This window comes from Schistocerca nitens, chromosome 8 (assembly GCF_023898315.1).
Source record: "Schistocerca nitens isolate TAMUIC-IGC-003100 chromosome 8, iqSchNite1.1, whole genome shotgun sequence".
NCBI lineage: Eukaryota > Metazoa > Arthropoda > Insecta > Orthoptera > Acrididae > Schistocerca > Schistocerca nitens.
In genome coordinates, this window is record NC_064621.1 from 262214900 (window position 1) to 262503257 (window position 288358).

Consider the following 288358-nt stretch of genomic DNA (forward strand, 5'->3'; position numbering starts at 1 on the left):
TTATAAGCATATTTTGTGTCCTCAAAATATACGTTATAAATGAAACACACACAACACTGGTGTAATATTCTATACTAAATATAGATACTATTATGATCGATTTAACAGAGTAGATATTTTACATGAACTGCAGATGATGATTTCCACGAGAAAATCATAACACAAATGACAAATTATGTTCTACTTGACTGTACGAAGGCTATTCATAAAGTAACTTTCGTTTATTTAAAAAATGTGAATGAAGTTATAGAATTTGTTTTACAATACTGTGAAAGTACACTCTCTAATTTATCTTTCCACGTAGTTTCCAACCGCACCGAGACATTTGTCAGAATGCCACGACGTTTGTTTCGAAGGGCTGTTTCCAAGTTTTTAGTGTGTTTCAGTAACTTTCAGCATCAATTGCGGCATTTCTCTCGAAGAACTCCACTAGTTAAATTCCTTTTATGTCCCCATAGACAGCTGCCTTCAGTTTCCTGTTGCAAAGTATTTGAAGATACTGTCAGTTTTCCTAGTATGGACCCACTTCATTGATTGAAATTTTGTTCTTGCATTCACGTACCATACCCACATCTCCTGTCACAATCTCGTCGAGAAAAGCTCCACCTTCTCTTTCATAATGCACACGCAAGCTTCTGCCATCGCTTAGCCTTTTGTTCTTCAGAAAGGAGTTTAGGCAGCCATCAGGCATTAAATTTGCACTAGACTAAATATTCGGTAATCACTTTCCTCGGAAGATTAAGACTAATCTGGGGAAAATGAACACAAATCTACGGTCCTCTCTAACCTGTTTCGTCAATCAAGCAAATCAGATCTGCACTCACCATACTCGATCAACAAATTTTTCTTCCTCTAGGACATTGTTTCGACCATTTCTGAACATACAGCACCACTATCTTACACCACCTTCACTCATTACTTATGGCCCATGCACTAAGTTCACGATCAATTTTTGAATAGCTTCACAATTTCTTGCCACAAGAAATCTTATTATAGAACGTACCTCATAGTTAGCCCGACTTGTGATGGCAGCACACATTTTGAAAGCACGTGCTTCGGAGAGGAACAAAGACACGACCTTGATTCTCCGCTGTTCACAGCGTACTGGTTCAAGGTGCATTTTGCCGCAAGAGCGGCGCCACTATCTCCACTACTACCACACTATAAGTAAACGAAAGTTACTTTATGAGTAGGCCTCGTTCTTCGTGACTTCGGCTTGAAGAGATTTGAGCTCTGTTGAAGGTACGGTGACGGTATGTGTCTACCCTTTGTCCTTTGCGAAATCTATGACTGCAATTCAGTCCTTTTATTTGCCGTATTTAATCAAGAACCCAACTTATACCAAGAACTGACATGATGCATCTTTGCTACTTGCTTTGCTTTAATTGTTATAAATAGATGGCGTTCATACACGATCGAATCACATTAATGTGACCACCTCCTATGTTCGATATCAATATAGAGTAACCACTCACAGACGGCAGATGGCAGCACTAGCAGTGGAAGATACATGAAACGTGTCGAGGGGACGTGGAAAACATTGCAGTCGTTGTAATGCGGAAACGGAGCGATTTATTTAACATTCAAAAGGGCACGATCATTGTCTTTCGGGCCAAGGGTGGAAAAGTTTCCGAAATGACTAAATTTGTAAACTCTTCACATGCCGCCTTGGTTAAAGGATACAGCTCATGACAAAATGGCACCATCCAAAACAGGCGTCAAGGCAAATGTGCTGCTCCACAGGCCACAGATGACTGGGATGAACGATAGCTGTGGAGATGTCTACAGTCAAGTAGAAGCGCAACTGTTGAACAACTGACCGCCCAGAGTTTCCAAGTGTCCCCTCAACGACCATTCAGCTTGTTTTGCTGCGTGTGCTGGGTCTCCGCAGCTGACGCCATGTTCATGCAACCGTGCCGACTGCTGTTCACTGGCAACGAAGGCTGAAATTTGCTCCCAAGTACCTCAGTGGATGTCCACTGAGGCCGGCCGCGGTGGTCTAGCGGTTCTGGCGCTGCAGTCCGGAGCCGCGGGACTGCTACGGTCGCAGGTTCGAATCCTGCCTCGGGCATGGGTGTGTGTGATGTCCTTAGGTTAGTTAGGTTTAAGTAGTTCTAAGTTCTAGGGGACTTATGACCTAAGATGTTGAGTCCCATAGTGCTCAGAGCCATTTGAACCATTTTTGATGTCCACTGAGTGGCAACATGTACCCTTTCCAGATGAATTTGCATTCGGGAGGGCGACGATTCAATCCCGCGTCCGGCCGTCCTGATTTAGGTTTTCCGTGATTTCCCTAAATCGCCCCAGGCAAATGCTGGGATGGTTCCTTTGAAAGGGCACGGTCGAGTTCCTTCCCTGACCTTCCCTAATCCGATGAGACCGATGACCACGCTGTTTGGTCTCTTCCCCCAAACAACCCAACCCAACCCAGAAGAATCACGTTTTATACTCTGAAAACAAACGCGCTGCAACAATCGTAGGAAGAGCGAAAGAGGGACCGTTATGGTCTGAGAAATGTTTTCGTGGCGTTTCCCGGGGTATCCCGTCCTTTTCGAAGGCACAGTGGATCAACACAGGTATGCATCTACCTTTGGGGAGCATGAGCACCCGTACATTAAATTTTTTTCTCCTCAACAGGATGGCATCTACCAGCAGGACAGCGCAACCGTCACACAGCTCACAATATGTGCGTGGTTCGAAGAGCACCCGGATGAGTTTACCGTACTCCATTGGCTAAGAAATTCCCCGGATTGAAACCCAATAGAGAGTCTGTGGGACCACTTCTATCGAGCTACACTCATGCTCATAAATTAAGGATAATGCTGATACAGGGTGAAACGACGCTCTGGTGGGCGGTTTGCGGGTTTCAGTCACCTCGGAGTATGACCATGCGGTGTATTTGACCTGAGGCCGTCGTACGGTGGCGCTGGCAGCAGTCCACATACGCAGAGGTGTGTTGGTGCATGTCAGAGTAGGGTGCAGCGAGTAAGTGTGCAGACGTTTTCAGATGTGCTAATGGTGACTGTGTGTTTAAAATGGCTCAAAGAACACATATTGATGACGTTATGAGGGGTAGAATAGTAGGGTGATTGGAGGCTGGTCAAACACAGCAGGTCGTAGCACGGGCCCTCCATGTGCCACAAAGTGTGATCTCAAGATTATGGTAACGATTCCAGCAGATAGGAAACGTGTCCAGGCGCTACAGTACGGGACGTCCACAGTGCACAACACCACAAGAAGACCGATATCTCACCATCAGTGCCCACAGACGGCCATGGAGTACTGCAGGTAGCCTTCCTCGGGACCTTACAGCAGCCACTGGAACAGTTGTCGTCTCCAGACACACAGTCTACAGACGACTGAACAGACATGGTTTATTCGCCCGGAGACCTGCAAGGTGCATTCCACTGACCCCTGGTCACAGGAGAGCCCGTAAAGCCTGGTGTCAAGAACACAGTACATGGTCATTGGAACAGTGGTCCCAGTTTATGTTCACGGACGAGTCCAGGTATAGTCTGAACAGTGATTCTCGCCGTGATTTCATCTGGCGTGAACCAGGAACCAGATACCAACCCCTTAATGCCCTTGAAAGCGACCTGTATGGAGGTCGTGGTTTGATGGTGGGGGTGAGATTATGATTGGTGCACGTACACCACTGCATGTCCTTTGACAGAGGAACTGTAACAGGTCAGGTGTATCGGGACTTCATTTTGCACCAGTATGTTCGCCTTTTCAGGGGTGAAGAGGGTCCCACCTTCCTCCTGATGGATGATAACGCACGGCCCCACCGAGCTGCCATCGTGGGGGAGTACGTCGAAACAGAAGATATCAGCTGCCTGTTCTCCAGACCTAAACCCCATCGAGCACGTCTGGGATGCTCCCAGTCTACGTATCGCTTTACGTCTGCAGACCCCTAGGACACTTCAGAAGCTCCGACAGGCACTGGTGCAAGAACGGGAGGCTACACCCCAGGAGCTGCTCGACCACCTGATCCAGAGTATGCCAACCCGTTGTGCAGCCTGTATACGTGTGCATGTTGATCATATCCCATATTTATGTCGGGGTACATGTGCAGGAAACAGTGGTGTTTTGTAGCACATGTGTTTCGGGACGGTTTTCTCAACTGATCACCAATACCGTGGACTTACAGATCTGTGTCGTGTGTGTTCCCTATGTGACTATGCTGTTAGCGCCAGTTTTGTGTAGTGCGGCGTTGTGTGGCACCACATTCTGCAATTATCCTTAATTTATGAGCACGAGTGTATTTGCACCATGGATACTCAACGAAGAAACCTAACGCAGCTGGCCAGGGCATTGGAGTCAGCACGGGTCCACATCCCTGTTGGTAGCTTACAGAACTACATTGACTCTCTTCCCTCTCATCTCGCAGCGGGACGCGCTGTAAAATGTGGTTATTCAGACTTTTGACAGGTGGTTAGAGTAATGCGACTGGACAGTGTAGTTCCTTAGTGATCCGAGCAGGCATACTCCTTCTGTGTCATATACGCACTCCACGAGAAGTCTCTGCAGTTTTAGGCATGTCAGCTGATGCCGTGCTACGACCTGAACTCCCATCATTGGTCCACTTATCACTCTAACAATGAGAAAGCTGGCGCTTGCCATCGCATCTTTACTACTTGTATTGCCCATTGCACGTTAAATGACATGTCCCAGACGCATCAGTCGATGGAAGTATGACGGTTCTCTAAAGCTTCGCTCTGTAGTTAGCGTCTCGGGTGGGCAATGGAACAGTGTCAGTCTGCCTTAAGAGCAAGATATCTCAGCTGCAAAACGAAGGTGTTCTGGGTCTTGGCTGGATTTTGCGCATCATTTTAATGTGATCCAAATGTTAAATCATTGTATACTTTGCTAAAGGATATTTCCTTCGACGCAAGTCTCAGTTTTTGTTTCACTGGCTATCCTACGTATATTTTGATCCACTAGCGCCGTTTATACATTATTGGCGCACATGCTTCTGTGAAAAGTTATGTGATAGCTCAGATTTTTTAGCGTATCTAGTCTAAAATGGAGAACACAGCGCCGGCCGCTGTGGCCGAGCGGTTTTAGGCGCTACAGTCTGGAACCGCGCGACCGCTTCGGTCGCAGATTCGAATCCTGCCTCGGGCATGGTTGTGTGTGATGTCCTTAGGTTAGTTAGGTTTAAGTAGTTCTAAGTTCTAGGGGACTGATGACCTCAAAAGTTAAGTCCCATAGTGCTCAGAACCATTTGAACCATTTTGTTGAATTAATGACCTCAGATGTTAAGTCCCATAGTGCTTAAAGCCTTCTGAACGCCGTAAACATACGTGATCTGTCATCAAAGTTGCGTGATAGCCTGCTAGTAACTCAGAGTGGAACACTGTGCATTAACTTGAACTTCCGAAGTAAGCGAGGTACGTATGTATTTCTCGTAAAATATTAGAGAGCGACTTGTTTTTAACTTTCAACAGTGTCCGTACGCTGTGGAATGTTCCATAAGAATCAATAGCTCAGGTGTAGTGGACGAACGGTTACTACAGATGTGCTCATGCACTTCAGTGAAAAGCAAACTTGGTGGAGCTCCTGAGCAACCTCTCGAGAAACTTCTTGCAGAAATGCTCTAGGTAGTGGAAAAAACAAATGCAGGCGTGTGATCTAACTTTGAAGGTGATCATTACTGCCTGAACAGATTTAGTAAGTACACATACTTGCAGTATTAATCAAGCACTCTTTGCGACGAACGCGTTTGCATCCAACTTCTTTCCTGTATCATTAAGTTGATCGATTTAATGAAACTTCTCAATACGATTTAGAGATATAGTTGATAGTGGAAATACAGACGTGTATTAATACGACGTAACGGATAAACTGCTATGTGAGTTGTCGAAGACGGAGAATTTCAATATGCTCTCTGGTATCTCCCATATAGCTTCTCAGGTAGGAATTGGTGGACATAGCAGTTATCCAACGGTCAGGCTTTTTTGGCACGTTGGAAATGAGTAGACGCCCGTAGAAACGAGACTGATCCGCTACTGCAAGCGTGTTCCACTAAACGATTACCTTTTTTTTGTCAATTCTGCTAGTTGGTTAACTTATTTTTTATGGAATGTGTTCAGCGTTGTCAGATTCCTAGTAAATTTTCGCGTCAAAATCGTCAGATCAATTGAATCACTAATTTCTGAAAATTGAAAGTGCAGTTTTTGTGTGTTTCAGTTAACTGAGACGTGACAGTATCGACTGGAACAAAAACGGGATATCGTTATTGCCTTCCGCCTATAGAGGTCGGACTGAAATCCGAAATGCTTTCTAACAGTTTCTGATAGGGGACAAATCCAGGAGTCGTCACGCTTAAGAAATAAACATATGGCAGTCCTGGAAACATCCTGATTGAATCTGTGGTTTTGTTGTAAACTCTGATTAACTGTTCCACAGAAAACATTGATATGAGCAGCTCAGGGTTGTGGACAAGTGGCCAATTATCTTTTGTAACATGTCCTATACTCATTTCTATGTAAACTTATACAGTTTTTATGAAGAAGTGGTCATCTTTTGGAGATGGTTTGCTTAGTTTTTGTGTAACTGTAAGACGCTATCGTCAACAAGTGGGCAGTCATCTTTCGTAGCATGTTTTGTTTTTGTATGAATTTTAAACAAAGTTTTCTGACATTTATGAGTTACTTGGTTCATCTAAAACATATTGAGTGATTTAGGTTCGAAAACATTCAAAAACTTCATTAGTTATTAGTTTCATTTAAGGGGAAAACTCCAGGTGATAAAATCATATCAGGAGAAAGAAAATCGACATTAAATTATTAAACAATTGGTCTCGAAGGTTTCTTCCTTCTCCTGAGTAATTTATCAACCTCGAGTTGTCCGCTTCAGAAACAAGCGATTCAGTTTAGCGGTTTTCCTAGTCTCTTTTTTGTTCATTGTCGCCGGCCGAAGTGGCCGTGCGGTTAAAGGCGCTGCAGTCTGGAACCGCAAGACCGCTACGGTCGCAGGTTCGAATCCTGCCTCGGGCATGGATGTTTGTGATGTCCTTAGGTTAGTTAGGTTTAACTAGTTCTAAGTTCTAGGGGACTAATGACCTCAGCAGTTGAGTCCCATAGTGCTCATAGCCATTTGAACCCATTTGTTCATTGTCAAAGTCAGATGTTTTTATTTGTTTATTTATTTATTGCAAACCTCTTTGTCAGTATCCTTTTGACCAAAGGAAATCGCTGCGTACAGTCAACGGTTAAGAGAGATAAAAAGCGATCCTACGTTCTTACAATTAATGCAATTCAGTTGAGCGCGCTGTGTCCTCAATAATGAACGGAACAGTGCAGTGGCTATAGCCTACATCATTCTGTAAACGTGTTAAAAGGTACATTTAAAGCTTAGATTGTGTACGCATTTTCATTGCTCGTCGAATTCTACATCTACGTAGAAAATCTGCAAGCCTCCACAATGTGCGTTGTGGAGGGTACCCTGTACCACTACTAGTTATTTCCTTTCTTGTTCCACTCTAAAATAGAGAGAGACAAAAACGACTGTCTATTTACCATCGTACGAGCCCTAATTTCTCTTTTCTTCGCGGTCCTTACGCGAGTGTACGTTGGCATCATTGGAACCGACCTGCAGTCTGCTTCAAGCGACGATTCCCTGAATTTTCTCGATACTGTTCCTCGAAAAGAATGTCGCGTTCCCTCAGGGATTCCCATTTCAGTTCCCAAAGCATCTGCGTAATACTAGCGCATTGTTCCGACCTACCGGTAACAAATCCAGCGCCCTACTCTGAATTGCTTCGATACTTTCCTTCAGTCCGACCTGGTGTTAATCCCAAACATTCGAGCGATACTCAAGAATGTGTCGCATTAGTTTCCTATATGCGGTCACTTTTACAGATGAACCACTCTTTCCTAAAATTCTTCCAATAAATCGAAGTCCACCATCCGCCTTCCCTACCACAATCCTTACATACTCATGCCATTTCACATCGCTTCGCACGTGAAACCTAGATACATTATGTGATCAAAAGTATCCGGACACCTGGCTGAAAATGACGAACAAGTTCGTGGCGCCCTTCATCGGTAATGCTAGAATTCAATATGGTGTTTACCCACCCTTAGCCTTGGTGATAGCTTCCAATCTCGGAGGCATACGTTCAATCAGGTGCTGGAAGGTTTTTTGAGGAATGGCAGCCCATTCTTCACGGAGTGCTGCACTGAGGAAAGGTATCGATGTCGGTCGGTGAGGCCTGGCACGAAGTCGGCTTTCCAAAACATCCCAAAGGTGCTCTGTAGAATTCACGTCAGGACTCTGTGCAGACCAGTCCATTACAGGGATGTTTTTGTCGAGTTATCACTCCGCCACAGGCCGTGCATTATGAACAGGTGCTCGATCGTGTTGAAAGATGCAATCGCCATCCCTGAATTGCTCTTCAGCAGTGGGAAGCAAGAAGGTGCTTAAAACATCAATGTAGGCCTGTGCTGTGATACTGCCACGCAAAACTACAAGGAATGTAAGCCCCCTCCATGAAAAACACCACGACCACACTATTTAACCACCGTCTCCGAATTTTAATGTCGGCACTATACACGCTGGCAGATAACGTTCACCGGGCATTCGCCATACCCTCACCCTGCCATCGGATCGCCACGTTGTGTACCGTGATTCGTCACGCCACACAACGTTTTTCCACTGTTCAATCGTCGAATGTTTACTCTCCTTACACTAAGCGAGGCGTCTTTCGGCGTTTACTGGCGTGATGGGTGACTTATGAGCAGCCGTTCGACCATGAAATCCAAGTTTTCTCACCTTCCGCCTAACTGTCATAGTATTTGCAGTGGATCCTGATGCAGTTTGGAATTTCCGTGTGATGGTCTGGATAGATGTCTGCCTATTATACATTACGACCCTCTTCAACTGTCGGCGGTCTCCGTCAGTCAGCATACGATGTCGGCCTGTAGTCATTTGTGTTGTACGCGTCCCTTTACGTTTCCACTTCACTATCACATCGGAAACAGTGACCCTAGGGATGTTTAGGAGTGTGGAGATCTCGCGTATAGACGTATGACCCAAGTGACACCCAATCACCTGACCACGTTCGAAATCCGTGAGTTTCGCAGAGCGCCCCATTCTGCTCTCTCACGATGTCTAATGACTACTGAGGTCGCTGATATGGAGTACCTGGCAGTAGGTGGCAGCACAATGCACCTAACATGAAAAACGTATGTTTTTGGGGGTGTCCGGATACTTTTATCATATAGTGCATATAGAGAATAAGAGCTGTCCTGTCACTTTTCCCTGGGGCATTCCTGACGGTACCCTAGTCTCTGATGAACACTCTCCATGGAGGTACTGTGTTCTGCTTTTGATGAAGACGTTTGCGACGACATTCGCACATTCATCCTCTATCGTGAGATACAAAACACTGAAGATCTCTTTTCTTCCGTTAACAACACCAGGTGATGACCACTGCCTACAAATTATGAGTCATAGGTACCTCGAGCAGCAAGCAACAGAAATGCGTGCCGCCATTTTGGAGGCAACACAGAGGGCTGCATCGACCCAGACAGTACACAGCTGCCTCCACATGATCAGTTCGGCCCATACATGTCCGTTAGGAACAACAGTATGAAGATAATGATGATATTTGGTTTGTTGGGCGCTCAATTGGAGTAAAAAAGAAGTGATTTCTGGCATTCCCCAAAGTTGTGTTCCCAAAGGTAGGGTCGGAGATTTTCTCCGCTGAGGGACTGGGTGTTATGTTGTCTTCGTCATCATTTCATCCCCATCCGGCCCAGGTCGCCCAATGTGGCGTCGAATGTAATAAGACCTGCACCAAGGCGGCCGGACCTGCCCCGCAAGTTACCTCCCGGCCAATGACGCCAAACGCGCATTTCCAGTATGCTACACACTTGCTTAAACTTTTTCACCTAGATTATCTTGCCTAGTAAGGGGAGCGGGGAGGGGTGGGGTGGGGGACACGAAGTGCTGTGATTGACTCGTTTTACTTGAACCACAACATAGGACTTCCCATAATCTTCAAACACCAATCCGGCAAACCAAACTGTTTGGAATCGATTATTGGCACAGAATACTATCTACTATCTTCGCGAAATAAAATGATAAAATACTGAAAATGGAAAGTGACTGTTTCACAGGCAACTTTGAAACGTAGCCCTCACATGTTTCCAGATACCCAAAAATTATTTCGAGCTGTTTAATTCTTTAGCAGCGTGACTAATCTCGCTCCTTCTGTGACACGTTCAACTACATCTACATCTACGTGATTACTCTGCTATTTACAATAAAGTGCCTGGCAGAGGGTTCAATAACCACCTTCAAGCTGTCTCTCTACCGTTCCACTCTAGAACGGCCCGCGTGAAAAACGAGCACTTAAATGTTTCTGTGCGAGCCCTGATTTCTCTTATTTTATCGTGATGATCATTTCTCCCTATGTAGTTTGGTGCCAATAGAATGTTCTCGCAAGCGGAGGAGAAAACTGGTGATTGAAATTTCATGAGAAGATCTCGTCGCAACGAAAAACGCCTTTGTTTTAACGATTGCCACTCCAATTCACGTATCATGCCTGTGAAAACTATCTCCCCTATTTCGCGATAGTACAAAACGAGCTGCCATTCTTTGTACTTTTTCATTGTCATCCGCCAGTCCCACCTGATGCGGATCCCACACCACACACAATACTCTAGAATAGGGCGGACAAGCGTGGTGTAAGTAGTCTCTTTAGTAGACCTGTTGCACCTGCTAAGTATTCTGCCAATGAATCGCAGTCTTTGGTTTGCTCTACCCACAATATTATCTATGTGATCGTTCTAATTTAGGTTATTTGTAATTGTCATCCCTAAGTATTTAGTTGAATTTACAGCCTTCAGATTTATGTGACTTATCGCGTAATCGAAATGTAGCTGATTTCTCTTAGTTCGATGGGACTAAACCGGAGCTGTGCTACAAATGAGCGCGCAGGCCTGAGAGGAGCAGCGTTAACTCGGCTGTCAGCCGACACCGGATACTCGGTGTTCCGTTTGGCCGTGCCGGTGCCGGATACACGCACAAGCCGGCACAATGGCGCCTCGTTATGCCCCAGGGCCGCCAGTGTGCCGGCAATTACCACCAAACACTCCCAATGCGCTCACATCAGCGCCCGCTCCCTCCTAAAACAAATCAGCAACACTGGCAGCGCTTTGTCATCTACTTTTAAAAGCAAAAGGCCGGCGTCCGGATGGCACGCTCCAGGGGGCAGTCATTTTGTGAAAGCGACGAGAGAAAGGTAATTTTCGGGGAAAAAAAAACCATGAGTCAATGTACATGAATGTACACGGTCCAGTCACATTAATGTAACCACAGCTTATGTTCGACGTCAATGTGCAGCAACCTTTTCCAGACGGCATATGCCAGCACTGGCATGGAGGATATTATAAAGCGTGTCGGGAGGACGCGGATAACAGTGCAGCCGTAGTCGTAATGCGAAAAAGGAGCTATTTATCTCACGTCCAAAAGGGCATGATCATTGGCGCTCCGCCGAGGGTGGAGGCATTAAGAAAGTGGCTATGCCTGTGAACCGTTCACGTGCCACCGTGTTTAAAGTGTAGTTGAATTGTAAAAATACCGGCCGGGGTGGCCGAGTGGTTCTAGGCGCTACTATCTCGAACCGCGCAACCGCTACGGTCGCTGGTTCGAATCCTGCCTCGGGCATGGATGTTTGTGATGTCCTTAGATTAGTTAGCTTTAAATAGTTCTACACTACTGGCCATCAAAATTGCTACACCAAGAAGAAATGCAGATGATAAAAGGGTATTCATTGGAAAATATATTATACTGGAACTGACATGTGATTGCATTTTCACGCAATTTGGGTACATTGATCCTGAGATACCAGTACCCAAAACAACCACCTCTGGCCGTAATAACGGCGTTGATACGCCTGGGCGTTGAGTCAAACAGAGCTTGGATGGCATGTACAGGTACAGCTGCCCATGCAGCATCGACACCATACCACAGTTCATCAAGAGTAGGGACTGGCGTATTGTGACGAACCAGTTGCTCGGCCACCACTGACCAGACGTTTTCAATTGGTGAGAGATCTGGAGAATGTGCTGGCCAGGGCAGCGGTCGAAAATTTTCTGTATCCAGAGAAGCCCGTACAGGACTTGCAACATGCGGTCGTCCATTATCCTGCTGAAATGAAGGGTTAAGGCAGGGATCGAATGAAGGGTAGAGCCACGGGTCGTAACACATTTGAAATGTAGCGTCCACTGTTCAAAGTGCCGTCAATGCGAACAAGAGATGACCGAGACGTGTAACCAATGGCACCCCATACCATCACGCCGGGTGATACACCAGTATGGTGATGACGAATACACGCTTCCAATAAGCGTTTACCACGATGTCGCCAAACACGGATGCGACCATCATGATGCTGTAAACAGAACCTGGATTCATCCGAAAAAATGACGTTTTTGCCATACATGCACCCAGGTTCGTCGTTGAGTACACCATCGTAGGCGCTCCTGTCTGTCAGCAGCCATGGTCCCCGAGCTGATAGTCCATGCTGCTGCAAACGTCGTCGAACTGTTCGTGCAGATGGTTGTTGTCTTGCAAACGTCCCCATCTGTTGACTCAGGGATCGAGACGTGGCTGCACGATCCATTACAGCCATGCGGATAAGATGCCTGTCATCTCGACTGCTAGTGATACGAGGCCGTTGGGATCCAGTACGGCGTTCCGTATTACCCTCCTGAACCCATCGATTCCATATTCTGCTAACAGTCATTGGATCTCGACCAACGCGAGCAGCAATGTCGCGATACGATAAACCTCAATCGCGATAGGCTACATTCCGACTTTTATCAAAGTCGGAAAGGTGATGGTACGCATTTCTCCTCCTTCACGAGGCTTCACAACAACGTTTCACCAGGCAACGTCGGTAACTGCTGTTTGTGTATGAGAAATCGGTTGGAAACTTTCCTCATGTCAGCACGTTGTAGGTACCGCCACCATTGCCAACCTTATGCGAATGCTCTGAAAAGCTAATCATTTGCATATCACAGCATCTTCTTCCTGTCGGTTAAATTTCGCGTCTGTAGCACATCTTCGTGGTGTAGCAATTTTAACGGCCAGTAGTGTAAGTTCTAGGGGACTTATGACCTTAGAAGTTAAGTCCCATAGTACTCAGAGCCATTTTAACCATTTTGAATTGCAAAATGGCGCTCTACATACGTGGCACTGAGGCAGTTGTGGTGCACCATAGGCCATAGATTACAGGAGGGAACGAAGGCTGCGGAGATGTGTGCGGACGAATTGAGTGCAATTGTCGAGCAGTTGACCGCCCAGATGAACCAAGAGGCTACCAACACTGTCTCCTAAACGACCGTTCAGCGAACGTCGCTCCATATGGGCTCTGCGGCAGGCGCCGCAACGATGTTGACTCCTGTTCATCGGCGACGAAGGATGGAGTTTGCGCGCCAGTTCTGTAACGGAACGTCCACTGAGTGGCAACAGGTGGCCTTTTCGAATGAAACAGGTTTTATACTTAGTCGGACAGATGGCCATTGGTGTGTAAGGCGTGAAACTTCTCAAAGCAAACACCCTGCAGCAGTCGTCGGAGGGGTCCAGTGTGGAGGAGGGAGTGTTAAAGCCTGGCATTCCCTGTGTGGTTCAAATGGCTCTGAGCATTATGGGACTTAACATCTGAGGTCACCAGTCCCCTAGAACTTAGAACTACTTAAACCTAACCAACCTAAGGATATCACACACACCCATGCCCGAGGCAGGATTCGATCCGGCGACCGTAGCGGTCGTGCGGTTCCAGACTGAAGCGCCTAGAACCGCTCGGCCACAGAGGCCGGCATTGCCTGTGTGATCTCGTCATCTGGGTAGCAGAACCGACACACGTGTGCATCTATCGTTCGGGACCATGCCCATCGCTACATTCAATTTGTTTTGCCTCTGCATGATAGCACCTACAGGACAGTGCAACGTGTCGCACAGCTCGCAAAGTAAGTGCATGGTCTGCCAGGATGTGTTTACCGTTCTTCCCTAGTCACGAAACTCCCCGAATTTAAAATAAATGGAGAATCGGTGGGATGACCTTGTTCGGACTGTTCGCATCTTGGAACTTCGACCGAGAACACGAGCGTAGCTTGCCGTGCCACTGGGGTCGAAAGGGCACCACACCCCAATCGGTTCCTTCTGCACCTCAGTGCCCTCTTCGTGCACTTTTCGCAGCGGTCTGCGCTGCATGAGATAGTTATTCCAGCTTTTGAAAGATGGTCACGTTAAAGTGACCGGGCAGTGTACGGGTGCACCATACGATAAATTACATTAATGCTTAGGTCAGAAGGAGCGGGTCATTAGAGTTGGATTTGCTGCAGACCTGAAAACTGAAGATAGAAGTTACACTTTGCAAAAGAACGCTGGCTAATCCGCTACATTAATATCTTCCAGTCTGATTATATATGGATCTAGATGGACCACAACAGCTGTTCATTATTTGATGAGTTGCAGTGTAGTATGGACCTGTCGAACGCCATGTTTAAATCTGGAGAAGATGTCGCAGGAAACGACCCCACATTCGTCCGAAAAAACTATGAATATTGTTGTGGCACACCGATGATGTGAACAGGACGCAGCACTAGCGGATGCACGGTCTCCACCACCCCTGAAACGGTTCTTTGGTATCTTAAAGAGAAGGGAGCGACATCCACCTATCTCTTCTAACGGCACATGTTGCTAGCAACTGCGAACCTTTTCGTTTATGGGTGCTAATACATGTCATATACCTCTGTTGGAGGACAGTATGTACGCATGTCAGTATGGGACCTGTACCAGACAGGACTGATAGAGGAAACAGAGAAGATCCAAAGAAGAGCAGTGCGTTCCGCAAAAGGTTCATTTCGTAAGCACGAAAGGCTCAACAGAGATGGTCAGCTAACTGCAGTGGCCACGCACGTATACTGGAAGCTGTGCGAAAGGTCGCATTGTCCTGCTGTTAGATGCCATAGTGCCAAGGGAAAACAGATTACATATAAGGTGGGTTCCATAAGTAATGCGACCAAATTCATAAAAAATCATTTATTGAATATATTCGTACAAATAATCAGACATTTTCAAAATAGCACCCTCTTGGTCGATACCCTTCTGCAGGCGGTGTTTTCATGCCTGGAAGGCATCCTTGAATGCCTTTTCCGGAATGTCCTTTAGAGCAGATGTAACATGCGCCTGGATGCTTTCAATTGTGTCCCAATGTTTTCCTTTCATGACTCCTTTTAACCGAGGAAGCAAAAAAAAAGTCAGTGGGAGCCAGGTCAGGACTGTAGAGAGGCTGGGGAACTAATGGGGTCTTGGTCCTGGCCAGGAAGTCGTTGACAATGAAGGCACCGTGACTCGGCGCGTTGTCATGGTGAATTTTCCACTTGTCTTTGATGTCGCTTCGGCAGCGTGAGACCCTCCTTTTCAGTCTTTTGAGCACTTCCAAGTAGAAAGCTGAGTTCACTGTAGTCCCGGTACGTACGAATTCGTGGAGGACAGTGTTTCTGACGTCAAAGACGACAATGAGCATGGTTTTGATCCTGGAATTCCTCATGCGTGTCTTCTTGGGACGGGGAGACGATGGGGTGTGCCACTCTGAACTCTGCCTTTTTGTCTCAGGGCCGTACTCAAAAATGCACGACTCATCATCATTGATAACTGAGTTTAAAAAATGAGGATCATTTTCACACATTTCCAACATTTCTCGGCACCGAAGCACGCGCATGTGCTTGTGTTCGTCGGTCAACACTTCTGGGACGAGTTCGACATACACCTTTCTCATGTTCAAATCTTCGGTCACAATGCGGAAAAAGGTTGTTTTTGACATGTTTAGAGTTTGTCCTATCAATTGAAGGCTCATCCGCCTGTCAGAGTTCAAACAATGGCGCGCACGCGTCATATTTTCGTCGACTCGTGCGGTTGAAGGCCGTCCACTGCGAGGTTCGTCGGTGACCTCCTCTCGGCCCTCCATGAACGACTTGTGCTATCGGAAAACTTGTGATTTGGACAAGCAATCAGTTCCAAAGGCATGCTGAAGTAATGGAAACCTTTCGGTGGCGGACTCACAACGGGGTTGACTCTCCGGCAGCTCGCAGCCGAATGAGACCAAGAGCGTTTTGAAGCTAACACCCCCCTCCACTTAACCCAGTCGGTTACAACACGACGCTGTGATGTACGGGGGTGAGGAGAAAGAACACATCCTGGTGGTACCAGCATTATGCGTATTTAGATGTTCGATTAATCTGAATGGTTTGCAAAGTTCCAGCGATTCTATTCGAACTCTATGCTGATGTACCGACAAGGACCATTTTCGCAGATAAACATGCAATTACGTAATGGATGTTCAGTTTCTCAATATAGTTCGTCGCACTCACACATTATACATCCGCTGTAAGAACAATTTCATGCATTTACATTTTTGATGTCCCACAATATTGGTTGGCTAAATATTATGACGATACGTTGCATACAACTTCCACAGATATTGTTTATCATGTAGTCAAGACTACGTAATGAAGCCAAAATCGTGGATAAAATTGAAATGTAGTTTGTTTATTAACACTTCTCTTTTCACTAATTAAATATGAAATATGAATCGGGATTGGAGGTGATGATCCTATCTTTCTTTTTTAGTATTTTAGGTCCCTGTTAATTAATATCTGGTAGTTGATAAGCGAACTACTTTTTATGCTGGCGCGTTGTTTGTATCAGTTACCCACGCAACCGTCAAAGGATAAGATTCTATTAATGTTCCGCGCACACGCCTTTCACCATTTTATAAAATGCAGAATTACGTAAACTAGAGCTTTCCGTTGCGCACAACTTCCGTGGGTTCCACAACCATAATAGTTTCCCAAGAGTATTTTTCCCAGCTAACGCAAAGTTCGAATTATGTTGTCGGGTTCATTTTCAACCCACCCGACAATAAATGTTTCTGATCACTTCGTCACAAGTAATGTGTTTTAAACGTGCTTGACGAGTCTTTAAATAATCTCCTTAACGAATTTCGCAGTCGCGTACCACTTTTTCATCGACTAGCCCGATCGCGATAACTGAAGGCAGAGATCCCAATAATGTGTTACAAGTTCTTTTATATGTATTAAAAAACAAACGCGCCCCTATATCTTTCTGTCCCGCTTGGTCTTTGCTTTTTATTACTTTTCATTATATTGCTTCTTAATAATACTGTGCAGTTATTAAAGTTTCGTATCACTTTCCCCTTTTTAACTCTCCCAAAATAAAGTATATTTATCCCTCATTTTAATTAATAGGATGCTAACTGACACGCCTGCCCGCGAAGTACCGTTATAGATGGAGCATAAAAGCGTGATTCACCTGAAAAGGCCACCTGTTGCCACTCAGGGGATGTGCAATTGCAGTATCGCCGTGCAAATTCGTCTTCGTCCCCATAAACAGCAGTCAGCATGGTAGCATTAACCAGGCGCTAGCTGTTGAGGCCCATACGCAATACCATTTGCTGAACAGCCTTCGAGAAGACTGTATTGGTAGTCCCTCTGTTCATCTGGGCGGGCGGTTGGTTGATTGGTCGTTTCGGGGGAGGGGAGCAAACAGCGAGGTCATCGGTCCCATTGGATTAGGGAAGGATGGTGAAGAACATCGCCCGTGCCCTTTCACTGGAACCATCTATAACGCTTCTTTTTCTTGATGATTTGGTTTGATTTGTACTTGGCCTCGGCTAAAACTCGGCGACAGTCGGTAGAGTGTTGAGATCGTTATCAAGTTACGAAGACGACGTTACACAAAATAAGTGCTGAACCGAAATGTCGACGTGCGTGACATATTTACTTCACCAAGAATCGTAATTAATCGTTCGTAATCGATGTTTAACTGATAAAATATTAATGATAAAACCAATACAGTCACATCCGCAACAAATACCCTACAAGCTGGTCGTAATTTCAAGTATCTAAGAAATCAGCAAAGGACTTGGAAGAGCAGTTGAACGGAATGGACAGTGTCTTGAAAGGAGGATATAAGATGAACAAAAGCAAAACGAGGATAATGGAATGTAGTCGAATTAAGTCGGCTGATGCTGAGGGAATTAGATTAGGAAATGAGACACTTAAAGTAGTAAAGGAGTTTTGCTATTTGGGGAGCAAAATAACTGATGATGGTCGAAGAAGAGAGGATATAAAATGTAGACTGGCAATGGCAAGGAAAGCATTTCTGAAGAAGAGAGATTTGATAACATCGAGTATAGATTTAAGTGTCAGGAAGTCGTTTCTGAAAGTATTTGTATGGAGTGTAGCCATGTACGGAAGTGAAACATGGACGATAAATAGTTTGGACAAGAAGAGAACAGAAGCTTTCGAGATGTGGTGCTACAGAAGAATGCTGAAGATTAGATGAGTAGATCACATAACTAATGAGGAAGTATTGAATAGGATTGGGGAGAAGAGAAGTTTGTGGCACAACTTGACCACAAGAAGGGATCGGTTGGTAGGACATGTTCTGAGGCATCAAGGGATCACCAATTTAGTATTGGAGGGCAGCGTGGAGGGTAAAACTCGTAGAGGGAGACCAAGAGATGAATACACTAAGCAGATTCAGAAGGATGTAGATTGCAGTAGGTACTGGGAGATGATGAAACTTGCCCAGGATAGAGTAGCATGGAGAGCTACATCAAACCAGTCTCAGGACTGAAGACAACAACTACAACAACAAGAAATCGTAACAGTGGGCTTGTTATTTGAGTCAAAGATTCTACACAAGCGCCGAGCGCTACAGTAAAATATTATTACTCGGGACTTTCATGTCAATAATTCGATAGAATTTTAAATCACAAATGCACGACTTGGCACGAGAGGGTGTTTTATTGCACAATATCAGTCACTTCCTAACCGGGCCTTGAGAAGAAAACTTTCCCAGGTGTTGGGGGGGATTTAAATTATATGCTTCGGACCTATCACTGAAGTTCCATAAACCACTGGCTATTATGAATGAAAATTGTGTATCAGTGTTCGTTGCCTAAATCACTAAGTAATGTTTAGTTCAATTATCTAGTTAAAATTTCACTTTATTCTAGTAGGTAAAAGTCCTCCGTTCGAATTCTAATGCCGTGATATTTGAAGTCAGAAGATCGTATTACTGCGTTACAATAGAAGCGCGCCTACATGTACGAACATTCAAATATATGACCTGCTTCGGCTAACTCGCGTAACGTAGTGACAATGCATTGAATTATACTTAGTCATTACTCACGATTCCCAAAGAGTACTCACACGGAGTATTCTTTGGGATCGTTGGTTCTACTTTGCGAATGTTAATGTATGCTAATTTTGCGATTTATTATGATTCTGATTTTAATTTTACTGAAATTTAATCTTTCTTTCGTAGATTGCTAAATTGTCAAGTCTTAGATTCCTGATTTAATTACTTGTTATTGTCCTAATAATAGTGATAAATTGAACTTCGTTCGCTTATTCACTTTTCTGGGAATTTGTGACTTGGGCGGAAATCTTTGGGGTATTGGGAGCTAATTTTTGATTTTTATTTCTCGTCCGTGGAAGTGGCATTACACATGCCAGCATTTGCCTGGAGCGAGTTACGGAAATAATGGAAAACCTAAATCAAGATGGCCCGACGCGGGTTTGAATCGTCGTGCTAGCGAATGCGAGTCCAGTTTGCTAACCACTGCGGCACCCCGCTCGGTGGGACGGTTAATAACTCAACAGTTGCACGTCTATTCTTCCTTACAATGGTCCGTGGTGGACCATAGTTGCCTCAGAGCCAGTTTTGGACAGCTCCATTTTGCTACGCATGGTATACTTTGACCAGGGCGGCACGCCAACAGTGTACAAACTTAGCCGTTTCGAGCCTTGGCCCGAAATATGATGCCCTTTAGGGCGTCAGCTTAGTCGCTCCGATTCCGCATTACGACAACGACTGCAATGTTTTGCAAGTCTCACCGAGACGCTCAGTGTTCCCTCCATCGCTAGTGTTGCCACCTGCAGTCTGTGAATGATTACAGTAACTTGAAGTCGCACATAGGCGGTGCTCACATTAATATGACTGGATCGTGTCCTCCTGCCTACATTTCAGCATCATATTGTTTGTTGTTGTGGTCTTCAGTCCTGAGACTGGTTTGATGCAGCTCTCCATGCTACTCTATCCTGTGCAAGCTTCTTCATCTCCCAGTACCTACTGCAACCTACATCCTTCTGAATCTGCTTAGTATATTCATCTCTTGGTCTCCCTCTATGATTTTTACCCTCCACGCTGCCCTCCAATACTAAATTGGTGCTCGCTTGATGCCTCAGAACATGTCCTACCAACCGATCCCTTCTTCTAGTCAAGTTGTGCCACGAACTCCTCTTCTCCCCAATTCTATTCAATACCTCCTGATTAGTTTTGTGATCCATCCATCTAATCTTCAGCATTCTTCTGTAGCACCACATTTCAAATGCTTCTATTCTCTTCTTGTCCGAACTATTTATCGTCCATGTTGCACTTCCATACATGGCTACACTCGATACAAATACTTGCAGAAACGACTTCCTGAAACTTAAATCTATACTCGATGTTAACAAATTTCTCTTCTTCAGAAACGCTTTCCTTGCCATTGCCAGTCTACATTTTATATCTTCTCTACTTCGACCATCATCAGTTATTTTGCTCCCCAAATAGCAAAACGCCTTTACTGCTTTAAGTGTCTCATTTCCTAATGTAATTCCCTCAGCATCACCCAACTTAATTCGACTACATTCCATTATCCTCGTTTTGATTTTGTTAATGCTCATCTTATATCCTCCTTGAAAGACACTGACCATTCCGTTCAACTGCTCTTCCAAGTCCTTTGTTGCCTCTGACAGAATTACAATCTCATCGGCGAACCTCAAAGTTTTTATTTCTTCAGAATTTTTCTTTTCTTTCCTTTACTGCTTGCTCAATATACAGATTGAATAACATCGGGGATAGGCTACAACCCTGTCTCACTCCCTTCCCAACCACTGCTACCCTTTCATGTCCCTCGACTCTTATAACTGCCATATACGTGAAAGTAATATATGCCCATGTCTTATTATCGGTTTCGGACGTCTGTTCAAGTTGAACCGGTTTCTCCTGATAAACCTCTTACCTGTGTGGTGTCATTTATCCTAGTGAAGTTAGTTCCTACTGCTGGTACTGGTAACAATAAGCGACGTGTGTGTGTTTCCCCGGCAACAGGAGGCGTGCAATGGGCCGTCTGGTGGTGGGGGCGCGAGGTAGCGCCAAAGGCGGCGCCATGTCTGCAGACCTGGAGGACGTGCGGCACCTGCTGTGGGGGCGCTCCGGAGGCAAGGACCCCGTCTTCCGCTCCTGGTCACAGGTATCTTCTGCACGCATACAAAGCGTGCCTAACCTTCCACAATCAATCTTTACTTCGCATAAAGTATAAATTCTTATATTGGCTGTCGCCTTTGACCAGTGACGGAGTGGACATTCATGACATGACGTAAAGAACATGGCGACGATAACCTCTTATACCCGGCTATATTTTTAAACGTAAATAAACCAGTGAGTTGTGATTACGAGAATTTAATGCATCGTGAAAAGAAATATTTCGAGTTACAACTACGTTCGGATGTCAAAAAGTAAGTTACACATATCGTCCCTTGTTAAGATCATTGAGCAACAAGGGTAATTTCCAAGAATGTTTGCCTATTGGAGCCACGGGCTCCAAACGATACATATCGAAAGTGCGGTTCGAAATCGACCACACGGCTGTGATGGCGGGCGTTGTGAGATGCTAGGAAAACACAAGCGTTTTATGACGGTAGTTTGTGGAATGTCTGATATTGTAGACGTTTCTTCGGCCTATTTCCTCACGATGTAGAATCTAATTCCATGCTTATGCAATGTAGAAAATAGTTTGAAATTTTTTCGGAAATGTGACACTACCCATATTTTTGCGTGACATTGACAGAGTCTACCCAGGTTACAGCAAAAAGGGAATGCGTCCTTTAACATACACATCAAATGGAATTTCTCATGACGACAACGTCGACCACGAGTGAGGTAAGTCTTTTCCTTTGTAACTACAACTATTTTAGTCGTTACTGTAGTGACCACTATAAACATGCTCATAACGCCCGCCACCACAGTCGTGTGATCGATTTAGAATCGCACGTGCGATATTTGTCGTTAGGAGCCCGCAGCTTCGATAGGAAAACATTCTTGGAAATTACCGCAACAAGAGTTGGTTCAAATGGTTCTGAGCACTATGGGACTTAACATCTATGGTCATCAGTCCCCTAGAACTTAGAACTACTTAAACCTAACTAACCTAAGGACATCACACAACACCCAGTGATCACGAGGCAGAGAAAATCCCGCAACAAGAGTCATTGGTCATTTGGAAGATGCGCTGCAAGCAATATAAAGGGTGTTTCACAGTTCATGTTACACATTTATACAGTCTAGAGGGGGCTTACTAAATCAAGTTTTACATAGGAACCTATTACCGGGAACGGTTCGTTTCCGTGTTACGAGGAAAACAAGAACTTGTCAACTACCCTGTAGATGTTTCTTACTCAGTTGGCCTGTTATGGTAAGCTACCCACGTTCGTGAAAGGTACGATGTCACGTGACGTCCTCTGTTTCCATCTGCCTTGCTTTTATGCTTCATGGTGATGCGTCAGTTGATACAGTGACTATTACTGCAGTAACGGGATGCCTGAGTACATGTTCACAGAGTACATCGACACGTTAGTTTACGATGAAGCTCGCAGTAATGGAAGAGAAACTCAATGCCTGTACCACGAGTACTTTGCAAATCGTGTGTCTTCAGTCATCGCCGGCCGCTGTGGCCGAGCGGTTCTAGGCGCTTCAGCCCGGAACTGCGCTGCTGCTACGGTCGCAGGTTCGAATCCTGCTTCGGGAATGGAAGTGTGTGATGTCCTTAGGTTAGTTAGGTAGTTCTCAATCTAGGGGACGAATGACCTCAGATGTTAAGTCCCATAGTGCTTAGAGCCATTTTTTTAACTCCAGTCATCCCATGTTTACCGGGTAGAACAACGGCTGCGGGAAAGTGAGAAATACACAAGCGATAGAGTAAACTGTGGTGTTCCAAGAAGGCGGCGCACTGATGCACTGGAAGAGGAACTGCTTCATCAAGTTCAAGGCAATCCATCGAGGAGTACTCGAGCCATTACACGTGACTTGCGTGTGTCTCACCAGAAGGTATACGCCATGGTCCGGCCGATCTTGTGCCACGTGTCAATTTCTGTACACGATTTTACGCCGTTAGGTGGATTTTTCTCAGTTTTCAAGGCGAATTTTGTTCACCGATGAAGCACATTTCAACAGGGAACGTCTTTTGAACACACTAAATAGCCACGTTTGGCATCAAGAAAACCGCAAATCCCCTTGTACACAAAGATTTATGCACACACTCGACATCAATGTCCGTGCAGGTATCTACGATGATCCTATGAGTGGGCCATACACCCTTCCTCCCCACCCAATGGGTGCCAGGTACTTGATATTCGTGCAACAAGTGCGCAGATTTTTTGTAAGATGTGTCATTGGACATTCTGCACGAATTGTGGTTCCAATCTGATGACGCACCAAATGTAAACTCGTCGCTGGCCGGAGCGGCCGAGCGGTTCTAGGCGCTTCAGTCTGGAACCGCGCGACCGCTACGGTCGAAGGTTCGAATCTTGCCTCGGGCATAGATGTGTGTGATGTTATTAGGTTAGTTATGTTTAAGTAGCTCTAGGTTCTAGGGGACTGATGACCTCAGATGTTAAGTCCCATAGTGCTCAGAGCCATTTTTTGAAGATCTGGATGCACGGATTATGGCTACGGCAGAAGTGGACAGAGTTTATGCGAAGTTACTGCGCTAGTACACTGTGTGCACCGAACCAGGGTGTTGTCATACCGAACAGCTGTTGTAATATAATAGCAAATAGGAGTGAAATCTGTACATCTTGTTTTCCTTGTTAAAAGGAAACGAATCGTTTCCAGACATGTGTTCCGATATAAAATCTGATCTACCAGATCCCCTGTACAACCTCTAGAAGTGTGTAGCGTGAACTGTGAAACACCCTGTATATCGAGCGCGTGACTGTCATAGCCCGATATATCGATTTTGTTTAGAGCGTTCTTGACAACACAACATGAGCTTGAGTCAATAGTGTTCTAGAGATGAACGAAGCTGGTTCAGAGTCCACTTCTAGTACTCTCACCTCGAGAGACTTAATTACAGCCGGCCGCTGTGGCCGAGCGGTTCTAGGCGCTTCAGTCCGGAACCGCGCGCCTGCTACGGTCGCAGGTTCGAATCCTGCCTCAGGCATGGATGTAGGTGATGTCCTTAGGTGAGTTAGGTTTAAGTAGTTCTAAGTCTAGGGGACTGATGACCTCAGATGTTAAGTCCCATAGTGCTTAGAGCCATCTGAACCATTTGAACTTCATTACAATATTGTCTACTGTGGAATCTGCTTTGGTGTTCTGTTGGGAATATCATTTATTTCCGAATCACGATTTAAGGGAATGCGTGGATTGTGCTCGGGAGACGCGAGTGAAACTTAGCAAAAAATGGTTCAAATGGCTCCGAGCACTATGGGACTTAACATCTTAGGTCATCAGTCCCCTAGAAGTTAGAACTACTTAAACCGAACTAACCTAAGGACAGCACACAACACCCAGCCATCACGAGGCAGAGAAAATCCGTGACCCCGCCGGGAATCGAACCCGGGAACCCGGGCGTGGGAAGCGAGAACGCTACCGCACGACCACGAGAGAAACTTAGCAAAGAAAGCAGCACCCGTTCCAGTTATATTGTACGAAATGTCGCAAAAGCACTGCGCCACACCTATTCAATGACATTTTCAAACCCGACAGTAACTATGTGAATGAATGCAGATCAGTCACAACCAGTTTCCTAACGACAATGTGAAAGGAACTATATGAACTGACGTTTGGTGTCAATTACCCAGTGAAAAGCCATTCGTCACAGTTGCGCAAGACGCTGTACACCTTCAGTGGGCAAACAATACAGAAGCTGGACACTGACGAAGGAATATGTTGTAGTTCCCCCAGTCGCAATACTGCCTCGTTGCGAAGATGGATGACGTTGAGTGCTCCAACAGCCCAATGAGGCTATTAACCCACAGTGTGTGGAGGCTGTAGTTCGGGCCGGAAGTGTTTGTCATATTTTGTGCACGTTTTTCATTCCAAGACTTTACCTCACTCATTCAGGTTACAGTGAATAAGAGCTAGGATGTTTATTTCAACATTTTCAGTGACCACGTGTCGCGCTTTCTCCATCATCCTGATGAGTGTGCAGTGGACACATTCATTTTCCGAGGCAACAACGCTCATATCCACAAGGCTACTGACATGCGTTTCTAATTTGACGAAGCCTTTTGCATCTCGACTGTCCCAATAGATCACGCACTCTGAATCCCATAGAAAATGTTTGTGACAACGGATGAAATACAGCATTCATCATCCCCGCAGTTTGGTAGATCTACACGACTTAACCATCAATGAGTGGTGGTGGCTCACTGTGGGTTAACCTGAAGAAACATGTGTACTCTCTTCCTACTCCAGTCATTGTCCTTATCAAGGCTAGAGGTGTGTACACTCTTCCTGCTCCAGTCATTGTCCTTATCAAGGCTAGAGGTTACACGGTAGGGCGTGTTTATTCTGCTACCTCCTTGCTCGCCGGCATTGCCCAGCGATGGTGAAAGAAGCACATTTAGTCATACCGGCTCTCTTAACCTGCACCAACGCTGTTCGCTGCAGTTCTCTCCAGGCGATGATATCAAGCTAGTTAATGTTTCGTGCTATGGCCATCGCTGGATGTCTTGAAACTAGAGCCATGATTGGCTGCTTCAAGATCACTCCATGTTTGACTCTACTAGCTATACAGGAGGATTTCAATAAGTAACGCAACCCTTTTCGATGAAATCAGGTTTGTTTTATTCAGCATTGCAATACACCATATTATTCCCCACTCTTTTTGCTACAAAAACCTAGTTTTCAACATAATCTCCATCCAATGCGATGGCCTTACGCCATCTTTCTAAGAGAGCCGGACCGCAAATATGGTACCACTCTACTGGAAGACGTCGGAGACAACCTCTTGCTGCATAAAAAAAAAAAAAAAAAAAAAAAAAAAAAAAAAAAAAAAAAACAAACTCTTATCATCCACGTACTGCTTCCTGTGGAGTGCGTACATCATCAGGCCAAACAGGTGAAGATCGGAAGATGCGAAAAAAATGGTTCACATGGCTCTGAGCACTATGGCGCTTAACATCTGAGGTCATCAGTCCCCTAGACTTAGAACTACTTAAATTTAACTAACCTGAGGACATTACACACATCCATGCCTGAAGCAGGATTCGAACCTGCGACCGTAGCAGCAGCGCGGTTTCGGACTGAAGCGCCTAGAACCGATCGGCCGCAGAACAGAAGTTCGTTTGCAGTTTTGTAGCGACGAGCACGCAGAAGTCGTTTCTTCGATTTCCTGAGGGTAGCACAATACACTTCATAGTTGATCGTTGCACGATGAGGGAGGGTATCGAACTGAATAATCCCATCAGAGTCCGAAAGACAGTCGCCATGACATTACCGGCTGAGGGTGCGACTTCGAACTTTTCTTCGGAGGAGAGATGATGTGGCGGTACTCCATGCAATTCCGTTTCGTTTCCGGCTCGAAGTGATGAACCCATGTTTCATTGCTTGTGACAGTGTTCAACAAAAATTGTCTCGATCAGACTAGTAACGCGCAATCAGTTTCGCGCAAATGGTCCTTCGTTGCTCTTTATGGTCACTGTTAGATAGAGAGGAACATAGCCGGTACATACCTTTAAGTACCTTAACTATATCTGCGATGCTCTGGTTTACCGTCAAAAGAAACTCAATGACAGCTCTCTGCTTCGAACGCACCTCCGTCACAGACGTAATTTTGAAGGCTACGTATAGCGCCACAACATACCAGAATTTCAGAAACTATAGAAGCTGAAGCAGGAATATTCCGCAATGTCCCACAACAAATTCTTCATTTTTTCAGCCTAAATTGGCCGATAAAAAAGGTGTTGCGTTACTTACTGAACGCTCCTCGTGTTAACAGCTTCAGGGTCAATACTCCGGACGACCAATGAGCAGCGAGGCTGCAGGGTAAATTTAACAAGGCTCACTGCGAGCAACGACGTGCAATGTGTCAGCAGTGAGCAGGGGGGTGCCAGCACCGAGGCAGAAGCGTTTACGTACACTATTGTGGTGTTACTAGCAGTCATTAATTTTTTTGACGTATGTGCCCATGTTTATAAGAACAAAAAACAATGATCTCAGTTCTTTTCTGGAACATTGTTCTGGAGAAACAGCGATCTCAGGTGTATAAACAAAGTTTTGCTAATAACAATCTTGATTGCATAAATATTTTATTTAAACTGGTGACCGGTATTGTCGCAGACCATCTTCACACCTTGTACTCTGCAGGGAGACTAGTAAACCAGCTTACAGGTAACAAAAGCATTATAATAACAAAGTGAATTATTTATAAAATAATTGCTATGAATAGTACACACATCAAAAAAGTTTTGCATCATCTCGGTTTCGAGAATTCCGGAACCTGTACAGAAAATTGGAATAGAGATCAGCATAAACACCATTTCCGCCTTTTTTATTGCTCATGAAAACCACACGTTTCATGTTGTACCACCATACAGCGAGACCTTCAGAGTCGGTACACACCGGTACCTCTAATACCCAGTAGCACGTCCTCTTGTATTGATGCATGCCTGTATTCGTCGTGGCATACTTTCCAGAAGTTCATCAAGGCACTGTTGTTGGTCCAGATTGTTCCTCTCTTCAACCGCGCTTCGGCGTAGATCCCTCAGAGTGGTTGGTTCGTCACGTCGTCCATAAATAGCCCTTTAACCCAGGCATGTTCGATAGGGTTATGTCTAGAGAACATGCTGGCCACTCTAGTCGAGCGATGTCGTTATCCTGAAGGACGTTATCGCGAATATGCTGCCGATATGGTTGCTCTATCGGTCGGAGGTTGGCATTCACGTATCGTACAGCCGTTACGGCGCCTTCCGTGTGTGCCAGCGGCGTACGTCGGCCCCACATAATGCCACCCAAAACAGCAGGGACCCTCCACCTTGCTGCACTCGCTGGGCAGTGTGTCTAAGGCGTTCAGCCTGACCGGGTTGCCGTCAGACACGTCGCCGACGATTGTCTGGCTGAGGGCATATGCGACACTCATCGGTGAAGAGAACGTGATGCCAGTCGTAAGCGGTCCATTCGGCATGTTGTTGGGCCCATCTGTACCGCGCTGCATGGTGTCGTGGTTGCAAAGATGGATCTCGCCATGTACGTCGGGAGTGAAGTTGCGCATCAATCAGCCTATTCCGTACAGTTTGAGTCGTAAAACGACGTCTTGTAGCTGCACGAGAAGCATTATTCAACATGGTGGCGTTGCTGTCAGGGTTCCCCCGAGCGGTCATCCACTGCAGTAGCGGCCTTTGGGCAGCCTGAGCGAGGCATGTCCTCGACAGTTCCTGCCTCTCTGTATCTCCTCCATGTTTGAACAACATCGCTTGGGTTGACTCCGGGACGCCTGGGGAGCCCTTCCTGGCACAAAGTAACAATGCGGACGCGAACGAGCCGGTTGAACTACAGACAACACGAGCCGTGTACCTCCTTCCTGGTGGAATGACCGGAACTGATCAACTGTCGGACCCCCTCCGTCTGATAGGTTCTGCTAATGCACGGTTGTTTGCGTCTTTGGGCGGGTTTAGTGACATCTCTGAATAGTCAGAGGGACTGTGTTCAAATGGCTCTGAGCACTATGGGACTTAACTTCTAAGGTCATCAGTCCCCTAGAACTTAGAACTAATTAAACCTAACTAACCTTATGACATCACACACATCCATGCCCGAGGCAGGAGTCGAACCTGCGACCGGAGCTGTCGCGCGGTTCCAGACTGTAGCGCCTAGAACCGCTCGGCCACCACGGCTGGCGAGGGACTGTGTCTGTGATACAATATCCACAGTCAACGTCTGTCTCTAAGAGTTCTGGGAACCGGGGTGACGCAAGACTTTTTTTCGTTTGTGTATATCCGTGATGGTGGCAGGAGCTGGGCTGGCTAAGCAGGCTACTCTAGAGAGATATAATCCACTGCTGACAGTGGCTCAGCTGCTCGTGGTTAAATGATGATAGCCCCGTCCCCTGTCTCCAGCATGGCGCCATTACTGTCCAATGGTTATGAATCGTCAGTACAAGTAACACAAGTTACTTCTAAAGTACATTGATATTGTCCATAAAAAATAACTAGAGCATTTGTTCATTTTAAGAGAAAACTTCTATATAACAGTTAAAATGTGGATAAAAACTTCGTTAAGCATGGTATTGGTCGTGTGAGTGTAGGCTGCCCTCTGTAGGTGATAGATTGTGGGACGCCAGCTTGGTAATTATGGAAACGAGGGACGCCAGCTTGGTAACTATGGAAACGACATTTTACGTCCATTCCTCTTATAGACCAAAGATGTGAAGGCTGGCTGGTTCAAAAATGGTTCAAATGGCTCTGAGCACTATGGGACTCAACTGCTGAGGTCATTAGTCCCCTAGAACTTAGAACTAGTTAAACCTAACTAACCTAAGGACATCACACACATCCATGCCCGAGGCAGGATTCGAACCTGCGACCGTAGCGGTCTCGCGGTTCCAGACCGCAGCGCCAGAACCGCGCGGCCACTTCGGCCGGCGGCTGGCTGGTACGATGGACGCCAGCCAGTAATCAATATGATGTAAGAATCGAACATACATCGATCATTTGTGAAATTAAAAGATAACACCATAATATGCAGCCAGAATGCGTTTGTATGAATTAAATTGTGTGCTGGCTTTGTCATAAAATGTGCATAATTACATCGTTAAAATCAAATTAAATTAAAATGCCAAGTACATTGGCAGTTTACATAAAACATTAGTGGGATCAAGTTCGCTATTAGCAAATCTTTAATGATCTTAGTGTTGATGAGATCGTGTTGTGTGCCACCTTGAAACCTGTGAGGATGACACTGCTGTGGAATTCTGGCAACATTTCCAAGCGAGGGATTTAAATGCAGATGGGAAGTGGTAGGAAAAACGATGTGGGATGTAATCGTACGTGGTTAGGATTGCAGCTACGTAGGAAAGGGTAGGACGGCATCCATCTACACTTAAGTGCCTGGCAGAGGGCTCATCGAACCATTTTCATACTACTTCGCTGTAGAGTGAAAATTTCATTCTAGATAGAGGAGTGTGCGCTGATATGAAACTTCCTGTCAGATTAAAACTGTGTGCCGGACCGAGACTCGAACTCGGGGCCTTTGCCTTTCGCGGGCAAGTGCTCTACCGGTAGAGCACTTGCCCGCGAAAGGCAAAGGTCCCGAGTTCAAGACTCGGTCCGGCACACAGTTTTAATCTGCCAGGAAGTTTCATACTTCTCTATCATTCCACTCTCGAATGGCTCGTGGGAAAAAGGAACACCTAAATCTTTCCGTTCGAGCTCTGATTTCTCTTATTTTATTATGATGATCATTTCTCCTTACGCAGGTTGGTGCCAATAAAATATTTACGCATTCGGAAGAGAAATTTGGTGATTGAAATTTCGTAAATAGATCTCGCCGAAAAGAAAACCGCCTTTGCTTCAGTGACAGCCACCCGAACTCGCGTATCATATCAGTGACACTCTCACCCCTATTGAGCGATAACACGAAACGAGCAGCCCTTCTTTGCACTTTTTCGATGTCCTCCGTCAATCCTACCTGGTAAGGATCCCATACCGCGCAGCAATATTCCAGCACAGGACGGACAAGTGTAATGTAGGGTGTCTCTTTAGCGGGTTTGTCGCATCTTCTAAGTGTTCTGCCAACAAGCGCAGTCTTTGTTTCGCCATACCCACAATATTATCTATGTGGTCTTTCCAATTTAAGTTGCTCGTCATTGCAATTCCTAGGTAGTTAGTCGAATTGACAGCCCTTAGATTTGTGTGATTTATCTTATACCCAAAATTTATCGGATTTCTTTTAGTACCCATGTGGATGTCATCGCACTTTTCTTTGTTTAGTGCCAATTGCACCATACAGAAATTCTCTCTAGATCATTTTGTAATTGGAACTGATTGTCTGATGATTTTACTAGACGGTAAATTAAAGTGTCATCTGCAAACAATCTAAGGGGACTGCTCATATTATCACCTAGATCATTTATATAAACAGGAACAACAGAGGGTCTATGACACTACCTTGCGGAACACTAGATATCACTTCTGTTCTACTTGATGATTTACCGTCTATCACTACGAAATATGACCTCTCTGCGAGGAAATCACGAATCCAGTCACACAACTGAGACGATACTCCATATGCATGCAATTTGATTAATAGTCGCTTGTGAGGAACGGTATCAAAAGCCTTCTGGAAATCTAGGAATATGGAATCGATCTGAGATCCCGTATCGACAGCACTCGTTACTTTATGGCCATAAAGAGCTAGCTGTGTTGCACAAGAACGATATTTTCTGAATCCGTGTTGGTTATGTATCAATAGGTCATTTTCTTCAAGGTGATTCATAATGTTCGAGTACAGTATATGCTCCAAAATCCTACTGCTATTTGAGGTCAGTGATATGGGTCTGTAATTCAATGGGTTACTCCTACTTCCTTTCTTGAATATTGGTGTGAAAAAGCTGATGTACTGGAGAGAGCTCAGAAACGATTTCATGGTATTGGAGGGGAAGACGGTTGAAATTACTCTGGGAAAAGAAATGAAGTTGTGGAGGTGGAAGGAAGGTGGGGCATGATGATAAGAGCTGCAACGTCAGTGCAGGGTTATCAAGGAAGGGGGATACAGTGTAGAGTTGGTGACTAATGTTTTGTCTGGTGTGTAAGAGTCCGACAAAAAGACTTCCCGTGTTTCAAAAGTTAGTTGCAAACAAATAAAGATACACAGAAAATACTTTTATTTCTTAACAACAAATACTGTGCCATTATACATTTATAAAATTGTGTGCAGTAAATGGCATTCTCCATTGTTGACTCATCAACGAAGCCTTTCCAGGAAGCTGTCCATAGCTCTTCGTGTCATTTCCGGTGGAGCGACAGCCACTTCCTTGGAGATTGCCTACTGAAGTGCTTGCAGGGTTGTGGGGCGATTTTTGTACGCTTGAGGCTTCAAATGTCTCGAAAGTAAAAAAATCACAAAATGATAAATCGGATGACTTGGGGGCTTGGCGATGGCTCCTTGGGAAAAGAGATGATGTCCAGAAAAGGACTCTCACAATTTCCAGAGAATACCGAGAAGTGTGAGTTGTGGGTCCATCTTGTTGGAGCCAGACTTCTCCCTCTTCATCGTCCCAAACAGACTGCTCTAAATTAGGTCAGAGGAACGTCTCTATCACGTAACAGAAGGTGTATTAACCGTTACGATTATACAATTTTCTTCGATAACACGGAACCCACACACCATATTCAGCAACGGTGCACCAAACTGTTACTTGATAACTGCGAAGTGGTCGTTGGTGAAGTTCCTGAGTGTTTTCTGCTGCCCAGCAGCGGAAATTTTGTTTATTACAGTACCTGACACTTGGAAGTGGGTGTTACCAGAATAAATCAAAATACCGCCTGGGGAATGTTGCGAGGAATTTTCTCACACATGGCACTTTGTACACTCCTGGAAATGGAAAAAAGAACACATTGACACCGGTGTGTCAGACCCACCATACTTGCTCCGGACACTGCGAGAGGGCTGTACAAGCAATGATCACACGCACGGCACAGCGGACACACCAGGAACCGCGGTGTTGGCCGTCGAATGGCGCTAGCTGCGCAGCATTTGTGCACCGCCGACGTCAGTGTCAGCCAGTTTGCCGTGGCATACGGAGCTCCATCGCAGTCTTTAACACTGGTAGCATGCCGCGACAGCGTGGACGTGAACCGTATGTGCAGTTGACGGACTTTGAGCGAGGGCGTATAGTGGGCATGCGGGAGGCCGGGTGGACGTACCGCCGAATTGCTCAACACGTGGGGCGTGAGGTCTCCACAGTACATCGATGTTGTCGCCAGTGGTCGGCGGAAGGTGCACGTGCCCGTCGACCTGGGACCGGACCGCAGCGACGCACGGATGCACGCCAAGACCGTAGGATCCTACGCAGTGCCGTAGGGGACCGCACCGCCACTTCCCAGCAAATTAGGGACACTGTTGCTCCTGGGGTATCGGCGAGGACCATTCGCAACCGTCTCCATGAAGCTGGGATACGGTCCCGCACACCGTTAGGCCGTCTTCCGCTCACGCCCCAACATCGTGCAGCCCGCCTCCAGTGGTGTCGCGACAGGCGTGAATGGAGGGCCGAATGGAGACGTGTCGTCTTCAGCGATGAGAGTCGCTTCTGCCTTGGTGCCAATGATGGTCGTATGCGTGTTTGGCGCCGTGCACGTGAGCGCCACAATCAGGACTGCATACGACCGAGGCACACAGGGCCAACACCCGGCTTCATGGTGTGGGGAGCGATCTCCTACACTGGCCGTACACCACTGGTGATCGTCGAGGGGACACTGAATAGTGCACGGTACATCCAAACCGTCATCGAACCCATCGTTCTACCATTCCTAGACCAGCAAGGGAACTTGCTGTTCCAACAGGACAATGCACGTCCGCATGTATCCCGTGCCACCCAACGTGCTCTAGAAGGTGTAAGTCAACTACCCTGGCCAGCAAGATCTCCGGATCTGTCCCCCATTGAGCATGTTTGGGACTGGATGAAGCGTCGTCTCACGCGGTCTGCACGTCGAGCACGAACGCTGGTCCAACTGAGGCGCCAGGTGGAAATGGCATGGCAAGCCGTTCCACAGGACTACATCCAGCATCTCTCCATGGGAGAATAGCAGCCTGCATTGCTGCGAAAGGTGGATATACACTGTACTAGTGCCGACATTGTGCATGCTCTGTTGCCTGTGTCTATGTGCCTGTGGTTCTTTCAGTGTGATCATGTGATGTATCTGACCCCAGGAATGTGTCAATAAAGTTTCCCCTTCCTGGGACAATGAATTCACGGTGTTCTTATTTCAATTTCCAGGAGTGTATTTCACAATCTCTCTCGCTTTATTCTCGGGTAATCATTTTGTATTTCTGCATGTGAAGATCTCTGTGCAGGATTCTTCTTATACTGCTGTCACACAATCCCAGGGCAGCTGTATGTTTTAAGTGGTGAACGCTTCGAAGAGTGCGGGACGGATGCTCTCACACGCGCCACATTTTCCTGTGTTTCCGAGGTCGGCCAGTGAGTTTTCTTTTCAGTGAAGAACCTGATGCTGTAAAGTTTGATACCCAAACTGCAATAGTTTTTCTGTCAGGAGCAGAATCGTGTTGAACAAGTTCTAACCGGATGTGAAATGCTTTCGCTGATTAGTAGTTACTGAACCACCGTTACGAATATACTCCTCCATAAGAAACGCACGATACTAGCCAAGCTACTGTGTCTACTGATAATGGCAAATCCAGCGCTATTGATCGGCACCTCCTCCGCATCAGTCTCTCTCTCTCTCTCTCTCTCTCTCTCTCTCTCTCTCTCTCTCTCTATTCGTTTATTCGATTCCGACTCTCTGTGACCCCATGAACCAAAGCACGCTACTTTCTCCTGTAGGCTTTCTAGGTTGAAACACATTACTTCTGTGATACCAGCGATCCATCTCATCCTCTGATGTCTTCTTCTTCTTCTTCTAGTGCCTTCAATGTTCCACAGCATCAGTGTTTTCTTTTCCAATGAAACATGTATTCTCATGATGTGTCGAAAGAAGGTCAACTTTTGTCCCAGTATGATCCCTTCCGGGGAACACTCGGGTTTTATTTGCTCAAATATTGACCTATCCGTTCTTTTTGCAGTGCATGGGACTCTAAACACCACTATTCAAAGTTCTCTATTCTTCACCTTTCCTCCTTAATAATGGCACATCGCAACTGGAAAGACCTTAGCCCTTACAATATGGACCTTTCTTGCTAATGTTATATTTCTACTTCTTAAAATCTTGTCAAGGTTTGACGTTGTCTTTCTATCAATCAGCAAGCGTCTCCCGATTTTCTGGTTGCAATCACCATCAACAGAAATTTGGGAACAGAGATAATTGAAAGTAGACACTGCCGCCATTGTTTCTTCTCCTATGTGCTATGGGATGATAAGTGTGGTTGCCACAATTTTCGTTTTCTTAACATTTAGCCAAAGACTGGCTTTTTCACTTTCTTCTTTCAGCTTCAGCAAGAGTGTCTTTAACTCTTCTTCATGTTCCTCTTCTTCACTTTCTGTCAGCAATATAGTAACATATGCGTATCTTAAGTTGTTAATACGGGGTGTATAAAATGATTGTTAGCCGCGCGTGTCGTATGCCGCAGTGAATATACCGACATGAAACTCAGTGAAATACACGTTATTCATTTCTTGAATATTCATCTGTACTTACAAATTTTCACATTAAATGTTGAAAGTGTCCCCCCTGTTGTCGAATTTTACAGTACTCCACATACGAAAATTTTGCGAGTTCATGTACCCGGATAAATGAAAGCACGCCTCATCAGTGAAAACTGTTTCATTAAGAATATCCCTTCCATTTTGTTGAACGAAATTTTTGAACTATTGACAATAATGCAATCTCATTCTACGATCAGTATTTTTCAGTTCTTTCACGACTGTCACTTTGTAAGCGAAAAGTTCTAATTTATTCCTTACAGCTGTGTGGGCCGTTCCGACACTAACATCGGTTGCCTGGGCGAGTTTCTTACTGACTTGTTCGGACTCATGGACATTTTATCGGAAATATCGAGTAGTTTATCCTCAAACATAACGCTAGGACGACCACTTCTCGGTGCACCTGTCACTGAACCCGTACTTCGAACAAATCTCGCACGGTATCGTGATGTGGGAGTGTTGCCTCCGGGAAAACCGAATTAAATGCTTGACGAACTGAAACTGTGTACACTACTGGCCATTAAAATTGCTACACAAAGAAGAAATGCAGATGATAAACGGGTATTCATTGGACAAATATATTATACTAGAACTGACACGTGATTACATTTTCACGCAATTTGGGTGCATAGATCCTGAGAAATCAATACCCAGATCAACCATCTCTGGCCGTAATAACGGCCTTGATACGCCTGGGCATTGAATCAAATAGAGCTTGGATGGCGTGTACAGGTACAGCTGCCCATGCAGCTTCAACACGATACCACAGTTCAACAAGAGTAGTGAATGGCGTATTGCGACGAGCCAGTTGCTCGCCCACCATTGACCAGACGTTTTCAATTGGTGAGAGATCTGGAGAATGTGCTGGCCAGGGCGGCAGTCGAACATTTTCTGTATCCAGAAAGGCCCGTACAGGACCTGCAACTTGCGGTCGTGCATTATCCTGATGAAATTTAGGATTTCGCAGGGATCGAATGAAGGGTAGAGCCACGGGTCGTAACACATCTGAAATGTAACGTCCACTGTTCAAAGTGCCGTCAATGCGAACAAGAGGAAACAGAGACGTGTAGCCAATGGTACCCCATACCATCACGCCGGGTGATACGCCAGTATGGCGATGACGAATACACGCTTCCAATGTGCGTTCACCACGATGTCGCCAAACACGGATGCGACCATCATGATGCTGTAAACAGAACCTGGATTCATCCGAAAAAAATGACGTTTTGCCATTCGTGCACCCATGTTCGTCGTTGAGTACACCATCGCAGGCGCTTCTGTCTGTGATGCAGCGTCAAGGGTAACCGCAGCCATGGTCTCCGAGCTGATAGTCCATGCTGTTGCATACGTCGTCGAACTGTTCGTGCAGATGGTTGTTGTTTTTCAAACGTCCCCATCTGTTGACTCAGGGATCGAGACGTGGCTGCACTATCTGTTACAGCCATGCGGATAAGATTCCTGTCATCTCGACTGCTAGTGATACGAGGCCGTTGGGATCCAGCACGGCGTTCCCTATTACCCTCCTGAACCCACCGACTCCATATTCTGCTAACAGTCATTGCGAGGAGCAATATCGCGATACGATAAACCGCAATCGCGATAGGCTACAATCCAACCTTTATCAAAGTCGGAAACGTGATGGTACGGATTCCTCCTCCTTACACTAGGCATCGCAACAACGTTTCGGTGGCAACGCCGGTCAACTGCTGTTTGTGTATGAGAAATCTGTCGCAAACTTTCATCATGTCAGCACGTTGTAGGCGTCGCCACCGGCACCAACCTTGTGTGAAAGCTCTGAGAAGCTAATCATTTGCATATCACAGCATCTTCTTCCTGTCGGATAATTTCGGTAGTACGTCGTCTTCGTGGTGTAGCAGTGTTCATGGCCAGTAGTGTATTTACCGCCAGCTTTGAACACTTGTTCGAGTAGAAACACACGTTCTTCAATGGTTAGTATTTTAACAGTGGCAAAAACGAAACAAACGAACAAAGGAATTAAACGTTCGTAACGACACATACCAATGATACTACTGACGCTGGCTGAGAGAAACGAAACAGTGGAATGTTGGGAGAGTCCACTTGAAGGGAAGTAACCCAGGCAGGCTAACAATCATACGGCACTGCAGAGAGACCTTTTGAACACCCCGTATTTACCGCACATGTCTCCCCACTACAACTCAAACCAAATACGGGAGGTCTTTTTGCCGGACCCTGTAGTTATATTAGTGAGATGGCAAAGTGTGACTAGGTTTGTACGTTGGTTTGCGGTCGCTGCCGGTGACGTCCGCAGGGCTTCTCGTTCAGCCCGCACGAGCCGACTGCGCTGGTGCAGCTGGAGGGCGGGCCGTGCGCCGTGCTGGCCGCGGTGCAGGCCTTCATCCTGCGCTCCATCCTCTGCCAGCGAGACTCGCTCGACTGGCGGCGCGTCGACCCTGACAGGGTGGACCAGCTGCTCATCGACGCCGTCACGCACATCGTCTGCCAGGTAGCGCACAAATCCTCTAAATCTTGCTTTTATATTTATTTGACTCAATACTACCAGCACTTTCCATGAAAAATTATTTTTCTTCGTGTATAAGTCCCGTCTCTACGACTAAACAAAAATCTGTTTGATTGCCAGTTTCATTTCGTGTCTTTTATTTTCGAAACCCCTGTAATGCACATTTCATTTGTTATTGTAAGGGACAGTCAAATTAAAACCTAACACCCGTCACAATGGGGCCATGAAATACACTACTAGCCATTAAAATTGCTACACCACGAAGATGACGTGCTGCAGACGCGAAATTTATTGACAGGAAGCAGATGGTGTGATACGCAAATGATTAGCTTTTCAGAACATTCACACAAGGTTGGCGCCGGTGGCGGCACCTACAACGTGCTGACATGAGGAAAGTTTCCAACCGGTTTGTCACACACAAACAGCATTTGACCGACGTTGCCTGGTGAAACGTTGTTGTGATGCCTCGTGTAAGGAGGAGAAATGCGTACCATCACCTTTCCGACTTTGATAAAGGTCGGATTGTAGTCTATCGCGATTGCGGTTTATCGCATCGCGACATTGCTGCAAGCGTTGGTCCAGATCCAATGACTGTTTGCAGAATATGGAATCGGTGTGTTCAGGAGGGTAATACGGAACGCCGTGTTGGATCCCAACGGCGTCGTATCACTAGCAGTCGAGATGACAGGCATCTTATCCGCGTGGCTGTAACGGATCGTGCAGCCTCGTCTCGATCCCTGAGTCAACAGATGGGGACGTTTGCAATACAACAACCATCTGCACGAACAGTTCGATGACATTTGCTGCAGCATGGACTATCAGCTCGGAGACCATGGCTGCGGTTACCCTTGACGCTGCATCACAGACAGGAGCGCCTGCGATGGTGTACTCAACGACGAACCTGGGAGCACGAATGGCAAAACGTCATTTTTTTTTCGGATGAATCCAGGTTCTGTTTACAGCATCATGATGGTCGCATCCATGTTTGGCGACATCGTGGTGAACGCACATTGGAAGCGTGTATTCGTCATAGCCATACTGGCTTCTCACCCGGCGTGATGGTATGGGGTACCATTGGTTACACGTTTCGGTCTCCTATTGTTCGCATTGACGGCACTTTGAACAGTGGACGTTACATTTCAGATGTGTTACGACCCGTGGCTCTATCCTTCATTCGATCCCTGCGAAACCCTACATTTCAGCAGGATAATGCACGACCGCATGTTGCAGGTCCTGTACGGACCTTTCTGGATACAGAAAATGTTCGACTGCTGCCCTGTCCAGCACATTCTCCAGACCTCTCACCAATTGAAAACATCTGGTCAATGATGGCCGAGCAACTTGCTCGTCACAATACGCCAGCCACTACTCTTGATCAACTGTGGTATCGTGTTGAAGCTGCATGGCCAGCTGTATCTGTACACGCAATCCAAGCTCTGTTTGACTCAATGCCCAGGCGTATGAAGGCCGTTATTACGGCCAGAGGTGGATGTTCTGGGTACTGATTTCTCAGGATTTATGCACCCAAATAGCGTGATAATGTAATCACATGCATGTCAGTTCTAGTATAATATATTTGTCCAATGAATACCCGTTTATCATCTACATTTCTTCTTGATGTAGCAATTTTAATGGCCAGTAGTGTAGTTCCACTCAAAAGTAATCACCACACGTGTTAAGACATTTATCCCACTGGGAGACGACAAAAAAATGGCTCTGAGCACTATGAGACTTCACATCTAACATCTATGGTCATCAGTCCCCTAGAACTTAGAACTATTTAAACCTAACTAACCTATGGACATCACACAACACCCAGTCATCACGAGGCAGAGAAAATCCCTGACCCCGCCGGGAACCGAACCTGGGCGCGGGAAGCGAGAACGCTACCGCACGACCACGAGCTGCGGACTGGGGAGACGACACCATCAATTCATATTTCGTAGAACGAAGTTGTTGCTGACGGGTCCACAAACGCATTCCCTTCTTCAGGTCGCCAACGATGTGAAAATCACAGAGTGACTGATCTGGACTGTATGGAGGATGCTTCAGTGGTAGCCTTCGTCCAACTGGCAGCGCCCGGCTTTATTGTGCAACAGGATGATACCGCTCGACAGCATTCCCGGGCGGCTTGAATTTACGGCGTGTTGCAGTTTCTGCAAAGTATCTTTACAGCGCTGCTCATTGTTCGTAGTGCCAAGCTTGAGGAACTCGACGAGCAGAGAGCCCCTATGTTTGAAGAGTGAGGTCATCACGACCTTACAGGAACTTGCGTAAACAGGTGTGGATTTCTTTGGCGCGGGAGATGTGGAATGGTTCCACTGTTGGCCTTCCAGTTTGCCCTCGGGCTGTCCGACGGAATCATCCTGTTACACGATAAGGCCGCCACCACACTGTCAGTCAGATGAAGGCTTCGCTACGCGCCAGCGATTTGCTCCGAAACACTGCAACATCCTCCTTATAGCTCCGATCTTTCACCGTATGATTTTTCACATCTTTGGCGACCGGAAGAAAGACATGTTTGGATGTCGGTTGCAGTCGGACGAGAAAGGGCAAGAGTGGGTGCGGTTGTGGATCCGTCAGCGGCCGACCGTGTTCTACGAAACAGCGGGATAAATGTGGTAATTACTTTTGAATAGAACCATTCCATGATCCCGTTGTCGACGTCTTCGCATGCCTTTCTTAAGATCGACAGAGATGTGAACATATGATGCTGTAGTGTTTCCCAAACAGATCTCTGAAGCATTCGTCCGATTGGCAGTGTGAGGGCGGACATTATCGTACAACAGGCTGATTCCATCCGACAGGATTCGTGGGCTTTTTGACTTTACGGTGCGTCGCAGTTTCTGCAAAGCGTCTCTGTAGTGCAGTGCATTGATTATGATTCCACACTCGAGGAACTCGACGAGTAGGGAGCCTCTGCAGTCGAAGAAAGAGGCCATCATGACCTTCCCGGAACTTGTGAAAACAGCATTGGATGCCTTTGGCAAGGGAGATGTTTCCGTTGTTGGCCTTGCCGCTTGTCATCGGGTTGTCGGAATGCTGTCGACGGAATCATCCTGTGATAAACGTTTTTTGTTTCATATTATAAGTAGCACTGTAAGCAATGTTGCCTACCACGTTATATTTTTACCCCCTTTTTTGTTTTCATTTCTTTTTTACCCCCCTTTTTGTTTTCATTTCTTTCTGGCAGCATGTGGTTAATTTTGTTTTGCATTGACTGATGGTTTGTTTATACAACTATTTATTTTTCAGAACTCTGGTGAGAAACTACTGACTTTGAACAAGTGTATTAGTCAAATTATTGGCTGTACTGACATATCCTATTAACATGAACTTTTGAGACTCGCTAGATGCAGCTTACGAGTTATGAGAGATACATGTTTGTGCATAGGCGTCAGCTGTCGACCTCCACCTCTCCAACCGCACGGTAGGCTTCCACAGTCGAACTCCCACCAATACCATTACACCCTCCCCTACTGCACCTACGGGCCAAGCTATTTTGTTAGCGCTATACTCATCGAAACGAGAAGAATAAATCCAACGAATATGGGTCACGAAACGTCTACCTTGTGCGGTCTGAATACCTGTTCTTAGGAGTACCTCAGCATGACGTGCATGCATAGCGAACGACGCGGGGACTGTCGACCGCGTTTTACATTTTATCCGTCGTAGCAATATGGTGAAAGCCATTCAATTTTTAGTTTTGGGCCTCCGTTTCTCTATGGCGTATTTTATAGGCCTTTCTTCACGTCTCTGTTTCTAGCTGTCTTCTCTTCCGTCGACTGGGATTGACGTGTAATCGTTTTTAACTCCTCTCTTTGTCTTCGTGTTCCACAGTTTTGCATGGGTGCGTATGACTTTTTTTTTGAGCCATAAAACAAAACAAACAAACAACTTCCTCATAGGAGGTGCATGGCAGTTCATAACTTCTCTGCCCTTCACTGTAAGGAAGATGGTTCTTCCGTTTCGTATCATCCGTTGCACACGAAGTCCTTCAGCGTCAACGTATCGTTGATTAGACTGGTGTAGACCAGCTGCTTCAATTGGAGCCATAGCAAAAAAACCAAAGAGATTGAAATCTGGAGGGGTCAAGTTGTTGGGACACCAGAGGCAATCGATTGACCTTGAAATGTCGGCATCTGATGTTTACACACATTGCTGCGATAATGCGCTCGCTCAGCATCCCTAGGCTGCACGTATAAGAGAAATGCTATCCGCACCGCATCTGTAAGTCTTTGATCCGCGTTTGCAGAACTTCAGTTTGTTCGACACGCCGCAGCTCTGACGAGAGGCTTGCTCCTGGTCTAAAATTTCGTTCACTTAAGTCTACGATGTGATGGCTTATTGACAAAGTTAAAGTAAAGAATACATCCTGATAAATGAAGGTGTAACATGCACAATAATTTGAAATTTTAATCTTTTATAGTTACCTGTATGAAAGCACATGTGTGTATCAACAAATATTGCTGGCCTTTTCTACAAAGGTCTGATTCTTCGCGTCTGCACGTGGGGCTATATCAGCTCAGTCAAATAATTAGTTTAATTGATGTTTTACTGCTAAATTCTGGATAATTCGTTTTCTTGGTTTCGTTTCTGATGGTCCTTACATGCATAAGGAAAAAGCCAAGTGCTTTACGGTCTGAGGAAGATGTGAAGCTAGCAGTAACGTGTGTTACAGGCAGCTCATTTGGATAAAGTGCCAGCAATGTGCTACGTGGTTTCAAACGTGTATGTGGGTTGAAAAGGACGGAAAATGTTTACTTGTGGTAAATGCTTGTGATTTTGACAGTGAAATACACTGGGGGAAATAGCCTCTTGACTGGGTGGAATAGCTCCACAATTTTCATATATTGTGACATTTGCTTTCTTCAGATGTTGGTTATACTCGTTTGTGTAAAGGAATTTTGATCGTTTATATACTACAATGTATTAATAATTAAAATATCATAATTGTATCATATTGACAAATTTTTAAAAAGTGTTGCGTTGTGTTATGTATGGCTTACAGCTGAAATGAGCGGAATAGCCCTCCTATAGCCTGTCAGCCCCAGCAATCGACCTCGCCCTAAGATTTGGGCCATAATTGTAGTAATACTCTCCTATGACTTTCCGAATTCAGCTTTCAAATTTCGCGCGCATCGAGTGGCATATTGCCTTTTCCGTGTAGAAAAGAAGACAGCGGTGCCTTGAAACACGCTCTGCCTTGTAACACTAATTCCCTTTCTAAACTCGTGTTTAATTCAAGGCGCGTGTTCTCCAGTCGTGCACGGGTGTATAATTACCATGCGCACTTATTGAGCGCTACAGATCCGTGTTTGTTTTTGGGACGCGTTTGGTTTTTTTTTTTTTTGTGGGGTTTAAGGGCGCTGAACTACTGAGGTCATTAGCGCCCAGTCACTGTTGTTAGAGCACATGGAATCTAGTAAAACTCAAGGGGAGGGGGGACACCAGAAAGACCTGACAAGGATGTAGATAAAATAAGTAAAAAGGTTAGATGTCTTTGGACAAGCCAGTCAAAGTTATAAAACGCAGAACACGAGCAGCTGCTCGAGCGTCATCAGCTAACATATCCAGTAAAGTAGATGGCAGGGACAGGACAACACGAGATTGACTAAAGCGGGGACACGACAATAAAACATGGCGCACTGTTAATGCCTGACCACAAAGGCACTGCGGGGCTGGGTCACCGGAGAGCAGGTAGCGGTGGCTAAACCGGCAATGCCCAATCCGCAACCTGGTCAGAAGGACCTCCTCTCGCCGAGATGGTCGGGAGGAGGTTGTCCAAGCAGTTGGGAGCGGTTTTACTGCCCGGAGCTTGTTTCCTTGGAGGGATGACCAAGCATCCCACCACATCGACACAAGCCTCTTACAAACATCCCCACGAACGTCAGATGACGGGACACAATGGGAGGCTGGCCGAGGCAGGAGGACTGCAGCCTTGGCTGCAGCATCCGCAGACTCATTCCCAGGCACTCCTACATGGCCGGGAACCCACAGAAAGCTGACAGGAGAACCATTAGCAGCGAAAGAATGGAGGGACTGCTGTATCCGTTGAACCAAAGGATGGACCGGATAGGGAGCTCCAAGGCTCTGAAGAGCACTGAGTGAGTCAGAGCAGAGTACATACGATGAATGGCGGTGGCGGTGGGCATACTGAACGGCCTGATGGAGAGCAAAAAGCTCGGCCGTAAAGCTGGAACATTGGTCGAGGAGCCGGTATTTAAAGGTGGCGGCCCTGACGACAAAGGCACAGCCGACACCATCGTCAGTTTTGGAGCCATCGGTGTAAATAAAGGTGTGACCGGCAAGTCAAGCACGAAGTTCGACAAACCGTGAGCAATACACTGCAGCCGGAGTACCCTCCTTCGGGAGTGAGCTGAGGTCGAGATAAATATGAACCGAAGCCTGGAGCCAAGGTGGTGTCGGGCTCTCACCTTCTCTGAAGGTGGTAGGGAGGGCAAAATCCAATTGTCGAAGTAGGCGACGGAAGCGGACTCCGGGGGGCAGCAGGGCAGACACATACAACCCGTACTGACGGTCGAGAGAATCGGCGAAGAAGGACTGGTAAGAGGGGTGGTCGGGCATAGACAACAGCCGGCAGGCATACCGACACAGCAGTACGTCGCGCCGGTAGGTCAATGGTAATTCGGCAGCTTCAGCATAAAGACTCTCAACAGGACTAGTGTAATAGGCTCCGGTCGCAAGATGTAACCCCCGATGGTGGATGGAGTTGAGACGGCGTAAGAGGGATGGCCGAGTAGACGAAGCTCCCATAATCCAGCTTCGATCGGACTATGGACCGATACAAGCGAAGCAGGACAGTGCAATCCGCTCCCCAAGATGAACCACTAAGAACTCTGAGGACATTAAGGGAACGTGTACAACGGGCCGCCAAATAAGAGACATGCGGAGACCAACACAGTTTCCTGTCCAACGTGAGCCCTAGAAACTTAGTTGTGTCCACGAATGGGAGAACAACGGGACCGAGATGTAAGGATGGCGGAAGGAACGCTTTATATCGCCAAAAGTTGATACAAACCGTCTTCTCTTCAGAGAACCGGAAGCCATTTGCCACGCTCCATGAGTATAGGCTGTATAGACAACGCTGAAGGCAGCGCTCCAGGAGGCATGTTCGCTGGGCACTGCAGTAGATCGCGAAGTCATCGACAAAGAGAGAGCCTGAGACATTAGGTGGAATGCAATCCATAATTGGATTGATCGCGATGGCAAAAAGGGCTACGCTCAAGACGGAGCCCTGAGGCACTCCGTACTCCTGGAGGAAGACGTCGGACAATACGGAACCCACACGTACCCTAAACTTTCGATCCGTTAAAAAGTAATCAATAAAAAGGGGCAGGCGACCGCGTAGGCCACACCTGTGCATAGTGCGGAGGATACCTCCTCTCCAACAGGTATCATAAGCCTTCTCCAAATCCAAGAACACGGCTACCGTTTAGCGCCTTCGCAAAAAGTTGTTCATGATGAATGTCGACAAGGTCACAAGGTGGTCAACAGCGGAGCGGCGGCGACGAAAGCCGCATTGGACATTGGTAAGTAGCCGTCGAGATTCAAGAATCCAAACTAACCGAGCATGAACCATGCGCTCCATCACCTTACAGACACAGCTTGTAAGAGAAATGGGGCGGTAACTAGAAGGAAGGTGTCTATCCTTCCTGGGTTTGGGTATAGGAACGACAGCGTCACGCCAACGCATGGGGACCTGACCTTCGGTCCAGACGCGATTGTAGGTATGAAGAAGGAAGCTTTTGCCCGCCGGAGAAAGGTGTGCCAGCATCTGAACGTGAATGGCATCGCGCCCCGGAGCAGAGGACCGGGACAGTGCAAGTGCACGTTCGAGTTCCCGCATAGTAAAGGGGGCATTATAAGTTTCCAGATTCAGCGAGTGGAAGGAAGGTCGCCGAGCCTCTTCTGCCTCTTTCCTGGGAAGGAAGGCAGGGTGGTAATGGGCGGAGCTTGAAACCCCCGCGAAAAACCAGCCGAAGGCGTTGGAGACAGCCATAGGATCAACGAGGACCTCATTACCTGAGGTCAGGCCAGGTACCGAGGAGTGGGCCTTAATGCCCGACAGCCGGCGCAGGCTACCCCAGACGACAGAAGAGGGAGTAAAACTGTTAAAGGAGCTGGTGAAAGAGGCCCAACAAGCTTTTTTGCTGTCTTTGATGACTCTACGGCATTGCGCTCGGAGTCGTTTGTATCCAATACATTTCGCCAACGTAGGAAGGCGGCGAAAGGTGCGTAAAGCACGTCGTCGAGCACGGATAGCGTCTCTACAAGCCTCGTTCCACCAGGGGACGGAAACGCGACGTGAAGAAGAGGTAGTACGAGGAATGGAACGTTCGGCAGCATTGATGATAACAGCCGTGAGGTATTCGACCTGACTGTCACAACTGAGAAAATCGTGGTCCGGAAAGGTCGCCAGGGAGGAGTAAAGTCCCCAGTCAGCTTTCGGTATGTTCCAGCTCGAAGGACGTGGGGATGGGGTGTGGTGCAGGAGACGAACGACACAGGGGAAGTGGTCGCTCGAATAGGTGTCAGAAAGGACATACCAATCGAACCGACGGGCAAGAGTGGTAGAACAGATTGAGAGGTCCAAGTGGGAGTAGGTATGAGTAGAGTCCGAGAGGAAAGTCGGGGCGCCAGTATTGAGGCAGACAAGATTGAGATGGTTGCAGACATCCGCCAAGAGTGAGCCTCTTTGACAGGATGCAGGAGAGCCCCAAAGGGGATGATGGGCATTGAAGTCGCCAAACAATAAAAACGGCGGGGGAAGCTGAACAATCAGGTGCATCATGTCAGCCCGACTAACAGCGGATGACGATGGAGTGTAGATGGTACAAACAGAAAAAGTAAAAGCAGAAAGAGTAATACGGACAGCTATTGCTTGGAGTGGGGTGGTCAATGGGATGGGATGGTAATAGACATCGTCCCGAACGAGCAACATGACCCCACCATGAGCTGGGATACCGTCCACAGGGGTGAGGTCATACCGCTCCGAGGTATAGTGGGTAAAGGCAATATGGTCAGTCGGGCGCAACTTGGTTTCCTGGAGACCAAGGACGAGCGGACAGTGCAGGCGGAGGAGCAGTTGTAATTCCTCCCGATTAGATCGAATACCTCTTATGTTCCAATGTAACAAGGCCATCACTAGTCAAAAAAGAGGGGGAACGAGACGGGGGAAGAGATGGTCACCTTGACGGCCGCAGAGGGCCAGGTTTCGAGGGAACAACGCTACAACCGGCGGGAGGCGGATCCTGTTCCATCGAGTCGTCGCCAGCTGCGGCCGCTGTCCCTGGTGGTGTTGGAGGGGCATCATCGCTGGAGAGGGGGATAGAGACTTCTTGGAGGCCTTCTTGGAAGTCCGAGGAGGCACAGGGGTGGTGGGCTGGACCCGAAGAGGATCCTCACGCGTGGGGTCCGTTTTGGAACGCCGGACCTCTGGAGCTGGGGTCCGGAACGTTTCTCCGATTGACGCCTGAGAAGAGGATCGCTTCTCAGGCGGCGGGGGGGAGGAGAAATAGTGGCCCCTGGGGCAGAGGGGGCGGGGGCCACGGGGGAGGAGGATTTGGAAGGGAGGGATTTGGGAGGCGAGGTAGAGACCCCGGATGGGGAGAGGAGGTGGAGGGGGGACAGGATAGGGGTGAGGATACCGTGGAAGGAGAGGACACAACTGAAGCTAACGAAGTGGTCAACAGCACGGGATGGAGGCGGTCATACTTCTTCCTGGCCTCAGAATAAGAGAGACGATCCAAAGTTTTGAGTTCTTGTATCTTCTTCTCCTTCTGATATGCGGGGCAGTCTGAGGGTCTAGGCGAGTGGATGCCAGGACAATTAACACACCGAGGTGGTGGGGTGCATGTATGTTCCTCACGAAGAGGATGTCCACAATCGCCACAAAGGGGCTCAGCCTCACACCGTGACGACATGTGCCCAAAGCGCAAACACCGAAAACAGCGCATAGGAGGCGGGACGTTAGGTCGCACGTCGCACCGGTAGCACATCACCTTTACCTTCTCCGTGAGAACGTCCCCCTCGAAGGCGAGGATAAAGGCCCCGGTGTCGATGCGACGGTCTTTGGGGCCGCGCTGGACTCGCCGGACGAAATGCACGCCTCGGCGCTCCAGGTTGGCCCTGAGCTCCTCATCAGATTGCAGCAGGAGGTCCCGATGAAAAATAACCCCCTGCGTCCTATTTAGTGCCAGATGCGGGACTATGGACACTGGGATATCCCCTAGGCAGTCGCATGCCTGGAGCGCCGCCGACTGTGTGGCGGAGGTGGTCTTTATAAGAACAGACCCCGAACGCATCTTACTGAGAGCCTCGATTTCCCCGAAGATGTCCTCAATGTGCTAAACAAAGAACATGGGCTTGGAGGTGGCGAACGTCCCCCCCATCGGTTCGAGAACAGACCAAATAGCAGGGGAAGTACTTCGCCCCAAGCCGGCGGGCCTGTCCCTCCTCCCAGGGAGTGGCCAAGGGGGAAAGGGCAGGAGAACCAGAACTAGAGACAGTACCTTTCCTTTTGAAAGACTCGGCCGCAGAGCGACCTGATACGTGGTGACGTTTCATCTGCGAAACGTCCGCGCCGATACCACCCACTCCGACCAGGGGCTCTCCCCATGGGCGCCACCCAGCCTCAGCAAGGGCCACCTGGCAGGATGACCGTTGCCGGGAGTCCTGATGCACCAAGGAGACGGACATCTACTCCTTGGCCGACGTGGGGAGGGTGCAGCTCAGGTATCGGCAGTACGATCCCTGTGTTGTCAGGGGGCTACAACCTAGAGGGTACATGACGACCCCACCACAACGGGCTGGCTACCGTGCTGGATTTCTGGTGCCATGGAATGTCCATCATGATCGTAGGTGCAAATGGGGACGCACTATGGGCGTAACTTGTACAACCCATCAGGCGTTTAGGCCCAATTTGAGGAATAGTGGGTATGGTTACAACGCCGGTACAATGCTGAGTGCCAAGGTCTTAGTGCACTGAGGATCAGTGGTACACCACGTAAGGTGTCCTTCCCCAAAAGGCTCGTACTTCTGTAGAATTTTGAAAAATGGAGGTCAAACCCCAAGGGGGACCATCACATGGAAGGCCGAAACGGTTGAAACTCCTTTTAGTCGCCTCTTACGACAGGCAGGAATACCTCGGGCCTATTCTTACCCCGGACCCGCAGGGGGAGCGTTTGGTGTGTGATGAGTGGGCAGTGAAACGCAAAGTCTTTCAGTATTTTTTTATATAGGATAGAAATAAAACTACATTTGTAGATTCATACCATACTTAACGCAATCAATATAAATAGGTGCATATAAAAATATAATAATGCATTTCTATAAAATCAGGGCTTTTTAGGAGGAGGTTCGTTATCATCAACATTTGACGCAATTCTGTGAACAAGTTTTCTTTTCATCAGTTCAGACTTGACTGGTAGTCCTCACTGATTCCTGCCGTTGCCGTCTGGAAGACCGCTTTCTTTGAGTCGAGAGATCGATGTATGTTGCACACTAATTTCTCGAGATCTTCGCCGGATTTTTTTCTTTGTTTATCTACAATAAATGATATAATACGACGTGAATTCAAGTTCTATGGCCTCCGATTTTTTTTCTAATTAACTACTCACCCGAAATCGATGAATCTGGCGTTACTTCTCAACGTAATCGCCCTGCAGACGTACACATTTTTCACAACGCTGACGCCATGATTCCACAGCAGCGGCGAAGGCTTCTTTAGGAGTCTGTTTTGACCACTGGAAAATCGCTGAGGCAATAGCAGCACGGCTGGTGAATGTGCGACCACGGAGGGTGTCTTTCGTTGTTGGAAAAAGCCAAAAGTCACTAGGAGCCAGGTCAGGTGAGTAGGGGGCATGAGGAATCACTTCAAAGTTGTTACCACGAAGAAACTGTTACGTAACGTTAGCTCGATGTGCGGGTGCGTTGTCTTGGTGAAACAGCACACGCGCAGCCCTTCCCGGACGTTTTTGTTGCAGAGCAGGAAGGAATTTGTTCTTCAAAACATTTTCGTAGGACGCACCTGTTACCATAGTGCCCTTTGGAACGCAATGGGTAAGGATTACGCCCTCGCTGTCCCAGAACATGGACACCATCATTTTTTCAGCACTGGCGGTTACCCGAAATTTTTTTGGTGGCGGTGAATCTGTGTGCTTCCATTGAGCTGACTGGCGCTTTGTTTCTGGATTGAAAAATGGCATCCACGTCTCATCCATTGTCACAACCGACGAAAAGAAAGTCCCATTCATGCTGTCGTTGTGCATCAACATTGCTTGGCAACATGCCACACGGGCAGCCATGTGGTCGTCCGTCAGCATTCGTGGCACCCACCTGGATGACACTTTTCGCATTTTCAGGTCGTCATGCAGGATTGTGTGCACAGAACCCATAGAAATGCCAACTCTGGAGGCGATCTGTTCAACAGTCATTCGGCGATCACCCAAAACAATTCTCTCCACTTTCTCGATCATGTCAGACCGGCTTGTGCGAGCCCGAGGTTGTTTCGGTTTGTTGTCACACGATGTTCTGCCTTCATTAAACTGTCGCACCCACAAACGCACTTTCGACACATCCATAACTCCACCACCACATGTCTCCTTCAACTGACGATGAATTTCAATTGGTGTCACACCACGCAAATTCAGAAAACGAATGATTGCACGCTGTTCAAGTAAGGAAAACGTCGCCACTTTAAGTATTTAAAACAGTTCTCATTCTCGCCGCTGGCGGTAAAATTCCATCTGCAGTACGGTGATGCCATCTCTGGGACGTATTGACAATGAACAAGGCCTCATTTTAAAACAATGCACATGTTTCTATCTCTTTCCAGTCCTGAGAAAAAAAATCGGATTCCTTAGAACTTGAATGCACCTCATACTTGATGAAGTCTGTAACTTCGACAAGTCAAGATCCAAACTTGATGAGAATTTTTGTATGTTCAGCATTTTAATTGCTTTCCAAGATATCAATAACTCGTTGCCACTGGGCTTTAATATTTTGAACAAAATTATCAAAGTTTTCATTACTGAGAATTAAGCTGCTTTCTTCTCGTTTAATTGGATGTTTAAATGTTTCTTGTACTTTATCTGGTATAATAGAATCAGTCTGCCTGCTTTCATTATTTGAACTTGATTCACCCGTAATATTTTCGAAGAATGTTGGCGAAAATTGGTCACACAGAGCGTATTTTGCAAATATTTGAGATCAGAATCACTTAAATATAGTGATGTGCTAAGTGCGGTCCCAGTCTTTTTTTCTACAGCACAGTGGTGTTTACAGAATCGGCCCCAGTTCCATTTCGACAATCGCACATTGCTCATTTTACAATTAACAATGTACAGATTGGTATTCTCTTTGATGAAGTAAGTATTGTCATCAGCTTTACAGTATCTTCAACATTGCTACTTGTTTGGCAATTTTTTTCATATGCTAACGTAAGATTCCTCGCTCTCCCTTTCCCAAAGTGAATCAATCATTTCTTTCGTTATTCTTCAAAGGTATTCAAGATAAAGTCCAGTGAGGCGCACATATTAAAAACTTTACAACGCTGCACTACTACGTCTTTAAAAATTGGTACTGAGAATTCACTGTAATTATTTGCGTTATTCCTCTGTGTTAAGATATGATATGCTAAACATCATACACAAATGTGTTAGATCTTTAATAACGCGATGATGACTTATGCAGAACAGTAACCTGCTGTTTGGAAATATTGTTCATAAGGCAATGCATTCAACGCAGCAGTCATATGTAATAACTATACTTGGGTGGAAAAACTTCTGGCAAATCTCCTCTAAATAATCTTTTGCAGACTGAAAGGCATTATGTAGTTTTCTTGAGACTGGCCTGTGTGCAAAATGACAGGCAGGACGCCAGTTTTCGTTGCAGAAAATATGAATATAATACTAGCATTTGTTTGATCACAGGATCAACTTGTACCAGAACCCCACTTCATCAGCCAACCCAACCTTAAACACTCTTTGTATAATAGATATTAGTATAATACAGACAGTAGAGTCTTCTTTGAAATGAATATATACATTTAAGCTAGATAACTCAATCTTCTTTTGCTTTAAAACGACGATAACATCACTGACGTCCCGCATCCCGTAGGTTCGATGACGCCATTGTTCACACATATACGTAACTTGATAGTCAAGAGGACTTTTTGTGCATTACACAACGTAATGTAAGCGTTTTTCTCACATTCCTTAATTATAGCCATCTCATGATAAGATGTGGCTGCTGTAGCTGTGATGCTATCTTCGAAATTAGATTCAAATTACCTTACAGCAGAGCAACGCCCCCGGCTCAATGCTTGTTCGACACTGACTCGATGGGAATGATTGTAGTTAATCTCTATTAGGACAATGATCGCAATTAATCTCTATTAGGACATTCAAGCCCCTTCTCATTAATGGCTTCATGGCTATTTTCCATACATGGCCATAATCACGTGTTTGGAAGAACAGTTCGCGTTTCAAACCTGTACACGATTGGAGGACACGCGCTTTGAAATGAACACGAGCATAGAGAGGGAATTAGCGTAACAAACCGTTGCATGTTTCAAGGCACTATTACCTCCTACTGAACACGGAAAAGGAAATGCGCCACCGGTTGTCCGTCAGCCGCTCAGCCCCACTGCAGCCAAGTCCTTTACAGCAGAATCAATAATAGGTTTGTGAAATACTGCTGTCAGGCTAGTAACATGCTTTTGTTCATTCTGTCTAATGTGCGGTCTCTTACTTAACGTATGCCAGAGATCGCTTTGCTTTGAACACTTTTTCCGTTGCAGTTCACAGATGGAATGTAAATAAATGAAACGGATGGGTGTGTCACTAAAGAAGTAGCAGAGAGCTGTTTCATTATTAATACCACTATTGTCCGTCATTTGCATTGGGTTTTAGACCCCACAATTTTAAAGTGACTTATGGGTATTCCATCTATCTGATTAACGCACATACTGGGCAGTAGATGGCAGGCAGCGAGGACTCTGTTGTCCGACGAATCAGTTGCCTTGTCGCCCTTTTACTAACGCAGTACTAAATTTAAAATACACCCTAAGGGGGGGGGGGGGGAGGACGACGGGTCACGAAAGAACTATAGGAATGACACCGAAAACGGCGGATGTGATGTACGTGTAAACACAAACAATTGATTACAATTTCAGGCGGTAGACGTGATCTACATGAACAGCCAAACAAATGATTGCAATTTCAGGAAAACTGGATGATTTATTCAAGTGAAAGAACTTCACAAACTGAGCAAGTCAATACTGCATTTGTCCATCTCTAGCCCTTCTACAGGCGGTTATTCGGCTTGGCATTGATTGACGGGATTGTTGGACGCCCTTCCTGAGGTATATCGTGCCAGATTCTATTCACTGGCGCGTTGTATCGTCAGAACCCTGAGGTGTTTGTAGGGCGCTTGTCCGTAATGCTCCAAACGTTCTCAATTGGAGAGAGATCCGGCGACCTTGCTGGCGTAGGTAGGTTTTGGCACGCACGAAGACAATTTTTTTTTAAACGTTTCATTACGAAAAAGAGGAAGAGAGGAAATTACTACCACCTTAGAGTTAGCAAATATATGTGATGAGCCACTTCCTATTAATAAAAATTATGTATTTGCTTGCTACATACCTCCTGTAAATCATTGCGTCTAGAAAGGCTTCAAGTGAATAATAAAGTAAAAGAAGATTCAAAATTGCTTTGTTAAAATGGTGACTACAACTAACAAAAACGCACATAGTTTATTCTTGAGTGTTTTACACATACTGAATGTTAGTTTATTTATGTGCAAAATTTTGACTGTCTAATATTCTGTTTCCTAATGGTAAAGAAAACAAACACAATAGTTCCGAAAGTCTTGGTGTATTAATTCAGTCACTACAATTCAACTGAAACTATTGCTTTATGAATATTACTGTTAAAGTTCTTTTGTAGTTAGAATCTCTTATATACTACTCTAAAGTGACCAGACGTCCCGATTTGTCCGGGGCAGTTACGATTTTTGGAGTTCGGTCCGCTTGCCCCCTCCGGACTCTGCCGTCTCTCTCTCGTTGGTATGAGTATTTTAGGACATCCCATGTGGCAGTATTGAAGGACAGCACGTAGCAGTTTTAGAGGTTGTAGAAGCTTTAGTTAAGTTTAGCTTCAGTTACGTCATTTTCCGTAGATCATTTTCCCGATTATTTTATCGATATGATGTGGAACAAGTCAGATTACAAGATATATATAAACACATGAATAGTGCAAATATTAATATTACTGAAATTTTTAGTTCTACACATGTAACTAAATTTAGAGGTACATTTTTTTACCATTTCTGAAACAGAAACTCGTCCATGGAGTAGAAGGAATTGTCCAAAAGAAATGATTTTAAGCTAGATTTAAAACTTGATCAAAGATTTGTGTTGCTGAATAATGTACTCCTTTCTGAGCAACTGACAGCTTCAATGACGGGCAGGAAAGGTCATTTTTCCCTCTAGTGTTGTACGTATGAACATCACTGTTCTTCGCGAACTGTGATAGATTATTTGTAACGAATTTCATTAGCGAATATATGTACTCTGATGGTGCAGTTAAAATACCTAACTCCTTGAAAAGGTGCCTACATGACGTCCTTGGGTGAACACCACTAATTATTCTCACTGCTCTCTTTTGTGCAATCAATAGTTTATGTCTAAGTGGTGAGTTACCCCAGAAAACTATTCCATAAAACATTATTGAGTGGAAATATGCAAAGTACGTTAGGAGGCTGATCTGATTATTACCAAGACTAGCGACTATACGAAGAGCGAAAGAAGCTGAAATTAGTTGTTTGAGAAGCTCAGTAATATGCTTCTTCCAGTTCAAGTTGTTATCAATATGATTACCCAAAAATTTGGAGAAATCTACCCTGTTAACTGAGCCCTGTTCATATGCTACATCAATTGTCGGTATGACTCGTTTCGTTGTACAGAACTGGATATAGTGAGTTTTTTCAAACTTCAGGGAGAGTCCATTTTCTGAGAACCACTTAATAAATCTTTGAAAGACATCCTTAGTAATATCTTCAGCTGCTTTTTCTGGAATGGGATTTATTATAACACTCATGTCATCTGCAAAAAGTACTAGTTCCGTTTGCTGAACGTTAAGTGGGAATTCATTCACATGAATAAGGAAAAGCAGAGGACCATAAATTGAACCCTGTGGGACTCCCTTTGTGACAACTCCCCATTCACTAGAATTTACCACCCTCCCAACATTATTTGTGCTGTTCAGCACAACTTTTTGCTTTCTGTTCATTAAGTACGATTCCAACCAGCTGTGTGTATAGCCTTAATTCCACAAAACCTGAGTTTTTCTAAGAGGGCGACATGATCCACACAGTCAGATGGCTTGGAGAGATTGTAATGTTGATGCATTAAGGGGTTCTGAAAGCGGTGCTGATATTCAAGACAATAAAAGCGGGTTAAAAGCTGTGAGCTATCTAGGGAAGTTAACCATGCATTACTAAGCAACTGTTTCACCAGGTATCCAGTCTACCTTACCAAATTCACAACCACACTAACATTAATTATAATCTTTTAGTAGTCGTCTTACGGTAACCGGTTTTAAATAAAAAGAAATAAATCAGTTTATATTTGGACATATATTTTAACATTGATCATTGTTCCGTTAAAATTTCAGCATATTAAACTTGATTCATAACTAAACTGGTTCCTTATTTAGGATTGTGAAAATGTGAGTTTGTAATCTTACAGAACACATCAAATATGGAGCCAAGATTGAGAGACTGCATACAACACTGCATTCATGAAATAACACATGAAGAACGATGAAACATATGCAAGAGGAAATTAACCACAACCAACCGATTCAATTTTCACCCAAAGAAGTTACGTTCGCAGCGCAATCCTGTCCGTCATGAAATTACCACACACTGGTATACTAAATTCACACTAACTCTCTGTGAAATCTTCCCGAAAAGAATAGCTGAGGGCTACTTTCATGATTACACTACATGCTTCACGTGGTCAACTTGGTTTACACAAAGAGTTTAACTCCACAATAATTTTGATAATTAAAATAAATTATATCGAAACACAAATTACAAAAGAAAAACCTCGAACTGGTTACTATCGTCTTACTATTAACCTGATGGGTCAAACAATTGTATAAGCACGTGGTACTTGTCTCACAATGTACACCCCACGTGGGTTGAACATAAAGAAAAGTTGCTATATTGAAAAATATTGTCAAGACGAGACGTTATAATATCACGCACATCCGCATTTAAGATTGATGATCTTAGTTAGAGTTATGGATCATCCACACGTGGTTCCACTTTACTCACAAAGTAGTGACAAAGCAACTACGGGAAGATATTCTGAACTTCACACTCGAATTACACTGCGTTGCAATTTAAGATAACATTACATATTTTAGATCTAAACCTGAAATAAAGGTGATTAAATTTTCAGTTAGGCTGAACTTAAGAAATCTATTGTCCTACGGACTTAGCAGAGACACGCTTAGCCGGAGATCTCACCACTTCAGACGCTCGCCGCGTACCGACTGCCGTGGGCCCCTACGAAGGGTGCTTCCAGATACAAAACGGAAGTGACCAGAGAGGCAGCTTCCTATACCAACATGACAAGGGACGGACAGGACCATACTAAGAATAGAAACCTCTTTGCTTTTAGAAAGCGTAGCTACCTGTTCCGACGTTGGTCCTACTATTCTCTAGCAGACAGGCTTGTCTGCTACCTTCAAGCATGCAACTAGAAATACATTTGCTCATTCATCCTTTCACACAGAAGGGAAGGGGGATGACAGTATCTTATCATATACAGTATATAAAAGCAAGCGGATGTAGGTTCCGTATGAGACTGTGTGACATGAATTACATATAAACCGTGTTTTAAAGTGTAGTAGTGTGACACATCGTTCTTGATTATGTGTAAAACTAACACGTTCCACTGCTCAGTCTCCTCCCAGATGGAGTCAGAAACACCACAGTAAATTCAGAAGTGGAATGTATGCCGTAAATGACCACACATTTAAGAAATTAACATGAAAGGAATCCAACAGAGAACTTTCAAGATCACAAAAAATACCAACTGGCGATAATTTGTTATTTAGGGCTTGTACTATTTGATGGGTAAATGTGTAAGTAGCATTCTCAGTCGAGTAACCCTTCCGGAATCCGAACTGTGACATGGTGCGTAAATTATTTTCACTTAAATGTGAGACTACTATTGAATACATAACTTTTCGAATATTTTAGAAAATGAAGTCAGCAATGAGATTGGTCTATAATTGTTTAAGTCACTTTTGTCGCCTATCTTATGAAGAGGTTTGACAATTGCGTATTTCAATCTGTCAGGAAGAATTCCCTGTGCCAGCGAAGCATTACATATATCGCTAAGGCCTCCACCTATTGAATTAGAACAACACTTCAAAAATCTGTTAGGGAGTCCATCAACACCACATGAGCTCTTGTTTTTCAGTATATTTATTATTCCCTTAATTTCAGTGGGGGATGTTGGTACTATTTCTAAAGGCCTAAAGTCCTGGGGAATGACATTTTTAACATATTTTTTTGCTTCTTCACCTGAAGCATTTAACCCTATTTTTGCATCTACATTCAGAAAGTGATTGTTAAAAATACTTGCAACTTGTGAATTATCACTCTCAACATCATCAATTAGCTTTATTGCTATGGCATGCTATGCACTGTCAGGCTGCCCCGTCTCCCGTTTGACAATATTCCATATAGTTTTAATCTTATCATCCGAATTATTACTTTCTGTCAGAACACATAAGCTTCTCGACTTCTTAATGACTTTCCTGAAACTATTACAGTATCTTTTGTAGAAAGCAAGTAACGTCGGATCCTGACTTATTCTGTCCAGTCGTCTTACACGAGATCTAATTCGCTTAGTAATCCATGGCTTACTTGACTTTGTAATGGCTTTTTTTGGATAACGTTTCAGGAAAGTAACTCTCAAATATTGAGACAAATTTGCGGTGGAATAAATTGAATTTGGCATCAGCATCATTTTCTGTGTATACGTCATCCCATTCTGCCTCTTCTGGGCTGCACTTAAAGCTCTGTATCCTGTTCGCATTACTAAGCCTCCCTGTCTTGTATGAACCTGCCTGAGTCCCGTAAGGTGCTATATGTGTTATTTCCATTAACTGTGCATCATAATCAGATAGCCCATTAACAACTGGGTACACATTAATTGTTTCTGCCTGAGCACTATCTATGAAAATGTTATCGATAAGTGACCTACTATCCTGCTGCTAACGAGTTGGAAAATTTACAGCAGACACTGGATTGAAACAACCAAACAAAGATTCTAGCTCATTTTTCCTATCCGTATCCCTTAAAAAATCTACATTAAAATTACAACAAACCACTAACTGCTTCTTTTTGCCTGACAGGTAGCTCAATAATGCCTCAAGATTTTTCATGAATAGCTGAAAGTTACCTTGGCAGATCTGTAGATTGTTCCCATTACTATAGAAGTATATTGCAGTAGCACGTGCTTCAAGGATCTGATCTACACAAAATCTATTTGTTTCAATATTTTTAACTTTGTGTACAGTTTTTATATAAGTAGCAGCTCCTCCTTTTTCCATGTTGACTCTACAGGAATCAGATGCTAATCTGTAATCCCTTATATTTAACTTCTCCATCCCTGCGGTTACATGGTGTTCAGAGAGACACAGAATTTACCCTATTTTCTAGACATACAAGAAGCTCATCTATCTTATTTTTCAGTCCTCTAATGTTCTGATGAGACACACAAATTTTATTACTTTGGGTATTGCTACAGACATTATGGCACTGTTCTGTTTTAATCTCTTTCAATACTCTCTGTCTGTAACCTGACTCTAACCAAAAAAATGTGTCCTTCTGACTCCAGTAATAACAGGTATTTTGTCTTGTGTGCATGTGGCCCCCCGTTACATTTTCTGCAAGAAGATCAACTAATCTATCCTTCCCCCTCCTATTCAGGTGCAGACCATGACTAGTGTAACCCCACCTCCCAATTGCATCAACAGGCACAGCACAGATATGAGATTTAGTTTCTGCCAACAGTAACCCCCCCCCCCCCCCAGCTCTCTGTTAACACGCTTAACAGCCGTATTAACCCAGGGCTGGTCATGGCGCTGCAAAACATCCACAAACCCCACATGAGTGTGAGCTGTTGCTGCACCTATTACATCCAGGTCACACCTAATACTATAGTACGAATTGCTAGCCAGGCTGTTTCCTGCTCCTCCTACTATAAGAACATGGTCCTCGCCATGAAAATCTTTGCACAAGGCTCCTAGGTTTTCTGTAACCTGGCTAAGCTTAGCACTAGATTTCACAATGCTTGTGACCTGGTACTCGACTCCTAACCTATCCTGCAGCAACTGGCCTACACCTCTCCCGTGACTGCTACGTAACAGCAGGACTCTTTTCTTTCTGCTTGACTTTACTCCCGACTTAGCATTACAATTGTTACTACGAGTCTGCTACACCCTACTTTCCTCAAAAACTGTTTGAGGCTCTTCTACTTCAGGTATCAAATCAAACTTATTGCTCACTGGAATCTGGAAAGTGATTTCTGAGCTTTTCTTCTTCTGACTACGACTTGTTACCCGTTCCCAGCCCCCATTGTCTCTTTCCCCCTTCAACCTGTCTAATTCAAAGTACACAATTTCTAGTTCAGCCTGAAGGGCACAAATCTTTTTTCTCTGTTTCACAGCTACATAATCTACAGCTCCATTGGCGAGCCTCATTTTGCACTATAACAGCTTCCCCGCTACATCTCCCCAGTGAAACACCAACCCTCAATCCTGACATTTCACTCCCGTGCTCACTAATTTACAACATCCACATTTGCCACACATGACGGCAGATTAAACAATACAAATTACACTACATAAAAACAATACAAATTACACTACAAACAATTCCCCTACACCAATTAATAATTAGCAGAAAGTAACTTAGCTTGCGGTGAGATGAGCAGAGAACTTCTGGACGTCAGGCGAATGTAGCAGCAGGTGTTTGTAAACAGCGCGCAGTTAATTGCTGGCTTAAGTTATAGTGGCGGAAATCACGAAACGAGTAAGAGACTGAAGAGGCTCGATATTTTCTAACGACAAATTTGAACAGGCGCTATCGCTGAATTATGTATAAATACTCTAATGGAAACAGAAACACCACTAAACGACTTTACTGTACAATATTGAAAATTAACTGTACGGAAGTATAGAAACACAGAAAACAACAGCCGAATGCAAACCATACACGTACGATACTCTTCACAATAAAGCTACACGGACACTACCCGGTAATTATTGAATAATCACATAACTTAGTGCGGTCAATAACGAAAACAAACCCACGCCGAAGCCTTGCACTTTAGAACAGTTATCTTTTCACGAAAACTACACAAGTAAAACCGAAACCTTCGATATATAGATCACAATAGATACTAACATACTTATTTAAGCTACAATATTGCCTTAATAAATAGTTTTTCCACGAGTAAACGCCTATATTTACGAGCGCACTGAGTAAACACACACGCCTGCTCCAAAGAGCTTAGCGCAACTATCATTTTTGAAATTCATTCACTCGAAAGAGCTTTCTTACTCCCAATCGGTGCCAAGTAGTTTTTCGAAAGTCTGCTTCCTATATATGAAATTACTGTTTGAAAATTACAATAAAAAACTTATCCCTGCAAATAAGGAGTAGAGGAACATTTCGTGATTTAAGAATCAATGACAGCAAAACGAGAAATCAGATTCGTGCCACACTTTATATGAAGTGCTTTAAACATACTTAAATCTGACGGAGACATTTAGTTTACCAACACCGTGTGCGAATTTTATGATAACAGTGAGTAATACACTGAACAGTGTACGGTCCATTTTAATGCATTTTCATACCGTACTACAAAAAAAAGGTGTGAATCTAAGGAGATGGGACCTAGATAAACTGAAAGAACCAGAGGTTGTACAGAGTTTCAGGAAGAGCATAAGGGAACAATTGAGAAGAATGGGGGAAAGAAATACAGTAGAAGAAGAATAGGCAGCTTTGAGGGATGAAGTAGTGAAGGCCGCAGAGGATCAAGTAGGTAAAAAGACGAGGGCTAGTAGAAATCCTTGGGTGACAGAAGAAATATTAAATTTAATTGACGAAAGTAGAACATATAAAAATACAGTAAATGAAGCAGGCAAAAAGGAATACAAACGTCTCAAAAATGAGATCGACAGAAAGTGCAAAATGGCTAAGCAAGCATGGCTAGGGGACAAATGTAAGGATGTAGAGGCTTATCTCACTAGGGTTAAGACAGATACTGTCTACAGGAAAATTAAAGAGACCTTTGGAGAAAAGAGAACCACTTCTATGAATATCAACAGCTCGGATGGAAACCCAGTTCTAAGCAAAGAAGGGAAAGTAGAAAGGTGGAAGTAATATATAGAGGGTCTATACAAGGGCGATGTACTTGAGGGCACTGTCATAGAAATGACAGAGGATGTAGATGAAGATGAAATGGGAGATATCATACTGCGTGAAGAGTTTGATAGAGCACTGCAAGACCTAAGTCGAAACAAGGCCCCGGGAGTAGACAACATTCCATTAGAACTACTGACAGCCATGGGAGAGCCAGTGCTGACAAAACTCTACCATCTGGTGAGCAAAACGTATGAGACAGGCGAAATACCCTCAGACTTCAGGAAGAATATAGTAATTCCAATCCCAAAGAAAGCAGGCGTTGACAGATGTGAAAATTACCGTACTATCAGCTTAATAAATTACGGCTGCAAAATACTAACGCGAATTCTGCACAGACGAATAGAAAAACTAGTAGAAGCCGACCTCGGGGAAGATCAGTTTGGATTCCGTAGAAATATGGAAACACGTGAGGCAATACTAACCCTACGACTTATTTTAGAAGCTAGATTAAGAAAAGGCAAACCTACGTTTCTAGCATTTGTAGACTTAGAGAAAGCTTTTGACAATGTTGACGGGAATACTCTCTTTCAAATTCTAAAGGTGGCAGGGGTAAAATACAGGGAGCGAAAGGCTATTTACAATTTGTACAGAAACCAGATGGCAGTTATAAGAGTCGATGGACATGAAAGGGAAGCAGTGGTTGGGAAGGGAGTGAGACAGGGTTGTAGCCTCTCCCCGATGTTGGTCAATCTGTATATTGAGCAAGCAGTAAAGGAAACAAAAGAAAAATTCGGAGTAGGTATTAAAATCCATGGAGAAGAAATAAAAACTTTGAGGTTCGTCGAAGACATTGTAGTTCTGTCAGAGACAGCAAAGGACTTGGAAGAGCAGTTGAACGGAATGGACAGTGTCTTGAAAGGAGGATATAAGATGAACACCAACAAAAGCAAATCGAGGATAATGGAATGTAGTCGAATTAAGTCGGGTGATGCTGAGGGAATTGGATTAGGAAATGAGACACTTAAAGTAGTAAAGGAGTTTTGCTATTTGGGGAGCAAAATAACTGATGATGGTCGAAGTAGAGAGGATATAAAATGTAGACAGGCAATGGCAAGGAATGCGTTTCTGAAGAAGAGAAATTTGTTAACATCGAGTATAGATTTAAGTGTCAGGAAATCGTTTCTGAAAGTATTTGTATGGAGTGTAGCCATGTATGGAAGTGAAACATGGACGATAAATAGTTTGGACAAGAGGAGAATAGAAGCTTTCGAAATGTGGTGCTACAGAAGAATGCTGAAGATTAGATGGGTAGATCACATAACTAATGAAGAGGTACTGAATAGGATTGGGGAGAAGAGGAGTTTGTGGCACAACTTGACTAGAAGAAGGAATCAGTTGGTAGGACATGTTCTGAGGCATCAAGGGATCTCCAGTTTAGTATTGGAGGGCAGCGTGGAGGGTAAAAATCGTAGAGGGAGACCAAGAGATGAATACACTAAGCAGATTCAGAAGGATGTAGGCTGCAGGAGGTACTGGGAGATGAAGAAGCTTGCACAGGATAGAGTAGCGTGGAGAGCTGCATCAAAGCAGTCTCAGGACTGAAGACCACAACAACAACAACAACACTACAAAGGGGTCATTTGGACTATATACCTACGCCGGATGAGATACAAAAACGCTAAGAGTCTCTTGCAGATGTGTTACCAAACTGCAAAATTAGAGGCAATGACTTGTTACTGGAACGTTTTAAGATGCAGCAGTGTGTCACATTTCGGCGAATTGAGAAATGGAGCATAGAAAAAACTGTCGTTGAAATTCGTTGGGTACAGATGTTTGAGACTTCACATTAAAAGGTATATCTTATGACAATATTTCTAATATTGTGGAGTTTGTGTTATTTGTTCCTGGTACAACTGCAGCAGTCGTACATGCATTTTCGTTGATGACTAAGGTACGGACATAAAAACTCAATTGAAACTAGAGACTTTGAAAGCAATAATGATGGTGAACGCTAATTTCAAATACAGTAGTTAGGAATGTTGTGACTTCTTAAACGTAAAGGGAAGCATATATCTGATGAATGAAATTCATTATCGAAGAAGTATGGTGGCATTAACAACCGAGTGCTTAAAGCTGTGTGTAGTTAGCTAAGCAATAGTTGTGTCCTGTCTACTAACTTTTAAGATTTGAGTATATTATAATTATATGGTAATTATGAGTTTGCCTATGTTTTAAATTCTTCTTGTTATATCATCATTTGGTGCCTACTATTTATATCGTTGTAGGCTTTAATAATGTATAAGAATTACAGAACGTGGTTGCATTTGGAGCAATGAGCAGTTATAATATTGGTCCCAGCTTCAACTCGCAGAAATATGGTTACCTTAACTACGCTGTGATATAAGATAGTAAGAGCCACATATTTGATCTCAAAACTTTTCCATGAACTTTTTGATAAAGACGATGCAAACCCACAATAGTAGGGACAATGTTACAAGTAAACTTTTTTTGGAACTTATAAAGATTTTTGAATGGCATACCATACAGGGTGAACATTAATAAAACCGACGAACTGCAGGAACGGATTCCTGACTGAAAATGGAGGGAGGAAGCTGCTACAAAATGTGTCCGGAAATACGTTGTTGCCACGATAGATGGCGCCGACGAATGAAAGTTCCTTTGACCACACACCATATCTCTTGTGCGTTGGAACCGAACATTCAACCAGCGTCACCGTTTTCGAGATACTGGTTCACAGACTCTGCTTAATAACAATTTGCCCTTTGTCAAAGTCGCTTATCTGAAATGATTTCCCGATTTGCAGCCGATATCTGCACTGGGATGATCCCCAGCGTGTCTGCTCCGCTAACATACTTTTGTTACCGCATCAGGTTCCCTCAACGCCACCAGGCGGCATCCAACGGTCGCTGTAGGCAGTGGTCATAATGTTTTGGCTTCTCAGTGTAATACGAGGGGCGTTTGAAAAGTCCGTGCAAAAATAAAAACTACTTACATGTTTGGGGAAAATTTTTATTATTTTTTGACATAGTCTCCTTTTAGACTTATACACTTCTTCCAACTCTGTTCTAATTTTTTGATCCCATCCGAATAACAGGAATTGTCCAAATCTTCAAACTAACTATTAGTTGCTACAATCACCTCGTTTAAATACAATCTTTGTCCTGCCAGCCATTTCTTCAAATTGGGGAATAAACAGTAGTCTGAGGGAGCCAAGTCTGGAGAATAGGGGGGCTGTGAAACGATTTGGAATCCAGTTTCCAATAATTTTGCGACCAGAACTGCTGAGGGGTGTGCTGATGCATTGACGTCATGGAAAAGGACGTTTTTGCGGCCCAGTCGCCGGCGTTTTTCTTGCAGCTCGGTTTTCAAACGGTCCAATAACGACGAATAATATGTACCTGTAATAGATCCAGATAGTCGATAAGGATTATCCCTTGCGAATCCCGAAAGACAGTCTCCGTAACCTTTCCGGCCGAAGGAACGGTCTTCGCCTTTTTTGGTGCAGATTCTCCCTTGTTAACCCATTGTTTAGATTGTTGTTTGGTCTCAGGAGTGTAGTAATGTATCCACGTTCATACACAGTGACGAATCGACGCTTAAAGTCCTGCGGATTCTTCCTGAACAGCTGCTAACCATCCTTGCAACACTTCACACGATTCTGTTTCTGGTCAAGCGTGAGCAATAGCGGAACTCATCTTGCGGATAGCTTTCTCATGTCCAAATGTTTACGCAAAATATTGTGTACCCGTTCATTCGAGATGCCCACAGCACTAGAAATCTCACGCACCTTAACTATTCTGTCATCCATCACCATAACATGGATTTTGTCGATGATTTTTGGAGTCGTAATCTCCACAGGGCGTCCAGAACGTTCAGCATCACTTGTGCCCATATGGCCACTTTGAAAATTTTGAAACCACTTGTAAACTGTTCTAATCGTAGGTGCAGAGTCACCGTAATGTTTATCAAGCTTCTCTTTAATCTCCTGAAGGCAACGGCCTTGCCGCAGTGGATACACCGGTTCCCGTCAGATCACCGAAGTTAAGCGCTGTCGGGCGTGGCCGGCACTTGGATGGGTGACCATCCGGACCGCCATGCGTTGTTGCCATTTTTCGGGGTGCACTCAGCCTCGTGATGCCAATTGAGAAGCTACTCGACCGAATAGTAGCGGCTCCGGTCACAGAAAACCATCATAACGACCGGAAGAGCGGTGTGCTGATCACACACCCCTTCTACACGCATCATTAGCTGAAGATGACACGGCGGTCGGATGGTCCCGATGGGCCACTTGTGACCTGAAGACGGAGTGCTTTAGTCTCCTGAAGCGTTTTGCCTTTCATAAAGTAATGTTTAATCACCACACGAAATCCTTTTTCGTCCATTTTTTACCAATCACTCGACTTCCTTGATTCACACGAATGCCAAACACAAAGAAATAGACCAATATGGCTGAAACTTGGTGTGCATTCTTTCCAAAGATGCTACTAACTATACATGACCTCAATATGCGCCGGCGGTGCCATCTCTCGGACTTTGCACGGACTTTTCAAACGCCCCTCGTGCAGTGTAACAGTTCCTACGAAAAATTACAAATAAGTCTATTGTGATTGGCGATTTACAGGTTTAACCAAACATGTAACACACAAATACTCAAATTGTGCCGACGCCTTCATGTGCTGCTGTGTGCAGGCGGTGGACGACCTGTCGGATCGCGCGTACGTCCTGGTGGAGCTGCCGACGCAGGGGGAGGGGATAGAGGCGTACGTGGGCCCCGACTTCTTCCACGAGGAGCTGCGGGTGCTGCCCCTGGAGACGCGCGCAGAGGTGCGCCACTTCTTCGCGACGCACGTGTCGGCTCTGCGCGGCACGTACGGCGTGCTGCTGCTGCTCTACTCGCTGCTCGCCTCCCGGGGGCCCGCCAACCTCCTGCTCGAGGTCAGTCTGCACCCCGCACCCGTCTCATAGGCTAAGATTCGCTGTAAGCGTACTCTCACGGGACGTGGACGAGGACGAGGCCCGAGAGAAAGACAGACTGTGGCGCTTACGTCACAGTAAGTGATGCTTCAGGTCTTAAGAGTGGAAGTAGCAGTCTCCGGCGGAGAGTGGTACCTATTTCAGGCGAGTTTAATAATACTTGACTGCGTGTTTAAGTGCATGCGGGTCACACGACAAAATTAAGACTTTTAGTGGGGCACCTTGAAACGTCCCCTTTGAAAAATTGCGGACTGTGCTGGTAAACCTCTACGTTATTTGATACAGAAACAACTAAGTAAAACACAACGTCCTCAGACAGTTGTCTCTTTACCTATTCTGATCATCACTAAACTGACACACAATATTTTTAGCGCAACGCAACCTGACTTCAAATAATCCCTACAAAAGAATGACCATGACTAACAGTAACCTATAACTTTCATGAATTTAAGAACCTTCAACATCGCAGCGCGTCAGCAATCGTTGATTAATATATTAAAAAACTAACAACCCGCCTCGATTGCGAAAAAGGCACCTAATGTTACGTGTTAACCCAGGTTTCGGCGCAGATAACTACACCTTCTTCAGAACAACAATAAAATCCACAAGTGCCTAAGAAGACCTTTGTCAATGATTAAAATAACACCATAGCTATACATTTATAAACGAAAAAGAACAGGGAAACACAAACAGTATATATGTACAAAGTCAAAACCACGACTTGACTTAATGGTGTACGCTCCTCATCACACCGGCCTGTGTTCGATGGGCCATGACCCGCCATAAACTGCAGCTACAAACGGTCGCTCACTTACAAGCCTGACCCGCTATCTATGCACATGCACAAGACAAGGGAAGTTACTTGAATGGGCATGCACATACCAATACGAGAAAGTTAATACATGGGTCGAGGCTAAATGGCCCATATATTCCCAACCGTGGATCAACGTATATCAAAAAATGAAATGGATAGAACAAGAGACGAGCTAAATAGAAGATGAAACCTAAAAATAACCGCACACGGTTGCTTATGCTAGTAAAGAAACTTATATATGAAGCTACCTATGACAACAGGAGGAACTCTTAAAAACTATACCTAAAGCCATTAGTTAGCCTGGGTGGGGGGACTGAGGGGACGTGATCTAAAGACGTCGTGGTAATAAAGATATAGGGGTAAAACGTGAGGTGTTCAACGGGCTAAAATCACCTTCATCGTAAAAGGAAGATGAGGATAAAAAGAAAGAAGATGAACAGCTTGACCAACCGCGCTCGCCAATCAGCGTGCGCATGTGATAATCCCCAGATCATCAGATTTACAAGTATGAAGAACAAAGTAAAGGCGCGAAACCTTCAAAAAATTTTCTATTTCTTAGTAGGAGTTGGTCATTGAGGATATTGTCTTTAACATGTTGCAGATGCTTAAAGATTTGCATTTCTTCCAAAACATCCAGTTTTAAGCCCTTAACCTCGGCATGAAGTAACTAGATATTAACTGGAGGGCTCGGCGCATGAGCCGTTTGCACAAGGTGTTCCGCATAGGTAGAACCCTTAGTACCGTCACCGCTTCTAGTAGGAATATGCTCTTTATACCTGAGACCTACAGCTCGCCCCGTCTGCCCGATGTAAAATTTTGGACAATCCCCGCATGTAATTTTATATACTCCTGATTGGGAAAGTTTATCGCTCTTACTCTGCAAGGAGTGAATTAAATTCCTATGTAAACTATTATTAGTAGAATAGGCGACTCTGAAATTATGGGCTGTGAGTAAACGCCCCAATTTGTAACTTATAATTTTGTGACATCCAGTTAAACAAATTTCCTTTTTCTGACGGACACACGTCCAGATCGTCCGTTCAAAACTCTGGCATCTCTCTCACCACATCCACCACTGCTGGCGACTCACCGCCAACTGCCCAACGCTACGCCTATTCACATCCAACTGCCCAACACTACAATAGCGAACATTCCAATAATGCCAATCAGCCACAGACTGCACACACCACAGTCAGTGATTTTCATACAGAGCGCTACCTGGCGTTACCATCATAAAAAGCTAAACAGCCTACTTACAACCTTTTCAATTAAATATTGGTTCCCCATGGGCCCTGCACGGAGCCGAGCATGTGCGAAATGTGGCGGACAAGCCGACTTGTGCGTCGCCACAAGCTGTCGCAGGGCCCGTATATCTCGTTGTCATCGGACGAAGTGCTGGTGACGTCACACCGCGTAATTCCACGTCCCACTACACTGCGGAGCGGGAGACAAGGAACATGCCGTGTCAGATTTTTATCTCGTGGAGAGGAACGTGGTCAATGAGAGGCGACATCGTTTTACGTCACAAGCAGAACAATGGGGCCACCATATCGTATGGCTTAACATCGTATTTGATTGGTTTTCTTTCTCATACAGCACATGATGTGTACATAAACTGTTTAAAAGCATCAGCAAATTGAGGATCTCTCCAAAACACGTCCTTGTAGCTACGATTGTTGTAATAAAAACAGAGGAAAAATATCAAATAATGACGTTTTTGTAGGTACGGGCTTTAGACAGTCTACACTACATACGGACACATGGTTGCTGTTTAAGGAGTGTAACGCATCTGTTAGGATCGTGAGCTCGGAGTTGTGAAGAGAACTGTAGCTGGTACGCGTCCACCTCCTTCCAAATATATTTTTTCCGCCTTTTGTTTTCTAAAACATTCTGGGTATTTCTTATCCATTTAATAGAAGTAATATCTCAGATGTCGGTGTTATTTACTCGTGTTATAAGCAATGTATTTGCAGCAGTTCTTGTTGCAAAAGTGAACAACAGGAATGTTTCCCCAATGGCCGGAAATCTTAACCTAACTGCCAGACTATACCAGAATGTAAAAACGGCTTACACACTGGATGTTTTTGCTATTATGAAATTTCTGTGAAAAATATATGCATATCTCTGGGTTATGGCCTGGTCCATGTTCGTGTCTTGACGGTAAACATGTTTTTGAGTGACGGTGAACAGCTACAAAAAATCTCCTCTCCACTCGAATGAAATTACGAAACGAATCATGACCTTGAACTCTGTGTGATGTACGTTATTTCAAAGTGTTGGTAGTCAATGCAAAATTGAGAATATGGATATTAGGCATGCGCAAACTGACATTAGGCACTGTATCTTAACTCTGTTCATTTTAATACCGCATATGGTGTGAAAATCCATTTGAGTTAATCAATAACTTCTTGTACTACGTATCTCAGATCGTTGTACAGTATTATGTAGTTTTCCTCTTCCTGCAAATTGCCGTTCAAGCCCGATTTTTTCCTTTTTTTTACGTCATTCGCTGACAGAATTAACGCTGCTATTTCACGCGCATCCGTTTTCGTAAACAAACGGTGTGGTTTGAGAGCCAAATAAAGCCGAAAACATCGCTGCAGAGCGCTGAGAGGGCAAATCACATTAATCAGCTCGTTCCGTGTGCCGATGGCGCTGTCTTACGTGAGGTCGGATGTCCCGTCCGCGTCCACTTAAACGTTAGCAGCTTCGTCCCACATGAGGACGGCTTATAGGCTTACTTGCTGGCTGGATACTAGGCTGCTTCTCTGCAGTAAACGTAGCGTGTTTTTGGGTGATAGCTCCGGTGCTATTCCCCTTGTAGAGCTTTCTGAATGCTGGAGTACGCACGAAATTACTTCAACAACGCATAAGCGAACTGACTGGCAGAGAGGGGGACGACGAGTGAGCGAAGTGGTGCAGTGGTTAGCGCAATGGACTCGCATTCGGGAGGACGACGGTTCAATCCCGCGTCTGGCCATCCTGATTTAGGTTTTCCGTGATTTCCCTAAATCGCTCCAGGCAAATGCCGGGATGGTTCCTTTGAAAGGGCACGGCCGACTTTCTTCCCCATCCTTCCCTAATCCGATGAGACTGATTACCTCGCTGTCTGGTCTCCTTCTCCAAAACAACCCAACCCAACCCAAGGGGACGACGTTCATGGTGGGAGTTGCATTGCGAACGGCCACCAAGCTATAGGGGAAGCGCAGTTCCACATCTAAAGCCTAAGCGCAAGCAGTACCTCACAGAAATTTTAAACTGCGGCTGCCCAGTCTGCGAACGACCATATTAACAGGTTATGCCAGTTCGACTAATAATTTGACGAATACAGACTTTCAAAATCGTTAGTTTCTGACGAATACCAAACAAAACAAGAAATCATGGCATACTCAGCTAAGGTATACCGCGCTTTTAGTGGCCTCCACACACCAGCGACGGATAGGAGCGCCTCTCACCTGGTCTTGCGACCCGTCGTCAACGCGGTGATTCCGACCAAAAATATTTTAGCCATGGCCTTTCCGGCCATCAAAGGAAGCCGCAACATTGGGGGAGGCGTTGTCGACCGTTTTGTAATAAGGAAACTCCTTCAAATTTTATCAGTCTTAGGGGTAGTTATGCACTTAGTACATAGGCATGTTCAAATATATTTTTTATGTTTTATTTTTAACTTTTTCTCATTTTGCAGCATTTCTGCAGCAAATGACTAAACATCTTGTCTTATTTTACGAATTTTGCCTTCACACTCAAATTTTTTTGTAATGAAGATAGAGATTTAAAACATCATCTTAAATTCCATTTCTAAAGATCTACGTATCATTTTCTACTTTTCTGAAGAAGCTGGCTAATGGAACCTTTCTTTATTTCAAAAACAACATTTACTGCGCCCTTCTCCAACTTATTTATCGGAAAGCGTACGTTCGAATGTTTTTGGTTTCATGAGGAGTTTAGTTTCCTGCGCCAATCTCCGACAGGATTCGTGGTCCTGCGCCGCAGGTCAAAAACATTCCACATTTCACATGGTATACTAGAATTTTACATCCATTTTCCACTGGGCATTTCCTCCATTATTACCAGCCGTGCTTCATCAACACTATTTGGTGGAAGATGGGTCGCTGCAACTCAAAAGCGACAGAACAATCGAAGTTCTTCTCTATCCCTGTATTCTTCCGTTGATCCCAATTCTTATATTTTCTCTCACAGAAATTGGTTGCATTGAAAATAGGAGCCGGAAATGGATGTTGCAGGAACCCTGTTTTCTTTGCTTTAATTGTACACATTTCAGTCTGGCACTGCAGCTTTCGGTGACCACCCAGACACCTTATTTATTAGTCCAGAATAAATTATTTCTTGTGTATTTTGATTTTTGTCTGGGAGCAAGGGAAATAAAACAGGAAATACCTTCGACTCTTCTTATGTGCTTCCTAAGTTTTTGTATATGGCGTACAGAACTTTGAATTGTCACAGAACTGTCAACTGTCCATAAGAACAGTTCCATTTTCATTCTGGATTTTCTTCACAGCCGAACATCAGGATACTTTCCTCATGAACAACCCATCTTCAGCTCTCAAATATCATTATCTTGTTACTTCGAGACTATCTTCGCTCAGTTGACTCTCTGAACTAGTGCTAAGGTTCTTCGTCGATCCAGTAGTCTCCCTACTTGCTTAATACAATGCAGTCTTGGAGTTCTTATAAATTTGAGACATTTTCTACGAAATCTAAATTTTTATCTTCCAAGTCTTGAAATTCTCCTTCAAAAATTTGGAAAACAGGTGGTGTCTTTCTTTCCTGCACTCTTTTTCGTGCAGTTAGCAATGTTTTTCTTAATTTGCATTTCTGCTTTGTCGGATGGGGCTGATTCTCCCTTTTTTAATTTTTAAACAGCCTCGCGGTTGCTCTATCGGAATTCACGCACAAAAAATTCGTAGACTTATCATATTTTCCGTACATCAGGTAGCGATGACTATCCTTGAGAAGGCATGACTTCTCTTTCATTGTTGTGATTACTTCCATTACTCACAGTGAATAGAACTCAAATAGCTTATGCGTACAGGAAACTATAAGGAAAGAAAGGCGGTCGGCGATGGTACTGCGTGACTGACGGTGACAATACGTCCGCTATTGGTGAACGACTGGCGTAAATCAGCAGTGGGGTAGGCTCTGATTGGAAAACATAATACGTAAAACTGCTCTGTCAGACGTTCCACGATACCTGAGGCACCAAAAAAAGTGTGGAAATACCATGGTCGGAAAACCCATCAAACCTTGCGATAAATCCCCAGAAAGCATGTGTGTGGGCAGATCGCAGCGACCGATCGCTGACTGTACTGAATCACCATGCGATCTGATGAATCGCATATCACGTCTGACAATTTAACTACCTTGCGGCGACTCCTGTATATATATACAGGGTGGTCCATCGATAGTGACCGGGCCAAATATCTCAAGAAATAACCATCAAACGAAAAAGTACAAAGAACGAAACTCGTCTAGCTTGAAGCCGCTATAGTTGGCCCACTAGATGGGGCTCCCATAGGTCAAACGGATATCAACTGCGTTTTTTAAAAATAGGAACCCCCATTTTTATTACATATTCGTGTAGTAGGTAAAGAAATATGAATGTTTTACTTGGACCACTTTTTTCGCTTTTTGATAGATGGCGCTTTAATAATCACAAACGTATAAGTAGACGGTATCAGTAACATTCCGCCAGTGCGGATGGTATTTACTTCGTGATACATTACCCGTGTTAAAATGGACCGTTTATCAATTGCGGAAGAGGTCGATATCGTGTTGATGTATGGCTATTGTGATCAAAATGCCCAACGGGCGTGTGCTATGTATGCTGCTCGGTATCCTGGACCACATCATCCAAGTGTCCGGACCGTTTGCCGGATAGTTACGTTATTTAAGGAAACAGGAAGTGTTCAGCCACATGTGAAACGTCAACCACGACCTGAAACAAATGATGATGCCCAAGTAGGTGTTTTAGCTGCTGTCGTGGCTAATCCGCACATCAGTAGCAGACAAATTGCGCGAGAATCGGGAATCTCAAAAACGTCGGTGTTGAGAATGCTATATCAACATCGATTGCGCCCGTACCATATTTCCATGCACCAGGAATTGCATGGCGACGACTTTGAACGTCGTGTACAGTTCTGCCACTGAGCACAAGAGAAATTACGGGACGATGACAGATTTTTTGCACGCGTTCTATTTAGCGACGAAGCCTCATTCACCAACAGCGCTAACGTAAACCGGCATAATATGCACTATTGGGCAACGGAAAATCCACGGTTGCTGCGACAAGTGGAACATCAGGGACCTTGGCGGGTTAATGTATGGTGCGGCATTATGGGAGGAAGGATAATTGGCCCCCAATTTATCGATGGCAATCTAAATGGTGCAATGTATGTTGATTTCCTACGTAATGTTCTACCGATGTTACTACAAGATGTTTCACTGCATGACAGAATGACGATGTATTTCCAACATGATGGATGTCCGGCACATAGCTCGCATGCGGTTGAAGCGGTGTTGAATGGCATATTTCATGACAGGTGGATTGATCGTCGAAGCACCATACCATGGCCCGCACGTTCGCCGAACCTGACGTGCCGGGATTTCTTTTTGTGGGAAAGTTGAAGGATATTTGCTATCGTGATCCACCGACAACGCCTGACAACATGCGTTAGCGCATTGTCAATGCATACGCGAACATTACGGAAGGCGAACTACTCGCTGTTGAGAGGAATGTCGTTACACGGACATCATTTTGAGCATTTATTGCATTAATGTGGTATTTACAGGTAATCACGCTGTAACAGCATGCGTTCTCAGAAATGATAAGTTAAAAAAGGTTCATGTATCACATTGGAACAACAGAAATAAAATGTTCCAACGTACCTACGTTCTGTATTTTAATTTAAAAAACCTACCTGTTAGCAACTGTTCGTCTAAAATTGTGAGCCATATGTTTGTGACTATTACAGCGCCATCTATCACAAAGCGAGAAAAGTGGTCCAACTAAAACATTCATATTTCTTTACGTACTACACGAATATGTAATAAAAATGGGAGTTCGAATTTAAAAAAAACGCAGTTGATATCCGTTTGACCTATGTCAGCGCCATCTAGCATCTAGCGGGCCAACCATAGCGCCATCTGGTTTCTCCGTTCAAGGTATACAAGTTTCATTCTTTGTAGTTTTTTAGTTTGACGCTTATTTCATGAGATATTTGGCACGGTCACGATCAATGGACCACCATGTATAGTCGCAGTGTTAGCCATCCGTGCAAGATCGGCCAGTCATTCACCGTGGCCAACAATCACGAGGCAACCGCCCCCCTCATGCACTGGCCCGATGCATGATTGGAGTGGCCTCTGCAAACAGCGGCCACTCTCCGAACTTGTTCCTCTGGAAGAAAGGAGTCTCCTGACAACACTATTTCTGGCTGGGCCTGTGTGCTACCGTGGTTTCTGCAACGAGTTGTGACCATCTCCTGTCTCAGAGATTACAAAAATAATTACTTTCTGCCAATGAAATCGCTTCCTGAATCACGAATTAATTTACCAGTCTCGAAACCGACATCAGCTGTAATATGCGATTGTACATGCCAGAAAAGTTGATATTTGTGACCTTTTTATGCTGAAATCACCCTGTAGCGTATGAGAATTTCTAGAATTTCGTCAATTTTCACATGGTTTGCCGGAATACACGACTGCTCTCGATATCAACCACATCGCAAGATGCAACTGATCGCCTGCACAGTGTAACTCCGAAGATAAAGGGCGGAAATTATATCTTTAGAGAGACGAAACTTTAGCGAGGTCATTACGCCGGACGTGCCCCAAGCCACTGAGTAACTGGTACTTACCTCGTCTGCGAAGACTTTTACGTAAAAACTCGAAGCGAGAGGAAACTGGTACTTCGACACGTATTTTTTAACGAATACCGATGTCAGTGATATAACAGATTCCAGATCATCCTTGTACTTTATAAAGTCAACCAAGGTTTTAATGCTCATAATCATACATGTTTCTCATGTCTAGAGAGCCATAAAATGTCTTCCACTGGTGTTCACCATCTCAATGCTTATAACACATCGCAATCGATGCTCTCTCAGCCAAATAAAGATGGGAACTGGGTAGAATGGCAGTATACCTCACAGTCGATCAAGAGGCTTCTAGAACTCTGCGACCTGCCGGACAGAGAGAGAGACAGAGAGAGTGAGAGAAAAAGAGAGAGGGGGGGGGGGGACGCTTGTAACAACTAGTCTCATTACAGTCTTGAGTCCTGATAAATAAGGGTGATGTCACGGAACTTTCCATCAACCGCGCTTCCTGATTGAATATCCAATCAAAATGAAGCCCTGTGATAGGTTGGTTGTGAAATGTGGCGTGGGGTGAGTCTAAATAAACCTCCAACCACCCCAATCATCCTCTTTCGCCTTCCGCCTGCGGCAGTGTTAATTGTGTGTGCAGTGTCTTTGTGTGTGTGTATGTTTGTGTATGTATGTAGCTGATGTTTCAACATGAAGTGATGCAACAGCGGAAGCAGCAGTAATGGTGGCAAACGCAACTATGTGAATGTGTAAGATGAGCTTTCCTGTAAGTATAATTCAGATTTCATAGCTTGGTAGAAATTTTCGTTGTAGATCTTCTTAACTATTTATAGTTATGACTCCAAAAAATAAATTTTCGGAATTTATTGTCAATAATTTAGTTTCTTTTACAGAATATATCCATAATTTTATTCTGGAGTGTGAGGAGAGACATGAAGAGGAGCAGGCTGGACCATGGCGGACTTTCCAGTCTGTTTCTATTGAGGTCCAGCTTCCAGTGAAAAACCCACAGCCAGGACTGCCTTGCAAGTGTGAAAAAATTTCTGCAGTTTGTTCTCGTAGTGATAGCAGTAGTAGTAATGGTTTGACGTTCGGATTTTTTTATGTTCACGTTTCTTTTTCTTACAGCTTACATGCCAGGAGTGCTATCTGAGTACAAGGCAATGCTGGAGGCTGTAAAGAAACAACAGCAGCGGCAACATGTTGTAGAACAGCCTCCAGCTCTGAATTTTCCATCATATAAGTCAAGTAAGCACAGAAAAAAATATCTCTTTAGCAGCTGTGTAATCTTACTGTATATATGTGTAATAAACGTTAAAAAAATTATGTTTCTCTTGTTATAGCAACCATTCTAGATGCACGTGATTTGACTTATAGACATCTGGAGACTGTTCACCAGCAACGACAGATGCTGGAATGTTCACCAGCAACAGTAGGTGCTGGAACGGCCTCCAGCAGATAATGAGATGTTGGAGCAATCATGTATGTAGAAATTAAAAAAAAATCCTGCAGTGCTAAAATATATTTAGTTTGTGTGTAGCAGTACGTGAGAGACGAGGCTTTTCTCTGACAAACTGGTATACTGTTCGAGCCCATGATTTCTGCAAATCAGACTAGCAGTGCAGGCGACTCTGAAATATAAAGCTTACACGCAAGCCAGGGTGAACCAGGGTCTGAGCTGTCCCTATCTGCATGGGCATATGCAATGCCTGAGGACTGGAGGAGATGACTGCCTCCAAACCACAACGATGACATTATTGGCGATGCTCACTCAGCTAAATTATTATGTTCATTCGTTTTACTCCCTCTCTCTCTGTGGTATCAGTGTTTTTAGTCACTATATTTTTTTCTTCCTCCCTCTACAGCCAAAGAGTCTATGTGTTTCACATGTTTAGTTAACGTATTTTTTCATTCTGCAGCCAGTCAGCCATAGCATCTGGCAGGTGGCTGTCTCCACACCCCCATGTGGGTGCCAGGTATGCGTCCTGCTTTACCCATCAGGCACTGGTCAATCCGCCACTGGCCAGAGAAACAGCGGTGCCGCAAGCTACAGTTGCAGCCAGCTTCTCTCTTACAGGGTTGCTCGTTCTGTTAAGCCAGAGGGCAGATACTCCTCACTGACGTCCTACACCACCACCACCATCGCTTTCGGTTAGTTGTAGTAGTAATAGTGATATGGGTAGTAGCAGTCTCCTCCCCCATCCTATTACAGGACATCAAATACTACAAGTAGACCATGTAGTGATCGAGGATGCATTTGATAACTGCATCTTGTTTACAAGGATCGAGAATCTGGCAGGATGGTGCAAGGATGTTATAAGTTTCCTGTTGGTGTGTCACCCTGTTATGGAGAGAGAGCATATCAAACTCGTAAATGATCCACGATATCCCTCTGTGAAATGAAGTGCAGTACTACGCTGTTAACTATCGCATCTGCCCAAAGAGGAGGTACTCTCGAGGAGAAAAGTATTGCCTATCTTTTGGGAACAATGGAGTGATATCGCAGAGCACCTCAATCACTGGGTAGTCCCACCTTAGAGTGCTGTTCAGACCAAGCTTTTCAGAGATGGACGGTAGGGGACCCGGCAAAGCACTGAGCCATGTGTTACATGTTGACATCCACTCACATCTCCATGACCCAATAAATGGAGGGTCCAGCTATCGAAAGATATAGCTGACAACAAGGGGTGCATTAAAGTCCAGAATAGAACAGACAACGCCTGTTCTGCATGGTCTGTCCTTGCTTGTGAAAGAAACTACAAGACAAACCCGCAGAATCCAGGAAACACCACGTGTGTGATACTAATACATGTTAGTACTTCAGTGGTATTAATTTCCCCGTCAAACGTCAGGACACACCAAAATTTCAGAGTCAGCATTGGGGTATTTTGGTTAACGTTTTTAGTCTAAAGAAGAACAAGCCAGATAATGATGACAATGACAATGAAATGTTACCCACAAAACCTCAGTTTGCCAGAATCGATTAGAGTATGTTGCATGTAAACATGCCATACCTTTGATTCCTGTCTTTACTGTCGCAGATCGTATCTCAGGGAGAATCCTGCAGCTTTGTTGCTCATTCAGCTCGTAAATCCTTCATGGGAGGTTAAAAAGCTTTACAGTGACATCATCCCCATGACCAAATCGCAGGAGAATAAAGATTTGAACAACAACATGATAGACTGTCATGTCTTTGGGCTGCCTTTAGACAAACATCTTACGGGGAAGTTTTGTGGTGCAGTTCACAATGTATGCAACCTGAAGTATCAGTTACTATAACAGATATCCATTTTCTTCGACAGTTTGAGCGAGCATGATTCTAATTTTCTTGTTGAGCACTTGGCTAATTTCGGCAAGGAGAGAGATCAGGTTAGTGTCCTGTCTGAAATATCTCTCCGTTTCCTTGACTCACTACGTTTTATGCAGGCACCACTCCAGAAACTTGATGAAACAATGTATCAGGAGGACTTGTACATCACATGAGGTATATTTCCCGATAATACGAAGTTTCAACTTGCGACGAGGAAGGGGTTATCCCAAATGAATATCTGGATAGTACGGCAAAACGCAGTGAAACAAAACTACATGACATAACTACATTCTGGAGTAATCACATGTGTGATACTCTAATGGATGCAGAGCATGAGCATGCTGTGAATGCCTGGCAACAATTCAGTATCCCATCTTTGGGTGATTATGCAAAAGTGTACATGGAGACAGATGTACATTCGCTTGTGGACGTTTTCAAGAAATTCTGAACTGCATGCATGAGCAAATACAAACTCAACCCTGTCTTTCAGTACACAGTACACAGGTTGTCTTGGGATGTAAGGCTCAGGAAAATGAAGAAAACCATCGAACTATTGACTGATGTGGACATGTTTCTTTTCTTTGAAGGATGGATCATTGGGGACTTTTCCAATGTATCCATAGGCACATCAAGGCAAGTAAGCTGCAGATGGATGAAATATTCAATGCATCCGATGAGTCTTGTTATCGTCATGTATTTGGAGTGAATAACTTGTGTAGGCTCGCCATGCAATGGTCACTGCCGACTTACAGGTTTCAGTGGGTGCCTGAAGAAGATCTCAAAAAAATTACGTGAGATATTCAAAAAAGATGGCATGGAGGATGATTCTGATGTAGGGTATGTTGTTGTAGGCAGACCTCACATACCCTATTAGTTTGTATGATACACATGCCAATTGGCTGCTATGTCCAGAGCAATGTGGTAGATTCTTCTATGTGTTTGTCTATTTTTTGTTTGTCTGTTGTCGATGTATTATGCTCGCAGTAAAAGGTGGTAACAACGAGAAAAAATTGTCTCTGATAGTGCTGTTAAAAGAATTACTGTTTGTTGCGCGTATGAAGAGTCTTGGGAGAGACGGCTGGATATTTTTAGCAACTATTCATACATGAGATTGCAGGTTCGAGTGTTGTTGTCCATGTATCTTCCCGTACACGTCGCATTCAATCTGAAACAATTCTGCTATTTCAATACTTCCAAAAATACTAATAAAGGTCGTGACGCTCACCTGTGTTCTCATGAAATAATAACGGTTTATTGTGTCTCTTGTATAATTCTCCACATAACAACAACGAACAGAAAACTCTAGTTACCCTTAGTTACGAGTAAACCACAGAGAGAGAGTAATATTCCGAGTCAACGATATAATTATCATAGTCTCTCAGATAACGTCTTTTCCACTTAGCTTTCTCACAGTCGATTCAGTATATTACATATTTATTACACTACACATGCCTCCCTAGGAATACATAAGAGTACTGAAGGTCGATTATGAACTCCTACCCACAGTTGTTCATTATTTAACACACATGTATAATATCAACAAACTGATAACACTTTTTAATATTTGTTTTGTGAATGATGGTATTGTATGGTGTGTGTTTGTATGATTGTGTCTCCTCTACAGTTCTCAATACTGGAAAACAAAAAGACAATCCTGGATTTGTATCTTGCCTCCTCATTCGAGCATGGATAACGGGAAAACCAGGAAAAACCGCATCGAGACCTTCAGTATTGAGAATTGCAATGGTTTTCTTTATTTGTTTGCATAATGACACATTGATCTTTAATTGTGGTGAATAGAGGAAAACTTCAGATGTTTTACAATCTTCTGCTCCAATACATAAAATTATTCTCATCAAACGTCAACGAACGATGCTGGTCGTGGTGAGCGACGTTGCAGACGATGAGAAAATGAGACCAGGATCGGGATCGAGGTTCTGCTTCAGGGTTGATGACATAGATGAACTCTACTCTTGCATGGGATTGGTTTGGGACTCAGCTCAGGGATAGGACACGAAACATTCGAAATTAAATATTGGAGTTTTGAAATAGTACTCGATACACCTGTAAGAGATGGATGAATTTACATATCAAATCCATTCTCACATGACGAATCTGTGATCTTGGGAGATTCGGATTCAGAGTTTATTGTCATGAATTCCCCAGACAACACTGTAAGTGTTAATATTCAGTTCGCACAGTTGAGTGAAACCAACACTCAATAAAGTTATTCAAAATTAAACCAAAAATTGTCAAATGTCGCTATTATAGGTTTCGTAAGAAATTATAGCTTATCACTTTAGGAAATGCGATATTTATTGCAACACGACTGTTCACTCAAGTTTGTGTGAATAGAGTTTGGATCATATTTCATGACACTGTATGAGCGTTCATGTCAGATCACATCACATTGTGTGGCAGCACATTCTTCCACCAAATACCCTGTACAAACTTTTCACATATAATAATGTGTCCATTTAAGTCATTGCACAGGAATACAAATCCACAGGACAATCCTTATCAAACACTGTGTCCGAATATCTGTAGAAAACAGTTGGTCCCACATTCACAATTTTCGGATGGTCTATTACTCTATCATACAATTAAATTAAAACTTAAATAACATGAATACCTTTGATACCACATTGTATGTGTCCCCATATCCATGTCTACCGAGTCATCTCAAGGGCAAAAGACTTCCTAATACATCAAGTCACAAAAGGATTAACTCCTCCCCAAGAGAGTCAAATAAATATTCATCTCGATTCCATTTAGGTTAAGGATAGATAGACACAACCCTAACTTAGTCTCCTTTATGTGCTGTGTATGAAGTTCAATGGCAAAGCGCTTATATTCATAACTACTAAATTACAGAAACATCACCTTAATAACACTTAACACTAACATACAAGATCAAATAACACAATACCACTAGTACAATATACCAATTAAAATCAAACTTTTCACAACTATCCTAGATCATTGACTGTATCAGTCTTTTGAGAAATATGACTTTAAATCTTTATGCGGGTACATGCCCTTTACTTTGTTAGTTGTTGGATGTCCTAGAATATAGGCTCCTGGATTTGGCATTGAAATTACTCTGTAGGGACCAGAAAAAAATAATGACCACTTCTTATTCCTTTTCTTGAGCAGTGATGCTTAGGGATGTGTCTTGAGTAACACCTTTGTCCCAGTCTGAAATGTCTTTGTCCTTTTTAAACTTTCATCACAATAAATTTTTCTCTGTTGAGCTTTTCTTTTAATCACTGATAGTACCTGACGAATCTTTGCCTCCCTTGATTCTTCATTGATTGATAATTTAGGTAGACAATTTATCCACTTATTATTTTCTTTTCTATTAAACATCGATTCTGAGGGTGTATGGTTGGTTGAAGTGTGTGGTAAATTATTGTAAACTTCTTCAAATTGTTTTAAATAGTCCACCCACAAAGTTTGTTTATGGTGACAATAAGTCCTTATAAATCTGTTAACTTCTCGGAATAGCCTCTTAATTGGATTGGCTTCTGGATGAAATCTAGAAATTAATAGTTGTTTAATCCAGCTTTCCTTCAAGAATCTTTTCCATCTGTATCCGGTGAAATTTGATGCATTATCAGATAATAAAATGTTGGGTTTTCCAACATCTGGGATATAATCAGAGATGATTTTCTTAATAATTGCCTTTGCAGTACAAGTCTTGATCGGGTACAATTTTACATACTTGGTGAATAAATGGTAAAATCCGACAATGTACTTAACATTCCCTCTGGATCATGGTAGGGATCACATTACATCAACACTTACTACTTCAAAGGTTCCTCAACCACAATCGGATGTAACAGTCCTCTTGCTCCATGATTCAGACTTTGCCTTTTGGCAAATCTTACAACTCCTTATGATAGTTTGTACAACCTTTCTCAAGTTAGGAATGTGACAGTTTCTACCTATCTTCTCTGTGCATTTACTTACCGCACAATGTCCCCAGACTATGTGTGTATGCCTTACTAATTTCCTTTCATAATCATGTGGAATGCAGACACACCATTGGTTCGAATGGGAATGTCTTCTATGGAATAAGACATTGTCATGTAATTGATACATCTCTTTCAGTTTAGGTGAGTCATTTGCCTGTATCTTCTGAATTATTTGCGTCCATCGAGGAACTTCTAGTTGTAAATGGGTCATGTCTTTGCACATCTTAATGTAACCTCTTCTGTCTTCAACATCCTTCATTAATAAGATTTTGGATTCTGTTGTTTGGTCTTCTATTTCTTCAGATTCAGCTATAATATTCTCTTTCCCGTTGACATATATCACTTCAAATTGGTACTCTTGAAGTATTAGTATCCATCTTGCTAATCTTGGATGAAGGAGTTTACAGTTGTTTAGAAAACTTAGTGCCTGATGGTCACAGTACACTCTTGTATAAGCACCAGCTAGGTAATAATGGAACTTTCTAAATGCCCATATAATTGCTAAGGGATCAAGCTCTGTGATTGTGTATGCTCGTTCACAGTGAGTGAGTGTCTGGCTTGCAAAAGATATGGCACAAAAATAGATTTATTGTCAACCATCTGAATTTGAAATAAGCAAGCTCCTAAACCATATGACGATGCATCTGTCATTAGTCCAAAATCCTTTGTCATGTCCGGATGGTGTAGTATGGGTGCATTGACAAGTGCCACTTTGATTCTGTTGAGTGCTTCTTCACAATCGGGAGTCCATTTCCATGACACATTCTTCCTAAGTAAGGATATTAATGCTTCTGAATTAAGATCCTGTGTAGGTGTAAAATGACGATAAAATGAAGCTAATCCCAGAAATGCCATTAATTGTGTTCGGTTGCGTGGTGATGGCGCGTTTTCTATTGCTCCAATTTTCTTTTGAGCTGGCAAAATCCCATACGATGTAATTAGATGTCCTAGGAAATTGATTTCATTCAAGGAAAACTTGGATTTCTTCAAGTTAGCAGTTACTCCTGATAATCTAAAACTTTCTAAGACTCTTCTAAGGATTACAATATGCTGCTCCCCATTGGTTGTAGCAATCAACATATCATCTACAAACGGGGTAACCAATTCACACAGCTCAGGTCCCAAGACAGTATCCAACGCTGAAATAAAAACACCTGAACTCACGTTTAAACCAAATGGTAATACCGTGAATTGATAACTGCAGCCGTTATAAATGAATGCTGTGTACTTCCTTGATTCCATGTCTAATGCAACCTGCCAAAATGAGGATCCCAAATCAACTGTAGAAAAAATCTTGACACCAGGAAACTTATGGATTAGTTCTTCTATATTGGGAGGTTGGGTTCTCACAGGAAGAATAATTTTGTTAATCCCCTAGCATCCAAAACCAAACATACACTATCTTCTAACTTTGGTACTACATGTAGTGGACTGCAATACTTGTTGGATGGTTCAATGATGTTCCAGCTAATCATTTGCTGTAATTCCCGATCGGTAGCAGATCTTAATGCCCATGGAATGGAGTAATATCGGTGACACTAAGTTTTGTGTGGCCTAATATTTAAATAGCACTCACAATTTTTGATAACACCCGGTTTCTTATCAAATACCATGGTGTAATTGCTTAACAATTGTTTCAACTCACTCTTCTGTTGAGATATCAGGGCATTTGCTTGAGTTACTTTAACATCAACCTGTTGTCCTATAGTTAACTCTGATTTTTTTGTCAGAGGGTTAGAAATCTTCCTGTTGAAATCGTCAGTAAACACTTCCGGGCTAAGTTGCCGTGGTCGATCTGATGAAGACGCCGGCCGTGAAAGCCTACATGGAATGATTCTTCCTGTTGAAACTTCTCTTTATCAGCTTAATTTCGATCCTACGGCAGTAGCGTTCATGCAATCCCTGCTTTTGAATTAAATCTGCTCTCAGAGGTACACCATCAACAGTCAACATGAATTTACTGGAGGCGAAATCAATAATTGCATTTAACTCTCTCAGTAATTCATGTCCTAAAATTAAGCCTACGACAAGATTTGGAACAATTAGGCACTTGCAATTAATGGCTCCATTACCTAAATTCATTTTAATTCTTGTGTGTAGCTTCACTGACTTGGAGCGTCCTCCTACAGCACCTAATATTTTGCAGTTTGCCACGATAAGGCCGGTATATTTGCTCGTTCCTGTAACCTCTTCATGAGAGCCGTGGAGATAGCATTTACACTTGCGCCTGTATCTAATATTGCTGTGAATTTAAAACCCTCAATATTAACTTCTGTAGCCGCTTGTGGCATGCTTCGTGGCTTAAAGTTGCAAGTTTTATCACCTTCAAGCAATTCTTCCTTGATATCAGCATGGTTGTATCTAATCAATTTTATTTTATTGTCACGACCCCATTCACAAGTTCCGACCAGCCTTTCGGGGCTAAAGTTGGTCGATTTAAGTTTTCTTGTCCATTGTTAGGTAAGTTGTGTTCATCACTAACATCAGTAATTATCGGGGAATAATCTCTCCAATTATTGCTGTTATTGTTGTGATCGTGTGGAGTATTGTTGTTATCGTGTGACTGGTTCCACCCTGATCTTCTGGAATTTTGACGATATCCAGGATTATATCTTCTTCCCCGTTTCCTGTTGTTATGGGATTTGTAACCAGGGTTGTTACCATTATCCTGACAAGAATTACTATTTGATCTGTAACTCTGTCCTTGTTGCCCATTATCGCTATTTGATTGTTGTTGCCTGCTGTTGTTGTGATTACTATTGCTATAGTTCCTTTCATTTAAACCATTGATCTCATGTGGATTGTAGGACCTAGCTTTAAAATCCTCTAATAGCATATCGACTGCATCGACTGCTATCAAGAATTCTTCCAGGTTATTGTCGTTGACATGAAACAATTTTGTTTGTATGTCAATTCGGCAATCTGGATTTTAATACTCTAATCAAGTCTTTGGAAGAAATTGGTTTAGACAAATATTTTGTTTTGTTGAGATATCGCTCAAAATATTTCCTGAGTGCCAAGTGGATAAAAGCCTGCTCAATATCTGAGTACATAAGATAAGTGTCTATTGCCTCACTACTCCACATAGCTCCGTCTCCTACCATATGTCCACTTACATAACTAATTTTCTGTGTTTCTGTCCAAATCCTGGGTAAAACTCCTTTAAACGATTTTATGAACATGATGGGATGAATAGTTTTCTTTTCTGGATTGAAAGTTGGAAATTGTCTATATTTAATAAGTTTTTCCTCCATATGAAGTGTTGCATAATCTGATACACGATCCTGCATGCCACTACTATACGGGGAATTGTCAGTATGTCGATGTTCATGTACACCAGCATTTTGTTGGATGCGAGATGGATTAACTCTCTCGCTTGTGTAGATGTTCTCGGAGCCTACTGACTGATAATCTTGGTCAGACTGACGCATACCGTCAATTTATTTACGCACCTCTTGCAGACCTTTGAAAAATTCTTGGTGTGCAAGCTCTGTGTCTGTCAATACTTCTTCGAATTGTTTCCGAATTTTCAATAAGTCGTTTGATAATTCTTTGTTCTGAGAATCGCTGTCATTTATAGCTTCGGTGACTGCAGACTGAACTTTCTGTTCAACAGCGTCCGCTAATTGCGAATCACGCTCACCGAGCCACTGATTAAAAACATCGGAAAACTGTTCCATCTCATGTGTAAGCTGCTGCTTAACCACGTTGCTTGCCCTATTGTAACGTTATGTAATTCTTGTGACAGTTTTGTAACTGTGGCCGATAGCTGTTCTTGCTTTTGTGACGCTTTATCAGATTCTAACTGAAGATTGTTAACCACTTCGGGTAGGTCCTTGTGTGTTTCCCGAAAAAGTTCAAACTCTGTTATTAAAGCTGTCTGCGTAAGAGAAACTTGTTCTATTTTAGTTTTAAGTTCCTCTTGCGTATTTACAATCTGCATTTGTAAAGCTGTTTTCATTATATTAATCTGATTTAAATATCGACTGTGATTCTGCTATTTGTTTGTGCAGAGCAGACTGTAGTTCGTTATGAGACGCAGCTTGACTTCCTCGAAATTCTCGAGACATTTCCTCTGTTCGTTTCAGTAAAACTGTCATAGGGTCAACTATCTCCTGCACATTAGTTTGAGGCACACTAGTTTCACCCGATTGAGCCATCTTGGTCTGAGATCGTGTCTTAACCACATAATCACACAATAATTAATACTAAATGATCCGTTAAAAACGTGTGTAACATATATTGTTTACTCAGTAGCTAATGACGTGCTAATGGTTATGCAGATGACCGTTTTGTGACAAATAGTCGTATTGAACTGACACACAATTTGTAACACAAACTACCGCTAATCTACTAAGGAAGTATGTGCCTATCTACACTTAACTCTTTGCTACTACCCATAGACGAGTCGGCAGAATAGAATATGACAACGTACACTTACTCCTGGTAGATAACTGCGATATAGACTGGCATATCTCCGCTATTTATCTCCTTTTTTGTAACTTTGTTCTCTCGTTTCGTCACAAATGGTTACATGAAAAAAAAATACAGTTAACATCATACAATATTAATCACAAAACACATACAAACTTTTGTTGCTATGACAACCGTGTGTGTGTGCTCATGTATGGTGTCCTGATCATCTGTCGCCAAATGTGGTAGATTCTTTTATGTGTTTGTCTATTTTTTGTTTGTCTGTTGTCGATGTATTATGCTCGCAGTAAAAGGTGGTAACAACGAGAAAAAATTGTCTCTGATAGTGCTGTTAACAGAATTACTGTTTGTTGCGCGTATGAAGAGTCTTGGGAGAGACGGCTGGATATTTTTAGCAACTATTCATACATGAGATTGCAGGTTCGAGTGTTGTTGTCCATGTATCTTCCCGTACACGTCGCATTCAATCTGAAACAATTCTGCTATTTCAATACTTCCAAAATACTAATAAAGGTCGTGATGCTCACCTTTGTTCTCATGAAATAATAACGGTTTATTGTGTCTCTTGTACAATCCTCCACATAACATCAAAAGAAGCGAACAGAAAACTCTAGTTACCCATAGTTACGAGTAAACCACAGAGAGAGAGAGTAATATTCCGAGTCAACGATATAATTATCATAGAGTCTCTCAGATAACGTCTTTGCCACTTAGCTTTCTCACAGTCGATTCAGTACATTACATACTTATTACACTACAGCAACTAGTTCCACGAGGGGCACGTTCCATCCCAAAGTTGATCATGCTGGGGGACAAGCACAGATATGTTATTCATTATTGTAACCGACAGTGTCTTTGGTTATGTATGGGGTCAGTTAGGTATGGTTCTTCTTGGAATTTGGCATTCCATTCTCTTCAACCAGGAACCCTGGCTGAAGGAGTGTATTGATTTAAATACCGATGTGTGACATTGGCGTTATGGGGTAAGGAAATGCACTGCCAGAAGGTGCCACCCAGAGGCCGGCTAAGGGTGTGCGTCATGGTGCGTCAAAAGCCCTCACGATTGAAGATGACATGCAGTGCCTGTACGGTGGTACTCATGTGCTCCACTGTGGCTGCTCTGCCACATCCATGGTACATGGTGCAGCAAATTAGTATTCAGCCACTAGTTCATGAGGTGTACCATGTGCTGCAGTCTAAAATTGGTCTGTCACCTCATGACGATAAGCGGATCATTTGTGAGGACAGGACTGTCAACTGCCCGTACTCACACTATTCACTTCATGAGATAGGTCGGGGGAATGATAGGGAGTGAATCAGGGTGCAAGGAGAATGAATGTACATGGAACAGTATGACCTGTTTATCATAGTGCAAATAGTAGCAGATTGCACACTGTGTGTAAATAGTCTTTTCCACGCACAACACACAGTATAAATATTTCCTTTTCATGCACACCATGTGTGCCATACTGGGCCTGTACACCCTGTGTGCCTTGTATATATTTTTGATGTGTGTGTCTGTATAGAAAAAAAATAAAAAATTGTTAAATCAGTAGAAAAATTATAAAAACCTATAGAAGAAATGTTTAGGAAAATTGAGCTACTGAATATTTTTGTATTTCATTAACTGTTTGACAAACATCACACAAGAAAATGTGTAGCAGGTACACATGTAAATAGTCTAGTTCTTAATTGTCACCTGCTGCTAGCCATTCCAGTCTGATTAGTTTTTAGCATTATTTTTCCACTCCAGTTCAACTTGTAGATATTTTGGATACATGCAGTGCTACCATTGTAATATTGTACTTGTACACATAGTCAAATTACCATGTTACTTAAAATTGCTTGAACTACAGGCTATTTTATTATTAGTAATAGTACTTGTGTAGGAGAAAAGTACCTCTGCTTTGGCTGTTTGATCTCATACCCAGTCCATTGTGCAGCACTTAATTGGCTGGACTGTGGATTGTAGTTGTAATAAAAAAGGACCTCTGTCTGACTGTTCAGTCTCATTGTAAAATATGAAAGTATCTGTTTTTCTAAAAGAACCAAATTGTATTCAAAACCAAACTGTACCATTGAACTTTTATATACATCTGTATCACAAGGAATCAAGTTCTGTCTGTAAATTGTATGTGTGATAAGAACGAAATTGTATCACTGAACATTGACAGGCATCTGTGTCTGTGTGTGTCTAAAAATACCAAACTGTGTCTCATAAATGAAATTGTATCTCTGATAACTGAATAAATGAAAAAAATCGTTATCATATGTCTTTATTATTGTTATTTAAAGAAAACCACTTGCATTGAATTGTGCATATAAAGTGTGAGTAAGACACACAAATGGCACTAATTTTTCCGGGTATTAGTGCTGCTGTCAGGTTTAATATGGAGAATAACAAACTGCATGAAATGGTTGCATGGGAAAATGCCTATCAGGCAACATGCATTTCGTTATGAGAACAGGTGTCATGTGACCATGTCCATTTCCACAGACATATAGCAAACATGTCTAAACTTATATCACCCGTGCTTGAGTAAAACCACAGATGGTGGCAACTGGGCAAAACTACAGGGTGTTTCAAAAATGACCGGTATATTTGAAACGGCAATAAAAACTAAACGAGCAGCGATAGAAATACACCGTTTGTTGCAATATGCTTGGGACAACAGTACATTTTCAGGCGGACAAACTTTCGAAATTACAGTAGTTACAATTTTCAACAACAGATGGCGCTGCAAGTGATGTGAAAGATATAGAAGACAACGCAGTCTGTGGGTGCGCCATTCTGTACGTCGTCTTTCTGCTGTAAGCGTGTGCTGTTCACAACGTGCAAGTGTGCTGTAGACAACATGGTTTATTCCTTAGAACAGAGGATTTTTCTGGTGTTGGAATTCCACCGCCTAGAACACAGTATTGTTGCAACAAGACGAAGTTTTCAACGGAGGTTTAATGTAACCAAAGGACCGAAAAGCGATACAATAAAGGATCTGTTTGAAAAATTTCAACGGACTGGGAACGTGACGGATGAACGTGCTGGAAAGGTAGGGCGACCGCGTACGGCAACCACAGAGGGCAACGCGCAGCTAGTGCAGCAGGTGATCCAACAGCGGCCTCGGGTTTCCGTTCGCCGTGTTGCAGCTGCGGTCCAAATGACGCCAACGTCCACGTATCGTCTCATGCGCCAGAGTTTATACCTCTATCCATACAAAATTCAAACGCGGCAACCCCTCAGCGCCGCTACCATTGCTGCACGAGAGACATTCGCTAACGATATAGTGCACAGGATTGATGACGGCGATATGCATGTGGGCAGCATTTGGTTTACTGACGAAGCTTATTTTTACCTGGACAGCTTCGTCAATAAACAGAACTGGCGCATATGGGGAACCGAAAAGCCCCATGTTGCAGTCCCATCGTCCCTGCATCCTCAAAAAGTACTGGTCTGGGCCGCCATTTCTTCCAAAGGAATCATTGGCCCATTTTTCAGATCCGAAACGATTACTGCATCACGCTATCTGGACATTCTTCGTGAATTTGTGGCGGTACAAACTGCCTTAGACGACACTGCGAACACCTCGTGGTTTATGCAAGATGGTGCCCAGCCACATCGCACGGCCGACGTCTTTAATTTCCTGAATGAATATTTCGATGATCGTGTGATTGCTTTGGGCTATCCGAAACATACAGGAGGCGGCGTGGATTGGCCTCCCTATTCGCCAGACATGAACCCCTGTGACTTCTTTCTGTGGGGACACTTGAAAGACCAGGTGTACCGCCAGAATCCAGAAACAATTGAACAGCTGAAGCAGTACATCTCATCTGCATGTGAAGCCATTCCGCCAGACACGTTGTCAAAGGTTTCGGGTAATTTCATTCAGAGACTACGCCATATTATTGCTACGCATGGTGGATATGTGGAAAATATCGTACTATAGAGTTTCCCAGACCGCAGCGCCATCTGTTGTTGAACATTGTAACTACTGTAATTTCGAAAGTTTGTCTGCCTGAAAATGTACTGTTGTCCCAAGCATATTGCAACAAACGGTGTATTTCTATCGCTGCTCGTTTAGTTTTTATTGCCGTTTCAAATATACCGGTCATTTTTGAAACACCCTGTATATAGTAAAAAAAAAGAAATGTACACAGAATGCAAAGTAAGAAATTCATTTACTTCTCTTCCAACTTAAAAGTAATTTTACATTTTCATAAGCAGACACAATACTATTTTTCTCACAAATGTTCCTGAGTCTATGGAGAGTAGGACACCTGCAGAATTCCTGGTCTTGAATAGCTGCAAACTTGAAGATTCGACACATCCATGTGATGATATTCTCCTCGCCTTTGACATAGATGATGCTATCGATGAGGTGAAATAACTGAAATAATGTCACCACACCTTTATAGGGATACTAGAATTACCCCAGTGCATTCCATGATAGAAACATGTTAATCATTCTGCACTCCTCCATGTTTTAGCACACTTCATATTCTTGAAAGGTCTCGTCAATGCAAAGTTTGCTGAGGACGTCTCTATTATACCAGCATCCTCTGTGTATACTACAAAAGCAAAATCCTTAAATGTGAACTATCTATGCTCATTGTCATAGAAACTGTGTGTGTCCGCAGTGATGCTCACATCTTGAGATGCCTCCTCCCACTGCTTCTGAGAGGTCTGTTTGGGCAATAGCCGCAACCTCACCAGCCAGTGAATCCATGACTGAGAGACCTGCAAGGGCTGGAATGAGGATGGGGATAATTCCACCTGCTGGTCTTAGGTATCGGTAGAATCCTGGGTGCTTTAACTGGTTGTTTATGCTTCATAGCACTGTTAGCTACATACATCGCTGTCAGGATGTAGTTTTTGTGACACCCTTTCTTCTTCATCATCATCTTCTTCTTCTCCAGTGCATGGAGAGTGGAGTTCCTAACGTTGTTTAAACCCACACCCAACTTAATTTTACCACACATGTTTTTACCTGTAACAAATGTTCCAATGCACAGTCCAATACCACTGTCCTTTCTTGCACATATTGTCTTGGCTTTATCAGCTAAAACTCGATCTGCAACATGACATCTGGAGAGATCATTATGTTTTGCGTATGAGATGTCTTGTTCCAAACATGCCTCGTCAAGCAGGTTAATCCCTTTATCACCATGAGCCAACCATTTTTGAAGCTGTGTAACAGGTACTCGGTAATTATACCTAGGAATATGCAGTTCACCTGAACTTTTGTCGACAATACCACCATCTCCTACAATGTGTCTCCTATGGCGCATGATATCCTACTGTGCTGGTTGTACTCTCTGCACCACATTATGTAGCCAACGCCAGTGTCGATCCAACTGTTTGGTGTTGCATGAAAACCAAGCCCTTTAACCAGTGTCGTATTCCCTCAACGTTTTATGACTCACTCTGCGAGGAACACATATGGCTCTGAGCTCTTCTGCAGTTCCTCTGTGTTCTGGCGTAACCACAAGGGCCGGAACAAAGATGAAGAACGGAAGACCAGGAAAGGCAGTGAAACGACGTCGGCCATGCAGAGTATTAACACAGCCTGGCAGGGAGTGCTATGACATCAGATTGTAGTGATCCATATACATTGCTTGTTTGAACATTGTGTATAGCAAGAACTCGGATTTATGTTGCATGTCGCCCATCTCTGGCGACACTTTTGTACACTGGTGTTAAGTATCGTTAACCTACTTTATTGAAATAAAACTACTAATGTTATTTGCTTGAATTGTTGTATAGCATTCTGAGAGCGCATCATCCTTTAAGCCACCCTATACGAGACGAGTGGGCAAGACGCCACACTCTGTGCAAAAAGCTTCCTCAAATTTGAGTACTAATGCTATCCTTTTATATATAAGATTCGAAATTTATTCTCAGCAGTTTGGAAACTGGCTGTGTTGCGTTTTGAGATGCATACCGAATCACCCATTTATAGTTATGTTTACAGGGATCTAACATTTTAATACATCAATGAGTCAATTGTCATTAACATCAGTTGGGCTAGTTTTTATTGTGTGAGGTTCGCTCCATTATACTGTGTGATTATCTTTAGGAGGATATCTGTTCATTTGTATGAACCACAGAGATTAAACCGCATCCACATTTTGGCTTTCACTGTTCTGTTCAGATGTTCCACGACACTCATCTTCAGGTGAGTGAATGTTGAGCAGTGGTGTAGCTCGCCAGGTTACTTTATCCTGTGCGAGCGTCTCATCATTTCTTCATCTCCAAATAACTACTGTAGCCTACATCCATCTGAATCTGCTTAATATATTCATCTCTTGGTCTCCCTCTACGTATTTTACCCTCCAAGCTTCCCTCCAGTACTAAACTGGTGATCCATTGATGATGCCTCAGAACGTGTCCTACCAATCAATCCCTTCTTCCAGTCAAATTGTGCCACAAATTTCTCCCCAATTCTGTTCAGTACCTCCTCATTAGTTACATGATCTACCCATCTAATCTTTAGCATTCTTCTGTAGCACCACATTTCGAAAGCTTCTATTCTCTTCTTGTCTACTCTGCTTATCTTCCATGTTTCTTTTCCAGACATGGCTACACTCCATACAAATACTTTCAGAAAAGACTTCCTAACACTTAAATCTATACTCGATGTTAACAAATTTCTCTTCTTCAGAAACGCTTTCCTTGCCATCGCCAGTCTTGAAATATCTGTTGTGTTCCGTTTGAAGGCTGTCCAGGCATTGATTCATTCCTATCTGTAGCAATCGCTCAAACACATCAGCAACACTGCTCCCTGTTTTTGTTTTAACAGGCAATCCCCAAGCAAATTTACAGTATGTATCAATGACCATTAAAATATACTTGAAACCATTGTTCTCGTGTGACTATCCCTCACATCTACAGGATCAGACTACCATAAGTCATCCAAGCCTTTAATCATAACATACCTATGAGGATAAGTTTTGTGTGCTTGTTTGTGCATTTCTTGAACTACCATCTCCATACTTATTCGATCATACCTCTCTGTCTAAGCTCTGAAATTATTGAAACAACTTCATTTGAATGAGCAGTATTTCCCACAGCAGCTGATGCCATGTGCAGTAATAGTCAGTCAGCTCATTGGTATTATCGTAGTATATTACTGAGGGGCTGACTGCTGATTCTTTTATGCTGAATGTCAATACATTCACCACTGCTATACTGACCGTCTAATAATAGTGGTTTTATAGTGTCTCTGTACTTTGTACTGCGTTGGTTTCCTGCTTTCTGCTTTCCTATGTACACTGGTCAATTGTAGTATCTCAGCCGGCCGCGGTGGTCTTGCGGTTCTAGGCGCTCAGTCCGGAACTGCGAGACTGCTACGGTCGCAGGTTCGAATCCTGCCTCGGGCATGGATGTGTGTGATGTCCTTAGGTTAGTTAGGTTTAAGTAGTTCTAAGTTCTAGGGGACTGATGACCACAGATGTTGAGTCCCATAGTGCTCAGAGCCATTTGAACCATTTTTGTAGTATCTCACCATAAATCTCCAGATCTTTGGGTGAAAATTTTACTATTTTTGAGGATATACAAAAATGAGGTTCAGTAGACCCAGTGTTCTTTGAAATTGCTTATCGCCTATCAGTATTGTTTTTTCCTTTAAAGTTACAGGCTGCACGTCCAACATGTATGACTAGGGCGAAACAGCATTTTTGAAAAAATACAAACGTGCTCGAAACTGACTATGTCTGGGTGTTTTGGCAGTGTCGTGAGTACATTTGTCTTGAGGAAGGAGTATCCCTCCCATGTTACCGACTGCATTGGTTTGTGGTGTACTAACGGCTTTTATAGAAAAAAATATGTAACCACTATAGCTATATATACACCCATCAAAGGCTAATTCATCATTCAGTTTGACAATAATTGGTGATGACACAATGGAAACAACTCCCCGCTGTTGCGTGATTATAGGCATTACTAGCTTCAGTACTTGTGGTGTTATGGGAGGTATGAAGTAAACTAAAAAAAACACATATACGATTTGACAAACACTGTTATTCATTAATCATGCAGTACATCAAAAATATCAATTGGTTCTTTCTTCCCACATGTACAGAATTTAGAAAGGAAAGCTTTTTTGTAGGCACAGTAGGCACAGAATTCAGCATGTATTTCTCTCAAACTTATTGCCAGTACATTAGCTTCTGTCAACCCCATATTGATACACTGTTCTAAATCATCTACATTCACAGTATTCGCATGGAGGTAGTTCGTAATGTCTTTATACACAGTTTGAACAGAGGGCAATCATATGTTCGGTCTTTCCATCACAATGGATGGCACCATCTGTAGGCTGAACAACTCTGTAACAGTGGAGTGCTGTAGGTAAATGGACCAACCACCTAATCTTAGAATGAGTGCAGTGCCATAGTACAGTAATGTGATTGATAAAATCAGGCCAGCACAGCAAATGTCCAGCTGAGAATGGGAACGAAAATACTCAGAGGTCTTCTGTTGATTGATGTAAGGTTCTGTATTACACAGTTCATCACATTCCAACTCTGTAAACTGCACTTTAACACTTCTCGATGAATTTTCAGTCTCTAACACAACACACCAGTCACTGTCCACCAGTGCTTCTTTTCCAATATTTGAGTGCTGTGAAGCACTAGCTGTTAAATTATAGCTTGAAGTGGATAGCACTGGAGCACTGGGAGGAAATGGCAGCTTCTTGCCTATCACCTTCAGATTCTGTCCTTGCAGTAACTCCGGAATGTTCTGGGATGGTTTGTATGTTGGAGACTAGTATTGACCCGCACTGTGTGGAGTAGGACTCTCAGCACACTTCTTCTGGAAGTCGGGGACTGGCTAGGTGTCTTCATTATACAAATCAACAAACAGGATGGATAATAACAGCTCATTGTCCCACTCCAACATGCTGAATAATTCCTTTACAAGGTCTGTCACTACTGGTGCTGCAAGTCCCAGCAGGTTCGAGCTCGCTGTTGTTGGAGGAGATCCCGACAAGTTGAAGGTTACCAATAGAGAACAAAGCAGAACCATGATAAGAACTACTACTACTGAACAAGGAAGAGACACACACACAAAGAGCCAAACAAAGAACACTTACTTCTTCAGTTCTTCTGCAGTGATGATAATGATCTCATTCACATAGGTGCTTCATAGTACTTCTTCCACTGACTGAGATCGAGTGACACCAACTGGCTACAACATCCTCTTTATATCGTTTCGAGTGGGGAGGGGGGGATGCTGCGTCCTTGCTGGTTCCCATGGGAAGTGGTAAGGGAACAAAACTCGTTTCAGGCGCCCTCTGGTGGTGATACTGTGAACTAGCTCAATTGGTCTGGGATCATTGAACACACGATCGTCTCATAGACATATTGACTGGCCATTTCAAAAAAGGTAGACTGTTCCAGCACAAGCATAACTGTCTGTGTGAGTTGTGAAATGCATCTTTAACCCATCATGCTGTATCACCATTATTTACTGAAAAGTATTCTTCTCTTTACACTTCTCCGCTATTTTTCCCATCCAATCCTCACATAGGGAAATATGGACGGAGGCCTCATCTGCATGCTTATATGTAATAATGTTATTAAACTTCTCCCTGTTCAGCTCCAGTATCTCATCAAATTAACACACTGCATGCACAAAGATGCTTACACCAGAGTGGATGAACGTCTCATCTCTTGCGCCTTGGCAAACTGAATGGAATTTTCAAAAGTGGTCGGCAGTGCAAGCACAAACAGCTATCTGTGTAAACTGTGAAATGCAACTTCAACTCATCCCACTGCATCACTATTATTTGCGGAAAAGTAGTCTTCTTCTTACACTCCTCATTATCTGTGCTTTCCCATCCTCTTGTAGGGAGCTATGGATGCGGTCCTTGGCTGCATGCTTACAGTTAATATAGTTATTAAACTCCTCCCTGTTCAGCACCAACATCTCATCTATTGAAGACATCACAAACACAACTGCTTCCAATGAGACTGAACTTTTCCCGCCCTCTGGTGACGTGTGAACTAGACCACATGGGAGATCCTTACACACCAACATCTCAGTGTGTTCTGAGTGGTTGCCGCCAATTTTCGCGATGGGAAGGGTGGGGAGGAAAGTGGTGAAAAGTGGGGGGTGGCTGGGGATAGTTCGAGCATCGTCTTGTGGTGGTACTGTGGACTAGGGCAATCCATATTCGAACTTCAAGTTGAACATACATATGCACAGTTGGAAAAAGTGGGAGTGGAGGGTGGCAGAATGTGAGGGCGTGAGATGACGGAGTGTAGAGGATAATCCAAGAGCGGTATGACACCACCAAGAATACGTTTCTCTCCAAAATAAATAAAGAAACACCTTATCCCTTCCTCTCCTGCAGCTCTGTACAGATTCAATCTTTTTCTGCCAATCCACAAATGGGGGAGGGGATGGAGGGGGCCGGGTGACGTCATAAGAGGGGGTGATGTGGGGGAGTTAGGTTAGTGGAGGTAACCCCATGACCTATTTCCCACCAAAAAATTGCCGTGGGTGGAAGGGGGGTATAATGTCATAGGGGGGGGGGGGATAACACATAAATTATTTGTGCTAGAACCCACTTTGTTCCATGCTAACGGTCCAAATACTGAGAGCAGCAGGAGTAGGCGTGTGAGCACTTCCATTGAAAAGTATTTTTTCAGGTTGTTGTTGTTGTGGTCTTCAGTCCTGAGACTGGTTTGATGCAGCTCTCCATGCTACTCTATCCTGTGCAAGCTTCTTCATCTCCCAGTACCTACTGCAACCTACATCCTTCTGAATCTGCTTAGTGTATTCATCTCTTGGTCTCCCTCTACGATTTTTACCCTCCACGCTGCCCTCCAATGCTAAATTTGTGATCCCTTGATGCCTCAAAACATGTCCTACCAACCGATCCCTTCTTCTAGTCAAGTTGTGCCACAAACTTCTCTTCTCCCCAATCCTATTCAATACCTCCTCATTAGTTACGTGATCTACCCACCTTATCTTCAGCATTCTTCTGTAGCACCACATTTCGAAAGCTTCTATTCTCTTCTTGTCCAAACTGGTTATCGTCCATGTTTCACTTCCATACATGGCTACACTCCATACAAATACTTTCACAAACGACTTCCTGACACTTAAATCTATACTCGATGTTAACAAATTTCTCTTCTTCAGAAACGATTTCCTTGCCATTGCCAGTCTACATTTTATATCCTCTCTACTTCGACCATCATCAGTTATTTTACTCCCTAAATAGCAAAACTCCTTTACTACTTTAAGTGTCTCATTTCCTAATCTAATCCCCTCAGCATCACCCGATTTAATTTGACTACATTCCATTATCCTCGATTTGCTTTTGTTGATGTTCATCTTATATCCTCCTTTCAAGACACTGTCCATTCCGTTCAACTGCTCTTCCAAGTCCTTTGCTGTCTCTGACAGAATTACAATGTCATCGGCGAACCTCAAAGTTTTTACTTCTTCTCCATGAATTTTAATACCTACTCCGAATTTTTCTTTTGTTTCCTTTACTGCTTGCTCAATATACACTCCTTTCCCAACCACTGCTTCCCTTTCATACCCCTCGACTCTTATAACTGCCATCTGGTTTCTGTACAAATTGTAAATCGCCTTTCGCTCCCTGTATTTTACCACCTGCCATTTGAAAGAGAGTATTCCAGTTAACGTTGTCAAAAGCTTTCTCTAAGTCTACAAATGCTAGAAACGTAGGTTTGCCTTTTCTTAATCTTTCTTCTAAGATAAGTCGTAAGGTTAGTATTGCCTCACGTGTTCCAACATTTCTACGGAATCCAAACTGATCTTCCCCGAGGTCCGCTTCTACCAGTTTTTCCATTCGTCTGTAAAGAATTCGCGTTAGTATTTTGCAGCTGTGACTTATTAAACTGATAGTTCGGAAATTTTCACATCTGTCAACACCTGCTTTCTTTGGTATTGGAATTATTATATTCTTCTTGAAGTCTGTGGGTATTTCGCCTGTCTCATACATCTTGCTCACCAGATGGTAGAGTTTTGTCATGACTGGCTCTCCCAAGGCCATCAGTAGTTCTAATGGAATGTTGTCTACTCCCGGGGCCTTGTTTCGACTCAGGTCTTTCAGTGCTCTGTCAAACTCTTCACGCAGTATCTTATCTCCCATTTCATCTTCATCTACATCCTCTTCCATTTCCATAATATTGTCCTCAAGTACATCGCCCTTGTATAAACCCTCTATATACTCCTTCCACCTTTCTGCCTTCCCTTCTTTGCTTAGAACTGGGTTGCCATCTGAGCTCTTGATATTCATACGAGTGGTTCTCTTCTCTCCAAAGGTCTCTTTTTTTTATTTTCCTGTAGAGCAGTATCTATCTTACCCCTACTGAGACAAGCCTCTACATCCTTACATTTGTCCTCTAGCCATCCCTGCTTAGCCATTTTGCACTTTCTGTCGATCTCATTTTTGAGACGTTTGTATTCCCTTTTGCCTGCTTCATTTACTGCATTTTTATATTTTCTCCTTTCATCAATTAAATTCAATATTTCTTCTGTTACCCAAGGATTTCTATTAGCCCTCGTCTTTTTACCTACTTGATCCTCTGCTGCCTTCACTACTTCATCCCTCAGAGCTACCCATTCTTCTTCTACTGTATTTCTTTCCCCCATTCCTGTCAATTGTTCCCTTATGCTCTCCCTGAAACTCTCTACAACCTCTGGTTCTTTCAGTTTATCCAGGTCCCATCTCCTTAAATTCCCACCTTTTTGCAGTTTCTTCAGTTTCAATCTGCAGTTCATAACCAATAGATTGTGGTCAGAATCCACATCTGCCCCTGGAAATGTCTTACAATTTAAAACCTGGTTCCTAAATCTCTGTCTTACCATTATATAATCTATCTGATACCTATTAGTATCTCCAGGATTCTTCCAGGTATACAACCTTCTCTTATGATTCTTGAACCAAGTGTTAGCTATGATTAAGTTATGCTCTGTGCAAAATTCTACAAGGCGGCTTCCTCTTTCATTTCTTCCCCCCAATCCATATTCACCTACTATGTTTCCTTCTCTCCCTTTTCCTACTGACGAATTCCAGTCACCCATGACTATTAAATTTTCGTCTCCCTTCACCACCTGAATAATTTCTTTTATCTCGTCATACATTTCATCAATTTCTTCATCATCTGCAGAGCTAGTTGGCATATAAACTTGTACTACTGTAGTAGGCATGGGCTTTGTGTCTATCTTGGCAACAATAATGCGTTCACTATGCTGTTTGTAGTAGCTAACCCGCACTCCTATTTTTTTATTCATTATTAAACCTACTCCTGCATTACCCCTATTTGATTTTGTATTTATAACCCTGTAATCACCTGACCAAAAGTCTTGTTCCTCCTGCCACCGAACTTCACTAATTCCCACTATATCTAACTTTAACCTATCCATTTCCCTTTTTAAATTTTCTAACCTACCTGCCCGATTAAGGGATCTGACATTCCACGTTCCGATCCGTAGAATGCCAGTTTTCTTTCTCCTGAATGAACTGAGAGATGCCTTAAAAGATTTTTTCAGGTATAAAACATAATTTCTTGACAAAATCCTTTTGATCAGATATTCGTAAGACTATAGGTAGTCGAACTCCTCTTTAAGTAGACACAAATTTGCCAAAACATGAGTACAGTGGATTCCATACTAGACAGGATTAACGCGAATGGAAAGAAAGAAGGAAGACTTATGAATCACGTCATAGCGTTTAATATGTTAGCGATAATACTAAAAAGCAATATGAAATGGGACGAAACGTAAATTCTGTAGTAGAAACAGCGAATGAAAGATTTGGATTTATTGGAAGGACTTCATGACAGTACATAGCATCTGCAAAGGAAATCACATACGAGACACTTGTGCGACCAGTTGTGCAGTGCTTCTCCAGAGTTGGCAGACACTGAATGAACTGAGAGATGCCTTAAAAGATTTATTGGAAGGACTTCATGACAGTACATAGCATCTGCAAAGGAAATCACATACGAGACACTTGTGCGACCAGTTGTGCAGTGCTTCTCCAGAGTTGGCAGATACTGAATGTACTGAGAGATGCCTTAAAAGGTTTGTAAAAGATCGGTTTGCTCATTTGAAAATGCCCAGAGAACATAAATGGCAATCTTTAGAAGTAAACTGACCTTGCTCTCGTGAAACTCTGTTGCGTAAATTTAGACAGTCGACATTCTAGTAAAACAGTGCTACAGTTCTGCTACCTTCATCGTGTATCTCGCACAGTGATCACAAGAAGAAGATGAGAGACATGAATTCACGTACTGTCAACAGGGGTGACTTGCACAAATTTTGCACATTCTGTTACAAAAGTGTTATTTATGTATCATTGATTTGTTTTGTATTTTGATGTTCGTTGCTAGGTGTATGTGCATGTTATATCAATCATAAATAAGTTATGTTTATAAACGCAATTAAAAAATAAATGTCTAGTATGTAGAGCAGTTCCAGATTGGAACGGCTTCACTCACGTGGAACTGTACTGCAAGCAGAATTATATTAATAAGGTGATACTACACATGGCTCAAGATACAGGACTGGTATCTGGGAAGGAAGAAAAAGAAAAAACTGAATATGGCGTGTTGTTCATAAGTTACGTCTGTTTACCGAATTTAAAAAATTAAAAAATAAAGATTGCAGTGCCTGAAATAATATTCAATAAATTACTCTTACATTCTTTTTAATACAATACTGTTTGCTCAGTTAATAAGTGCGTTAGCTAACTTCAGAATCAGACTACAATTAGCCCAATTTTCGTAAATAACGAGCTCAGATAACAACTCAATTAAACAAGTTGTAGCAGAAGATATATCCAGAATTAACCGTTAATACAAGTAGTCAGCCCAAACTCATTTTTTTTTACCAGGGCGTCACGAGATTAGTGTCCTCATAGTTAACAATATTTTCAGATGGAACACCTGCCAGTGCTATTTTGAAAGTACCAAACTAGGCAAAGTATCATTCCTGTCCACTTCAACGCGCTGTCTTTTGACATTTGAGCTGACACGTTTTTATAGATGGGTCTTGTTTCTTTTTACAAGTAGCCGGACATAGTGGTCTCCAGGTAACTTATTTTTGGACCTATTTTCTCCAGTTCACATTTATCAAGTTATGACTTTGCAGTCACTTTTACATCATTTATGTCCAGGAGATGTCCCCAGTCACTATAGATCATTATGACCTCTTTATCATTCATTTCTATTAAGTCTAATTGATAACACATTGGCCCCAATAATTTCAGCACATTTTCCTTTAAATTTATTCGAACTGGTTTTCATGAGGATGCCAAATCTTTTCTTTGCGTTTCAGAGCGACATTCCCTTCCGAACGGCCGTAAGTTCTCTCCCTAAATTGTCCGTAGTACAACTGCGATATTTTCTCGCTCCTGGGCTCCTTTCCCCAAATTCATATCTGTAGAAAAAATAAAAAACAAGTGTTTTGTAAAGTAACACCGGTAGCTGCCAACCTTCTGAATAGTCCATTTTTATAAACAATTGCATACATGTTATGAAAAAATTATAACTGTTTATAAAGTACAAATATAAAATCTGATATACTTAACGTATATACGTTATAAAGTTCTTAACTTCTGTTTGGACTGCCTGTCAACGGCGTTGTCGCAGTGGTAACACCGGTTCCCGTCAGATCACCGAAGTTAAGCGCTGTCGGGCCTGGCTAGCACTTGAGTGGGTCACCGCCCGGATCTGCCGATTGGTGTTGACAAGCGGGATACACTCAGCTCTTATGACACCAACTGAGGAGCTATTTGACCGAGAAGTAGCGACATTGGTAAAAAAAAAAAAAAAAAAAAACCAAACTGACAACGGCCGGGAGAGCAGTGTGCTGACCACATGCCCTTCAGCATATGGTGACGCTTAAGGTCTGGGCATGACACGGCTGCCGGTCGGTACCGTTGGGCCTTCACAGCCTATTCGGGCAGTATTTGTTTTGTTTTTGTGCTGTGGAAGTAGACAGTGACTTTTCAAATACGAAATTTTAACTGCTTCTTTGCAGCATGCTACAGTCAGTTGTTTCAGGTTTGGAAACTTAAAAAGAGGTGGTAGTTGTATACTTCGATATGTACTATCGATACTGTAACTACCAACACTACACTACTTCAAGTTTTAGCGCAGGAGAATTTTGAATTCAACAAGGTACTTCGTGTACGGTGGACGGTACTGAAGTGCATACGATGGATAGTCAGTCAGTTTTCATTATTACATTGAAAAAATAAAGTTACGTAATTAAATTTTTGTTTGTTTGAAGGAACACGTCTGCAGTCGTGGTGGTCATTGAAAGCCCTGCGTCTAATGGTAGAGCGCGTCAGTACATGAGTCAAAACATAGTGGAGCGCTTTGTCAAAACGCCGTCCCATTTCGTTGCGACACTACCAGCGGCGTGCTACAGCACTGGACAGAAGGCTTTCTGTGTACCACGACTGCAGACATGTACCTGCAAAAAAACAGAAAGCTATTAGATAAATTTATTTTTTCGAGATCATAATTAAAATTTTGTGTCTGATCTCGTAGACGGTAATTTTTCCCTAATAACTGAATACACAGATGGAATAAAACAGATAATCGCTAAAAAAAAAGTAAGAAGTACCCTCAGCCATGCAATGTATACCAGCGTACGGTGTGTGTATGTGGGTATGGAGAAGACAATACCAGTAAACTCCCAATTTTTTTAAAAGTCGAACACCCCTGTGTAAAATAACTTCAAACTGCTGATTAATTCCCAGAGAGTTAATGCTTTACGTATCAACGTTACGCGCGTAAAAGAGAAAAAGTTTTAAAAAAAGTTTAAAAATATGTTAGTAGCTTGTTGGAAGTGGCTAAGTGCTCTCGTTATGAAACGCTGGATGAGCACTGGATAATTAGCGCGTGCTGAGTTACGCTACGAGACATATACACAGTTTAATACGAGGGTTGGAACTTAAATCGGTATTAACTTTGTTGAGGGAGCCACGACTTCACCTTTGCTTGCCCGCTTCATCACTAAGTGAAATCCTCCAATGTATTTGGAAACCCGTAAAACTCTGATGGGGCCAAGTTGGGACTGTATGGAAGATGTTGGATAACAGTGATCCCAAGGCGTCGGATTGTTGCAGATGTCGCAGCACCAGTGTGTGGTCAGGTATTGTCATGCTGAAAGAGAGGATGCTCCATCTGCGGACGAACCTTTCGAATTCGAAGCTCGATTACAGCACGCTATATCTGACGCACCGGCATAGTTAGGTCATATCTATTGAACTGTGTCGTACAATGATATAAGCATGCTGGTACATTCAGTGGTAAATCTTGATACTGTCTGCAAAATGGGTTGCGAATGGAGGTAGTAGAAAAGTAGCGACAAATTGAAATGTTAATGCCTCATGCGGCAGTTTTTCTGCATAAATAGCCGGCCGAAGTGGCCGTGTGGTTAAAGGCGCTGCAGTCTGGAACCGCAAGACCGCTACGGTCGCAGGTTCGAATCCTGCCTCGGGCATGGATGTTTGTGATGTCCTTAGGTTAGTTAGGTTTAACTAGTTCTAAGTTCTAGGGGACTAATGACCTCAGCAGTTGAGTCCCATCGTGCTCAGAGCCATTTTTTTTCTGCATGGTGGTGGTGCTTAGTGTTTAACGTCCCGTCGACAACGAGGTCATTAGAGACGGAGCGCAAGCTCGGGTTAGGGAAGGATTGGGAAGGAAATCGGCCGTGCCCTTTCAAAGGAACCATCCCTGCATTTGCCTGAAACGATTTAGGGAAATCACGGAAAACCTAAATCAGGATGGCCGGAGACGGGATTGAACCGTCGTCCTCCCGAATGCGAGTCCAGTGTGCTAACCACTGCGCCACCTCGCTCGGTTTTTCTGCATGAATAACAAAAATGTAGTAAGCGATAAACTTTTTTCCATTGAAATGGGTAATTTGCGCGTGCTGAGTTACACGACGAGACATATACACAGTTTAATACGAGGGTTGGAACTTAAATACTGGCAACTTTCATTCACATCCGATATAAAAGAGTTACATGTTTGCACCTGTTACTGTCCTTCAAAGTAGTCACCGCGTTGTGTAGACCCCGTTACCAGCGATGTAGAAGGCATAGTATACAGTTAGCAGAGCCTGTTCTGTTGATGGTGCGAATGGAGCGGTCTACTACCTGTTGAATCTCTGGAACAGTTCTGAAGCGAATGCCACCGTCAGTGCACAGTATTACTATTCGTTTTTGGAGCATCACCTGCGACCAGCTTTGCAAAAGAAGCGGCGACACTTTCTGCGTAATCCACCCATCATTTTGCACGACAAAGCGCGGGCACATACAGCGCAAGCTGTGGCTCCTCTGTTCGCCCGATGAGAATGGGAAGTACTGTACCATCCACCATACTCCCCGGATTTAAGTCCTTGTGACTTTGATTTGATTCCGAACATGAAGGAACCACTTCGTAGCATTCGCTTCAGAACTGTTCCTGTGATTCGACAGGCAGTAGACCGCTCCATTCGCACCATCAACTGAACAGGCTCTGCTGACAGTCTATTACGCCTTCCACATCCCTGGCAATGGTTTCTACACAACGCTGGTGACTACTTTGAAGGACAGTAACAGGTGCAAACATGTAACTCTTTTGTATCGGTTGTGAATGAATAGTTGCCACTATTTAAGTTCCAACCTTCGCAGTATAATACTTGTCTTACAGTGTTGAACCTTTAACATAAGGTTATACCTCTTCATAAGTAGATTATGTCAGCATTTTAATTATTTTTAATTACGTCGGTATTTGTATGAAATATTGAAAATCAAATTTATTATAGCCTCAAAAGTCGTTAGATAACGCAATGTGCAGTTGTGTGCAGGTACCGTGGCCTGGAATATTGGCTTACAAGGGAACCTCCCCATCGCACCCCCCACAGATTTAGTTATAAATTGACACAATGGATAGGCCTTGAAAAACTGAACACAGATCAATCGAGAAAACAGGAAGAAGTTGTGTGGAACTATGAAAAAATAAGCAAAATATACAAACTGAGTAGTCCATGTGCAAGATAGGCAACATAAAGGAGGATGATAGCTGATGAGCGCCGTGGTCTCGTGGTTAGAGTGAACAACTGCCGACCGAAAGGTCCTTGGTTCGAGTCCTACCTCGAGTGAAAATTTTACTTTCTTTATTTTCGCAAAGTTACGATCTGTCTGTTCATTCATTGACGTCTCTGTTCACTGTAATAAGTTTAATGTCTGTGTTTTGCGACCGCACCGCAAAACCGTGCGATTAGTAGACGAAAGGACGTGCCTCTCCAATAGGAACAGAAAACATTTGATCGCAAGGTCATAGGTCAACCGATTCCTCCACGGGAAAACACGTCTGATATATTCTTTACGACACTGGTGACGGCATGTGCGTCACATGACAGGAATATGTTGTCGACCCACCTAACTTGCACACTTGGCGAATGGGTAAAAAGATTCTTCTACCTTGCCCGATTTAGGTTTTCTTGTGGATGTGATAATCACTCCAAAAAAAGTGATGAAAACATAAGAGTTTGTCACATAAACTGCATCAAATGAATGCAACAGTTTCAGAGTCGCACAGTTTTCCCTGTGCTCTGCCAAAACATATGTTTTTTTTACGTTTTCAAATGTTTCCGTGCGTAGACCGTCAAATTCTGTATATGTCCAAGCAAATCTGAACATGTCCTGGAATTTTGGAGAGCGAAGTTGATTATGTGTGAGTGCCTGAACTTTGATAATTATCTGAAAATAAAAAATTAAAATTTTCACCCGAGAGAAGATTTGAACCAACGACCTGTCGTTTCACAGCTGCTCACGCTAGCCACGGGACCACGGCGCTCGTAAGCTAACACCCTCCTCGATGTTGCCTACGTTGCGCATGGACTACTCAGTTTGTATATTTTGCTTATTTTTTTCATAGTTCCACACAAGTTCTTCCTGTTTTCTCGATTGATCTGTGTTCAGTTTTTCAAGGCCTATCCCTGTGCCAACTTATAACTAAATCTGAGGGGGGTGCGATGGGGAGGTTCCCTTGTTAGTATTTTAGATATCTTACAAGTATTTCTTCACCAGATCTTTGCTTCCATCGCCGTAATAAACCATAACAACACCATTATGCACTCTGCACATATCCAGCGCGGTAATCCAAAGGATTCATTTAAACATTTGACACTTTGGTGGAAGAAAGAGCTGTGTTCTCTAGGAGGTCTCAAGAGGGAAATTTGTGAAAGCCATACCAGCACTACGCTACTTGACTGAGCAAGAGTTCATTAGATTGTCAGCTGAGAAACTGAGAGCCTCAGGTGATACACCAATTGTTTTGTCGCCAAATATAAGCGTTATGTTGATTAGCACATTGCCGGCCGCTGTGGCCAAGTGATTCTAGGCGCTTCAGTCTGGAACCGCACGACCGCTCCGATCGCAGGTTCGAGTCCTGCCTCGGACATGGGTGTGTGAGATATCCTTACGTTAGTTAGGTTTAAGTAGTTCTAAGTTCTAGGGGACTGATGACCTCAGATGTCAAGTTCCATAGTGCTCAGAGCCATTTGAACCATCTTTGATTAGCACATTGCCGCGCGGGGTAGCCGCGCCGTCCTAGGCGCCTTGCTACAGTTCGCGCGGTTCCCCCCGTCGGAGGTTCGTGTCCTCCCTCGAGTATGGGTGTGTGCGTTGTCCTTAGCGTAAGTTAGTTTGATTAAGTGTTGTGTAAGCCGAGGGACCGATGACCTCAGCAGTTTTGTCCCATAGGAACTTACCACAAATTTCTAATTTCCATTGGCACATCTGTCCTGTCCGCGACAGGTGAACGACCCGTCGGAACCGCTGATCGACCCGGAGCACGGCTACGGCGGGCAGAGCCTGATCAACCTGATGCTGACGGGCCGAGCCGTCAGCAACGTCTGGGACGGAGACCGCCACATCGACGGCATGCTGCTCCGGGGAATCGAGCGCCAAAGCGAGGTCAGTCTCCTGCACGCATTCTTGATCATCCCTGTTCTTGTTAAACTCACTTAATTTTTAATTCTTCGCTGATAACGCGAGATCAATTAATTATTTGTTTATATTCTCCTACCAACAGAAAAAAAGATTGAATCTGAAATCTGATTTCTCGAAGGAACACACATCGCCACGAATGTTAAAAATTTTATGTTCCAGAACTCGATAATTTCAATAGAAGTACACTACTGGCCATTAAAATTGCTACACCGAGAAGGTCAGGTGGTACAGATGCGAAATTTAACCAGGAAGAAGATGCTGTGATATGCAAATGATTAGCTTTTCAGAGCATTCACACAAGGTTGGCGCCGGTGGCGACACCTACAACGTGCTGACATGAGGAAAGTTTCCGACCGATCTCTCATACACAAACAATACTTGACCGGCGTTGCCTGGTGAAACGTTGTTGTGATGCCTCGTGTATGGAGGTGAAATGCGTACCATCACCTTTCCGACTTTGATAAAGGTCGAATTGTAGCCTGTCGCGATTGCGGTTTATCGTATCGCGACAATGCTGCTCGCGTTGGTCGAGATCCAATGTCTGTTAGCAGAATATGGAATCGATGGGTTCGGGAGGGTAATACGGAACGCCGTGCTGGATCCCAACGGCCTCGTATCACTAGCAGTCGACATGACAGGCGTCTTATCTGCATGGCTGTAACGGATCGTGCAGCCACGTCTTTGATCCCTGAGTCAACAGATGGGGACGTTTGCAAGACAACAACCATCCGCAAGAAGAGTTCGGCGACGTCTGCAGCAGCATGGGCTATCAGCTCGGAGACCGTGGCTGCGTTTATTCTTGACGCTGCATCACAGACAGGAGCGCCTGCGATGGTGTACTCAACGACGAACCTGGGTGCACGAATGGCAAAACGTCATTTTTTCCGGATGAATCCAGGTTCTGTTTACAGCATCCTGATGGTCGCATTCGTGTTTGGCAACATCGCGGTGAGCGCACATTGAAAGCGTGTATTCGTCATCGCCATACTGGCGTATCACCGGCGTGATGGTATGGGGTGCCATTGGTTACACGTCTCGGTCACCTTTCGTTCGCATTGACGGCACTTTGAACAGTGGACGTTACATTTCAGATGTGTTACGACCCGTGGCTCTACCCTTCATTCGATCCCTGCGAAACCCTACATTTCAGCAGGATAATGCACGACCGTATGTTGCAGGTCCTGTACGGGCCTTTCTGGATACAGAAAATGTTCGACTGCTGCCCTGTCCAGCACATTCTCCAGATCTCTCACCAACTGAAAACGTCTGGTCAATGGTGGCTTAGCAACTGGCTCGTCACATTACGCCAGTCACTACCTTGATGAACTGTGGTATCGTGTTGAAGCTGCATGGGCAGCTGTACCTGTACACGCCATCCAAGCTCTGTTTGACTCAATGCCCAGGCGTATCAAGGCCGTTATTACGGCCAGAGGTGGTTGTTCTGGGTACTGATTTCTCAGGATCTATGCACCCAAATTGCGTGAAAATGTAATCACATGTCAGTTCTAGTATAATATATTCGTCCAATGACTACCCCTTTATTACCTGCATTTCTTCTTGGTGTAGCAATTTTAATGGCCAGTAGTGTACCATTGTCAAGTGACAATTGCAATCGTATAAAAAAATTTCGTTAGTATGGGAAACGTGTAAAAACATGCGTGTCAAAAGATTGGGAAAGCCAAGGAACATAATTGTCTCAGTCGTTAGCAAGCCATAAACATAACTTTCCTCTTTTTTGTAAAACCCACGGCAAGGAGGAAAACAAAACAGCACTTTGTTGTGTATACAATTTTTGTTATAATTATACAAGTAGAAGGAAGACGTATGGGAGAAAGAATTTGCTAATGGTTCGCATGCTCTTCTGTCGTAGTGAAACTGACTCCGAGAAAGAAAACGAAACCACACATTTTCACAAGACAGCCTATGTTCATCTGAATATTTTTTGGTGTATCGTGTAAAAAATTGAACTAAATCGATCAAGAATTTGTAATCCTCCAGTATTTAAAAATTTCCGGTACAAAATTGACTGAGAATTGAAACTGATAAATTTTGGACGTGAGCAGCGCTGCGCCGTGGCCCTGTGAAATCAATCTGAATAAACTGAAAAATTCTTACCTCATAATGGTGTCGCCGGATAACGCTGTCTATACAGGGTGAGTCACCTAACATTACCGCTGGATATATTTCGTAAACCACATCAAATACTGACGAATCGATTCCACAGACCGAACGTGAGGAGAGTGGCTAGTGTATTTGGTTAATACAAACCATAAAAAATGCACGGAAGTATGTTTTTTAACACAAACTTACGTTTTTTTAAATGGAACCCCGTTAGTTTTGTTAGCACATCTGAACATATAAACAAATACGTAATCAGTGCCGTTTGTTGCATTGTAAAATGTTAATTACATCCGGAGATATTGTAACCTAAAGTTGACGCTTGAGTACCACTCCTCCGCTGTTCGATCGTGTGTATCGGAGAGCACTTAATTACGTAGGGATCCAAAGGGAACGGTGATGAACCTTAGGTACAGAAGAGACTGCAACAGCACATTACGTCCACATGCTAACACCTTTTTATTGGTCTTTTTCACTGACGCACATGTACATTACCATGAGGGGTGAGGTACACGTACACACGTGGTTTCCGTTTTCAATTACGGAGTGGAATAGAGTGTATCCCGACATGTCAGGCCAATAGATGTTCAATGTGGTGGCCATCATTTGCTGCACACAATTGCAATCCCTGGCGTAATGAATGTCGTACACGCCGCAGTACATCTGGTGTAATGTCGCCGCAGGCTGCCACAATACGTTGTTTCATATCCTCTAGGGTTGTAGGCACATCACGGTAAACATTCTCCTTTAACGTACCCCACAGAAAGAAGTACAGAGGTGTAAGATCAGGAGAACGGACTGGCCAATTTATGCGTCCTCCACGTCCTATGAAACGCCCGTCGAACATCCTGTCAAGGGTCAGCCTAGTGTTAATTGTGGAATGTGCAGGTGCACCATCATGCTGATACCACATACGTCGACGCGTTTCCAGTGGGACATTTTCGAGCAACGTTGGCAGTTCATTCTGTAGAAACGCGATGTATATTGCAGCTGTTTGGGCCCCTGCAATGAAGTGAGGACCAATGAGGTGGTCGCCAATGATTCCGCACCATACATTTACAGTGCACGGTCGCTGTCGCTCTACATGTCTGAGCCAGCGAGGATTGTCCACGGACCAGTAATGCATGTTCCGTAGATTCAGTGCCCCGTGGTTTGTTAAACCCGCTTCATCGGTAAACAGGTAGAACTGCAACGCATTCTCTGTTAATGCCCATTGACAGAATTGCACTCGATGATTAAAGTCATCACCATGTAATTGCTGATGTAGCGACACATGAAACGGGTGAAAGCGGTGACGATGCAGTATGAGCATGACACTACTTTGACTCAGTCCACCGGCTCTCGCAATGTCCCGTGTCCTCATGTGTGGGTTCCTGGGCCGGCCGGAGTGGCCGAGCGGTTAAAGGCGCTACAGTCTGGGACCGCACGATCGCTACGGTCGCAGGTTCGAATCCTGCCTCGGGCATAGATGTGTGTGATGGCCTTAGGTTAGTTAGGTTTAAGTAGCTCTAAGTTCTAGGGGACTTATGACCACAGCAGTTGAGTCCCATAGTGCTCAGAGCCATTTGAACCATTTTTTTGGGTTCATGGCAACAGGAGCTAACATACCAACTGCATCCGCTTCTCCTGTGACGGGCCTATTACGGACCAGTTTGCGTGCTACGACCATACCTGTTGCATACAGTTGGCGGTAGATGTTTTGTAATGTGCGGCACGTTGGATGCTCTCTGTCCGGATACCGTTCTGCATACACCCTGCAGGCTTCAGCTGCATTTCGTCGAAACTCGCCATAGATGAGTATCATCTCAACCTTTTCAGAGTTCGAATACACCATGGTCACAGTTCCTACAACACTACACTATCACAGACCTCTGGTAACACGGTGTACTACAGTTGGTCTGCGTGTGGAGACGAATGCAGAATAACAATAGCAGCAAGCGCTACATGCGGACACTGCGACAGCTAGACCAAACCACAACAGTGCACCACAGCCACACTCGTAAACACGGTCGTCATCGTAAACATGTCCCTGTAGATGCTGCTCGCCGACCGTGGCCCGTGTTTGTTACAACACGCAACTGAACGTCGGAGGTTTCAAGCGTCAACTTTAGGTTACAATATCTCCGGGTGTAATTAACATTTTACAATGCAACAAACGGCGCTGATTACGTATTTGTTTATATGTTCAGATGTGCTAACAAAACTAACGTGGTTCCATTTAAAAAAACGTAGGTTTGTGTTAAAAAACATACTTCCGTGCATTTTTGTATGGTTTGTATTAAACAATTACACTAGCCCCTCTACTCACGTTCGGTCTGTGGAATCGGTTCGTCAGTATTTGATGTGGTTTACGAAATATATCCAGCGGTAACGTTAGGTGACTCACCCTGTATATCTGCTCCTAAATGTCACACCTTAGTGCAATGCTGGCCTGTCTACTACTAATGAACAACATTTTTCTGAGATTTGCATTATTTGAAAAAAAAAACTGACTTTGCTTGTTGACACAGCTGTATAGCTGGTCCTCTGATTATTAAACAACATATGACTATGACGTGGGAAAATTTGTAAAATATTTAAATTCAAGTAAATGAGTGGTATAAAAATTATGTTCTGAAAAACCTTATTATTTAAAACATTCTGCAAACCATTACATAAAAAAGTGAACATTACAAGTCTGACTTAATTAGTGCTGACAAATCACAAGAATCTATAACAGGGAGCTATTGCTACTGCTCCATAAGAACGGACTACTGCGACTGCTCCATAAGAATGAACTGTTGCGACTGCCCTGAAGGAGCGAGCGATTACTACTGCTGCCGAGACTGCTCTGACCTGCGATTCTATTGCAGCAGAGATGTTTTATATCGCAGGCAGAGCGTGAGCAATATATCGAAATTACATTTGCTCCAGCAGGGTAGTGAACAGTAAACCTCTTACATAATGAACCCCTTACAAACTTTCCCGAGATTTTTGCCGACATTTCCTCTCTACACATTCTACTAGCTGACAAGGAAAACTCCCCATCGCACACCCTTTAGATTTAGCGGTAACATGGCCCAGTGGGTAGCTCGTCAAAAACTGAACACAGGTCAAGAATGTAAACAGGAAGAATGTATACTGGACTGCGAAAAAAGAAGCAAAATCTAAACAGTGACCGGCCCAAGCTCAAGATGTGCAACGTCGAGCGTATTTGAATAACCACTGTATCGTAGTTATGTGGTCACGGGGTTGGGGTACGAATGGGGACATCCGTGTTCAAATCTTCTTCGTGTCCCCATACTTTTTTTCACAAAATTACGAACTGTGATTTCCAAGACTACAGAAGGAAAGCAGACACGTCAATCACGGGACGGAAAGTTCATAATTTCGTGAAAACGGAAAAAATGGGGTACGAGGGAGATTTCAACACAGATCTCCTCCTTCGCAATCCACCACACAACTACGACGCTGTGATTCTTGGGATTCGCTCGATGTTTCACATCTGCAACTTGGACTGTTCACTGCTTCTATTTTGCTTCTTTTTTTACTCTTCAGTACACCTTCTTCCTGTTTCAAGCTTGATCTGTGTTCAGTTTTGGACGGGCTCTGCACTGGGTCATTTTACCATTAAATGGGGAGTTTCCCTTGTGAGTACTCGGCACTGCCTGGATATGCCTGTATTCCAATCTTCTATGGTACATCCCCTTCCTGCCCCTCTCCCTCTCGATCTGCTCCCCCTCTCTTTGTCCATCTCGTCAACCACCATGCACTATCCATCTTCTACTGCACCTCTCTGTCCATCTGCTCCTCTCTTCTCCCTGTTCATCTCCTCCTCCCTCTCACACCGTCCATCTCTTCCCTCTCTCTCTCTCTGTCCATCTCCTCCTTTCCCTTCTCTCTGTTCACGTCCTCCTCTTCCCCTTCTGTCCTTTTCCCTCTCGCTCTCTCTCTGCACATCTCCTCGTCCGCTCTATATGAGTCCATCCTCTCCTCCCCCTCTCTCTTTGTCCATCTCCTCCTCTCCCCTTCTCTCTCCAAGTTATCACCCCCACCACAATAGGATATTGTTGATTCTTACCCCCACAGTGTTTCTTTACAGATAGTATCACTTACTATCCACTTGAAATCTATCCAGTCGTTTATGAGGAGATGTGGAACGTACATACAGGGTGTCCATACTTAAAGTTCCAGTTTGAAAACGCTGTAGAAAGATAACCACTGCTCAGAACGCTGTCAAATTTGAACAACATACCACTGACGAGGGGGGAACATCATGGGAAAAAAAACAACGAAAATTTTACGAATAGATTGCACTGTAAGCGTGTTAACGTAAATGTGGTCGGCTACAAATGACAAATGAATCACAATGGAGCAGCTATGGTTTGAGTTGCACATTATACCATCCATACTTTTCAGTGTGCATGACTGTACAAGTTCATATTCAACAGCTGTGACAGTGTTAGTTAGGAAAGCCCATCCACCATGCAAGGTCTTATACAGCGGATGGGAAAAATCTGTTTTTAATTGTTCTGGGGCCAACAACGGGATCAACAGCAAAATGAAATCGGATTCTAACCGTCGTGAGACTGGCGCAAGAAATGTTCAATATGCTGTCCACCGTTTTCTGCCATAAGTTGAAATCAAGGAACAGCACGTTCGATAACAGACAGGGATGTCTCGGGGACCACGTTCAGAATTCGTTGCGCAATGTGTGCCTTGAATTCAGCTACGTTCGTAAGTGGAGCTTACAACACATCTTTCAGATAACTCCACAGCCAGAAGGCACGCGGATTAAGATCAGATCATCTGGACGGCCGGGCTGTAGGGAAATGACGGCTGATAATTGGAAATTTGTGGTAAGTTCCTATGGGACCAAAATGCTGAGGTCATCGGTCCCTAGGCTTACACACTATTTAATCTAACTTTAATTTGCGCTAAGGACAACGCACACACCCATGCTCGAGGGAGGACTCGAACCTCCGACGGCGGGAGCCGCGCGAGCTGTCAAGGAGCTCAGACCGCCGGCTACCGCGGCCCTCAACATCTGGTAATTCTAGCATTTCCGAAATACGTGCGCAACAGCCTTCACAGACTGTACAATGTGCGAAGGAGTGCCATCTTGAATAATAATGATCCTACCCACATGTCCACGTTATTGAAGGGTTAGAATAACGTTGGTGCGCACAAGAAATAAGTTCTGCAGAAATTTTTACGAAGTCTCAGACGGTGTTCAGGAAAGATAGATTAGGCAGAATTGGTGGTGGAGTGTTTGTGTCTGTCAGTAGTGGTTTATCTTGTAGTGAAGTCGAAGTAGATACTCCGTGCGAATTGGTATGGGTGGAGGTTATACTTAACAGCCGAACTAAGTTAATAATTGGCTCCTTCTACCGAAAAAAATGGTTCAAATGGCTCTGAGCACTATGGGACTCAACTGCTGTGGTCATAAGTCCCCTAGAACTTAGAACTACTTAAACCTAACTAACCTAAGGACAGCACACAACACCCAGCCATCACGAGGCAGAGAAAATCCCTGACCCCGCCGGGAATCGAACCCGGGCGTGGGAAGCGAGAACGCTACCGCACGACCACGAGATGCGGGCCCTTCTACCGACCCCCAGACTCCGATGATATAGTTGCGGAACAGTTCAGAGAAAATTTGAGTCTCGTAACAAATAAATACCCCACTCATACGGTTATAGTTGGTGGGGACTTCAACCTTCCCTCGACATGTTGGCAAAAATACTTGTTCAAAACCGGTGGTAGGCAGAAAACATCTTCCGAGATTGTCCTAAATGCTTTCTCCGAAAATTATTTCGAGCAGTTAGTCCACGAACCCACGCGAATTGTAAACGGTTGCGAAAACACACTTGACCTCTTAGCCACAAACAATCCAGAGCTGATAGAGAGCATCATGACTGCTACAGGGATTAGTGATCACAAGGTCGTTGTAGCTAGGCTCAATACCGTTTCTTCCAAATCCACCAGAAACAAACGCAAAATAATTCTATTTAAAAAAGCGGATAAAGTGTCACTAGAAGCCTTCCTAAGAGACAATCTCCATTCCTTCCGAACTGACTATGCAAATGTAGACGAGATGTGGCTCAAATTGAAAGATATAGTAGCAACAGCAATTGAGAGATTCATACCTCTTGGTAAGAGATGGAACTGATCCCCCGTGGTACACAAAACAGGTCCGAACTCTGTTGCAGAGGCAACGGAAAAAGCATGCAAAGTTCAGAAGAACGCGAAATCCCGAAGATTGGCTAAAATTTACGGACGCGCGAAATTTGGCACGGACTTCAATGCGAGATGCCTTTAATAGGTTCTACAATGAAACATTGTCTCGAAATTTGGTAGAAAATCCGAAGAAATTCTGGTCGTATGTAAAGTACACAAGCGGCAAGACGTAGTCAATACCTTCGCTGCGCAGTGCCGATGGTACTGTTACCGACGACTGTGCCGCTAAAGTGGAGTTATTGAACACAGTTTTCCGAAATTCCTTCACCAGGGAAGATGAATGGAATATTCCAGAATTTGAAACACGAACAGCTGCTAGCATGAGTTTCTTAGAAGTAGATACCTTAGGGGTTGCGAAGCAATTCAAATCGCTTGATACGGGCAAGTCTTCAGGTCCAGATTGTATACCGATTAGGTTCCTTTCAGATTACGCTGATACAATAGCTCACTACTTAGCAATCATATACCACCGCTCGCTCACCGATAGATCTGTACCTACAGATTGGAAAATTGCGCAGGTCGCACCAGTGTTTAAGAAGTGTAGTAGGAGTAATCCATCGAACTACAGACCTATATCATTGACGTCGGTTTGCAGTAGGGTTTTGGAGCATATACTGTATTCAAACATTACGAATCACCTCGAAGGTAACGATCTATTGATACGTTATCAGCATGGTTTCAGAAAACATCGTTCTTGTGCACGAAGTAATGGCCGCTATCAACAGGGATTTCAGGTTGATTACGTATTTCTAGATTTCCGGAAAGCTTTTGACACCGTTCCTCACAAGCGACTTCTAATCAAGCTGCGGGCTTATTGGGATATCGTCTCAGTTGTGCGACTGGATTCGTGATTTCCTGTCAGGAAGGTCGCAGTTCGTAGTAATAGACGGCAAATCATCGAGTAAAACTGAAGTGATATCAGGTGTTCCCCAGGGAAGGGTCCTGGGACCTCTGCTGTTCATGATCTATCTAAATGACCTGGGTGACAATCTGAGCAGTTCTCTTAGGTTGTTCGCAGATGATGCTGTAATTTACCGTCTAGTAAGGTCATCCGAAGACCAGTATCAGTTGCAAAGCGATTTAGAAAAGATTGCTGTATGGTGTGGCAGGTGACAGTTGACGCTAAATAACGAAAAGTGTGAGGTGATCCACATGAGTTCCAAAAGAAATCCGTTCGATTACTGGATAAATAGTAGAATTCTCGAGGCTGTCAATTCAACTAAGTACCTGGGTGTTAAAATTACGAACAACTTCAGTTGGAAAGACCTCATAGATAATATTGTGGGGAAGGCGAGCCAAAGGTTGCGTTTCATTGGCAGGACACTTAGAAGATGCAACAAGTCCACTAAAGAGACAGCTTACACTACACTCGTTCGTCCTCTGTTAGAATATTGCTGCGTGGTGTGGGATCCTTACCAGGTGTGATTGGCGGAAGACATGGAAAGGGTACAAAAAAGGGCAGCTAGTTTTGTATTATCACGTAGTAGGGGGGAGAGTGTGGCAGATATGATACGCGAATTGGTATGGAAGTCATTACAGCAAAGACGTTTTTCGTCGCGGCGAGATCTATTTACGAAATTTCAGTCACCAACTTTCTCTTCCGAATGCGAAAATATTTTGTTGAGCCCAACCTACATAGGTAGGAATGATCATCAAAATAAAATAAGAGAAATCAGAGCTCGAACAAAAAGGTTTAGGTGTTCGTTTTTCCCGCGCGCTGTTCGGGAGTGGAATGGTAGAGAGATAGTATGATTGTGGTTCGACGAACCCTCTGCCAAGCACTTAAATGTGAATTGCAGAGTAGTCATGTAGATGTAGATGTAGACTCATAGGGTTTACCAGTGACGGTGCATAGAACAGGACCCGCAGGACTCATCTCACAGAAAAAATATAAACGATGCTGTCAACCCGCACCACAGAGTCACATTTGCAGAGTGAAGCGGTACTGTTCATGTGCGTGCAGATTTTCCGTTTCCTATATCTGCAGTTCTGCGTACTGACATATCCTTCGAGATGGAAAGCTGAAATACTAAACACCTTTTTCCAAAGCTGTTTCACAGAGGAAGACCGCACTGCAGTTCCTTCTCTAAATCCTCGCACGAACGAAAAAAATGGCTGACATCGAAATAAGAGTCCAAGGAATAGAAGATCAACTTAAATCACTCAACAGAGGAAAGTCCACTGGACCTGACGGGATACCAGTTCGATTCTACACAGAGTACGCGAAAGAACTTGCCCCCTTCTAACAGCCGTGTACCGCAAGTCTCTAGAGGAACGGAAGGTTCCAAATGATTGTAAAAGAGCACAGGTAGTCCCAGTTTTCAAGAAGGGTCGTCGAGCAGATGCACAAAACTATAGGCCTATATCTCTGACATCGATCTGTTGCAGAATTTTAGAACATGTTTTTTGCTCGCGCATCAGGAGATAGAGAAGATCCAAAGAAGTGCGGCGCGTTTCGTCACAGGGTTATTTGGTAAGCGTTACGGAAATGTTTAGCATACTCAAGTGGCAGACTGTGCAAGAGAGGCGCTCTGCATCGCGGTGTAGATTGCTGTCCAGGTTTCGAGAGGTTGCGTTTCTGGATGAGGTATCTAATATGTTGCTTCCCCCTACTTATACCTCCCGAGGAGATCACGAATGTAAAATTAGAGAGATTCGAGCGCGCACGGAGGCTTTCCGGCAGTCGTTCTTCCCGCGAACCATACGCGACTGGAACAGGAAAGGGAGGTAATGACAGTTGGACGTAAAGTGCCCTCCGCCACACACCGTTGGGTGGCTTGCGGAGTATAAATGTAGATGTAGATGGAAATGGGATTCGTCTTTTCACAGAAGGTTCTGTAGCAATTCATTGCTCGCTTCCATGCGAGCAAGAAATTCCAGAGCGAACGTTTGTATTGCTGGCAAGTCAGCTGGAAACAACAGCTAAACATGGGTGATTTTGCGAGTAGAGCAGTGTAGGCTGTTTCGTATGATTTTATGCACTGTGCTCGCAGGCATGTTCAACGTTCGCACATTCTCCGGCCATTGCATGCTAGCACACCACCGCTTGAACCGACCTGCAAAGCAGTGAAATTCTACGTCAGACGCAGATCAACTGCTTTCCTTCCTCTGACATAGTGCACTTCAAAACGACCTGTCTTTTCGGATGTTGCAATCAATTTCTCCAGACTTAGTCGTCATCGGACCAGTACCTTTCTGCATACCCTTGAATGGCGAACTTCTGCAGGTCTACTGTCGCGCAGTCGCCTTTCTTGTAAAATAGCTTTCCTGGCAGCGTGCTATCCTTCACGGAGGCATCGTGTTGGGCGTCTCGGAGGCAAACTAAGGAACAGCTGCGTGCCACATGTCTGTTAGTGTGCATATTTTGACGCTTACAGCGCCGTCTATTTGTCAAATTTTCATGAAATTATTTTTTGTTCCAAGACGTTTACTCCTTCGTCAATAACGCATTTTTCAAACTTGACATCATTCTGATACAGCGTTTTGAAACTGGAATTTTAAGTATGGACACTATGTACATATATGCATTAATAGATATATACATACATTCACTTTTATAGTATGGAGTTATATGTTGTATATATTAAAATATGCTTCCTATGTCCGTCTGAATGCTTATTAGACTATCGTGCGAAAATCTGAAGTAAATTACTGAAGAATTTTCAAGATTTTTGCTGACGAAGTTTGCCCTTTGATATTATACCGAGTACCCGGCGTTGCCCAGGCATGTATATATTCCAATCTGTCAGCCCGTTTCCTCCTTCCCCACCTCTCTGTCCATCTCCTCCTTCACCCCCTCCACCTCTGTACATTATCTCCATCCCCTCTTCTGCCCACCTCCTCCACCCCTACTCTCTTTCCATCTCCTCCTGTTCACTCTCTCTGTTCATCTCCTCCTACTCCTTTCTACATACAACTCCCTTTTCCCCCTCTGACCATTCCCTCCTCCCCCATTTTATTCCATCTTGTCCTCCCCCTTATTTGTCCATGTCTTTCTTCTCCTACTCTCTCTTGCCATTTCCTGCTCGCATTCTCTTTGTCCAGCTTCTCCTACTCCTCCGCCTCCTACATCTTCCTCCCCTGCCTCTGTTCATCTCCCCTTTCCTTTCGCTGTCAATTCCCCCTCCCCTCTCTCCGTCAATTTACTCCTCCCGCTATCTGTACCAATTTTCTCCTTCCCCTTCTTTGTTTGACCATCTTCCCCCCCCCCCCCCCCATCTCTCTCCACGTTATCATCCCAACGGGAGGCTGGTGGTTCTTACCCCAACAGTGTTTATTTCAAGATCGTAAATAATACGTGTGCTGAACTTGGTTGGAATCATTCCAGGGGCTTAGGATGAGCTGTTTACCAGTGACTTTACCTGTGTACGCACATGTAAGATATATTTCACACATATGTAACATATTTCACACTTTTTTGTACACATTGCAGCTGTATTCTAGCAAATTTCGCCCTGCAGTTTCAATTTTACGCAGCTCAATGTCTGTGACGTAACCTTTGAATTATGTGTCGTACAACGATATATTTTTGTAGGTAAAATCAGTGACATATGTGGATACTGTGTGCAAAATACGTTACGAATAGAGTAAGTAGCAAAGAAGTAATAGATTTAAACGTCATGCATCACGTGACAGTTTTTCACGCATTTTAGCGTTTATGACGTCGTATATCCTCAACTATATGTCGTACAATTACATATATTTCTAGGTACTGGCTGGTTATACTTAAAGTGCAGCTACTCACGAATGTCCACTGTGGACTGTAACTGTCGTATGGCAGCGAAACTTGGTAAATACTGTAATGCGTTAATGCAGAACCTGCTAACACCGGGGCCGGCCGGCGTGGCCGTGCGGTTCTAGGCGCTTCAGTCTGGAACCGCGTGACCGCTACGGTCGCAGGTTCGAATCCTGCCTCGGTCATGGATGTGTATGATGTCCTTAGGTTAGTTAGGTTTAAGTAGTTCTAACAAGGGAACCTCCCCATCGCAGCCCCCTCAGATTTAGTTGTATGTTGGCACAGTGGATAGGCCTTGAAAAACTGAACACACATCAGTCGAGAAAACAGGAAGAAGTTGTGTGGAACTATGAAAAAATGAGCAAAATATATAAACTGAGTTGTTCATGTGGAAGATAGGCAACATCAAGGATAATATAAGCACAGGAGCGTCGTGGTCCGGTGGTTAGCGTGAGCCTCTGCGGGACTAGAGGTCCTTGGTTCAAGTCTTCCCTCGAGTGAAAAGTTTAATTTTTTATTTTCAGTTTATGTGACAAACTATTATGTTTTCATCAGTTTTTTTGCGAGTGATTATCACATCCACAAGAAAACCTAAATCGGGCAAGGCAGAAGAATCTTTTTACCCATTCTCCAAGTGTACAAGTTAGGTGGGTCGACAACAAATTCCTGTCATGTGACGCACATGCCATCTCCAGTGTCGTATAGAATATATCAGACGTGTTTTCCTGTGGAGGAATCGGTTGACCTATGACCTTGCGATCAAATGTTTTCGGTTCCCATTGGAGAGGCACTTCCTTTCGTCTACTTAATCGCACGGTTTTGCGGTGCGGTCGCAAAACACAGGCACTAAACTTATTACAGTGAACAGTGACGTCAATGAACGAACGGACAAATCATAACTTTGCGAAAATAAAGAAAGTAAATTTTTCACTCGAGGGAAGTCTTGAACCAAGGACCTCTCGCTCCGTAGCAGCTCACGCTAACCACGTGACCACGGCGCTACTGCGGCTACGCTCTCCTTGATGTTGCCTATGTTGCACATGGACCACTCAGTTTGTATATTTTGCTTATTTTTTTCATAGTGCCACACAATTTCTTCCTGTTTTCTCGATTGATCTTTGTTCCGTTTTTCACGGCCTATCCACTGTGCCAACTTATAACTAAATCTGAGGGGGGTGCGATGGGGAGGTTACCTTGTAAGTTCTAGGGGACTGATGACCTCAGAAGTTAAGTCCCATAGTGCTCAGAGCCATTTGAACCATTTTTTGTTAACACCGGGGGAAAAAAGTTAGTTCCCATTTTGGCCACCAAATCTGGCGCTGTGAATGAAAGAAAGCCGTACAGTAATGGATTAGGAACAGGACATGGGCATGAAAGGTCGAGCAAACGGGAAAGGCATAATATTGATTTTTTTTTCGGTATGAGCATCAGAGACGTCAACGAGATGCTGGAAGACGACGTGATCAACAGTTGCTCGCAGCAGTTCCGTTGGAGTCTTAGTAAAGTGTTCCTGTATACTTGTCATTAGATCAGGGAGATACTAACCTTATCCCTGGTAAATGCATTCTTTTACATATCCCCAGAGCCAAAAGTCACGTGGATTCAGATCAGGTGATATTGCTGGATTCAGATCAGGTGATATTGCTGGCCACGCATATGGAAAACCTCTGGAGATAACACTTTCTTGGAAGGTTGCATTAATCACATATTTCACTGGGCGAGTGACGTGAGGTGTTCCCCATCCCGCTTTCCACACAATTGCATTCTTCCACAGCAGGAATCACATGATGTACAACGACGCCTCGGTATATCTAACAGCACTCTGGTTGTATTTTATTCATAGGAGAACGGACCAAAAACAAAGGTGCTTGTGGAACCACATCACACAGTCCAATGTGGCGAGTGCAGTGGCTCGTCTTGGGCAATATGCGGTTTAACAGTACCCCAAATTCGGCAGTTCTGTGTATTCACTGCACTCCATAGAATATTGCCCAGCCACATGTCATCAACTTCGATCCGTGTCAGAAACCGAAGAGCAACTACACAACGTTGCTGTGAATCACGAGGTTTCAGTTGCTGCACCGTCTGGATCTTGTACGGGTACCAGAGTAAAACAGACTGCAAAACTTTCCGTAGTGTTGACCGTGGAATGGAAAACTCTCGTGATACTGCACGAACGTTAGCACTACCCAGAGCACGTTCTGCATGGTCAGTTACAGCAACATCAAGTTCGTCAATAACTTCCACCGAAATAGGACGCCTTCTCCATCCAAGTGTCTCACCTGATTACCCGTATTTTTTAATTTCATTATCACCTTTTTTAAACCATATAATGACATCGGCTCCTCAGGCCTTTCAGCCGCCGATACTCTCACAATGCAGCACTGTAACTGCTGCTGTTCACATAAAACAGTTTCCCTAACAGCCCACGTCCTCCTTCTCGATAGCCGTGCTGTTCATTCACTTTATGGCTTGTCAAATGACAGTATGGATTTCATACCATAATACAAACTATGTACAGCGCCAGATTTGCACCTGGTGGCCACAGTTGGAACTAATTTTTCCTGCGTAAATCGGTTCCGAATTAACGCATTAACATATACTCGAAGTTTCGCTGCCATATGCTAACTACACCCCAAATTATACTTCGGTGCCGGCCGCGGTGGCCGACCGGTTCTGGGCGCTTCAGTCCAGAACCGCGCGACTGCTACGGTCGCAGGTTCGAATCCTGCCTCGGGCATGGATGTGTGTGATGTCCTTACGTTAGTTAGGTTTAAGTAGTTCTAAGTTCTAGGGGACTGATGATCTCAGATGTTACGTCCCATAGTGCTCAGCGCCATGTGAACCGTTTTTGTACTTCGGTGAGTAGCTGCACTTTAATTGTAATGCCCGATCGCGTACGTGGATACTGTCTCCGAAAAGTGTTGGAACAGAGTTAGTTGTAAGGAAGTCATAGTTGAAAGGAAGTCATAAGTAATAGGGCAGTTTTTTACGCACCTCACTGTTTATGGGGTCATATCTCGTAAACTACTGGTCCTACAATGATATATTTTGCTGGGACATTCATTCATTGGTACATGAGAATACTGTTTGAAAAATGAGTCGCGAATACATTTAGTAGTAAAGAGGTAATAAATTAAATCACCATGCTTCATGGGCCAATTTTACTGAATGAACAGCGAAAATGTAGTAAGCGACAAACTTTTGTCGTTTCATCATTTTTTTGGGGCTGTCAACGAGCAAAAGTTTCGTAAAGTTTTGAAATTATCTATAAAGTTTGTTGCAAGCCATGAAGTGCTCTCATTCTCAAATACTGGATAAACAAAGTATATGGTATTAGCACGTTGTGGGCTACACTGCTATTTCATCCCTACCCCTTTCATAGGTAGGTGGTTCTTAAACCCACAGCGATTCTTTCCAGATAGTAAGTTTAGTTTGAAATGTCCCCTTAGAAAAATTTAAAAATGACAGTGCTGGAAAAACTTCTACGTTATTTGATTTTCAAGCAGCTCAGAAAAATTGAACGTACTCAGACATTTCTCTCTTTACTTATTCTGATCATCACTAAACTGACACACAATATTTTTAGCTCAACTAAATCTGACTTTCAATAATCCCCACAAAAGAATGACCCTAACAATAACCTATACCTTTCATGAATCACTTACCTCACAAAAACCTTCGTTATTCGAACTACTGCAATACAGCGAGTGCCAATACTGCCAGCTAAATAAAAGATTCTAAATACTGAGGGCACTAACTACTGATAGACATAGTTAGCAGATGAAAGATTTTGATAGAAACAAACCATGTATTTACCTTAATAATGTTCAAAAGACATCATGTATGTAACTATCAATTCATGACAGCCATCTTTACAAATTTCCTTTTTCTGGCGGACACACGTCCAGGTCCTCCGCTTATAGTGCCCTATCAAAACTCTGGCATATCTCTCTCCACATCCACCACTGCGGGCGACTCACCTTCAACTACACAACGCTACGTGCTGTTCACATCCAACAGCCCGACACTGCAATAGCGAATATTCCATCAGTGCCAACCAACCACAGGACTGCACACAGCACTGTCAGTGATTTTCATACAGAGCGCTACGTGGCGTGACCAACATAAAAAACTAAACAGCCTACTTACAAGTTGAAATCAGTCCAGTGGTTAGGAGGAGATGTTGATATACATGCGTACATAAACACATATAGCCATTTTTATAGTGTGTGTGGATACATACATATTAATATACACTACTGGCCATTGAAATTGCTATACCGAGAAGAAATGCTGATGATAAACGGGTATTCATTGGACAAGTATATTATACTAGAATTGACATGTGTATACATTTTCACGCAATTTGGGTGCATAGATCCTGAGAAATCACTACCCAGAATAACCACTTCTGGCCGTAATAACGGTCTTGATACTCCTGGGCATTGTGTCAAACAGAGCTTGGATGGCGTGTACAGGTACAGCTGCCCATGCAGCTTCAACACGATACCACAGTTCATCAGTACTAGTAACTGGCATATTGTGACGAGCCAGTTGCTCGGCCACCATTGACCAGACGTTTTCAATTGGTGAGAGATCTGGAGAATGTGCTGGCCAGGGCAGCAGTCGAACATTTTCTGTATCCAGAAGTCCCCGTACATGACGTACAACATGCGTTCGTGCATTATCCTGCTGAAATGTAGGGTTTTGCAGGGATCGAATGAAGGGTAGAGCCACGGGTCGTAACACATCTGAGATGTAACGTCCACTGTTCAAAGTGCCGTCAGTGCGAACAAGAGGTGACCGAGGCGTGTAACCAATGGCACCCCATACCATCACGCCGGGTGATACCCCAGTATGGCGATGACGAATACACGCTTCCAATGTGCGTTCACCGCGATGTTGCCAAACACGAATGCGATCATCAGGATGCTGTAAACAGTACCTGGATTCATCTGGAAACAAGGCGTTTTGCCATTCGTGCACCCAGGTTCGTCGTTGAGTACACCATCGCAGGCGCTCCTGCCTGTGATGCAGCGTCAAGAATAAACGCAGCCACGGTCTCCGAGCTGATAGCCCATGCTGCTGCAAACGTCGCCGAACTCTTCTTGCAGATGGTTGTTGTCTTGCAAACGTCCCCATCTGTTGACTCAGGGATCAAAGACGTGGCTCCACGATCCGTTACAGCCATGCGGATAAGATGTCTGTCATCTCGACTGCTAGTGATACGAGGCCGTTGGGATCCAGCACGGCGTTCCGTATTACCTTAATGAACCCACTGATTCCATATTCTGCTAACAGTCACTGGATCTCGACCAACGCCAGCAGCAATGTCGCGATACGATAAACCGCAATCGCGATAGGCTACAATCCGACCTTTATCAAAGTCGGGAACGTGACGGTACGCATTTCTCCTCCTTACACGAGGCATCACAACAGCGTTTCACCAGGCAACGCCGGTCAACTGCTGTTTGTGTATGAGAAATCGGTTGGAAACTTTCCTCATGTCAGCACGTTGTAGGTGTCGCCACCGGCGCCTACCTTGCGTGAATGCTCTGAAAAGCTAATCATTTGCATATAACAGCATCGTCTTCCTGCCGGTCAAATTTCGCGTCTGTAGCACGTCATCTTCGTGGTGTAGCAATTTTAATGGCCAGTAGTGTATATGTGTTCGAAAATACATATAGCCCATCTCCATCCAAGAGTATCGTGTAAAAGTTTGAAGTAAATCGGTGTAGTGCTATTCGAGATTTTTGGTAACAATCGTAAACAACGACTTGTCTTTTTATAGTAGAAGATATTAATGGCTAATTCTGTCAAGCTGAAACTGTGGATACCGTGACACCTGGTATGAGACGCTACACGGAAAATCTCTCCAATTATTACTGTGAAGGGTGGAGCGTATAGCGGAGCGTGGCGCATGCCGCAGGTGGGCTTTCTGACGGTGATGGAGCGCGCGCGCCACTGCGAGGTGGGGGCGTGTCTGAAGAGCCCCCGCCAGCCGGTGTGGCTGCTGGCCAGCGAGACGCACCTCACCGTGCTCTTCTCCGCCGAGAGGCGCCTCGCCGGGGACTGGGCGCCCACAGAACAGGCGCGCCGGGTCTTCCGGCAGTTCGACGCCGACGGCGGCGGGTTCGTACCCAGAGCTCTGCTGCCCGATGTGCTCGCCGCCCTAGGTCAGTTACATAAACTACCGCTTCACTGCTCGGACCCACACCCTAAACGGTACAGTCCGACACCTAAGTACTGCAGATTTTTTTTACAAAATGCATGCCATGCAGCTGTAGTTAGTTACTTTCATGTTCTATGGGTCATTTTGTGTGACATATCGTAATGCTGTGGAGGGAGTCATTTTACATTCACATCTCGAATATTTATTTTATTTATTTATTTAGCGTATGGCTCATAACATCACAGTAAAAATTACAGAAACAAATCGATTTAAAAAGAATCACATACACATAAACAGAGCAATAAATAACAGTTTGTTTATAAGGACACCACCAATTGTAAATTTACACTCACAGAAGAGCAGTCACAAACAAACATCCAGCTTAGATAATATACAGGGTGTTACAAAAAGGTACGGCCAAACTTTCAGGAAACATTCCTCACACACAAATAAAGAAAAGATGTTATGTGGACATGTGTCCGGAAACGCTTAATTTCCATGTTAGAGCTCATTTTAGTTTCGTCAGTATGTACTGTACTTCCTCGATTCACCGCCAGTTGGCCCAATTGAATGAAGGTAATGTTGACTTCGGTGCTTGTGTTGACATGCGACTCATTGCTCTACAGTACTAGCATCAAGCACATCAGTACGTAGCATCAACAGGTTAGTGTTCATCACGAACGTGGTTTTGCAGTCGGTGCAATGTTTACAAATGGGGAGTTGGCAGATGCCCATTTGATGTATGGATTAGCACGGGACAATAGCCGTGGCGCGGTACGTTTGTATCGAGACAGATTTCCAGAACGAAGGTGTCCCGACAGGAAGACGTTCGAAGCAATTGATCGGCGTCTTTGGAAGCACGGGACATTCCAGCCTATGACTCGCGACTGGGGAAGATCTAGAACGACGAGGACACCTGCAATGGACGAGGCAATTCTTCGTCCAGTTGACGATAACCCTAATGTCAGCGTCAGAGAAGTTGCTGCTGTACAAGGTAACGTTGACCACATCACTGTATGGAGAGTGCTACGGGATAACCAGTTGTTTCCGTACCATGTACAGCATGTGCCGGCACTATCAGCAGCTGATTGGCCCCCACGGGTACACTTCTGCGAATGGTTCATCCAACAATATGTCAATCCTCATTTCGGTGCAAATGTTCTCTTTACGGATGAGGCTTCATTCCAACGTGATCAAATTGTAAATTTTCACAATCAACATGTGTGGGCTGACGAGAATCCGCACGCAATTGTGCAATCACGTCATCAACACAGATTTCCTGTGAACGTTTGGGCAGGCATTGTTGGTGATGTCTTGATTGGGCCCCATGTTCTTCCACCTACGCTCAATGGAGCACGTTATCATGATTTCATACGGGATACTCTACCTGTGCTGCCAGAACATGTGCCTTTACAAGTACGACACAACATGTGGTTCATGCACGATGGAGCTCCTGCAGATTTCAGTCGAAGTGTTCGTACGCTTCTCAACAACAGATTCGGTGACCAATGGATTGGTAGAGGCGGACCAATTCCATGGCCTCCACGCTCTCCTGACCTCAACCCTCTTGACTTTCATTTATGGGGGCATTTGAAAGCTCTTGTCTACGCAACCCCGGTACCAAATGTTGAGACTCTTCGTGCTCGTATTGTGGACGGCTGTGATACAATACGCCATTCTCCAGGGCTTCATCAGCGCATCAGGGATTCCATGCGACGGAGGGTGGATGCATGTATCCTCGCTAACGGAGGACATTTTGAACATTTCCTGTAACAAAGTGTTTGAAGTCACGCTGGTACGTTCTGTTGCTGTGTGTTTCCATTCCATGATTTGTGTGATTTGAAGAGAAGTAATAAAATGAGCTCTAACATGGAAAGTAAGCGTTTCCGGACACATGTCCACATAACATATTTTCTTTCTTTGTATGTGAGGAATGTTTCCTGAAAGTTTGGCAGTACCTTTTTGTAACACCCTGTATAGTCGATTGCCTCTTGGATCGCCATTAGGTAATCCTGTGGGTCACCCTCATATGCCCTTAGCGTGCACGATGTGTTTGACCGTCTGTCTCTCAGCGCCACAGTCGCAAGGGGCCGAAGGAAGTTTACCCCATCTGTGTAAGGAGTCGGCGCATCTCCCACAGTTGGTTCTGATGCGATTAAGAGTTTACCAAACTTTGCGAGGGCAATCAAATCCTTTTGGTTTACTAAAGATGCATGGCATGGCAGTTTACTGCTGTTCTGCTCTCCCTTTGCTCTTTCCATCGGTCATTTATTTTAAAGTTGGTTTGTTGCAGCCCCTGTGCAGTCTTTAGTGGAGGATGCCTAGACCGGAGTCGGTTTCCTTGGATGTCGTGAGTATCTTCATGGATTTGTAATTGAGGGTTGGTTATGATTTTTTGAAATTCTCTAACCAGAGCGTGTTCTCGGCGCAGGTTAGGTGGGGCTATGTTACTGAGAACGGGCAGCCACACTGTAGGAGTTGGCCTGATTGTGCCCGATATAATACGCATTGTTGCATTAAGTTGGCTATCTACCATGTGTGTGTGTCTGCTGTTGAGCCACACTGGGGCACAGTATTCTGCCACTGCCACTGCCAAGTGCGGATGTTCTTAAGGTAGATGCTGTGGAGTCCCAAGTGGTGCCACAGAGCTTCTGCAATATGTTGTTGCGTGTTTTAAGTATCGCTGCAGTTTTCGTCAGGTATTCTTTGAATGTTAGTGTCCTATCTAGGGTAACCCCAAGGTACTTAGGGTGTTTTTTGTGATTTAGTATTTTCCCGTCTAGATGTACATGTAGTTCTCTGTTGGCCATTTTGTTGTTCAAATGGAAGGCAGATACTTCCGTCTTTGTAGCACTAGGTTGTAGCCTCCATTTTCTAAAGTACTCGCTGAGAAACCCTAGGTCACTCGTAAGGATATCTTCGGCAGTTTCTATGTTTCTGTGGGCTGTTGCCAGAGCGCAGTTGTCAGCATAACCAAATTTGCGCGATCTGGTTGCAGGCATGTCAGCGATGTAAAATTTGTAAATATGGCATCATGCTGAACTTTTATGAAGTTTATTATTATTATTATTATTTCTTAACGTAAGATAGGTGTTCAATAAGTAACGCAACATTTTTTTTTTTTTCCTGAGAGCAAGTTGGTTTATTCAGGATTCCAGTGAACCCTATTATTCCCCACTCTTTTGGCTGCAAAATAGTGTTTTTTAACATAATCTTCGCTCAATGCGACGGCCTTACGCCACCTTACTGAGATGACATGTAGGTCCGCATGGTACCATTCTACTGGTCGATGTCGCAGTCAACGTCTTCCGGTATCAATAACCTCCACATCACCCAAGTACTGCTTCCCGCGCAGTGCATCCTTCGTTGGGACAAACAAATGGGGAAGATGGGAGATACGAGCTTCCTCTCGGTTGCACAGATTTGTGTGAGGTCTTACATTGTTGTGGAGAACGAGAAATTGTGTTCATTGTCCAAGATGCTACTCCTGGCGGGTGTAAAATGAATGTGCGCAACGGAAAACAATAAAAGCTAAAAAAAAGATTTAGCCCTGTCTGACTACTCCCTGAAGCAGATCTTAGAATCTCTTAATGCTCTTTAACATATAAATTCCAATCTAAACAGAAATGAATGATTAAGGGAACTAATTATACTAAATTATAAACGTTGATGCTGCATATACATTTATTGTATATTGAAAACAATCTTTAATTACAAATGTTTATATTTCCTATCTAAAATTACTGATCCATTGAACAACTCTGCCCTTTTATTATGACTGCGCGATCTAATATAAATAACGCGAAATGACTGACATCATCTATGTACCAAACACAAGAATACACTACCTTTAAAGATGGTCTACAATGGAGTGCAACGTCAGTGGAAATAAATCCTACGTGACCACAGCTGTTTAGCCTTTAGCCCCTAATAAGCCAAAGCAATTAGCAATATCACCGTATGTACTGCGTCCGGTGCGTCGGAGTGATGGTTCTCGTACACGTCTGCGACGATGGAAGAACTGCAGCCACAAATAAACTCTTTCAAAGAGTGGGACGGTTGAAGGTGGTCCTCCGACTACTATACTCTAATACTGTCTTCTCCTCTCTGTGTTCTACAGACGAGAAACGTGAACTCCCAGCTGCATGGACGGAGTTCAGATAACTTCCCAACGTAAGTATAGGCAGAAGAAGTGTTCTCAATCACTGAACGCTGCGTACTCAATGACGACTTCCAACCCGGAGGTGAAGTCCAGAATCATATAAGTTCACAACAGTACAGTTCTAACTATAAAATCTCGTGAGAGCAAAGACAGAAAGTCCGCCTGTACCAGCAAGAAGCTGATACTGAGCGACCGTCACACACGGGCGCTCACAACAGAAGACACCGTCTCTCCAGCCCTGGTTTCCCAGCAAGGCTTGGCTCCCCACCATCGTAATTCCGAAAACGAATCATATTCCCGAAACCACGGAATATTCTCCCTTTCTACAGATTCTTCCGAACGCCGACAAACCATATTTTAGTCTTTTTCGTCCATCGCGGAAAGTTTGCGAGAAAAAACCTATACTCGTACAATGGGACGCTTCTGAGTAAAAATCCTTGGAAATAACCCAGCCTTCATGGTTTCCGAGGTGCCGCTTGTTCGTTCCTCCCATCTGCGTCCAAGGTTTTCGTTGTTTCCGAAGTATAATCCTTCCGATTCGGATACAGCACCGGCCGGTTGCGACTCTATTGTGCTCCAGTGCTTAGGTGCTACGACGTCCGTCTTGCTATATCCTGTGTTTAAGCAGGACCAACACACCTGTGTGGGCCTTCCACCCAGGGCTTGAGTTCCGCCAGCCGTTTCACTTCCAATGTCGTTCCAATCTTTACTAGTATGATAATAAAGACACTCTGTCACCTTTCATGCAATAAGTGTTAACAATTATTTACAAGGTGTACGTGACAATGTCAGTCTCCTTTACATATTCATATATATATGATGTACAACCTATCACATGATACCTAATTGTGTTTGTAGATCATGGCAAAGTATGTGGATGAGTTCTTGTAAGGTGCGAAATTATAGCAACCTTACAATTTTTGTGGCGATGTCACGCTAAACTCGTTTCTTCCAGTTCTTGACAGTACCACAATACGCTTCCAAGTTGATCGTTGCACCAGGAGGGAGGACATCAAAGAGAACAACCCCTTCCGAGTCCCAGATCACTATCACCATGACTTTATCAGCTGAGGGAGCAGCTTTGAACTTCTCATCCGGAGGAGAGGTAGTGTGGCGCCACTCCATTCCCGTTTTGTTTCTGGTTCGAAGTAATGAACCCATGTTTCATCGCCTGTGATGATGTTCGACAAAAATCGTCACGATCAGCCTCATAAAGCGCAAGCAATTCTGCACAGGTGGTCGTTCGTTGCTCTTCTGGTCTCCCGTTGGGCAGCGAGGAACCAAGCCAACACACACATTGGAGAACCCCAACTGATGGACGATTGTATCAACACTACCAACAGAGAGGTCCAGTTTTGGAGTGAGGGGTTTGATTATGCTTCATCGATCACCTCGAATGAGAGTGTCTGCACGTTCCAACATTGCAGGAGTCACAGCTGTGCTTGGCTAGCCAGCAAGTGGGAGATCGTACAGGTTTGCGCGACCTTGTTGCGATGATGACAGACGCCTCGTCCAATGACTACCCGTGCTTTTGTTCACTGTTAGCTTTCCGTAGACGTTCTACAAGTGTCTATGAATATCTGCAATGCTCCCGTTTTCCGCCAAAACAAACTCAAATGATAGCTCTCTGTGTGGTTCAAATGGCTCTGAGCACTATGGGACTTAACATCATAGGTCATCAGTCCCGTAGAACTTAAAACTACTTAAACCTAACTAACGTAAGGACATCACACACATCCATGCCCGAGGCAGGATTCGAACCTGCGACCGTAGCAGTCCCGCGGTTCCGGACTGCAGCGCCTAGAACCGCACGGCCACCGCGGCCGGCTACTCTCTGTGTGGAACGCACCTCTATTATAGATGCCTCTTTGAAGGTTACATGTAGCACCGCCACCTGTCGGAACTTCATGAAACTATAAGGGCTCAAGTGGGAATATTCAAGATGTCCCACAGCAAATTCCGCATATTTTCAACCTAAACTGGCCGAGGAAAAAAAGATACTGCCATTCTTATTGAACGCCCCTAGCACAGATGTTAGTAATTGCTGCTCGCCACCCTTTACACATTACAATAATACTAATTCTTCTTCGGAATAGAAGCATTTGTCAGCGAGGAACTTTTTCAATTTCTTTCGAAATTTTACTATTCTGTCCAGTATAGTGCACCCATTCTTGGGCTGACTGCAACCTTAATATGGAGTACTGAATGTCATTTTCCCTTCTGGTATTGTAATTATGAACGTCGTAGTTCCTTTTGAACTGTAGTGGATCACTTACAACATACTTCACGAAACAATAAATGTACCGTGAACCAGTAGTCAAAATGTCTAACTCCATAACAGATATGTACAAGATGACAGTGGGTGAGCGCCACATATTATTCTCAGGCCGGCCGGAGTGGCCGTGCGCTTCTAGGCGCTACAGTCTGGAACCGCGAGACCACTACGGTCGTAGGTTCGAATCCTGCCTCGGGCATGGATGTGTGTGATGTCTTTAGGTTAGTTAGGTTTACGTAGTTCTAAGTTCTAGGGGACTGATGAGCTCAGAAGTTAAGTCCCATAGTACTCAGAGCCATTTGAACCGTATTATTCTCATGCCAGGTTTTTGAGCAATGACGACTTTCTTTCTTAAAGAAGAGATACACAAGGAGATTATTAAATACGGCATTAGTGCATGAAAATATGGCAAATATGTCAACTCACTGATCTGTCTCTCCTCAAGTTTTGTAATGATTCTAAGCGCAGATGTCGCTGAACTAACTTATTTTAGGAGTTCTAAAATGTGCTTTTTCCGGTTTATACGAGGGCAGTTCAATAAGTAATGCAACACATTTTTTTTCTCGGCCAATTTTGGTTGAAAAAACCGGAAATTTCTTGTGGAATATTTTCAAACATTCCCGCTTCGTCTCGTATAGTTTCATTGACTTCCGACAGGTGGCAGCGCTGTACGGAGCTGTTAAAATGGCGTCTGTAACGGATGTGCGTTGCAAACAAAGGGGAGTGATCGAGTTTCTTTTGGCGGAAAACCAGGGCATCTCAGATATTCATAGGCGCTTGCAGAATGTCTACAGTGATCTGGCAGTGGACAAAAGCATGGTGAGTCGTTGGGCAAAGCGTGTGTCATCATCGCCGCAAGGTCAAGCAAGACTGTCTGATCTCCCGCGTGCGGGCCGGCCGTGCACAGCTGTGACTCCTGCAATGGCGGAGCGTGCGAACACACTCGTTCGAGATGATCGACAGATCACCATCAAACAACTCAGTGCTCAACTTGACATCTCTGTTGGTAGTGCTGTCACAATTGTTCACCAGTTGGGATATTCAAAGGTTTGTTCCCATTGGGTCCCTCGTTGTCTAACCGAACACCATAAAGAGCAAAGGAGAACCATCTGTGCGGAATTGCTTGCTCGTCATGTGGCTGAGGGTGACAATTTCTTGTCAAAGATTGTTACAGGCGATGAAACATGGGTTCATCACTTCGAACCTGAAACAAAACGGCAATCAATGGAGTGGCGCCACACCCACTCCCCTACCAAGAAAAAGTTTAAAGCCATACCCTCAGCCGGTAAAGTCATGGTTATAGTCTTCTGGGACGCTGAAGGGGTTATTCTGTTCGATGTCCTTCCCCATGGTCAAACGATCAACTCTGAAGTGTATTGTGCTACTCTTCAGAAATTGAAGAAACGACTTCAGCGTGTTTGTAGGCACAAAAATCAGAACGAACTTCTCCTTCTTCATGACAACGCAAGACCTCACACAAGTCTTCGCACCCGAGAGGAGCTCACAAAACTTCAGTGGACTGTTCTTCCGCATGCACCCTACAGCCCCGATCTCGCACCGTCGGATTTCCATATGTTTGGCCCAATGAAGGACGCAATCCGTGGGAGGCACTACGCGGATGATGAAGAAGTTATTGATGCAGTACGACGTTGGCTCCGACATCGACCAGTGGAATGGTACCGTGCAGGCATACAGGCCCTCATTTCAAGGTGGCGTAAGGCCGTAGCATTGAATGGAGATTACGTTAAAAAATAGTGTTTTGTAGCTAAAAAATTGGGGAATAACTTGGTGTATTTCAATGCTGAATAAAACAACCCCTGTTTCAGAAAAAAAATGTGTTGCATTACTTATTGAACTGCCCTCGTATTATCATCGTTATGGACACCTAAGAGATTTGAAGTTTCCACCCTTTTTATTATTTCTTCACCATGTGTTGCACTTACCATTGCTGTAGTATCCATAGATGTGTAGAACTGAGGTATGTTGTCTCCTCCTAAAATTGAGGGTTAGACCATTCGCAGAAAACCAGGCAATTATACTTTTACGACCATTGTTGACCATTTCTTCTGTTTATGTATGTGTGTTTGGATTGATTACTATACTAGTGTCATCTGAAAAAAGAAGGAATTCTGCTTGTTGTATATTAGACGCAAGATCGTTGACATACACGAGGAATAATAGTGGATTTAAGATTAAGTCTTGGGGAACCTCCTATGTGATTTCTACCCAGTCAGAATTACGTCCCAGGATTACAGTGGTTGAATTACTAAGTACCACTTTCTGCGTTCGTATGCAATTTTGTTTGTACGACCTTTATTATCACTACCAGCTTCGGTTAATAAATATCAACACAGTATTTGAATTGCAGTAAAAAAAGGCATGAAACGACGGGAAATGCATATTTATTTTATTTATCGTGCAGCATATGCACGTGCAAGGCAAAATATTGTATACAGGGTGGTCTATTGATCGTGACCGGGCGAAATATCTCACGAAATAAGCGTCAAACGAAAAAACTACAAACAACGAAACTTGTCTAGCTTGAAGGGGGAAACCAGATGGCGCTATGGTTGGCCCGCTAGATGGCGCTGCCATAGGTCAAACCGATATCAACTGCATTTTTTAAAAATAGGAACCCCCATTTTTTATTACATATTCGTGTAGTACCTAAAGAAATATGAATGTTTTAGTTGGACCACTTTTTTCGCTTTGTCATAGATGGCGCTGTAATAGTCACAAACATATGGCTTACAATTTTAGATGAACAGTTGGTAACAGGTAGGTTTTTTAAATTAAAATACAGAACGTTTTATTTCGGTTGTTCCAATGTGATACATGTACCTTTGTGAACTTATCATTTCTAAGAACGCATGCTGTTACAGCGTGATTACCTGTAATTACCACTTAATGCAATAAATGTCCAAAATGATGTCCGTCAGCTTCAATGCATTTGGAAATACATGTAACGACATTCCTCTCAACAGCGAGTAGTTCGCCTTCGGTAATGTTCGCACATGCTTTGACAATGCGCTGACGCATGTTGTCAGGCGTTGTCGATGGATCACGATAGCAAATATCCTTCAACTTTCCCACAGAAAGAAATCCGGGGACGGCAGATCCGGTGAACGTGTGGGCCATGGTATGGTGCTTAGACGACCAATTCACCTGTCATGAAATATGGTATTCAATACCGCTTCAACCGCACGCGAGCTATGTGCCGGATATCCATCATGTTGGAAGTACATCGCCATTCTGTCATGCAGTGAAACATCTTGTAGTAACATCGGTAGAACATTACGTAGGAAATCAGCCATTTAGATTGCCATCGATAAAATGGGGGCCAATTATCCTTCCTCCCATAATGCCGCACCATACATTAACCCGCCAAGGTCGCTGATGTTCCACTTGTCGCGGCCATTTTGGATTTTCCGTTCCCCAATAGCGCATATTATGCTGGTTTACGTTACCGCTGTTGGCGAATGACGCTTCGTCGCTAAATAGAACGCGTGCAAAAAATCTGTCATCGTCCCGTAATTTCTCTTGTGCCCAGTGGCAGAACTCTACACGACGTTCAAAGTCGTCGCCATGCAATTTCTGGTGCATAGAAATATGGTACGGGTGCAATCGATGTTGATGTAGCACTCTCAACACCGACGTTTATGAGATTCACGATTCTCGCGCAATTTGTCTGCTACTGATTTGCGGATTAGTCACGACAGCAGCTAAAACACCTACTTGGGCATCATCATTTGTTACAGGTCGTGGTTGACGTTTCACATGTGGCTGAACACTTCCTGTTTCCTTAAATAACGTAACTATCTGGAGAACTGTCCGGACACTTGGATGATGTCGTCCAGGATACCGAGCAGCATACATAGCAAACGCCCGTTGGGCATTTTGATCACAATAGCCATACATCAACACGATATCGACCTTTTCCGCAAGTGGTAAACGGTCCATTTTATCACGGGTAATGTATCACGAAGCACTTATACGCTTGTGACCATTACAGCGCCATCTATCACAAAGCGAAAAAAGTGGTCCAACTAAAACATTCATATTTCTTACTACACGAATATGTAATAAAAAATGGGGGTTCCTATTTTTAAAAAAACGCAGTTGATATCGGTTTGACCTATGGCAGCGCCATCTAGCGGGCCAACCATAGCGCCATCTGGTTTCCCCCTTCAAGCTAGAAGAGTTTCGTTCTTTGTAGTTTTTTCGTTTGATGCTTATTTCGTGAGATATTTGGCCCGGCCACTATCAGTGGACCACCCTGTATACAGGGACCAATTCAATGATAAAAGACAAGCAAGTGTAAAAACGAAAGTAAAATACAGTGCGTAAACTGTATATTAATATTTAATTGTTCAGTCCACTATATCACAGCTGGGGATGATTTGAGCAGATCCAGCACGGTATCTTGACAGACTCGTTTTTGGAACTCTTGAGCGATACGGAAGAGTGTCTGTTGAACGGACGCCATCTTACTTCTGATTGACTGTCAACTGAGAAGACGCATCGACTGACACCTAACGGCAGTTTTCTGAAACTCCAGGTAACACCCATTCAGACGACACACATTTCCCTGCCGGCATGTCCCGTGTTTAGTAATTACTACCCTCCAAAATCAGGTCATTCTTTTTGGAACACCCTGTATATTGTATTGGAAATTAAGAAAGCGAAGCGGTATGTGAAAGCCTTTTCAGCAGCAGTTGAGATGGCGACGTGTGGCAGGCATGACGGCGGACGGAGACTTCACGGACGTGCTGTGCGAGCAGCTGGACCCGGACGGGTGCGGCGTGGTGCTGGAGTCTGCCTTCCTGCGCGAGCTGTGTCCGCCCTCGGAGCCGCTGCCCCCCTCCTTCATCCTGTACCACTACAACGGGCTGTCCGGCTCCGCGCCCGATGGCAAGGTAAGCCGTCAGCATTGCTGTAGCACCGCTGCCTGACCGAATGGCGCTTCAGCTTACCGGGAGACACCACAAAGTGCGTAGTCTATTTCACCAGGTGGTCTCCATCATAAAGGTTCGCACCGTCAAAATCGAAGGCGAACTTCTTGAGAGTTACAAACCGTGCAGGGCGTTAAGCTAGGTATCCACTCTTAAAAAATGATTATAGAATCATATTGGCACAACGGAGTGATGAGATCTGATGGAACGTGATAGCACGCAACCGAATTCAAAACAGTATGTCGTGGAGTTCATCGTGAAACTGACTATCCTTTAAGGTGTATCAGCAGCTAGTGCGGTAATATGTTTTATAGGTACAGAAATAACAAACACACAGAGGCTGAATTTGTCTGGTGGTTCCAGGCAGACGGTATAAATTTTTCGAGAGAGACAGTCTGCTCTAAAAGTTATTTTGATCAGCTATCGAGCAAAAGCAGTGCTCATACCACAGTTGCACGAGGGTCACTCCAAAAGAAATGCACACTATTTTTTTAATCCATCTTTTATACTACATGTTTGAAAGTTTTACAGTGTGTAGATACATCCTTTAGGAACAATATTTTCATTTCTCCACATAATTTCCATCCCTCTCAACTGCCTTACGCCATCTTGGAATCAGCGCCTGTATACCCTCACGGTAAAATTCTGGACAAACCTGTTGGAGCCACTGTTTGGCAGTGTGCACAAGGGAGTCATCATCTTCAAACCTCGTTCCACGAAGAGAGTCTTTCAGTTTCCAAAGAGATGATAGTCACATGGAGCCAGGTCAGGACTGTAAGGGGGGTGTTTCAGTGTTGTCTATCCGAGTTTTGTGATCGCTTCCATGGTTTTTTGACTGACATGAGGCCGTGCATTGCCGTGCAACAGCAAAACATCCTGCTTTTCCCGATGTGATCGAACACGACTCAGTCGAGCTTGAAGTTTCTTCAGTGTCGTCGCATATGCATCAGAATTTATGGTGGTTCTACTTGGCATGATGTCCACAAGCAAGAGTCCTTCGGAGTCGAAAAACTCCGTAGCCATAACTTTTCCAGCAGAAGGTGTGGTTTTAAATTTTTTTTTTCTTGGGTGAATTTGCATGATGCAACTCCATTGATTGCCTCTTCGTCTCTGGTGAAAAATGATGGAGACATGTTTCATCACCTGTCACAATTCTTCCAAGAAATTCATCTCCACCATTCTCGTACTGTTCCAAAAGTTCGCTGCATACCGTTTTTCTTGTTTGTTTATGAGCCACTGTCAACATCCTGGGAACCCACCTGGCATAAACCTTTTTTAACGCCAACACTTTCAGTATTCTGCAAACACTTCCTTCCCCTACCCCAACGTAGCGTGACAATTCGTTCACTGTGATGTGTCTGTCAGCAGTCACCAATTCGTTAACTCTCTGCACATTGTCTGGACTCTGGAGTGTAGGCAGTACGTGACCTGCCGCTGCAAGGACAATCCTCAATATTGCCGTGCCAGCTTTCATCACGTAACCTGCTTGCCCACCGACTAACTGTACTGCTATCGACAGCAGCATCTCCATACACCTTTTTCAACCTCTTGTGGATGTTTCCCTGTCTCGTTTTCACAGCACTGGAATTCTATGACAGCACGTTGCTTCTGACGAACGTCAAGTGTAGCAGTCATCTTGAAGACATGCTGTGACGGCGCCACTCACGGATTCACGGAAACAGGTTGGACTAAGTTTGAAAACAAGCGGGAAGGATGTATCTACACACTGTAAAACTTTCACACATGCAGAATGAAAACTGTATTTTTACAAAAATAGTGTGCATTTCTTTTGGAGTGACCCTCGTAGTTCTCTTACGACCCTTTTCCCACTCTTGTTTGGTGTGACGTAAATGTTCCCTACTGCCCTTGCAAGATCATGCACACAAGAAAGAATCGTGAGGGGGGGGGGGGGGGGGCAGAGCACCTCCAACTGCTTCCAGCACAAAAAAAACTTTCCAGCCACTTTACCATCCAGATTAACGTTCGACATAACTGTATGCGAACGCGTTGAGGCATTGATGTTGGTTGATTTTGATACAACTCTCTAGGTACCTCTAATTTCCGGGATTCCTTTCATATGTATTTCCTCTTCGAATCCCGATTGGTCGGAGCTGAAAACAAATTCCTTACTGAACGATGGGATAAGTTTGTATATTTCATCTAAAAATCTTAGGGCCGATTCTGCAGTCTGCTGTGCACTGTCAAGTTGACACTTCGTTTTAAATTTAGTTACCTTAGGTCTTCCAGTTCGGTAGCACTGTTTGAAGCTATGCAACCACCCACTGCTTCCCTTGAAATCACTGTAGTCTATGTCGCACGCAATTTGATGTGCACAACGTAGTAGGTTATTATCGTGCACATCCTGTAAACTATATGAGGTATCCTCGAAACGTTTTTTGTAACAAATACGCCTTGTCCTCCCTTGCATGTCCGTAGTTTTTCTTATGCACTACACGGTCTTGTTACTGCGCGCTTATTGGAAATCTGTTCATAATTGTTTTTTTACTGTGTTGCTGATGATCTTCCATGTACGTAATTCTATTTAGTACCTGCATCTTGGACAACGATTGTCCTTTTCTTCCTTTGCCTAGAGACGGGATTTATGGCTCCCTGTTCGACAAGGGTGATGAACTTCATGGCTCGACACGTGTTTCGATATCGCTTTTACTTGCTAAGTACGTATCGTCTTGATTGTACTCATGTACATTGTCCGTACAGTCGGGCGTACACGACACCACACATTTCACTGACTCATGTTGCAAAAACGTTAATATTTCATCCGTCACTTCTTTCTCACCTGTGAAATTCCTTGGTTTCGTTTCTGACGAAATGTCAACTTCGCCAACTGTTGTTGTGTTTATAAAGCAGTGTTTGCTTTATTTATCGATGACATTGCTCTGCTTCGTATCAACACCACAGCATTGTAGCACTTGTAAGTCACTCGTCGACGCTCCGTAGCGTCATGCTTTGCTCACCATTAGATAACTCCAGTCCCGGCCCTGTTGCCGTTATAAGCCAATAATATGGTTGTATTGTAGACAGTACGAATGGCATAAACATGACTGGCCTTTTGTAACCTCGCACTCTAGAGGTTCCTCGTTAGTCAGCACCTCACCGCAATGAATAATGAATGAGGTGTTGAGCTCAAGAAAATGGAAAGAGGTTAGAATCTTCTGCCACAGATCGTGAGCATCGATTTTACAACATAATCATTGACCTATGACGTTTACTGCAGAATGACTGTTGTTTATTATTAAATAATGCTCTTTATGCCCCACTGTAGCCGAGGTCGCTAAAACACGCCCAGGAGGTGGCGCTCGACTCGGTGTTACGCCATTTCGAGTCCTGGCGGCAGATGAAATTTTCACTGCGTTATTTGGACGTCAGGTGGAGGAGAAATGGTGGCGTAGAAGTCCCTGATCACCAGTTTTTACACCAATGTCTTGGATTAAACTGCAGATCTGTCCGCAGTGTCTCATGAAGTGATGGGAAGTGAAACTGTTGATACTGATCCGTCCATCAGGTGAGGACCTTAAGGTCGGCGGTTCCCTCTGGTGCTATGCGAGAGGACTAGGTTAGGTGCCGGCAACAGGTTTCATCCTCTGCCTTCTCTCATCATCATAAGACACAAACGGAACATTGCACGATAAACATAGTCATTACGTTCACTCACAATCATAAATGCTCATGAGATAGAAATCTGACGTGTCTGTTTGCAAGGTAAAGGGCCAGTGTGCGCGGAAAAAGAACACTCTCTCCAATTAGGAGGCTCAACGCACTCCATGGGATTCTCAGTCAACACTGGCATGCGACATTTAATTTTTAATGCTATCTTTTTGACATTCCCTACTCTGCGATCTAAATAATCCTTGACTTTGCGATCTGAATAATTTAAGAGACATACTTAAACTGAGTTCGTAAGTATTTGTATTTTAAAATGGCGCTTTATATTACAGTTTTATTGTTATAGAATTTTTTTTAAAAAAAAAAGCTTTAATCTGGCGCTTGTTCCATGATCATGAATGCAGCTGTTTGTGAGATAACTGCTAATGTCCTTTAGCTACACGTTTACAAGTGTTCGTCAATTGAGAATATACAAATGTACCTCTTGCACCAATACAAAGATGAGTTATAAAGATATTAGAGTGACTTGCGTCGAGAAAGGGTTAAAATCGCTAGGTGTAAAACAGGACGCCAGATCCTGATGAGATGCACGTAAGATTCTAATACGGAATTTGAACTTCAGTTAACTCCCACTTTAACCATTATATACTTTAGGTTCCTTGAACAAGAAAACTGTGCCCAGTGATTGGAAAAGAAGCGCAAGGCACTCCTGTTTATAAGGTAACTGATCGGCAAAACTATCGTCCATTCTCACTGAAGACTGCGTGGGTTCTACAATCGTGAATTCTTAGCTCACACAAAATGAGGTATTTCGAACAGACTTGGTTCAAAGTAGTCTGGTAGGTACAGTGATTCTTTACTTCCGGAAGGTATTTGACACCATACCACACATATGCTTCTTATCGAAAGTACAGTAGCATTGTTGGATCGTATGTAGTGTGCAGTCATGAACGGAGAGCCATCGACAGATGTAGACGTGTGTTTGGGCCCGGACCCTTGTTGCCCATGGAGTATATTGATGACTGGGTAGACCACATTAATAGCAACCTCTGGATTTCCATAGACTATGCACTTTATATGAAGTACCGTCTCAAAAATGCTGCACAAATATTCAGGCAGATACTGATAAGATTTTAAAGTGCTGCAAGAATTAGCAACTTGCTTCAGATGTTCAGAAACGCAAAATTGTGCATTTCACTAAAGGCAAAACAAAGTATCCCATAAATACTATATTAGTTATTCACAGTTAGAAGCAGACACTTCACACAAATATCTGGGTGTAATAATTTTGTAAGTATATGAAATGGAATGGCTCAGTCATTAGTAATACGTTACGACAAGATCAGTATCGTTATGCGATAAAAATAACAAGTAAATAAAAGGCACAATTTATGGAAACAGTCACTCTCTAGGAGGAAGGGACTGCTCCCAATGCATGCTGAGTCCCATCCATCTACGGAATTAGTTATTTCCCTCGCCTTATTTTACTGCTGCCGGTCTTTATCTTTTACTGTGATGGATTTCCACTCTATTTATTCCATTACTGCCTTTCTAACCTTGTATCTGGTTACCGAGGGGAGGGATGGAATCAGAGGTGGAGGGACAGGCGCCTTTCGCCAAAAGACGAGCACTGAGTGGCCTCCGTTTGCCCACCGGCCTGCAGACTGGTCTGACCCATATGCTTACTTGTACCGTTTATTCAGCTATTTATCATCTCTTGCATCAACATTGCTTTCAGTGTCTCGATTTTACGACTCCATCACAATTAGATCAAATTTCGACTGATGTCACTAGGAGGAGCATTCAATAAGTAATGCAATACATTTTTTTTCTCGGCCAATTTCGGTTGAAAAAATACGGAATTTGTTGTGGGACATCGTGGTATATTACAGTTTCAGCCCCTAGAGTTTCAAGAAGTTCCGATAGGTTGCGGCGCTATACGTAACATTCAAAATGGTGTCTGTAACGTAGGTACGTTCCAAGCAAAGAGTTGTCATTTAGTTTCTTTTGGCAGAAAACCTCGGCATCGCAGATTTCCATGAGCGCTTGCAGAATGTCTACGGAGATCTGACAGTGACCAAAAGCACAGTGAACGTTGGGCGAAGCGTCTGCCATCGTCGCAACAAGGTCGCGCAACCATGTCTGATCCCCGCATGCCGGCTGGCTGGCCGCACACGGCTGTGACTCCTGCAATGTTGGAACGTATGGACACGTTGAGGTGATCGACGGATCACGATCAGACACCTCGCTGCTCAACTGGACGTATCTGTCGGTACTGCTTACATAATCGTCACTAGTTTGGGTATCCAAAGGTGTATGCCCCTTGGGATCCACCAATACTCCTGCAATGTTGGAACGTGTGGACACATTGAGGTGATCGACGGATCACAATCAGACACCTTGCTGCTCAACTGGGCGTATCTGTCGGTACTGCTTACATAATCGTCACTATTTTGGGTATCCAAAGGTGGGTGCCCCTTGGGATGCATCCATCCTCCTGCAATTTTGGAACGTGTGGACACGTTGAGGTGATCGACGGATCATGATCAGACACCTCGCTGCTCAACTGGACGGCTCTGGCGGTACTGCTGGCAAAATCCTCACCAGTTTGGGTATCCAAAGTTGTGTGCCCCTTGGGATCCACCCATCCTCCTGCAGTTCTGGAACGTATGGACACGTTGAGATGATCGACGGACCACCATCAGACACCTTGCTGCTCAACTGGACGTATGTGTCGGTACTGCTTACATAATCGTCACCAGTTTGGGTATCCAAAGGTGTGTGCCCTTGGGATCCACCCTGTAGCCCAGATCTCGCACCTTCCATCTGTTTGGCCCAACAAAGAATACACGTTGCGGGAAGCAGTACCTGGATGATGGGGAGGTTATTGATGTATCACGACACAGGCTCCGGCGTCGACCAGTAGAATGGTAACATGCGGGCATACAGGCCCTCTCATTGAGGTGGTGTAACACCGTCGCATTGAACGGAGATTATGTTGAAAAATAGGGTTTTGTAACCAAAAGAGCGGGGAATGACATGGTATACCGAAATACTGAATAAAACCGACCTGCTTTCAGAAAATAAATGTTACATTACTTATTGAATGTCTCTCGTAAATATGAGGGATATGTGATACTGCTGTGTAGTCCATTAACACACCTTGTCCCACGCCTCCTATATGATCGACCAACCAGTTTTGAAATTTTTCAAATAACTTCCGGGAATTCAGCCAGGTAACACTTTCAGCGACCGCCGATATTTCGGCGGGAGAACACCCCGCCATTTTCTAGGCAAACTGCAACGGACATGCGACACACATGCAAATTTAAAACCTTGGTTCTCGGACTGAAGCAGGAAAGATAACACACACACTGAACACTAGTGCCACCAAAGACGACCAAAGTAAGAGCTATCGATGGTGAGACTACGAATTCGCAGGTGAGGTAGCATTGACTCCGTCCCTCTTTTTTTTTTGACAAGGGAGAGAGCCGGATTCCAAACAGAGTTTAAACAGAAACCTCCATCCCTGTTAACGAGGTCGCTCGCTAATTTAATCTCAACTGCCTCATTAATAACACTGTCCCAATACCTGGATGTGCATGCCAACATCTCAGTGTTATTATATAACATGGGATGACCAGTATCCAAGCAATGTTCAGCAATAGCAGATCTACTTGGCTGCTGTAATCGTGTGTGCCGTTTATGCTTAGTACACATAGCTCTGACTTTGGTCATCTTTGGTGGCACTAGTGTTCAGTATGTGTGTTATCTTTCCAGCTTCAGTCCGAGAACCGAGGTTTTAAATTTGCATGTACGTCGCCTGTCCGTTGCAGTTTGCCTTGAAAATGGCGGGGTGTTCTCCCGCCGAAATATCGGCGGTCGCTGAAAGTGTTACCTGGCAAAATTCCCGGAAGTTATTTGAAAGTTGTATACGCCAGGAGAAACTCAGGTCTCACAGTTTGTAAATGATTTCGTCGTAGTTGTACAGGCCGTCAACGTGTTGTGCGCTGTGGCAGGTGGTGTACCGCGTGGCGCAGGCGTTTCTGGAGGACGAGCAGGACGCGCGCAGCTACGAGGAGCGGCCGCCCGTCGACATCCTGGGCTGCCTGCAGACCAAGTGGCCCGCCATCCGCCTGCGCTGGCTCGCCGGCGCACCGCCCTCGCTCAACTAGCATTCTCTGCTCACCATCTCATTTCTGTACTCCTACAATAAATCCTCTTCTCTGATTATATCACGGTTTGGTACTTTACACCAGCGACAAACTATGAGGCACAGCACTCTGCCGGATGCACCAAATATATTGCTCAACAGAAATAGGGGAACATGACTTTGGGCGTCTGCCATACTCTGTTGAGCAATATATATATAACCAGTTACCTATTGTCAGCGTAACAATTGGTTTGATCTCAAAAATGATTATCCCGGCTAATATTTGTCACTCTGCCAAAGAAATCTCCACATGACGTTGTGTAGAAATGTTGTCTGTAAAGCCGCGTGAGTGGCACTAAATTGCATATCATTTATCAGATTTTACACAACTGTTTTCTCTAGCAAAAGGAACATTTAGTCACAAAATACTACCCACGCACAACACTGATGTATGTCTCCTATTAAAATATTTCATGTAAATCGTCCGAAGTAATTAGGCTTCATATATCAACAAATAAGAAATTGATAGTACGTAACGTGCTGTGAGCACTATTTTTAAAGATTCAATCTGAGTTGAATTCTGTCTTTTAAAGTAGATTCGGGACCACCAGTGCACATTTACTTCCATTCATTTATCTCTAACAACATTTATGTTTGTTAAAATTCTCGATTCAAAACTGCCGCGGAGATATTTTTGCTAAGATGGCGGCAAACAGATGATAGTCAATTTTTCTATTGTTATTCTCGATTCCTTTTATATCAAGTTAATATATTTAGATAAAAGTCTTTAAGCCTTTTGCTTTCTATTCTTTAGCATTTAAAATTATTCTCATTATACCAGCTACTAGTAAACTCCGCTGTAAATTACTAGCGCTAATGGCTGCGCTCCTAATTGCGGAGCTGAAAATTAACACTTAAAAACATTAATTAGATTGGATTACAATTGAAATAAATACAAATCCACGTCTAGACATTATAGTTGCAGGTTTTCTCTTTACAGACCTCACACGTCTCACGTCCGAACAGTTCATCGGTTAGCACAGGAAGAACAACAACCGCAGTTATCACAGATAACAAAAAAATATTATAATTGTCGTTGTCTATGAATGTAGTTCTCTGATAATAGTTTAAATTCACACAGAAATTAAATCATTACAGAAATAATGAAATAATTATTGTCATTTTTACACGATACAGTCCTTTTTATACGTAATATCGATAATATTTGTTGAAGTTTGCACACTTAGTTCATTTTAACATCTTGTGGCTAGAACATAGTCGTGGATATTACAAAGCGAAGATTTCAAGACATCCAATACGCCTGTATCAAAACAGATTTAAAATACTGTACGTTCATACACATGTTCCCCTACTTCTTTTGAACAGTATAGTTTTTGTACCCAACGTAAAAGGTAATAGGAAGCGAAACTCTTACCACAGAAAAGTAGTTGCTGTTTCGAGGCGATGTGCTTGCACGCATGCAATCAGACTCGTCACAGGGCGATTGTAAAGTAAAACACAAATAATGTTGGTAACGCCATAGTGACAAATTATCATTTGTTAAAATAATGTGTTTACAAATACTTGTCTATAGTTTAATAATATGGCGTGGAACTGAAGTGAAAGGACTGAACACTCACTGTTCTAAAGTAGCTCAGTGAATGTTGGCGAACTAATCAAAGAGTACTATAGTCTCGACTACTGTCAGACTGTTTGTAGTTCAATCTCAAATAATGATAAACACTTTGACACTCGGCGTTGACTGTCCGGCGAAATTCACTAATAGCTGCTGGGATGTAACTGGAGATAGTAGATAACTGTTCCGACACCTGGATGATCTGCACCAAATTGACAACTGCTAGGTGAAGAAGTGCGGCCGCTTTCATCCACGAACGGCGGTAGGTAAAATTACTATTGGTGGGTGGCGTGTACTGTTTATGAGTTGTATGGCAGAAGCATCTTTTACTTTCCTGTTAGCTAGAGAGCGTCTAAGTCTGAGATGGGTGTGCATTACACACTACGCCAATTAACCTGAGTTGCACATCGCACTGTCTATATTACATACGGGCTTCGAACTGCGAACCTTCTAAGTCAATGCTGAACATACACCGGCGGTGTTGAGCCTCTCGCACATGAGCCAATACTTGTGGCTGTCTTTGAAGTATTTCAGTCTCGCCGTGGACTCAGGCAACAAGATTCTCCGCTGACGTTACAGGTGCGCCACAGACCATACTCTTCGTACTACCCACCAGAAAATAGTCGAAAGCTGACAGATCTGGCGACCAAGATGACCATGGAATGTTGCAGCCACATGTCCATCCGAACATTTAGTGTCACTACATCCAACAGGGTCGGCAAAACATCTCTAGTACATGTGAGGTACATCGGTCCTGTTAGTCCGTTTTTCAGTAGATATGGCCCAATGATATGGCCACCAATTATCCCTGCCCAGGCGTAAATACCGACCCTGTGTAAGTGATTTCGAATCACCTGTGCCGTCTCTAGTAAACGTGCATTCATCCTTGAACAGCACCAAGTCGGGAATTGTGGCTGCAATACATTGTTGTAAATACCAATGTGAAAACTGTACTCGTCGTGGGTTGTCCTCCTGTAATGCCTGATCTTTTTGTAGATAGTACGGATGGAGCCGATGTTCATTTACAACACGCCACACGCACTGTTTGTTACCCGTGTGTAGCGCCTGTGACACCTTCCTAGTGGTGGTGGCTGGGTGCTTTTCGAACATTCTGAGCACGTGCTCATCCAACTGTAGGGTTAGAGCGGAGCGTGGACGGCCCGCATCACGTTCTGACACTTACCAGAGGACAGACAGTAGACTGGGGATAAGATTTGCAAGTACCAAGCACGAGGGCCGAGAACGTGGAATGACGTGGAGTATGTCGGTTTGACGTTATTGCACTGGCAGACCACACAAGGTCCGCAGTAGGATGTGCACAATGATATGTGGAGCTATGTAGCGCATGCACAGGAATGTTATTAGGCTCAGGTCGTCCATTCACAGTACACAGATGGTTAGAGGGTTTCGTACCTTCCGTATACAGACACCAAAACGAATAGGGCCAAACTGCCACAACTGTTCGTTCTCATACTTAGATGCTCTCCAGTGCCTGAGACGCGCGTTTCAGGATATGGGTTCCTTCTTGAGAGCTGCTCACTTTGCCTTTGTGCACAACATATTAAGCGTTGTCGGTGTTTTTTGGGACACCCTGTTTGTGGCAGCTGATGGTTACACAGTGGCACTACGCTGAAAACTGTCTAGCGTTTCCTCTGGTCCTACGTCACTCGCTGTTGTGGTCTTCAGTCCTGAGACTGGTTTGATGCAGCTCTCTATGCTACTATCTCCTGTGCGAGCTTCTTCATCTCCGAGTAACTGCTGGATCCTACATCCTTCTGAACCTGCTTACTGTATTCATCTCTTGGTCTCCCCCTACGATTTTTACCTCCTACACTTCCCTCCAGTACTAAATTGGTGCCCGCATCTCGTGGTCGTGCGGTAGCGTTCTCGCTTCCCACGCCCGGGTTCCCGGGTTCGATTCCCGGCGGGGTCAGGGATTTTCTCTGCCTCGTGATGGCTGGGTGTTGTGTGCTGTCCTTAGGTTAGTTAGGTTTAAGTAGTTCTAAGTTCTAGGGGACTTATGACCACAGCAGTTGAGTCCCATAGTGCTCAGAGCCATTTGAACCATTTTTGAACGCTGGTCCAACTGAGGCGCCAGGTGGAAATGGCATGGCAAGCCGTTCCACAGGACTACATCCAGCATCTCTGCGATCGTCTCCATGGGAGAATAGCAGCCTGCATTGCTGCGAAAGGTGGATATACACTGTACTAGTGCCGACATTGTGCATGCTCTGTTGCCTGTGTCTATGTGCCTGTGGTTCTGTCAGTGTGATCATGTGATGTATCTGACCCCAGGAATGTGTCAATAAAGTTTCCCCTTCCTGGGACAATGAATTCACGGTGTTCTTATTTCAATTTCCAGGAGTGTATTACGATACATTTTTGTATTTATCATTAATCTTGTTTTTTCAATTGAAATTGAGACCAGCTGTATTGGCTGTTCTCTCCAGAAACTTTATTTAATTAACTGCATCTGTCAGACTTTTGTGGAAGTGTTGCAAAATCATCTTCAAAACTCAAGCAGGTTACTGTAATCCCTTTTGACCTCCTCCCTAGAAATAAATGTTCCATTTTTTTATTTTTAGCTACAAACACCAGACCCTTACATTTTTTTCTAAAACACAATTTTATTTCAAATTTAGGAGATATTTACCCCATAAATTTCAGTTTAGATACTACATTTGTTAGTATCACTATATGGACCGCCCTCAAACTATACCAGTTTGTCCAACAAACTGAAAGAAATCAGTTGTATCTGGTCTCCTGGAACCATGACCGATTTATTTCATCGTGATTACGTTATTTAATAGCTGGTAGGATGGCATTAGATACTGAAAGTTTCCATCACACAACAGCTTATATCATAGATGTTTTAGAGTGAGAAGTTTGACCCAAAATAGTCCTCACTTTCATTCAGGAGGACGTTCCGAAATTACGTGGACAAACTGCAGTGATCGGTAGTTGTCACACCAAATTTTTTATTAATTTAGGATGTATTATCGATTTTACAGACGGTGGACACGTACAAGAGATGTGCGATAGGTTAATACATGTATGGCGGTGGCGGAGCTGGAAGCAATGGAGTTTGGAGACAGCTGTAGGATATCATTCTCGAAAGTAAGGTGTTCATCGTGTGATATTGTGGTGTAGGGCATACAGCAAGTTGAACGTATACTCACAAGCATGTGCTCGGAGAAAGCGTGGGTTGAGTGGGAGGAGGGTAGTGGTGGAGGGTGGAGGCAGCTGTAGGAAAATCCAGCAGGATAACACCCTCAGGAATATATAAAGCAAATAAATACCTTATATTCTTCCTCTCCAGCAGCTTAGCGCAGACTGAGTCATTTTCCCATCAGTTCACAAGTGGGGAGGAGAAGTAGGGGAAGGGAGAGTGGAACACCCTTGTCTATGGGTATGAGGTGCGAGTGTTACAATAGGAGGTAACCACTTCAGAGCGAGAGGAGGTATCAACTATCAAAGAACGCCGCAGTCCCTGAACTGTGAGATCAGAGGAAGTCAACATCTGGTATCATTCCTCAGGAGAATTACTTTGGGGGCTGGCATGTGGGCAGTCACAAAAAATTTAGGTTGGGCCTGCTGTCGCGATACTCTCTGGGCGGTTGTATTGTGAGCTACTGCTCAGTAGGCATTTGGCTGCCATCGCAGTCGCGTATGTTGCATTTGTTATAGGCAATACATGGAGGAGGGTGCTTGTATTCTCAAATATGTGCATTCAAGACCTCAAATATATTTATTGCTTTGGCGAGTGTTCTTTTTTTTTTCAAAATTTCACTACTTGATTTGCAAAATGTGTGATTCTCATGTGTGTGTTGCATTATGATTCACTGTTTATAAATAATGTTTTTCACCACAATTATTATGTTAATTAGACCAGTGAAGCATTTTCAGTCACTTGTGGTAGCATATTTTGGACCATGATCTGTGTGTGTTTGAAGCACCAGGGCTGTAGAGTAACTGTCAGTTCGGTTTTGATTGATATGTGATTTTTTAACGGATGATCTGACCTTTTTCTGCCAAGTGGATGAAGGAGAAATGTTAAGTCGTGGTCAGTTTTTTAAGTGAGCACTTTTCCCTGCAAAATAATCAATTTGATGAGGTATTTCCCACCAAATATGCAAATGAGCTGTGAGGATCAATTCACCTGAGTCTATCAATCAAAAGTGTGCCAATATTTCAAGAATGGGATGGGATCGAAGCAATAAGGTTTTGACCTAAGAGTGGAGGTACTGCAACTGAGCTATTTCCCGCCATATTTTTATATCAAAAGGGTTTCAGTGTTTCCAGGAGGGAATGGGGAGGGATGTGGGCTGGAGAATTTCCCAGAAGGGGAAAAGTGGCTCAGAACAGAACTGGGTATGGTGTTCAAAAAAAGTGTCCTGGGATTGGCATCCCTTTACCCAGAGGAGTAGAGAAGGGGGAGGGGTGGGGGATTTTTCATGAGGACAGATTATTCCCAAAGGGTCATAAATCAACCCCAAGGCGATCATAAATGAATTAGCATAACAACAGGGTAAGTGGAGGGGGAGGGTGATAATTTGCCCCTGGATGTATGCTTGCCCCTGAATGTGTGCAAGCCACACAGACAATATTCACCAGCTCTTTGCCCCAACACTCAAGAACAGCAAGACCTCAGTGAGACACCGCGACTGAGCCATTTGGCAGTATCATTTTAGGCGTGACACTGGCTGGAAATATACTGTTTGCTGGACATTTTTCAAGGATTGCGAAAGAAATCGGTTGTGTCCTTTGAAAAGAACCATCCCAGAATTTGCCTGGGGCTATTTAGTAAAAGCAGGAAAAACCTAGGTCTGGATAACCAGACATTTTCCAAACTTGCATCCTTCAGTTGAAATGAAATGTCGTGTGGCTACGGCCTCCCGTCGGGTAGACCGTTCGCCTGGTGCAGGTCTTTCAAGTTGACGCCACTTCGGCGACCTGCGCGTCGAATCCTTCAGTTGTAACATGATGAGTGTGACGTTTTGCGTTGATAACCCCGCTACAGAACTGAGGCACCAGAGATGTTGCAGTGATGTTCTCCATTTAGTTGTTAATGGAGACCGCAGGTGTGTTGCTTTGCAGTAAGAGAACAAAAAAGACGTGTAGAAGCTGAACAACCACCACCATAATATTGTTGTCAAAGCAATAAACTTCGCCTGTGGTAGGCACAAACAGTTGGACTGAACCTTCTCCCATCTCAATAATATTAAGGACTGTGATATGGTATATCAGCTGAAGAAAGGTCTGCTTTTAATTCTAACCCATCTTTTCCTTTGCCTTTCCACTAATGTAGAAACGAGACAGATGCATGTGAAACTCCCTTAACGTAGCTTCTTCTGCGTGATCTTTAACTACACGGAGAAAACAATTAACGACTTTGTATTAACATGAATATTTATCACATAGATTTAGTTAGAACATCAAAAAGAGTTTTGCATCACGGTGGTTCTCAGAACTCCTGACTATAGAAATTGACTGTGGATATTGTATTACAGACACAGTTCCTTTGACTGTTCAGAGATGTCACTAAAGCCGCCCAAAAATGTAAACAACCATGCATGAGCAGCGCCTGTTAGACGGAGGGGGTCCTACAGCTGATCAGTTCCAGTCATTCCACCAGGAAGAAGCTACACGGCTCGTATTTTCTGTAGTTCAACCATGCCTAGACGATCAGTACCGCAGTTCGATAGAGTTCGCATTGTTACTTTGTGTCAGGAAGGGCTCTCGACAAGGGAAATGACCAGGCGTCTCGGAGTGAACCAAGGCGATGTTGTTCGAACATGGAGGAGAGACAGGAACTGTCGATGACATGCCTCGCTCAGGCCGCCCAAGGGCTACTACTGCTGTGGATGAGCTTTTCGTGCAGTCACGGGACGTCGTGTTACGACTCAAACTGTACGCAATAGGCTCCATGATGCGCAAATTTACTCCCGACGTCCAGGGGAGGTCCATCTTTGCAGCCACGACACCATGTAGCGCGATACAGTTTGGCCCAACAACACGCCGAATCGACCGCTCAGGATTGGCATCATGCACTCTTCACCGATGAGTGTCGCATATACCTTCAACCAGACAATCGTCGGAGACGTATTTGGAGGCAACCCGGTGAAGCTGAACGCTATAGACACACTCTCCAGCGAGTGCAGCAAGGTGGAGATTCCCTGCTGTTTTCGGATGGCATTATGTGGGGCCGACGTACGCCGCTGGTGGTCATGAAAGGCGCCGTAACGGCTGTATGATACGTGAATGCCATCCTCCGGCCGATAGTGCAACCATATCCGGCAGCATATTGGCGAGGCATTCGTCTTCATGGACGACAATTCGTGCCCCCATCGTGCACAGCTTGTGAATGACTTCCTTCAGGATAACGACATCGCTCGATTATAGTGTCCAACATGTTCTCCAAACATGAACCCTATCGAACATGCCTGGGATAAATTGAAAAGAGCTGTTGATGGACGAAGTGACCCACCAACCACTCTGAGGGATCTACGCCGAATCGCCGTTGAGGAATGGGACAATCTGGACCAACAGTGGCTTGAGAAACTTGTGGATAGTATGCCACGACGAATACAGGCATGCATCAGTGCAAGAGGACGTGCTACTGGGTTTAGAGGTACTGGTGTGTACAGCAATGTGGACCACCACCTCTGAAGGTCTCACTGTATGATGGTACAATATGCAATGTATGTGTTTCATGAGCAGTAAAAAGGACAAGGGCGGAAATGATGTATATGTTGATATCTATTCCAGTTTTCTGTGCGGGTTCCGGAAGTCTCGGAACCGAGGTGATGCAAAACATTTTTTGATGCGTCTATTTGACAGCTCAATTTACAAGTAGTCAAAATCATCTTTTTGTTAAACTGCAAAAAATTCCGTAGAGAGTCTATTTCGTTCGTTCTCACTTTACAGTTCTTGGAAGACCGCGGGGCAACACGTACACGCTTCTCCTTGGAATGATGGCCGTCGGCGCACAGATAGCAAGCGCCCGGGTACTTGGTGTAGCTCGCGTAGCTGAGGTGTCACGTACTCTCCCGGCACTCGGTCATGACATATAACTATGAGTTTTTTGCAGTTACCAATGAACAATGTCCCTACTTTACAACACTTTAGAATGGTAAAACAACCCTTTACACATACATTGGATCGGTGGTCTCGAAAGACGAGTGTCGCAAACAAATCTGCGCCACTCCACGAAATGTAACGTCATTCTTCAATGCATAAAACTTCTTTCAAAATATAGATGATCTTCTGTTGACGTCCAATACATCATGTGAAGCATCTACTAGCAAATATTAATATGTGTATGATAGGTCTGTCTTGAGAACTTTGTATATGCCCTATGCCAGGGCCGCACAAGGTGCATGCACCGGTGCATCGCAGAGTGCAGAAGACGGCTGCGCTATGTTGACGACGGTGCAGACCCCCCACTCCTCGGCTTTGCGCAACAGCGCTGCCTCTCACTTCCTTAGCTTGTGTCGCTCGCGCCGCCTGTCTCGACCTGTTTCAAAGCTTTTACCCTGTTGTCTTCCTCATTGCCAAATACTAATGTACACTAGTTGGAGAGTTTAGTTTGGTGTACCGGTACAAAAGAGATTTATATAATAACTGTAATGGTAACAATTTTAAATTTGGTTTCAACACAAATGTATCTTCCTATGCGCTGTTTATTTTATTTGCAATTATGCTACTAAGATCTGGAACAAGAGAGTGGCTGACAGCAATTCTGAGAGAATTTTTTAAATTACAATTAGAAATACTCGCACCCAAACTAGTTTTTGTGCAAGACAAAACAGAAAAAAACCTTTCACATACACAAGTGGAACCAAACATAGAAATAATCTTCGCTGCTTCTCTGTGTAACTTGGGAAATTCTTCCTTCGGCAAATTCTGGTAGAATTGGAGCAAACCTTTTGTATTGAAAAACACATCCTTTCGGTGAACATCGCTTTGCAAATCAATTAGTTCGAAATGTAAATCTGAAGGCGTACTTTCAATATCCATCGAAAAAGATTTCACAAAAACATCGAGAATTGGCTGCAGGTAGGTAATTTCCTGAAACAATAACAAAGCCAATGTTAATAAATGAAAGTAATCTAAGCCGTTGTCTCGAAGTACTAAAATGCGATAGATTTTAATAAACATGTAATATGTACTGTTGGTTTTAATGTAGTGTTCCACTTGCATATGTAACGCAATCTCCTTTATTTAGCTGTATGTCATATACCGGCACCTGGAATCGGTCGTTAAACGCATTTTCAAGGGATTGTAGCACCTCGACGTATTTTTCAAAGCGCGCTACTTCCTGCATAGATGCTGTCAAACAAAAACATAGTACCGTTTTGATTAGAGCGGTTATAAAAATCATGCTGTTTTAATAAAGGTATAATTTATATCTCGCTTACCTAGTTCAGGAAAGTGTTGCGTATTTTTCTCTGCCGGCCGGAGTGGCCGAGCGGTTCTAGATGCTACAGTCCGTAACCGCGCGACCGCTACGGTCGCAGTTTCGAATCCTGCCTCGGGCATGGATGTCTGTGATGTCCTTAGGTTAGTTAGGTTTAAGTAGTTCTAAGTTCTAGGGGACTGATCACCACAGCAGTTAAGTCCCATAGTATTCAGAACCATATTTTCCTCTGAAAGGTTGTTTTTGAGGAGCTTCAGTTTATACTGGAAAGCGTTTATGTTGCTGATCATATCGTTGATGAGATTGTTTTCTTTTTGGAGTTTCAGACTTAAATCATTTAGGAGAGTCATAATGGTCTGCTAAAAATCCTAAATTGGCTACCGATTCAGAGTCATGAAAAAATGGCTCCGGACGTCCTTTGCTCTCCAAATACTGAGCCACAGTGTGGCGTAGATGAAAAATTCGAGAAATCACTTTCCCTTTGCTCAGCCAGCGCACCTCAGCGTGGTAGGGAATATCTGGATACTCATCTTCAAAGGAAATAAAGAATTCTTTGAATTGACGATGAGTGAGACCATGAGAACGAATGTAGTTCACGATACGCACCACTACCTTCATCACATCTTGAAGACCGATAACTGTCGCACAAAGAGCCTCTTGGTGTGCAAAACAATGAACGGAAGGTAAATTCGGCATGTTAAGTTTTTTCCGCAGTAGGCCAATAAACCCTTTTGTTTTACTGCACATTGCTGGTGCCCCGTCTGTGGTTACGGAAAACAGCTTTTCCCAAGGGAGTCCTATTCCTTCAGTTGCCATTTCAACAGCTGCTAAAATATCCGCCCCTGTAACAGTGTCCTTCAACGAAATCATATCCAGGAGCTCTTCCGTTACATGTAGGTCGTCGTCCACGCCACGCAAAAATATTGCTAACTGAGCCGTGCCGTTAATATCCGTGGATTCATCCAGTGCGGTGGAGTACGCTAGGAAGTTTTCAATTTTGGCTGCCAGTTGTTTATGCAAATTTTCAGCAATGTCGTTGATTCTCCGATGTATTGTCATTCTGGAAAGTGGTATTCTGCTGTACGTGGGAGCTAATGTGGGATTCATTGTCTCTACTACGTCCAACATAATGTTTTTTTATTAATGGCCCGTCCATAAATGGCCTCCCAGCTCTTGCTAAACGTAGAGCAACTTTGTAACTAGCTCTGAGAGCCCTTTCGCAACACCCCTCATCTTCTTCACCCTAAAGTAGAGAAAAAAAGATATGTTAGAAATAATTTATGCGAAAACGAAAACTAAGGAATCTATTTCGTTTCGCATGACCTTTAACTAAAATATACATGCTAAAGTACTTGCAACAAACCTCGTTTGTAGATACAGAATTCCCTTCTGCAAGAGTTTGCAACTTTCGTAATTCTTCGTCTCTGGCATCCCCTGTTATATCACTATACTTTTCTGAATGCAATTTGCTGTAGTGACTTTCAATAGACGATTTTCTGGCACACGTAATTAGTGTACCGCAGATTAGACATTTGGCTTTATCGTCACAACGCACAAAAAAGTAGGAGAGTTCCCATTCCGGTTTAAATTGACTTTCAGCAATTTTCCCTTTTTTTTGAGCAGATGGTTCGATTATTCCGGTAATTGTCTTGCGCTTACGTATTCCAGTGTTGACTAAGCCGTCTGGCAGCGCATTCGGCAGCACACAGCGTCGGCCTCACCTAGCAAGCCGAGTTGAGGCGAAGTATGCCGAGTTGAACCGATGCACTGTGCAGGCACTCGCTGCACCTCGCTTTGCACGCGTGCGGTTTTCCGTGTTTGTGCGGCCCTGCTCTATGCGCCAGAATTAAAATTTGCTACGAGATGATATTCAAACAATGTGGAGACTTTTTGATGAGGATAGCAAAAGATGACTGCTGATTTCTCAAGCCACGTGTCTCTTCGCCTTGTAGTGTGCGGATATCAAAATAAGTAGGCGAATGGCTCACTTTTATTTAATTTTTATTAACTGATTTATTTCACATGGCAAAATCAGGGCCTTCAGACCCTGTCTTACATCTGACCAGAAATTCTTCATATTTTACATTTACATTCATTATGCTAAACATGTTACATCTAATATCAAATCCAACATTACTATAGTGCAGCCATTTACGATTTACATTTTCCATTCCATGCTCTAATTTACGTTTGCGTCGTCTGAGGTTGAGCTCATCCGACCATTGTGATTGGCTTCCCCGGGAAGAAAGGAACTTTCAGCAACACGATACATCGTGCTACTGGTTTTGGGTCCGGAAATGGTGGTATATCAACAATAAAGACTTCAGTTAGTTCTCTGGCCCAAATATTCTCTGAATCTTACACCCATGGACTCAGCAAGATTGTCTTTTCGCTGTATGAATCCGCCACAACGCAATCTTCAACATCTGTGGAAAGCAGCGCAAACACAATGCTTTCATTTATGCATGGAGAGTGTTTCATTTAAGTGGATGGTGTGTCTGTGTTTGTGTAGCGTGTTTCAGGTACTTTTGGTGTTAATAGGTGGTCATAATAGTGTTACTCCACAGCGTATGTATATTCGTAAGTATACTGTAACACCTACCTAATAGCATCTAGTATCCCCTTTTTGTCTTCCTCAAATAATTTTGATACTTTTCAGAATGAAATACATTAGTGACTTGCACAGTTAGGAAATTCATTTCTCTTTACTGGGTTCAAAAGATTAATCTGTCATCATCAGAAGCCTACAAAACTTGGAATATTATAAAACATTAGAACTTGGCCATATATGTATATAAACTATAAGAAGTGTATTACCAAAACTTAATATTTATTTAGCAGATGTAAGTACCTTCTTCACAGAAGCACAATGCTGTGACATGACAAGAATTTACGTATTTTATGTGATAATTATAAACACAGATTGATAATATAGTATAAATGATTCACATTACGTACAATATCAAGTTGTTCTAGCAGCAATGAACATATATAAAAATCATAACCAAGATATATAAAAAGAAATTATACACAAATACATACGAAAAACATCGCACACTGTTTCACAAAACCTATTGCTGCATTAATATGTTAATGTTGTTGTTGTGGTCTTCAGTCCTGAGACTGGTTTGATGCAGCTCTCCATGCTACTCTATCCTGTGCAAGCTTCTTCATCTCCCAGTACCTACTGCAACCTACATTTTTCTGAATCTGCTTAATGTATTCATCCCTTGGCCTCCCTCAACAATTTTTACCTTCCACGCTGCCCTCCAATACTAAATTGGTGATCCCTTGATGCCTCAGAACATGTCCTACCAACCGATCCCTTCTTCTAGTCAAGTTGTGCCACAAACTTCTCCCCAATTATATTCAATACCTCCTCATTAGTTATATGATATACCCATCTAATCTTCAGCATTCTTCTGTAGCACCACATTTCGAAAGCTTCTATTCTCTTCTTGTCCAAACTAGTTGTCGTCCATGTTTCACTTCCATACATGGCTATACTCCATACAAATACTTTCAGAAACGACTTCCTGACACTTAAATCTATACTCGATGTTAACAAATTTATCTTCTTCAGAAACGCTTTCCTTGCCAATGCCAGTCTACATTTTATATCCTCTCTACTTCGACCATCATCAGTTATTTTGCTCCCCAAACAGCAAAAATTCTTTACTACTTTAAGTGTCTCATTTCCTAATCTAATTCCCTCGGCATCACCCGACTTAATTCGACTACATTCCATTATCCTCGTTTTGCTTTTGTTGATGTTCATCTTATATCCTCCTTTCAAGACACTATCCATTCCGTTGAACTGCTCTTCTAAGTCCTTTGCTGTCTCTGATAGAATTACAATGTCATCGGCGAACCTCAACATTTTTATTTCTTCTCCATGGATTTTATTACCTACTCCGAACTTTTCTTTTGTTTCCTTCACTGCTTGCTCAATATACATATTGAATAACATCGGGGAGAGGCTACAACCCTGTCTCACTCCCTTCCCAACCACTGCTTCCCTTTCATGTTTCTCGACTCTTATTGCTGCCATCTGGTTTCTGTACAAATTGTAAAGAGCCTTTCTCTCCCTGTATTTTACCCCTGCCACCTTTAGAATTTGAAAGAGAGTATTTCAGTCGACATTGTCAAAAGCTTTCTCTAAGTCTACAAATGCTAGAAACGTAGGTTTGCCTTTCCTTAATCTAGCTTCTAAGATCGTAGGGTCAGTATTGCCTCACGTGTTCCAATATTTCTACGGAATCCAAACTGATCTTCCCCGAGGTCGGCTTCTACCAGTTAATATGTTAATGAGATGGGCTAATTTTCATCATTTTGTAAGAGATGCTATACAATCAAAGTAGTGTCTGTTTTTAAATCCAGGGTGGTCAACAAATATTTGGAAGTTATGTAGAAATGTTTATATATTTCGAACTCTTCTAATATGTTGTAACCCTTGTGAACGACAAGCACAATTTCGGTACTGAGGAGAAACAAGTAGACTGGTTTCTTGAAGTTGAGACGTTCTGCGAAAATTGAATCATATAAATTTCCACCGTCTTTGCTGAGCAAGTGCTCATGATAATGGGTCTTAAATGCCTTCCCTGTCTGTCCTATGTAAGAACGCTGACATATACAACATTGAATTTATACACCCCAGATTTGAGAAATCTGTCAGTTATAGTTTTCTCATTATGTATGAAGAGCAGTGTGGTAACAGTAATCATATTTTTTAAACAAATTAGCTATGCTATATGAACTGTCTCCTAGAAATGGGATTTTAATGTATTTCTTAACACTAAGGTCAGTTTTATTGAGCGTAGAAGAATTTATATTCTTATTGGTTTTATTTTTGTAAGTTTTTATTCGAGGTTTATTTGATATCCGTATTTGACTGCCTTATGCTTTAAGTTGAGTAGCAATAGGAGAAGGGCGTTAGAGGGCTCTAAATCATTCGGTTGATCGTAGCATGAAAGAAAGCCGATTTTTGCTTAAAGGGGTGACAGGAAGAAACATGAGTGATGTTATCTGTTGTGGTGGGTTTCCTAAAAATGTCAAAGTTAATTTTACTAATTGTGTGAGATACATGAGAGATAGGGAAAGAAACAGCTGTACATAATCAGACAGTTGGTTTAAAGCGAAGACACTGTAATATTGTGATGGCTGGAAATGTGCCAATCTTTAATAAAAAAAGCTACTTAAAACATGACGAACATAATCTCTGTTAACAGCAGAAATGCCTACAGCTATGCATCTTTCTCACTTTATCAAACAAAACCATTTTGATTCCAACGTATATTTGAGTTATGGTGCTAATCACTTTTCGTATAACTTTACACTGTAATGCAACAACCTGAATCAAACATCCTTAGCTTCCGGACAGATATTACCGTAATAATGGTGCATAACAAACACATACCTCTAACTCATAGTCTCACTCAATTGATAAATCATGAATGTTAATATTAATAACAAAGTAATATACCAGAACAACTAAGCTTATTAAATATTATAAACAAATATTTTTTTGAGATCAGGCAAGTCAGTTATCCGCTACTCACGTAATTGAAGAAACAATGAGCTTTCCTACAACTGTAAAGTATCTGTTCAAAATGGCTGTGAGAAATGTAATTAATTTAAGTAATATTTAATTCGAAAATTTCAACAAGTGTTCAGACTCTAATGCAATATTGTGTTGCTATTCCATGACTTCTTGACGTGGTGAAGTTAAACTCCTGCACAAAAAACTACGTGCTTTTAACTGAGTAAGGATATTTTATTTAATTCTTGGAGCAAAATACGTTCAGTAACTGTTAAACTCTCAGAATTAAATCTGATAAAACTTCAAAAAACACAGAAGTCATTGAAATTTTATTCGTTTGTTGATACCGCTTGCTCGAGAGAAGGGAAGGAACTGTAAAGACACATTGTGCCTTCATACTGCACCTATGCTAGGTAACTGTCCGCTTGTTGTTGTTGTTGTGGTCTTCAGTCCTGAGACTGGTTTGATGCAGCTCTCCATGCTACTCTACCCTGTGCAAGCTTCTTCATCTCCCAGTACCTACTGCAACCTACATCCTTCTGAATCTGCTTAGTGTATTGATTTCTTGGTCTCCCTCTACGATTTTTACCCTCCACGCTGCCCTCCAATGCTAAATTTGTGATCCCTTGATGCCTCAGAACATGTCCTACCAACCGATCCCTTCTTCTAGTCAAGTTGTGCCACAAACTTCTCCCCAATTATATTCAATACCTCCTCATTAGTTATATGATCTACCCATCTAATCTTCAGCATTCTTCTGTAGCACCACATTTCGAAAGCTTCTATTCTCTTCTTGTCCAAACTAGTTGTCGTCCATGTTTCACTTCCATACATGGCTATACTCCATACAAATACTTTCAGAAACGACTTCCTGACACTTAAATCTATACTCGATGTTAACAAATTTATCTTCTTCAGAAACGCTTTCCTTGCCAATGCCAGTCTACATTTTATATCCTCTCTACTTCGACCATCATCAGTTATTTTGCTCCCCAAACAGCAAAAATCCTTTACTACTTTAAGTGTCTCATTTCCTAATCTAATCCCCTCAGCATCACCCGATTTAATTTCACTACATTCCATTATCCTCGTTTTGCTTTTGTTGATGTTTATCTTATATCTTCCTTTCAAGACACTGTCCATTCCGTTCAACTGCTCTTCCAAGTCCTTTGCTGTCTCTGACAGAAATACAATGTCATCGGCGAACCTTAAAGTATGCTGCGTAATTTCTGCGTGTTGCGTTGGACTGAAGAAAATGACTATCGGCCACAAAGGCATAGCGCCTCTTGTTGGATTAAATTTAATGATTTCTAAAAGGCGGTTTAAAATACTTCAGTGCCGTAAAGTTGATACTGTTTTATTACACATTCCCGACATATTCAAGGTTTCTGTAACCACGATAAATGTCAGAATGGACTGTTTTATTTGAAAATCAGGTGGAACTCTGTGTATCTGAATACAACGTACATGCTCACTTCAAGATTATTATTGCGAAGCGTGTACTTTTACTGCAGTTTCCCACCAGTAACATGTAAAACTTACAAGTCGCCCTTACAGTTTGCTTACAGTGCTAACCTCCTCCGTTGTACCTAATCATTAGTAGATTAAACTATACGTTCTCGTGTAAAGGAGTTCTGAAGAACACGGATTACATTTGGCCTTATTTCAATAGTATTTGACAGCTTTACCACTTTACATCTTGTCCTTCCCCTAGTTAATACTTTTCCTGCCGCATAGTCCAGGTTCGCAATTGTAGTTTTTTAATGCTCGTCACATTCCCCAACGAAAAAGTTCGCCATTTTCGTCACAGTAAGCATCACTGAATTATGTTTCCATCGTCTCCAAGTTGACCCACATGAGGAATACACTCTTTTTCCATGTCTCAATATAAGTCACAGATCGAATTAAGTGTTGACTCCAATTTCTTGGGCAATCGGATTAAAGTTTCCAAAACTGCCGCGCTCACTCTTCATAGAAAAGATTATCTTTAATTTGTTTTCTTATGAATGTAGTGCTTTTCTTCTGTGCTAGAGGATGAAACAAGTTTTATCGGTTTTTGAAACAAGTGATTTTCGCCTTTTCTTGTTGAAATCATTGAGTTATTCATGATACCCATGTTATCATCAAATGTTTATGTGTAAAATAATTGTAATTTTGAAATGTTCTAAACTATGAAATGTGTCGTTTTATAACTGATATTTGCGTGTAACTGAAGACATGTAAATTTGTATGTGTGCTCTATTTTCTCAGTTTTTCAACTGAAAATGGCTAAAGACTGAAACCGCAATCGTGAGTTTTATAAATAATTAATTTCCACAATCAATGGTGACAGTGACATTTTCTAAAGATAATATGATTGTGATCCCCACCCAAGAAAAATTATGAAGGAAATACCTGCTGTCAGGTAGCGCCTAAATACATTTGTGATTTACTTTTCTTCTCCAGTGGTCCAACTAACGACCACGTGCAAATTTCAGTTCCTTATTCGTTGTTCTTTTGTTTTTCCCAATATTCTTTCATCTGTTCACTTTGCTTCATTTTCCGTGTCTTCTGACCACGTCAGAGCAGTTTCCTTCACTCTCCTACCTTCGAAGCCTTTCAATTCCAATACTTTTTCCTGAAACACTTCTCTGTTAGTTCTTTCTTCAGATTTTATTTTTTCTACATCCTTTTATACTTCGTGGATTGAACTTGTTGACTCCTTAACCCAGAAATATTTGAAGATCTTTTTGGTTAATTCAGTGTCTTGCATTCGATATAGATATCCAACAAATACGTCTCTTTTTTCTCATTGCTTCTGATATGTCTTCAATGTTTTGATAAATTTAACCACTACTTCGTAATTTCTAATTTTTCTTGTACCTAATATTTTCCTGATGATTCTCCTTTCCAGTATTTCTAATTTACCTAAGTTAACAGTTAGATATTTGTTTGCTTATAGACATTCTGGCTTTGCTACTGTATTGTAATTCTTTATTTTTACATTTTTTGACAGGCATTTTTTTATTGTAATGGTCCTTAGTTATACCATATGCCCTTCCCATTTTACGTATAATTTCTTCTATATCAGATTTTTCCAAACCACTTTCTTGAATTACAAGGCATTTGAATTCTTTAACCTCCTCTACATGGCCACATACTTGTTTTATATTTTTGCGACACAATCACAAAAGTATCTAACAATCCCGCAACCAGTTTCAAACAATAAGTCCTCATTTTTATACTATCAATAGATAAAAAGAGAAAGGAAAATCTACAAAATCGATGTAGAAACTATCTCCATAAAAAAAATGACCAAGTGCAAATAGGACTCGCGCTCTGAGTCTTCGTAAAAAATTAATTATATATATAGATAGTTCATCCATTTCGGGAATCTAGAATCTCGATGTTTTTGTCTATTATTGATGCTGATACCGGCAAGATATCCATCCGTGGGTGTCCAATACTTTCGGGAATCATTTACTTTTAATTTTTAAGCTTAAATTTTTTGCGAAATTTCCCACTAGCAATTGCATTTAGCGTTTATTTTATTAGTTTGCGAGTTGTATTAACATGCAGCGCTAAATAGCAACACCAATTATTTATACATGTTTAAAATACGTTACTCAATAATGTTTGAGTTCGTGGAGCCAGAGTTTAAAGATCAGTGAACTTAATTTTTACGATCGTGTGCGCTCAGGCATCACTTAAGTTTTTAAATTATAATAATAAAAGTAATGTGTGGTGGTTGCTTTAAGGCAAGAGTGATTAGGTACGCACTCAAACGCGGGTTTAGTACAGGGTGTTTTACAATGTTTCGACGACTTCAGATAACACACAAATTAATCGCGAAACAAAGCTGATCGTTTTACACAAGGTACAATATTTATTCAAGTTAACTTAACGGAATACTACATCCGACAAATAACCATTCGGGGTTGCACGATACTCGAGGTTTTACACCATGTTTTTGAACAGACCTTTCGTAACTGCCGCAAGAATTTTGGAAATGTTATCGTGAATTCGATCTTTTAATTACTTCAAGCTTCTCGGCCGGTCGGAGTACACTCTGTCCTTAAAATAATCCCATAGGTAAAGCTCTGGCACGGAGTCCGAACGTTTTTCTGAGGGCCGTTTGACTTTCGATTCGATGCACTGGCAGCTGGACGGAAGTTTCTTAGCCATTTCAATATTGTTTCATGAACGGAAACTATATATCGCGACTGAAATTGAAATGCTTACGAAAGGCACACGTATCAACCCGCATTCGTCTTAGCAAAAATAGCACTCCACCTCGGATGCACAATGTTGCTTCCATCGGTATGACGTTATTACTGAGCTGTACATGGGGTGAACGTGACACTTCGCACTACTAATAGATGGCGCCACCGTCCCTGAATCTTGGTTTTAGTGCGCCTTATTGAAATTTGAAATCGTCAAAACATTCTGAAACACCCTGCAGTTCGTATGAAAATCGAAAATTAAATTGAAGTTCTTACTTAATTATTAAATCTGAAGAAGATTTGTAGGTGATGACTGATAGAAAAATGAATAGTACCGCACTGTACATTGTACCCTTTAGGTTTTTAGTGAGTGAGTTTTCGAGTATCAAAATGTATTACATAAGTGGTCGTAACTTTTGATTGCGTAGACTTAGAAGCTTCAATTGTTTACACCCCCAAGAGAGCGCACACTTCAGTAAGTGACATAATTTTCAACTTGATACGTCTACCCGTTCCTGAGAAAAATAGGTCGTAACAGTCGGACAGACAAACATCAAAGTGATCTTATAAGGAACCGGTCATCAAACATTTTGCACTACAGTCAATACCGACACTGTAGGGCGGCACCTCGGCAGCGTATGTACCGATATTATTATTACTTGGTAACCTACATAAATTAGTACATTCTGAGCTCCCAATGTATTAGCATTTGTAAGGGTACGGTATGTTGGCCACCGTTAAGAATCGGCACCATTCGGAATACTTAAGAGTCGAATGTTCTCGATTTCAGGTTGCTGCCACCCTCAGCGACCCCAAAGTTGTGACACTGTAATTGTCTGACGAATTATTTTTGTGCTATTTTTGTGAGCGGATGATTAATTGGCGCCGGCCGTTGTGGCCGAGCGGTTCTAGGCGCTTCAGTCCGCTACCGCGCTGCTGCTACGACCGCAGGTTAGAATCCTGCCTCGGGCTTGGATGTGTGTGATGTCCTTACGTTAGTTAGATTTAAATAGTTCTAAGTCTAGGGGACTGATGACCTCAGATGTTAAGTCCCATAGTGCTTACAGTCATTTGAACCATTTTTTTTATTAATTGGCGAATAACAGTAACTCTACATACATTTAAATGCATTATGCAATATGAGACATGATCACAAATACTTACGAAATGTTTTGAATGTGATTTTCCTTCTACTCATTGCGACGTCTTAGAACAGTCTTTATTTAATTTCATGTTCCTTGCGACAAATATGTACCGAATTTGAAACTGACCGTCTCTATAATGGGCATTCACGAATACATGTTACTTCTGCGGCAAAATTTACACCCTAGTAACTGATCGGTACGATTCACCCATATCGTTGAGTTGTTAGTACTGGAACACAAACAATAAATAATCCCCCATCTCACATCTTTTAGTCCGCAGCTCGTGGTCGTGCGGTAGCGTTCTCGCTTCCCGCGCCCGGGTTCGATTCCCGGCGGGGTCAGGGATTTTTTCTGCTTCGTGATGACTGGGTGTTGTGTGATGTCCTTAGGTTAGTTAGCTTTTAGTAGTTCTAAGTTATAGGGGACTGATGACCATAGATGTTAAGTCCCATAGTGCTCAGAGCCATTAGAACCATTTTTTCACATCTTTTAACTCCACACGCCGGCCGCGGTGGTCTAGCGGTTCTGGCGCTGCAGTCCGGAACCGCGGGACTGCTACGGTTGCAGGTTCGAATCCTGCCTCGGGCATGGATGTGTGTGATGTCCTTAGGTTAGTTAGGTTTAAGTAGTTCTAAGTTCTAGGGGACTTATGACCTAAGATGTTGAGTCCCATAGTGCTCAGAGCCATTTTTTTTAACTCCACAGTGGCCGCGCTATTTACCCCTTTGCCCCTGAGGTAATGAGCCAACTTTACTTACCTCACGGCCAAATTCACCAACGTCAATTAAAATTAAGAACATTTTAAAATATTGCTGTCTCTGTAAGTATTTTTGTTTGTTACTGAGCGGGAAAACTTCACTCTTAAGAAGCTTTTAACGTTATTTCAGGTTTTAGGATTCGGCTGTTAGTTGCTAGATGCTTGTTGTTATAAAATACTGGCTGCAGATTGACGACCACTGATGTAAGGCTTCCGTTTTTACCGACTGGGATATGAAAGCCTAAAAAAGAATAGAATCAGCACTGTGAAATGCTCTTGCTACTGTGTCAAAACATTACAAAATAAAAGAACATAATCATTCACTTAATCAACAAAGGCATTGTGTGACTTTTTCCTAATACTTTGACGAGGTAGTGTAACTAATAGTGCCCTCAGAACACGTTTTCCTCACGCTTGTACGACAGCAAAAAGACAATAAGCGTGGCGGAGACAGGGGGGACAGGCGCACTGGACAGCTTGTTTCCCTCCAGAGATTCCCCCCGCATTGACGCCATTAAGTACATTTGCGCACACGCGTCAAACGGAGCGCGGGCTCCCGTTACTAAGTGGCCACATTCAGCGCCGCCAATTACGGGGGCATAAAGCGGCAGTCCCCCGCCTCTGCCGTCTGCTTGTTAGCCGCCCTTTTACGCATCCTTCCGGACGTGTCTGCGGAAAGCGGAGGGAACTCGAGCCGCGCCCCAACTCGACAGAGCGCGCCCGCGCGTCTTTATTCGCGAATGGAAATCAGCCGAGTAACAGTGGCAATAACAGGAGCGCCGCGTCGTATTACAGAGTGCGCGCTCGCGGGAAAACAGGGCACGCGCCACAGCCTGCGCAACTTGGCACGATATGATCCAGCCTCACTCTCCGTTATGCTAATGCCGTACTTCCTGCTCGTACTTCCTGCCTTAACGCTCCCTTAACGTTCGAACGAGCACCTACAAAATTTTACCATCCTTTACAAGTTCTATAATGCCGTACACTCCATCTTTCCTTCCGTATCCTCCTTCCCTCTCCTACATGCATCATTTATCAGTTGTAAAAATTACCCCTATTTCCCAACATCTTTACAAATCCTGTATAACTCGTAAACATGAAGATCAAAACCATCCTAATATTACAGCACAGAATAGTAACGAGTAGGGAGCTAGAAAGTCTTGTTAAAACTCAGTAACATTGCCACAGGAAAAAACGAATCATGTCAGAGACAAGGGCAGAAGCAGCCAGTATGTTACAAGTGGGACAGGTCATCGACACGTTATGACAGCATCTGCTGAGTGAGAATACGCATTCAGCAGAAAGAAGAGTGCGACAGAAGAGCGAAGGAAGTAAGACAAGCACATTCGTTATTTCATAAGACATGTTGCAAGAAATGCTGTCTCTTTCAAAAGAGCACATAGCAAGGAACCGACAGCAGTTAACAGCCTGTAACGTGAATGTAGCAAGATAAGGAGGACATACACTGTGTGATCAAAAGTATTCAAAAATTCAAATGGTTCTGAGCACTATGGGACTTAACATCTTAGGTCATCAGTCCCCTAGAACTTAGAACTAGTTAAACCTAACTAACCTAACGACATCACACACATCCATGCCCGAGGCAGGATTCGAACCTGATCAAAAGTATCCGGACACCCACAAAAAATGTTTTTCACATTAGGTGCATTGTGCTGCCACCTACTGCCAGGTACTCCATATCGGCGACCTCAGTAGTCATTAGACATCGTGAGAGAGCAGAATCGGGCGCTCCGTGAAACTCACGGACTTCGTGCGTGGTCAGGTGACTGGGTGTCAGTTGGGTCATACGTCTATACGCGAGATTTCCACATTGCTAAACATCCCTAGGTCCATTGTTTCCGATGTGATAGTGAAGTGGAAACGCGAAGGGACGCGTACAGCACAAAAGCGTACAGGTCGCCATCGTATATTGACTGGCGGAGACCGCCGACAGTTGAACAGAGTCGTATGTGTAATAGGCTAACGTCTATCCAGACCATCACACAGGAATTCCAAACTGGATCAGGATCCACTACAAGTATTATGACAGTTAGGCGAGAGGTGAGAAAACTTGGGTTTCATGGTCGAGCGGCTGCTCATCAGCCACACATCACGCTGGTAAATGTCAAACGACGCCTCGCTTGGTGTAAGGAGCGTAATTATTGGACGATTGAACAGTGGAAAAACGTGTAGCGTGACGAATCAAGGTACACAATGTGACGATCCGATGGCAGGGTGAGGGTATGGCGAATGCCCGGTGAACGTCATCAGCCAGCGTGTGTAGTGCCGACAGTAAAATTCGGAGGCGGTGCTGATATGGTGTGGGCGTGTTTTTCATGGAGGGGGCTTGCACTCCTTGTTGCTTTGCGTGGCACTATTACATTGTTGTTCGAAGCACCTTCTTGCTCCCCACTGTTGAAGAGCAATTCGGGGATGGCGATTGCGTCTTTCGACACGATTGAACACCTGTTCATAATGCACAGCCTGTGGCGGAGTGGTTACACGACAATAACATCCCTGTAATGGACTGGCATGCACAGAGTCCTGAACTCAATCCTATAGAACACCCTTGGAATGTTTTGGAACGCCGACTTCGTGCCAGGCTTCACTGAGCGACATCCATACCTCTCCTCAGTGCAACACTCCGTGTAGAATAGGTTGCCATTCTCCAAGAAACCTTCCAGTTGCCATAAATATTCAGCAGTTGCAAAAAAAGTAATTGACCAATTTATTTCAAATTTTTACAGAATATGCATATATATCTCACAGAGTGCCCAAAAGAGATTTTTTTTTTCATAGAAAGGAGATAAGGACAGGACAGGAACTTTATTAATTTCTGTAATAGTGAGTCAGATCACCTACAATATGAACATTGTTACAGTTCCCTGCGCCATTAGCCCAAACACATACAGACTCATATTCACCAACTTTACGGTAATTATTAGTCCTTAAAACAAGACGCATTGTAGAGATAAAATACCAAGCTCCCATATCTTTGTTAAACACTTCAGCTGTATGATACGTACGATAGGCAATAATGTCTCTCTCTCTCTCTCTCTCTCTCTCTCTCTCTATATATATATATATATATATATATATATATATATATATATATATATATATATATATATATATATATATATATATATATGACAGAGAAGAGAGAGACAGAAACAAAATGTTGCCAGTGCCTGTCCAAATGTTCATTAAAGTATTCTATAAAAATGTGAAGTAAATTGGTCAATTACTTTTTTTGCAACTGCTGAATATTTATGGCAACTGGATATAAGTCTTAATCTCCTTTTGACCGTTCTCTTTATGCATCTCCATTTCCTCTTCCTCTTATTGTCTGTAGGCTCCTCCCCCTATATCTCTCCATTTGCTACTCCCTTTCTCTCTGTCCATCTCCTCCTTCCTCATCTCTATGTCGATTTCTTCCCTCCCCTTTCTGTCCATCTCCTCTTTCACCCCTCTCTGACCTTGAGCTGTGCTTATTGTTATTGCAAACGAACCCCTGATTGGAAACTAAAGCCGCTTAAAATGAATCGGAAAATGGTTAGTATCATTGGTGTATGGGAAATGAGAGAGACCTCTCCAGCTGCTGCATCAATGAGGATAGTAGCGTCAATGACAGTATTTTGCATAGTTTTAGTCGGTGAACATGTAGCATTACAATGTTTCGTACGATTCAGATTCCTTATAGTATTCTAATCATAGCCGAATAATCCATGAAGACTACCTTCCTATTTTCTGTTAAAACGAACTATGAGAAAGAAAACATAACAGCAGATTGCTGTCTATACAGTTTTTCTTTAAAATTATACAGTGTATAATGCATATAAGTGTAACGGGTATATTATACGACATTACATCAGTATTTCCTTATTTTGCAGAATAATAATTGTAACTACCACAAATTGTATGTTTTTAGGTTGGTTAATGCCACCAAGTACGAGTATGTGTGAAAAAAGCAAGCTCTTAATGCTCACTTTACCCCGTGCAGCAGGTCAGGTGTTGAAGCGTGGACGCAAAATGGTTAGTCTATTTCGACAGGCGTAGTCCACATAGTGGTACAGGTACAACCATACAGAAAACGGCAGGTCGTAAAATTTATGAAGTGTTTTTGGGAAGACTCTTAAACGACGACAAACACACTGGTGCCTGAATATATTAAGGTACCACATACAAAAATTTCTCTACTTATACCCGTTGCACCATGTATATAAAGATGAAGAATATACGCACATAAAAAAAGTTTTGAATCACCTCCGTTCCGAGAGTTCGGGAACCTGTACAGAAAATTGGAATAGAGTTCAACAAAAACATCATTTCCACCCTATTTATTGCTTATGAAAACGATACATTACATGTTGTACCAGCATACAGCGAGACCTTCAGAGGTGGTGGTCCAGATTGCTGTACACACCGGTACCTCTAATACCCAGCAGCACGTCCTCTTGCATTGATGTATGCATGTATTCGCCGTGACATACTATCCACAAGTTCATCAAGGCACTGTAGGTCCAGATTGTCCCATTCCTCAACGGCGATTCGGCGTAGATCCCTCAGAGTTGTTGGTGGGTTATGTCGTCCATCAGCAGCCCTTTTCAATCTATCCCAGGCATGTTCGATAGTGTTCATGTCTGGAGAACATGCTGGCCACTCTAGTTGAGCGATGTCGTTATCCTGAAGGAAGTCATTCACAGGATGTGCACGATGGGGGCGCGAATTGTCGTCCATGAAGACGAATTCCTCGCCAATATGCTGCCGATATGGTTGCATTAGCGGTCAGAGGATGGCATTCACATATTGTACAGCCGTTACGGCGCCTTTCATGACCACCAACGGCGTACGTCGGCCTCACATAATACCACCCCAAAACAGCAGGGAATCTACACTTGACTGTACTCGCTGGACAGGTGTCTAATGCGTTCAGCCTGACCGGGTTGCCTCCACACACGTCTCCGACGATTGTCTGGTTGAAGGCATGTACGACACTCATCGGCGAAGAGAACATGATGCCAATCCTGAACGGTCCATTCGGCATGTTGTTGGGCCCATCTGTACGAGCTGCATGGTGTCGTGGTTGTAAAGATGGACAACGCCATTGACGTCGGGAATGAAGTTGCGCATCATGCAGCCTGTTACGCACAGTTTGAGTCGTAACACGACGTCCTGTGACTTCACGAGAAGCATTATTCAACATGGTGGCGTAGCTGTCAGGGTTCCTCCGAGCCATAATCCGTAGGAAGTGGTCATCCACTGCAGTAGTACCCGTTGGGCGGCCTGAGCGAGGCGTATCATCGACAGTTCCTGTCTCTCTGTATCTCTTTCACGTCGGAACAACAAAACTTCGGTTCACTCCTAGACGCCTGGACGCTTCCTTTGTTGAGATCCCTTCCTGGCACAAAGTAACAAAAAATGTTCAAATGTGTGTGAAATCTTATGGGACTTAACTGTTAAGGTCATCAGTCCCTAAGCTTACACACTACTTAACCTAAATTATCCTAAGGACGAACACACACACCCATGTCCGTGGGACGACTCGAACCTCCGCCGGGATCAGCCGCACAGTCTATGACTGCAGCGCCCGAGACCGCTCGGCTAATCCCGCCCGGCACAAAGTAACAATGCGGACGCGGTGGAACCGCGGTATTGACAGTCTAGGCACGGTTGAACTACAGACAACACGATCCTTGTATCTCCTTCCTTCCTGGTGGAATGACTGGAACTGATCAGCTGTCGGACACTCTCCGTCTAATAGGCGCTGATAATGCATGATTGTTTAAATCCCTGGGCGGGTTTAGTGACATCTCTGAACAGTCAAAGTGACTGTGTCTGTGATACAATATCCACAGTCAACGTTTATCTTCAGGAGTTCTGGGAACCAGGGTGAAGTAAAGCTTTTTTTGATGTGTGTATTTGAGAGAAAATAAAACTGACTGTGAAAAAGTTGAGAAAAAGCACACATTAACACACCACAGCGCATATATATATATATATATATATATATATATATATATATATATATATATATATATGTTGAAAGGTGGCTACACTGAGCCACAGCGCCAGAGATCGCTAGAGAGCATTGTTCCGCCGCCTCCACGGGCAGTCATTATTGAGATGTGCTAGAAGTCAGTGCTTGGGGAGAGCTCGTAGTAGTCAGTTCGTGTTGAGATGTGCTTGCTGAGATGTGATACTGAAAAATTCTTGTTGAGATGTTGTAATAGCGAATCGGTGTGGAGATATATTGTAATTATGAGAGTGATTTTGGTCAATATATGAAGGTAACGAAACTTGATTTATTTTTCATTATTTCCATGTTTTAAATAATGTGTCATAACAGGTTCAGTCAACAAAGCATCTGGCTTGTGTTCTTGGATTAGAGTGTAATTGTGGTTCTCTTGAGTAATTATGGTATTCGTATTTTCTTTAATTAATTCAGTATAAATGGTATTTGAAATTCTTGTCTTTTGAAGAAGAACCGTGCCAGATGTGTACGTTGAGTCATACTTCCACACACAGAACAGTTACACTTGTGCTTTGGTTTCGTAGGTTTTATAGTTGCTGGGGACTTAATTGATTAATTGTGTTAATGAAAATTTCCATTTCATTCCTTGTTGTTATTCTAAGCAGTCAGATTGCGTAATAATACTAGTCAGGGCCAACCGGTACGAGACTTCGTAATCGGACAGACTAATACTAAAGCAGAAATTAAAATTATTTGCATTTCAATTTTATTAAGCCCCCATGCAATGTGTGTGTGTGTGTGTGTGTGTGTGTGTGTGTGTGTGTGTGTGCGCGCTACAATTTTTAAACATGGCTGTGAGACAGAGACTGTACAGGAATGTAATTTGTATAATACAGTCAACCAGTTGCAACTAGATTTTACTTTAACCTGGTTTCAACACCAACTATTATGCAATTCATATTATGTGTGTTAAAAATATATAGCCCAGCTCCATCCAAATATTTGTTAGAGCATCGTCTAACAACTTGAACTAAATTGGTAGTGAAGTAAATTTTTAAAGAACTTCTTGAGGCTTTTGCTAATAACTTTTCCATATTAAACATTATTATAAGCATTTACGATTGGATACCATATAAACTGGGACCAAAAGACACATAAACAGTATAAAACAACAAAAATGTAAAAGAAAATTTGAAAATTGCAGCAATAAACTGAATCTTTTATGTCTCTTTTGGTACGACAACTTACACACCCCCTTAACCACACTCGGCTACCATTTAAATGCTGTAGTTGGCAAGTATCTGGGAATGATGAGATTTCAGGTTGCACAAAAAAATAACATTTTGAACCTAATAAGACAATTTATATATTCAAAAGGGTGCTGCAAATATTTATGTATTTCCTTAAAACATCTTTGTAATGCTGATGATACGATATTGCAGTGCAGTGCAATGTTCCTACAGGCCTGCATGCGTGTCCACAGGAACATTGCATCATTCTTACAATAGCGGCAACACGATATCATAACAATCCGCTAATATGTGTACGAATGCGGGTTGTAATACAAGAAAGATGATATATGTATGTTTGGCTCTGTCCATGAGTCTTATATTGATAACGAAAGTGGTTAAGCCCGCGAGGCCCAGTCCACCACAAATTTTCAGTCATCAGTCCCTTATACAGCTGCTGGTTGTTCGTATTTGCAACTGAAAATATGTTTCATAGATTTAGTTATTCTGAGAAACTTCAGCAAATGTCAACAAATGAACAGCACATTTTTAGAATTAGAAATTGAACAATTGAGCTGGATATACCACACTATTAAGATTCACTAAATGCAGACAAATGAAAATACAATTTTAGAATTAGGAACTCAACAGTTTAACTCAACCTAGCAAGCTATTTAGCTTCACCAAACTCCGGTTATCCTGTTCCACGTTGAATTAACAAGCACAGCATTAATTAAAACTGATAGAAAAATATTTTCATTAGCAGATGTTTCATAATAATAAATTAAGACGAGAAACAGGTTATCAGGTCAGAGTAGGGAATCAGTCACTATTGAAGAACACTATCAAACAAATGAGCAACTACAAAAGATGTGTACATAAATTTAAGGAAAAAAGGCCAGCAGGCTTCAACTAATAGTTATACAGCGCGTCCGCAAAGTCTCTCCGCAGCGGATAGCCTCGCATGTGGGGCGCGTAAGCTTGGCAAAATATTTTAAGTGTCGGCTGCGCATGTTACGTGGCCCTGCAGTGGTAGGCTAGGGGTAGTAGTGTTGTGTGTCCGTTGTAGCTGTTAGTTGTGTTATTGTTCAGTTCTTGTGTAAGCTGAGTTAATGAGATTGCTTACTACTGCAGAGAGAGCGTTTTTAAGTGGGAGAGGTTTTCCGTGCACCGGCAAACTTTACGGAGCATGTGAGGTGGTAATTTAGATTGTGTTTCCCTGCTTCCAGGAGGTACACTCTTAAATTTCGCGAATTCCATACAACAGGTTCAGTGTCACGGTGCACCAGAACAGAAGCTTGACATTTCAGTCATCATGTTGTGGAGTCCAACAAAATCAGTAAGAACATTATCGCAAGTGGCTGAAGTCTCTAGTACGACACCACATAAGGCCATAACCAAGGAACTGGGGATGTATCTGTATAAAATTACTGCTGTGCAACAATTGCATTGTACGGGCCATGCGAAATGAATAGCATACTGTGAATAGTTTCAGCGATTTGTTATCCGACATGGAATTGATGCTTTAGAACGAACATATTTCGCTGATGAGGCTTGGTTTCACTTGCACTATGTGATTAAAAACATCCGGACACCTGGCTGAAAATGACTTACAGGTTCGTAGCGCCCTCCATCGGTAATACTGGAATTCAATATGGTGTTGGCCCAGCCTTAGCCTTGATGACAGCTTCCACTCTCGCAGGCATACGACCAATCAGGTGCTGGAAGGTTTCTTGGGGAATGGCAGCCCATTCTTCACGGAGTGTTGCACTGAGGAGAGATATCGATGTCGGTCGGTGAGGCCTGGCACAAAGTCGGCGTTCCAAAACATCCCAAAGGTTTTCTATAGGATTCAGATCAAGACTCTGTGCAGGCCAGTCCATTACCGGGATGTTACTGTCGTGTAACCACTCCGCCACAGGCTGTGCATTATGAACAGGTGCTCGATCGTGTCGAAAGATGCAATCGCCATCCCCGAATTGATCTTCAACAGTGGGAAGCAAGAAGGTGCTTCGAACGTCAATGCAACGAGGTGCACGCAAAGCAACGAGGGGTGCAAGCCCCCTCCATGAAAAACACGCCCTCACCATAACAACACCGCCTCCGAAATTTACTGTTGGCACTACAAACGCTGGCAGATGACGTTCACCGGGCATTCGCCATACCCACACGCTGCCATCGGATCGCCTCATTGTGTACCGTGATTCGTCACTTTAGACAACGTTTTTACACTGTTCAATCGTCCATTGTTTACGCTCCTTACACCAAGCGAGGCGTCGTTTGGCATTTACCGGCGCGATGTGTGGCTTATGAGCAGCCTCTCGACCATGAAATCACAGTTATCTCACCTCCCCTCTAACTGTCATAGTATTTGCAGTGGACCCTGATGCACATTTGAATTCCTGTGTGATGGTCTGTATAGATGATGTCTGCCAATTAAACATTACGACTCTCTTCAACTGTCGGCGGTCTCCGTCAGTCAGTTGACGATGTCGCCTTGTGCGCTTTTGTGCTGTACGCGTCTCTTCACGTTTCCACTTCACTACCATATCGGAAACAGTGGACCTAGGGATATTTAGGAGTGTGGAAATCTCACGTACAGACGTGTGACCCAAGTGACACCCAGTCACCTGACCACGTTCGAAGTCCGTTAGTTCCGCAGAGCGCCCCATTCTGCTTTCTCACGATGTCTAATGACTACTGAGGTCGGTGATATGGAGTACCTGGCATTAGGTGTCAGCACAGTGCACCTAATATGAGAAACGTATGTCTTTGTGGGTGTCCGGATACTTTTGATCTTACAGTGTTTCTATCTACATTAATTCCCAACATCCACGAACTTCGTCATCAGAAAATCCGCATGACTTAACAGGAACTCGGGTGTGGATTGCCATAACGCGAGCATGAATTGTAGGGTCGATCTTTTTCAGTACTACAATCACTTCTGATGTCTGTTGTATCCAGACAGTTTATCCATTTATTCCCCTGCTGAATGAAAATAAGATAAATCATTCATTTTTCCAACAATACGGCGGTACTGCTCATACGACACCAAGTTCCTACGTCTTTTAGATGATATATTTGGAGACAGAGTAATTACGAAAGTTCTGTGGCCTCCACGCTCACCGGATTTGTCTCCACCCGACTGTTTCCTTCGACGTGCTGCTGAAATATTTGTGTATCAAAATTACTCAAAGACAATAGATGAACTGAAGACAGAGATAATTGGTTATCTGCATTCGATTATATGTGAAATATTGGTAAAGCTGTTCGTAAATAAATGTAAACGTGTTGAACTATGCCTTCCAGAAAGAGGAGAAGATTTCCAGCACATACTGTGATACTGGCGAGTACAGTGTATTTAATTGTAATGAATATGAGTAATTAATTTCATTATTGTAACTGTAAAATGCTGAATCCCATCTACGAACACAAGTGCAGCCACTAACAGTGAATCCCGGCCACTAGTTTATACAGCGACATGAATGTGCTACCAACTGTACACGCTCCGTAATGCGAGACAAGAAGACCTGGTCGCTGCGGAGAGACCTTGCAAACGCACTATGCATTTAACGTAAACCATCCGACATAACACTCCTACATTACGAATCAGGCTTGAACACAACAAACAGTAATATTTGTAACATAAAACCCATAGCAATGTACAAAATTCATGTAAAAATGTGTAAGCGTAATTTGAACCAGAAGACCCATGTAGCTTCAAACTGTGACATGTTTACGAATGGAACTTCCGGTAAATGCCTGTTAGAAACACTGGGGTTAAGTGAAGCAAGAAACAGAAAGTATAAGAACACAGTAGCACAACAGATAACTCCCAATAGATTCTCATACAATACAGTCTACACACTAAAATGCTCACCAAGGAAGTACGTATGGCCCAGCCATTGCACTTACCCGCAGTTTCCGTAGGCACCAAATAGCAGACCTAATACGTAGGATATCATCCACCAGATTCGAGCGTCATGTTACTCAGGCATGTAAACTGACAGACAGGTAACGCAGTGTTTTGCTCGAAGTGCTATTCAGCTCCGGCAATTGCTCGCAGAACCCATGTCCCACATAACCACAAGCAGCGACAACTGAATGGCCACCATTCTGTTATTGGACAGCAACAACTGACATCGAGCTGATCCGTGGTAGCGTCAGATCGAGGCGTCAGTCCGCGCGTGTGCCCTCTGGCCAGACGTTAAGCAGGATGTTGCTTAGCTACAGTAAAAGAGAACGAATCGCGCCTCAGATAACATATCGAAAGCGCGCGCTCACGGAGAGCACCCTGTGGTATTGACCTCTTACTTACCTTGCGTTTACTGAAAATTTCTCACCCACAGCAAAGTCCCAAGCGACTGCAACAAAGTGTACGTGAGTCGTGTATATGAAAGATAAAAGAACGAATCCGCAAAATTGCAGTTCAATAACATTAACACTGGTTTTCTGCAGAATTCTTGAAGATATTCTGAGTTTCTATGTAATAAATTTTCTTGAGACTGAAAAGCTTCAGTGCACAAATCAGCACGGATTTAGGAAGAACTGACCGTGCGAAAGTCAGCTTGCCCTTTTTTCACATGATATCCTGAGAACCGTGGATGAAGCGCAACAAGCAGAATCGGTATTCCTAGATCCCTGGAAAGCGTTTGATTTGGTGCCCCGCTGCAGTCTGTCAATAAAGGTACGAGCAAACGGACTAGATTCCCAGATAAGCCAGTGGCTCGAAGAAGTCTTAAGTAATAGAAGCCACTACGTTGACCGCAACAGCGAGTGTTCGTCAGGGACAAGGGTACCGTCGGGAGTGCCCTAGGGAAATCTACATGCCTAATTGATCTAACGGACGGTGTGTTGTGCACTACTTCGCACACAACGGTAAGGAGAGGAGGGCTACAGAGTAGTGCAACAGATGACGTCGTAAAGAAGCTGCACAGGACCAGATTAATGCACACGTTAATACAGTAAACAAAAGTTTTACTGAACTTGTAGCTTCCCTCAAGCGTCGTGAAGAAACTTCACTAAAGAACGAATAACAGTAAAGTCGAGTTATTGCAAGAAGCAAACTAAATAGCGTCGTGCAGTGTACGGCTTCCGCTAGTAACGCACGAGCAAACTGTCTAATGCTGACTATAACTGAAGACTGTGAAGACTGCAACTGAGACTGGGTCATACAATTGCTGCCGGTCATCCTACACTGAAGACACAAAGAAACTGCTACAGCTGCCTAATATCGTGTAGGGCCATCGCAAGCACGCAGAACTGCCGCAACAGGATGTGGCATGGAGCCGAGTAAGGTCTGAAGTAGTGCTGGAAGGAACTGACACCATGAATCCTACTGGACTGTCAGTAAATCCGTAATAGTTCGAGGGGGTGGAGATCTCTTCTGAACAGGACGTTGCAAGACATCCCGGGTATGATCAATAATACTTACGTCTGAGGAGCTTGGTGACCAAAGTAAGTTTTTAAACTCAGAAGAGTCTTCCTGAGCCATTCTGTAGCAATTCTGGACGTGAAGGGTGTCGCATTGTCCTGCTGGAATTACCCAAGCCCGTCGTAATACACAACGGACATGAATGGATGCAGGTGATGAGACAGGATGCTTACGTACGTGTCACCTGTCAGAATCGTATCTACGCGTATCAGGGGTCCCTTATCACTCCAACTGCACACGCACCATACAATTACAGAGCTGCCACCAGCTTGAACAGTCCCCTGCTGACATGCAGGGTCTATGGATTTCTGGAGTTGTCTCCATACCCGTATTCAAATACTGCTATTTGAAACGAGACTCGTCCGACAAGGCAACATGCTTCCAGTAATCAACAGTCCAATGTCGGTGTTGTCGGGGCCAGGCGAGGAGTAAAGCTTTATGTCGTGCAGTCATCAAGGATGCACGAGTGGGCCTTTGGCTCCGAGAGTCCATATCGATGATATTTCGCTGAATGGTTCGCACGCTTACACTTGTTGATGTCCCAGCATTGAAATCTGTAGGAATTTACGGAAGGATTGCATTTCTGTCACGTTGAACAATTCTCCTCAGTCGTCGTTGGTCCCGTTCTTGCAGGATCTTTTTCCGGCCGCAGTGATGTCGGAGATTTGATGTTTTACCGGATTCCTGATATCCTCAGTATACTAGTGAAATGGTCGTCCGGGAAAATCCCCACTTCATCGCTACCTCCGAAATTTAGAGAACCAGCATTTGAGGCTGACTGCAGTACAATTTTACTGCCGCCAACTTACATTTCGCGGAAAGACCACAAAGATAAGATAAGAGAGATTAGGGCTCGTAAAGAGGCATATAGGCAGTCATTTTTCCCTCGTTCTGTTTGGGAGTGGAACAGGGAGAGAAGATGCTAGTTGTGGTACAAGGTACCCTCCGCCACGCACCGTATGGTCTATTGTGGAGTATGTATGCAGATGTAGATGTAGATTCTGTGTCCCATCGCTCGTGCGCCGACTATAATACCACGTTCAAACTCATTTAAACCTTGATAACCTGCCGTAGTAGCAGCAGTAACCGATCTAACAACTGCGCTAGACACTTGTCTTATATAGGCGTTGCCGACCGCAGCGCCGTATTCTGCCAGTTTACTTATGTCTGTATTTAAATACGCATCCCTATACCAGTTTCTTTGGCGCTTCAGTGTATATCGCGGCAGCAGAGGCCACTCGCAGTCGGAGTCGCTGAAGGTGTGGTTCAGCAAGCGCGCATCATTGGATCTCCCGGGTCCCCAAGCGACTGCTATCTCGGAAACGTGCGTTTCCGTTGCCGACTATGAGACGCCAGTGGTGGTGGTATCGATCTATGATACCATACAAGGTAAGCAGCAATATTTTATGCTGATGACGCTCTGCTATACGGGATGGTGTCGTCGTTGAGTGACTGACTAGGATACAAGATGACTTAGACAAAATTTCTAGTCGGTCTGATGAATGGCAGGTTCCCAAGTGTAGAAAGATGTAAATTAAGGCAAATGAGTAGGAAAACCATTCCGTAATTCTCGAATACAGCATTGGTAGTGTACTGCTTCACACAGCATAGCGATTAAGTATCAGTGGAGAATGATTTGAAATGCAAGGAGCATGTAAGTGCGGTAGTAGGGATGTCGAATGGTCGACTTCTGCCGGCCGGAGTGGCCGTGCGGTTCTAGGCGCTACAGTCTGGAGCCGAGCGACCGCTACGGTCGCAGGTTCGAATCCTGCCTCGGGCATGGATGTGTGTGATGTCCTTAGGTTAGTTAGGTTTAATTAGTTCTAAGTTCTAAGCGACTGATGACCTCCGAAGTTAAGTCGCATAGTGCTCACAGCCATTTGATCGACTTCTCTTTTTGCGAAAAAAGGGACACTGTGTACAGAACGTTAGTGCCACCAATTATTGAGTATTGCTCGAGTGTTTGGGATCCGTACCAGTTCGGATTAAAGAAAGACAATGAAGTCATTCACAGGGCCACTAGATTTTTTACCGGTGGGGTTGATCAACACTCATGTATTAATGAGATGCCATGTGAACTCAAATGCTAATCCCTGGAGGGAAGACGTCGACGTTTTCGCGATACACAAAAAAATTTAGAAAATTGGTATTTGAAATAGACTGCAGGAATGTTCTACTGCCGCGAACTTACATTTCCCGTAAGTACCACGAATATATGACGAGAGAAATTAGGGTCCGTGTGGAGATATAATCACAATCGTTCTTCCCTCGCTGTTTGCGAATGAAATAGGAAAGGAAAAAGCCGGCCGCGGTGGTCTAGCGGTTCTGGCGCTGCAGTCCGGAACCGCGGGACTGCTACGGTCGCAGGTTCGAATCCTGCCTCGGGCATGGGTGTGTGTGATGTCCTTAGGTTAGTTAGGTTTAAGTAGTTCTAAGTTCTAGGGGACTTATGACCTAAGATGTTGAGTCCCATAGTGCTCAGAGCCATTTGAACCATTTTTGAAAGGAAAAGACCAGTAGTGGTACAAGGTACCCCCCGCAATGGAAAACGCCGTCTTCGCGAAAATTAACCAACTCTTCGATCATTAGCGACCACATCCTGCAAACTGTACGAACAATAATCCTATACGCTGAATCACCACTTTCTAATTGGTATCTGTCGTCTGCCCTTGTAAGACAAATAAAATCACAATTTACGGTCAGTATTAAAAACCTCATACTTAAATATCTTCGATAGTCTCAGAGGCTGATTGGGCTGTAGTTGCCCTAATCCAGTTGCGGTGATACCAGTTTGCCACTCCTGGTCCGCTAAGTTCGGGAAGAAATCATAGACTGTCCGGTCCTTACCGCACGTGTCCCACTCGCTAGAGCAGCGTCAGAATTTGAGTCACGCACGTAGTCCCGCGTGCTGCTCGTTCGGCGGCTCCTGTCACACAGGCACGTGTGTTCTGCGAAAACTCGCGTGCAGACGTCCAGCCATTTGCAAGCCGCGCTCCCGCGGGGACGCCTCCCTGCAGGCTAGAGCCGTCCCCCGCCTCTCCCGGCGCACGCCGCTGTCGGAATACCTAAACCGCAATTAAGTCACCCCCGCACACGTCCGTCTGGGAACACACGCCACGGAAGGGGGGAGGAGAGCGGCTAGCGAGCGGGGCGCGCAGCGAACAAGTGCTCGCGCGACAACGAGGTTACCGCCAGGTGCGAAGCGAACGCCTGCCTAGGCGGACTGCGCCAATTAAAAGTCGCCGCGCAAGACACGTGCCAATTGGCGGCCGACGTGCGCTAAAAGCGTTAATAAATGTCCGCGCGCGACGGGGAAGCACCTGACGCTACGCGACGCACAGGCAGAAATTCTGGACGTCCCGCAACCGTAGAGATTTGCGCCGAAAGGACCGACAATTATTGTCACTGTCTTCTCTCGTCAAGAGCGATTTAGGGAATCAGTCTCCGAAAATCGGGAAGAGAACGGTGACAAATAAAAGACTGCCTTATTCGCACTGAATGTACAGAACGAATCCTGTTCTACTGGTTTCCGGCTAATATTCTGTGCGCCGTGCAACCTGGCGTTCTCGGTAGCCCGGATGCAAAAAGGCGTTGCTACTCACTGCGACTTTAACGACTTCATATTGCTGCACTTAGTCTCTGTTAGTGGGTAAGTAGAATCTAGCAATTATTCCCACATATCAAATGAAGACATTATGCTTGCGTAACAAGCAGCGATTATTTTATTAATGAGCTCAGTCTACACACTCTGACAAAGGAAGTGAAGCACCCAGAAGATACGGTCGGATGTCAATGTAACGCCATACATGTAATATTCGCGCAAACTAAGTTGAAATTCGGCGCGATGGCTGCTGAGAGCGACTTTAAACGGGAAATGCCTTTACGGCCGCTCCCATCAGCCACCGCGCCAAGTGCCACCTAAGACCTGACGATGATGCTCTGAAGCACCGAAGCTGGTAGCAGTGCAATGAATGAAGTCATAAGGACGGCTTTAGGTGTTCCATTTTATTACATGACTGTCAACTTAGTTAGCACATACATTACACACTATCGATGGGTACGTAAATGGTCTGTTAGGCCACAGCAGAAAAGGCGAAGAAATTAAAACTTTTTCATAAGTTCACTCAAGCACAGTCACAGGCGACTTCAAGGAGAGGTGGTGACATAGTTATGCAGCAGAAAGAAACAGTCAACACTGTGAGTCTGTCGCGAACATGACCACACGTTGTTACATCAGCACCAATCACCATGCACAAGTTACGCATTGAGCAAAACGTCCACTGAAAGAGAGACAGATATGTATTCGCTACCTCTTGTTACACGGAGAAACACTCTGATGCAATAACACACGTCGGAGAATTGCTAAGCAAACCCAGCGGGACGAACACTACTGACAACTACTAAAGAAGCGGGCCACATTCTGTCCTAACGAACACGGTCTCACATCATTGTCTATCGCTTGTCTCCATAAATACCGCAGTTCTCCAGCTGTGAATTCACTTGGTTATTAGGATCGATGGCGTTCGTACCAAAGCACTCGAATCAATTACTCTAGACTCTTGCTAAACCGGCCATTCCTCGTACATATGGATGTCGGATTAGCGGACGTGCCTGATTGTTGAGAGTGTCTAAAATTTAGTATTAACACTTTATCAAATCAAAAGATACATTCATTTTTACAGAAAACTTAGTCCTTGAGTGTGTACATGCATATTAGTATCACTCGACATTCACTATGAAACGTGTCCCAAAGTTTTAGTTGTCACCATGATGATACGTGATGGTAGTATGCTTTATCACACAACGGCTTTACAAGCATTTCACAGGTCCTGCCATGTTTCTGATTGTTGCATATTGTGCTCCAGGAAGACGTCTCCAGCGTCAGCACCAGCAGTTTGAGACATCCTCATGTTCTCTCCTCCTATGTCCTCTTCTTCATCAGTTTCATCGTAACGTTCCTGTGAGCTTATGATTACCTCTTTTCTGCTGAAGTTTGGTCGTAAATACTTGCTCGACCAACACTGTTGCCAGCAACAACGGTTTTCTGCGAAGAACCTTAGATCAGTTTATATATAATTTCGAGTTACTGCTTGAGGTCTAGCATAATGTGTTTCCCTTCAGAAGCAATGATAATGATCTGTAATGAAAGCCACAATTTCGAAGTGTACAGGAATGCTGAACATTATAATTAACTAACAACATTGTTCACAGACGAAATTTCATTATTGTAGGCGTCATTTCAGGTTGAACGACTAGAAGCTGGAAATGTGCTGGATTACTGAGACGCCGGATTACTGAGGGCCGTACTAGCGAGAGTTTAGTGTATCATTACCGTGTACACACATCTATGTATTAGATCTTCCAGCACTTATCGTGAACACGCTGCTTGCCGCTCCTGAGATGACAAAAACCAAGTAACCACGACCTGCCATTCATGAGACTTCGCACTGTACCCCTACCACGTCGCTGATGGAGAGACTGAGGCTCTTGCAATACCAGTACATCTTACAGTGCTTCTGACTCAGTATCATTGTAACTGTTGGGTGAGAGGGCCATCTGCGGCCCTGTCTCTGATCATCGATGGAGGCACTTTGTAACGCCGGAAATGCATATCCTCCTATTTCCATCTATTGCACTGCAATTTTTTTTTCCTTATTTTGTCACCTGAAGATGTGACATTTCTGTCTCTTTATATATTGTAATTGTTTTACTGTTTGTATATATATATATATATATATTTATGCATTTATGTTGGTTTGTTTTGTGAATATTATTTGTATTTATACGCTGGGTCTGGCCTAGGGAAAACTATGCTATCGAACGAATACATCGATAGGTCGTGTGGAGAACCAAAGTGTTTAGGATCTTTGGTAGTGTTAACTCTGCCGCGTGGAGCGCGGGCAGAGGAGAGTCTGGCTGGGATGGTGCAGTGGAGCAGGTGCGTTGTGTGAAGCTCCCGCGAGTTGCCGCGCTTTCGGGGTTCGGCAGCATGTAATTGCGCTCGACTTGCGATGATAGTTTCTGACATGGTGTCGCGGACGGGAAGCATTAGCTGGCGCACATCAAGAGCCCGTTTCGTCTGGTGACCGTGTCGAGAATAAGGCGCGCCAACATCCAGTTTCTGCAACAGCGACGGCCGACAATGAGTGACTGTCGCCACCTCCTCAATCGACGGCTTCAAACCTTCAATCAACCAACAAGGAAGACTGGAAGCACGTAAAGTTTTAGAACTGTATGGCAGACCTCAGCTTTTCAAACTTTTAAAATTGTTGCATCACAAAATTACAGCAACTTAGCATGAACGTTTGTTGCTCATTGTCCCAATTGCATTACCAAGCAGGGTCCCTTCCTTTTCCGGAATGAACCCGAGTGTCGTTGAAATTCAAACGCCAGCATCATTCGATTTCACTGCTTTAATTTCAAAGTTCAGTTAAGGTATTCATAGCTGGCTACAATATTTAGATTACACGATCACAAATTAAGAGTTCGAGTTTTGTTACCGTATTTTAGCTTACCTGTGACTGCAGTTCAGCTTGGTACGTACTAAATTTTACTATTGTTAATTGTTCAGAATCATTTAATTCAAGTTCAAAGTTAAATCTCTTATTTCTAAATTGCGTAGATTCAAGTAGCTTTTGAAATGATTGTTGAGGTAGTCCAAGACTAACCGTATTTTACTGAATTTCGATGTGCTTCAGAAACAAAGCTCACTATTAAGTTCAGTCACTAAATTAACTTTCAGTTTTCCGGTTTTATTAATTATTTTGCTAAATTAAGTCAGAGTGCAGCGAAATTTATTACTTCTGACAAACTTTCAGTTTTCACACTACACGTGTCAACCTTCAGTTGCCACGCTTCTAGTGGAAATTATATGTGTAATAACCTTTGTTTTTCAGTTACTATAGTAATTGTCCTTAGGACTGGCGACCGTAATTTCCTCCAAATATCAAATATCTAATTACCGCTAGTTAATTGTTAACGTAACGGCCGCACATTTACTTTTTTTATTAACTTTACCCCTTTTCAAAATTAATTTCCACCAGTTTCATTTGCATTTTTCCTTTCATTTAGATGTAATCCTTTCCTCCCTCTTTACCGACAAATTAACTTCGGTGACAATTGCTTTTCCCAAATTTCCATTAGGTACACGCGGTTTAATTTTTCACTGTCATTAAGGTCGATAAGTGAGGGGGAGGTTACAACTTACAAGTGGCAGGACCTACATGTCAGGTTGGGTCGCAAATACATGTCTTCCAGCGGCATGGTGCACTCAGACGGACAACCGTGAGTCATCTTCATCTTCCGGAGTGAGGAAGCTCTAACACAATGTGGGGGCATAATCTCACGCTACAGCTTCGCCTGTAACTACAAACGTCACCCAGCCAAACTTCAGATGAATTGCTGGAGCAGCAGCCTTGTCAGCCGAGACGACAATGGGGCTCAGTGGGACTTCACAATGTGAGTGGCATGTGGCGTTAGCTGAGCCTGAAGAGGAGACAGAACTGTAAACCTGAATGAATAAACATTAACTTGCTAACCATGTTTGCTTAGTGCCATAAGATGCTCTGCAGGTTTCACAACACCATCTTGACAATGTAGAGATATCTCTGCTTGGCACTGCTATATGTTAGAGAGTTGGTACTCTCTAGGGCCACGAGGATGTATTAGTGTTGCTCGTGTTGTAACCAGGCTGGTATGGTACACACTGAGGTGACAATAGTCGTGGGACAACGATATTCACGTACGCCGATGGCGGTAGTATTGTGTATACAAGGTGTAAAATGACAGTGCTTTGGCGGTACTGTCATTTGTAGTCAGGTAATTCGTGTGAAAAAGTTTCTGACGGGGTTTTATAGCTACACGACGGGAATTAACAGATCTTCAATACGGAATGATAGTTGAAGTTAGACGCATGGGACATTCCATTTCTGAAATCGTTAGGGAATTCAGTATTCCGAAATCCACAATGTCAAGAGTGTGCCGAGAATACCAAATTTCAGGCATCACCTCTCACGACAGACAGCACAGTGACCAACGGCATTCACGTAAAGAAAGAGACCAGCGGCGTTTGTGCAGAGTTATCACTGCTAACAGACAAGGACCGCTGCGCCAAATAATCGCAGAAATCAGTGTGGGATGTGCGGTGAACTTACCCGTTAGGATAGTGTGGTTATGGCAGCAGACGACCAACACGAGTGCCTTCGCGAACCGCACGACATCGCTTGCAGCGTCTCTCCTGCGCTCCTGACCATATTGGTTGGACCCTAAACGACGGGGAAACTGTGGCATGGCCAAATGAGTCCCGATTGAAGTCAGTAAGAGCTGATTATGGGGTTCGACTGTCGCGCAGATCCAGGGAAGCCATGGACCCAATTTGTCAAAATGGCTCTAAGCACTATGAGACTTAACATCTGAGGTCATTAGTCTCCTAGACTTAGAACTACTTAAACCTAACTAACCTAAGGACAGCACACACATCCATACCCGAGGCAGGGTTCGAACCTGCGACCGTATCAGCAGCGCGGTTCCGGACTGAAGCGCCTATAACAGCTCGTCCACAGTGGCCGGCCCCAATTTGTCAACAAGGTACTGTGCAAGCTGGTGGCGGCTACATCATGATGTGGGCTATATTTACATGAAATAGACTGGGTCCTCCGGTTATCTTCGACTACTTGGAGACCATTTGCAGCGAATCTTGGGCTTCATTTCCCAAACAACGAATGAATTTTTATGGATGACAATACATCATGTCACCAGACCGCAGATGTTCGCAATTGGTTCGGAGGACATTCTGGAAATGATTTTGCCACCCAGATCCCCTGTCATGGATCCTATCGAATACTTATTACATAATCGAGAGGTCGGTTCGTGCACAAAATCCTGCACCAGTAACACTTCCACAATTATTGACAGCTATGGAGGCATAATGGCTGAATATGTCTGCAGGGGACTTCCAACAACTTCTTCAGTCCCTGCCACGTCGAGATGCTGCACTATGGTGGGAAAAATGAGGACCGAAACGATATTAGGAGGTGTCCCATGACTTTTGCAACTTCAGTATATATTGGGCTTGAACAGCGTCAGATGTTGTGTGAACATCGTGAAGGACACAGAGATGCTGCATACTCGAGTGAGACCACGTTACACGCACCTCACATAGTTTGAAAAGGGCTTCATTCTGGATTCCGTTTGTGCGGTTCCTCCAACCTTGCAGTACACAGATTTTCGGGGCATTTGAATGTGACACAGTCTTGATGTTGGAATGCATGGAAACATAGGGCAGGCATAATTGTAGTTGAGATTCTGGCCGAACAAGTCTGACATCACAGGAAAGGATCGCCGTACTGCGCACCAGTCACATCCTAATCCTTTCACATCTGCACATGCCATCCGAAAATAAGTAATGGATTCACTGAAACATTCTGTGTTGTCCCTCACGATTTGCCAGAGACAAGCAGAAGTCACTTGGACACTCGTGACCATCGTCGGCGATTATGTCGGTGACCTGGGGAGAGGTTCCACTCATCCAGTGTTTTGTAGAGGAACAGCGCTGTTACCCTTTACGTCATGGTGTGGAGAGCCATAGAGTACGACTTCAGGTCACGTCTGATATTGACTAAGGGAGTACTGATGGCACAACGGAACGTCATGAACATCCTGCGTCCTCACATGTTATCTCTGATGTGACAGTATAATGGTTCTTTTTGCGACAGGACATTGCTCATCCGCACATGACACGTTTCTCTAGGAACTGTCTGAGTGATATCTATGGCCAGTAATATCTCCAGATCTGCCCCTGATAGACCATTTGTGTGGATTTTTGCAGGACCACCGATGTGAGTTACGATTGTCACTGCAGCATCACGTGTGAAAGTGGTTCCATCAGATAAACCGTATAAATGAGATTACTAGGCGATTTGAAATTAGCCAGTGATAAAATTACAATCGGCCACGTGCAACTCCTTCTAGAACATATTGAATCCACTTTAAAAACTGTACATAAATACCATATCGGCATATTCAACATTTTTAAATGCGTGTGGCGTATTTAAAAGTCACAGTAGAAGTGGACATTCACGAGTGAAACTGATTTCTTCAGTAAACAGTATAAAAGAGATTACTAGGCGATTTGGAATTAGCCAACGATAAAATTCCAATCGTCTACGTGCATCTCCTTCTACAAGATACTGGATAAACTGTAAAAACCGTACATAAATACCATATGGGTATATTCCCCACTTTGAAATGCGTGTGACACACTTAAAAGACGTAGTAGTATTGGCCAATAAATCACAATGACCATTCAACATTTCAGTTATAGAAACTCAATCGCGACTTCGTAACATGAACTTCAAAACAAGACTGACAATAGATAAATTATACATAGCAAGTAGAATGCCAACATATGAAACGAAATATATTTCTGTAACAAATTTAAAAAAGGACACATGTTACATGAACTGTTTTATTCAAATTACTTAACACAACCATCTCGTAAAATACTTACTATTGCTCCTGGAAGATTCTTTATGTCTTGTTACAGTGTGAGACAAAAACATAATAAAAACAGGAAGAACATAAGAAAATAATGGCACGTAAATTGCATCACAGCTTATGTTATGCACCATTATAATCTGTTATGCTCCTCCCATTTTTATTGTATTTTTCTGTAAAAATGTACAAGGAAATATTGCTTTATTTTGACACATCTGACAGCGGTTAATGGAACCAAACTAGCGATGCATGACGAATCAAAAATAAACATTTTTGCGATCTAGAATGAATTCATCTGCACATATTTCGTTAACTTCAGGACCGTTGAGTTTCGTAGGACAGTTATTGACTATTGATAGGACTTAGTTAAACCTATCGTTGTAAGAAGAATTTAACAAGCATTTATTTACGTGGAAGCAGTAACTTAAATAACAATCAACCACAAACTCAAAACTCCATGTGTTACTATGGACTACCATTATACAATTTAACACCATGTTTTGTATGACCAGATAATTATTATTTGACCATTTTTCATGCCATCAAAGCACGTTCATAGCAATCATAAATGTTGAACACAAAAGCGGAACTTAAAAATAATCTAAGTCAATAAATGGTTACAGACCTTGATCAAAAAAGTTATCTAACTTCAGAAAATCAAGCAAAAATTGAACAAGAAACGTACAATAAAAAAGGAGAAATGTAATTGATTTGAAATGCTAATCTTGCTTTCTTCCGAAAACTAGTTGTTATGAAGTGTGGTACATCACAACGGCCATGACAGGAGGCGAACATGGAAAGATATATTGTAATAAGTTCAGTTCTTAATTAATCTCCCTACTGCTGGTGAAGTGAAATTCTTCCATTACCTAATTCAGTAATTGTCAGGCTCGGAGTCGTTGTGGGGGAGCGGACAGTGATAATATGAAATCTAATGCGTCAGATTGATCTGCATTATACTAAAAACATTGATCGGACTTCGTGAGAAGAAATTTAGATTCCTTGTAGAATGCAAATCTGCACATAATGACGCGCAAAAAGACACGTCTAATTAGTCGTTTTCCAACGTGACTAAAGGCTGAAACATAAAATGAAATGTCACATATTATTAGGTAAGGAAAGTGTTATTATTTCCGAAAAATAAAACTTACATCAAGTTAGATAATATTGCTAGGGGTGCAAATTTACAACGAGCAAGAAACTGACGTGCTTACATTATGCAAGATAAGAGAAGACAGATAAAAATCAATGGGTGACAAGAGCCTAATTTTTTTTTTAACTGACGATTGAAAATGCATCATGGATGTTAAATTTTGAAAGATACTTGATACGTTTAGATCTATCGATCTATGAGTCTTGGCATATCTAATTAGTTTATTATATAACTTAGATATGAATTACCAGTAGACTGAGTCCCTCTGCAGTCTCTCTTACAAACGAGAGAAAGTCAGTGTCCTCCTCAAACCGAGTGACAATGGACCAGTCAATGACTGGGTTATCCGCAGCATTGTTTAGTATTTATATTGTTTAATGATATCAAAAGTTAACTTAGTGTACATTTAAAAGTATCGAACACGTTGTATTATCTATTTTAGATTCTGGAGCGTAGGTTGTATCAAAATTAATAGGACACACTTTCTGGCCCAAAAGACGTATTTCTCAGTAACTTACAAGCCAGCGTGCTTCTCTTCAGTAATCTACAGAAAAACTGGCCTTGTCATTAGCTCTTACCTAATTGTAGATGAATTACTGGTTTTGTGTGTTCTGTAACATTTATGTAGCTTTTGCGATCATACTGACACATTTCTGTTTCAATTTAAATTAATTTTTGTTTTCTGTGTTGCTAGTGAATGTTTTATTCTGTGAAATATAATGGTACGATAATCTGTTAATGAGAAAGAAGGATGTGTAAAACTTAAAATGTATTATACTTTTCTATAATAACAAGTGGTGCTATACTTTTCATTGATTCCTATCATATTTTCTGGCCGCGTGGAAGTCAAGGCGTTGTAGCAAGACTCCCCTTGGTGTTTAGGTATAGTTACTACATGGGGTGTGAAATGATTCTACCGAATATGGCTTAATATCGTGATATGTGAACATTAAGGGCAACGCTAAACACATTGGATTTAACCTATATGAGCCATTATGATTATTAGCATGTCAAAATTTGGCATGGCACAGTCTCTCTCTGAAATTAATCTAACCGCTAGATAGGCCTATGATTAGTTTTTGACGACTGTCGAACTGATTACGGGCGAGATTAACTGACTTTTCTGGGACGATAACACGTAATGGAACACAATGAAACATCAATAAATTTTCTTCCAAAATAAATACACATTAATTTAGACACAGTCAAAAAACACTGGCAAAAAGTGGAGACGAATTATAAATCACTGAGCACTGTAATACGATGCTGCTGGCAATGCCGTCAGATCATACAATGCGTCTACAAACTTTCTAGGATGTGGAGAAGGATAAATGTATCAGCTTGAGGTAAGGGCCCCATACCGGAAACGAACGTGTCGGAAATTACAAGTGAAACCTGTTCTGATACCTCTGACAGTGGAGCACATGTTGTTATTGTTGCTAAGATTGTAGTGTAGGCAACTGTCAGAGGTGGTAGTATCGACCAAACAAGAAAAACGTCTAATAAACATGGACTCTAAAATGTACATCGAAAATCACGAATGGAAAGACAAGAAACGTATTCACTCGTATGAACGTATCAAAAATATTTTAAATAAGCTGCTCACAACAACGCAACGTGAAACAGGTTTGAACAAAGCGCTTTTTATGTTAATATTTGCAAATTTCCAAATTTAACAATTATTGATCTCATGAAATTCCGTCTTCCGGAGACATATTGAGTGTCAGCTTCACCTTCGATAAGGATAGAAATTGAAGTAATGAATTAAAATTTATGTCAACGCCAGGACTTTAACCGAGGTCTCCTGCTTACTTGACTAATATGTGTCCACTGCACCGCCCTGGCACTGTGGCTAACACAGCTGCACGGAATACCATAGTTGAATGCACTCCCTAGCACAAACTTCATTTCACACCTCAACTCATCTTGATTTTCCCTTTCTTAAATTGTCAGTATTGCCGAGGCTCTCCGATAATGGAATAACACCGCACCTCTGTACGTAATGTGGTGAGATACAGGCAGGATTTCCCCATTACGCACAAAGCTGTGGTGCTATTCCAATATTGCAGAACACCAACGACACTGACGATTTAAGAAGAGGAAAATCAAGATGTCTGAGTTGTAAGTGGACTTTGTGTTAGGCAGCGCGTTGGATCCTAGTTAACAGGAGACCTGGGTTCAGGCCCTGGCTTTGCCACAAATTCATTGCTTCAGCTTCTATCCTTATCGAATTTAACAATTATTTGCTGTTAACTAAAATAATGTTTACTTATTTAATCAGAGCAGAATTGATTGCGATGAAAAGGAACAAATTTAACCAGATGGAACATATACTTTTAACTGAAAATCTTTTGAATTACGCAGAAACATAATTCATTATGATCAAATATCTCAGTTTCACAAAGAAACTAGGCTCAAACTAAAGTTGCAGAAACAATTCTGACATGTTACCAACGCAAATGTGGTGGAGTAGTCGCTGTCTTCACCTTCAGTGTCATAATTATCACCAAGTCGTCATTCAGATTCCTTGTACATGTTTCTGCATCAGCTCTGAATCCTTCACAGATCAGTTTGCATATCAAGTACACTCATCTCACAATTTGCACGTCTATTCCTGTTGACTGGTGTAATGGGATGGTATATCTCCCTCTTCCCACTGCATTCCACATCAGAACTCGACAATGCTCACCTGACCACTCGCTACAAACATCTACATATATGCTCTCTCAACCAGTATGAATTGCTTTCCCATTGTAGCAGTTGTGATGGCTTTTCCCCATTCTATTCGCGTATGGTGCATGGGGGGAGTGACTGTTTAAATGCTTGTGCACTTGCTGCAATTGAAGACCTACCTCAAGGAAGGGTGTACATCACATTTTTGGCAATATGAGTCTTCACTGGAATAAGGTGGTATATCAGATGAGAAATTCTACTATAGCAACGGATGTCGTTTTTCCTGTTTACAAGTTGAGATATTTGTAGTTGAAAACTTGAGCATCCTGGAAGAACATCTTATATGAATAGAAATGGCGGATGTGGCCGATGTAAGTTTCACTCTGAGCGATATTGCGTCGTTAAATAATAGCATAGAAAGGAAAACAGATCCAACAAACTGGAAGCAGAAGTTCTAGCAAAGTTGGAGGAAATATAAAGCCTTATATTTTTAAAACTGGCAATGAAGTGCCTGAAAAAACAACATCAAATGTAGTACCAGAAAGAACGTTGTATATCACTATAATGAAAAAATTGTACACTAGAGTAATTTGTTTGGTGTTGTCTTTGCTTTGCGCAAAACAACAAAGAGACAATGATACTTTTTGTACAATTACTTTGTTTTGACAGGATATTTTAAAACATTAGAGCAGACGTTTATTGTTTTGGGACAGCTTTCTGCCCTGCGTTAATTCGAGAAAAAAAAAGAACAATAATAGATGTCGCGATTATCCGTGAATGGAAGTATGTAATGCCTGTAGGTTATATATGAACAACTTTATTACAAAGAATGACTTTGTTCCTGCCAATGTTCTTAAAGGAATTATGAAGCGTGATCCAAACTTGAAAATTACTAGTTACATGGTTGAACATCTGTGCAGATTATAGAAATTCAGTATATATGCGACTTAGTCATATTGTCATTCACCCTTTGTTACGTCATTCTCTACTAGTAACGAAACAAAAATCAATTCAACTTACCATCCTTATACCTTTTATGCAGTTTCCTTTATTGTGTAAGGGGCTTCTTCCTCTATCGTCAGAGAAAATAAGGGATTTGTTGGATATATGTAAATTCCTTGCTGTACAGAGAATTTTATTTTAACTTACCTTCTGAGTGAACAGTTCAATTCCTGTTTCATTTTTTCTTTGTTATTTTCAGTACATCAGGTAATATATTCTGTTAATACTTTACATTATGTTTGCCACTGTAAGAGAAAAGTAATATTTTTTATATACATCGTTATATTGTAATATACTTTTACATAAATCACAATGCCTTACATTGAAAACCACATCAAAATTAAGATAACATTGTAAAACATGATAAATACGTGTTGTTGTTCTGTAATACATGCTGCATCACTTAACCATACATAATAAAACGTACGAGGGTTGACTGAAAAGTAATGCCTCCACCTTAGTAACTCATCAACAGCTGGCAGCATTGGTATGCGGCAGGTACTGGCTTGTTCCGTAGCCTCTTCTCTACAGCTCCAGTCGGCGGGAAGACTTATCATTGGACCGTTGTGTTGTTACAGTGTAAAGTATGGAACCCTGCGCAGACGGTCGTCAATGCTATTTAAGCAACGTGCAGTCATTGAATTCTTGACAGCAGAAATGTCACCCCTAAGGAGATTAATCAGAGAATGAAAGCAATTTATGGTGATTGTGTTGATGTGAGTACTGTGCGTCATTGGGCGAGTAAATTTAAAGATGCTGAGGCGGGAACATCTGACACGCATTTCAAACAAAGCGATGGACGTCCAGTGACAGCAACCACCGCGTTTCACAAGCAAGAAGTTGATAGGCTGATTCAGGACGATAGTCGTATGACTCAGAGAGAAACTGCAAGCACAATCTGCATTTCACAGAAACGTGAGGGTCACATTATTGCTTTGCTTGGCTACCGGTAGATAGGAACTCCTCTCGTGTTAAGAGAATGAAGGCGACGCCTTTCTCGATTCAACTGTGACAGGAGATGCTTCTAATGAAGACCTTGAGAGAACTGTGAGACTGTGGTTGCAGGAAGAGAATGTCAACTTCTTCTGTGACAGCTTCAGAAAACTTGTTCATCGTTGACAGAAATGTATCCAATCGGCTCGTGATTATGTGCGAAAGTGAATATTGGTAATTAAAAGTCACATTCTAAGGATTATTTCTGCGTTTGATTTATTAAAACATTCCTATCCAAACCCAATTAACGAAGGTGTAGGCATTACTTTTCATTCAACACTGGTAAAAATAAATGGTACCATAGAAAACCAACAACTATTTTTACTTCATGAAAAATTATGAAACTATGATGTACAACTTTCTTTGAGGGAGTTCTTTAATTAGTCTAATCTTAACTCCCTAAGGGAGCGATACATAAGGGACTGTATTATATTCCTAGTCTGCTCCATTAAAACTTCTTCTTGACGCCTTTTAAGTAGACTTTCATTGGACACTTTGTGTCTGTCTTGAAACATCTGCCCCTTCGGCTCCCTTGGTATCTTCATGAGGCCCTCTCTTGGGTCTGAGAAACCTGTGACCATTCGTGGTGTTTATCCGTATATAATTCAATATCTGCTGTTAGTCTTGTTTCATCCTACACTCTAGAAAAGTATTCTAGGTTGTGTCAGACCAGTGTTTTTGTTAGTAGTCTCCTTTGTAAACTTAATAAACTTATTGCATTTTCCTGGAATCCCTCCACTGTACCGAAGCCTGCCACCTGCTTTACCTACAACTGAATCTACATAATCTTTGCATTTCATATCCCTCCAAGATACAACATGCAGGTATTTGAATGTATTGACTGATTCTAGTTATGACTCATTGACAGTGTAGTCACAGCATATTACATTTTTTGTTTTATGAAGATCATAATTTTTTATTTCTGAAGCGTTAAAGCAAGGTGTCAACCTTTCCCCACGTTCCAACATATCAAGATCTGAGTGAATACTTCTTTAGATTTTTTTTCAGCCAGTACTTCATTGTGGATAAGTACATCACCTGCAAAAATCTACATGGTCATTAATATACTATATGAAGAGCAAAGGTTCAAGAAAACTACTGTGGGGCATGTCTTAAGTTACTTGTACAAAAATATTTGGTAATTTTTAGAATGCATTAGTTGAAACTGATTCAAGGAATAAAAGCAGCTGAGAGGTGCCTCTGCTAACCAATTAAATGTTGCAAGTACATGAATCGACTTAAAGCCAAAGCAATATTAATGAACAGAGTCAAGATGTCATGTGCATCTTCCACGTTAACACACGTATGTGCCATCCATTTTAACACCATTTAGCTGTTTGATTTATACTTCAGGCATAGGTTCTAACTTCATAAATTTTTGGTGAATATGGCTTTTACAAATTAGTAATCAAATTTTAATGTTATAGTACATGAACTCAAATACATTTCCAGGATGTTTAGTGTGAAATGTAATATTACAACCATTTTTGGGATCCTGTATCCTCTCCCAGTCTCATCCCCACTCTCCCAAAGGGGGCATAGGTGTAATATCAGTAATTTACACCAGTTAAAACTGCTGCTTTGATTTTGCCTCTTCTGGTTATCTGGATTCGAAACACCAAAGATTTTTTTGCAGCAAATTAGTAATTTGCAAAAATTTAGGCTACTGTTTTGACATTGTTTACGTTGGGCCTCACCAGTATGCGGAATGAAGGAAACATGTTGGATTAAAAGATGATCTACTGTTATAATTTGTATATTACACAAACTTCACCCACATTGTTGGAATAATTTTGCTATTGTAACTATGAAGTAATTAATGATTAAAGGTCCCATATTTTTAGTCATCGATAAACAGCTATTTTTATGTTTTCAAGCTAAAAAATTGTTTGTATCTCTAACAGAAATATGACATGATGATTTTTCTGTCAGAACCTAATATGCCCATGTTCTAATTAGTGTTAGTTAACAGAACTGTAATTATGGATGTATAGAAATGTAAAATTTTACTCATACAAAATTTAGTTAATTGAATCTAGGCCTTTTATTCAATAGAACTAATCACTCTGTTCACCTGTGAATGATGGGATGATGATTCTTTAAGTAAATAAGATGATATATACAAATTAACCAAATATATATTGTTGAAATGATAAAACATGTAATTTATAGTCTTAATAGAAACTGATTCTTTCTTGTCTTTGTATGAAATTATTCACTTTTATTCAATGTCACACACACACACACACACACACAGATTATATATATATATATATATATATATATATATATATATATATATATATATATATATCTGTGTGTGTGTGTGTGTGTCTCCCAGTGGGGACTACTCAAGCGGACGTTTTTATCAGGAGAAAGAAAACTGGCGTTCTACGGGTCAGAGCATGGAGTGTCAGATTCCATAATTGGGCAGGTAGGTTAGAAAATTTAAAAAGAGATATGGATAGGTTAAAGTTAGATATAGTGGGAATTAGTGAAGTTCGGTAGCAGGAGGAACAAGACCTCTGGTCAGGTGGATACAGGGCTATAAATACAAAATCAAATAGGGGTAATGCAGGAGTAGGTTTAATAATGAATAAAAAAATAGGAGTGCAGGTAAGCTACTACAAACAGAATGGTGAATGCATTATTATGGCCTAGATAGATACGAAGCCCACGCCTACCACAGTAGTACAAGTTTATATGCCAACTAGCTCTGCAGAAACGAAGAGATTGATGAAATGTATGATGAGATAAAAGAAATTATTCAGATAGTGAAGGGAGATGAAAATTTAATAGTCATGGGTGACTGGAGTTCGATAGTAGGAAAAGGAACAGAAGGTAACGTAGTAGGTGAATATGGAATGGCCGTAAGGAATAAAAGAGGAAGCTGCCTGGTAGAATTTTGCACAGAGCATAACTTAATCATAGCTGACACTTGGTAAAAGAATCATGAAAGAAGGTTGCATACATGGAAGAAGCCTGGAGATACTGGCAGGTTTCGGATAGATTATATAATGGTAAGACAGATACGAGGGCCGTTCAGAAAGTAACCTCCGGTTGATTTAAAAAAATACACCAAGTTAAATAAAAATATTTTAATATATACATCTTACAACTACATCTTTGCACTATTTTTCTACATAGTCTCCATAGCGATTGAGGCACTTATCGTATCTCTTCACAAGCTTTGAAATTCCTTCTGCATAAAAATCACCCGCTTGTGCCTGGAGCCAGCCTGTGACCGCATCTTTGAGCTCTTCGTCGTCATAAAACCGCTGTGACCCGAGCCATTTCTTCAAATGCATGAAGAGGTGATAATCACTTGGCGCCAGGTCTGGGCTGTAAGGTGGATGGTTGATAACGTCCCACTTGAAGGACTCAAGAAGGGCCGTTGTTCTGCGAGCAGAGTGAGGACGGGCGTTATCGTGCAAAAAAACGATACCGGAAGTCAGCATACCACGGCGTTTGTTCTGTATAGCCCGTCGTAACTTTTTTATTGTTTCACAGTACACGTCTTGATTAATGGTCGTACCACGTTCCATGAATTCAACCAACAACACCCCTTTGGCATCCCAAAACACCGTTGCCATCAGTTTTCTGGCAGAAAAATCTTGCGAGGCTTTTCTTGGTTTGGTAGGCGAATTTGAATGTGCCCACATCTTTGATTGTTCTTTTGTCTCAGGGTTCACGTACTTAATCCAGGTTTCGTCACCGATCACGATTCTGTTTAACAATGGTTCTCCTTCGTCCTCATAACGTGACAGAAAGTCTAATGCAGAGGCCATTCTTTGAGTTTTGTGGTGGTCGGTAAGAATTTTGGGCACCCATCGTGCACAGAACTTACGGTAACCCAATCTTGCTTTCACTATCTCGTACAAGAGAGTCTTAGAAATCTGTGGAAAACCAGTAGACAACTCCGACATTGAGAAACGTCGATTTTCACGAACTTTTGCATCAACTGTCTGAACGAGTTCGTCAGTCACCAATGATGGTCTACCACTCCTCTCTTCATCATGAACGTTTTCTCGTCCACTTTTAAATAAACGTACCCATTCACGGACAACTCCTTCACTCATAACTCTTGGTCCGTACACGGCACAAAGCTCACGATGAATAGCTGCTGCAGAATATCCTTTGCTGTAAAAAACCTTATGACAGCACGCACTTCACATTTGGCGGGGTTTTCTATTGCAGCACACATTTCAAACTGCCACAAAAACTAAACTAGCGCAGGTACGACGTTCACTCGACCACGGCTTGATGCCGACTGACCTGTTGAGTGCGTGAACGCACAGATGGCGTCGCTACTCCCCCCACAACCCGCACTGTGACCAATCGGAGGTTACTTTCTGAACCGCCCTCGTATTTAGGAACCAGGTTTTAAATTGTAAGACATTTCCAGGGGCAGATGTGGGCTCTGACCACAATCTGTTGGTTATGAACTGTAGATTAAAACTGAAGAAACTGCAAAAAGGTGGGAATTTAAGGAGATGCGACCTGGATAAACTGACGGAACAAGAGGTTGTAGAGAGTTTCAGGGAGAGCATTAGGGAATGATTGACAAGAATGGGGGAAATAAATACAGTAGAAGAAGAATGGGTAGCTTTGAGAGATGAAATAGTGAAGGCAGCAGAGGATCAAGTAGGTAAAAAGACGAGGGCTAGTAGAAATCCTTGGGTAACAGAAGATATATTGAATTTAATTGATGAAAAGAGAAAATATGAAAATGCAGTAGATGAAGCAGGCAAAAAGAAATACAAACGTCTCAAAAATGAGAGCGACAGGAAGTGCAAAATGGCTAAGTAGGGATGGCTAGGGGACAAATGTAATGATGTAGAGGCGTATATCACTAGGGGTAAGATAGATACTGCCTATAGGAAAATTAAAGAGACCTTTGGAGAAAAGAGAACCACTTTCATGAATATCAAGAGCTCAGATGGAAATCCACTTCAGAAGGATAAGCAGAAAGGTGGAAGGAGTATATAGAGGGTCTATACAAGTGCGATGTTCTTGAGGACAATATTATGGAAATGGAAGAGGATGTAGATGAAGATGAAATGGGAGATACGACACTGCGTGAAGAATTTGACAGAGCACTGAAAGACCTGAGTCGAAACAAGGTCCTGGGAGTAGACAACATTCCATTAGAACTACTGATAGCCTTGGGAGAGCCAGCCCTGACAAATCTCTACCATCTGGTGAGTAAAATGTATGAGACAGGCGAAATACCCTCAGACTTCTAGGAGAATATAATAATTCCAATCTCAAAGAAAGCAGGTGTTGACAGATGTGAAAATTATCGAACTATCAGTATAGTAAATCACGGTTGCAAAATACTAACACGACTTCTTTACAGACGAATGGAAAAACTGGTAGAAGCCGACCTCGGGGAAGATCTGTTCGGATTCTGTAGAAATGCTGGAACACGTGAGGCAATACTGACCCTACGACTTACCTTAGAAAATAGATTAAAGAAAGGCAAACCTAGGTTTCTACCATTTGTAGGCTTAGAGAAAGCTTTTGACAATGTTGACTGGAATACTCTCTTTCAAATTCTGAAGGTGGCAAGGGTAAAATACAGGGAGCGAAAGGCTATTTACAATTTGTCCAGAAACCAGATGGCAGTTATAAGAGTCGAGGGGCATGAAAGGGAAGCAGTGGTTGGGAAGGGAGTGAAACAGGGCTGTAGCCCATCCCGGATGTTATTCAATCTGTACATTGAGCAAGCAGTAAAGAAAACAAAAGAAAAATTCGGAGTAGGAATTAAAATCCAAGGATAAGCAATAAAATCATTTAGGTTTCCCGATGACATTGTTATTCTATCAGAGACAGCAAAGGACCTGGGAGAGCGGCTAACTGGAATGGACAGTGTCTTGAAAGGAGGATAAAAGATGAATATCAACAAAAGCAAACGAGTATAATGGAATGTAGTCGAATTAAATCGGGTGATGCTGAGGGTGTTAGATTAGGAAATGAGACGCTTAAAGTAGTAAATGAGTTTTGCTATTTGGGGAGCAAACCAACTGATGAGGGTCGAAGTAGAGAGGATATAAAATGTAGACTGGCAATGGAAAGGAAAGCGTTTCTGAAGATGAGAAATTTGTTACATTCGAGTATAGATTTAAGTGTCAGGAAGTCATTTCTGAAAGTATTTGTATGGAGTGTAGCCATGTATGGAAGTGAAACGTGGACGATAAATAGTTTGGACAAGAAGATAATAGAAGCTTTTGAAATGTGGTGCTATAGAAGAATGCTGAAGATTAGATGGGTAGATCACATAAGTAATGAGGAGGTATTGAATAGAACTGGGGAGAAGAGAAATTTGTGGCACAACATGACTAGAAGAAGGGATCGGTTGGTAGGTCATATTCTGAGGCATCAAGGGATCACCAATTTAGTATTGGAGGGCAGTGTGGAGGGTAAAAATCGTGGAGGGAGACCAAGAGATGAATGCACTAAACAGATTCAGAAGGATGTAGGCTGTAGTAGGTACAGGGAGATGAAGAAGCTTGCACAGGATAGAGTAGCAAGGAGAGCTGCAGCAGACCAGTCTCAGGACAGAAGACCATGGAAGTGGAACGTCCTTACTCAAAAAAAATACAAAATGGAAATCAGAAATTTTTGAAAAGTTCAAATATAATTTAAATTCATAGTTACAATATACATAGTTAAATCTCCTTTTTTCCTGTAATTTAAGAGTGTGTGAAAAGAAAAGACTATTCTCCAAATTAATTATTATCATTCATTTGTCTTTTAGTCTGATTCTCAAATCTAATGGAATATTCATTCCTGCTCTCACATCACTTTATTATTTCCTTCAATGTTCTTGTGTATTCATGTATCCGAATGTGTCCTATTGCATATATTATCGTATCGTACTAAACATATTAGTGTATTCTACCCATCTACAAACAAAATTGATTTTATTTATCCATCAGTAAAAGGTTGTCTTATATTCTGATTACAGCCTTAACACTGACAAACACGCAGTATTTTCTAAAGGAAGAGGGCAATACTTTTATAATTAGAAATGTTAGCCCTCTTCTTCTTTATTATCTCTCATATCTTTTCTTTAACGAGCTCCCAGTGCATCTACATACAAAAAAACTGGTGTAGGTATTTATATTCAAATACAGAGACATGTAAACAGGCAGAATACGGCCCTGCAGTCGGCTGTGCCTATATAAGGAAACATGGGTCTTCCGCAGTTGTTAGATCAGTTATTGCTGCTACAACTGCAGGTTATCAAGATTTGAGTGAGTTCGAACGTGGTGTTACAGCCGGCGCACGAGCGATGGGGCACAGCATCCCTGAGGCAGCAATAATGTGGGAATTTTCCCGTACGACCATTCCACGAGTGTACCCCGTATATCAGGAATCTGGCAAAACACCAAATCTCCGACATCACTATGGCCAGAAAAAGATCCTGCAAGAACGGCACCAACGACAAATGAAGAGAATCGTTCAGCGTGACAACACTTCCGCAAACTGCTGCAGATTTCAGTACTGGGCCATCAACAAGTGTCGGCGTGCAAACCATTCAATGAAACATCATTGATATGGGCTTTCGGAGCCGAATGCCCACTCGTGTACCCTTGATGGCTGCATGACACGAAACTTTACGCCTCGTCAGGACCCGTCAGCACCGACATTGGATTGTTGCTGACTGGAAATATGTTGCCTGGTCAGATGAGCCTCGTTTCGAATTGTATCGAGCAGATGGATGTGTACAGGTATAGAGACAACTTCATGCATCCATTGACCCTGCATGTCAGCAGTGAACTGTTCAAGCTCGTGCAGGCTCCTTAATGGTATGGAGCATGTGCAGTTCCAGTGATATGTGACCCGTAATACGTTTAGATACGACTCTGACAGGTGACACGTATGTAAGCGTACGTACTGTGATCAGCTGCATCCATTCATGTCTAGTGTGCATTCTGACAGACTTGGGCAATTCCAGCAGGACAGTGCAACACCCCACACGTCCAGAATTGCTACAGAGTGGCTCCAGGAACACTCCTCTGAGTTTAAACACTTCCGCTAGCCACAAAACTCCCAATAGATGAACACTATTGAGCATATCTGGGATGCCTTGCAAAGTGCTGTTCAGAAGAGATCTCCAACCCTCGTACTCATGGTATCAAATCTCTCCAGCACTACTTAAAACATTAGTGGAGTCCATGCCACGTTGTGTTGCGGCACTTCTGTGTGCTCGCAGCGGCCCTGCACGATATTAGGCAGATGTACCAGTTTCTTTGTGTCTTCATAGTAGATTTTATGTATAAAGTAGATTGGGACGACAGCGAGAATTTGGATCGAGGAGGGAGTTTTGCAGTTGTGTGAACCGCTGTGCAAATGTGGCCCAATGGCAAACGCACCTGCCTAGTAAAAGAGAGACTTGGGTTTGATTCCCCGCCTTGGAACAAATTTTCATTCACTGCTTCACTCTATACATATTAAATCATATCTGTTTAAGACCAGTAAAGACACTGAAATTGTGTCATTTCATTTGTATGAAATAGATTTTATCTATCAAGCATTAAAAGATTGTCATATATTCTAATTATAGCCTTACTTCCAATAAAGAAGTAATATTTTCTGAAAGCAAGGGGACAATACGTTTACATTTAGAAATTTTGTACCTCTTGTATCTTTAACTTAACCAGCTTCCAGTGTTCACTGTGTCCACTTTTTAGTGCCTGTCACAATGTTTATCTGTCACTACTGAAGCATTTGAATAACAGTAGTTAGTGAATCTATTTCACAGTGGAGCTTGCAGGTCATGTTGATGATTGGTGTTTGGATACTAGCCACTTTTGTCAGATTGGGCATCACTAGATCCTCTGTTGATTCTTTGTAACAGTTTGTTCACAACTTTGAAACATAACGTAACGATAATATTTCCCTAGTCTGTCAATGTTCTTCCATCTGATCTTATTCAATCCTAAATAAACAGTACATACCGAGAGTGAATGAAGTTTAATTTTGTTTATCTAACATATAACGCTTTATAAAGAAAACTGTCATCCATAATTCTCTTCTCACTGTCTCATGCGTTACTTCTCTCACACTTTCCATATTTTGCTCATCCAAACATTTTGATTATTCCAAGAATAGTAAGCTACACAAACAATGTATCTCTAAATTATCTTGCACAATCGAAAATCAAATATAATTATGTAATTTAAATATCATTTAACAGAAACAAAAGAAAGCCTTCATTAACTACATTTCATATAATACACCTGGCTTCCATGTTTTGTTTTCATGTGTTTTCGTTTCTCATACTCTGCAAAACATTCACATTTTTATTGCTACTATTCTTGGCAAGTATGTCTTCATATCCACTGTTTCTTCAGTCCATACTACTTTTTCGATTCGTGGGTAGTCAAGATAATAAACATTTGGGTTTTCAATATTAGCTATCTCAAATGGGCCTTGTTATATGTTAACAATCTTGGGTGTTTCAGAATTTATCTCCTTTGTCTTAAACCAATGAATGTCTTCAAATTCCAGATATGCTGTCTTTATCTTTTTGTCACTTTCCTTCTTTCAGCCTAAAATCTTCTTCATCCAACCATTCCTCATTTCTTTCAATTTGTCTTCGAATTGCATTTGTGTCCTATTAAGGGATTATATATTTTCCTCTGCTGAACTTAAAGATTGCAGGCCCAACAAAATCTCACATGGAGTAAATTTGGTAGCTTCTTGTTTCACAATGTCTATTACATTATCTATGTCATAATATTACCCACTTACTGTGTTTTGTGGTTTTTTTCTACAAAATATTATAAACAAAGTTTTGCTGTCCCAAATACCTCTCTAAGGGATTGTTTACAGGCTAATAGAGTGAAATATACATTATGTTAACCCATTGTGATACCATACCACCCTTCCACTGCTCTGATATAAATTGTGAACCCAATAAAAAAAAGCTATTTTTTATTTGCCATGTGATAACAAAGCATTCTCCCTCCATTTTATACAAATACTCATACTATTTTCCCACTTCTCATGTATAACGGATACAATCTACTGTACTTGCATTCTGCTGCAACCAATACCATTCTCATTTGCCTTTGGCAAATGACCCATAAAGATCTACACATACCAGTTCAACAATTTCAGTAGAATTCCTACACTGCAGAGGTAAATCGGTAATTATGTTACAGAGTTTTGACGTTTGACACCTGTCACATTTTCTCACCTAATCTAACACTCTTTTAATCATCCCACCAAACTACACACTTTCCTTTAACTTGTCTATAAATTCCTTTATCCTATGTGGACAAAGTATGGATAATCAGTAACCTTATTTACATGTTCTCTGGGGTCACAAATTCTCAAGAAGTCAGTACTCTTATATGTACTTGTAAACATGACTCATCTATGTGTGACAAAATCTTACTCAAGTCTCCTTTAATCAAATTGTGATTTTCATTCCCATTCTGCTCTGAATGCTTATTTCTAAAATTATTTTTATTTCTTATTTCCATATATGCCTTTATATACATAATCTTGCTCATTGATTCCTGATTTCCTGGCAACCTTGACAAAGCATCTGCCACAGTATTTTCATTTCTATTAATACATAAATATGATGCCATGCTGTTGGAAAAACAGAGCTCAGTGAGTCATCCTAGAATTTTAAAGCCTAATTTTTTCAGGAAGATTAGTGTCCTGTGATCAGCATCATCAGTGGTACTTGCTCCCGATTCCTGGCAAGATCTCAAATAACACAGAAATAGTGATATTTGTAGCAAATGACAACTGTTTTGGTAGCATTTACCCCCATTATATATTTCCTAAGCCCACTGGCCTAAGTAACTTGCTAACAGCCTCCATGTAGATCAAGAGCAATGATATATTTGATGTTATTAAATTTCCACCTAGTATCATCTATATTTTATCTATATTTTCTGGCCCGACAGTCTGCTTTTCGCTACAGTATTAAAAGTTATGGTGTATATGAATAGCACAAATTTTTAGATGCAACAGTCAAAGGGATATTGTAACTATTTTCACTCATTTAGTGAGATGCCAATGTAATTTCTTTGAAGTTCCTAACTTCTAACTAATGGTGCTTATATTACGCCGGCCGAAGTGGCCGTGCGGTTAAAGGCGCTGCAGTCTGGAACCGCAAGACCGCTACGGTCGCAGGTTCGAATTCTGCCTCGGGCATGGATGTTTGTGATGTGCTTAGGTTAGTTAGGTTTAACTAGTTCTAAGTTCTAGGGGACTAATGACCTCAGCAGTTGAGTCCCATAGTGCTCAGAGCCATTTGAACCATTTTTTTGCTTATATTACACAAGTTTTAACTGAAAATTATTCATGCCATTTTGTTTTAATCTGCACTTGAAATTGAACGTGTTCGCAAGTCTATCCAAAAATGCCTTGCTGTTCTTTTATATTACTGTTTTTCCTTATTACTTTGTTGCTAACTATGCCCTCTATCACCTGCACCTTGTCTGAGATTGCCTCATATCTTTTTTTCATTCTCTAAGGCCAACAGTGTTCATCAAGCTTGTTTTGATCCACCAAATACATTTCCTTTCCATTTCTTCTACTTGTAATTCTTCTCCAGATATAAGATTATGTGTAATTTGACACTAGCCTATATGAGCTTTATTTTCAGAACATATTTTTCGCAATTAACTCCAGCTTTAAACCTTACAAGTAGCAAGTTCAGCTCAAGAATTACACACAAATATAAATAACAAATGAACAGTAACCTACATTCTAATTTTATTTGTTGGCATGAACTCCATGTCTGTTTGCTTTTTAATAAGTTTGCCTAACTCACTAATGGTTATAATTGTCACCGGAGATTACAAAAAATGGTTCAAATGGCTCTGAGCACTATGGGACTCAACTGCTGAGGTCATTAGTCCCCTAGAATTTAGAACTAGTTAAACCTAACTAACCTAAGGACATCACACACATCCATGCCCGAGGCAGGATTCGAACCTGCGACCGTAGTGGTCTCGCGGTTCCAGACTGCAGCGCCTAGAACCACATGGCCACTTCGGCTGGCCCGGAGTTTACACTTAAACATTTCAAGTTGTTTAGTAGCTCAGAACTATTTTCAGAATTTTTACTAAATTCTCTTCCAGTGGAAATTAAAGCTTTTTATTTTATGTTCTACAATTTTTTTGCCCTGTGCATGTATCACTATCTGCAGATTGCTCTCACAGCAGGTCTGTTACTACAACTTCGTTTATTCACTCTCCCTCTTCACCTAATGCATATCTCTTTAGTCCCTTTCCTTATAGCATCTGTTGTTTTACACATGCTCCAGTTTCTTTCCACTCTTCTCGTTTCCCAATTATTTCGACATTTCTTTTAATCATATAATCCCAAACTTACATTATCTTCTTACCTTTGTGAAGGATTTGATTAATCTGAAAAGACAGTATTGCTTTTGTGAACGTCACTATCTCAATTTTCTTCAGTCAGTGTGTCCTGCGCAACAAAACTACCAACAGCATGTGATATAACTCCTGTATTTCTGCTTTCACTTTCACTATTATCAGTATTTTTGGTGCTTGGGCTTCATGTATCTCATTTCAAGTATTTCGACCTTCCCTCTCCTATAACTCTGTCAGCCTTTCAAAAAAGTTGAACGGTTCCATTATATAATCATTTGCTGCATTTCCTCTATCTGTGTCAGTTTGGCCTGTGGATTCATTTTCTGTCTCGAATAGTACATGCACCTTGTCTTTCAGGAACATTACCCATAATCTTTTTTGTTCCAACCAAAACATAGAATTCATGGTTCATGGACTGTATAACACTCCACTTGGGTCCTTTATAGTAGTTCACCTATGTAAGGGACAGATGGTGAAGGAAGGGCAGCAAAGGGACACCTGTCACCCCATAGAAAAGAAATTCTCTACAAGCTGGACTCGAATCCTGCTCCACCATAGAGACTGACATATCACTTTAGTACACTTCTAAAAAAAAGGAACATGTGATGGATACTGACTGGTAGCAATTGTTCCCAGAACCATTCATTACGAAATCTCAAAACAATTATGGCATTCACAGTAAACTAATATCAGTTCTGCCTCATACCACAGCCCCTGGATACACTCTTGCACATTGAGTGAACCACAATCTCTGCCTACTCTACTTAATCATTATCCTATTAATTTGTAGCTCTTATTATGAGGGCATCCATCCTGACTAGAATCATATCTATTGTAGTCTTTATACCACTGTATATCTTCTTCTTTTCTTTCCAAAAATTCTCTTAACCTTTTATTTATTGGCAACATGCAAAATTTTTTTTATAAACGTAATTTGTTCATTAAAATATCTATTAGGCTATCCTCTATCAATGACGCGCTTATATACACTAATCTCTCACTTATGCTTTAACAGTACTGCTTCATTGTTTTCACAGACCGCCTGGTATAATGGGTTGCACTCACCAAAGGCTGTTTAAGATCCCTCTGCATTTCCCTCGAGCAATTCCCTTCTAAGAGAGCTTGTGCAAATTATTGATACTCTCGTACTACTCAGGTGCATCTGAAGAGTGTTCAAACTAATTTCCCTTGGCGAGACACTTCCTTGTGTCTTTCTTAGATCATCCTTCTGTACATTCATTTTTCAGACCTTCAAGAAATATTACGGAGTGCAGGCCACCTTTTGGCTCAGACACCATTTATTGTAGCTATGATTTGAGGACCCACTACTGCATGTAACTGTGATCTCTTCTGTATGTTATCTACTCTGTTTCTCATCAGTGAAGTAACTTCATTCATCCCCAATTGTTCCTTTTTACAATTATTTTTCTGCTCAACGATCAGTTGATAATAATACTGTATAATTTCATCCTTTCTTTGAGATCTTCAAGAAATATTACTGAGTACAGGCTTCCTTTTGGCTCAGACACCATTCACTATAGCTATGATTTGAGAGGACTCATACCTGCATGTCACTGTGATCTCTTCTGTATGTTATCTACTCTGTCTCTCATCAGTTAAGTAACTTCTTTCATACCAGTTTGTTCCTTTTTACAATTATTTTTCTGCTCAACCATCAAATGATAATATTACTGCCTAATTTTATCCTTCCTTTTTGAAATGTCTTATCTTTTAAAAAAATATCTAGTACTTACATTCTTTCCGTAATGCAACTTCCATGCCAAATTACCATCTATTGGTTTCTGTTTTAATCGCTACAAAAGTTTCACTTACATTAGTTTTGATACCTAAGGAATCAATCCAGAATGTCTTCCTTAAACTCATAAAATTTACTATCTTTTCTTCAAAATTTACACTCTCCCACTCATCCCTTAAGACTCTCAGCGAGTTCTTTAAATTCTTTTAGCCCAGACTCCATTCAGTCTTTCAGATCTTTAATCTTTTTTTGCCCTAATTGTATTTTATTTTCCAGTTGTGAATTCATTCTACCTGAGCATTATAAATTATAACCTCATTTAGTTGATTGGAATACTTCTATTTCTGTTTTCATATGCAGTGTCGTTCTGTATTATATACATTCTATTGCAGTATCATGATACAAAATATCTGCTTTCTATAACACGTTTCATTTTCATGACTTCTACCTCAAAAACTGAGAGGCCATTCTCCCTTTTGTGTTGTTTTCCACTTTAATTCTGAAAGGGATCTGTCAGATAGATTTCACATGTTTGTGCCACGTAGTAGTGTTGTTTCTGAGTTTCAATGCCTCTAGATCCTGTGTGTGATGCAAGTGAACCTCGAGGAAGGAAAAGATCCATTTTTTTAATCATCGCCTCTATATTTTGTTACCTTAATCCTTTTTCCCATGTTCTAATCCTGTGCTTTGATGCTGTATGTCTGGTCTGACTGCATGAGACAAGTGTGTTCTCTTGCAGGTAAAGGGAGTCTTGTAGTCTATGACAGCAGTTTTGTTAACGTAGGGTGGTTAGTCAGAAGGACAGAGTGCTTCTGTATGAAAGAGTTCAGAAGAATTTGTATGAGGTGGCGGTAGCACTTTCCCCTCTCAGGCTAGTAGAGTGGGTAAGTCAGGTTGCCATGATCTTGTCACACTTTAATTTTTTCATGCTGGAGTTTTATGCTTGGAATACTAGGAGAAAATTTACATTGTTCATTTGAGTATAGTTTTATATTTGCGTGAGCGTTTCTGTTGTTTACATGAGTAGTACTTTGTCTAAACATTGTTTGGCTACCACGAGGGGTAGTAAGACAAAGGAACAATGCTTAGTTAGATATATCACCACCTTGTTTCATCTTCAAAGCATTAGATAATTGAAAGGTGTCTATTTGCGGCGAATGCTGTTTCGGAATTCTAAATTTCCCTATTTTTAAGAGACTTTGTAATTAGGTCTTTGTTTCAACCACATTTTCGTGTGATATTGTGATGTCTTTGTGTGCTTTGTCTGTCACAACTTCAATGTTTGTCTAGAAAGTGTGTGATTTTTTTCATTAATGTGCTGTTTTAGTGGCTAAATAGGTTTCGTACTTCACATACTCGTCAGTGTTCACTGGATCATGCTGATTCGTATTCACTGAATTGGGCTAAATTTTCTTCATACAATGAATACGCCTTGAGCTGCTGATGAAAATCTATATTTACAAAACTAGTTTCGGTCGATTGACCATCATCAGCTCAATAAAAGGATCGACAGCATCGTGTTAGACGAAAAATAAAATCGTTAACGTCAGATGATAAAACCATGAACAGACAAGTAATGCAAATCTTCATCAATCTACGAAAACTGTTCTACGTAGAGCACCCTTTCGTATTGCGTCTACAATCGGCATTATCGCTGATTGTAGTTATAACGTGAACGAGTGCACTACCTATCTGCGTTTACGCCGATTGTACTTGTAATATGATCAAGTGCACTACCTATCACAGTTCTTATAGACTGGCAATCCAATTTGTATTATGATAACAGAATCTAATTTATGGTTTTATCATCTGACGGTAATAATTTTATATTTCATCTAACATGACGGTGTGTATCTACTGATGGCATGACGGTGTATATGTAATGATGGTTAGTCGACGGAAAATGATTGAGTAAGTAAAGAATTTTATCAGTAGCTGAAGATGGTAACATGACATTTTTCAAATATATGTGAGCTGTGGACACCATCTTCTTGAAATGTATCACTTAAATATCGTTGTGTTTTGCTCATTTCGGAATTAATGTCGTTTTGCAATTTTCTTACAAGGCTGTTTTCTGTGGACCCATGTGCTCTTCTAGTCGATTGTTCTCTTTCTCTTACATAGAACGATTAACCCCATGAGTAGTTAAATTTTGTCTCTTTTTATGATTTACGATTTTGTGTCATTTCATGATTTCTTATGTGATCTTTTCTGTCAGCCCACATGTCTGTCAGATTATAATGGGACACGCAGTAGCTTTCTGTAAATGACTGCTGTAATTTAACGAATTTTCTGGTTTCAGTTGCTGTTCATGGTGATGGCGTGTTTCTCTGCCCAGTCTACAGTAATTCCAGTAGATAAGATGGAGTGATAGCTTCTCTCTTGATAAATCCATTGATGTATGAGTGATCGAGTGTTTGATTCTGTATTTAAGCATTTACCTTACGAAATCTTCCCTGTAATCGTATGTTTATGGCTAATCTTTCTACGAATGCAATTATTGTCTTATGTACAGTATTAATTGCCTCTTGTTGATTCAAATTTTTGTAGAAATTGAAAATAAATTTATTTATTAAGTCTTAAACAAACCCTAGGACTTCAATTTAGCAAGCCATGTTCCATGATGCTGTTAATCGATAAAGTACTTGGCCTTATTTTAAACAGAACATGTTGCGTTTCTGTTGCCTATATTAAATTTGAATGTTGGTAAAGCTTCATTAATGGTCAAAGATAATGCAGTTATCCCCAACAGTCACAGGATATGTACAGAGCTCACAAATAAAGGTCAATCGAATGAGAGTAAGGAAACGTCAAGTTTCAATAAGGAACAGAGCACAGGCTAAATTAAATTCCATAACCAGTAGTAAAAACAAATGTCTTTCAGGTGGTAAAACTTCCAGGACCTTTTAAAAATAATGGGGTCTTTTGTGAAACTGTTAGATTTGGAAGGTAGGATTTATAATCAATAATAATTATTCTATCATATTCAAAGGTTTTGTCCGTGGTTTTCTTTCAGTCTTGCTTCTCCGTTTGTTTGTGTTGTTCCTATTGTTTTTATAGTTCTCATATGTGTGAGTGTGTGTGTGTGTGTGTGTGTGTGTGTGTGTGTGTGTGTGTGTGTGTGTTTGTGTGTGTGTGCGACGTTTGGGCATTATTTGTTTATAAGTGTCATGAATTTTTTTCATGTGTTAAACTGCGATGAACAGTGTTTATTTTTTGGATGGGTTTTATGTGTGCATGGAAACCTAGTGTAGCAATTATTTTCTGTTGCTGGCACCACATGGAATTTTTGTAGGATGTAGATTACATTCATGTGTTAGGAAATGTAAATTTGTATGGATTTTATTTTCCTTTTTTGCTTTGTGGTTTTGTAGATTATTTTTATGTGGATATCTATATTTACGTGAAATGGCGATGCAGAATAGATCGAAAAGAAGTTAGCAATGCATAACATGTAATGTAAGTAAAGAATCTTCCTGAGTATATGAATGCGGATTGTTCAAATATAACTCAGACGTATTACAGTACATTCAGTGGTAATTCAAAGGGCACATGGACTGAAAATAGCCTCTTTGTCTGACGAGCAAAGTGCTATGACTGGAGGTTCCGACGGTGAAACACTGAACGAGTGTGAAATGTTAGAATGTAGTAGCAAACGTGAAGTTTCGTAGTAACAATGATGATTTAGGTGATATTGCTAGATACACAGCCGTGAGATCAGGTTCAACTAATAACCCAGTTGCATAAAAATCAGCCGCAAATGGTTTTAGTCACAGGTCAATAATCACTGATAGCTTTTTTACAGGATGTCATGAACGTGATAACGAATCAGACGCAAATTTAACTGGGAAAATGAAAAAACAAAACGAGAAATTAAACGATAGACTAACAAAGCAACAGGATGATGAGATAAAAGATATTGAGGCATTACAGATATCGACGATGGAATAACGAAGTAACAGGACGAAACGAGAAAACAAATTGAGCACTTACGGAAGGAAATGAGGGAGGTGTGTGAGATAGTCTGGTAGAGTAGTTCCATGCTTTCATTATTCAGATAAGCCATGAACTATGATCAGAGTGAGATGCTAGGTTCTCCAAAATTGGGGAGAGGGGTGAGGCAGTAAAAGCAAATTTGTTGAAATTGCGCAAAGAGACGAGACAATGTGACAAAAACATATGTTGTGAACATGAAACGGTATGGACAGACAATCGAATTTGAAGAGACGGATTTCAGAACAAGGAAAGGCAATCTAGGACCTAGAACAGAAATTTGAGGCGTTAACATTAACCCCAGGTTAAGTAAATTCATATTTAAAAGATGAGCTAGTTAAATTATCATTAAGGAAGCTGCAGGGTGTGGTGTCACCGCCAGACACCACACTTGCTAGGTGGTAGCCTTTAAATCGGCCGCGGTCCGGTAGTATACGCTGGACCCGTGTGTCGCCACTATCAGAGATTGCAGACCGAGCGCCGCCACGCGGCAGGTCTAGAGAGACTTTCTAGCACTCGCCCCAGTTGTACAACCGACTTTGCTAGCGATGGTTCACTGACAAAATACGCTCTCATTTGCCGAGACGATAATTAGCATAGCCTTCAGCTACGTCATTTGCTACGACCTAGCAAGGCGCCATGTTCAGTTACTATTGATATTGTAAATAATGTACAGCCAAGAGCTACGTTCAACATTAATGGATTAAAGTTAACTATTCCACCAGTACCTCCTTTTTTCTGAAGTCTAAATTCCTTGTCCTGTTCCAGAGCTCACACCAGCCTGCGTGAGCTTAAACGCGTGCCTTTCGGCTTCCTCTAAAATTCGTGGGTTGGCTCTCCTGCCAATCCACAACACAGGGAGCCAAGAAAGTAGTGATGGTAAGATAGCTATTGCAGTGATAGACAATGACGAAATTCGATTTTTACATGTTTTAAAGAAGGACACAGCAAAATTAATTGGTGACATCACAGGTTGACACACGAGCTTCACAAATGTGTGACGCATGTAGAAAGAAGATTAGGCCACAACCACTAAAGAGAGGACAGCGTAGTTTGCGATAGATGCTGTGGGGTAGAGCCAGAAGATTCTGGACAAGAGGATGAATGGGATTGTGGACTGGAAGCATAAGCACCCATCAACAGGGTCAATGATAGTAAGATTGTCCAAGGACTTTCACCACAGCGAGAAATAGATGGCTTTGCCCATAAACATTTATTGTTGATGCAAAACTTCGAGCTGTTCAGTGATTCGTTCAATGCCATTCATCCCAGGGAATGGCTGGAGCAATTCTCCTCCTCCCACATGGCGTAGTGGGTATATGATTGAGTTTATGTGAGTATTTAGAGGTAAAGCCAACACTCCAAATAAGACTTATTGTACAAGGTCATATGCACCCAACAATTACGGCAGGCTTTCTCATTAGCATGCTGATCGGCGGCTTTACAATGTAGTGCTAAACACGACATCATTTATGTCTGAAATTACAACCAGACAGTACTTACATTCCTGACGTGGTTCTTTGACTACAATTCACAAAAACAGTTCAATGAGCTAACCTGAATTTGGATCACCAAACTGCCTGTGCATCTTAAGCACATTATTTTGGCTACTTTATATAAAGGTGACGTGAAGGAATTCAAGAGTTTCTCGCAAGAATTAGAGTACAGTGTAGGAGACAGTAATGTATGTAATGACCAGACTCGGCAAAACCCATATGATGGGTCTGTAAGTAGGCTGTATAGGTTTTTTTATTGGTAACGCCACATAGCACTCTGTATGAAAATCACGGGCTGTGCTGTGTGCAGTCTGTGGCTGGTTTGCATTGTTGTTGGCTATTGTAGTGTTGGGTAGTTGGCTGTTAACAGTGCGTGGCATTGCACTAAAAATATTGTGTGGCAGTTTAAGCACAGTCCTGTATAATTTTTCTAAGGGGACGTTGCATATGGCGACCCTGCCAGGATAACTCACTGGAATCTCCAGATTTTTTCCTTGTAGTTTGTGTAATTAGTGTAGCTATTGTTTATTGCTAGCGTGTAATTATAGAGAGAATTTCCTTTGTAGTTGTAGTTTTTCATTGTTGTATAGTAAAACAGTTGTGGCATGCATGTAGATTTGCACCAAGTATTTTGCAGCTGCGCTTGCAATTAACTAGATATTATTTTCAGTGCTATGTTAATGCGTTTTCTTATTTTGCTCTTAAAATTGTGCTTTTCTGTGTTATCGTGTGAAATATTGTGACAATAATGGCGGGTGAAAAACGTACAGTAGGCTCCAAAGTAAACTGAGTAATGACAGTGGAGACGAAAGCTGTGTGTTAGCGCCACCTTGTAGTGAATTAACTAATGTTCAATGTAGTTAGGTTAGGTTAGGTTAGTGTTGTTTAACGTCCCGTCGACAACGAGGTCATTAGAGATGGAGCGCAAGCTCGGGTTAGGGAAGGATGGGGAAGGAAATCGGCCGTGCCCTTTCAAAGGAACCATCCCAGCATTTGCCAGAAACGATTTAGGGAAATCACGGAAAACCTAAATCAGGATGGCTGGAGACGGGATTGAACCGTCGTCCTCCCGAATACGAGTCCAGTGTGCTAACCACTGTGCCACCTCGCTCGGTTCAATGTAGTAATTTGGTAATTGTGCATAGGGAAATGGAGCGGGCTGCAAATAATGGTGTAGACAGTGAAACAATTAGTGAACAGGGAAGCATTATCGATCGATCGGTAGGCAACAGTTCGCCTCAGGAATCCGAAATGACAGGACACAATCTTGCAAATACTGTAGATTCAGGTTTTGCGTCCTCACCTTTTTCTCAAATAAGTCAAGACACATTTTCTGCTTTTCAGAATGCGAATATTTCCGGTTCAAATGCACTGCCGAATAGCACTGAGGGACATGTTTAAGACACCAGTGCATTGTTATTACAGTTAATGCAACAAATGGGACAAAGGCTACAAAAGTTCGACACAATGCTTGAACAAAATCAGAAACAAATGGGACAAAATCTTCAAAAGTTAGACACCACGCTTGAACAAACACGTGAAGATTTAACTACTAAGTTACATAAAATCGAATCGAAATGTCAAAAAGTCTGTAATCACATAAAAACACAAATTTGTGAGCATTTCCAACCTATTTTTTCGCGGCATGAAAATACATTACAGGATCACGAAACAGCCATAAAAGAACTGCAAACTATTGTTCATGAAAATCATGAGACCTTGCAAGCTAAAATTGGCTCAGTTGCATCTACCGATTCAGTTACGCAACTTGCAAAAGCTCAGGAAAACTTAAAGGACACAGTAGATACGATTTCAACACAAATGGACACCGAAACTTGGTTCACAAAAACACACTGAGGAAATAAGTTCACTATCGGAGTAAGTAACCGAACTTTCGGATCAGTTCACTAACTTATCTACAAAGGTGGATGATGATCTGAATAACACAATACCTGTAGCCTTCACTGACACAGAAGAGTATTAACAAATTATGAAATTCAAACAAAATCAGAATCAAATTAATACGCAACACAAAAGAGAAATCCGGGAAGTACAAGATCAGTTGGCACAAGTAGTACAAGAATTACATATTTCAGAGGACACTCGCGTTCCAATACGGGAAGCGGGACTTAGAAATACGGAAAAGCCAAAAATAATAACACAGGGCATTTCGGAAATAATGAAAGAAATTGGCAAGGTGCACCGAATTTTGAGATGGAACCGCCGACACGACGTAACAATGACCGATATGCGACTCGCCGACACGATGATTTTGACTATAAGCTGTTCATTACTACACGTAAATTCAAAACATTTAAGAATTCTGGCAACGACATTCATCTACAATCATGGCTCCATCAATACTCTCATTGTTTTCCTCCCAACTGGTCGTTGTAGCACAGGTCAGAATTTATGTGTGGCTACTTAGAGAATGAACCAGCTGTAAGAATGCCATCGGTCATTCACGATTGTCACAGTGAAGGAGAATTTTATCATGCCTTCCTCTCAGCATATTGGTCTCAAGCTACTCAAGACCGAGTAAAACATAGCGTCATAATGAGGAAACATTTCGAACAATCTGAATTTTCCAATCTTGTCAAATATTTCGAAGACATGTTACATAAGAATCAGTATCTTTCACAACATACAGCCCCTCAGAACTCATCCGCATTTGCTTAATCAAATTGCCTGAACATTTACGACATACTATTTTGGCAGGACGTTGCAAAGACGACATTGAAGCTTTTCAGAGACTGTTACAAGTATTGGAAATTGACACTGACAATCGCGGGACGCGGAAACAGGAACACAACAATTACAGGTCACGTCCGTCACAATTCCGCGATGAAAGAAATAATAATTGGACACGACAAGGCTATTCTTACAATGTAAATCGTCTCCAAAACAGACACCACCCGTTTGACAACCGTTGGCAGAGTAGTAATAGTTACAGAGAAAGACTGCATTTCCGTAGTAATGAATATGACAGAGAGAACCATAGAAACAGACAATATGGGAACCAAAACAATTATTGTCAAGGGAGACAGAATAACTTCAGACGCAACGGTCCACCGCGCAGTTACGATTCAGGGAGAAATTCTCCACCATGTGACCGATAAGAAAGAAACTATGGAATCTACCGACATGACGACAGATGATATAATCGTAACGACAGACCTGAATTGCAACAGCACTGGCGGGATTCAAACAGGGCAGGGCCCTCTCTACAAGGTGAACTTATAGAAGTTAGGTCTCCTAATCCAAACGATGCGCGCCAACAAAGAGACAGACAATGTCTCGCACCACAGGCAGCCACGTGTACCGGCTGGCTCAGAGAAAAATAACATAGACGCTAACCCTGAGAAAAATTCCAGTATTCTTTACCGACGTACACCGCATGATAATTGCGTTCAAGTTGATTTGCTGCGTACTGAGGAAAGGTAAAGGATTACACCACATTTGACATGTAAAACCGCTTATTGAGAGATAATCTGCTTTTTAACTTAGTCTTTGCTATAAAATTTTTCACTTCACGTTACTAGTATGCTTTGTCAGACTTAGAAACTGTTAACATGCAACAATGTTTGAAGTTAAATATCCAGTCAAGAACCAAGAGAACTTATTTAAACAGAAATTACGAATGCATTGTTATAGTGAACAGACGACACAATGTCGTTATTTGTACATTCTTGCTTGTTAGCTGCAAGATTACGTAACGACTATCAGGCTTACATACTTAGAACATATAACAGTACTGCTAATGAGATTTTACTGCAACATTTTGGTTTACTTGAAAATACATTATGGATTTAAAGTGCTTTCTGAGATATACCAGATGACACAGAAGTTAGTTTATTTGACAGCTACACGACTATATCACGAACGCTACTAATGTGTGACACAATTTACATGGTTGCTTTTGCGGTGTATCTGTTTTATATCAGCACAGTTTTCTGAATTCTTCTGGAAAGGAATACATGTTTTAGTAGTATCTTTTGTGGTATAGCTACAATGAGACAGCCTTTTCTGTAGCACAACAATACGTTACAGTACAGTACTTACTTCATCACGGCAATAAGAGTAACAACTACGATATCTATAGCAATTCACTTTGTTTATTACGAGGTAAGTACACTGACTTCTACAGAACTTTGCTTACGGACGACGATAATTACGACATTTGGCACATTGTTTACCCTTAAGTAATGACAGAGATTGTCTTACAACAAGATGCACAGTTTAGCGCTGCAATACACGTATTTGAGTGTTTTATTTTGTACTTAAAACATTTATGTTTAAAGATTTTTGAATTACAATGACACAAAGGTTTTCCATGATACATTTCATTCCATTACTGTAATCTGTAATACCTGAGGGTATAATTACATTAATCCTCAGGGGGGGTACACGCCTACTTTGTGTACCATGTGTTTGGCAAGCACAAGGAGCCCTAGCTAATATGGTATTTGCTTATACAACTTTACACATCGGTACCATATTTCTCCAACACGTAAATTACACAGCTATCTGATCATTTAACTGAGAGAGACAAACATTTATTTTACTACATCAGTGACAGATGTTTACGTAATTACACCGTTGGACAACTTCACACTTATGAAATTGTATTTTGTCTCTACTTTGTGAACTGTTCATATTTTTTTCGGAACCATTGTGATACTATGAGAGCTTTGAATGATGTGTTTAGCGTGGGATCATGATTTTAAAGTACGTTTGAGGCAGGTGACATTATTGAAATGAGCAGAGAATTTTTTTAAGTTTTGGAATTATTGCAGAAAGCTACGACGTTTTTGAGATTTGGCTGAGTTTTTATGATGTTATTATTACGATTACAATGTGTATTATGCTGTTGAGGTATGTTTATGATCAATAAGCTGATGCTATATGAGGAATTTGACTATACTAAGTATTTATCATGATGAAATATTGACGAAGTGTCTACGAATATGTGTATGTGTAATAAAGTAAGGACTAATGAGTAGTGGTTAGGGACTGATTTGTGTAAAAGGATGTTGGAAACCAAGAATTGTACTTTAAGAATTATGAAATGTGTGTACATACATGAATGTTAGTTACCACAATGCTGACAAAACTTTTTGGACACTGTTATATATGTGATTTTGTTTCTACACATTTCTAATGTAAATTTCTAACCTATGAATTTTTTTGTTTTATATGAGACTGTCACTGCAGTGGAAACTGCTGCCGTAAATATTTCAGTAAAGAAGGTAGATGACCTTGACATAATGTGCTGTGGAGGCCCATCTGAGCGACAGTCACCTGGAAAAAAAGCCGTTAGTGTGTGCCTTTCAGAGGCACAGGCGGAGAAAAATAGAGGCCATTATCCTCGCTATTGGCATTTCTTTGTAGAAAGCATCGCAAATAGGACACACTCAAACTTGGAGCTCTTAATTTATGATATTTACTAAAATGCCTAATGAAATGATGAGAAACATTTTAAATCTATTGTCTTTCTAGTTGAGAGATTGCTCATTTTGTTTAATATCTAGTTTCTAGCTGCACTTAAGCATTGCTTAAAATAAAATTTAATAGATGTACTAATATAGATATTTTATGCCTACAGATCCAGTAAATAATAATTTTATGATCTACTTCCAAAAAAAAAACGAGGGAGCACAAAAAGACATTTCCACTTCACAGGAATTGCATGCATAATTTTTGTCAGTGACTTGGTTACTTGTCTGCTAGAGTAAGTTACAGTGATGCATCACTCTAGTGTTATGATGCGACATAGGTATTAGACATGGCCATCTTTAGTGTAATATTTTTTCTGCTTGAGCTTTATCATGTTTAGGTATAAGTTATTGCATTTTTTTGCTGCTGTTTGCCAGGCACAGTTCTACTGAATTTTACCTTGTGTTAAGCCAGTTTTACTACTGATTTATTTTTCTTGTTTGCTGCGCATTGCCTTATATTAGTTGTAATATTGCATTTGATTTGCTAATTTAGATATACTGCTGCTTGCTTTGAAAATCTGCATTTTTGTCATTTTTTGTGTTAATTGTTTTGTACTGCTGCACTGCCTCATCCCTTAGTATATATATCTGAGCTCAGTAGATTTAAGTTAGCTTAAGATGGGGTAGGCTATATAAGAGAACGAGATGTGATGAATTGGAAGAAATGCATTGAGAAGCTATAAGAAAATGGTTTGGCCAAAAAAGTAGTGTACAGTGGAGAAAAACTATTTTTGAAAGAGGATGTGAACAGAATACAGAAAGCATGCTTGGATAGGATTTTTTTTGGTGGAAACAAATGTTGAAATAAGAGGAAAGATCTACGGAATGAAGTTTTGGGTTGGACTGCAGTACCGAATGTCACACTGAAAACAAACCCTGTCCTATACTTTTGTGTTATTACGCTATGTGAATTTGTGTTTCTCCTGTCTTTATGTGTTTAGCTAATAAGATTTACATTGTAGAATTTTTCTGATAATATGTTATTTACTTTGTAAAGATGTTTAGACATTATTTATTCTGTTTTGTTTTAGTGCTCATGTGTGAAGTTGATGTTTCGAAAGTTATTCTGATCTTTTATGTATGTACTTATGTCTTAATTCCTGTAACACTGATGTATCTGTTTATTTCTATTCTTTTGTAAAGCTTGTACTACTACAAATGTTATCTGTATTGTTATGTTCTTTAATGATGAATTTTGTACCTTTGTAATTGTATTCTTATGTTGTAAATTTATAATTAGACACCAGTTCTTAAAATTAAGTTTCATTTCACTGCACACGTTTTTGTTGGTCATAGCACACGCAGAATATGCGAGAAAAAAAAGAGGACTGGTAGCATTTGCATGTGTGTTGATAATTCAGCAAGGGACTGGTTAACAGCATTGCTGGTTCTAAGGACAATTCCAAAAACTTTGTGAGTGCACAAGTGGTGGTTTATGGACTTGCTATATTCTCCGCAAGACTCTTCAATGGTGATTGTGCACCTGCACAGTCTCAACAGATGGCTGCTGGCCGTCTCTACAAGGACTACAGTGGGTCTTCATCTTTGATGGCCCACCAATACCATTATCTCTACAAGGACTACAATGGGTTTGCATCTTTGATGGCCCACCAATGCCATTATTTCTACAAGGACTGCAGTGGGTCTGCACCTCTGGTGGCCCACCAATACCATAATCTCTACCAGGACTACAGTGGGTCTGCTCTGTGATGACCTACATACTAATATTCTTCAAAACTTCGCCTCACTCTGCTGTGGGTTTGCTCTGTTGTGGCCCATTACCTGTCTGGATGTCAAGAGTCAGCACTGTCTTTCCGTTGGAAGGACAACACTACTTCTTCAAGACTGCATGGAAATCCACTACTTCCGTGTGCATTCTCTTTTACTGCTCAGACTTTGAGGAAAAACAACACTGCAATTTTACTGTGATGAATGATCAGGACTGTCTTTAGGGACTGTGAGAAAATTTTAGCTTTTGACCAACATTGTATCAATAAGTGTGTGCATTTGATTTCTTTGTTATTGTAATTATGAAAAATTTTAACAAATATGTATTGGCCAGTGCCCAAAACAATTTGTAAAATTTTTTGTGGTGAGCATGGGGGCTATGTAAGTAGGCTGTGTAGGTTTTTTTATTGGTAACGCCACGTAGCGCTCTGTATGAAAATCACTGGCTGTGCTGTGTGCAGTCTGTGGCTGGTTTGCATTGTTGTTGGGTATTGTAGTGTTGGGTAGTTGGCTGTTAACAGCGCGTAGCGTTGCGCTAAAAATATTGTGTGTCAGTTTAAGCACAGTCATGTATAATTTTTCTAAGGGGACGTTGCAGGTCAACACAAAACAAAGGTCAAACTAGAAACAGGTACAATAGGCTAAACCATTTATTTGTATGGCACCAACCTTACCAACAGAATAAGTGGAATCACCACCATAACGAGCATTACAGGTGTGGGAAAAGACATGATCAGGAGAGTCTGAACAAGCGAAACTGGAACAGAGAGAATTATGGGATCAAACCACAGTAAAGACAAGAGGCAAGAAACAAAAACAGATTTGTGGTTCTGCAAGGTGTCTCTGATACACTCCATGGATCCACATAACAATTCGTCAGAGAACAGGCCAGCACCCCACCAATAACAAGTGGCAGTGGCAGAAGGAATAAGGATACAGGAGGTGGAAGCAAAGTTGGACTTCTTAACGTTGTCTGTAAGAAAGACTTAATGGAGAAACTCTTAGGCGAAGTCATTGAAGTAAAAGCTCTGGCAGTAAATCTAGTCAAATCGATGTCTGTGGATCGATTGGGTCTAAGTTGTGTTTTCACCACTGGCAATCTCTTTTCTCTTATCAGTGAGAGTGTTTTTTAAACGTGGAGGAAGTAGACTTGCCCAATTTTGTCATTAAGAGGGGCAGAGTTAAGGGAGCGATGTTCAGCAAAAGTATAAGAGGTGAAGAGACAGACTCATATAGTGTTTATTTGTCAAGCTATCTAGTTTGAAGCAGATCTGATGATCGTGCCACTGCTGAATGTAGATGTGATTTTGGGTGTCGACTTTTCAGGTTCCAACCAAGCAATGTTAGACTCGAGTGGAGGTGAAGAAACAATGAATGTTAAGGGGATTATTGAGAGAACACATTTTGAAGGCTGTATTGCAGGAGGAGAGTATGAAGAAATAAGTTGTCTTAAACTTTTTACTGAAATGGAGTTGCAACCTGACCTTCAACAGGTGGTGAGAATGGGCTAGGTACTTTGCTCTCTCAGCAGTGGTGAGATGAATTTATTGCTAATGTGGTAGGAGAGAGTGTTAAATGTGTGGAATGCGGTTTTGAGGTAGATTGAGGCGAGTTCTACAGCATCTCACACAAGTATATGTGTACTCTGACTAACCTATGCAATTAGGACTTTTGAATACGAGTTTATGGTACGTGAGCACAACAAGTTTTTTGTTAAGTCTTATCCCACTCTTCGTGTGTACAAAGCAAAGGTGGAGAAGGATGTTCAAGATACATGAGTGGAGGTATTACAGAAGGAGCAGTCAGATCATATAATAGCCCCATTGTAGTAGTACTGAAGGAGAATGACCCTATGATCTTGGTCCTCGATTATTGAAAGCAGATTAATACAGTCATCTTGCCTGAGACCAATTGGCCAAAGAGTTTGGAAGTGTCACTGCAAAAATTTTACTGAATACAAGTTTCATCTTACATCAACTTACGTATAATCTACTGGCAGGTAGCACTACACCACTAGTGTCGGAAACATGCTACATTTTTGTGCTTTGGCAGATGTTATCAGTTCAGGCGACTTCCCTTGGGTCTATTATGGGCAACTGAACACGATCCTCCCTGATGATCTGGAGAACAGGATTGCCTTAAATGTCGGGACATTGCTGAAAGGTCGTGGGCAGACCAAAATTAGGTTTGAGGGCAACTGCCAATATATGCGCTGGATGGAGTAATAGTAAATTTAGATTAATCACAATTTTGAGCCGGAGTATTAAGTTTTTAGGTAAAATTATCTCAGTGGAAGGTATCTAGTCAGATCCAGTAAAGATTCAGGCAGCGAAAGAATATCTTGTTCCTAGTAGTAAAAAATAATTCAGGCCTTTTCATTTCTACACACGAAAAAAAAGTTCAAATGACTCTGAGCACCATGGGACTTAACATCTGAGGTCATCAGTTCCCTAGAACTTAGAACTAATTAAACCAAACTAACCTAAGGACATCACACACATCCATGCCCGAGGCAGGATTCGAACCTGCGACCGTAGCAGTCGCGCGGTTCCGGATTGAAGCGCCCAGAACCGCTTGGCCACAACGGCCGGCTTCTACACACATTTTGTCAATTATACTAGTTTTCCAGTATGATATTTTCACTCTTTGCCTTTCATGGGTAAGTGCTGTACCATCTGAACTACCCAAGCATGACTCACGACTCATCCTCACAACTTTACTTCTACAGGTCCCAAGTTCGAGTCTCAGTCAGCTACACAGTTTTGATCTGTCAGGCAGTTTTAAACTATCGTTATTTGTCAGGGTGTCGAGTTTGAAACAGATTTGATTAGTGTGCCACTGTTGAATGTAGATGTGTTTTGGGCTTCGACTTTCTGAACTCCCACCAAGCAATGTTAGACTCGACTGGAGGTTAAGTAGCAATAGTTAAAGGAGACTATGCGCCCTATGCAATGCCTCACAGAGGTATTTACCTATTAAAAGAAGAGGCAGTTTTTGTAACCTTAGCATGGATAACGCAAGTCAACATCTGTCTATTCTGTTACTTGATGGACACCATAAACTGGATGAGAAGAGAAGAAGTCATACATGTCGCAGTCCTGTCGAGCTCAACACATCACAATGGAGGTTGCCTATTCCTGGGTGGTGAATGAGCCAAGCTGATTCGTGGAGATGTCCTCTGGTTCATCGTGAGAGGCAGGGATAGCTGCTGTCATCTTAGCTGAACCGTCATTTGCACTGAGAAGTCTATCTTTCCTCCAACTCACTTTTCAAGAATCGACCTCCACTATGACGTTCCAATAACACACCGCTATCCCTCAGTGCATGTAAACAGTGAGCTGTGATGTGGGAAGACTATTCGTCAGGTAGGTTTTGTGAACATGTCTGTGTTTTTCCGAGTAAAAATTGTCATAAGTGACACTTTCATACTTCAGTCAATGTATTTCCTTGATGTCTGTCTTTCTGTCAATAAAGCACTGTGCACTAAATTCATTATTAGAAAACTCATTTTCTTTGGTTGAAACTTTTCGTATGACAGTGTTGAGTGATTTAAAATCTGTCGTCTCTGCGTAGCTAATGATTTTGAGGTGCATCATGAAAAATCATAGAACTGCAGGTACCTCACATAATATTCAGTTAATCATTTAAAAGTGTATATGCTAGATTCCTTTGTACTGTATTACGATTAGTAATTTTCTACTTTGCATTTTTTACTCTAAATACTTTTGAGGAGGCAAAACAGATATACCTTAAATGAGTTGCGCCTCACATTGATTTGATTACTTATTAGGATGCCATAATTTAATTTCATTCAAATTTCAATTTCTTAGATTCTTACACGTGTAATAATTTTTGTATACATGACTATACTGTGTACTTAAACATTTCTTAAATTCTATACAATTACGTTAACGGAAATTATACATTGATTAATGTTTTGGCTGTACTTGAGAGCATGGATGTTATTGTATGTCGATACTATCATTGCCCTATTTTGGTTAATTCTGATGCATACTTATGACTTGAATTTCCTATTATGCCATTATTAAACTGAACTTTGTTTTGCTATTTCACTTTTGATATGTAACAGTAGTGTCGAATGCTTTAAGTACTTTTTTATTTTTTGTAAATAGTCTGACATGTGGATAGACTCAATATTATCTAAAGTCAAGGCACTGTAATCTGATGTATTTTCACTATCATTTTTTTGTTAATCCATGTAATAAACTAGTATTGTACTGTACTTGTCTAAAAGAATATTTTTATTGATCTACTGTACCTTCTGTCACAATGTAGTGACCATATTTTTTATGTTTTATGTTTATGTGTTTTTTCTTTTGTTGTGTTTTTTTATTTTAATACTGAATCACAGTATTGTGGGTATATTGTGACTATATTTAAATATATTTTTCTAATTTTAGGTATTTTTCTGTATGAATTGTTTGTTATGTATTTCATGTTCTATGATTTCGAATAAATCGGTGTTTATCCTTATCTGCATAGCCTTTTTAACGCTGAAAGGAGTCTACTGGGGCACACTTGTATGTGGCACCCGAATATGATAACAATACTAATGTAAACTAAAATGAAACTATTATATTATGAATGATGTAAGTCTCTGATAAGCTTTGTAAAGTGGATCACTGACTGCACGACCGCAGAGCCAAAGATATTGCTCCTGGTCTGAGATTGTAGTGTTGAAGCAAGAGAGCGCTTGGCGCACAATAGCTGTCTGTGAGCAAAAGAGGATGGAGTAGGCAGTTTTTGTAGTGTGCTCTGTGAAGCCACCAAGTGTTAGATTATAATTCAGAAATTATGAGTACAATTATTATTGGAAATAGAAACGTGGAAGCATAAATCTTCACGCTAGCAAGGAAAATATGTTAAATAATTATGTCTTTCGTTCTGCCAGCGATTTAGTGTAGATGAGTTGGCTGATAATTATCAATTGTTCAGTAACCCCAGAATGTACGTGAACTGATTTGATGCAAAGGCTACTTAGATATTTCCCCTTTTGAATGTTTCTAAGATTTGTTAACACAGGTGTATGTAATATGACGATTTGTATTTATGCTTTGTTTAGTAAAAATGATGCAATTTTTCCGAGTAGTTCAATTTCAATTGTCAGATGGTTTGAGAAGCCAAACTTAACGTGGAATATAATTTCACTAAACAGTCAGTGTTAGTAGTTCACCACAATCAGCACAGCCTCCCTTTCTATGTCATATGTTTTTCAAAGACGTTTGATTTTCTTAAATGTTTTCATTTATCATGCAAAAGAATTCCATGTGCGTTTCAAAGTATTACGGCCAACACTGCACACCGCTGAGCTTGTAGTCAGCATACTTATATTTTTTTAATGAGAGGCCAGAACATATCGCGTTCCACCATTGCTGCTTTAGAGGCAAGACAATTTTATTGATTTGTTATGTGCACAGGAACCAAAGTTATCAATTTTGAACAGGGCCAGATGATTCAGTGCCTAAGGGGTTGAACGTATTTGCAGTGACTGTATTTCTTTATTGGTACTGGGCGTTGGATTGCCCAATTAGTTCGTATAAAGTTTTTGCTAACAATAGCACAGAGTAAGTACACCACTTGCAGTTACAACACGCCACAAGGCCAGTGCAGGCCTTATGTTGGTTAGAAGGAGGCCAGTTGAGGGCCTACAGCTAACACACACAAGACCTACATCGGGAGTTATTGTCCGGGGATGCGATTTCCTACGACAGCAGGAGTAAAGCAGTTACCGTATGTGCCCTGATTGAAAATTTGTACGTCAATCTGTTGTGCTTCCACTCATGAACATCCACCGGGGGCCGAACCACACAATAACCCTGAAAGAGTGGTTCGGTGTGGGGCGGCGGAGGGATTAAGTGGACTGCGGTAGTCGTCGTGGGATTGTGGACCACTGCGGCTGCGGCGGGGACGGAGCGTCTCCGTCGTTTCTAGGCCCCCGGTTAACATATAATACAGTACAATACAATACAGTAGGTACACCTTCCGCCTACGTCTCTACATAGTCGCCGCTCCAACTTTGAGTTTTGTCGTAGTGTTATATCAACTTTCCAGTATCCTCGTCATAGAAAGCAGCCGTCTGTGCTTTCGGCCAGTTATCTGCACTGGTCTGGAGCTCATAGTCTGTGGAAAAATTTTGTCTTCAAGCAGAGATGAGACTCAGGGGGAGCCAATTAAGGGCTGTATTGTGGGTGATCAAACACTTTTCATCGGAAACGCTGCAGGAGCGTCTTCATTGCCCCTGCAGTTTGTGGCCGAGAACTGACATGAAGCCAGGAACTGCTCGACAGTTGTGTTATGTGGGCTGCATGACACAGGCGAAATCTCTAACCAGACCCTCATACTTGGCCGGAGACACTATTCCCTACGCGACTTTACGTGCTCACAGTTCACTCAAAACTGAAAAGAGCGACGCGACACGATTGACGGGCATACTAGAGACACTGCCCAACACATCAATGCAAAGCTTTACCGGATTTTCCCAGTGGTTTCCATTTCGCGACCGATCGGAACTTAGTTTCTGGACAATCCTCGTATGTTTTGCTACTCTAATAATTTTTTCGATCTCCTAATCGCATGTTTTGATTCTGTATGCCCGTTTCGTGTGTGGGCGTGGAAGTATGTTTTCTTGAAGTTAAAGGGAGAATTATAGTCTGCTAGAGAAGTTTTGACAATGTACGATGGTTAGTTGGAACGGCAGAGTGGTGTACCTACAGATAAAGAGAGGTGATTTTGTACGAGAGGTTACGGAAGGTTAACTGTCAGCCAGCATTGATCTTCGACTTAGCACTCTCCCCCTCTCAGGCTCCCAGAGTAGGTGAGTGCCTGTAGTCGAATTGCTGAACACTCTTGTTCGACCTCTTAGTAAGTCACGTTGCGTCTCTCATACACACTCCGAGACGTGAATACAGGTACTGGAATGATCTTCGTAGACTTTAATTTTGTTTCATAGTCCGATTTCAGGCTTAGAACGTTAGGAGAAAGTTCACCTTGTTCGTTTTTAGTATAATTCGGCATGTGCGTGAATGTTTCAGATTTTTACATGACTAATACTTTGTCTGTACATCGTTTGGCTATCACGTGGGGTGATAAGACAAAAGAAACATGCTTAGTTAGATATTTCATCAAGTTGTTTCATCCTCAATACTTTAGATAAATTAAAGGAATATATCTGCGCTTAATGCAGGTTTGGAATCATAAATTTACAGGTTTTTAGTGGGCCTTTATGTGATACTGTGATGGGGTTGACGTCTTTTGCTCGCATAGTGTTTCAAAATTGTTTCAGCCTCAGAGCTTGTCTAGAAGACGGGCAATTTTACCGTTAAGTTGTGGTTTCGTACGTTGCAGGTTTGTTAGTGCTCTGTCATGTGCTCACTACATTATACTGATTCATATTCAGCACTGAATTGTGGTAAATTTTCTTCAGAAAATTAATATCTATTCCGGTAATTAAGTTTTATCTGTTTTCTGATTTCGGGTTTAATATCTTTTTGTAATTCTCCTTACATGATAGTTCTCTGTGGACCCTCGTGCTCTTCTACTAGTGTTGCACGCTATTGCTTTCTATTTCTGTTTCCCTTGCGTGAAACGACTGCCCATTCATGTAACTAAATTTTGTCTGTTTTTCTGATTTCCAATTTTATGTTTTTTTCACGATTCCTTTCTGTCTGTCCACGTGCCCATCAGATTGTGCCTATATCTCTCTGTAATCGATTTCTCTCTCTATTTGATGTAGCGGGATACTACTAAATTTTTGTTTGTTTTTCTCAAGTTAACGGATTTTCGCTGTTTTTTTGTAGCTGTTCGTTGTGATGACTTGCTTCTCTGTTCAGTCTTCCATAATCCTCATTCTTCCCAGATTTTTTCTATCAGATTCTAAAATGTTTCAGGTTAAAATATCGATTGTTAGTATCGGCCAAACGGATTCAGAAATATTCTCAATTTAGTCCAGTCACCAGGAAGCCATGTCTAGCAGAACGACTCTGTATGTTATTACGTAAAGCACATAATGTGTCTGCCAAATATGGCTTTAGTTGTAGTAAATAATCTAAATATAACGGGCAAACACTGAGTCTATCCTACAACGACCTTTTGTAGAACACAGAAATACTTTGAATGAATCTCATTGCTAAATATACCTATAATAAATCTTAATGGCAACTGAAAGTCTCTTTTTTCAACTTACATATTCAATTGTTCGCAGGATTTATTCCAGTCTCTGTCTTCCTCTACAGTTTTTACCCTCTACAGCTCCCTCTATTGACTTTGAAGTTATTACATGATGTCTTAACAGATGTCCTACCATCGTGTCCCTTCTTCTTGTCAATGTTTTCCATATATTCCTTTCCTCGCCAATTCTCCGGAGAGCCTCTTCATTTCTTACCTTATCAGTCCACCTAATTTTCAACATTCTTCTGAAGCACCACCTCTCAAAGGCTTCAATTCTCTTCTCTTCCGATTTTGCCGCTATCCATGTTTCGCTACCATACAAAGCTGTGCTCCGAACGTACATTCTCAGACGGATTATTGCTAATATTAACTGACTGAGTGTGGGGCGCGCATAACGTAACCGAACACGATGATATGTGATAGAAATACTCTCAGAGATGCATGTGAATTAATTTAGATTCACACAAGAAAAACATTGTTACATAATGAAACACAATAAATACAAATAATAAATCATTGACAAAGGGAAGGCCTCAGACACAGCCAACCGATTCGACTCAATATTTGGTACGTCGCTTGTGCACAACCAAAACTGACAGTCTTTAAGATAGTTTGGCTCAACAGCTCCCTGTTTTTGAGGAAACCACACCTACAGTTTACGATACGCTATGGACTCAAGACTGACGAGATCGATAAATAATTAAAAATTGATCATTTTGCATCATCATATATGGGGTCTGCGAACGATGTTTTTCTAGAAATCAAGGAAAGAAACCTCTCTGGGTGCCGCTTATGTAACCATAAGGTAAATGGTGTGCATCGAATGCATATTAACCAAAGGATGTGGCTGGAGAGTAGAGAATCTGATCGATTCCGAGGTGCATTCTTTTATTCGTTTGTATTTTTTTCTCCTTTTGGCAACTGATAGGAGTAGAGGAGTTAATAGGTAAGTAAATCAATAAAGGAAGACTAACAAGGTAGGCAAATAAATATCTCAAAGCACTTCGCTTATTACAAAATTAAAAATTTAACACTGATCGCTTTTCATGGCTCTTTGACTTAGTCTGTCACACGTCCACCATTTTTTTTCGAACAACTAGATCGATGGTATTCGTCAATAAACACTCTAAACAAATATACTCGGGACGCAAGAAGATCTAATGAACGCAGTCTTCGCGCAATTACATCGTTCCTTTCGAATTTTCGTCGGAAAATCAACTTGGTTTACATTTAAAAACATTTCTTTTTGGTTAACTAATTTTGATGCGTACCACCCATACGATGAGATTGCCTGAAAAATCAGTGCTGAAAGTTGATCATACATTATGCCATAAATAGTTGTTGCATCTGCACGGTTGTGCAGTTTCCGCTGCATTTCCAGAAGCTGATTTCAGTACTGACTCCTCGAAATAACGTTTTTAACTTAGCGATGAAAATAAACATGACAAGTCTCGCATACAATTGTGCAGTTTGGCGGAATTACTTCTACCGTCCAAGTCGGTTGACTCTTGTCATCTATAAACATGCCAGCATATGTAACGTTATTATTTTGTCCACCCCAGGAATCGAATATTAGACAAATTGTTATCAGCAACGTATGGTTTTAAAATGTTCTCAGGATATGATTTCTAAATCTGTCAATTTACCGAATTTGGCGGAAGTGACTTGAACATTTTTTGAGGAGTCGCTTAACGACAGATCTGTTCTACACCACGGGAACCAAATTAACCATTAGTTTCTTATAAGCTCAGGAAAACTTAAGGCAACAAAATTTCTAGACACTGTGACGGAATATTGCGCCGTATACTAATGCGTTATTTTGTGAGTGCTACAAACTGCGACATGGCTTTGTTTCTCTCGCTCATGTGATAACGTGCGTCGAATGCTCGTCTTCGCAGCACTCTTGCTGGGAACTGTTTTCATAAAACGAGGCTTAAAATTTAAATTCCTTACTAATCCAAGTCGTTTGAGAAATTTATTTTCCTACCTTGTTGCTATTCGTTATTGATTTACTTACTTTATTAATCCTCGTATTTATGCCAATTTCAGAACTTAAAAAAAAACACAAATGAAAAAATAATACATTTGGGAATCGAACTCACTCGCTCTGTTCCCCAGCCAGAGATCTTGGTCGTTACACCAGCGACGTTTCCGTTGCAGAGCGTTTACCTAAGCGGCAGTCAAAACACTTTCTTTCCTCGATTTCTAGGTAAAGAAGCGTTTCCAGACCCTGAGACTTTCATTTTGGGTTGTACACAAGTGATCTGGCAAATATGAGACGAACTGGTTAGCCGTGTCTGAAGTCTTCTCTTTGTGAGATCTGTAAAATGATACGGCACTGGGACGTAGTCAGTTCATACAATGCAGCTAGATCACGTCACTTCCAAAGTAGCGAATCTGTAGAGAAGAGAATAACAAAAACGTATCGGTTCATCCCAAAAATTTTAATCACGCTGCTCAATGTTATGAGCATAAAGCTTAAGTTAAATGGTTACACCACGTCTGACATGACAGAAGACAAGAAGAAGTATATAAAATTATAAAATCTGCAACGGCAGTATTATGGGGTCTGTCATCAATAGAAAAACATCCACATCTACATCTACGTCCATACTCCGCGCGAGCCACCGTATGGTGCGTGGTGGAGAGTACCCTGTACCACTACTAATTTCCTTTCCTGCTCCATTCGCAAGAAGAGCGAAGGGAAAACGACCGTCTATATGCCTCCGTATGAGCCCTTATTTCTCTTATCTTATTTTCGTAGCCCTTAACGTGAAATGTACCTTGGCGGCAGTGGAATCCACCTGCAGTCAGCTTCAAATGCTGGCCCTCTAAATTTTCTCAATAGTGTTCCTCGAAAGTGGCGTCGCCTTGTCTCCTGGAATTCGAAGCATCTTCGTGATACTTGCGTATTGTTTGAACCTACTGGTAACAAACTAGCAGCCCGCCTCTGAATTGTTTCGATGTCTTCTGTCAATCCGACCTGGTACGGATCCCAAACACTCGAGCACTATTCAAGTATGGGTCGCACTAGTGTCATATATGAGGTACAGATGAACCACACTTTCCTAACATTCTCCCATTAAGCCGAAGTCGACCATTTGGCTTCTCTGTGACCATGAACCGGACCCTGATAAGAACACTATTAGATTTTGCTGACATTTGTTACGAATCATTGCAAGACGACTGAGCCGTGGCGCGACTGGCGCCAGTGTTCTCGCACTTACAATGGCATCGCTGTCATCGATTATAGGGCCACTATCTTTGCCTTCCGCAATTCAGGCCGATGGTCGGGTGATTAACGGGGAGAGAAGAGAGACAGCGGAGTGGATTCGCCGGGTCGGAGGTGGCTTGTTGGCGTTTACCGTGAGGCCTGTGGTACGACGCCTGTACGCTATGGGCAGGGTCAGCGAGAGATCCCGACAATGACTTGATGGGACCTCGGGTTTGGTATCGCGGTGGTGCACTGTTGTGGTGTGGGGCATGTATAGGTTCTTGTTACTGGCCATTGAAATTGAGATGTGTCTATGGCGCGACGGAGGAAATGTGTGATGTTCGCCGCTGTTGCATGTGAAAACGCTTCGTCTGCCTTATGTCTGTGCAGGAAATTATGTGAAGTAAATAGCTGATACCACGGCGACGTCTTGCTCCCACGCGCTGTTGAATATATTTCGGAATTACTGAATGGTGGAGATATCCCACGTCTAAAGCAAATGAAGCCATTTGCGCCATACTAAGGTACTGTTTTATTCTGCTAAAATCTGTATCAGTTGTATGTGCATTTATATGCCCTTCTTTAGTTGCAGAAGTTATAGAAGTGTGTAAACAGAGAGCTATGTGGAAAGGGATGTAAAGTTGAAACACTTCCAATTGGTGAATACACTCGAACTCTGTATTATTAAAGGTGCATTTCCATACCAGCACCTACCTTGGGTAATAAATGTTATTTGGAGGTTGACATGGTACTGTCAGTAATTATTATACACAAAATTGTTTATTGTGATTATACAAAAATGGAGATGTAAGGTCGGTTGTGTGCCGCTGTAAATTACTATTGTCTCTTCTGTGTGGCAGCCTAGCATTGTCAGTGGCTTCAATCATTATTCCTGTCATATTTCGAGTTTTGTATTCGCGGGTTTGCTTAAGCTGACACTGTTAAGTTGTAAGACCTATAAACGGGCATGTCAAACTGAGTATTCTATGAGCTCAAGATGATATTGTATTACGTGGTACCTTAGTTTGTTATAGGTTAGAAGTATTTTATGTGTTATTAATATTCTGCTGTTTACTTTGTCTAAAAAGGAGCTAGTTCTGTAAAGTAGTCGTTTATATTTTATCAGTGTGTTACGCGTTGTGACTTTTCATGTTAGTGGTTTTTAAGAAGCTACAAATGACTCTGTGTATGTTGTAGGTAGCTGAAATTGACGTGTTCACGGGGGTTGCGTCCTGACGGTATTGATAGTGGCCCTTTTTACTACGGCTCATCCCGCTATCCTCCTTCAGTACATTTGTCTCGCTTATATCGTTACTGGCTTTGTCGAGTGGAATTAGGGCTTACTGTAATCACCTTATATGTTGAAGTTAAGTACCTCCCTTGCCAGGGCGCGAACCTTCGTGGATATAGTCGTATTCTCATCTGTAAAGATTGATAGTGTTATTCATTTGTTCTCGTCACATGCATGATTATTTATCTTGTTATATTTAATGTCAGTAAAATGTAAGTGTTAGCAATGTCCGAATTGGGACGTTGTATTCTCCTCTTGTGGAAACAAATTTAAGTGATTTTATTCCTTTTTTAAGTAGCTTTTTATTCCTTTTTTAAGTAGCTTTTAGATGCGTACATTTTGCCTTCATGTTTGGTGTTTTTATGGCTTCCATGTTAATTAAAATTACAATAAAGGTAAATTTGGCAATGGAGGGTTTCGTGTATTTATTAGTTGCTAAGTGGGTCCTAAGTTACGTGCAGGAACCCTACCAACGACACTCTCCAAAAGTTCAACATTATGCGGGACAAAGCTTTATACGCTAGATTTTCAAAAATTAATTGCCTAGAGAGACAGATACGATGACAAAGACAACGAATATATTTCATTAAGTAACCAAGTGTCGGAAATGCCTATTGAATGAATACGGAATATCCAGTTTATTAACTGGTGTTTAAAATAGTATTAAATGTGTTTCAGTCCTTCATTGTTCTGATGGCTGTTACAATAAATATTCAGAGTGAGCGATTAACTCCAAATGTACGGCTGGTCCCGGCGGAAGTTCGAGTCCTCCCTCGGGCATGGGTGTGTGTGTTTGTGCTTAGGATAATTTAGGTTAAGTAGTGTGTAAGCTTAGGGACTGATGATCTTAGCAGTTAAGTCCCATAAGATTTCACACACATCTGAACATCTGATTAACTCCAGCACAGAGCTGGTATCGTCATGGTAAGCCACCGCGTGTTCGATGGAAAATGTATGGTGCATTGTGCATATGGATGGCCGCTGCAAGAATTCTTGGAACTATTTCCTCCTCTGAGTCCGCAGGGCTAGAACAAACTTCGGTTTTCACGTAGCCACACAGGAAAAAGCCTCGCAGTTCTCTCCGCGATTCTAAACTCTGATATGATTTCGAAATATTTGTGGGGTGTTAGGTGACTGTTTTGTGACCACAGGAATTTTAACGTTTTTTAAGCTTTTTAAGGCAACTGTGAACTGTAATATTCCGCGTGTGACGAACTTGTTAATGTTTGTCGTGATAGTGATTGCAACTTACGAACTTTAGTTTTCGTTTCGCCTGTAAGATTTTCGAGCTGTCGAACTTCAAGTATTTTCTGCTGACTTCTGAGACTTTATGTGATGTTGTACGAGCTTCATTCGTACATGCTGCAGTGTTTTAATGGTGAGCTCGCATTGCGTGACTAAATTTTCACTTCTTAATTAATTATTGTTGAAATGATTTTTTTATCCGCACATCTATATGAGGCCACCAGTCACATGTGTGCGCACGTTCATTTAACCAGAGAAAGAAATGCTCCTATCGGAAGACAAAAAAAGGCGAATTTGCTCCTGTTTAAAAGACTCTGACTGAAAAGTGGGTTACCAGCTGCCTCATTCTGCCTTCCTCAGCACCTTTAATAATTTTATGGGCATTTATATATTAAAGATTTGGGACTTGAAGGGACTCAGACTAATAACGTTTTACCTCGTGCATTTGTACACACCAACACGGTTTAAGTTTAAACAGCGTACAGTCGCATGTTTCTACCAGTTTTCTTTTCTTCAGTAAGTAATTCGTGTTAGTATTTGGCAATAATAGCTTATTAAACATTTTTTGCTTGGGACTGGAACTATTAACTTACACCTTGGTGCCTGAAGGTATTTCTCAAGCCTCACATATCCTACATACCGAGTGGAAGCCTTGATATGGTTGGTTCTTTTTATATTTTAATAAATCTGGCACAGAGACTCTACGAACTTCCCGTCACTGATTTCACTCATATGGACAAGGTGTCTAAAGCATCGCTAGGATTCAACATATGTATAGTCCGTGAGACGAGTGATTGGTACTGACAGTTCCGGCGGGCAGACGGCGCTGTTGCCGAACGTGGCTCACAGCACGCGGCGCCCTGTCTGCTACACGCATTCTCTAGAAGCAGAAATAAAAGCGAGACAAAATACAAGCCGTATTGGTACGCGTGAATTTATTTAAAGTTGATGCTTGAAATATATTAACTCGAAAACTGATAAGAGCTATTTAGTACAAGTATCTAAGATGCTGAAACATAATAAAGTTATTTGTTAAACTTCACAACTGAAATGAAAACTATTTTCGCAAGTTGTTGAACATTAGCAGTTTTGGTTTCCATTGTTAAGTATTAGCATTATTAATTTGTTCTACTACAAGCTACAGAATAATTGGTCAGTGCGTTAAGGGCCGGCCGAAGTGGCCGTGCGGTTAAAGGCGCTGCAGCCTGGAACCGCGAGGCCGCTACGGTCGCAGGTTCGAATGCTGCCTCGGGCATGGATGTTTGTGATGTCCTTAGGTTAGTTAGGTTTAACTAGTTCTAAGTTCTAGGGGACTAATGACCTCAGCAGTTGAGTCCCATAGTGCTCAGAGCCATTTGAACCATTTTTTCAGTGCATTAAGAGTTATAATCTGAAGAAAGTACTCACAATATGATGATCTGGTTGTAGATCGATAGCAAACTCCCTCCTTACATTCCTGAATACGTTGTAGTTACTGTAATGGAAAAACACCACTCACATCACTGTCAGAATCTGATTTGACATTGTCTTCCTCAGCACTACTCGAACTATCACTGCTCTCTCCCAGATGTATAATTAAATTTTCGATGCATTCTTCCACAACCCCTTCGGTTTTGGCCGCCTTTCTGATGGCACTTGCAGTGCTGTTTACAATTTTAGCCCACGTCTCGCGTGTCACTTTATTGATAGCTGCTGGAAGGAGAGTTTCCACTTCAGAGATCGTGAATTTTTTATTGTTTGCAGCAATGTTTGCAACACTCCTTCAATTGCATTGAAGTGACAGTGGTATGGAGGAAGCCGAACGATTTCATGCCCGTGCCTTTTAGTAATCTCGTCAATTACATATGTTGGAAATTGGGGTTTCTTTTGTGCCACAATTTCGAGCAGTTCCGCCTTCCTTAAATCTTCTCTGAAATCTACTTTTCGCCGTTTCAACCACTGAATGATATCATCTTTTTTTGTTGCCAAGGTTGGTGCCTTATCGTGAACAACGGAATGATAAGGCGCATTGTCCATAACAATCACTGATGGACTTGTCAGATTCGTCATAAGCGATGTCTTGAACCATTCTTGAAATACTACACTGTTCATTTCTTCATGGTAATCTCTCGTCTTTTTTGACCGAAACATTTTCAAGCAGTTTGGCACAAAACCTTTCGATGTTCCTGCATGTAAGACAATAATACGCCCTCCTTTGCCAACAGGCACTGCCATTGTCCCCTCCGGCGTTCCATCATTCCAGCCTCTACGTAAAGAATGGCTGGCATTAACCCAAGTTTCATCTAACCACACTATACTTTCGAATTCCACACCCATGATCCTGCGCAGAAATCTGCACCGCCATGCAACTACATCTGTCCTTTCCATTAATATTTTGCGTCCGTTAAACAGTGAATAGCTTAAGCCTATGTCTTTCAACACTGTACGCAATGAACATTTGCTCCCTTTAAAAAGATCGTCTTTCTGAAGCGACACCAGTAATTTAGATAGAGTGGGATGTTCCCTTCTCTTATAATAGCTGTATATATGAAGACGAATAGCGTCTTTCTGAAAATCGTCCAAAGCTGTCACCTGCTTATTTCTCGGTCGCTTCTTTCCTGGTGTGTGCAGCTTTGTTGTGCCACTCTCGTCACAATCTACACTATACTGTTTTTTCCCTATATTTACAACAGTGTTCTTACTTATTTTCAATGCTGCTGCAGTTCTCTTCACAACCTGAACAACAGGAATTAAGGGCCCACCTTTGTCCTTTTCTTTCTCAAAGTAATCCCTCACAGAGCACACGAATTCACGGGCCTGGGTGTGTAGCACACTTTTCTTCCTCCGTTTCACTTCTTGTGTTGGGCTGGTACTACCCGCCGCACTAGACATTGTTTACAACGAAAAATAAACAAAGAAACACTAAAAACAACAAAAACGAAATAAACTGCGAATTCAACTTCAGACAAACGACGAACGACCGCACCGCCTGCACGCGAGACACTGGTAAGTTTCATAAGCGCGCGCGACCGGGTTTCAGAGCGGCAACGTGGCCCTTGCTACCCGCTCAAAGTCAGGCCGTCATTGGCTGCCTGCCTGCGGTCGCTAGGCAACGGAAAGACGCTACCGAGCTGTCAATACCAAAGACTCGTCTCCCAGACTATAAGCATGAGTATGCAATTGTCATCCGTTTCCAAGAAAATCGGGTTTTAATTTTTTAGGTGGCCTTATATAAGTCGTATGGTCGCTATTATTGAAAGATTCCACAGCAGCAGAGCGAGTAAGCACTTACTTTCTTAAGTCTAAAGTACGTGAATAGAATCTTGCTGCTGGTATACTTTTCTTTTTATTCCCACGTAAGTCTAACAACAGATATGCATGGTACGCCACGAAACTTTATGATAACCGAGAGCCGTTTGTTAATGTAAACACAGTTTGTTTTGCAACAGATCTTTGAAAAAAAAAACATCCCTATTCAGAAACTCGACGTTCATTCAAGTGGTGTACAACGCAAAAATTATTGTTTTCTTTGTTTCTATGATCAATATCATCCTTTGTGCAGTGTTCCAAATGTTTCACTCTATAGTTGTCACAAATGTAGATACAGAAATATAAATAAAATTACTATACTGATTTGGTTGAAGTACTTGTGTATCCTTTTTTTATTCCCAATCAAATGGCTCTGAGCACTATGGGACTCAACTGCTGTGGTCATCAGTCCCCTAGAACTTAGAACTACTTAAACCTAACTAACCTAAGGACATCACACACATCCATGCCCGAGGCAGGATTCGAACCTGCGACCGTAGCAGTCGCACGGTTCCGGACTGCGCGCCTAGAACCGCGAGACCACCGCGGCCGGCTATTCCCAATCTCCTTGCGAAAATGTTGTCTTTTCTTCTCCGGATAAAGTTTATGAAAATAACACCTGCATCATTAAATACTGCTAATTTGCACAGTTATAATAAATCTGTTGTTATCATGACGTGGGAATGAGAAAAAAATAAGTGCTGGTAAGCAGATTTGATCCAACGACCTCGCTCGTGTGAAAGCAAGCGCTTACTCCTCGGCTGCGGACCCCTTGAATACCGGCAAGCGCACAGTGTATATAAGCATGCGTAAAATTTTCAAACTCGATTCTCTCGAAAACAGAGAGCTGCGTCTTCCTGTTTACTTATGCTGAAGTCTTAGTCATCTCGTACATATCCTGTCAACACGAATCAAGTTGGTGATAGGAAGGTCGTACGGTCCACTTGTGAAGGAATTTCGTCTATGCAAGGTTATTTATTTCGACCTAAGTCTTTCTGTGGTCTGTCAAACAGTATCAAATCTTCCATCTCATCTTCATTCACTTCCTCAGTCTCTTTTAACAACACTTCCTTTAAATTTCTTTCCTTTATATAGCCCTTCTTTGTATTTCATCCATATTTTGGCTTTCCCTTCTTTGCTTAGAATTGGTTTACCGTCTGAGCTCCTGATATCCATATACCTGCTTCCGCTTTCTCAAAAAGTATCTCTAATTCTGCTATACGCGCTTTCGATCCTTCCCATCTCATGCCTGCTTCTGCGGTTTCATATTTCCCCACTAGACATTCCTCCCTCGCCGTTTTGCACTTTCTGTGGAATCTCATTTTTTACTTGTCTGTATTCCATTTACCAGCTTCACTTGCTACAGTTTCACGCTTTCTTCTGTGGCCAGTTTGAATTTAATATCACATGCGTTATACACACATTTGTATTGCGCCTTGCCTTTTTCTTCTGCTTTCGCTGCTTCATCTCTCAAAGCTACCCTTTCGCCATCTATTGTGTTACTTTCCCCTATTTCAGTCAATAGTTGCCTAATACCTACTTGGAACCTCTCTACACTCTCTGTTTCTATCAACTTACCCAGATCCACCTCATTAATATCTTATACTTCCGCAATTTCTTCAGTTTCTACTGCATCTCTATCGGTTACAACTGACTGACCCACCCAGTATGATTGAGTGCGGAGGAGGACCTCCATCACATCATTTTCGCGTATTGCTGCAGTGCTTGGTGCTTCGTGTACAATTATCTACCACAGTGAAGATACTACTTGCACCACTCTATAGACATATATGAGGGTAGTTCGGAAAGTAAGTGCCCTTGGTAATAAAAAAGGAATCGACTACAGATCAAGAAAGCAGTTTATTTCCCAAAATTCTGTAACACTTACGCTACCTTTCAACGTAGCCCCCGTAATTTTCGAGGCGTTTCTGAGCGCACAGTGAGCACATAAAGACGCCTAGAAAATCCTGTTTCCCACTAAGTATGAGAGCCTGGTGAGAGATTTCGCCTGATGTCATGCAGCCCACATGACATAACTGTCATGCGGTTCCTTCCTCAAGACAACTCTCAGCCGCACTCTGCAGACGCAATGAAGATGTTCCTGCACAGTTTTCGAAGGATAGTGCGTTATCACCCACAGTACTGGCTGCCCCTGAGTTTCATCTCTGCTCACCATGAGCCGCTGGCTTTGAAAACAACATTTTTGCACAATCAGCGAACTGTAGAGCAGCGAAGAGTATTGGTGGAAAGCACAGACGGCTGCCTTCTGTGACGGGAGTATTGGAAAGTTGGCACAATGCTACGAGAAATTTTAATGTTTCCAACATTTCGCGGCCCTGTCGGCAACTGTACAAATATTTATTTTAAATCAACAACAGCCTCAGTTGAAATGTTTACCTAGATTTACCTAGGTTTCAGTTGGGATAACCCAACCTTCTTCAGAATAAAAGGAACTTCGATTTGTCCATAATGGACAACGTCAAAAACTAAAAACTATAACATAATAATACATCGACATATTGCAATAACTTATCTGGGAAACAGCCTCGACCCCACTTCGCGATCGCAGTACGGCAGCAACGGATGTTGTACTGGTACTGGCTATAGCCTCGAGAGCGCATGCGCGATAGTGTGTCATACGTACTTGTTAGCACTGGTACCAACATTTTCAACCGTTATTCCATCCCCCATAATTTCAGGGAGTAATCATTATACCCTTGCCAACATGTTCTTAGCACTCCCGTTTGTTGAAGAGCTGAGATTATCTGGTATTTCAAACCCGTAGTTATCCTCATGCGGTCAAGTTCGATGATCAGCTAGGATATGCTAGGTTGGCTTAAAATAGTAATCGCATTGCTCCCTTCACTTTTAACGTCCAACAAATTACAAATGTTAAGACAGTCGATATATCTTTGTTCCTTACAGGATAACGTATACGTCATTTTCGTTAGCCGCACCTGGTTACTCATACAAAATTTTAAGTTTAGGAGTACATGTTGGTACCAGTGTTACAAGTACGCATGACACACTGTTGCGCATGTGCTCTCGAGGCTATCGCCAGTTCCAATACAACATCCGTTGCTGCCATACTGTGGTCGCGAAGTGGGGCCGAGGCTGTTTCCCAGATAAGTTATTGCAATATGACGATGTATTTCTGTATCATAGTTTTTAGTTTTTGACCTTGTCCATTATGGACAAATCGTAGTTCCTTTTATTCTGAAGAAGGTTGGGTTATCCCAACTGAAACGTAGGTAAATCTAGGTAAACATTGCAACTGAGGCTGTTGGTAATTTAAAATTCCTACGAGAAATGTCTAAAGATTAGCTGGGGCTATGTAGAGAAGTAGCTGGACGGTGTAGCTAATTGTTGCAAATAAAACATTTTTTATTTTCGCAGTGGTTTCTATTTCGCAAACGATCGGAACTTACTTTCCGAATAGCCCTCGTATATAACTTTTTGGTAGCTGAATGCATCACGATTTAAGGGCTAACACCATTGTAACGGCTTAAGAAAGCGTTTACTTGGCAATTTTTTCGGGAGGAAGGAAAGATGATAGAGAAACAATACTTGGGGTAGTTAATGAGTATATATTTAAGTATATTATAAGAAAATTGTCGGAAAATATTATAAAATAGCGACGCTGCAGCAGTTCTCCCGAGGCATGTTGAATCTGAGTCGATCTACAACATGCACTGTAACTGGTGCCAATTTAAATCTGGAAAAAAGAAAAATAATATACATGAGTTTAGCTAGTGAACCACGTAGAGAATTTTTAGAGATATTGATTTTCTGTAATTGTCGAGTGTTTGAATAAAGTCATTCAATTTTCATCAAAAAAGGACAGTCATTTATTAATGAATATTGTTTAAATTAAGTAATCAAAAACTGCGTATGTGGTTCACTTGGAAATCTTATTCAAATGTGTTGTTAAATTTTCAAGTAAAAGGATTGAAAAATGTTGGAGTTATGCTGCGTGAGTTTTGAAAAATCATATTCCTAAAAAAATATGTTTGAAGTTTACAACTATATTATACGCATGAAAAAATCAAAAAATTCTACTTTTAGGAAACTCTTACCAATAGTCTGCTATCCCATGTCTAACTTGTAGTAATGGTGCCGTCACGATCGAAATCACCTGACTAGTTTATCATAGAACGACTGAAATATCGGTCGTGCAAATTCCATGAACGCACGAAACTTTACAACTCCCTTTAGCCCTATTCCAAGCAGGCGAATTCCTAGGTCGATCCGACAGTTGATTTCATATACGTTCCCTACAAACATTCTATTTGGTAAAACAGCATCTGTGCAGTTTGGGGAAGCAATACTTATTGTGAATCCGAAGCCTCGAGGACTTCTTTCTTGCAACGTGTTGTCTGCATTGCACGTTTTACATTTCATGTGTTGAGAAATAACAGAGACAACGGCGAGAAAATTTGTAATTCACATCAAAATCCTGGTCATTGTCTTTGAGTTTCGTGGAAACACTTTTCGACCACTCACTCGTACTTGATTCTTACTTGAATACTATAAAATCACAAAGCTAATACTGCACACGAAAAACAAGATTCGAAGAAAAGGAATTGTCTTTTTCGTACACGTACTGAAGTTTCCTGAGCCAAGCTAAAGTATTGTTTTGAAATGCTTCTAACTATGCACAGCCACTACAGGGGGTATCGAGTTGGCGCAAGTCAACCGTTTCGGATCATGCGAGCCGCAACAGGAACAACTCGAAATTCCAAATAACAATTTTTTTTCAGGGATTAGACCTTTTGCCTCATATTTTAGAGCCAATAAAAATTATTTTTTGAAAATTCTACAGTGATGTTACGCATTAACTGATATGTACAGAACCAATGTAAATATTCTATGCGAGTTTTGGATGAATGTGCGTATGTGATGTAGGAATGTATCCCATGAGAACACAAAGTGGAATGAATGCGTAATAAAATGACAACTTAATTCTTTCGAAGCTAACTGTTCGGAAGTGGGATGCATCACAGTGCCGACAGCAGGAACATATTAAAGGAGGTGACGGTATCATCTGGAGTGCCCCAGGGAAGTGTGGTAGGCCCGCTGTTGTTTTCTATCTGCATAAATGATCTTTTGGATAGGGTGGATAGCAATGTGCGGCTGTTTGCTGATGATGCTGTGGTGTGCGGGAAGGTGTCGTCGTTGAGTGACTGTAGGAGGATACAAGATGACTTGGACAGGATTTGTGATTGGTGTAAAGAATGGCAGCTAACTCTAAATACAGATAAATGTAAATTAATGCAGATGAATAGGAAAAAGAGTCCAGTAATGTTTGAATACTCAATTAGTAGTGTAGCGCTTGACACAGTCACGTCGATTAAATATTTGTGCGTAACATTGCAGAGCGATATGAAGTGGGACAACCATGTAATGGCAGTTGTGGGGAAGGCGGATACTCGTCTTCGGTTCATTGGTAGAATTTTGGAAAGATGTGGTTCATCTGTAAGAAGACCTCTTATAAAACACTAATACGACCTATTCTTGAGTACTGCTAGAGCGTTTGGGATCCCTATCAGGTCTGATTGAGGGAGGACATAGAAGCAATTCAGAGGCGGGCTCCTAGATTTGTTACAAGTAGGTTAGATTCTAACATTCTGCGTGGTGTCTGTTTGTTCTATATCGTGTCTCCCTACCACTTCCACGCAACAACGCTCTGAGCGTGTTTTTTAGGGAATTGACTAGTTTGAACCTGGGACCTGTTGCTGGTAAGGAGACGCCAGACCACACATGACATGTAGAGTTCAGAAGAGTTCAGTGAGACTAGCGATGATATAACCAAATACTTAATGATTTCAGTGTCAGATCCACTGCACTCCCTGTAAAAGAATCTTAAACTAACTAAATTTAGTGGAAGGGGTTAAGGCTTTCCTATTTTTAGTTAGTTGGTAAAATAACGTCGAAAAAGCAGTTAAGTTTACCATTGGAAATTTTAATCTACTCACAAAACATTGCTTCTAAATTGCACTATTGACAAAAGGAAATGTTTTAATACAGGATGGTAAAAACCAACTGCGTTCAACAAAAATATGAACGAATATTCCCTGAATGGGTTTCCAAGTTCTACAATGGATCGAACGATGACCTATGCCATATCACATCTTTAATCTAGGTTTAAATTAAGTTTCACAAGAGAGAAAACTATCAAAATGGTCTACAGTGACCCTCAATTATCTTTAATTACTTATCTAACTTGTCGTAAATTACAGTGGCTGATGTGGCTTCTCAATAACTATGTAACAGAAAAATCATCGCGTTTCAGATTTTTACTTCAAGTGGCAAATGTGAACACCATGAGCTTTAATTGACGATCGACACTAGTATTACGCAAAAAGGGGGTGTAGCAGATGAGAGTTATGCAGTTCTGAGTGAAGCTTTATGTGCTGTTATGCAGCATCGCTTGCGTTCATTACCTTGTCGGCGTTCGTCAGGGGGCGGCGGGCAGCACAGCTCCGCTCACCTCGCCGTCTCGGAAGCAAATCCATCCTAACTTCTCCTTACTACAATTTATCGAAGTTGGTTTAAAAAAACTATCTGGCTGTATTTTCATCTGACCAATCAGGGTCTCAATGTTAACCTTAAGCTCCGCCTACAAAAATTCTGTCTATCCAATGAGAAATGTTATACTTTTCGTGGTGGGGCAATGTTTTTAAAGTTAGCAACGTAACAGAGACGCGAAAAAGTCTCATGCTAAAACTTGCAGCTGGTGTGGTCCTTTTAGTGTTATCGTAAGATCTATACTGTTCTTCTGGAGGGCTCTATCTTTTAACATGGGCTGGGGGGTGGTCCTGACGTAACAGAGACGCGAAAAAGTCTGACGCTAACACCTGCAGCTGGTGTGGCCCTTTTTGTGTTATCGTAAGATCTATACTGTTCTTCTGGAGAGCTCTAGCTTTTAACATGGGCTGAGGGGTGGTCCTAGCGGTTAGCTGGCGACGTGGGTGTCCATCCCTTATCGTAGCGCCTTCCAGCTTAACACGGGTCTGCTCTCGGCTTCTGTTCTCGTTTCTCCCCTCGGAACTGCGTCTGTCTCACGGTGGGAAAGTATGACATGCATTTAGGCATTCTTGTGTTAGTGTGTGGTATTCCATTTGCTCACTCGTTACTCGTATTACTTTGTTTAATTTAATGTCACGATTTATTCGGAGCTATGTGACATACTACTGGATTTGCTTATCATGTCAGGGTTTTCAGTATTTGCCTGACACCTTACATATCACCACCCTTCGAACTTAATTTTTGTACTGAAGTTAGGCAATGATTAAATCATTGTCTAAGCCAGTCAAAAATTATTCCGTTATCTAAATTTTGTTGCCTACTGTTCAGCCACGTTATTCTGTTCTATGCTAGTTTGTATTACTAATTTATATTTTTATATTCTTCCACATTATTATCAAAAATTTGTTTATATTGACAAGGGAAGAATATTTTATTCTATTATAATTATTACTTTTTAATTATTTTCTTTCTTATTTGATTGTGAAGTTTGTTATTTAAGAAGTTTGTTATCGAAAGTGAGGAGTCTTTCACATCGATTTTCTTAGAAATATTGTTTTTATAAATGTAGTAATTAAGTAAAATCTATTCCTAACACATTTTCCTAATATCATGTACAAGTAAAATGTTTTTGTTTGTAGACACTCATTTCAACATTGTTACACTAACAAATAAGAATTATTTCCAAGAATTGCTTTGACAAAGAAATATACATACACAAGTATTGAGATATTATCCTAACAAATTGTACAAATGTTAAAAAAAAAGGGAAACCATCCAACAAGATAATTTTTTATTCTTTGTTTTTATATGGAGAAAATAAGTAAAATATAGTTACTCTTTTATTTTTATGAGGAGAAAATAAGTGGCATATAGTTTTAGTGTTTATTATGCCTTACTTTTGTTCTTTATATACTGTCCATTTCAGAACTAATGACTTATTTTTATCGATAGTCTATTTTTTACTTAAGTCCATAGTCAATTACTGTTATTTTGTAGTTTATTAGCTGTCTGGTGTGCTTAACTTATTTAGTTTTTCACACATTTCTTTTGCACAATTCCTACCTCACATAATTTGATTTCACACATTCACACAATCCTATGAATGTTTAAGCATGAGGTTGGCGGATGTTTTTTGCACGAAGGTGATGGACTTGAGCGAGATGGACTTGGGCAAGTATTTGATGTACAGCTTCGTTCGTCGTTCCTTGTTGGCTTTGCAAGTGTGTGTTGCTGTTGTGGAGGTCCTATAATGGAATGGAGCTGTGAGTGCAGAATCTCGTGGTTTACTGTCTTTGTATGCATGAAAGTCATCGTTATGTGTCGCTGAAAGCGGTCGTTTTCCGTTGTAATACTTCGCAGATGAATAGTTTACAATAGGATAGGGATTTGAGAAGGTATGTCGTCTAATCTTCACCCATCTTCTTTCTTGGTCTCAATCTTGCGAATCTTCAACTTCTGTTCTTCCTGCTTTTTCTCTGCTTCTTACTTGCTTCTTGGTTCTTCTCTGGGCAGGATATCGAAATACTTACTGATAACTAGTCGCTTTGAAGTTCTCCTCCTAGTAACAGTTTGATAAATGGTTTGGGCATGTCATTTCTACTTTGTGGACGTTTTCTTCAGTTTCGTGCATCAGCATGCTGTTTAATAGCGGTAGTGTGACTTTTACACATATTTTTTGCCAGTGGTGGCTTGCCCAAGCCGTCTTCTCGTCGGGCCGTTTTTTGCTTGCTCCACTGAGTCGGGGCGTCCCGGGGTTTAGGAGCGGTGAAAGTCCAGTGTTTGCTTGTCAGTCCCTGCACAGGTCCCTTCGGTGTTCCACCACTCTGTGGTTCCATCTTCTGTCCCAGCAGGGTTCCGCCACCCTGTGGTTCAGCAGATTTACTGCCCACTTCAGCTACCCTCTGTTGGTCTCGCTGTCCTTTCCCTTCTCTCCACGCTTCTGCCTTAAAGGAATCGTGTCTTGCTAATTACGTCCTTTTCTTTCTTGATACTTCTCATGTTGCAACTTGTGGGTCGTTGCATCTGGTCTTTGTTGGAGTTTTTACAATGGTTCTTACAAAAAGTTTTACTTATAATCATCTAACATATGTCTAGTACCTACATTGTTTTATGCCTTCTTAAAAAACTTTACAAATTTCGCCGCCCTTTCCATGTTACAATTCTAAGATATTTTGAGTCTTAACGTCTACAATAATCCTCAAATTCGTTTTTTATTTTTGTGTAGTGTCGTGGTGTATAGCATTTCAGTATTTCATGCTGTTAGACTATCTTCGCTTTATCAAATGGGTTCAAATGGCTCTGAGCACTATGGGACTCAACTGCTGTGGTCATCAGTCCCCTAGAACTTAGAACTACTCAAACCTAACTAACCTATGGACATCACACACATCCATGCCCGAGGCAGGATTCGAACCTGCGACCGTAGCAGTCGCACTTCGCTTTATCCCTACACCTTAATCTATGGTACTATTGGTATTATTTTTGTTTTTGTTTTTATTGAAAATACTTTCTTTTTCCCACCTTCCTCTCTTTTCATTCTTCTTTCTCCTGACGATCTTATCTGCAACATAATTTTGAAATATTGTGCTGATTATTTACCAGTAATAAAATTAATCTTCAAACTTGTACTGAAAGTGTTTAATACTGCCAGTTTTAGGTAAAAATACCTCTGCTTTATCTCGTAAAATACCCTCTAATTCTCTTTTACTGTGTTCCGAAATACCTTGAACTTCTTGCAAGTTTTCGTCGATTTCTTTATGAACTTCTAACATGAGTTGAGGCGATTCCCCCTTTTGTGCATACCATTCTAATTCTTCATCATCTTTATCTCGCATCATTCTTAATTGTTTGTTTATAACTGATATTTCTTCTAATTTCAGCTTTTGCTCAAATAGAAGTGTGACATTCCCGAATGTTACGCTACCTTTCCCCATATCTATTATCGCTCTTCTCTCATTTAAAAATCTGCATCTATAATCAAATCTACAGTTAGTTTAGGTATAATCACAAAGTTGGCTTCGATCTTTTGACCTTGACACGAAAGAGTTAACCTTGTTTGTCTCGTAACTTCCGCAGCATTGTTTCTAGTAGGACCTCTTACTTTAATCTTAGGTGTTTTCAGAACTGGCAATTCCTCATTGGCATTACACTGCATGAATAAATTTCCTGAGATCGCAGTCAGTTCACTTCCGCTATCAATTACAATATTGACTGGGATATGCTTTACCATGGCCTTCACAATTGGTTGAATCTGAAAGGGTTGGTTCTGTTCTTCTTCTTCTTGCATCAGCGAATCCTCCACTGAATCATACATGAGTCTTTTCAGGAATTTCCCTTGTGAATTCGAACTTTCTGTAGGATAAGCTTCGACTGCAACTTCTCTCTCTTTTATTTCCTCTTCTCTATTTCTTCCTTCATTTACGCTTTCTTCAACATCCTCTACTTTTTCCTCATCCTCGTCTATCTTCTCCTTCTTCATCGCTACTTCCACATAATCGCATCTAAATGCTCTAATTATCGCTTCATAACTTCCTTCATTATATACATTGGATTGTGTGCCCACTCGTAACTTATTTTCAACTTCTGTCGACTGCGCATTATCCTCATTGAAATCGCTTGCCCTGGTTTCCATCTCAAATAGCTCTGCAATACTCATTACTTCGTCCTTTCCTCCTACATTCGTTGTGCATGCCTCTGGTAATTCATCTTCCTCGTCAGTATTCTCCCAATTAATTTCGTCCCAACACGATATTGTTATTTTCTTGTCTTCGTTTTCATCTGGTCCCTGCGGATTTGTTTCTTCCTTCTTCTCTTCTCGTGATAAGATTTTTACTTCTCTGTTCAAGGTGCTGCAATTGTCCTGGTTCGGTGCGTCATTCTCTTTGGCATGGGCGCTTAGCTGTCAATTCGAACGTTTATCGGGGTTTGGTGGTCTTACCTCCACCTCTTCTATCTGTATTCTCTTTTCTTGTTCAGCTTGTTGATAGTGGTTTCTTTGTTGATAATTTGTTGGTCTATTGGTTCTCCAGTACCAGTTCCGGTTGTCGTTATTCCCTCTGTAATAGTTGTTGCCGTTCCTGGGTGAATTATAGTTATTGCCATATTCTCTTCTAAATCCATAACCGGTTCTTTGTTGAAATCTATTGTCGTTTCTTGGTGCGAAGTTATCACATGGTTCGTAATTATTGTTTCTTCGTACTGTGTCTTGTGGATTCCACTGCTTTTTGCTTTCGTTTTCTTGCGTCATCTTCCGAAAATATGAACTCTAGTTCCCTTAGAATACCTTTAAATGCTTCGACGTCATTGCCTCCGCGACCTACTAATGATTGCTGGTATTTCGATGGTAGCTTCACCGCGCACAATTTAATCCACTCTCCGTCACAGTATGGTACATCTAAGCATTGATTTATCTTTACCATTAATTCGAAAAATTTCACTGGACTCTTCTCTCCTGAATTTTCAAAATATGGGTTCTGTAATAATTCGCACTTCACTCTGTTCTGTGCTTCGCTGGACCAATATCGTGAGAGAAACTTCTCTCTGAAATCTTCGTACGATCGGCATGTCGCTGCAACATTCTGCATGGTTTCTGCGACTGTTCCTGACATGTGTGCACATATAAAGTCTAATTTGTGTGCTAGCGTCCAGTGTTCTGGTAATCGGAATTGATCAATAAAAGTTCGTGGATGTAATGAGGTTCTCCTTCTCGAAAGTGTTGAAATTTTTTGACTGTGAGGAAATGATCGTTATCGTACTTCGTCATAGTTCCATATGAAATTCGCGATTCTTCGCCACTTTTGTTTCTGATCATTTCTCCCGTCGTTCTTTCCGGTTGTGGTAGATCCATTGGATATTGTCCACTGTAACTTTCGCCTACCCTTGCGTAGTATCGTTGGAGTGGTACGCAATAATTTTCTTCCATCGGTTGTGAACGTGTAGCTGAATGCATTGCACTGTACTCTTCGCGACCTGGCTTTCCATTGTCAGGTATTGGTTCGGTATCTTGTCTGGCTAACCTTGCTGCTTCATTGCACGATCCAAACTGTCTTGAAACATACATTTGTGGTTCCGCATGTGTTTGTGATGACGTTTGTTCATCAAGAATTTCGAAACGTGTTTGTTGCTGTGTAGGCTGTCTGATTTCACGTATGTTACTTTCCGCCTGTGATTGGAATCGCAAATGCGTAATATCTTCGTTAATTGCTTGTTTTTCCGGTGCTGTTACAGATAGGGATGTGGTTGCAGACTCTGTGCTTGTTCGATCCTGTTCACTACGCTCTTCAATGGTTTGCAACAACTCTGCTCGCAATTTCTGAAATTGTTGCTTCGTTTGCGCTTCTATTTTGACTATGCGATTATCATATCTTTTCAGCGCTGCTTTTGTGATACGTTTGTGTGACACACTGTTTTCAACAATTTCACGCGCTGTACCTGCTGCTTGTCTAGTAATTTCGTTTATCTGTTTCTCTAGTTTCTTGACTTCTCCCTGGGTGTTGTTACGTAATGTTTTGATCTCGTCCTGAATGTCATTACGCAATGTTTGTACGTCCACTTGTATCGTGTCAATGTCTGTTCTCAATTGATTGTCACCTGTTATTAAGTTTCGTATCACTTCTCGAGATTCTTTTGCCTCGTCTTCAATATGACTTAGGTGTAACTGAATTTTTTTTGTTTTGTTCTTTAATCTCACGCATTTGTCTCGTGGTTTCTGCATTCTGAATTTGAATTTGGTTCGCTATGTCTTTATTTTGCCTTGTCATGGTTTCCGTAATTTGTTGTAATAATTCTGCCAGATTGGTGGGTCCTATTGCGTTTTCTTCCGACGTCCTACGCTCTGTGTTTTCGTCCAAGTGTTGGTTCGCAACCGATTGCATTGAACTGTGCTGTGACACGTTTCTGCTCGCATTCCTTGTACTCTGTGGTGAGGGAGCTCTGATTACTTGTACTATGGGTTCTACGTATTCAAGACCCAAGTTAGAATCCTCATCGACTGTCTCTCTACTTTCCTGCTCCTCTGTCGTATGCTGACTTACGTTTTCTATGCCTTGACGTACATTATCCTCATTATGGTGCATTATATGTCCTATTTCTCGCGATACTGCATCGTCTGTTGTACTGTCCTCTATTCTCTGTCCATTTTCATGCTGGGTCTCTACCTCAATTCGGTCAAGGTATCGATCTGCCATTGCTAATCTTTCCGAATCCCTTGCTTTCTCTTTTAAAAGCAATTCACGCGCCCTACTTCGCGTCAACATGCGCTCATACGATCTCACGCGTTTCATAAACTTTTTGCACACACGACTTGACAATCCATTCATTTACTTGTTGGGTCAGAACCAACTTGTCAACGATGTATCCGCCACCTGTGCGCATACATAGAGGAGAAAACTTAATTCTAACAATTTTTAAAATTCATAAATTAATTATGCTATTGTCTCTGCTAGAATGGCACTTTTTATTGAATACTTGATTACTGTCTATGGCTGCAGCTACTGTTTTCAACTATTTATGCCTTTCAAAAAAAAATTTTTTTTTTATTACGAAAAATTTTTAACAGGATATTTTTCTGACATAGCTAGGCATGTGGTCGACCTTCAATCATGGTATTTTGCCATCCTGGCAGGGTCGGCCTTTTCTAACATTCTGCGTGGTGTCTATTTGTTCTATATCGTGTCTCCCTACCACTTCCGCGCAACGACGCTCTGAGCGTGTTTTTTAGGGAATTGACTAGTTTGAACCTGGGATCTGTTGCTGGTAAGGAGACGCCAGGCCACACATGACATGTAGAGTTCAGAAGAGTTCAGTGAGACTAGCGATGATATAACCAAATACTTAATGATTTCAGTGTCAGATCCACTGCACTCCCTGTAAAAGAAACTTAATACTAACTAACTTTAGTTGGAAGGGATTCAAGGCTTTCCTATTTTTAGTTAGTTGGTAAAATAACGTCGAAAAAGCAGTTAAGTTTACCATTGGAAATTTTATTCTACTCACAAAACATTGTTTATAAATTGCACTATTGATAAAAGGAAATGTTTTAATACAGGATGGTAAAAACCAACTGCATTCAACAAAAATATGAACGAATATTCCCTGAATGGGTTTCCAAGTTCTACAATGGATCGAACGATGACCTATGCCATATCACATCTATAATCTAGGTTTAAATTAAGTTTCACAAGAGAGAAAACTATCAAAATGGTCTACAGTGACCCTCAATTATCTTTAATTACTTATCTAACTTGTCATAAATTACAGTGGCTGATGTGGCTTCTCAATAACTATATAACAGAAAAATCATCGCATTTCAGATTTTTACTTCAAGTGGCAAATGTGAACACTAGTATTACGCAAAAAGGGGGTGTAACAGATGAGACTTCTGCAGTTCTGAGTGAAGCTTTATGCGCTGTTATGCGGCATCGCTTGCGTTCATTACCTTGTCGGCGTTCGTCAGGGGGCGGCGGGCAGCACAGCTCAGCTCACCTCGCCGTCTTGGAAGCAACTCTCTCCTAACTTCTCCTTACTACAATTTATCGAAGTTGGTTTAAAAAAACTATCTGGCTGTGTTTTCATCTGACCAATCAGGGTCTCAATGTTAACCTTAAGCTCCGCCTACAAAAATTCTGTCTATCCAATGAGAAACGTTATACTTTTCGTGGTGGGGCAATGTTTTTAAAGTTAGCAACGTAACAGAGACGCGAAAAAGTCTCATGCTAAAACTTGCAGCTGGTGTGGTCCTTTTAGTGTTATCGTAAGATCTATACTGTTCTTCTGGAGGGCTCTATCTTTTAACATGGGCTGGGGGGTGGTCCTGACGTAACAGAGACGCGAAAAAGTCTGACGCTAACACTTGCAGCTGGTGTGGCCCTTTTTGTGTTATCGTAAGATCTATACTGTTCTTCTGGAGGGCTCTAGCTTTTAACATGGGCTGAGGGGTTGTCCTAGCGGTTAGCTGGCGACGTGGGTGTCCGTCCCTTATCGTAGGGCCTTCCAGCTTAACACGGGTCTGCTCTCTGTTTCTGTTCTCGTTTCTCCCCTCGGAACTGCGTCTGTCTCACGGTGGGAAGGTATGACATGCATTTAGGCATTCTTGTGTTAGTGTGTGGTATTCCATTTGCTCACTCGTTACTCGTATTACTTTGGTTAATTTAATGTCACGATTTATTCGGAGCTATGTGACATACTACTGGATTTGCTTATCATGTCAGGGTTTTCATGGAAGGTGTTGGATTTTCCTGACACCTTACAAGATCATCACGCGAGTGTTACAGAAATGCTTCAGGAACTCGGGTGGGAGTCTATGGAGGAAAGGAGGCGTTCTTTTCGTGAATCGCTACTGAGGAAATTTAGAGAACCAACATTCGAGGCTGACTGCAGTACAATTTTACTGCCGCCAACTTATATTTCGCGGAAAGACCACAAAGATAAGATAAGAGAGATTAGGGCTCGTACAGAGGCATATAGGCTGTCATTTCTCCCTCGTTCTGTTTGGGAGTGGAACAGGGGGAGTAGATGCTAGTTGGGGTAGAGGTACCCTCCGCCACGCACCGTATGGCGGATTGCGGAGTATGTATGTAGATGTAGATGTAGATGAAGGACGTGACTAATTAGAATTTCCCCGTTTTTCTCCTGCTAGCATAGTGAAACCATTATTGTAGACACGATAGAGACGATGCCCCCACCCACCACAGTGTAGAGGTTTATCGACCAACTAGCTCTGCAAGTGATGAAGAGATCGAAGAGATGTATGATGAGATAAAAAAATATTCAGATAGTTGCAGAAGACGACAGTTTAATAGACATGGAGGACTGGAATTCTATAGTAGGAAAAGGAAGAGGAGGAAAAATAGTAGGTGAATATCGACTTGGAGCATAGAAATGAAAGAAGAAGTCGCCTGGTAGAAGTTTGCAGGGAGCTTAAACATAGCTAAAATTTGGTTTAAGAATCATGAAAGAAGGTTGTATACGTGGAAGAGACCTGGAGTCGCCGCAAGGTTTCAGACTGGTTACATAAATGTTAGACAGAGGTTGAGGAACCAGGTTGTAAATTGTAAGACATTTCCAGGGGCGGATGTGGAGTCTGACCACAATTTAATGGTTATGAACTATAGATTAAAACTGAAGAAACTGCAAAATGGTAGGAAATTAAGGAGATGGGACCTGGATAAACTGAAAGAACCAGACATTGTGGAGAGTTTCAGAGGCACCATTAGGGAACGACTGACAAGCAGAGGGAAAAGGAATACGGTAGAAGAAGAATGGGTAGGTTTGGGAGATGAAATACTGAAGGCAGCAGAGGATCAAGTAGGTAAAAAGACGAGGGCTAGTAGAAATCCTTGGATAACACAAGAGATATTCAGTTCAGTTGACGAAAGGAGAAATTACAAAAATGCAGTAAATGAAGCAGGCAAAAGGGAATACGAAGATCTCAAATATGAGATCGACAGGAAGTGCAAAATGGCTAAGCAGGAATGACTAGAAGACAAATGTAAGGATGTACAAGCATAAATCACTAGGGGTAAGATACTGTAGATACCGTCTACAGGAAAATTAAAGAGACCTTTGGAGAAATGAGAACCAGTGTATGAATAACAACCTCAGATGGAAAACCAGTCCTAAGCAAAGAAGGGAAAGCAGAGAAATGTAAGAGGGCCTATATAAGGGCGTTGTATTTGAGGGCAGTATTATGGAGATGGAAGAGGACGTAGAAAAAGATGATATGGGAGAAATGATACTGCGTGAAGAATTTGACAGAACACTGAGAGGCCTAAGTCGAAACAAGGCTCCGGGAACAGACAATATCCCAATAGAGCTACGAATAGCCTTGGGAGAGCCAGTCATGACAAAACTCTTCTATATGGTGAGCAAGATGTATGAAACAGGTGAAATACTCTCAGACTTCAGCAAGAATACAATAATCCCAATTCCAAAGAAAGCTGGTGCTGACAGGTGTGAAAATTACCAACTGTCAGTTTAATAAGTCACGGTTGCAAAATACTAACACGAATTTACAGACGAATGGAAAAACTGGTAGAAGCCGACCTCGGGGTGCATCAGTTTGGATTCTAGAGAAATGTAGGTACACGCGAAGCAATATTAACCTTACGACTTCTCGTAGAAGGTGGGTTAATGAAAGGCAAACCTATGTGTATAGCATTTGTAGACTTAGGGGCAGCTTTTGACAATATTGACTAGAATACTCTCTTTAAAATACTAGAGGAGGCAGGAGTAAAATACAGGAAGCGAGAGGCTGTTTACAATTTGTACAGAAACTAGATGGCAGTTACGAGTCGAGGGGCATGAAAGGGAATAGTGGCCGAGAAGGGAGTAAGACAGGGTTGTAGCCTATCCCCGATGTTATTCAATCTGTATATTGAGCAAGCAGTAAAGGAAACAAAAGAAAATTTGGAGTAGGAATCAAAATCCATAGAGAAGAAAAAACTTTGAGGTTTGCCGATGACATTGTAATTCTGTCAGATACAGCAAAGGACCTGGAAGAGCAGTTGAACGGAATGGATAGTGTCTTGAAAGTAGGATGTAAGATGAATATAAACAAAAGCAAAACGAAGATAATGGAATGCAGTCGAACTGAATCAGATGATGCTGAGGGAATTAGATTAGGAAATGAGAAACTTAAAGTAGTAGATGAGTTTTGCTATCTGGGGAGTAAAATAACTGAATATAGTCGAAGTAGAGATGATATAAAATGTAGACTGGCCCTGGCAAGGAAAGCGTTTCTGAAGAAGAGAAATTTGTTAACATCGAGTATACATTTAAGTGTCAGGGAGTCTTTTCTGAAAGTTTTTGTATGGAGGGTAGCCATGTATGGAAGTGAAACATGGACGATAAACAGTTTACACAAGAAGAGAAGAAGCTCTTGAAATGTGGTGTCGCAGAAGACTACTGAAGATTAGATAGGTAGATCACGTAACTAATGAGGAGGTACTGAATAGAATTGAGGAGAAGAGAAATTTGTGGCACAAATTAACTAGAAGAAGGGATCGATTGGTAGGACACATTCTGAGGCACCAAGGGATCACCAATTTAGTACTGGAGGGAAGAGTCGAAGAGTAAAAATCGTAGAGGGAGACCAATAGTTGAATACAGAGAGCAGGGTCAGAAGGATGTAGGTTGCAGCAGTTACTCGAAGATGAAGAGGCTTGCACAGAATAGAGTAGCGTGGAGAGCTGCATCAAACCAGTCCACAACATCAACAACAACAACCTCTGCTTGTCTAAAGACGGTTCTTTTACCTGCATTTTTTAGGATTTCTTTTAGTGTCAGGCGCAGAGTCGTCAGTCGGGAGCTGAAAAAACTTTGTGACAGCGTACCGTAGTAACATGGAGTATAATACACCTAAATGATTTGCGTAACATAAAAACAGTAACCGGACTTCTTAATGAGAGAATTAGTTTGCAAGGTTCGACTTGTAGAAAACTCAGATGTACAAGTGATGTCGCACTGATGACGCGAAATCAACACATCAGGAATGTAATCGCTTGCCATTTTAGTTAAATAGCTGAAAGATAAGGAGATTCTGAACATTACATTAGTAAAGGCATTTTAACAAAATTCCTACTAAATAAAAGCAAAAGTGAACTTCAATGTCATCGTTATTATTGCTTAAGTTACGAATACCAAAGAAATACATCTTTACATGAGCATGGACGGAAGACAAAAGGAAATAGTGAGGAGACTTCCAGAACTTCAATTATTTTGAAAGAACTGAAAAACGAAATTACAGATTACTACATATTAACAGTGATAAAGAGAATAGTTTATTTCTGACATAGCGAGACATTTTAATTTATTACAATGTTTGTGACTGGATATGCCTTTTAACTTGTAACACATCGTGTATTGGAGATTGGCTGAGTGGATCATATCCGAAGGCCACAAGTAAATATAAATTTCAAAAGAACTTTTCAGTTTTAATCTGCAGTTCATCGCCAATAAATTATGGTGAGAGTCAATATCTGCCGTCCAAAAATGTTTTACAATTTAAAATCTGGTTTCTAAATCTATCTACTTGAAACCTTCTGGCGACTCAGTGTGTCCTCCACCCACACAAACCTCTTTGATATTCTTAAATCAACTGTTTTGCAGATATTTAATTTTGTTCTATGCAAAATTTCAACAGGCGGCTTTCTCCTTCCTTTTCCTCAGTCCATGTTCTCCTGTAGTTCCTTCTCTTCTCTTTCTTACTCTCAGATTTAAGTTCCTCGTCACAATTAAACTGTCATCTCTTTTAACTTTGTCTCAGCATACATTATTTCAGTCTCTTCATTATCTATGGTGAAATTACCGTTTTGTATATTCTTGGCCGTGATAATGCATTCACTGCGCTGTTCATAGTACGGCACCCACATTTCAGTTTTTTATTCATTATTAGACCTAGTCCTGCGGTTTTTGTTTTTTGTTATATGAGTAATCAGGCTTCTGACTGATTTGATGAAGCCCGCCACGAATTCCTGTCCTTGCCAACCTCTTCATCTCCGAGTAGTACTTGTAACGTATGTCCTCAATTATTTGCTGAATGTATTCCAATCGCTGTATTCCTCTACAGTTTGGGCCCTCTACAGCTTCCTCCAGTAGCATGGAAGTCAGTCCCTGAAATCTTAACAGATGTCTTATCATTCCGTCCCTTCTCCTTGTCAGTGTTAACATTTCCTTTCCGATTCTGCGCAGAACGTCCTCATTCCTTACTTTACCAGTTCACTTAATTATCAACATTCGTCTGTAGTACCATGTCTCAAATGCTTCGATTCTCTTCTGTTTAGGTTTTCCCACATCTCATGTTTCACTACCATACAATGCTGTGTCCCAAACGTACATTCTCAGAAATTTCTTCCTCAGATTAAGGTATATGTTTGATACTAGTAGACTTCTCTTGGCCCTTCTTGCTTGTGCTAGTCTGATTCTGATGTCCTCATTGCTCCGCCCGTCACTGGTTATTTTGCTGCTTTGGTAGTAGAATTCCTTAACTTCGTCTGCTTTGTGACCATTAATCATGATGTTAAGTTTCTCGCTATTCTCATTTCTGATTACTTTTGTCTTTCTTCGATTTACACTCAACCCACATTCTTAGTCATTAGTGTGTTCATTCCATTCAGCAGAGCATATAATGCTTCTTCACTTCCATAACGTGAGCACGATATTATCGTTTTTTATTTATCCATTTAATCTGATCTGATTACGGCCATCAGGCCTCTCTTACATTGTCCTTCGTTACACTATTTAATTCTGTATTGATAACCCTGCACTCACCTGACCAAAAAACTTATTCCTCCTGCCACCGCTCTTCACTAATTCTCACTATGTACAAATTCAACATACTGGTTTCTCTCTTCATATTCTCCAACGTACCTACGAACTGCAGGGATCCAACATTTACTGCCTGATCTGTTGAATGTCAGTTTTTTTTTTGTGCTAACAGCATCCTCCTGAGTATTAAATAGCCCCGTCCGGAGAACCGAATGTTTTAACTACTAAATATTTTTCACTAGAGGATGCCACCGTCATTAAAACATAGGAGCTACTATCCTCCAGAAATATAGCTGCTGTAATTATTCCTTGTCTTCCAACATCCGCAATTGTCAAAATCTACTGTCACTATCATTGCTGTTGTCTTTATTACTGTCATTATAATTTTAATAATAATAATTGTTATTATTATTGTTACCATTATCGCTATTAGTGGCAGCAGCATTAGAAGTACTGCCAGTATTAACTTTATTAATTCATAGTGAGTATCATTTACTCACATTGTGACTATAGACACTCAAATAATTTTAAAACTACTTGTCATATTTAAATTCTCATTTCTCAGGAAAATATGATGTAAAAAGGTACTGTATGTGTTAAATTCTGGTACAATGTAACATAGGGCCTGATGGCCCTAATCAGATCAGATTAAATAGATAAATAAAAAATAAAATATGATGGTCACGTTGTCGAATTTTAGTAGGCCATTTACCCCAGTCAACGACGACCAAACACAAGGTCGAATAGGAGGAAAAATGGCGTAATCACGAATTTTTGTATTACAATAGCAAGGAGTGTCATGAACAACATAACAAAAATCTTCATCCATGGGGGTGTAAGCGTGGGGGTGGGGCAGCATTTCGAGATTATTCTTTTACGTTTTTCTTGAATTACTAGAAAATCGCAGCTCGTAGCAAAAATGTTACCCAGTACCAAATTAAATTACATTATATTAGCTACATAAGAGGTTGTATTCATTTCTTTCCAAGACTAGTAGTTGGAAAACTCGCAGATTATTAAAATATCATTTTAGTGGTATAAAATTGCTGTTTTCTGTTGCATAAAGTGGATTACGAACAAATGTTAAGTACAGTAGAGCCATATTAACGGATAAACAGTGTTCTTGGGGTGTAACAGTTCTTTCAGTTTCGAAAAGATGAAACTCGGATGGGGTGAAGTCGAGACTGTATGAAGGATGATCAATGACAGTGATTCCAATGTGTCGGATTGTTGTAGATGTCGCAGCGCTCGTGTGTGGTCTAGCATTGTCATGCTGAAGGAGACAGTGCTCCATATGTGGATTCTTCGAATTCGAAACTCGATTACAGCACATTGTTTCTCACGCACCGACATTGGTACGTCACAAAACGCCATGTCACATGCTACATTTCGGAGCCCACTAGTGGCAGAGGGATGCAAATCCGTAGACATTAAGAATAAAATTGCAGAATGTTATTAGCGTTTGTTTTGCTTAAAAAAGCTTTAAGAGTTTTCACATTAAAAATTCTGAGGAATTAGTTTTCAAAACGCCCGCGTATTTATGGCACCTTTTTGTTTCTAGTAACATAACGAAATGTAAGCTGCTACTCTGCTATTGATATATGTTACTGCTATATTCTGTGACTTATCCGACTTTTAAACACACACTGTTCATTTTTTTTTTTAAATTAGATATCTGTCGAATCGGAACATGTAAGAAAAGTTTAAAGTACAGCTTGTTTTTTCAATTATATGATAAACTAAATGTTTGAAATGAGCATGCAAAGTTCTAAAATGGCTCAGAAAAAAAGTAATGGGTAAACAAGATCTATACTGGAGGCACTTTAATTTTCAGTTCGTCACAAGTTCGAAAGAACTTCAACTAATAGGCGGAAACTGTCATCTTCATTCAAGCAATTACGCAATGGTCTTATTTGTCGAAAGAATTTAAGTTAGCTCACCCATCTGAAACACCCTTCAAAATTATCTGGGTGGCAAGTGAAACTGCGGTTTATCCGAGAACTCAAGGTTGCCGGTGCAGGTAGACGATATCCGACTTATTCCCTGAGAAAATTTAAAAATTTTGCGGAACCGCACGCCAAGTGATCGCGTTTAAAATGCCCTCTTTGAGCTACAGAACCCGTTTTGAACACAGTAACTAACTTCTGATTTGAATGGGTGAAAACGTTTAGCCCAGTATTCGATTAACGACAACTGACTTCGAAGATCTTTATGATGTACTCACAATTTCGTGCAAATATTTTTCAGACGAGCATTTCTTCCCTGTAATGCCGCTACGGAACTCTGTAAACTGGCTTTATCTGAATCATTACAAAGAATTTCATGTGTAAATATACGTACATTTATCAGCACTCTTCTTTCGTGGTGAAGGATTTTCTAAAGTCTCTATGCTTCTTCAATGAATTTAAAACGTTGGTTGAAACGTTACCTTCTTTCTTGTGTTGCACTTGATGTGCTATCACTGGCGCTACTACTGCAAGACAAGTTACATAACGGAAATGCGTTGCTCTTAAGTGCTCGTTTTCGCGGTAGTTCCGAACGCAAGTCTCTAACATAGTCAGTTTCCTTGAAACGACGAGGACACGTATATAGCAGTTGCAACATTCACAGCGACTTTGCTACTGCATTTCGACAGCCAAATCGTGTGCAGATCTGCATCGCGATGGAAATCACGAAGCACTGTTCAGTCTCGTAAGTGTCACGATTATGAGAATTGCAGCCAACAACAGTACAACATGGCATTGCTTGCACAAACTCAAAACACTTTCACTTGAAATCACTCACGATGCAAAAATACCAAACAAAAACTATAACACTCACGATATCACACAGCCTCTATCATACAAAAACGGGCGCTAAGTTTTCCTCTCTGACGTCACGCGCACAATCGGCAGGTCCCAATGAGATATACGGGGCCCTGCAACGACCTTGTGGCGTCACACTAGTAGAGAAAGCACTGGATAAACCGAGCTGAACAATACGCCCAATCCGAGAACAGTGTTGTATGCTAGGCGTATCGACTGTTCGAGGGATGCTGTAGCCGAGAGAAGAAGATATGGGATGTGGACTCATCTGCGAAACGTGTTGTGAAACCTTGTTCAAAACACACACTATTCTCCGCGAAAAATAATACGTAGTATAAATACGTAATATGGCAAACTTACGCACATACACGTTCAACATTACACTGAAGAGCAAAAGAAACTGGTACACCTGCCCAATATCGTGTAGGGTCCCCGCGAGCACGTAGAAGTGCCGCAACACGACGTGGCATGTAGTAAACTAAAGTTTCACGTAATACCGGAGGGAATTGACACCATGAATCCTGCTGGGATGTCCATAAATCCGTAAGAGTACGAGGGGTGGAGGTCTCTTATGAACAGCACTTTGCAAGGCATCCCGGATATGGTCAATAATGTCCATGTCTGGGAAGTTTCGTCGCCAGCGAAAGTGTTTAAACTCAGAAGAGTGTTCGTGGAGCCAGTCTGTAGCAATTCTTGACGTGTGGGGTGTCGCAATGACCTGCTGGAATTACCCAAGTCTGTCGGAATTCACAATGGACATGAATGGATGCAGGTAATCAGACGGGATGCTTACGTACGTGTCACCTGTCAGAGTCGTATTTAGACGTATCAGGACTCCCATATCACTCCAACTGTACACACCCCACACAAATGCAGAGCCTCCACCAGCTTGAACAGTCTCCTGCTGACATGGAGGGTCCACGGATTCATGAGGTTGTCTCCATACCCGTACACACCCATCCGCTCGATACAATTTCGAACGAGACTTGTCCGACTAAGCAGTCATCAACAGTCCAATGTCGGTGTTGAAGGGCCTAGTCGAGGCATAAAGCTTTGTGTCGTGCAGTCACGAGTGGGCTTTCGGCTCCGAAAGCCCATACCGATGATGTTTAGTTGAACAGTTCGTACGCTAGCACTTGTTGATGGCCCAGCACTGAAATCTGCAGCAATATGCGGAAGGGTTGCATTTCTGTCACGTTGAACGATTCTCTTCAGTCGTCGTTGGTCCCGTTCTTGCAGAATCTTTTTCCCGCCGCAGCGATGTTCAAAATGGTTCAAATGGCTCTGAGCACTATGGGACTTAACATCTGAGGTCATCAGTCCCCTAGAACTTAGAACTACTTAAACCTAACTAACCTAAGGACATCACACACATCCATGCACAAGGCAGGATTCGAACCTGCGACCGTAGCGGTCGCGCGGTTCCAGACTGAAGCGCCTAGAACCGCTCGGCCACACCGGCCGGCCGTAGCGGTGTCGGAGATTTGATGTTTTACCGGATCCCTGATATTCACGGTACACTTGTGAAATGGTCGTACAGGAAAATCCCCATTTCATTGCTACCTCGGAGACGCTGTGCCCCATCGCTCGTGGCCGCGGTGGTCTCGCGGTTCTAGGCGCGCAGTCCGGAGCCGTGCGACTGCTACGGTCGCAGGTTCGAATCCTGCCTCGGGCATGGATGTGTGTGATGTCCTTAGGTTAGGTTTAAGTAGTTCTAAGTTCTAGGGGACTAATGACCACTGCAGTTGGGTCCCATAGTGCTCAGAGCCATTTTGAACCATCGCTCGTGCGCCGACTATAACACTTAATTCTTGATAACCTGCCATTGTAGCAGCAATAACCGATCTACAACTGCGCCAGATGCTTGTTGTCTTATATAGGCGTTGCCGACCGCAGCGCCGTATTCTGCCTGTTTACAGCTCTTTGTATTTGAACATGCATGCCTATACCAGTTTCTATGGCGCTTCAATGTATTTAACAGTGCTCTCATACTGATATTCTACCCCTACATACACGTGAAAATAAAAGTGAGTAAAGTTCAGCAACTGAGGAACTAATATGACATGAAGTTAATTATTATAGATTTACAGTTTAACCATCCTAACCTCGTTGAAAAATAACACATCTCAAGCCTATGTGCAGGGTGTTCCATTTACCTCATGGCCGCATGCCGGGGGCTGTGTTTCCGGCCCCAGAGTCACGCAGGCTGGTCACGTGGGTCCAGCGTGTTGTCAGTCTCATTCGAACAGTGAAACAAACATCACGGTGCAGTCTGCGAATGCGACAATGGCAAAACCGATTTATTCCATTCCACAACAAGTGTCTCCTTATGGTTCATATCTGCGTACAGAGTTCAGTTGCATCGTCCAGAGACTGTCGGAACAGAAGTTTCCAGGTATTCGAATTCCGAGTCGTAATACAATTCACAAATCTTCTATATATAGAAGGCTATCTCGTGACTGACTCACTGTCTGTCTGACTCGTCACCGCCAAGCCCAAACTGCCTATGGATAGAAACTTGAAATTAGGAGAATGTGTGCATCTTACGCTGTAGCCGTCGTTTAAGAAGGGACTTTTCGAAATTCCAACCAAAGGAGGGTAAAATAGGGGATGAAGGGTACTTTTTTTTTTAAAAAAAAAAGTCGCTATTTAAGGCAATTTTGAAGCCAGACCTACGAAAATTGGTATTTGATTTCTCGGTCAGAAATAAAGAATATGTGTTTCAGCATTTTTTGGAAATTTAGCACTACGGAGATGAAGTAGTGGGTGAAAGCTTTTTTGGGAAATATATCATTATTAAAGAACTACCAAAGTATTTTTAAAGCTACATCTCCGGACATTGGTGTTTGACTTCTAGGTTACAAATAAAAAACCTTTTTTTTCAGTGTTTTAGGAGATTGAAACCCTAAGGTGATGAAATACGGAATGAGGTTTGTTATGAAAATATTTTAGTATGAAAGCATTTTTAAAGCTAAATCTGTGAAAATTTAAATTTGGCTTCTGTGTTTGAATTAAAAAAATACGTGTTTCACAGTTTTTGGAAATTCTACCCCTTAAAGGGGTGAAATAAGGCCAGACTGATTCACTGACTAATTGTCGCCCAGCCCAAACCGCTAAGGACAGAAACTTGAAATTCGGCGCGTGTATGGATCTTGCACTATAGGCATCGTTTAAGAAGGGATTGTCCGAAATTCCACTCCTAATAGGGCGAAATAGGGGATAAAAGACTTTTTGAAAGTATGTCGCTATTAAAGCAATATAGAGGCTAGAACTACGAAAACACTCAGTTAGAAAATAAAAAATATAAGTTTCAGAATTTTTGGAAATGCAACCACTAAGGTGGTAAAATAGCGGGTGACAGTTGTTTTGAAAACAAATATTCCTAAAGAACTACTAAAGGATTTTTAAGGCTACGTCTATGACCATTCGTATTTGACTTTTCGGTTGCAAATTTAAAATATCGTGTTTGAGTGTTTCTGCAAATTTGGTCCCTAAGGAAGAGCAATAGGGGATGAAATTTTTTAAGAAAATATTTCGTTACATTAAAAAAATTTGAATCTAAGTATTATGAAAATTGGTGTTTTACTTCTCGGTTTGATGTAAAGAAATATTTGTTAGGGGATGAAAGTTGTTATGCAAACATCTCCATAAGAATGCAGAAGGGACGATTAACAAAAAATTTGGGCGCCAGCTACCAGTATCGCTTTTTGGTCAGAAGTACATACGGAAAAGATCGTGCTTGTACGCCTTCAATTAACGTGAAAAGCTTAGAAGGTGTTGAAATTTGTGGACAACATGAAAATTTGATTAAATAAAAACAAAACAATGTCGCAGGCCATATAGTCCACGCGAGCTAAGCAGCGGGCGTTAAGCTACTCAGTGAATAAATTTCGTGGAACAGGAAGTGTTCATGGAAAGCAGCGTAAATGACGACGTAAAGTGTTCACAGCTCACCTCGATGACATTGCTTACCACCAGAAAGACTCCCCCAAAAAGTCTCTTAGACGGTCCTTCACAGCAAACGTAAATTGCTTTCACCTCTGGACAAAGATCTGTTAAATTACTTGGGCTAACGCCATATTAATTAACAGTAGTGCAAGGAACTGAAACTGGTGATCCCACGAAAAGGATTACGTTTCGCAAATAGGTTTTGAAACAAGTTCATGACAGTGAAATGGATCCTTACCTCACTCTGTTCTCAGACGAGGCTTCGTCCCATTTACACAGGTATGTTAACTCCCAAGACCATCGGATAGACCTATTCTGCATCATGTGGAACTCCTTCACCATCGCGAAATAGGAGTGTGGTGAGCAGTTAGTGCTAACATAATAATACAGTTCGCCAAGTTTTTTAAAAGTCACAGATAACTAGTGAAAGATGTGTGCAAAACATTTTGCAACCTTTTTTTTCAGAAACTGAGCGAAAGAGAATGAAGCTTCGCGTTTTTCAACAGGATTCGGCATAGGCTCTTACGGCCAATGTTTATTTGCACGCTATTCATGACGTGTTCCACGACAGTTGAAAGGTGGCTACACTGAGCCACAGCGCCAGAGATCGCGCTAGAGAGTATTGTTCCGCCGCCTCCACTGGCAGTGATTATTGAGATGTCGTAGTGGGCAGTGGTTGTTGAGAACTCGTAGTAGTCAGTGCTTGTTAAGAACTCGTAGCAGAGAGTGTTTGTTGAGATGTGCTAGTAGGGAGTGCTTGCTGAGATGTGATACTGAAAAGTTCTTGTTGAGATGTGGTAATAGCGAGTCGGTGTGGAGATATATTGTAATGATTAGAGTGATTTTGGTCAATATATGAAGGTAACGAAACTTGATTTATTTTTCATTATTTAATGTCGTAAATAATGCTTCATTACAGGTTCAATCAACAAAGCATCTGGCTTGTGTTCTGGGATTAGAGTGTAATTCTGGTTTTCTTGAGTAATTATGGTATTTTTATTTCCTTTAATTAATTCAGTATAAATGATGTTTAAAATTTCTTGTGTTGTTGAAGAAGAACCGTGCCAGATGCGTACGTTGAGTCATACTTCCACACACAGAACAGTTATACTTGTGCTTTGGTTTCGTAGGTTTTATAGTTGCTGGGGACTTAATTAATTAATTGTGTTAATGAAAATTTCCATTTCATTCTTTGTTATTGTTCTGTGCAGTCAGATAGCGTAATAATACTAGTCAGGGCCAACCGTTTACGAGACTTCGTAATCGAACAGACAGCTACAAAATCAAAAAATTAAAAAAGTATTTGCATTTTATTTTAATTAAGCCCCCATGCACGTGGCGACCCTACCAGGATCGTCCCTTGGAATCTTCTGACTGTAAAAATAGTAGACAGTAGTATTGTTGTAGTAATTTGTAGTTTAGTAATTGTAGTCTATTTTGCATGTGTAGATTTGGTAATTGTCATTCTTCTAATGGTATTTTTTTCTCAGAATTTGATTTGTTGTCTTGTATACGCGTTTGACGATTTAGTGCAATTATTTCAATTGTTCGTTAATCGTGTTTGAGGGAAACATTTCGAGTGAATGGTATTGTTGATGATAAAGAGTCTTTGTGTGTAATTTTCGTACAGTGACGAGTTTTGTATGTTTTGTAAATGATTACGCGATCAATGAAAAAGGCAAAAATGATGAATAGTGAGAATGACGAAATTGTTAACATGGCGAACTCGCCAACAGGGGAAAACAGTATGATGGATAATGAAGTGCAAAACAATTCAATAAGTCGGGAAAATAGTCCAGAACCATTTCAAAATTTTTCACAATCAAAAAATTTTCAGAATCCGAGATTAACGACAGAAGATTCTGGAATAGTATCGAACTCAGATAGCTTTACAGCTATGCAGAAGGAAGTTAGTTTTGCGGGAAATGTTAGGGGCGAAAAGAATTTCGAACCGGGTAATATGGAGCAGTTGATGGGTGCTATATTACATTTGGGATCACAGATGGGAAATTTGGGATCACAAATAGGAACAATTAAAACTGAGATGGGAACTTTGAGATCTGAATTAAAAACAGAGATCGGAACTTTAGGATCTGAATTAAGAACTGATATGGGAACAATGGAAACACGGTTAGACTCACTGGGATCACAGTTGGGATCACAAATAGGAACAATTAAAACAGAGATGGAAACAATGGAAACACGGTTAGATTCACGAATAGGGACATGTTTCAAAAACATGAAAGATGAATTAAAGAAAGAAATTAGAGAAGAAGTACAACCGATTTTGAATTCTCACAATAATAGATTAATTGCAGTAGAGATTAGACAAAGGGAACAAGATAGAGAACAGGAAGAAAGAGATCGCGTGATAGTACAAAAATTTTCAGAGTTAAATTTACAACGTGCACACGATAAGGAAGAAATATTTGAGAGAATCGAGGAATCCGTACCAAATGACAGAATAAATAACCTAACACAACAATATGAACAGCTAACTACCAAATGTGTTAATACTGAAACCCGAGTCGCGACACTTACGGAAGACGTCAATAAACAGAAATAAAAAATAGGTGACTTATCGGAAAGAGTTGAGGAGATTTCAGATAAATTGACAAAACTTAGTTTACATGGGGACAGTGAGTCGGATGATACAGCTCCATTACCATTTGCAGAAACCGAAGAGTACCAGAACATAAATAAGCATGTTGAAAATCAGGGAAAATTTAATGAACGTGTTAAAAGGGAAGTTGAGGCATTACGAAAGCAAGTCAAACAAATTGAAGGGGAAATTGTAGGAAAAGACAGCAAAAGAAATTTGGAATCACAGATAGCAGAGGGGTTTGAAGAAAATAATGTGTTTCATTTACGGGATGCAACAAGAGAGCGCCAGGCGTGCGAACTTGACAATAATCGACATTCAAACTGGGACAGACGCGGTAGGTCTTTGTCGCCACGAGGCGAAAACTTTGACTATAAACACTTTTTGACTGTTCGGAAATTTAAGATCTTCCGCAATTCTAAGAATGACATACATCCATGTGCATGGTTAGATCAATTTATGTATGCACTCCCACCAAATTGGCCACTAAGTCACAAACTGGAATTTATGTGTGGATATTTAGAAAACGAACTGGCGACGCGGATGCGCGCACTCATTAGAGATTGTAATAATCTGAATGATTTTTATCATGCATTTCTATCGGCATATTGGTCCGAAAACACACAAGACAGAGTCAAACATAGTCTGATTATGCAGCGTAATTTTAAACAGTCTGAGTTCCGCTCGCCGGCAGAATACTTTGAAGACATGATTCGAAAGAATCAGTTCCTGTCCAACCCTTATAGCCCGACTGAATTAATTCGCATTTGTTTAACTAAGCTGCCACAATCCATAAGACAAATTGCTTTAGCTGGAAGATGTAAAGACGACATTGAGACTTTTAAGACTTTGTTACAAGAACTTGAGTATGACAACGACGACGGGACTTCTTGTAACTTTTTCAGTAACAGTAATTACGATAGATTTTCAGAGAAAAGGGATAGTGATCGGAACGGGCGTTATATGGGTAATTTTGAGAATGACAGACGTAACAGACAGGACAATAGATACCAGCCTTATGACAATAACAGACGTTCTAACAGGGATTACACAGACAATTATAATAACGGTAATTCGTACCGGAATGATCAATCATACGGAAACAGTAATCGGTATCATCAAGACAGAAATTATTCATACAATAATAGAAATTCTTACTACAGAAATAACCAGGGTAGTAGATACAACAATAATTTCAGAAGTGACAGTCGAAATTATACAAGAAGTAGTTATGCAGACAGACAGGAAAACAGAAATTTTAATAACAGACACAACCAAGAATTTGCATCTAACAGACAGGAAGGACCTAATTGGCATCCTCCGCGTGACAGAAATTCAGAGAGACAAGTGGAAATAGTAGAAATTGATCCGCGAAATGACGGGAATAATCAAAGACGTGACGCAAACAATCGACCATGACTTGCAGCTTCGGCTTCTGGCAGCAATATAGACGGTTCAGAAAGTAATGACACTACGACTTTACACTACGTACGCCTGGAAGACATGAGAGACATTTTGCTAGACGAAAAGGAAAATAATGTAGACGCATTTTTACATCCTGTTATTGAAGTATGTGTGGGTAAGAATAAGTTCACTGCAGTTTTAGATTCTGGGAGCCCATTGAACGTCGTTAGTGAATCAGTTTTTCGTATATGTGAAAGAACTATTGCCTGTCCTGTGTTACCTATTTCTAAAACTACAATTCGAGGAGCGATTTCTGGAAAAGGTGTGGAAGTTAAACAACAGACCAACCTAAATTTCATTTGTCAAGGATACGAATTGTCTGCTAATTTTATAATTGTTCCATTACTCAACACACAAATTATATTAGGTATGGAGTTTCTTAACACACATAAGGCAATTTTGAACTTTAAAGAAGGAAGTGTGAATTTGACTGTTGCCGGAATGCCGAAATGTTTGAAATTTTTCGAGTGCTTAGCAAGATCTGAATCAGATACAAAATGTTTAAGGTTTCTTACTTCTGATGTTTTCGTTGAGCATTATGACGACAGTGTGTTTATTCATGACACTGACAATAGATACAGGGACGCGATGGAGGATATAATTAGTAGCGAAGAATTAATTAATGAAAAGGTTAAGAAAGCTGAAGTGCCAGATGACGTTGCAAGAGAAGAGCTGCACCATATTTTGACTTCACATGCTACAGTGTTTAGTCATCACACAGGAACTATACAAGGCTTACAATATATATTTAAAGTAAAAGAACACACACCATTTCGCGGAAAAACGTACGCTATTCCTTTGGCTTACAGAGACAAGGTTAAGAATGAACTTCAATACATGTTAGATCAGGGCATTATTGAGCCAGCAGTCAGCCCTTATACCAGCCCATTACACGTTGTTCTTAAAAAGGATGGGTCAATTCGTTTGGCAAATAGAACTCCACCCTGATTGTAGAAAATATACTGCCTTTTAGCCTTTGGTAACTATTACCAGTTTCGGAAATTACCGTTTGGACTTACTGTATCTTCTGCAGCATTCATTCGTAGTTTAAATGATATTTTACCTGTTTATCTTCGTGACAATATTACTTCATATGTTGACGATATTCTTATTGCTAAACGTTCTTGGAGTGAGCATAACAAAATTTTGGATTCATTATTACGTATTTTTGCACGAGTTGGCATGACAGTGAACTTAGAAAAATCTGAATTTGGTCGATCTCAGGTGAAATTTCTCGGTCACATTATTTCTACAGAAGGTATTCTCCCTGATCCAGAGAAACTAGACGCTATTCGTAATTATGCTGTTCCTACCACAAAACGTGATGTTCGTAGTTTCCTTGGTGTCTGTAATTTTCTTAGACGCTTTGTTAGATTGGACAATTTGGCCACACCTCGTTTATGTGAACTATCTGGAAAAAATTCTAATTGGTGTTGGGATGAGGAAGCTCAGTCAGAATTTGAACAACTTCGTGATGCTTTAGTTGCTGCTCCACTTCTTTCACACCCGGATTTATCTAAAGATTTTTGTTTGGCGACGGACTCATCATACAAAGGCCTAGGTGCACATTTATTTCAAGAGATAGAAGAAAACGGCGTTGTAGTACAGAAGACTATTGCATTTGGAAGTCGTGTTCTCTCTAAATCCGAAAAGAATTATTCGATTACGGAACTTGAAGCTTTGGCTGTTGTTTGGGCTTTCACAAAATTTCGCACATTTTTGTTCGGTAGACATACTAAGGTTTACACTGATCATCGAGCTTTGGAATTTCTTATGTCGACAAAATTAACTCATGGCAGATTGTCACGATGGGCGTTGTACCTACAGGAATTTGATTTTAGTATTGTTTACATACAGGGATCTTCAAATATTGTTGCTGATGCTTTATCACGTGCACCTATGGGTTTGAAACAAAGTGCTGAAGAGGACTGCAAAGAAAACCATTATTGTTTAATGTACATTCAAGGTGTTGCGTTTGAGAATTTTATTTCTCCTTCGCTCCAGGACATCGCTAAGGAGCAAAATAAGGATCCAATCTGGAAGGACATTAAGGAGAAGTGGAGGAGAAAGGAAAGCGTAGCGATCAGACAGTATTATTTAGTTCGCAATGACATTCTTTTCAAACGAAAATCGGTCGACAACTCTGTTTGGTTAGTTTGTATTCCTGATGAGTGGGTCAATAAATTGATTTGGTACACACATTTCAGTTATGCGCACTTTGGTCCCAGAAAATGCTTTCATCAATTACGAGAAAATTGCTACTTCAGTAATATGGAAAAACGTATTCGATCTGTTCTTGCCAAATGCAAATTATGTCAACAGGCTAAGCCGCCAACTGTTTCTCACAGAGCACCGTTGTTTCCTATCATTCCAGCGAAATTAAAGGACATGGCTGCAGTCGATTTGTTCGGTCCAGTGGTTCGTTCTACTAATGGTTTTGCGTACATTTTCGTAGCAGTGGAATTGACATCAAAATATGTGTGTTTTACACCTTTACGCAAGGCAACAGCTCGTTCAGTATCTAATGCTTTCATCAAACATTTTCTTAAAGAAGTTGGTCATGTTGATAAGGTTATATCAGATAATGGATTACAGTTTCGCTCTAAAATTTGGCTTCGTACTCTACGGCGTCGTAAGATTAAACCAATTTTTATTTCACTTTTTCACCCTCAATCTAATGCTTCAGAGAGATGGATGAAGGAAATCAATAAATTGTGCCGTCTTTATTGTCATCAGAATCACAGAACTTGGGATCAGTATCTTCATATTTTTCAAAACATTCTGAATGAACTTCCTAATGACTCAACTTCTTTACCGCCTCTATTGATATTAAAAAATAAAGTACCAACAAATCGCATTTCTGAAATCGTTCCTTTTCCGCCTTCGCGGAAACTGCGGCATTCTGAAGTTGTGAACCTGGCTCTGCAAAATATTGCATCTGCGGCTGCTAGAAGAGAGAAATCAGCTAAGCGTCCTGGTCGTTTAAAAACTTTTTCAGTTGGTCAAAAGGTATTAATTAAGTCCCATCGTTTGTCTCATAAAGGAAAAGGCTTATGTCGCAAATTTTTTCTGCTTTATAACGGTCCATATAGAATTCGCAAAATTATTCATGATAACACTGTCGAAGTAGAAACTCTTAAATCTCGACGCTCTAAGGGAATACATCACATATCTAACGTTAAAGTTTTTGTGGAATGACATACTTTAGAGAAACTAACAGCTACAGGTAAACATGCAGAGAATACAAGGATACCGCGCTGCATTTTGGCGGCGGCACATACTCAAAGCAACAGTCAGTCTGCGCGCCGCACAAGGCAGTCGTTGACCGCAAACAATTACTTCCTACGTCACGCGTTCCTACAGCTGATCGAGCGCTCAGTGCGAATGCACTGACAGACGTAAACAAATACACAGTCTAATTTCTCGGATTAAATTCAGTATAAAGCTATGGTGACTTTATAAATTATGTTATTAACGTTCAGTATTATTCAGGATACGGTTGTATAAAATATTTAAGACCTTCAGGTAAATTCTGTGCATGTCCGACGTTAAGACGACTTGCTATGGAGAAAATTTCAGGAAGAATGTAATTTCGAAGAAAGAAGTAAAAAACCAAAAAGGTAACGATTAATTGAGTTTATTTTTCAGGTAACATAATTCCACTTAGGTACTATTTTAGATGTAATTTGCTGCTCGCGATTACATGATTCATACTTTGTGCTAATTTCATGTTCTATGAATTTACTTGTGAAGCGACGTGCTTGTGTACATTTGCTGATTTTGACAATTATTGATTGATGAACAGTGTTATTACTTGCGTATATTATGCATCGCTTGGCTGCTATGCTTTTTCACTGATGTCATATTTTTTTATTATGTGCCTGCTGTGCTTATTTATTTAAGTTGTAATTGTCAACTGATTAATTGTGCTGACTGTGGTTATGTATGTAAGTTATACTTTGTGATTTATCTGCTTGCGCCTTCATGTTTACTTATTAAGATTACGTATGAACATTTATTTGCTTATGCTGATATGATGATAATGACCTGTTTATTATGTAAAATACATATTTGCTGCTTTGCGTATGGATTGCATATTTACACATTTCTGTTTGTTGTCATAACTATTCTTTAATTTGCTATATATAGAAATGCTGATATGAGGTGTACGTACATGGAGTTTAGGCCACAGTATGGTGTTAATTATACACTCCTGGAAATTGAAATAAGAACACCGTGAATTCATTGTCCCAGGGAGGGGAAACTTTATTGACACATTCCTGGGGTCAGATACATCACATCATCACACTGACAGAACCACAGGCACATAGACACAGGCAACAGAGCATGCACAATGTCGGCACTAGGACAGTGTATATCCACCTTTCGCAGCAATGCAGGCTGCTATTCTCCCATGGAGACGATCGTAGAGATGCTGGATGTAGTCCTGTGGAACGGCTTGCCATGCCATTTCCACCTGGCACCTCAGTTGGACCAGCGTTCGTGCTGGACGTGCAGACCGCGTGAGACGACGCTTCATCCAGTCCCAAACATGCTCAATGGGGGACAGATCCGGAGATCTTGCTGGCCAGGGTAGTTGACTTACACCTTCTAGAGCACGTTGGGTGGCACGGGATACATGCGGACGTGCATTGTCCTGTTGGAACAGCAAGTTCCCTTGCCGGTCTAGGAATGGTAGAACGATGGGTTCGATGACGGTTTGGATGTACCGTGCACTATTCAGTGTCCCCTCGACGATCACCAGTGGTGTACGGCCAGTGTAGGAGATCGCTCCCCACACCATGATGCCGGGTGTTGGCCCTGTGTGCCTCGGTCGTATGCAGTCCTGATTGTGGCGCTCACCTGCACGGCGCCAAACACGCATACGACCATCATTGGCACCAAGGCAGAAGCGACTCTCATCGCTGAAGACGACACGTCTCCATTCGTCCCTCCATTCACGCCTGTCGCGACACCACTGGAGGCGGGCTGCACGATGTTGGGGCGTGAGCGGAAGACGGCCTAACGGTGTGCGGGACCGTAGCCCAGCTTCATGGAGACGGTTGCGAATGGTCCTCGCCGATACCCCAGGAGCAACAGTGTCCCTAATTTGCTGGGAAGTGGCGGTGCGGTCCCCTACGGCACTGCGTAGGATCCTACGGTCTTGGCGTGCATCCGTGCGTCGCTGCGGTCCGGTCCCAGGTCGACGGGCACGTGCACCTTCCGCCGACCACTGGCGACAACATCGATGTACTGTGGAGACCTCACGCCCCACGTGTTGAGCAATTCGGCGGTACGTCCACCCGGCCTCCCGCATGCCCACTATACGCCCTCGCTCAAAGTCCGTCAACTGCACATACGGTTCACGTCCACGCTGTCGCGGCATGCTACCAGTGTTAAAGACTGCGATGGAGCTCCGTATGCCACGGCAAACTGGCTGACACTGACGGCGGCGGTGCACAAATGCTGCGCAGCTAGCACCATTCGACGGCCAACACCGCGGTTCCTGGTGTGTCCGCTGTGCCGTGCGTGTGATCATTGCTTGTACAGCCCTCTCGCAGTGTCCGGAGCAAGTATGGTGGGTCTGACACACCGGTGTCAATGTGTTCTTTTTTCCATTTCCAGGAGTGTAGATTGTTTGCTTGGCAGAGCCTCGTTGTAGGAATTGTGCTGCATCCACTTGTTGACATTCCGTTCTCTACTGGTATATTTACTCGCTGTTGCATGTTTGCTTACGCTCAGTGCCTTATATTTTTAAGTTAAGAAAATGAACTGCTATAATTCGACGAACGACATTAGTACGAGAAACTTCATAGAAGTTACATGAGCTGGAGGTTTTATGGAAGCTGTATAAATTTATGCTAATAGGAAGGAAGCTAACGACATGACATACCAACACTAGGTTAGACCATTGACAGTTATTACACTGCATTCTTCGTGAGCAATTGAAATAGGAAGTGACACTTGACACAAGAAATACTCCACATGTTTGCTTCTGTTTGCCATAATTTTTGAAGTGGTGTACACACTGAAATATCACGATCATTAACACTTCGTAATCGTACTTAATTACTGAGAGTTATTCGAACTAAGTCTGTTAGAGGTCATGTATGCATTTCTTTTATTTAATGATGGACAAGGAACCAAAATGTATCTTATAATTTATAATGAGTAGAAGATTTGGGTCAGATGGATTACACAGAGGTTGTGTGTGGACACTGTGTCTTCGGATTGTATGGGATGCTGAATTGAAGTTGCACTAGGATTTTGTCTGTACTTGTTCGAGGAGACTGACTAGAGGAAAGAGTTGTTATGGAAGTGAAATGATATTGGTGCTGAGGTTTATATATATCGACGTATTGAAGAGGTATGATTGAGGTATTGAGATTATGTGAAGTTGATGATTATTGGAGTTTTCGTGGACAAGAGGTAAGGTAAATGATATTGATGATCGACGTATTGAAGAGGTATTATTGAAGTATTGAGATTATGTGATGCTGATGATTATTGGAGTTTTGGTGGATAAGAGGTGAAGTAAGTGAGGAGCATATTTTTTTTGTTGGTCTATATGGAACAAGGAGGATAAAGATGGCAGACTAGAACACTAAAGAAGCAGGAAGATTGTCTACACACACACTTTGTTAAATCACTAAGCAGTATATACTTTTTTTTTCGAGAGAGGAAGTAATTGCATATCTTGGCTCACTGACAGTTGTTCAGCAACCGTACAATTTGATCTGGTTTGGCAAACATTGGTCTTGACATGATGACTATGACGCTGACTAACTATTATTGACTGTTATACATTGCTGCCACTACTACTTGATACACATGATGAACATAAAATTTTGACAGAATTGCATTTACACAGGTAACACTATTCAATTACACAGTAGCACTAATGTGGATGAAAGATGAGTGAGTGTTTTTTGTGTGTTTTCCTTTCCCTATCCCAAATTGGTACCAACCTATCTCCTAAATATTATTTTACTTGTTGTTGTGGCTTGCACTGACACCCATAAAAATTATAGGTTTACTGATATTTGTGTATTTGTAATATTTAATATGACAATTATCTGATATCATTTGTGTGTTTATTATGATTTGTATGTTTAGTGTAAAAGCATTGTATGTGTATTCAAACTATTGTTCATGCCTGAACTGTCTGATTAGTGATGGTGCTGCACTTTTCAACATGATGTGTGACATTTAGTCATGTTTAATTTCTGCTGATGAACAGTGTGATTAGTGAAAGTGAATATTATGGACTGCGGTCAGCACCTGTTCAACATTGCTGGGTGCCACTGATGGACTGTTTCTACTGAAAAGGTGTCACCTGTTGCTGTCTGCACCTGCTCAACATTGCTGGGTGCCACTGATGGACTGCTTCTACTGAAATGATGTCACTTGTTGGTGTCTGCAGCTACTCAACATTGCTGGTGCCACTAATGGAACTGCTTATACTGAAATGGTGTTACTTGTTGATGTCTGCACCTGCTCAACATTGCTGGGTGCCACTGATGGACTGCTTCTACTGAAAAGATGTCACCTGTTGATGTCTGCACCTGCTCAACATTGCTGGGTGCCACTAATGGAACTGCTTATACTGAAATGGTGTTACTTGTTGATGTCTGCACCTGCTCAACATTGCTGGGTGCCACTGATGGACTGCTTCTACTGAAAAGATGTCACCTGTTGATGTCTGCACCTGCTCAACATTGCTGGGTGCCACTGATGGACTGCTTCTACTGAAATGGTGTTACTTGTTGGTGTCTGCACCTGCTCAACATTGCTGGGTGCCACTGATGGACTGCTTCTACTGAAAAGATGTCACCTGTTGGTGTCTGCACCTGCTCAACATTGCTGGGTGCCACTGATGGACTGCTTCTACTGAAAAGATGTCACCTGTTGCTGTGTGCACCTGCTCAACATTGCTGGTGCCACTAATGGAACTGCTTATACTGAAATGGTGTTACTTGTTGGTGTCTGCACCTATTCAACATTACTGGGTGCCACTGATGGACTGTTTCTACTGAAAAAATGTCACTTGTTGGTTTTTGCACCTGTTGACCATTGCTGGGTGCTACTGCTGGAACTGTCAACTACTTGTTTCTTGAGCTATGGAAAGCGTTTATGTGAATATTTGTATAAACTGATTTTTTGTGTATTACTGTTTGTGAAAAGTTATGAGACTCTTACCTGCACATATTCGTCATTGATGACGCTATTGATTGAACTGTTTAACCACATAATACTTGTGTAAACTATTATGTAAAGTCACATGTATGAAAGAATTTGTATTGCTTACTGTATTCTATATATTAGGTTATTGAAAGGTCAGTGCAAAGCCAAAATTTTATCTAGTTATGTGATATTTACGCATGAATATTATCTTTTATTTTTGTCTGTATTTTTTTACGAATTTGGTGGTATTTTCACCACCAATGCTGGCAAAAATACCATCAAATTCTAGCCCGTGGAGGAAGGGCATATGAAAGGTGGCTACACTGAGCCACAGCGCCAGAGATCGCGCTAGAGAGTATTGTTCCGCCGCCTCCACTGGCAGTGATTATTGAGATGTCGTAGTGGGCAGTGGTTGTTGAGAACTCGTAGTAGTCAGTGCTTGTTAAGAACTCGTAGCAGAGAGTGTTTGTTGAGATGTGCTAGTAGGGAGTGCTTGCTGAGATGTGATACTGAAAAGTTCTTGTTGAGATGTGGTAATAGCGAGTCGGTGTGGAGATATATTGTAATGATTAGAGTGATTTTGGTCAATATATGAAGGTAACGAAACTTGATTTATTTTTCATTATTTAATGTCGTAAATAATGCTTCATTACAGGTTCAGTCAACAAAGCATCTGGCTTGTGTTCTGGGATTAGAGTGTAATTCTGGTTTTCTTGAGTAATTATGGTATTTTTATTTCCTTTAATTAATTCAGTATAAATGATGTTTAAAATTTCTTGTGTTGTTGAAGAAGAACCGTGCCAGATGCGTACGTTGAGTCATACTTCCACACACAGAACAGTTATACTTGTGCTTTGGTTTCGTAGGTTTTATAGTTGCTGGGGACTTAATTAATTAATTGTGTTAATGAAAATTTCCATTTCATTCTTTGTTATTGTTCTATGCAGTCAGATAGCGTAATAATACTAGTCAGGGCCAACCGTTTACGAGACTTCGTAATCGAACAGACAGCCACAAAATCAAAAAATTAAAAAAGTATTTGCATTTTATTTTAATTAAGCCCCCATGCACAGTCATTAGCAACAACATCCGACACCCTCGAAGTCCCGATTTAGCCCCGCGGGATTTCTATTTGGGGGAGCACTAAAGGACAAAGTATACACAACAAATCCTCAGACATTACAGGAACTCAAGAATAAAATCCGTGAGTCAGTTAACTCAGTTTCTCAAATATAATTACATTGTGTGAAGATTAATTTCTTAAGTACATGTAAGAATGGAAAACAATGGCAGGCAGTTCCAGCATCTCCTTGCGTGACATGGGTGAGTACAAAATTTATTTGCATATACACTCTAATACAAAGAAATGACACAACATGAAGGAATTAAGAATGGGATGAATATTGCTACATGGGACGTATATGTAAAATCAGGTGATTACAGTTTCAGAAAAATTGGATGATTTATTCAAGAGAAGTAACTACATTAATTTAGCAGGTCAATAACGCGTTGGTCCACCTCCGGCCCTTATGCGAGCTGTTATTCGACTTGGCGTTGATTGACGGTATTGTTGGATGTCCTCATGTGGGATATCATGCCAAATTCTGTCCAACTGGCACCTTAGATCGTCAAAATCCCGAGGTGGCTGGAGGTCCCTGCCCATAATGACCCAAACGTTGTCAATTGGGAGAGATACGGCGACCTTGCTGGCCAAGGTAGGTATTAACAAGCGCGAAGACAAGCGGTACGAAACACTCGCCGTATGCGGGCGGGCATTATCTTGCTGAAATCCAAGCCCAGGATGGCTTGACATGAAGGGCAAAAAAACGAGACGTATAATATTGTCGACGTACCGCTGTGCTTTAAGGGTCCCGCGGCTGACAACCAAAGGGGTCCTACTATCAAAAGAAGTGGCATGTCGGACCATCGCTCCTCGCTGTCGGCCTGGATGGAAGGCGACAGTCAGGGTGGTGTCCCATCACGGTTCGGGGCGTCTCCAGACACGTCTTCCGCCTGAAATTACATTGACTGGAGTAGAATTGTCTTCAGTTATGAGTCCAGCTTCGAACTAAACCCCGAAGACCTGCGAAGACATGTCTGGAATCGCCCCGGACGACGGTGGGATACCAACTTGAGTGTCGCCTGCCATACCGCCCAACAACCAGGAGTGATGGCAGTAATGCCTTGAAACACGCATTGGTTTGTTACGCTAATTTCTTCTATGAACTCGTGTTCATTTCAGGGCGCCAGTCCTCCAATCGTACATGGGTTTGAAACGCCAACTGTTCTTCCAAACACGTGATTATAGCGTTGCATGGAACCATGGAACATAGCCATGAAGTTCGCGCGCTTATTTCAGGTCGCTCTCGTTTCGTCCGTCAGCCACGTTTGTTTTTCATTGTCCAGCGCTTGAGGTTATGTTTTTAGTGTTTCCTGTCGGTTAATATGGATCCTTTGAAGGTGGTATTGTGGTACGGAGGACAATTCTGAAATTCTAAAATATGATGGAGACAATGATAATTATTAAAGTAAAATGTTCTTTTTGTTCTGGAAAATTTTTGGAGCCAACTCAAACCAATTGGATAATGATGAAACGTTATTCGCAGATGATGCGATATGATATATACGGTATACAGGATGTCCCATTTATCTTGACCACCCTTAATAACTGTTTGCCCAGATGCAAATTACAAAATGTTTCAATCAAATGTTCTTTAGCCGTCAGGGGGACATCAATCAGCATGACTGCCTTCGTTGTAGCTTTGCTTTTTACAAAGATATGAACACAGGTATGACTTTTTTAAATGGCACCCTGTATTTTTTTTTCGGTAATTCATTTCCTCTCCTAAAGACCTATTCAAAAATGTGTCAAAGTGTACCATTCACTGAAACACAACGTTATTAGTGACATAACGCAACATTGACGTTGACGCTACCAGCGCTTAGTGCAGGTACTCGGGGTAATGGAACACATCCACGTGCAGACGTTGACAGAGGACAAATGTAAACATAAGTAGAATGCACACCCGTCATTCCGTCAACCATCGACAGTTGAAGAGTTGTGTGAGTAAAATGTACACCAACGAAGAGAAGGTAGAAATGCTACTCGTCTATGGGGAATGTAAGTTAGCAGAACAGTAATTGCATTACTGTTTTCTTATGTACGGGTACATTTGGTACGGTAGTTTAGTCCTCTTAAATACTGTTGTGTAGAGCAGGTATACAGTAAAGGCTTAGCGTTTCTTTTATTGTTGTTGTTGTTGAAGGTAGGCGGAACTGTACAGAGAGCGATATCCTGACAAGAACCCACCTTCCCGACGGACGTTTTCTCGTCTTGTTGCGACGCTTCAGGAAACGGGAAATTTCAACCCACGACAACGCAATCGTAGCACTCGCACAGACGAAGCTGCCAAGTTACTGTTCTCGCGTCCGTTGCTATGAATCCACATGTGAGCACACGACAGCTTGAACATGAGATTGGCATTCCTAAAACCAGTGTACATCGTATTCTTACACGTTACCGGTTCCATCCTTACCATGTACACCTACATCAAGAATTACATGGGAATGATTTCCAGAATCGTGTACAGTTCTGTCAGTGGGCACAGCAGCAAATCCTCGCCAACCCGAACTTCTTCTCCAATGTTCTATTTACCGATGAATGTTCCTTCTCAAACAAAGGGCAGATAAATACAAGGAACATTCATTATTGGTCCAGCGACAACCCACGATGGCTTAGAAAGGTGGAACATCAGTGTCAATGAAGAATTAACGTTTGGTTCAAATGGTTCAAATGGCTCTGAGCACTATGGGACTCAACTGCTGTGGTCATTAGTCCCCTAGAACTTAGAACTACTTAAACCTAACTAACCTAAGGACACCACACACATCCATGCCCGAGGCAGGATTCGAACCTGCGACCGTAGTAGTCGCACGGTTCCGGACTGCGCGCCTAGAACCGCGAGACCACCGCGGCCGGCAATTAACGTTTGGTGTGGGATGCTTGGTACTACAATTATTCGCCCTTATTTCATCAATGGTAGTCTAAACGGCACAGCGTATGCCAACTTCCTCAGATGAATTCTTCCTCCTCTTCTGGATGAAGTGCCGCTAAGAACCAGAATGCTTATGTGCTATCAACAAGATGGATGTGCAGCACGTAATGCCTTGCGTGCCTGTCGTGTTCTGAACCGAAGGTATCCTGCCAGATGGATTGGTCGAGGAGGAACAGTTACTTGGCCTGCTAGGTCTCCTGATTTAAATCCTCTGTATTTTTTTCTTTGGGGATGTATTAAGGACGTTGTCTATCGTGATATTCCAACAGCTCCAGAGGACCTGTAGGAACGTATCATGCTTGCATGTAATTCTCTTCAGCAGGCAGCGCTGGAAGCAGTAAATAATTCTTTCATTCAACGAGTACACCAGTGCATCGGTGTCTAGGATCACTTTGAGCACCTTTGAATGTTCTATTCCTGGGCAATGGTACAGGAGAGTCAAAGTTAATTTTTTGTTATGTTTTTACTTGATTTTCATTTGTTTTCTAACAACTCCAGCAAGTGGACGAGTTTGTGATCCCGGGCTCAAAGTCAATGTTGTGTTATGTAATTAATAACGTTGTGTTGCAGTGAATGGTTCACTGTGATACATTTATGAATAGATCATTAGGAGAGGAAATGAATTACCGAATAAAAAATGCAGGGTGCCATTTAAAAAAGTAAAAAACAAAGGTACAACGAAGGCAGTCATGCTGATTGATGTCCCCCTGATGGCTAAAGAACATTTGCTTGAAACATTTTGTAATTTGCATCTGGACAAACAGTTATTTAGGGTGGTCAAGATAAATGGGACACCCTGTATAATAGTCATCTTTCGGAACGAAACAAAAGCAAAGACAAATATAGGAATAAAGTTTTTTAAAGTAACTAAGACCACCTTAAAAACCCCACCGTTAATGAGATGGGGATTGAATGTCCTAGTAGAGATTAACTATAGTCATTGTCCTAATAGAGTTTAACTATAATCATTCCCAGCGAGTTAATGTTGCCGAAGCATTGAGCCTACTGAGTTGCTCAAAAGACACTGTATTTGAATCTCATTTGAAGATGGCAAGGCAGCTGCAGCAGCCAAATCTGATCATGAAATGGCTATCAATAAGGAATGTGAGAAAAACGCTTACAGTACGTTGTGTAATGCAAAAAAAAAAAAAATCCACCTGACTGCCAAGTTACGTGTCTGTATTAACAATGGCGTCATCGAACCTACGGGACGCGAGACTTCAGGATGTTATCGACATTTTAAGCAAAAGAAGACTGAGTTGTCTAACACAAATGTGTATATTTCTGTCAAAGAAAAACCTGCTGTATGCATTATAATAACACCTATTATGCAAAGACTGTTTAAGGCCGGTTTGGGTGATTAGTGTTCAATCCTGTGATTAAACAAATGCCAGTATTACATTTATATTTTCTACAACGAGAATTGGTGTCTTGCCTTTTTTTCATTTTGCAGACAACTCAGTCTCAAGAAAACTACGTAATGCCTTTCAGTCTGCAAAAGGTTATTTAGAGAAGATTTGCCAGAAGATTTTTCACCCATGTATAGTTATGACAGATAACAGCAGCGTTGAAAGCATTGCCTTATGAGCTCTCCTTCCAAATAGCATGTTATGCTCTGCATAATTCATGTTAATCAAGATCTTTAACCATGGGCTGTGGGAAAGTCATCATGGTGTTATTAAAGACAATCGACAACCGTTATGAGGAATTCCCGAACTGTAATGTATGCCAATACAGTGCAATAAGCCGAGGTCACTACGTCTGATTTAATAAACGAGGAAAAAATGAAGAAAAATGAAAAGCTGGAAAAAAATCTAAGACATTTGTGGGTGATGTTTAGCAGATCTCGCAAATATCTTAACGCGGGGACTAACGAAAATAATTACTGTGAATCCTCAAATACGAATTTTCTAACGCGTGGTACTGCAGCGCGGTAAAGTTTTTAATATGTGTGCGTTAGTGGATTTTATCAAAAAAATGGTTCAAATGGCTCTGAGCACTATGGGACTCAACTGCTGAGGTCATTAGTCCCCTAGAACTTAGAACTAGTTAAACCTACCTAACCTAAGGACATCACAAACATCCATGCCCGAGGCAGGATTCGAACCTGCGACCGTAGCGGTCGGATTTTATCCCGAAGACATCTGAAGCGTATCACAAGAAAAGGTTGCTTCAGTTTGACAATGGGAGAGCAAGGAATCAAGCTAGCATACGAAAAATTTTGCCAAGCAAGTAGCAATGTTGAAGATATTGACAATACTTACTTCGTTAAAGAGAATGCTAATCTGTACATTGTTGATTGTGAAATGGCAACGTGTGACTGTCGAAATGGAGCTGGGGCCGATTCTGTAAACATCTTTGTACTGTAGAAAAAAAGACATGGGACTGTACTTACCACATCACTGTATTTAACCGATTCTGATCGTCAACTATTTGCTAAATACGCTGGACCGATTTTCAGCATCGTTTCTCGAAAATATTACGGGTGAATCAAGTGCAAATAATGAAAGCTGGCAAGCTGACTGTAGTATACCAGATGAAGTGCCAGAAACATTTAAACTTACAATAAATCGAGAAGAAAGCAGGTTAGCTACCAGTAATGAAAACTTCGATAATTTTGTACAAAATATTAAAGTCCAGTAGCAACGAATTACTTGTATCTTGGAATGTAATTCAAATGCTTAACGTAAAAAAAATTCTTACCTAGTTTGGATCTTGATTCCTCGAAGTTACAGACTCGATCACGTATTATATCATTTATTGTCTGTACAACCTCCATCGATCGATCGCCGAAAAGAAAGGGATCTTCGAAGAGGCAACGGAAGGATTCAGTCAGGACGACTAAAAGTCAAGTGCTAGCAAAATTGCAACAAATACTGATGATAAGCAACCTCCTGCTGAAAAACACTTTTTTTATAGAAATGCATTATTATATTTTAATATGTACCTAGTGACGTTGATTGTCTAACATACACATCTTCGAACGTAGTTTCACATCTATCCAGTATAACACAAAATACTGAAAGACGTTGGATTTTACTGCCTATTCATCACACAGAAAACATGCCCCCGAACAAACTCGCATTTTTAGTGCTCAGTCACGCATAGTAATTAAACGCATAGTAATTAAAAACCCGTGCACGATTGGAGGACGCGCTCCTTGAATTGACCACGATTTCAGAAAGGGAATAGTGTTACAAACACGAGCGTATTTCAAGGCACCGCTGCCTCCTATTCTACACGGAAAAGGAAATCCGCCACTCGGTGAGCGCGAAATTTGAACGCTGTGTATTAGTACTACCACTAGTTCATAGGAGAATGCTACCACAATTATGGCCCAAAATTTTCCGGCGAGATCGATTGCTGGGGTTGATAGAGTACAGAGTGGCTATTCCGCTCATTTCAGTTGCAATCCCAATTACGGTGTTTTAATTATGAATGCATTTGAGTATATACAAGGTCGAAATTCCTTTACACGAACGAAGTATAACAAACATCTGAAGAAAGCAGAAATCACAATACATAAAAATTGTGGTCCAATTCCACACAGTCAAAAGGCTATTCCGCCCAGTGTATTTTAGTGTCAAAACCACAAGTTAACATTATTCGTTCTTTTCAACTCACACACTCTTCGGAAACCACGTAGCAGATTACTGGCACTTTATCCAGAGGAGCTGCCTATAACACTTGCTAGACTACTGTTTGTTTCATATATTATCAGACAATGAAGCAATTGGCTTTTTTCCTTTTGTAAGACCAAGAAAACATGTTATCTGAATTCTACATCAGAAGAGAAACGAAGGAAACGTGTTATCTAGAATTTAGCAGTAAAACATCAATTAAACTAATAATTTGACTGAGTGGAAATGCGACAGATCAGACCTTTGTGGAAAAGGCAAGCAGTATTTGTTGATATACACATGCTCTGCATAACCTTTGTTCTTATACAGGTAATAATAAGAGTTTAAAGTTCCACGTTGTTGTGCATGGTACACCTTCATTTGTCAGGTTGTATTCTTTAGCTGTGGCAGTAATTCATCCCTATTCGCTTACCTCTT

The 288358-nt window shown here is 42.2% G+C and overlaps 1 protein-coding gene and 1 pseudogene across 1 annotated transcript; both read left to right on the forward strand.

Moving 5' to 3' along the window:
• Positions 1-21211: 21211 nt before the first annotated feature.
• On the forward strand, positions 21212-146256 carry LOC126199513 (ubiquitin carboxyl-terminal hydrolase MINDY-3 homolog). The gene is made up of 8 exons (XM_049936436.1): positions 21212-21343; positions 37761-37955; positions 65875-65915; positions 66245-66407; positions 107627-107785; positions 126826-127072; positions 138243-138421; positions 146101-146256. The coding sequence occupies exons 1-8, from the start codon at positions 21212-21214 to the stop codon at positions 146254-146256; spliced, it is 1272 nt and encodes a 423-aa protein (XP_049792393.1).
• LOC126199735 (5S ribosomal RNA) lies at positions 65463-65580 on the forward strand (annotated as a pseudogene).
• Positions 146257-288358: the final 142102 nt, after the last annotated feature.

Excerpts from the sequence above, each read along its gene's own strand:
- LOC126199513 (XM_049936436.1), top strand. The coding sequence starts at position 21,212 with ATGGGCCGTCTGGTGGTGGGGGCGCGAGGTAGCGCCAAAGGCGGCGCC. Across the intron at positions 21,344-37,760 it reads TCTTCCGCTCCTGGTCACAG|GGCTTCTCGTTCAGCCCGCA; the intron begins GTATCTTCTGCA and ends TGACGTCCGCAG. Across the intron at positions 37,956-65,874 it reads TCACGCACATCGTCTGCCAG|TCCTTGATTCACACGAATGC; the intron begins GTAGCGCACAAA and ends AATCACTCGACT.